General features: G+C 39.4%; 10 protein-coding genes and 79 non-coding genes across 97 annotated transcripts; 25 read left to right on the forward strand and 64 right to left on the reverse strand.

Annotated features, from left to right (window-relative positions):
- The first annotated feature begins 359 nt into the window (after positions 1-359).
- cdh17 (cadherin 17, LI cadherin (liver-intestine)) lies at positions 360-13,345 on the forward strand. Its single transcript, XM_087812449.1, has 19 exons — positions 360-380; positions 2,438-2,491; positions 2,774-2,869; positions 3,668-3,805; positions 3,881-4,016; positions 4,078-4,236; positions 4,529-4,681; positions 6,500-6,705; positions 6,770-6,901; positions 6,967-7,117; positions 7,180-7,383; positions 8,559-8,635; positions 8,698-8,886; positions 9,936-10,180; positions 10,238-10,368; positions 11,767-11,991; positions 12,054-12,164; positions 12,238-12,354; positions 13,025-13,345. Exons 2-19 carry the CDS (start codon positions 2,444-2,446, stop codon positions 13,108-13,110), a joined length of 2,604 nt encoding a protein of 867 aa, XP_087668575.1. The 5' UTR covers positions 360-380; positions 2,438-2,443; the 3' UTR covers positions 13,111-13,345.
- Positions 13,346-16,133: 2,788 nt separating this feature from the next.
- pdp1 (pyruvate dehydrogenase phosphatase catalytic subunit 1) lies at positions 16,134-23,197 on the reverse strand. Its single transcript, XM_087813236.1, has 9 exons — positions 23,086-23,197; positions 20,642-20,868; positions 20,396-20,563; positions 19,109-19,320; positions 18,954-19,035; positions 18,167-18,261; positions 17,929-18,097; positions 17,620-17,838; positions 16,134-16,866 (listed from the first exon to the last, which is right to left on the reverse strand). The coding sequence occupies exons 2-9, from the start codon at positions 20,858-20,860 to the stop codon at positions 16,498-16,500; spliced, it is 1,533 nt and encodes a 510-aa protein (XP_087669362.1). The 5' UTR covers positions 20,861-20,868; positions 23,086-23,197; the 3' UTR covers positions 16,134-16,497.
- A 134-nt stretch (positions 23,198-23,331) lies between these two features.
- tmem67 (transmembrane protein 67) lies at positions 23,332-34,872 on the reverse strand. 2 transcript variants are annotated; one of them, XM_087813246.1, is made up of 28 exons: positions 34,644-34,872; positions 34,051-34,139; positions 33,880-33,970; positions 33,705-33,804; positions 33,432-33,495; positions 33,276-33,347; positions 33,143-33,205; positions 32,912-33,066; positions 32,733-32,841; positions 31,781-31,867; positions 31,559-31,624; positions 31,337-31,490; positions 30,489-30,609; positions 30,329-30,434; positions 29,551-29,607; positions 29,374-29,472; positions 29,200-29,298; positions 27,590-27,676; positions 27,421-27,520; positions 26,510-26,643; positions 26,303-26,443; positions 26,161-26,241; positions 25,983-26,099; positions 25,023-25,139; positions 24,836-24,943; positions 24,659-24,761; positions 24,352-24,494; positions 23,332-23,517 (listed from the first exon to the last, which is right to left on the reverse strand). In XM_087813246.1, the coding sequence occupies exons 1-28, from the start codon at positions 34,846-34,848 to the stop codon at positions 23,437-23,439; spliced, it is 2,949 nt and encodes a 982-aa protein (XP_087669372.1). In that variant the 5' UTR covers positions 34,849-34,872; the 3' UTR covers positions 23,332-23,436. The 2 variants fall into 2 exon arrangements, with proteins under 2 accessions (XP_087669372.1, XP_087669371.1); XM_087813245.1 differs by having other exon boundaries at positions 26,510-26,649; positions 34,644-34,849.
- Positions 34,873-35,822: 950 nt separating this feature from the next.
- Positions 35,823-38,122, forward strand: rbm12ba (RNA binding motif protein 12Ba). The gene is made up of 2 exons (XM_087813178.1): positions 35,823-35,887; positions 36,506-38,122. Exon 2 carries the CDS (start codon positions 36,525-36,527, stop codon positions 38,118-38,120), a length of 1,596 nt encoding a protein of 531 aa, XP_087669304.1. The 5' UTR covers positions 35,823-35,887; positions 36,506-36,524; the 3' UTR covers positions 38,121-38,122.
- Positions 38,123-38,210: 88 nt separating this feature from the next.
- On the reverse strand, positions 38,211-47,532 carry LOC148062665 (uncharacterized). 2 transcript variants are annotated; one of them, XM_087813180.1, is made up of 15 exons: positions 47,305-47,532; positions 47,135-47,212; positions 46,983-47,048; positions 45,594-45,656; positions 45,431-45,530; positions 44,904-44,934; positions 44,016-44,093; positions 43,804-43,943; positions 41,867-41,992; positions 41,741-41,786; positions 40,678-40,734; positions 40,456-40,607; positions 40,278-40,382; positions 38,629-38,725; positions 38,211-38,541 (listed from the first exon to the last, which is right to left on the reverse strand). In XM_087813180.1, the coding sequence occupies exons 1-15, from the start codon at positions 47,370-47,372 to the stop codon at positions 38,525-38,527; spliced, it is 1,224 nt and encodes a 407-aa protein (XP_087669306.1). In that variant the 5' UTR covers positions 47,373-47,532; the 3' UTR covers positions 38,211-38,524. The 2 variants fall into 2 exon arrangements, with proteins under 2 accessions (XP_087669306.1, XP_087669305.1); XM_087813179.1 differs by having other exon boundaries at positions 38,211-38,725.
- Positions 47,533-47,766: 234 nt separating this feature from the next.
- tex10 (testis expressed 10) lies at positions 47,767-63,992 on the forward strand. 2 transcript variants are annotated; one of them, XM_087812451.1, is made up of 16 exons: positions 47,767-47,795; positions 48,145-48,329; positions 48,402-48,589; positions 48,661-48,987; positions 50,332-50,544; positions 50,615-50,867; positions 50,932-51,044; positions 51,829-52,076; positions 52,892-53,027; positions 53,605-53,774; positions 54,914-55,091; positions 57,963-58,185; positions 61,669-61,749; positions 61,816-62,000; positions 62,068-62,275; positions 63,721-63,992. In XM_087812451.1, exons 2-16 carry the CDS (start codon positions 48,147-48,149, stop codon positions 63,841-63,843), a joined length of 2,829 nt encoding a protein of 942 aa, XP_087668577.1. In that variant the 5' UTR covers positions 47,767-47,795; positions 48,145-48,146; the 3' UTR covers positions 63,844-63,992. The 2 variants fall into 2 exon arrangements, with proteins under 2 accessions (XP_087668577.1, XP_087668576.1); XM_087812450.1 differs by having other exon boundaries at positions 47,772-47,795; positions 48,138-48,329.
- A 5-nt stretch (positions 63,993-63,997) lies between these two features.
- Positions 63,998-128,794, reverse strand: invs (inversin). Of its 4 annotated transcripts, none has more exons than XM_087812453.1 (19): positions 128,739-128,794; positions 126,907-127,015; positions 118,240-118,339; positions 116,316-116,482; positions 112,673-112,846; positions 112,141-112,308; positions 111,893-112,073; positions 111,710-111,819; positions 110,004-110,175; positions 106,805-106,960; positions 106,589-106,710; positions 105,872-105,979; positions 105,702-105,808; positions 105,417-105,626; positions 102,891-103,078; positions 101,798-102,287; positions 101,227-101,357; positions 64,650-64,736; positions 63,998-64,573 (listed from the first exon to the last, which is right to left on the reverse strand). In XM_087812453.1, exons 2-19 carry the CDS (start codon positions 126,907-126,909, stop codon positions 64,458-64,460), a joined length of 2,790 nt encoding a protein of 929 aa, XP_087668579.1. In that variant the 5' UTR covers positions 126,910-127,015; positions 128,739-128,794; the 3' UTR covers positions 63,998-64,457. The 4 variants fall into 4 exon arrangements, with proteins under 4 accessions (XP_087668579.1, XP_087668580.1, XP_087668578.1 ...); XM_087812454.1 differs by having other exon boundaries at positions 101,798-102,272; positions 128,687-128,794; XM_087812452.1 differs by having other exon boundaries at positions 128,687-128,794.
- On the reverse strand, positions 67,315-67,387 carry trnat-cgu (transfer RNA threonine (anticodon CGU)). Its single transcript has one exon. It is a non-coding gene; the product is annotated as a tRNA-Thr (tRNA).
- Positions 67,850-67,922, reverse strand: trnat-ugu (transfer RNA threonine (anticodon UGU)). The gene has a single exon. It is a non-coding gene; the product is annotated as a tRNA-Thr (tRNA).
- On the forward strand, positions 68,048-68,120 carry trnat-agu (transfer RNA threonine (anticodon AGU)). Its single transcript has one exon. It is a non-coding gene; the product is annotated as a tRNA-Thr (tRNA).
- trnat-cgu (transfer RNA threonine (anticodon CGU)) lies at positions 68,558-68,630 on the reverse strand. Its single transcript has one exon. It is a non-coding gene; the product is annotated as a tRNA-Thr (tRNA).
- On the reverse strand, positions 68,954-69,026 carry trnat-cgu (transfer RNA threonine (anticodon CGU)). The gene has a single exon. It is a non-coding gene; the product is annotated as a tRNA-Thr (tRNA).
- Positions 69,491-69,563, reverse strand: trnat-ugu (transfer RNA threonine (anticodon UGU)). The gene has a single exon. It is a non-coding gene; the product is annotated as a tRNA-Thr (tRNA).
- On the forward strand, positions 69,689-69,761 carry trnat-agu (transfer RNA threonine (anticodon AGU)). Its single transcript has one exon. It is a non-coding gene; the product is annotated as a tRNA-Thr (tRNA).
- On the reverse strand, positions 70,199-70,271 carry trnat-ugu (transfer RNA threonine (anticodon UGU)). Its single transcript has one exon. It is a non-coding gene; the product is annotated as a tRNA-Thr (tRNA).
- Positions 70,594-70,666, reverse strand: trnat-ugu (transfer RNA threonine (anticodon UGU)). Its single transcript has one exon. It is a non-coding gene; the product is annotated as a tRNA-Thr (tRNA).
- On the reverse strand, positions 71,131-71,203 carry trnat-ugu (transfer RNA threonine (anticodon UGU)). Its single transcript has one exon. It is a non-coding gene; the product is annotated as a tRNA-Thr (tRNA).
- trnat-agu (transfer RNA threonine (anticodon AGU)) lies at positions 71,329-71,401 on the forward strand. The gene has a single exon. It is a non-coding gene; the product is annotated as a tRNA-Thr (tRNA).
- Positions 71,837-71,909, reverse strand: trnat-ugu (transfer RNA threonine (anticodon UGU)). The gene has a single exon. It is a non-coding gene; the product is annotated as a tRNA-Thr (tRNA).
- trnat-cgu (transfer RNA threonine (anticodon CGU)) lies at positions 72,231-72,303 on the reverse strand. Its single transcript has one exon. It is a non-coding gene; the product is annotated as a tRNA-Thr (tRNA).
- On the reverse strand, positions 72,768-72,840 carry trnat-ugu (transfer RNA threonine (anticodon UGU)). The gene has a single exon. It is a non-coding gene; the product is annotated as a tRNA-Thr (tRNA).
- Positions 72,966-73,038, forward strand: trnat-agu (transfer RNA threonine (anticodon AGU)). Its single transcript has one exon. It is a non-coding gene; the product is annotated as a tRNA-Thr (tRNA).
- trnat-ugu (transfer RNA threonine (anticodon UGU)) lies at positions 73,476-73,548 on the reverse strand. Its single transcript has one exon. It is a non-coding gene; the product is annotated as a tRNA-Thr (tRNA).
- On the reverse strand, positions 73,872-73,944 carry trnat-cgu (transfer RNA threonine (anticodon CGU)). The gene has a single exon. It is a non-coding gene; the product is annotated as a tRNA-Thr (tRNA).
- On the reverse strand, positions 74,409-74,481 carry trnat-ugu (transfer RNA threonine (anticodon UGU)). The gene has a single exon. It is a non-coding gene; the product is annotated as a tRNA-Thr (tRNA).
- Positions 74,607-74,679, forward strand: trnat-agu (transfer RNA threonine (anticodon AGU)). The gene has a single exon. It is a non-coding gene; the product is annotated as a tRNA-Thr (tRNA).
- On the reverse strand, positions 75,117-75,189 carry trnat-ugu (transfer RNA threonine (anticodon UGU)). The gene has a single exon. It is a non-coding gene; the product is annotated as a tRNA-Thr (tRNA).
- trnat-cgu (transfer RNA threonine (anticodon CGU)) lies at positions 75,513-75,585 on the reverse strand. The gene has a single exon. It is a non-coding gene; the product is annotated as a tRNA-Thr (tRNA).
- Positions 76,638-76,710, reverse strand: trnat-ugu (transfer RNA threonine (anticodon UGU)). The gene has a single exon. It is a non-coding gene; the product is annotated as a tRNA-Thr (tRNA).
- On the forward strand, positions 76,836-76,908 carry trnat-agu (transfer RNA threonine (anticodon AGU)). The gene has a single exon. It is a non-coding gene; the product is annotated as a tRNA-Thr (tRNA).
- trnat-ugu (transfer RNA threonine (anticodon UGU)) lies at positions 77,346-77,418 on the reverse strand. The gene has a single exon. It is a non-coding gene; the product is annotated as a tRNA-Thr (tRNA).
- Positions 77,741-77,813, reverse strand: trnat-cgu (transfer RNA threonine (anticodon CGU)). The gene has a single exon. It is a non-coding gene; the product is annotated as a tRNA-Thr (tRNA).
- On the reverse strand, positions 78,278-78,350 carry trnat-ugu (transfer RNA threonine (anticodon UGU)). Its single transcript has one exon. It is a non-coding gene; the product is annotated as a tRNA-Thr (tRNA).
- Positions 78,476-78,548, forward strand: trnat-agu (transfer RNA threonine (anticodon AGU)). The gene has a single exon. It is a non-coding gene; the product is annotated as a tRNA-Thr (tRNA).
- trnat-ugu (transfer RNA threonine (anticodon UGU)) lies at positions 78,986-79,058 on the reverse strand. Its single transcript has one exon. It is a non-coding gene; the product is annotated as a tRNA-Thr (tRNA).
- On the reverse strand, positions 79,381-79,453 carry trnat-cgu (transfer RNA threonine (anticodon CGU)). Its single transcript has one exon. It is a non-coding gene; the product is annotated as a tRNA-Thr (tRNA).
- On the reverse strand, positions 79,918-79,990 carry trnat-ugu (transfer RNA threonine (anticodon UGU)). Its single transcript has one exon. It is a non-coding gene; the product is annotated as a tRNA-Thr (tRNA).
- trnat-agu (transfer RNA threonine (anticodon AGU)) lies at positions 80,116-80,188 on the forward strand. Its single transcript has one exon. It is a non-coding gene; the product is annotated as a tRNA-Thr (tRNA).
- Positions 80,626-80,698, reverse strand: trnat-ugu (transfer RNA threonine (anticodon UGU)). Its single transcript has one exon. It is a non-coding gene; the product is annotated as a tRNA-Thr (tRNA).
- Positions 81,021-81,093, reverse strand: trnat-cgu (transfer RNA threonine (anticodon CGU)). Its single transcript has one exon. It is a non-coding gene; the product is annotated as a tRNA-Thr (tRNA).
- trnat-ugu (transfer RNA threonine (anticodon UGU)) lies at positions 81,558-81,630 on the reverse strand. Its single transcript has one exon. It is a non-coding gene; the product is annotated as a tRNA-Thr (tRNA).
- trnat-agu (transfer RNA threonine (anticodon AGU)) lies at positions 81,756-81,828 on the forward strand. The gene has a single exon. It is a non-coding gene; the product is annotated as a tRNA-Thr (tRNA).
- trnat-ugu (transfer RNA threonine (anticodon UGU)) lies at positions 82,266-82,338 on the reverse strand. The gene has a single exon. It is a non-coding gene; the product is annotated as a tRNA-Thr (tRNA).
- trnat-cgu (transfer RNA threonine (anticodon CGU)) lies at positions 82,661-82,733 on the reverse strand. Its single transcript has one exon. It is a non-coding gene; the product is annotated as a tRNA-Thr (tRNA).
- On the reverse strand, positions 83,198-83,270 carry trnat-ugu (transfer RNA threonine (anticodon UGU)). Its single transcript has one exon. It is a non-coding gene; the product is annotated as a tRNA-Thr (tRNA).
- On the forward strand, positions 83,396-83,468 carry trnat-agu (transfer RNA threonine (anticodon AGU)). The gene has a single exon. It is a non-coding gene; the product is annotated as a tRNA-Thr (tRNA).
- On the reverse strand, positions 83,906-83,978 carry trnat-ugu (transfer RNA threonine (anticodon UGU)). The gene has a single exon. It is a non-coding gene; the product is annotated as a tRNA-Thr (tRNA).
- Positions 84,301-84,373, reverse strand: trnat-cgu (transfer RNA threonine (anticodon CGU)). The gene has a single exon. It is a non-coding gene; the product is annotated as a tRNA-Thr (tRNA).
- trnat-ugu (transfer RNA threonine (anticodon UGU)) lies at positions 84,815-84,887 on the reverse strand. Its single transcript has one exon. It is a non-coding gene; the product is annotated as a tRNA-Thr (tRNA).
- Positions 85,013-85,085, forward strand: trnat-agu (transfer RNA threonine (anticodon AGU)). Its single transcript has one exon. It is a non-coding gene; the product is annotated as a tRNA-Thr (tRNA).
- trnat-ugu (transfer RNA threonine (anticodon UGU)) lies at positions 85,523-85,595 on the reverse strand. The gene has a single exon. It is a non-coding gene; the product is annotated as a tRNA-Thr (tRNA).
- On the reverse strand, positions 85,918-85,990 carry trnat-cgu (transfer RNA threonine (anticodon CGU)). The gene has a single exon. It is a non-coding gene; the product is annotated as a tRNA-Thr (tRNA).
- trnat-ugu (transfer RNA threonine (anticodon UGU)) lies at positions 86,455-86,527 on the reverse strand. Its single transcript has one exon. It is a non-coding gene; the product is annotated as a tRNA-Thr (tRNA).
- Positions 86,653-86,725, forward strand: trnat-agu (transfer RNA threonine (anticodon AGU)). The gene has a single exon. It is a non-coding gene; the product is annotated as a tRNA-Thr (tRNA).
- trnat-ugu (transfer RNA threonine (anticodon UGU)) lies at positions 87,163-87,235 on the reverse strand. The gene has a single exon. It is a non-coding gene; the product is annotated as a tRNA-Thr (tRNA).
- Positions 87,558-87,630, reverse strand: trnat-cgu (transfer RNA threonine (anticodon CGU)). Its single transcript has one exon. It is a non-coding gene; the product is annotated as a tRNA-Thr (tRNA).
- On the reverse strand, positions 88,095-88,167 carry trnat-ugu (transfer RNA threonine (anticodon UGU)). The gene has a single exon. It is a non-coding gene; the product is annotated as a tRNA-Thr (tRNA).
- trnat-agu (transfer RNA threonine (anticodon AGU)) lies at positions 88,293-88,365 on the forward strand. Its single transcript has one exon. It is a non-coding gene; the product is annotated as a tRNA-Thr (tRNA).
- trnat-ugu (transfer RNA threonine (anticodon UGU)) lies at positions 88,803-88,875 on the reverse strand. Its single transcript has one exon. It is a non-coding gene; the product is annotated as a tRNA-Thr (tRNA).
- Positions 89,198-89,270, reverse strand: trnat-cgu (transfer RNA threonine (anticodon CGU)). Its single transcript has one exon. It is a non-coding gene; the product is annotated as a tRNA-Thr (tRNA).
- trnat-ugu (transfer RNA threonine (anticodon UGU)) lies at positions 89,735-89,807 on the reverse strand. Its single transcript has one exon. It is a non-coding gene; the product is annotated as a tRNA-Thr (tRNA).
- Positions 89,933-90,005, forward strand: trnat-agu (transfer RNA threonine (anticodon AGU)). Its single transcript has one exon. It is a non-coding gene; the product is annotated as a tRNA-Thr (tRNA).
- trnat-ugu (transfer RNA threonine (anticodon UGU)) lies at positions 90,443-90,515 on the reverse strand. The gene has a single exon. It is a non-coding gene; the product is annotated as a tRNA-Thr (tRNA).
- On the reverse strand, positions 90,839-90,911 carry trnat-cgu (transfer RNA threonine (anticodon CGU)). The gene has a single exon. It is a non-coding gene; the product is annotated as a tRNA-Thr (tRNA).
- Positions 91,376-91,454, reverse strand: trnat-ugu (transfer RNA threonine (anticodon UGU)). The gene has a single exon. It is a non-coding gene; the product is annotated as a tRNA-Thr (tRNA).
- On the forward strand, positions 91,580-91,652 carry trnat-agu (transfer RNA threonine (anticodon AGU)). Its single transcript has one exon. It is a non-coding gene; the product is annotated as a tRNA-Thr (tRNA).
- On the reverse strand, positions 92,090-92,162 carry trnat-ugu (transfer RNA threonine (anticodon UGU)). Its single transcript has one exon. It is a non-coding gene; the product is annotated as a tRNA-Thr (tRNA).
- On the reverse strand, positions 92,485-92,557 carry trnat-cgu (transfer RNA threonine (anticodon CGU)). The gene has a single exon. It is a non-coding gene; the product is annotated as a tRNA-Thr (tRNA).
- Positions 93,022-93,094, reverse strand: trnat-ugu (transfer RNA threonine (anticodon UGU)). The gene has a single exon. It is a non-coding gene; the product is annotated as a tRNA-Thr (tRNA).
- trnat-agu (transfer RNA threonine (anticodon AGU)) lies at positions 93,220-93,292 on the forward strand. The gene has a single exon. It is a non-coding gene; the product is annotated as a tRNA-Thr (tRNA).
- trnat-ugu (transfer RNA threonine (anticodon UGU)) lies at positions 93,730-93,802 on the reverse strand. Its single transcript has one exon. It is a non-coding gene; the product is annotated as a tRNA-Thr (tRNA).
- On the reverse strand, positions 94,125-94,197 carry trnat-cgu (transfer RNA threonine (anticodon CGU)). The gene has a single exon. It is a non-coding gene; the product is annotated as a tRNA-Thr (tRNA).
- Positions 94,662-94,734, reverse strand: trnat-ugu (transfer RNA threonine (anticodon UGU)). Its single transcript has one exon. It is a non-coding gene; the product is annotated as a tRNA-Thr (tRNA).
- On the forward strand, positions 94,860-94,932 carry trnat-agu (transfer RNA threonine (anticodon AGU)). The gene has a single exon. It is a non-coding gene; the product is annotated as a tRNA-Thr (tRNA).
- Positions 95,370-95,442, reverse strand: trnat-ugu (transfer RNA threonine (anticodon UGU)). Its single transcript has one exon. It is a non-coding gene; the product is annotated as a tRNA-Thr (tRNA).
- On the reverse strand, positions 95,766-95,838 carry trnat-cgu (transfer RNA threonine (anticodon CGU)). The gene has a single exon. It is a non-coding gene; the product is annotated as a tRNA-Thr (tRNA).
- On the reverse strand, positions 96,303-96,375 carry trnat-ugu (transfer RNA threonine (anticodon UGU)). The gene has a single exon. It is a non-coding gene; the product is annotated as a tRNA-Thr (tRNA).
- trnat-agu (transfer RNA threonine (anticodon AGU)) lies at positions 96,501-96,573 on the forward strand. Its single transcript has one exon. It is a non-coding gene; the product is annotated as a tRNA-Thr (tRNA).
- On the reverse strand, positions 97,405-97,477 carry trnat-cgu (transfer RNA threonine (anticodon CGU)). The gene has a single exon. It is a non-coding gene; the product is annotated as a tRNA-Thr (tRNA).
- On the reverse strand, positions 97,942-98,014 carry trnat-ugu (transfer RNA threonine (anticodon UGU)). Its single transcript has one exon. It is a non-coding gene; the product is annotated as a tRNA-Thr (tRNA).
- On the forward strand, positions 98,140-98,212 carry trnat-agu (transfer RNA threonine (anticodon AGU)). The gene has a single exon. It is a non-coding gene; the product is annotated as a tRNA-Thr (tRNA).
- trnat-ugu (transfer RNA threonine (anticodon UGU)) lies at positions 98,650-98,722 on the reverse strand. Its single transcript has one exon. It is a non-coding gene; the product is annotated as a tRNA-Thr (tRNA).
- trnat-cgu (transfer RNA threonine (anticodon CGU)) lies at positions 99,045-99,117 on the reverse strand. The gene has a single exon. It is a non-coding gene; the product is annotated as a tRNA-Thr (tRNA).
- On the forward strand, positions 101,096-101,168 carry trnat-ugu (transfer RNA threonine (anticodon UGU)). Its single transcript has one exon. It is a non-coding gene; the product is annotated as a tRNA-Thr (tRNA).
- Positions 103,856-103,928, reverse strand: trnat-ugu (transfer RNA threonine (anticodon UGU)). The gene has a single exon. It is a non-coding gene; the product is annotated as a tRNA-Thr (tRNA).
- Positions 104,062-104,134, forward strand: trnat-ugu (transfer RNA threonine (anticodon UGU)). Its single transcript has one exon. It is a non-coding gene; the product is annotated as a tRNA-Thr (tRNA).
- A 170-nt stretch (positions 128,795-128,964) lies between the features above and the next one.
- erp44 (endoplasmic reticulum protein 44) lies at positions 128,965-140,366 on the forward strand. The gene is made up of 11 exons (XM_087778991.1): positions 128,965-129,104; positions 130,989-131,061; positions 131,713-131,752; positions 131,862-131,977; positions 133,436-133,620; positions 133,695-133,810; positions 133,982-134,156; positions 134,223-134,334; positions 134,398-134,539; positions 136,714-136,816; positions 139,196-140,366. Exons 1-11 carry the CDS (start codon positions 129,045-129,047, stop codon positions 139,304-139,306), a joined length of 1,233 nt encoding a protein of 410 aa, XP_087635117.1. The 5' UTR covers positions 128,965-129,044; the 3' UTR covers positions 139,307-140,366.
- A 749-nt stretch (positions 140,367-141,115) lies between these two features.
- Positions 141,116-154,742, reverse strand: stx17 (syntaxin 17). Its single transcript, XM_087778992.1, has 7 exons — positions 154,600-154,742; positions 153,372-153,546; positions 153,246-153,311; positions 145,189-145,530; positions 145,078-145,128; positions 143,274-143,360; positions 141,116-141,698 (listed from the first exon to the last, which is right to left on the reverse strand). The coding sequence occupies exons 2-7, from the start codon at positions 153,492-153,494 to the stop codon at positions 141,459-141,461; spliced, it is 909 nt and encodes a 302-aa protein (XP_087635118.1). The 5' UTR covers positions 153,495-153,546; positions 154,600-154,742; the 3' UTR covers positions 141,116-141,458.
- A 5,105-nt stretch (positions 154,743-159,847) lies between these two features.
- On the reverse strand, positions 159,848-181,614 carry nr4a3 (nuclear receptor subfamily 4, group A, member 3). 3 transcript variants are annotated; one of them, XM_087778989.1, is made up of 9 exons: positions 181,108-181,614; positions 179,670-179,828; positions 179,207-179,288; positions 176,549-177,369; positions 170,463-170,592; positions 169,431-169,594; positions 169,141-169,340; positions 165,117-165,295; positions 159,848-160,389 (listed from the first exon to the last, which is right to left on the reverse strand). In XM_087778989.1, the coding sequence occupies exons 3-9, from the start codon at positions 179,268-179,270 to the stop codon at positions 160,118-160,120; spliced, it is 1,830 nt and encodes a 609-aa protein (XP_087635115.1). In that variant the 5' UTR covers positions 179,271-179,288; positions 179,670-179,828; positions 181,108-181,614; the 3' UTR covers positions 159,848-160,117. The 3 variants fall into 3 exon arrangements, with proteins under 3 accessions (XP_087635115.1, XP_087635116.1, XP_087635114.1); XM_087778990.1 differs by lacking the exon at positions 179,207-179,288; XM_087778988.1 differs by lacking the exons at positions 179,670-179,828; positions 181,108-181,614 and having other exon boundaries at positions 179,207-179,645.
- Between the last annotated feature and the right edge of the window lie 64,283 nt (positions 181,615-245,897).

A 245,897-nucleotide genomic window follows, 5' to 3' on the forward strand; every position in this document is an offset into this window, starting at 1 on the left:
ACACACACACACACACACACACACACAAAAAAAAAAAAAACCTTGAAGGAACTTCCTGTCGTCTACAAACAAACCTCTTATCAGCCGGATCTCATTCCTCGAGTCAAAGTCTGAACCTTGGATCTCGAGTCTTCTAATGGTGACCAGAAGATACTTGTGTCACTTCAACTCAACTCTCTCAAGTCTTTGGAAGATCCTTCACCTTCACAACCTTCTTCTTCTTCCTGCCTCTCCCTCTCACCTCCTCTGTGATTGGTCGACGGCTCGTAGACAATCATTAGATTCAATAAAACATTAGCGCGAGTTAACGTTTGACCGCTGCCTGCTGAGTCTCTTCCGCCTTGTTCTGCACACTCGGTCTCTTCTGGCTCCAGGCTCAGGTAAGGCTGCACGACTCTCCGACGTTCATGGTGTTGATTATTGTGTTCGTGGAAACAACACAACACACTTTGTTGTGTCGTTCACTTGTGTCTTTTCGAGGAGATGCTTCCTGTGTTTCCGTGTCTTCGGAGTCGCTGGTTTGACTTTGAAGGGTCACGATTGGATCTTCACTCAAAACTTGTTGCTTAAAAATGTCCTGTTAATAATGTATATTTATCTTAAAATAGCTTTATAATAAGTCGTTGTTTTTGTTTAAACTCGTAAAACTCATCAAATTTTCGCGACTCGTACTCGTTTTGCAAGTAGGTACGAAATTAAATGACAATATTAAGATAAAGAAAATTGTTTTTGTAGGAAGAAAATGAAAAAGTTTGATTGAATTTGAGCCAAAGCTTAAAAATAAGAATTAAAAACTTAAAAAAAGGGTGTGACTCAATGTCACCTTTGCATAGCTGCCCTCGCTAACCTGTGGCCGCGGCTCAATGTCCGTTTAGACTTGGTTTAAGCAACTAAATGACGTGAAAAATAAATACAAAATACAGGTTTATATCGGCCAAAAAAATAAAAACAATAAATTATTTAATTCTTCATTAATACAGCGAAGCAATTGAGAAAATACAACTTATTCTATTTCTATTCAATATATTAATTAATTAATCTTAGCATAACATACATTATAATGTTTAATATATGTAGTTTTAATTTTGTAAAACATCCACATTGTTTCCCTTTTTTTGTAAATTCTGAAATTGTCAATTTAAAAAAACTCTAAATCAAATAATGATACATGACAAGTTGGTTGTCGGAACAGGAACATACTTTACAAAATAAAAGTGAAACTGTTTTTTTTTTTAACACCACTTACTTTTAGATAAAAGTAGAGTCATAAATAAGGTAATATATAATAATAAGGTAATAATATAATGTTATTTATATATAGTGTTTGTTTATTTTTGCCGACAAACGCTCTCAATAAATCCTCCGTCTTAACTTTTGAGTTGATTTACTCGTAGATATATTCAGAGTATAATTGCTCTTTAAACCACAGCGTGCAGCACTTTAGTGTAGTAAAACTTTCAACATGCTAGTAATCATTACTGCGATGATTCATTATGCCGGCGTTATCAAAAAACTTTTAGTAGTGATCGGTTAATGATTCAATCACCGCACTGACACACACTGACACCTAGGGGTCAAAGGTTAGGGATCATATTTTTCACGTCAAACTCCCGCAAGGCCATTTTTGACCCCTAAGACTTCTGGGACATTTACCCGTGAGATGATCGTGTTTTTTCCGAAAACATTGACGAAATCTGCCCCCAGGGGCCGATCGAACGTGGCCCCAAGCATTTGTGTCCACAATTGAGACTGATTTTTTGTGTTTAATAACCAGCGATGGGAGGAAACTGGAGTGCCGGTGCGAAGCGCCGTTGGTAAAGCGAATTCCCAGAATGCACTGCAACAGTTGTGTTAAGGACGTTACAAGGACACACAAAAAAACCCAACCTGTTTTGGATTTTGAAAATGTGTGTTTTGAATTCACAAAGTCATCAGAAGTACATGCATACATTTAAAAGATTAAATCAGATCATCTTTTTCTCGTTAAAGGAACTTTTAGTCAACAAATTAATATATTTAGTGCCATTAAAAGATTATTTCAAGCTCAGTTTATTTCATTTTAATCATTAATGAACGTATAAATGTTAAATAACTAAAGTATATTTTTCTGAGATTAGCATTATTAGCTTGTCTACCTTTCCTGGACAGTATTTAACGTTTAAAGGCACATCTTTTAATGCAATATCGTACGATATGTTTTGAGTTTTTTTAAATATTTTTTATTACAGAGGCATTGAAACTATAGCGTCTAAACTTTCAGTTTCACAGGTGGGTGTGACTCGCACACGTGTGGAACTTGAGTCTCCGCTCAAAGTATAACCGAACGTCTCAAGGACGGACTTCGTGAATCAATAACCCGAACAATTAGTTTCCGTTCTCTGTCTTAACAACTTCTGCTTTGATGTCCATCATCTCGTCCTTTGCTTCTCCACGCCAGGTTACCATGACGACCCTGCTCCCTCTCCTGTTGCTCCCGCTCGTCCTCAGCACGGTAAGAGCTCACAAACGCACCCGAAGAAGAGTTTTTTTCCCCGGCGGTTACTAATTGAACGTCGATGGAAAGTGAATTGTGAGTGGTGGTCCCTAGACTTCGACCCGATGCTTTCAATAAATAACCCACAAGACTGTACTCAGTGACGAGTACGGCCGCGCTGACCTTTGTGTCGGGCGTTATATAGGTCACGAGGTCCGCGTGAAAATAACTAAATGTATGTGTTAACATGGTGCGAGTCCCATCCTGCACTGCAACAGTCAACGTGTGCTCCGAAAACAGGCTGCTGGGACGGGCCTGGAGGACAAGAAGGTTCCGTTCGAGAACATGGTGGTGAGTGTGGCGGAGAAGACCCCCGTTCCTTACGCACTGAACCAGGTACTCATTCATTCATTCGTTCATTCACTAATGTCACGCTATATACTCGTGATGGAGTCACAGAAGGGTTTTCTATCGTCATATTGTACGAAGTTATTTCCAATTATCATTATTTCCTTTTGACATGTTTTTATTGCAGACGTAATTTTTGGCGTATATTATTTTGCTTTAATATAATACACATATTTGAATATTTACACAAGAAATAAAATACAACAAATTATCACCACCTCTGAATTAAAACGGTTATATACTTTATATATATATATATAATGGTATTTATTTCATATTTCTATAGTGTATAATATAATTACAATTTTAAATAGTAACATGCAAACATTTACAGCGTTTATTCCTTTTTTTATGTTGCAATTAAAATTCAGGCCACTAGATGGCAGCGGTCATTACATACCACACAGTTATAGGAACAATAAAATCTTGCCAGATCCCGTTGATGACTGAGGACGAGAGGATACAGTCGACTCTAGCTGATGTTTGGACATATTTTTGGTTTCAAAACATATGAAATCAGTTACGACTTCAGTCAAGAGTCATGTGGTCTGTAAATTCTGCAACACCAGAGTCAAGTACTCGACAATACTACAAATATATCCTTGTTTCTACAGTATCATTATATATCTTGTTGTTTCGCCCAGTATTGTGAGACGTATGGTATTGTAACCCTAAAAATAATACTGATCCTAACTGTTTCTTGCTGTACTGGTTTTATATTTATTCTTCCTTTTCTTTTTTGATTCTTGGTCAAAACAGTTTTTTTCACACTTGCTATGTCACTAGTTTCAGACCAAACATACCGGAGTGAATAATTTCCAGCTGAAAGGAGAAGGAAGTGACGCCATTAAAGTCTCCAGAGATGGTTGGCTCTTCCTGGACAAGGTCCTCAGCTGGTCCGAAAGCGACAGCTACGTGGTGGCGGTGAGACGATCGTACTCGACCACCTCTTTTATTTGACTAAATAAATGCAACAACGTCGCTCCCGATATTGTCCAGGTGGAGGCGCTGGCGGACGACCGAGTGGTCGAAGGTCCAATTTTTGTCACCGTAAACGTGGTGGACATCAACGACCACGCTCCTCACTTCAACCAGACCGACTACGCCGCAGTGGTTCGAGAGAACAATCCGGCAGGTGAGTGTGATTCATCCAACAGGAAGTCGTGACAACCAACTAACTGTGAGGTCATCGCCAGGTGTTCCCTTCACTCGGGTGTTTGCGTCGGACCAGGACGACCCGGAGACTCCGAACGCTCAGCTGAGGTTCAGCCTGGTCAGCCAGCTTCCCAAGAGAGACAACGTGGTCTTTTTCCAGATCGATCCGGTCAGCGGCGAAGTCTCCACCACCGAAGAAGGTCTGATCCGAAACCGCCCGCCAAACATCATCTCTGGGGCTGTAATCTGTCGTTCTCTTGCCTGTAATCTGCCGGTCGAGTCAATCCAGATTACACAGATCATCTTGTGCCTGCTCAAGATTAACGCCCATTTGAGCCAGATTGCTTAAATATGTCGTGTGATGTGGATCGTGATTGTGTCTGTGCATGAAGAGGCCTGGTCGCATCTGCTCCTGCTGATTAAGTTCAGTCACGTTCCTCCGCCACGTTTTCAACTCCATGATGCTCAAGCGGTTTCGGTTTTTTTTTAAAGGAGAGCGGCAGCTGAAGGCCAGAGAGACCATCCACTTCACCAGGGGCGAGGAGCGAGGCGTTGACGCCCTGAAGAAGAAGTTCGACGACTACTGTCCTGTGAAGGAGATTCCATACGAACTCAACCCCTTCTTCACCTGCGTGGAGAGAGCCGGTGTGTGACCTCAAGCATCCATCTAGACCACATAGACCCTAATGTTGTCTTTAAAATTGTATGACCTTGTGGTAGGTAGGTAGGTAGGTAGGTATGTAGGTAGGTAGGTAGGTAGGTAGGTAGGTAGGTATGTAGGTAGGTAGGTAATAGGTTATAGGTTATAGGTTATAGGTTATAGGTGATAGGTTATAGGTTATAGGTTATAGGTTATAGGTTATAGGTAGGTAGGTAGTAAAACGATGAAAACTGGGTCCGTTTCCGTCGCTCCAATACGACGTCACGTCCGGGTCTCAATACTTTGCTTTATGGAGAGAAAAGGTCAAATGCAGAGTGTAGCGGGTCGTTTATTCGCCGCTACAAGTCAAACAAAGATACAAACTTTTACGATCGATCGGACACGCTCTTTGCTGGCAGGTCTACAGGTCAATAGCTCCGGGAAAGACGGTCCAGTACTATAGAGCTTCGCTATATTTAAGGGAAAGTTTCCTGTCCAGGGGGTGGTCTCTTCCGGGGCAGTGGTTCTTTCAAGTTCGTTCATGTCTCGGGTCACCTGGAGAGTAACTTCCTTGCTTCCCTGTTGCGTGGGCGGATGCCTTCGTTTTCTAGCCACCCTTTTTTGGGTGTGTTCTGCTTTGCTCTTTGTTTCACGCCACCAGGTGTGAAACGGGCAGACGGGCAGATGTTAGAGTATTCGCTGTTATGACTCTACTTCCGCTCCAAGCTTTTCTTGAAACAGTGTATCAGTCTGGAGTGAAATGTTGATTGTGAATGTGTATTCAAACGTTTAAGCTCTTAGATGAAGCTAGTAATTTATACTTTATATTTTGATTATATCTTAGCATTAATTTAAGTATGGCGTATACGTATAGTGTATAATAATTTTGACTGGGTAAGTGGGTCGGTAGGTAGGTAGGTAGGTAGGTAGGTAGGTAGGTAGGTAGGTAGGTAGGTAGGTAGGTAGGTAGGTAGGTAGGTGGGTAAGTGGGTGGGTAGGTGGGTGGGTAGGTTGGTAATAGGTAGGTAATAGGTGGGTAGGTAGGTAGGTAGGTAATAGGTAGGTAGGTAGGTAGGTAGGTAGGTAGGTAGGTAGGTAGGTAGGTAGGTAGGTAGGTAGGTAGGTAGGTAGGTAGGTAGGTAGGTAGGTAGGTAGGTAGGTAGGTAGGTAGGTAGGTGGGTAAGTGGGTGGGTAGGTGGGTGGGTAGGTAGGTAATAGGTAGGTAATAGGTGGGTAGGTAGGTAGGTAGGTAGGTAGGTAGGTAGGTAGGTAGGTAGGTAGGTAGGTAGGTAGGTAGGTAGGTAGGTAGGTAGGTAGGTAGGTAGGTAGGTAGGTAGGTAGGTAGGTAGGTAGGTAGGTAGGTAGGTAGGATAGGTAGGTAGGTAGGTAGGTAGGTAGGTAGGTAGGTAGGTAGGTAGGTAGGTGGGTAAGTGGGTGGGTAGGTGGGTAAGTGGGTGGGTAGGTGGGTGGGTAGGTAGGTAATAGGTAGGTAATAGGTGGGTAGGTAGGTAGGTAGGTAGGTAGGTAGGTAATAGGTAGGTAGGTAGGTAGGTAGGTAGGTAGGTAGGTAGGTAGGTAGGTAGGTAGGTAGGTAGGTAGGTAGGTAGGTAGGTAGGTAATAGGTAGGTAGGTAGGTAGGTAGGTAGGTAGGTAGGTAGGTAGGTAGGTAGGTAGGTAGGTAGGTAGGTAGGTAATAGGTAGGTAGGTTGGTAGGTAGGTAGGTAATAGGTAGGTATAATAATGTGTTGTTCTTTAGTTACTGTCCCAGAATTAGAAGGAAGAAGTTATTTCCTTGAACATGTTTTGTATCCTGCGTGTTTTAGAGACAAGGAGGCGAAACATTAACCCCCTGGACGACCCAGACTACGTCCTCTTTGTACGGGTGCAAGATCTCAACGGTGCTTCCGAAGTGGCTCTCAGTGGTAACGCCAAAGTGAACATCGCTGTCAGGCCGAACCTGTGGGTCAGCCCCGGTCGTCTGACCGTGAAGGAGAATCTTAAGGAGACTTACCCGCTGGTCATCGCTAAGGTCAGTGAAAGGAGGCGGAAAAAAGTAACATTTTTCAACAAACCGGCACTTTGTTTGGATCCAGGTCCAATCTAACGATGAAAAAGCCGTCTACCAGCTGGTGCAGAAGGAGCGAGAGCTGAGGTTCCCCTTCGAGATCAACGTCGATGGAGAGATCCTGCTGACTGAGATGCTGGACAGAGAAGAAAAGAGCATGGTAGACCGACGCAAGTTCAAACCAACGTCAAGAAAAGGAGTTTAAAACTTCTCACGATGTTTCAGTACATCCTGGTGGTCCTGGCCAAGGACGTCCACGGGAACGAGGTCGACCCACCCATGGAGATTCAAGTCATCGTGGCCGACGTGAACGACAACCAGCCCGAGTGTTTGAACGCGGAGAGTTATTTCGAGGTGCAGGAAGGTGAACCGGCAGGTGAGGAGCGAGACGTCCCGAAGATAACCGTCGGTTCACTGATGAAACTCTGGCGACCACAGGAAGTCCGATCGGGACCCTGGTGGCGATCGACCGCGACGACGAGGAGACCCTGAACGCCCGGTTGACCTACACCATCGTGTCCTCGGACCCGCCCTCCAATACCTTCTCCATCGATGCTGCCTCTGGACAGATCCAAGCGCTTCTGCCTCTGCAGAGGAAACAGCAGCAGATCTACAAGTTTAGCGTCAGAGTCAATGATCCTGGTGAGTCCAGAGCTGACATCAGTGACATCAGATGATTGAATGATTGAATTTCAAAGGTTTTCTCAGGGTCAAGGTGACCCGAAGGCCTGAAAACAAACGTGTTTGTGGTATCCCTTGTGTTGTCTCAGGGTCAAAGTGACCCGAAGGCCTGAAAACAAAAGTCTTTGTGGTATCCCTTGTGTTGTCTCAAGGTCAAAGTGACCCGAAGGCCTGAAAACAAAAGTGTTTGTGGTATCCCTTGTGTTGTCTCTGGGTCAAGGTGACCCTAAGGCCTGAAAACAAATGTGTTTGTGGTATCCCTTGTGTCGTCTCTGGGTCAAGGTGACCAGAAGGCCTGAAAACAAATGTGTTTGTGGTATCCCTTGTGTCGTCTCTGGGTCAAGGTGACCAGAAGGCCTGAAAACAAATGAGTTTGTGGTATCCCTTGTGATATCTCTGGGTCAAGGCGAACAACCTCCAACAGTGCATGTATTTATGGAAGCCAGGGAGGTCGTTGACCTTGAGATAATACAAGGTATCTTTATTATGTATATTATATATATACTGTATATATTATTATATATCTTTTATTTGCATTGCATCAATCATTTGTATACATTATTTTTTTTAATAAAATTTAGGTAAAACAGTTTTAATATTCTCCAAATTAAAAAACATTTGATATTCAATTTTCTTTTTAAATCCGTAGAGTTTTAAATTTAATGAAGGTTGTGGAACAATAATACAAACAATTTTACAAAAACTTTTAATTGAAATTGTGTTTTTTAAGCATTCAATTTCTCTTTTTTATTTTAATTTCTCTTTTTTTATTGAATTAAAACATTTTAATGTTTTCAATTTTACATTGAATTTAATAGACTACAAATAAAAAAATGTTGATTTTATTTCAATTATTTTTGAATTACTGGAATTAAAATATCAAACTCTATGTGTAAAAATAAATTGCATTTATTTTGAAAGTAATTCTATATTATATATATTATAGTATAGTATCTAAAAGAAAACATATTAATATAGAAATGATTGAATTCAATTTAAAAAAACAATTCAATACTTAAGTTTCTTAATTTAAAAAGTTAAATTAAACCGAACCGTTCAATATTCCGATGGCACTGATACATAGAGTTGTAGGTTCAATGCCCCGGAACTGAACCCTCTGATTCTCACCCTCACAGTCTACCTGGCGGAATGCAAGGTCGTGATCAAGGTCATCGACGTCAACAACGAGATGCCGATCTACGAGCAGAAGGAAGTGAGTCGACCTTCGGACCGTCTTTAGCAACATGGCGTTGACCCCGTGTGTCCGTGTCACAGTACAGGGGTCCCCCTCTGGCCGAGGACGCCCCGGTGGGTCACACGGTTCTGACCCTCACGGCCACGGACGCCGACGACCCCGACAGCGGAAGCTCTCGGATCTTCTTCAACATCACGGCGGGCGACGAGAACGACGTTTTCACGGTGGTGACCGATGGGAGCGGAGTCGGCCATCTTGTTTTAGCCCAGGTGATTTATGGCTATATTTTCTTCTTATATCTCTGTTTAATAATTGTAGTCTTTGAAAGTATATGTGTAACATTTTTTTAGGCATTCAATTATTTACATTTAATATTTGAATTAAAAAAAATAATCTATATAGAAAGCTTGATTAAAAACAATGACATCATTTAATTAAAGAAATCGAATATTTTAAAAATTGAATGCATTTTTTTGTTTAAGATTTTGTTTAAAATAATTTAAAAATATCGTCTTTATTTTGTATTTATATCCTTTTTAAATTCAATATAAAAACCACCAGACAATATTGAATTTAAAATGCTACAAATAAGAAACTATTAAATTTAAAAAATATATTTTTAAAATCTTCACAAAATCTTTGTGTAAAAAAAACAACTATTCAATTGGAAAAATATCTAAATTTTAACTAAATAATTAGAAAAAAATAAATCAAGCTTCAACCTTAAAAAATGGTAAATTTTTATCCATTTTTGTTCATATATACATAAAAAAACAAGATTTATTTTTTAATGTTAATCATATATTTAGTTCTTTGTTTCCACAAAGAGGTTGGTTTTTTGACATCAGTCCCCATTTTCAGAGACGTTTATTTTTAGCTCATTTTTTAACTTTTCATAGTGAAATTAGGTAACATTTTACTGTTTTAATGAGACTTCAGAAAACAATATTTTCAACATATGGGCAACAATAATTTGGGTTCACAAGGGCCACCTATATTGAACCTTGGTTTTTCAACATTAGTCCCAATTTTCAGAGACGTTGGTTTTTAGCTAATTTTTCAACTTTTCGTAGTGAAATTAGATAGAATTTTACCATTTTTTAAAAATTTACAAACCAACATTTTCAACATTTGGGCAACATTAATCTGTTACAACAGTAACACAAATATATTAGTTAAAAAACTGTTAAAAATAGGAATAAAAACACATTAAGGCGCTATATAAATAGAGATTATTATTATTATTATTATTATTATTATTTATGTTACATGAAAATTAAGAAAGAATTTACATATATTTATATATTTCCTCCATCAGCCCCTGGACTTCGAGACGTCGCCCACCTACGAGCTCCAGATCGACGCCCGGAACCCTGAACCCCTGATGAAGGGCCTGGAGTATGGAAGCGAATCCACGGCCTTCGTCTACCTCACCGTCACCGACGTGGACGAGGTCCCCGAGTTCAGCCTGGACATCCTGGCCGCCACCGTCCAGGAGAACATCACCAAGGGGTCGGTGCTGCTGACGGTGGAGGCCGAAGACCCCGAGGGCAAAGAGATCAGGTGAGGAGACCCGGCGTCTGGAGGAACTTTTTTACTTAATAGATGTTGTTTTCGCAGCTTCAAGCTGGACGGAGACGCTCAGGGCTGGCTGGAGATGGACCCGTCCTCGGGTCAGATCAAGACCAAATCCAAACTGGACCGAGAAATCGTGAAGTCCTTCACCGTCACCGTCACCGCCTTTGAAAAAGGTGAGCGAGACGTTCAGGGACAACTTTTTATTTTTATTTATTTATTCTTTCTTTATATGACCTGGAGACGACAAAGTGCTCCGTGGCCTCGTCAGCGAAACTAGATTAAAGTGAAAGTGTGACAGTTACCTACGGTTGGAGAAAATAAGCCTCAAATTGTCGCGGAGTGTTTTGAAGGAACAAATCACCGTCAGAGGCTGAGACACAGATGGAACCTCTTATGTGGGAACTATTCATAGACTTCTATCTGGACCGGAGGCTGTGGATCCTGTCGCGACCGTGACTAGAAACACATGTTTTTCAAGCTCTCGCTTTGTTCGTCAACCTGTGTCTTAACAGGCGCTTTTCAGCACTTGTTGGGTCGGATTTTGTAGAAGTAACAGTATGAAAATCGGCCAAAAATCAGTCAAAAATCCCAGTCTCTGATCCCAGTCTCTGAAAATCGGGACTAATTTCGAAAAAACCAAAGTTCAATATCGAGGCGGACCATGTGAACACAAATTAATGTTGGCAAAATATTGAAAATGTTGGTTTGTTAAGTCCTAAAAAAACTGTAAAATTTGAACTCATTTCACTATGAAAAGTTATAAAATCAGAAAAAAAATCCAAGTCTCTTAAAATTGGGACTATTGTCAGAAAACCAAGGTTCAATATCAGGCAGGCATTAATGTTGCCCATATGTTGAAAATGTTGGTTTGTAAAGTAAAAAAAAATCTGGTAAAATTAGACCTAATTTAACTACGAAAAGTTGAAAAATGAGCTAAAAATCAACGTCTCTGAAAATGGGGACTGAAAAAAACAAGGTTCAATATGGGGGCCCTTGTGAACCCAAATGAATGTTGACAAATGTTGAAAATGTTGTTTTCTGAAGACTCCAAAAAACTGTAAAATTCGACCTAATTTCACTACAAAAGTTGAAAAATCTGTTAGAAATCAATGTCTTTGAAAATAGGTAATAATATCGAAACACAAATTAATGTTGGCCAAATGTTGAAAATGTTGGTTTGTAAAGTATCAAAAAAACAGTAAAATTCGACCTAATTTCACTACGAAAAGTTGAAAAATCAGCTAAAAATCAACGTCTCGAAAATGTGACCTAATGTCAAAAAAGTTCAACATCGGGCGGACCAGAAGCCCTTGGAGAAGTAACACAATTAATTTTACGGTATAACCCCATCACTTGAAGATGTACAGTACCATGAGGAATAACAAGAGTGTTTAAAGATATAATGTTGGCACTGGAAGTCCTAACATTAACACCTGTAGCCACAACACTTAGATGCTTAACATAAACACTTGAAGACATGAGTAATTGAAGATATACCAGGAGCACTAAAGGGTAAAATTTCAGGTAAAACTTGAGCACTTACAACAACCATTTTCCAAATGTCTTTCTAGGAAACCCAAGCATGTCCAGCCAGCAAGAACTCTCGGTGACACTGCTGGACGTCAACGACAATGTTCCCCAACTGGTCAAGTCCCAGGACTTCATCTGCATCAAGAAGCCACAGTCAGTCCTCATCAAGGCCCAGGACCCGGACGACGCCCCCTTCTCACAACCTTTCACCTTCGCCTTTGCCCACGGCAAGAAATCCCCCAACTGGGACCTTCAAACGGTGGACGGTACGGTGGGATCAGTCGTGCTGGGCCAGGACACTGTGATGGTTCATGGGTGTTTTATTCAGGTTCGACGGCTAAACTGAGTTTGAGGAAAACCCCCACGGTGGACCACACGTACTCCATCCCCATCAACATCAAAGACAACGCAGGCATGGGCGTCACCCACTCCCTGGAAGGTAAGTCTGCTTCTGGACGGTAAGAAGTTGGTTCAAGACCAGCTGGACTATGGGAAAACTCTTCCGTCTCCAGTGCGGGTCTGCAACTGCACCGAGCTGGGCTACTGCTACATCGCTCCCGAGGCTAGGACCGCGACATGGGGCATGGGTCCCACCATCGGGATCTTGGCCGGGATTATAGGTTTTGTAGGTGAGTCCAGTATAAAACGTTCAAAACAGGAGTCCTTTCCAACACACTCCAACACGGTCACTTCCCGTCCCGGTTCTTAATACTTCGCTTTGTGGAGAAAGATGGTCAATCGGACACACTTCCTCTCGGCGACTCTACAGGTCAATAGTCCCGGAGAAAAAGGTCTCGAACTGTAGAAACATTGCGATATTTAAGGCAAATTTCCGGGCCGGGAGGTCGTCTCTTTCCGGCCAAATGGTTCTTTCAAGTTGCCTGTGCCACCGATCCCCCGTAGCGAGACTCCCTAGTTTTTCTTCCTGTTATCTAATTATTCAAATGTTCTCTGGTGGGGGTTTCCGTCTTTTAGCCCCCCTTTCCCGGGTGTGTCTTGCTTCGTTCTTTGATCCACGACCCAAGGTGTGAAAGGGCAGACAAACAGACGTTTTAAATAACCGGTGTAGTATCTCTAATTCTGTTTCAAGCTTGTCTTGAAACAGTGTAAATCAGTCTTGAGTGAAATGTTTAAGCTCTTAGATGAAGCGAGTAATTTATACTTTATATTTTGATTATCTTTTAGCATTCATTTGAGTATGTCGTATACGTATAGTGTGTAATAATTTTAATCTAACAAGTAGCAACATCAAGAGGCCTCACTCCGTGTCATGTTCTCACCACTTCTGTTCGTTCGTAGCCATCGTCTTCATCGTCACCATCAAACGATCCGGTAAAAAGAAGAGGGATCAACCCGAGGGTCCGGACACCACCCCCATGATGTAGTTCTACGATCCCGTGAGGACTCGTCCGAGCCGTCGAACTTTCACGTGGAGGAACATCCAGATCCGGAGACACGAAGACACCGTTAGATTGTTTTATTATTTTTTCCCGGCTAAACTCTAATTTATTCAAAAGTGAAAACCCTGTTTGGATTCTTTGAAGTCTCTTGTTCCCGTCGTCAGTCCGGAGTTACACCATTGTCACTTTTTGAAATAAATATAAACTGGGACTCCTTGAAGTGCTCTCGCTCAGACTGTACGTTTTACACCAAACACCGGTTTCCACTCCACTTGCTCCCGGAGAATACTCACGTGCTAGTTAGCATTAGCTACGAGCTGATAACAGGATGAGATTTGCAACATCGTTGTCGCTCACATTTCCTCACGACGCACGAGACACGGTGCTTGCAGTCTTGCGGTCGCATTAAAATTACTTTGCAGGCCGGGTTTCGTGTGCGAACATTACGTAGCATTTTTTAGGCTAAACGTATATGAAGGCCATTTGAAAAAAACGGCTTATTAAACAGTTTATTTTTTTGAGATACAAAACTGCAAGTTCAACGGTGGCTCTGTAGTGAAAAACACATTTACAAATTTTCTCAAATCATTTACACTTCACTAAAAATGTCATCATTTGTGATACACTTTTAAAATTTGATGAACACATTTAAAACTTGTGATAGACATTTACAATTTAATTTACACTTTCACAATATGTGATCAAAATTTACAATTCGCTAAAAACATATTTAATAACTTGAGGTACACATTTACAATTACATCAACACTTTCACAATATGTGATGCAAATTTACAATTTGCATCTAAAACTTGTGATAGACATTTACAATTTCATTAACGCTTCCACAATATTTGATGCAAATATACAATTCTCTGAAAAACATTTACAACTTGTGGTACACATTTACAATTTAATTAGCACTTTCACAATATGGGATGAAAATTTACAATTCGCTGAACACATTTATAACTTATGATACACATTTACAATTTCATTAACACTTTCACAATATGTGATGCACATTTACAATCCACTGAGCACAATTCAAATTTGTGATAAACATTTACATTTTTCATTAACACTTTCACAATATGGGATGCACATTTATAATTCGCTGAAAACAATTACAACTTGTGATGCGCATTTACAATTCACTGAACACATTTAAGACGTGTGATACACATTAAAAATTTCATTAACAGTTTCACAATATGTGATACACATTTACAATTTGCTGAACACATTTACAATTTGCTGAAAACCTTTACAATAAGAGAAACATATTTACAATAACAGAAGGTTTACAATAAGAGGAACACACTTACAAATGGATTAAAGACTCTCTACACATAACTGCATTTTGCATGTGAACAATTTGTGATACGTATTCACAATGAATTGACACATTTACAAAAAACGACTTATATAAAAGCTATGAAAACAATTGCAATCAGTCAAAATTTACAAAAGACTTTGAGTCGAAGTTTGTTGTTGACTCACTTCCCCCCTGATCGTCTGTTGCAGTCGCCTCTCCTCGCCGCTCCCCCTCCCTGATGCTGTGACTCATCCGAGGCAGCGGGCGGCGAGAAAATGGAATGATTTGAGGCCATTTTGTGGCACAAAGACGCACTCAGACACATGTGAGAGGAAGATCTGCTGGACATGTGCCCCCTCGACGGGGCTCGTCTGCTGCCCATGTGACAGTCGTCCGTGTGGGCGAGTGAGGCCGTGACTCACGGAGCATTTTGGTTTCCATCACCAGAAGATCAACCATATCAGAGGCAGCAAACACACAACTTTAGAGAGTGTGTAGAAGATTAGACGAAATAATCTTGATAAAATCAAGCTGTAATTTAAATAACATTTACTAAAAATCAGTCTGTAGATGAAAGAATGTTAAACAATCACGACACAATGAGTCGTTCCAGACTCAAGACAATGATTACACAAAAAACAAATAAGTCAATACAAAGGATAGTGAGTCACACGTTTGGATAAAAAGACAGCTGACCAATCCACAATTCAAACTATTTATAGATTTTTTAAAGGATAATCCGAGGAATAATGTTTAGAGCTGCAGGAATTAGTGGAACCCGAGTCGTCCTGAACAGATTATATCTTGACCTGACAACAATCCAGTCTTCTGGGAATCATTAATAACCGTCTGGTATTCTGCTGCAACACTGGGGGAGGGGGGAGGGGAATCAAAATGCTGAGATGACAATAAGTACATTTGCAACACATTTGTGATCGTGTTTAAATATTTTATTATTTAAAAAATGATAAACATAAATATATTTTTTAAATGTATCACACTTACATTTTTAGTAAATAAAACCAAACAATTGTACTGCTATACCGAATGTAAATATACTATAGTGAGATTTTCCGTTTCCCCATCTATGGAACAACTGCTAAAATAATTAAAAATGCAAATAAACATTGAATATATCAATTTGAATTAAGATTTTAAACTAGAAAACTAGGTTTATTTCCCTTATATATTCCTGTATTTATTTCGACTTTTATTTTCTAACGAGTGAACTCTCGATTTTATAATTCACAGTTAAAGCGGATAAATTTAACCTCGTTCTCGAGAATTCGGTTGTAGCACCATCTTGTGGAATATTAGGGAACTGCATGTTTATTGAAAACGCACCATTTTTTTTTACACAACTATATCAATTAATTTCTTAAATTCAAATAAAATATTTTTCCGATTGTCGTGAATTTAGTTTGTTTTTACTAAAAGTTGCAGTAGTACAATGTAATTATATTTAAATAACATTTCTGCGTTTAATATTTTATATGAAATTATTTGTTAAAAATGTTCCCAGTGTTTAAGCTTCTCAGGTGATTAAAGTTTCTGAATTATTACCTAAAGTATTACTAGTTATTTAGCCAGAGCTCATTGTTATTATACGTAAAAAAAATGGAACCATCCATTATTATGACCCTTCGTGAAATCAAATAAAAATAAATTAAAACAAGAATATTTCGTTTCAGTGGAATAAATAAACTTTAATATCCAAACTGCAGATTTAAAATATACACTGCTCAAGATTATTTATTGGATATTTACAAGCTTGAAAATTCAACATGTGTATCCCTTGTAACCCCGGAAAGGTGCCATAATCATCGAGCTGATGAAGAAGAGCGATGGACGTTCGTTTAAGAGCAGAAATAAAAGTTTTTCAAATAGAGGTCGAATGGAGGATTCAACATGTGGCAGTGACCTTGTAACAGAGGGAGGCGCAGACGTCCGGCACCGTGAGTGACTTCATGTTCTCTTCAGTAAGACGACGGCGGTCGGTTTATAAACATATTTACAATGACTTTAAAAGAGGGTGGAACCGCGGGGGGGTCGGCGTTATTGCCGCGGCGCCCCGACCACGAGGGGGTTGAACTGCGAGATGATGATGGTGATGTCGTCGCGGTACATGCGGGCGAGCTCCTCGGGCAGCGACAGCATCTTGGAGAGGCGCTCGTGGTCCACGGTGCCGAACTCGTTGTTGCCGACGGCGTGTCGCATCAGGTGCGTCGCCGAGTTCTGGTCCTCGAAGGCCGAGGAGACCCGCGCCTTCCTCTCCTCCAGGAGCCCCTGCATCTGACCCAGGGTCACCTTGTAACCCCCGACCTTGAGGGGCGTCTGCTGGTGCACGCCCGTCAGGTACTCCCCCACGATCCGGACCACTTCCTGTCGGTGGAGGGTCTCCCAGAGCCCGTCGGAGCCGATCACCTTCAGGAACACACGAGTCATTTTTAAACCCATTACATTCGTTTTTTTAACAATTAAATAAAGCAATTCATTTATTTTTATTTATTTAGTTATTTTTACACATTCAGTTTTAATTTACAATAAAACAATATACATTTTCTTAATTTCAATATTTTTTAATTCCTAGAATTTTAAATCCAATATTCTACCAACACTGGCAATATTATGAAACTAACATGTTTATATTGACGAATAAAAAAATACCTTATGGGTATTTGAATATCAAACTATACGTGCACAAAGAAAAAACAACCATTCATTCGGATATGTAAGGATAAAAAAAACATTAAATCAACCCTTTGAAGATATAAAAACGAATTTAATTCTTAAAAAAAAACAAAAAACTATTCAATACCCAAATTGAAAAGTACATGATATATTGTGATGTTTTTAACGTTTATTACTGTGTTTACATTCAAAAGTTCTCCTTTCGAATTATATTTAAATAATTGTTATTTTATGGACTACATTAGAATAACGTGTGTATAAAATAAAATAATTTGTTTAATTTTAAATTAACATGCAAATATTCACGGAATTTATCAATTTTTTGCAATTAAACTTTCGGCCGCTAGATGGCAGCAGTCAAAAATGATAAAAAAAAAGAAACCACTTGATGCAGTTCTGTTAAAAATTGATAAACTACGGTGAACAAAAATATATAATATTTCCTACAGCTCTTCTAAATACTTAATAAAAAACATCTGGTCTCACCATGAAGCGATCTTGCGGCCTCAGTTTGTGGTGCGTGATTTCCGGCTCCGCCGTCAGGTACGGCGGCGTGTGGTAGTTCGGGGGGATGAACTTGGTGTGCTCGTTCTCGTGCAGCTGGTCCGGTCCGGACTCCAGGATGCACTTCTGCAGCTCGATGCTCCACTTGAACTTCACGTCCCCGAACGCCCGGAACGGCATGAGGAGGCCGAGCAGCCGGTCCTGGCGAGGGTGAAGCGAGAGAGAGAGAGAGAGAGAGAGAGAGAGCGCGTGAGGAAGGAAAAGTGGGAGGAGTTTTGGTCGGACGAGTACCTGTCGGATGACCGTCTTCCTCTCGGAGGGCGGGTGTTCCCCTCGTATCCGGGCCACCTCCTCCTCGTTCTGGGCGCTGTGGTCGTTGGAGAGGGTGTGGCAGCTGAAGGATCCGTCCTCCTCCTGCACGCCCAGGACGGCGCGGGCGTCGCCGGCGTTAGCGATGTAGCTTCAGATGAGAAAACAGAGAAAACGTGAAACATTTCGAGTGAAAAAAAATGGAAAGAGTCGCTCGTACAGATCCGATCCGTCCACGTGGGCGACGCAGGCCGTGGCCCCGGAGAAGGCCACCCTCAGGACCCAGTAGTGAAGGTACGCGTTTGGATCTCCGACCTGTTCCGGGAGAATCGGGGGAAACATGGATTTAATTTCGGGACATCGGAGCTTCTTCCCCCCTCAAGTCGTAAAAGTTTAAATTTGGGGGAGGTGACACCCGAGAGGTCCAGGGGGTCAAGGGTCATGAGGGGCAAAATGTTCTCGCCCCCTTTTCTACCATCAGAAGTTAAACATTTTCAAGAGTTTATATCGTTTCTTTTATTGTCAGTTTATGATTGAATCATGTTAGAGATATAGTTTTATAACGTCTCCACATTTTTATATGAACGGAAAAATCAGTTTTCATTTCATTTAGAGGCAAAATTTAAAATCTTAAAATGAAAAAAATATGTAAATTGGCCCCGGGGCCTTGAGTCAAAGGTGACATCAAAATTTGACAATGTGTCATGTGACCAGTTCTATATAGTTAGAGTCTAGATGACCTCGTTTGACTCTAAACATTCACTTGTACATAAACCAAGAGTGGCCCAGGGGCCACATGCAGCCATTCAAATGCATGTTTGTGGCCCTCATGAGGTCATAAAACTGATGTACTAATGCGTCTGACAGCAAACAAAACTTTCTATAGAATTTTAAATCTTAATAAAGCGAAAGTAAAAGAAAGTGAAAGACTTAAAGAAACAGAAGGTTTGAGTCAAATCTGTAGTTTTCTTAAAAGAAAATGCACTTGAATTTGTAGTTTTTTGTACCTGAGCCTCCAGAGAAATGTCGTTGTCCAGCCTCTTGAAGGCGTTCATCAGAGCCTCCCGGGTGTCGGGGACCTCTCCGGGACTGAGAGACAAACAAGTGCGTGAAGAGATTGTGTATTTTTTAAAGAGATGTTGCGAGAGTTCAACCGCCTCACCTGGTCAGGTCGATGAGCTCCTGCCAGTAGGTGCGCAGGCTGTTGAAGTAAAGGTTCTGAGCCTCTCGGCTGTAGTAGTCGTTGGGGTGTTTGTGCCACTGCAGGATGGGACTGAGGGCCCGACCCGACTCCACCGCCGCCTCCAGCTCGATCAGCGTGTCGTGCGGCAGCAGCGAGATGGCGATGTAGTAGAAGAGGCGCTCGCTCAGAGCCTGGTGCACGAACACAACATGAAGTGTAGAGGTCATTTCTGGGCGGGAAAGTTGAATTTTGGGGGCGTCAAGACAAAAACATATCAAAGACTGTAATCATTGAATGATTTTTTCTTTAATATTTTTATATAATCTGATATTTCTTTCTTCTGAGTATAAGACATATTTTATAAGAGTTTGTATTCTATCAATTTATTTTAATAAATAGTCAATGGAAAAAATATAATTAAATCCATAAAATATTTTTTATTTCAACCGAAAAGTCATTTTTCAAAACATAAATACACCAGATGGTGGCGTGTTGCACGTGTGAGGCCCTCGGGCCAGAAAGAGGGATATTAGGTACATATAATTTAATCATTTATAAACATTTTTTCTCATATAAATCAGCGATATTGAATTAATAAAAACAGTCATAGTTCACATCTGAAGCTGTGACAGAAAGGAACTTAATCCCAAATTAAATTATTGATTTATTTTTCAATTTTGAATGAAAATACATTATACAAAAAGTAATAATTCCGCTTTTTTTTTCCATCATTTTACTAAAGAGATTTGTGAATAGAAGGAGAGGAAGTTCCTTACAAATTAGTGATATAGAGTTGAAACACCATGAACGAAATAAAAACAATAATACAAATTAAACAGTTATTTACATCATTTAATAAGTATCTGCAACTTTTCTGGGCTTTGTATTTTAACTGTAAATTGTTTTTGTTTGTTAAAGTGCTTTGTGACCCTGGTCTAGAAAAGGCGCTTCACGAATAACCTTTACTTACTTACTTACTATTATATCTACTGTTGACGCATCACGAGCGCCGTCTGGTCCTCTGCTGCAACCGTCTTTCATCTCCAATTAATTAAATTTTCACTAATGTCGAAAGTTGTTATGATCCGTGTTATTCTGGTAATACTTTTCTCTAAATATACAGTCAAATTAATTAACTAACTTAATAGATTCAACTATCCATGTTAATGTTGACCTTTGACCCCAGCACAAACATTGTTTTCCAACAGCATGAAAAGAGAAATAAGAGATTATTTATCAGAGTAATGTCAGACGATTGTTCCGCACCTGTGCACAGGCGCACCCAGCGTGACCGTCGTACACGCCCAGCAGCATTCCCCTGGTCTGCAGGCAGGTGGCAGCACTGCGGCGGTCTTCTATGGGGGCGTTAGCAGGAAGCTGGTTGCTCTCGAAGCCCATCACCGACGACACGTTCTTCCCGTCAAACTCCGGCACCTACCACGACACAAGACCAGGGGGGGTTAGTGGGGTTGAGGCTCTGGGGGGTCGTGAGAACGTCGCCGGGGTCCTGACCTTGAAGCTGTACTCGTTGGCCTTCAGGATGGAGTTGACCTGCGGCGGCGTGAGGATGTAGCTGCGCAGCGCCGCGCCGCTCCGGAAACATCGCGACGGGTTGCGACGAGGCGACGCCCGGGGGCCGACCTGGACCGAGTGTTGGCATGGTAACAGACTCGAGGCCACGAGCGAGGAGGCGCGAGGTAAACTCCTGAGCAGCTGTGAGGTCACAGGCATGGCTGACGCTGGGAAACACACGAGTGACTTTAAAGGTCAAACAAACACACACAAGTCAAGCAACAAAACGCAGAGTCAGCGTCTCCTTTTATTTAAAAAACACCTAAACTAAAGAAATATCCAATTACATTTAGCTAAGTATAGTTACAGTTAAATAAAACTACCTAAATTCAAAAATATTATCACACTTTAAAATAATATTTGTTAAAGAAAAACAAAACTGTATATTTTCTTGTTGGCATAAATGCTTTGCTCAAGGGCAGTTTTTACGAGCCAGGAAACATTTTAACATCCAGCACCTCCCTAGTGCATCATGTGATCGAGATGATTCAAGAAAAATAGTTCCATACTGGTTTTTACAGACTCCACCAAGAACTTTGACCAGCATTTTCTTACAACTTGTCGATAATAATCAACTGAGAACGACGACTGTTATCAGACGAAAAAAGAAAACATTTGCACAGAAACTTCAGATACGACTCCGGAGCAGAAATCTTTGTCAAATTAAAAGACAAAGTTAAAGGATTTTGCCCCTGAATGTTGGAACAACATGTAGTGGATCAAGTTGCAGTGACGTCGGGTCAAGTCGTCCTGAACCTTTCTTACCAAAAATAAACCCGGTCAACCCTGACATTTGGATCCTGAGAAATGTTCTGACAGTCTGTGGCCCAGTGGGCTGAATTCAGGACACTCCGATCTTAAAATAGACTTTTGTACGAAATGTTATGTAATTGTAACGGATTTCCTTCGGGAGTACTTTAAAAAAATATATATATATATATTCTGACCTTGTTTACATTTTGATGTATGAAGCAGAGACTTTAAAAAGTCACTGGAGAAGTTCAAACGACGGTCATTGTTTACCGTTGAAAGGCATTCAACTCAAATATTTTCACCAGATATTCTGGTTTTTGCAGATGTTTGAACAGATTTATAGATCTTTAGATAGTATATAAACTGTTTTAATAATAATTGATTTTATGTAGAAGACCCTTTCACGTCTCTCAATTAGACTTTACAGTTAAAAGAGGAACAATAAAAGAACACAATAGAAGAGTAAAAAGATAGATTGACCAAATAAACAATCCAGGTTCTCAAGAAGCATGTGGAGTTTTGAGAACAGGGCCAAGAATATGTTGTTGTTGTCCAACAAAAAATGACTCTAAAAATCATCCAGAGTCTGGTTCTTTATTTAGGCTTTTCTTTTAGAGAGTTTAAGCCAAAACTACATTAATTCAATGTCTTATTTTACCATAAATTTAGGGCAAAAGTACTGTAAATAGTAAAATTGGAGTTCCTGCAGATTAGGGCGAGTACAATGAAACATGCAAAATATTTTACGGCAACAAAATTATAAAGAAAAGAAAATACAGCAAACTAATGTCATAGGTTTAGGAACAACTTAACCCAAGTGTTTATTGTAAACAACTTTATTTGACTGCGATCGTTTTATTTTGAAAGGTTTCTGCACAAAATGCACTTATTTATTCTGGTTTTACTCTCATTTTTAATACATTTGAAAGTGTGATCTATTATATTTTAATGCCAATAAAGGCCTTATGTGTATATTTATGAATTTAATGAATTTCAGGCGGTTTTTAAAGGATTCAACTGAACCCTAAACATTCCATTTCTATTGTAATTCAAACAAGGAACCAATGAGCCCAAAAATAAACAGAAAGAAGACACCGTTTCAAAACTAGTTATAATAAGTTAAAATAAATAATAAATGATCACGAAAACTTTCATTTTTAGCTGCTGTTGCGTTCACTCCTGGACGGTCCCTTAAACATGTCTAATGTTAGCCACACGAAAGTAAACTCTTCGTATTTATGACCAACATTACAAGTTTCAAACAAAAACTAAACACGTCGTTTCAATTTAAATGTATTTTTTCTCGAAATGAAACCTGACACAGAAAATTGAGTTTTAATGGAAATTTCCAAGTGACGTTAGCACCAGTGTAGCTAGCTGCAGTTAGCTGCTCGTGTTACAACACAAATAAAATCAGAAAAAGCCTTTTTTTCGCAAAGAATTCAACGATTATTTGAAGAAAGATCGACATCCGAGGCGCAGTTCGCGTCAATACAACCGGTGAAAGGATCTTAAATTCCTGCTAATGGTGTCTCGGTTACACCCACTGCTGGCGGCTGCAGGCTGACCTCCGCGGGAAAAAACTTGTCTTCAGCCACGAAGACAGAACCGAATAAAAGCTTCTTTCTCACCTGTTCAGGTAGATGTTGACAACTTCTTAAAGTTCATGGTTTTAATAGCAGCTCGTGCGAGCGGCAGAGTTCTGGAGCACAGACCGCATCTTATCCGCTGCGTGATGACGCAACACCCGACGTCATGACGTAGATCAGCGTCACTTTTTTATTTTTTTATTATTTGTTTATATTATCCTCCCTAGAAACACGTGTTTGCATGTTTCATCAACATTCTTCCTGGTATAAAATGTAAAAGCAACAAGGTTCGTCATACAAAAAAACTTTATTCTATAAAAAAAAGCCTTTTTAAAAAAACAAGTATTCGCGTAAAACCAGCGAAGATAATACTTTAAAAACATTTTATACACATTAAATGAGAAATCTTTCGTCCACAAGCGTCTTGTTGACCAGGTTCCTCCTTCCAAGGACGTTACGGATCAGCCGGAATATCTGTCGAGGACAAGATCAGATCAAAATGTTGCAACAGAGTTATAGCAAAAATAAGTATTTTTAAGTGTACTTTGATTATAATTCTGTTATCCTAAAATTGAAGTAGTAAACTTGAAGTTGACTATTTACATACTATATTTCAAAATACTACAAAGGTTTATACTTAAGTATACTTTATGAAATAAATGTACACAGTACTACTATTTTCTTTAGGTGGTGATCCATAAGTTAACTGTGCAAAGGATTGTACCAAATTGTTTACTAGAGGTATATATGTACTAAATTGGAATTATAGAGAATAGTGTACTTTGAGTATACTTTAACTGTATTATAGATTTGGGGTTGTATACCTACTACACTTGTAGTATAGAGATGAGTTAACTTTAAAAGTTCCAAATATTCCATAGAACTATCAATTTAGAAAACTACAAGTACATATACCTTAGTATACTTTTACCTGAGTATACTTGTAAAAAATGTACTTCAAGTAGTCTGCTACAATTTTTTTAGATGGTGATCCAGAAGTAAAATGTGCAAAGGATTATTACAAATCGGTTACTAAAGATATATACTGTACCTAGTACATTATAGAGAATAGTGTACTATGATTGTACTTTAAAATATTCTATAGATTTGGGGGTTTATACCTACGACACTTTTAGTATAGAGATGAGTAAACTTAAAAATTTCCAATTTAGTCAGTAGAAGTATCAGTATTTAGAACACTACAAGTACATATACCTTAGTATACTTACTATACCTATACTTGAGTATACTTGATAAATGTACTCAAGTGTACAACCTTTTGCTACGACATGCTTGAGGTGAACTGACCGTCTGCTGGATGAAGGTGAGAACGGCTGCGAGGACGAAGCTCTGCGAGCCGAGGTCGACGACACAGAAGAACAAAGTGTCAAATATGAGCAGCGTGGCTTCGTTTCCGTAGAACAGAACGTCGCTGAAGGAGTGATTTTCATCTGCAGAGAGAATAAAGTGTTTTCATCGCAATGTTAAACACAAAAAAACAATGAGTTGGACTCTAATTTTTACGTTTTGGTCGAGCGGTTGTTCAAATATTACATCACACATGTACATTCACATACATCATAGGAACGTATGGGTTGGGGTCAGAGGTCATTACCGTTGTAGAATATGCTTTTCTCGCTGGGTTCAAGGAACTCCATCCCTATGACCCTCTCGAACGCCAGCTTGTCCTTCACTATATAGTCCATGTCAGGGTGGGCCTGAGGTCAGAGGTCAAAGCAGAACAGATGTGTAAAAACTCTATCAAATAAACATGACTACTGTCGGTACTAACATGGTCAATGATGGAGCCCAGGAAGTGGTTCATGGTGTAGTAGGCTCTGATATTCTGTTCAAACTGGTTTCCCGACGAAGCGTCCATCAGTCGTGACGGTCCAGTTCTCTGTGACACACAACTTTTCAGTCAGAGCTCCTCGGTTTTAAGGACGTTAAATAAAAAGAAAAAGTTATGAAGCACAAACTCGGTTGATGGACTCTCTTATCCGGTCGTACTGCAGCCTCAGGCGGTTGGTGAGGGAGATCTGGAAGGTCTGGATTTCAGTGTTGGGCAGGAGACCTCTTTGACCACACAGGGACTCCTGGAGGCAGAAGAAAGTAGTTTCAATTTAATCAATTTAAGCTTTACGTCAGGGCTGGTAAACTCAGTCACACAAGGGGACAAAATCTTTTTGCTGGTCAAGGTCGCGGACCTGAACATAATGTACATTTTCCAAAGAGTCTGACATTGTATTTTCATTCTTGAGATTCTATACGATTTAAATATCGAGTTTATCAGCGACAGAAATTTTATTGCCACAAAACACAAGAACATATATTTTGTGTTGGCATTAAAGAATATAAAATTAAATAATACAAACTAAATAAAAAGAGATCAAATACAATAAATGAAAATACAATAAGAGACATTGCCATGAAATCGCAAATAAATAAATAACTAATAATGAATACAATTCATTCATTCATTCATTTTATACCGCTTGAGTCTATCCCAGGTTCATTGGGCGAGAGGCGGGGGACACCCTGGACAGGACGCCAGTCGGTTGCAGGGCACACAAAGACAGACCACCATTCACACACACACTCATACTTACGGACAATTTTCCCCAAGTTCTCAATCAACCTCTGTATGTTTCTGGACTGTGGGAGGAAACCGGAGTAAACCCACTCCACACAGAAGGTCACTAGTTGGCTTTGGCCTAAAATAATCCCACTTATTCCTTTCCCTTTTACACAACTTTTATTTGTATTATTTATTGGACATCTGTATAATTGTTGATGTCCATTGTTTGTCCCTTATATTATCTTAAAAACTGTCACTTTATGTACATGAAAATTAATGTTTTTTCGATTTCGTACGTCACGTAAAATGACCTCGAGGGCCGGGTTTGAGTTTGTAATCTTCATGCTAGTGCTGGACGTACGGCTTCTCTCTTCAGGTTGTTGTTCATCTCCTCCATGTTGGTGTCGGCGTGTCCGTGCACCGAGCGCCCGTGCACGTAGTAGCCGAAGCAGCGGTGCGACAGCAGCAACATGGAGATCTACGAGTTAAAAAAACGGTGAGTTCCACAGAAGCCGTTCGTACGACGTCCAAAAACTCACGTTGCTGATGGAGCAGAGATCCACAAACTGCCGGATCTTGTCCTCGAAAAAGTGCTCGTGGATGAGAGTGAAGAACATCACCTGCGTGGAGAGTCGAGTCTTTAATTCGCTCCTGACGTTGATTCGAAAAAAATGTTTTTACCTGCAGAACTCCTACACAGATCCAGAGCGAAGAGGCCAGACCGTACCGGAGGGTCAGGCTGTAGGTTGGCGTGTAGGCCTCTGGGGGGCGCTGCAGCGTTGGCCACGGGTCCCTCAGGGCGAGGTTGGAGAAGCCCAGCACCTGATTGATTGATTGACAGATTACTAACAACCATCCGGGAACATGGATGAACGCGCTCGAGTTTACCTCCAGGAAGAAGAGCACCGCCATGATCTGAAACGTGGGACTGGACTTGCGGATGGTTTGGATTTCATTCCATTCGTTGGCCACGAAGTAAGTCCTCCAGATGCTGACGGGAGCCGCCTCGCGCTTCTGCTCACCTGTGGCTGAGCAACACACACCTGAGTCTCAAGGAAAACTTGTAAATGAACTTTAATCTCAGACCTGTGGTCGATTAAAAAAAGGAATTTAGATTAAAAATTGAAAAATGTCTATATGGAAATTAGTGTTTATCTAAAATTTGAATTCAATAATTTGTATAATAAAGACTAGATAATTAGTCAAACAAAAATTCAACATGTTGGAATTATTATTATTTATTTTACATAGAGTGTCATATTCTAATTATTTTAAAATGAATCTTATTTAATATAAATAAAAGGTGGCACAATTATACAAACATTCTAATATTGAATTTAAAATATTAATCGGAATATTAATACTCTTGTTCGCCAAGATTCCAGACGGGGAAGAACTTTATAAAGTTATAAACTTCAAAACATGGTCATGCTGAGGGTTTTCATATAAGTTGCACTTTTAAAGCAGGAATACGGAAAATTGAAATATTAATTGGAATTAGAATATTTGACTCCATGATTAAAAAAAATAAAAAAGGCATTATTTTTTACTTACAATTAACTTTGTAAAAAAAACCCAATTTAAACCGTTCAATCCAGAATGGCAGAATTAAATTCTTAAATAAATAAATCAATGCTTAAAAACCCAACAGCATTATAATTATTTTCATCATAAAAACTTTGCATATTTTAATCAAAATGTCAATTTTTTAAAGCATTTATGTCATAATGGCACTGATATACTTCCTTACATTCATCTCATATTTTGAAATAAAAAAGAAAAGGATTCTAATCGTGTACCTTGCACCGTCTTGCTGGCTCTGCTCCGGGGCCTCTCCCAGTCGATGAAGAAAACATCCACAGACAACTGCTGGATCAGTTTGTACAGAAACTGAACCGCCTGCACAACAAAAAGCGCTCAGAGCCTGATCGTTTGTTTTCACTTTCAGATTGTATCGATCAGAGTTACCTTGAGAGCGAACGCACAACCGATGTAGGTGACAAACTGCTCCTCTTGAGCCGGCGACGGCAGAACCACCGACACAAACTGTTGAGCCTGAGAGGAAATGGAACATCTTAGAAGCTCACTATATCTTCAAATGTGAAGGAGACGGAAGAAGGAAAGAAACTTGCCTTTAACGTCTTGTGATGGAGAGATTGAAAGACAAAAGTTCATGCGACAAGTAAACCAAAGTGAAGACGTTAAAGCAAACGTGTCAAACTCATGAAGAAGCTGCAGGTCTAGTCCCTATAAGCAGTGCTGCCACAGTAACTGATTACTCACTTAAAAAGAGTTACTTTACTGATGCCTTGAACGTAATTTAATTAGAATACAACATTTTTTTAATGTGCCTGCATAACTACTGGTTTTATTTACACTCACTATATTTGCAAAATAAAATAGTGTATTTTGCATCACAACATAAAAACCAGCATTGAATACATTAACAAATAAATGATAAATTAAACATGAAGACAGACTTTGACTATGACTTCAAATATGTTAAATACCTTTGAAAATGTACTGTTAGTTTTAATAAAGACAGTCTTTTCCTTCTTTTTAAAAGTAAAACATGACTTATTTGACACATTTAACTATTGAAATTAAACTGGCGAAACTCATTTTCATGCAATATTTCATGGCGGAACTACTTTGAAAAAGAATAAATAAGTTGTTGCCAAAATTTCATACGAATATTTCTGTCAAACCTTACAGAGGGAATTTTTTTTAAAACTAGTTATTACAAAAGTGTAGTAAGATCATGGGGCGGTTCTTTATAAGTGACATACATTTGGAAATCGAACATTTTCAATATTATTTTATCTTTATTTACGTCATTCCTACTCCAATAATTCAAACTCCTATTTTCTAAATTCAATATTTTTAAATTCCTACCTTTTTAAATTCAATATAAACTGTTGGTACTATTGAACATTTTTTATATCAAATTCATTCAGAAAATCTATTATAATAACTATTTTTTCCAACTATTGGAACAAGAATATCAAACTCTTTGTTTTAAAAAAAATATATATATATTTTTTGTTCAATTATTAAATAAAACAACATTTTAACATAACATTTATTTTTTATTAAATAAAAGCAATTTTAACCCTTCAATATAGAAATCATTTAATTAAATTATTGTAAAAAAAAAGTCATTTATTTGACATCCATCTGAGTTAAGAAGTAATTTCAAAATGTTCATGAAATATTGCATGAAAATATTCCTTAAAAAGCTGGTGGTGCCCATTAAAGCTTACTAGTTATAAAGACACGTATCAAAAAGATCCGTCTGCAAAGAGTAAATATCGACAGAATATTTCAGTTCAAATGCTTGTATTCAATACATTCAGTTACTGAGTAACATGTTAACAGCATCACTGCCTAAAAGGATGTTGGTGTTTAAGATAAGATAAGGAACAAACAATGGATGTCAACATTGAAAGTTAAAGTGTAGTTTGTTTGGCCCTTGACTTGCTAAACAAATGTGGCCCCTTGTTCGCTGAGTTTGACGCCCTTGCTTTAAAGGAAGCAGTAGATCGAGAGAAACAAAAGCAGGAAAAGTCGATGCCAACCTTGTAAAAGATGAGCCAGTAAATTCCGGTTCCCACGGTAACGGCGAAGAAGACGTTGGCCAGATCTCCAGCGTAAAACAGAAGAAACCTCAACATCGTCTGTAGAAGTAAAAAAAAATAGTTATTAATCAATAATATCACGAAATAATCCGTGATAAATGTGGGATCACTCACCTCCACGTCGATAAGAGTCGACGCGATCCTTCTCTTCCAGCTGACCGTCTTCAGCAGCGCGTAGATGACGGCCAGACCGCTGAGGACCCCCAGAGCCGTCTGTGGAAGATCAAAGTTCATCTTCGGGGTCCCAACATCCACTGATCAGGATCCAATCGAAGACTCTCAACAACTCACGTTTGTCTTCATGCGCGCCTCGTTCTGATCCATCTCGTACTCCACTGAGAATGACACCTGCACGCAGATATGTTTGGTTGCACATATTATTTCATTTAGAACTGAAATTTAAACTCAAAATCATCTCTTTATAGAGTAAAACTGAGGTATTTCGGAAAAAGAGAAACTTTTTTATTAATATAAAGCTATAAAAGTGAACAAATATACATGTAACTATATTCCATTTGAGTTAATACAGCACCCTTGTATCGTATTTATTCACCTGCTCTGCAGGAAGGAGAGATTCCGCTGCGCCTTCTTGTCAACTGCCGTGAAATTGTATAACAAAAAATATGTTCAAATTTTTTAACTCCCTCCCTCTACTTAGTACTGTGTTGCACTTTGTACTACTGTTTACAGTTTATTATTATTTAATGTATTAATTAGTTTTCTCTATTATTTTCATTATTAATAATATTATCATGTAATGTATGTTTAATCTAAAGTGTATATATATCTAAATATTTTTCTTTAAGTATCTGTAGCAAAAATTGAAACGTGGGAAGAATAAAGGAATATCTTAACTTATCTTTGCCTTTGACTGCTGAATTGTACCGGACACTTTCCACACTTAAATAAGATATTGAAGCTCTATTTTTTTTTTAAGTGTATTTTTTTTCAACAATTTAAACTGATAATTTGTCATCGGCCTCATATATGATGAATATCAGTCAAGAAAGAAGATTTTCTTTTCATCGTTGTAGCAAAAGACTTAAGAGTCTGAACTTATCAAACTCACGGCAACCGTCTGCTTGTCGACATCAGTGAGGAGGACGTCGGTGTACGCCACGGTGAGGAGAGGAGGGAAGACTTGTCCTGCTTGTGTACGAGGAACTAACTGGAACCTGGAGAAACATGAGGGTCAACATGGGAGCCTCATGACAGGGTTCAGATCCCACCTGATCGTGACGCTGCTGGCCACACGGATGACTTTAGGAGGTGAAGCCGTGGACTTCTCTCGTCCACTCAGAGTGTCCACGAGGAACACACGTCGCGTCAGATACCAGTTCTGCATGTTCTCTGAGAAGGTGCAAAGAAAAACAAAACACTTAAGTATATCAGTGCCATCAATACAGAGTGTTTTTTTCTTTTATTGAAATGTTGCTTTTTCTAACTATTATTTAAATAATTGAACTTAAATAATGTAGATACTAAAGGTTGAATTTGTTTTATTTTTTAAATTTATAATTTAATTTATATGAATAACTTTTTTACACATAGAGTTTGATATTTAATTCCAATTATAAAATTAAATTAAATTTATAAATCCTTTTTAATTCAATATAAAAATGTTGGTGTAAAGTGCTTCTACTTCATCATGTGATCGTCTGCTTGTCGCATGATTGGCTGATTGACTGGCTTGTGTAATGGCACTGTTATTATTAACTTTTTATTTTGAATTTAAAAGACTACAAATGAAAAAATATTGGATTAATAAAAAATAAAATTTGGATTACACGAATGAACATCTCAAACTCTATGTGCAAAAAAAAATAAATTAATTTAGAAAATATGTAATTATTTTAATTCAATTTTTTATTATTTACAAAAATATATATCAACCTTTCAATATAAACATTAGGGAATTGAAATACTTCAAAAATTATTTAAACCTGCTCAATGTAGAATTTGTTTAATATGATTATTCAAAAAATAATAACTCAATGCTTAGAAAAATTAGACAATTTCGCCATTTAATATCCAACCACTGATAAACTTCCATAACCACTGAACCAAGAAAACTCACCCTGGTTGACGAAGCGTCCGTTATATTGCTGGTTATTGACCAGGGTGGGCAGCGGGAGGAGCTTCCTGTTCTCTCCTCCCCCGAGATCCATGAACACGTCGTAAAACAAAGGCTCAGGATGAGATCGCAGCAGCGCCGCCACCGGCAGATCACACTGCATACAGTTTTAACATCAAACTAACTTTTTTTTTTTAAATCTACAGTAGTAGTTTCAGAACTTACAGTTTGTTTATACGTCGTTCCAAAAATAAAAGCAGCAGATTGTCTTGTAGTTGTGTCCTGGCAGAGCTGGAAAATAAAAGATGTATTTTTTCACTTAAAAACACACGTTTAGTAGTAAGCAACAAAGCATCCTTGTCATCTTCAGTCATATTTTACTGAAACAAGTCACTATCAAATACATTTTCACATCTTTGCAATGAATTATGAGTGATTCGCTCTCACCTGAATATTCTTTCCTCCAACTTTTTCCCATCTCAGGAATTCTCCTCTGACGCCGTAGACCGCAGCAAGCAGCTTGATATCCGTGTTCTGATCAACAAAAAGAACGATTTACATGATAAGTGACTTTATTTTTTAATCATCAAGTCCAGTAAAGCCTTGTGTTCATTTGTTCTGTCTTGATGCTCTCTGTGGTCACCGACAGATTTAATTTCCGTGTCAGGAAGTTGACCTTTTTAGAATCATCCTTATTTTAGGAGGATCTGATGATCTGTTGTAACAACCAGTTTGTGAATGAGAAATATATATATATATATATTTTTATTACAATTGTTTTAACCAATTGTTTAAACTGTATTTCCAAATGTTGTTTCCACTTGAGATGTTTCTTAGCTTTTTCTGGGCCTCCCTACTGAAGCTGCTGCCCCCGTGACCCGAACCCTGATAAGCGGAAGAATACGAAAACGTTTCTCAACTTAAATTTGGCTTTATCATCAAACAGATGTTTTCACTTCCATCTAACAACATCCACCCCCCCCCCCCCCCCCTCTCCATCCTGTTTCAAGTTCACACCTAGTAGTAAAAACAACAAAGATCTTCTGGACAAACAGAGACGCAGCAGCATCACAGTAGAGACAATGAACACAATAGTCTTCACACAAATGCTAATGAACGCATGAGGGACAGATGGTGACGGAATTTTTCTTTTCAATCTCTCCTCATGTAGATGTGGATCTTCAAAGATCAAATAAACATTTATATGTCAGAGTATTCAAGAGAACACATTTATTCAAATCCTTGCTCACGTCAGACTCTTTTAATGGTCTGGGGAAAATACGGTGTAAAGACCAGGGGAGCCTGAATATGGTTAAACCAAAAAGAACAAAGCTTATGAAATACCAGTTAAAACAAACATATATTTTTTAAAAAATTGAATATTTTTGCCGTTTCATACCTTGTTTTGTCCTCTAAAACTAAACCCGATGGGAACTGGTTCAGTCTGAAGTATTCGACCGGCAAGTCCTGGTTCATCACCGTAGTAAAGCCAAGGAAGGCTGACTCTCCTAGACAGACAAACGACTTTTTACTGGAAATGTTTAGTTTTAAATGGCGACAAAATGTTTCCTGTATTACCAATAAGAGATATCCTGAGTCGAACTCAGAGCCGCTTTTGACCTGAAGATGGTGTTGAAGAGGCCACAAGCGTCAGAGCTCACGCCACTCAAGGAGTGCATGTTCATCACACACATGTTGCCCAGCGCCTGGCACGCCGTGAGGTTAGTGTGGACCTGTTGGGAAAACGACGTGAAATCAAAGCAGTTTGCGATTCAAAACCAACAGCAAATAATAAGAAAGTGTAACTACAAGGCATGCCGACGATGAGGCGTAGAGGTTCTTGATAAACCAGGCAGATTGGATGCTGAACTTCTGCAAGATGAGAATAGATTAACATTTAAAAAAGTCAATGAAGTGAAAATAGAAGCAGAAGGATTTTTACCAATTGAGCGAAGTTAACGCTCGGATTAACTGTTGTGGACAGACTTCCTGACGGGAGACATAATCCTCCTGCCTGTGTGAAAACATGCAGGAATATACATTTTTAAATCAGGATCATACGAAGCAACTGTATATTTAAATGATGAACAAAACTTACCAGGACATTCTGTGATTTACACTGACATGATGAGTTGACGAAGGAAGCGTGACATCGCTCACACCTTTAATAAAATAAAAATGTTTTTGGTTTTATGAATAGTATGTAGAGAATTATATATTTTCTAATGTTTTAGACATAAATGTTAAATAAATAAATGGTGTACATCAAGAAAAGCCTTTTTTCTATATAATTGATATTAATAAATTGACTTAATACGGACCAGAAATCCTACTTAATTCAACTAAAATCTAGTTAATCAAAAGCGGATACCTCTCTCCACTGGTGTTTGGAACTGAAAAAGCTGGGTCACTTCCAACACATGATTCACACTGGGTCTCAGGCAAAAGGTTGCCATTGATGTCTCTCTCCACTGAAAGGAAATACATTTACTTTAGAAATACATTTAAGTGCGTTTAAAACATTTGTGTGTGTGTTGTTAACTCACCTTGGATCGTGCCTGGTGGACACATGCAATTCCCTTCATCGCTGAGGCTACCTGGACAGCTGACACATCCGAAACCATCCTTGGTGACTCCCTTAAAAAAAAGTCATAAAAGCAAATTCTAGTTAAGATGAATACATATGAAATAGTCAATAATATCATTATAATACTTACGGGCCTATCTGGGGGACATTGCTCACAAGATAGCGAGGACTTTTCAGCAGTGAGAGAGCGAAATCCAGGTTTGCAAGTACAACTTAGTCCTGGGAAGATTATTTATTAAAACATGAAAGGATTAGAAAAGATAGATTTTTAAACAATCTAAATATTCTCTTGTGTTATCTGATTCTGAAAAGCCAAATATATTCTAAACTTTGACATGTTTCTTTGAGCTTTAATAAGATATAGTAAGTATTTCATATTTGTATAGCGCTTTTCCAGACCAGGGTCACAAAGCGCTTAAACAATTAAAACGATACTCAATAAAATATATACTTTAAAAGATTAAGATACATAAGACAAACAAAAGAGTCTCAGAAAATCAAGGAAAAGTCAGCACGAATAAAAGTGTCTTAAGTTGTTTCTTGAAGGAGTCACATGTAAACATACAAAGTACATCAGGAAAAGGGTTTGCATTTTAAAACAAAAACTTATTTATTTGAGTTCTTTGGGTCACAGAAGTGACCCCATGAATAAATACATTAGAAATAATCTAGATATTTGCTCTGCAAGTCGATGAAAAGTATCTGTTTTGGCGGCGAACAGACCTGTTGTGCTCCGTCGTTGGTTCGAACCGCAGCTAACACACGATAAACTCGATATATCGAAGAATTCTTCCGCACCACAGTCCCCGGGCTCCTTATACGAGATAGAAAACTGTTGGCATTGAAATAAATGGATGTATAGGAAGATAATAAAGACTCGTGACACTCTTATCGAGCTAATGTGACAACATAGCGTCTCCGTCGCCATGGTAAACAACGCGACCGCTACTTCTTCTTCTGATTAGAGCGGGAGGATGATTCAGTTACACTGCCACCTAGTGCCGGATAGGTTTACTGCAACAGATGCGTAACGTTATAATAAATCAGCGCTAGTGATGAAATGATGGTCATAATCTTTTTCTGGATATTGTACAATTGTACTTCTGTTAATTACTTGTTGATGTGTCATTATTTTATTTCTTATTGTTACGATGTTAATTATTATTCAAATTCATTACAATTGACTTTATTTTTTAAAATATAGTTTTTTTAACCATAGTTTTATGGCACTGAAATTTTTCCCAGTGTGGGAATTAAATTACCCAAACAACCCATTTAAACACAATATATACTGTATATCTTTTGTTGTGTGTGCATGCGTAGTACTACGTTTATTGTACACATTAATTTATTTATAATTGTGTTTATTTGTCTATGCTTTTTATTTTATTATAATACGAAGTTAGATACCATAACAACCTATTCAAGCATAAGATCTATTGTATAGCTTGTGTGGTGAGTGCACTTGTTCCACTGCTCACTGGTATATTTATTATTATTTTTATTTATTATTGTGTTTATTTTACGATCTAATTTAATTATCATTATTATGTATTACTATTTGTATTGGTTTGTATTATTGTTCATCTTTTTTCTATTACGTTATTATTATTTATGTGCGATGCATGTTTTAATATAACGTATATTTAGGTTTAAACTTTTTTTGTGAACTGATGCTGGAAGAATAAACGTACATTAATAAATTAAATTAATATTGTTGCAACTTTCTGTTTGATGTAATAATTTTTACATAACCTATAGTCATTTTTAACATCATTACAGTTTAGTTATTTACAGAAAACTTAGTTTGAACTTCAACACCTCACTGCAGCTCACCTCCTGTCCAGTAGATGGCGCAAAGCCCGCCACATGGTATAAAAAGAGGGTGAGGCGTTTGGCACCGTTAACGGTCCCCCCTCTTTCTAGAAGTGCGAAAACACAGACGGAGGAACCGTTCACGTCTAAGGGTGAGTAGTTTGGACTTTTTTTCTTAACCCATCTGTCACGTATTCTAATAATTATTATAATTAATTTTTTTTTTTTAGTGTTTTCACCCGCAAAAGATTGAAATAAGACTTTTATGGCAGGAAAAAGCTGAAGAAAACTTTTTTTTTCTTCTGGGAGCAGATGAGCTAATAATGTCGAGTGACATTTATTAACACAACTTGCTTATCGTATTAAAGGTATTGCGTAAAACTGACATTACATTGAATTAAAATCAATGTTGTTCTCCGCCATTAAGTTGTCTTGGGCTGAACACGAGCTCAAGATTGTTTTTAAATTTGTAGATTATTTTCCCTCTGTGTGTCACTGGAAATAAAAAAGTTTATTTACACAAAATCGGAAGTTCAACAGAGAGGATACAGTCTCATTACGTAAGGATGCAAACATGTAGTGACATGAAAAACCCTGAAAGTCATGACTGGGGGGGAAACGAAAGTGCCAGAGGATGCATAGTGTTTGTTTTTAAAAATGAGGAAGTGGTTTCAGCAACTCAAAAAACATGAGGAATTATTTTGACACCGTCATATTTTCTTATGATCATTATTTGCCTTTTTACTGAAGTCTTTTCTCTGCATTTCCAGCGTGGAAATCGAAAACAAAATGACCAAGATTCTGAGGCTGAAAGGCCTCGACGACTCGGCGCAGATAAAGCACGTGAGAAGATTCTTCGAAGGCTTCGACGTTCCCAAAGGAGGAGTTTGCATCCTAGGGGGCAAATGCGGAGAAGCGTTTGTGGCGTTGACCTCGGAGAAAGATGCGAAACTAGCCTTGGCTCTCACGGGACGACCCCTCAAAGGGTCCGCGGTGAATCTGCGCATGGGAAGCTTCACGGAGCTGGAGCATAAACTCAAGGCGTTTTTAAGAAAGAAGAAAAATAAAACTTTGGAAAAAAGGTCGAGACCTTTGAAACAGACCGTATCTGAATCCACCCCCGAACCTGTAGTCATTCAGCCCGTGTCCCCGGTGGTGGGCAGTGATCCCCGGTTGAAAAATGCGAAGAATGCTCTTCCTGATAATTTGGAATCTGCTCTTTGTCTTGGCGTCGACACGGTTCTTCAAGGTCAATCTGCTACAGAAGACGACTCTCCTCAAAACTTAAATCCGAGTGAAGAATTTCCACAAGACGTCGGTAGCGTTTCCCCTCACACGGACGCCGTCGTCGGCGACGTATCCTCCGTCGTAACTCAAAGTCCGGGCTACGTTCGGATATTCGGGGTGCCGCCCTCCACCACCAAAGAGGAGCTCGTGCGGTTCTTCGAGGGGCTTCACGTCGACGAGGTGATGATGCACGTGAAGCTGGGATCCAGAACCGGCTGCCTCGTGAAGTTCGCCAGCGAGCTGGACGAAGACAACGCCCGCCTGTTCAGCCAAAAATCTCTGGGCTCCTCTTGCGTGGAAGTCCGCACGGCGAGCGAAAAGATCTGGACGAAGGCGATCGAGAATCCCGACGTCGAGGAGAAAACGCCGGTGACGTCGGGGCCCCTCAGAGAAAACCTGGATTACAAACTTAAAGCCACACCTGCGTACAAGAGAACGGTCCTGCAGCAACAGGCGTCCAAAAAGCCCCGACTGGAGCCGAAAATCGAGCATATTGTTAAAGTTACAAACCTTTCTAAAGATATGACAAAGAGTCAAATAAAAGAGCTAATCGGATGTCCTGATCTCGCGTATAAACAAATCATTCTGCTACTCGACAAAACCGCCGTGAGAACCGACGTGGCTTTTATCATCTTGAACAATGAAGACGACTATAACTACGCCATCAATCTCAACGGCTGCCACGTGCACTCCGGCGCCATCGAAGTGACGCCGGCGACCAGGGCGTCGATAAGTGAAGCCATCAGCAAAAACTATTGCGTTAACCCGCACCGAAAAAGTTACCCCGAGAAGGACGTCTTCCCCGCCTGGAAAAGACAGAACAACTCTGAAGAAAAGTTGTTTCTTTTCATCAGGAACATGCCCGGAGACGTACAGAAACAAGACATTAAAACGTTTTTCCAGGACTATAACCTGAAGTATAGTCATATATTCCTGCTGCGGAACAGCGAGGGCTGCGGTACCGGCGAGGCCGTGGTCCAGTTCAAGTCGGCCCTACAGGCCGCCATGGCCCACAAGCTCCACAATCGGGACTTCTCCGGAAACAAACTGCTCATGACGTGTATAAATGCGAAGCTAAGAGATGATATCATTTTGTAAAACTGTTTTCGTTCATTCATTTAAAACATTTTTTTTAACGTATTCTGTTAAAGATGCAGGATTCTTATTTGACAAAAATAACAATGAAAGTTTTCAAAGAGTTTGGATATTTTATTCAGTTTGAAGACAAATTTTCAAACCAGTTGGATTTGGACGTTTTATATATAAATAGTCCTGATAAGCAGAAGAAAGTGAAAATGTTTCGAAACCCGTTACTTAAAATAAATGTTCCTTGCTTGGTGAATAAAGTCCATAATAATGTGCTCAAATCAAACTGTTGATGAATTAAACATATTGTAGTAAAATATCCATTGTAAGAAATAAAAAAAAACAAAAAAACATCTAGATTCCCTAACACTTTACAAAATGATTCTCAGACAACCACCCATCAGATCCACGACTCGTCAGTATCTTGAATGCCCTGTGGAGAAAATATGGACAAAATTAAGCATTGACAAGAAATGTTTCCTTTAAAAAAAAAAGTGTTGAGATGGAAAGAAACACAAACCTCCCTGACTCGCTAAGGGACCTGTAAATTTGTTGGTGTTTACTCTGGGCGATGAGTAGAAGCCTCCTCCGGAGTTCATCGAATGATTATTGAGATCCTGGGGACACAATTTAAGTTCAATTTACAGCACAAGAAAAAAAATAAAAATGGTTTCAGTAACGGTTAATGTGTTTATATGTCTTTAACTATCTGTAACTCAAACATTTCTTTAAAGATGACATTTCTTCGTAGTATATCCAACTGTGAAATGGTCCAACATGTGTAATCACACAATCATTTCCGCCAGATGTGTACGAGTTTTGACGTGGACGGGACTTTCCAGCCATGTGTGCAAAAAGGCTCGAAGACCGACTTTAAATTGAGGCGAAAGTGAATATTCGACACTTCTACTACCACAACCTCATAAAGGCAACTTTTAGTCGTGGTACTTTCTAGACACTTCTTGACTAATTGTTCGATAATCCTGAAAATGCAACTTTTATTACGCTACAGCAAAACTAATAAGCAAAGGGTGTGAAAAAAAAATCCAGACTCTGTATATCCAACATCCCATAAATGGATCAATGTTTTTCTTTGATTTGCACTTCAAATGAATTCCCCTGTAAAGTGTCTCGCAGCAAAAGAATGTAAATGCCGGATGTGAGAAGTGGTCGGAGATGTGGTCGTTCAAACATTGCCGTAAAAGGAGCTGCTATAATGCATATGAAACCACTGTGAACGACTGACTGTGAGGAAAGTTCACACCTCACAGAACGGCTTCTAAATGGTTTGTGACCACAGACAAGTACAAGTACTATTCCTTTTTTAAATGTTTTTTTAATTTAAACTTTCACTTTAATGGGGCATCTTGAAGTTTTCACACTTAAATCAATAATTTAAATAAAGTTTATGTTGCTGCAAATTTTGTTGAGGATTATTCTGTGAAGGATTGTGCATTGGCCAGAAACTGGCGATACGATACATTCCATGATACGGGGTCAACGATACGATATATCGTGATACTGCAGTAACAAGGATATATGTGTAGTATTGTCGAGTACTTGACTCTGGTGTTGCAGAATTTACAGACCACATGACTCTTGACGATGTGGTAACTGCTTTCATTAAAAAAAAAAAAATCAGCTTTAAAGCTGCTGGAGTTCACTGTATCCTCTCGTCCTCAGTCATCGCCGGTATATATCGTGGAACTCAATCGTTCATTTAGCTTCGGGAGAAATGACTAGGATGCCAGGATGCAGGTAAGTAATTTGTATTTATATAGCGCTTTTCCAGACCAGGGTCACAAAGCGCTTAAACAATCAAAACAATACTCAATAAAAAGTATATACTTTAAAGGTCAAGATAACACCGAGAACAACACAGGAGTCTCAGAAAATCAAGGAGAAGCCTGCACAAATAAAAATGTCTTAAGATGTTTCTTGAAGGAGTCAGTAGATCCATCAAGTGTAAATGTAATGACTGAGAAGTTTAATAATTTATAAGCAATTTATAAGATGACTTCAGTAAAAGTTGCTATATCTGTGCAGGTATGTTGTCGTCAAGCTAAATAGAAGCCCTTTCCAATACGAATGCCCAGAGTAAGTCAGACACCCAAGTTCTAAAAAAAACACCCTTGTATCCAAACAGTTGTAGTCGGTAAAGCCTCCTACCCTCGGCATGCTCCTCAGCCTGTACTCCATCAGCATGTCCGTTAGTTTCTGAGTGACTTTCAGAACTATCTGTGCGTCGCCCTCGTTTTCTATCTGGAAAGTGTCCTATAAAGTAAAAAAAATAATAATTTAAAACATCACAGAGTTTGAGGACGAGCATCATTCGTGACACACGTACCAAATAACTCAGCAAAACATTGGGGTCTTGTTGATTTCCCATGTTGTAGTCGTTTGAGTAACCGTAGCCGCCGTGACGAGAGTAGCCGGGCCGCTGAGGCGGGCCTCCGAAATCCCTGAAGGGGCCGTTGTTTGGTTTGGGGAACCTGGAAGCTAAATTGACAAAAATACAATGAGTGAGAATTTTTCCGATACATTAATGAACATTTTATTAATCATTTACCATGTTGGGGCACTTGAAGAGGAGGAGGAGATGGCAGCTTATTGTTCATGCCAGCACCTGAGACGGGAAACGAGAAACTTAACAACAGAACCACAAACTACTAGAGGTGTAAGAAAAATATTGGTACAATTTAGTTTTTACATGATATTGGCTTTCTATCATATTTTATTATAGTTATTTTATTGTAAACATTCCAATAACGTGCATATAAAATTAAATAATTATATTTTCCTTATCTTTTTTACAATTAACATGCAATTAAAGCCCCAAACGCAAGATGGCAGCAGAAATTATATCATGCTGCGGGTAATCGAAATAATGAAGTCCCGCGAGATCCTGGCAATGACTGAGGACAAGAGGATACAGTTGACTCAGTAACAAAAGCGGTTATGTCTTTGTCAACAGTCATGTGGTCTGTAAATTCTGCTAAAACCAGAGTCAAGTACTCGACAATACTACAAATATATCCTTGTTAATAAGTTATCACAATATAGTGTGTCGTTGACTCTGTATTGTGATACATATTGTATCTCCAGATTCTTGATAATACTCACTTCAACATACACGACAACATTTTTTAAAAACCTGTTGATGGAATTTCATTGAAACTGAAGATATATCCTCAGATTGATCCACATACATGTATTCATTTCAGGGTTAAATGATATATCCTCATTTTATGTACTCAATTGTTAACATTAATAATGTTTTCTTCTATTCAGAATTAAAACATAATTCTTGTATTTCAAATGTTGAAGGCTCTGAGCATCTGGGCCTCAACTTTGTGTGAACCTTTGTATACATTTTCAATACCATTTATAGAGGCCTCATGGTTACAATCGACATATTGTGTAGTGAGGAGGACACAGTCATGTGGACCTCCATGATCCAGATTGTATGGCCTACAAACCTGGCTCCAGATAACATGTGTGCAGGAAATCTGAAGATTCGTTGTTTAGGTCAGTGTTTAGGTAATGACACGAATACAACGTCTTTTTGTTCATAATGGAGTCAAGAAAAAAAATTAAGGTCGCTTCAAAACCCCAATAAAAAAGAAACTTACGGAGTTCTTTAAAAGCTGGGACTTCACATGGCTCCTTCATAATGACCTTGAATAGGAAAAAAAAAAAAAACAGTCGCAGGTGAACCTTCGTTGATGCGTTTACAAAGATAAGGGTCAAGGGCTGACCTTGATTTGACCTCTTCCCTCAGACTTCTCCACTTCGGCAGCAGCGACTTTTAAAACCTGCCGGACGGTGGGGTCCTTGCTCGCTTGGTCTTCTCCGAAGCTGACCTTGTCGCCGTGGACCTTTCTCTGCAGAGAAAATTTTCTGTCAAAACGCATGGTCGCCTTCTAAACCTCACCCCAGAGTTTCAGTCTCCAGGACCCCGAATAAGCCATCCTGTTACCTACAGTAATACTAGATCACAAGTGTCACCCAAACCTAAAAACCAAGCCAAAAGTGATCCAAGAGTGAGATATATAATTCCATTTTACAAAGAAACTCCAAAATCTAACCCCAGAATCCACTATAAACTTTTTCTTTCCCTCCTTCTCCACACTCTCTCCATCGCACCTGTCCCGTCATACCTATCACAGACTTACTCGACATTTCTTCCTAAATCTAAATCAACTATGGATCCAGCTGGATAAAGTTTTTTCAACCAAAAGATGGGGATGGATTCCTGGGGAAAGTGGAAGATCTTGTGTTCGTTGGTTCTTTCCATGGAGGACGTGGAAGACAACTACCCATTTGGATTCATGATAACTGAATTGTATTGAAGAAGTGATTGTATTGAAGAAGGAACCAAGAGGTTGTCGACTGGAAATGAGTGAAACCCCAGATCAACGAGATGATGGATTTTATTAACTGTGGGTCGAAGCCGAGCAGGTAATTCACGAAGCAATCCTTACGATCATCAGATTCTTAACATCATAACATTGACTTTATACAAGACACGGTGAGGTCCTTGGTAGGACTCGTGTCTGGAAACTCGGCCAAACGATTTCAGAAGATGTTTTCCCAATTTCATTACATAATATGTTTTCCCAATCTCTCAGTGTGTGTGTTTGTGTAGCTCCTCTAGAAGCTGGAGAAGCCTCTAGAATGATGTCAGTGATCTTGGACCGATAACCCTTAATGCCACCACAATTGGAATCTCGAATGCAGACTCCGACTGAAGTGCTGACGGAACATGGACGCTATTCTCGCTCAGAGTGGTCGGCCGGCTACGGTTCATGACCTCGTCCGCTCATCAGGTACCATCTTGGAGAGAATGTCCATGGCTTGAAGCATAATTCGGCCATTTGGATCAACGGAGAGGCCTCTGAAAATGACTCGAGTCTGTGGAAAAATTACAGTCTGTTCCCAAACAAGGTCTTATCTCAATCCGAACTCCCCCAGTCTGGCCTTGGAGGCCAGTTATCAAAATTCTCCAGGGAAGACACGGATCTGACGCTCCGCTAGCATAAACCCTCACCTTGCTAACAGAGGAAGCTAAAGTCATAACAATTTGTAACTCTCCTTAATATGAGTAAACCATTTAAAACAAATCTGATGTCTCTTTTCTGAATTTACAGCTTTAATTCAGATTCCTAACCTGACAAATTGACTTATTACACATATAACAAGTATTACAAGTTGATCAATGCTGATATTTCTTGTGTCTGCTTCATGTGTGGGAAAGGAATTTGGGGAGTAGAATGATTTACGGCTTATGGAAGTGGAATGGAGATATAACAGGCGTGTAAGATCTGTGTTCTTTCTCACTTGTATGCAGTTAAATAATTATTTTGACTTTGAACTAAATCTGGTGTCTGTTCTTTGGGTTTCAGCTCCAAGTTGGTACTCAATACTGTGTTAGAAAAATGTTACTACAAGGCCATATAATCAAGATTTTTTTTTATTTTTATTCCCTTGAAAAGGAATGGAGCGAAATTTGTTTTTGACAACCAGTGAGACAGATATAACAGAGTAAGAGATAAATATAACTGAAAACAACCGCAACAACATCAATAATAAACTTATTGTATTCAATAACCTATTTGCAGGAAGTAACAATACATAAAAAAATACTCTGAGGTGCCATTGCCAAATACAGCATGTGCCCTCACGTGCCACTCACCATATATTTGTAGATGTGTTTCCAACCCTTCACGTGCGGGATGATGTCATTTTGAAAGCGGGCGAACGCGCAGAGCTTGCACACATAGTGAGGAGGGAATGACTTGCTCGGGCTCCGGTACTCCCAAACATACTGTAGACCTGGACACACGATATTAACAGGATTTAGAATCCAAATCAAATTCTGCATCTTCGTACGTCAGTCCAACTTACCGACGACACATTCTGTCACATCCTTCAACCGCCTGGCCAGGGATGGGATGGTCTTGGTCGTCATCCCCTTGTAGAAAACTGTAGAGTGTTAAAGATGAGGGACATGGATTATGGACGTCAACAATAGGCGTAAAACTGGATTTTGTTTGGGAACAAATACAGAGATAATTAAGATGAATTGAGCCACAAAGAATGAAAAATAACAATCATTCAATCAGCCTGTTGGATAAATTTACATTTTATGGCCCTTGACCTTGACTTTTTAAAGATTTTGGTCACATGTTTGATTGAGTTTGACACCCTTGGTGTAGATCAACAGCATGATTTTTCAAAAAGACAAACATGGTGTAATACAGACAAAGAAAAAACCCAAAATGGATACGTAATATTGTCGGACATCAGGGCTTTGGTTAATCTGAACAACACCAGAAAGCATTACAATCACCCTAAAGATAATCATTGTAACACCTTGAATACGGACAGATAATTGACCTTAATGAAAAATCAAAATAAAATAAAAAATATAAAATATGTAGAAAACATGTATATAAAGTCTATGAGTGTTAGTGTTGTGTAGTCACATGTTTCCAGCATCCATGAGGACGAATCGAGAGTAGCAGCTTGTGGCCGACTCCTTCATGAATACATTCACGGCGAAATTTCGTCCTTGAATTTGAAACTGTAACTGTTTTTTTTTGTAACGTTATGTTTGCTGTCGATAACCATGACCTCCAGCAACAACAACATGGAAGATATACGGTGTGACAAAAAGCCCCATCGGCGAGAGTTTGAGTCTCAAAAACAAAGTGTTGGAGACGCCGCCACCCATGACATGAAGCCGGGATCTCAAATCTCAAAGCTTCAAGGCACCGTGAATAAAAGACTTACCTATTTCATCAGGGTGCTGAGTAGGCTTTTTCTGTCAGTGGAGTGGATAAACCCAAGCGAGGAGGAAAGACACATTCAGGCGTTAGAGAGACAGAATGATACTTGGTTTTCCTCATCCAGAGACAAATGATCAAATCGATTCTCATTAAAATGAGAGTCAGTTTAAGCCAAAACTTTGTTCACCTAATCATGCTTTGAGGTCAAGCCCTCAAATATGATTTGGGGGGAGGAAGTAAAATGAGTGGCAACATCGTGCTTTGGTATCCGTCTCAACAGAGTAACCAGCACGAGTGCCTGGCCCAAGGACAGATGTCAGAAATCTGCAAAAGCATTTACACTGACATCTACCGACTCTTAACTGACATGACAATCATGTCAAATAGAACATCTGGAGTATTTAATTCTCCTGAAATTATAAATGTATTTGGTTAACCGGTGCTTTCTTACTGAATTGTTCAAAAACATTAGTTCACTCTAGCTGTTAAACTCTAACCTCTATAAGGCAAATGGAAATATTTATGAAATACCTTGCGTTTTTTAGCTTTCTTCTGATTCGGCTGGGGTCCGCCACTCGGCTGAGCGGTTGTCTGGGGCTGGTAGGTTGAAACCTCTGGATCCATATTCCCACTGATGAGAATAAATCAATTAAACCATAACTTGTAAAGATACACTTAATCAGCCAGATCCTACCTCGCTTGGGTCACATCGTTATTCTCCATGTTTGGTTGGAATTCACCAAACGGAGCGTTCCCACTAGAAGACGACAGAGTATTTGTATACAAACTTGTGTGGATAAATACAGCTTAAGAAAATATCGCTACAGCAATATATCAGATTATTATTACTTTTTTTTAGCAATACTGTATCTATATTCAACCCCCTTATCATTTTTGGGGGGGGGGGTTTTAAATAATATTTTGTTGTTTAATAGTTCTTTAAGGTTTTATACTTAAATGAAGGTTGAACCATGTACTTTGAAATATTCACATTGTTTTTTCATTTTTTTTAAATTCATTATTTCCTCCGCAGCTAAAGAGCAATGAAATCCTGCGCAATCACATAAATGACTGAGGACGAGAGGATACAGTTGACTCAAGTAGCTTTTAAGGCTGATGTTTCGACATCTTTTGGATTCAAAACAAATGAAAGCAGTGACGTCAAGAGTCATATGGTCTATAAATTCAGCAACATCAGAGTCAAGTACTCGAACAATACTACAAATATATCCTTGTTACTACAGAATATATCGTATTGCTGCCCCTGTATCGTGTCACCACAGTCTTGCCAATACACGCATCAAGTGTTCATATGGTGACCTATAAAGATATCAGTGTTTAAGATAAGGTATGGGCCAAATAATAGAAGTCATCAATTAAGTATATCCACATGGCTGGCGATGACTGAGGGCGAGAGGATACAGTGTACTCCAGCAGCTTTTAAAGCTAATGTTTGGACATCTTTTGGATTCAAAACAAATGAAAGCAGTTACGTCTTCGTAAAGAGTCATGTGGTCTGTAAATTCTGCAACATCAGAGTCAAGTACTCGAACAATACTACAAATGTATCCTTGTTACTACAGAATATATTGTATTGCTGCCCCTGTATCGTGTCACCACAGTCTTGCCAATACACGCATCAAGTGTTCCTATGGTGACCTATAAAGATGTCAGTGTTAAGGATAAGGTATGGGCCAAATAATGGATGTCATCAATTAAGTATATCCACATTACTGGCGATGACTGAGGGCGAGAGGATACAGTGACTCCAGCAGCTTTTAAAGCTATTGTTTGGACATATTTTGGTTTGAAAACAAATGAAATACGTCTTCGTCTAGAGTCATGTGGTCTGTAAATTCAGCAACATCAGAGTCAAGTACTCGAACAATACTACAAATATGTCCTTGTTACTGCAATATAGTGTAACTGTATCAGTTACAGCAATACATTGCATCATTGCCCAGGTGTTGTGATACTATGGTATCACCAGATTCTGCCATAGAAGATACAGTCTGTAACTTATTTACAAAAATGTGGCGACGGTTTGACATTTAGTTGTTTCAAAATCTTTTGTTGTCGTTACCTCATCTCGGGTATGGCATCGTCTGGCAGGGGCGGTGCTTCGAAAGTCTGCGGTTCCATTCCTCCACTGGAGAATGACAAAATACATGGTTATACATCCTACACCTGGATACAGGTGATAATATCATGAATGATGATTCAAATGTATTTTGCCTCATCTCGTTCCATTGCATTCCATTATCCTGCTGCGCAGTCTCACACTGTTCCCCAGCCTGTTGTTCTGAATCCCAACTGAAAAACAAACAAAGAGATAAATCATCTTTAACAGGTCGACTTGTCCATTTATTTAAAACATCAAATACCATTTTAAGTTAAATCATTACCTGTCTACAGTGTACTGCCAGTTTTGCTGTGTAGGTTGAATAAACCCCAGGCCTTCCGATTCTGACATGGTTGTTTAATTTCACCGTCGCGCACGGGAAGCTAGCATAGGTTTTCGGTGAACGAATACGAAACACGAACGTGTACTTCTATATAACATAAATAAAGGCTACTATTTGTCGAACGTTAAGTATTGACTGTAGCTTCGGAGTCTGTGTACTATCATATAGCAACCAACCGAAGGAGAGACAGTGGGGTGACCGCTGCGGTGCCGGATTTAAAAATAACTAATTTAGAAGATGATTTTATTTTAAATTGAATAAAAGACACCACGATCTAAATATTTTAAAAAGGTAAACAATTTCACATAAGATTATACAATATTACACATTTTAGCACATCGAATTTACTTCATTTTTGATCAAGCACTCTTGAGGACCGACCTGTGGTGTGAGGACCTCGACTGAGTCGCATTCGCTCCGCCGTACACACGGTAAGTAACGTGTCAAAGCGTTGCGTTTATATATCTATCAGTTTATGTTATAGGATAAGCTTTCGCTACTGTGTAGTCAGTTTAAAGTAAAATTACAACGCAAATATGTGGCTATAGCAACGGGATCGTTTCGCCCCGAACACATGTACATACATGCACCTCAACGTCATATGTGTTATTATTATTATTCTGTGGTGAACTTACATCTATTTAATCAATAATATTCTTTGGCTTTGTCTCACATCTATCTTTATTAAGAAGCTTTTAATAATAAACAACACCACTTTTAATAATTGGGTCAATCCATTTTTGTATGTGTAATATTGTTCTCTACATTTTAAGGGTGCAGACATGAAGTCCAAGAAGAAAAAGAGACAAGATGACTTCCAGAAGATCAAGTTGAAAGTGGGGAAGAAGAAGCCCAAAGCCGATAACGCCACCGACACCAACTTTCGTTCGAAGGCAATAAATCTCCCCGAACAGTTGAAGAAGGGCAGCGGTGGCCCGACGACCCACAGACACCTCGGCGTTAATGTAAGTGTTGGAATCCTGCTTTAAAATACTATGTTTTGGTATCAACCCTTTTTTTTCTTTTTGTGTCCTCAGGAGCTCCTTTCTCAGCTTCATCATTACAATGCCAACGTGAAACACACTGCCTTGTTGGGTTTGAAGGAGCTGCTCTCTTCTAGCCCTTCGGTTTTAGATCAACACCTGTCTCGCTTGCTTTCGGAAGTGGCGGCCGTTTTCTCCGATAAAGATGGGAACGTTCGCGTGGTGGCAACTAAAGTGCTCAGGTAAGAACGCACGATTAATCCAGAGTAAAGCGGGAAGTTAAATATAAGTATTTCTCTTCACTGGGCTGCAGGTTTATCGCCCAGTCGGTCCCTGCAGAACGAGTCGCTCCGTTCTTTCCTCTCCTGCGAGCCCACCTGTCCTGTGCCATGACTCACATCGAGTCCAGCATTCAGGAGGATGCCATGAAGGTTCTGGACGTGCTGCTGGAGCACTATCCCGCTCAGCTGGCGGCGAGGCCCGCCGTACTTCTCACCAATTTCCTGGAGTTGATCTCCCACCGACAGAACAGTGGAGGTGCCAAAAAGACTCCGGATAGCAAGGGAAGGACCTGGGCTTTGACCATCAACCCCAACAAGAAAGTCACGAGCCAGCAGTGGAGACTCTCTGTTCTTCTCAGGTATTTAACTCGCATTTTAAATAGAAATATTTTTGCCAAATGTGAAGCTAATCAAATTAAATGAGTGGATTTTAAGGCATAAAAATGAGATGGGTGATCTGATCCCTGGTGTTGAGTGTTGGTCCCATTTAGCCGCTCTATGTTGGGTCGAGCATCGGTTAAAACGTTCCCCCGGGGAGATGATCTAGACCAGAGGTGGGCAATTATTATTCTTCAAGGGCCACATTCAATTCTGTGAATGTTGTTAGGGGCCATCAAGCAAAAAGAAAGATAAAAAAATCCCTTAAAAAAGGACATTCATCATTAGCCAATGACATTTATTAAGCTAAATAAGCTACAATTTTATTCCTGTATATGAGTTTTTTTCAAAACATTTCTTCAACTTACTTAAAAAAAATGTTTTGAGAGATTAATATATATTCAAAAAAATTACACACAAGAAAGGAGGGAAAAAGTGTGAAAATGTAAATAAATAATAAATACAAAATACATTTGCTAATGCATTAGAACCATTTATACATGATCATACTTTGACATTACGAGGGCTGCATAAATACAGTCAAAGGGCCACATGTGGCCCCCCGGCAACACTTTGCCCTGGTCTGATCTAGACACTGTAGAGCTATGTTTATGCCGACGTCACTTGGGTCAGATCAGTGTGGATCTGTGCGTATGTTTTGATCAAAGGAAGTCACGCAACAAGATTTAACACCAATTACTTCATTAAGCATTTATATGAGCAGATAGAAAAAACAAGAAAGCCCAAAGAAATGAAACCATTAATTTTTATGGGTGTTCTGCACAGAGCGAATCTTACGACCGTATTAAAGCATGATAAATAAGAGAGAAAAGCTTTAGTCGCCTTGTTGATTATTTAAAACCACGGTAGTTTCTTTTTGTTTAGACATTTTTGTTCAGTAAAGATGAATCTAAATTTTACAAAAACTTTTCTGATATTTCACTCTGGCATTTTTGTGTTCACTTAGAGAGCTTTAAACTCTCAGGCTTGTTCATGTTCCTCACAAAATTGTCACTTTGATTATACGATATTTAAAACAGACCGTCTTCTAATATTCAGCCTATAGTGTAAACAAAGTTTGCAGTTTAACTGTATTTTCTTTATGTTATCGAAACGTTGATAAACATTTAAAAACTTTAAATAAATATCAACTTTGTAGTTCCATACGTAGTAAATTCTGTTTTTTATTCAAAGCATGATCAGTGTTAATATTAAAGTTAATATTTAAACACTGTTATTGTGTGAATCAATAATCCAAGCCCAGGTATCGGGGCCTCAAAAGTTTGATCAATGCGTCTCTAATAAAAACTGTTCTTTTGTTTAAGACTCGGGAGATTTCTTCAAGCTGTGGTCGAAGAAAGACCTGTGGAGGAAGGTGACGTCTCAGCCCCCAACGAAGGGGTGTTTGGCTCTAAGGATGACGGGAGGATAAATCCTCTCTATCTCACCTGGGAGGAGATGAGATCCAACAAGGTCGGGGTGAAGGTTTATGAACATTCCGGGGCGACGCCCACTCAACACTTTACCTTCAAACTCAGGTACAGAGTTTTGACAAAAACACTTTGTTGAGCATCACTCATCCAGGTGAATTAAAAAAAAAACCTTCAGACCCGAGGTGGACTCCGGTGGCGCGGCTCCGGAGGGGCTGGACTCGGCCGAAGCGGTTCAGAACTTCGCAGCCACGCTGGTGCCGCTTCTGCTGGAGGTCTGGGTCGAGGCCAGCGCCACGGACTCCACGTGGAGCAGCTGCGAAGGAACTCATCTGCTCAGCCCCGACGCCATGTCGGTCATGTTCCAGGTCCTGACGGTTCTTCAGCTCCTTCGGAAGCTGGCGCCGCAGCGCGAGCACCAGGACTCGCTGGTAAAACACGAATCATTTTCTCAGGAGAAAAATATTTCTTCGGCTAAACCGTATTTCATCGCAGGATTCCTGGTTCCGTAAAGAATTCCTGGGAGAGTTCAAACAGCATTTCATGAAAAACTTTCCGTATGGGATTCAAGACGCACCCAGACACAAAAAGAAAGTGAATCTGAAACGGTAAGAAGAATTGTGTTGAGTCAGGCCAGGAGTATTTGATAATAAATCCATAAATTAGTGGCAAATACTTCAAATCAAATCATTCAAAATGAATAAAATGTAAACATAAAATAATAATAATTCAAATTGATAATAAACCTTACATTTAAAAGACCTGTTATCAAAATAAGTAAGTAAGTAATTTGTACTTATATAGCGCTTTTCCAGACCAGGGTCACAAAGAGCTTAAACATTTAAAACAATATTCAATAAAGTATATACTTTAAAGTTCAAGATAAAACTGAGAACAACACAGGAGTTCCAGAAAATCAAGGAAAAGCCTGAACAAATAAAAATGTCCTTAAATGTTTCTTAATAAGTAGTTAAAGTACAAGTTAATATTTATCAGTCAATAATATAAAACTATGAAAGTGTGTTTTTTAAATAAATATGCTGGCCAATTAAAAAATAAATTAAAATAAAAAAAGTATTAGTTAAATAACGTGTAATAATTCATAATAAGTTTTACAAAAAACGTGGAAAGCAAATACAAATTGCTAGTCAATGCACAATTTAACTGATCTTAATTTACAATTTTTTTTTTACAATTGATAATTGAAGTAATGATCAATTCATTTAGATAATGACGAATAATACAGAATTATTTATAAATCATTAACAATTTTCTTTTTAGTCCTGTTTTTTTGTTTTTGACCCTGTAGGGGCCGAGCCTTTTATCAGCTCGATCAGCATTTGAACATGTTTGCACTTGAAAAATAATTTGCCTCTTTATTATTATTTTCAGAAGTAAGCAAGTGGCCACCGTGCCCGGCCCCTCCGTGGACCCTCTGGCTCTAAACATCACCCTGTGCCAGGTCATGGTGTCGCTCAGTCAAAAGCAAGCACTCGGCCCAGAAGCCGAGGGAGACTGGCTGGCGCCGCTGAGGACGTTTGTCAAAGAGACGCTCAGCAACGACGTGAAGCTGAGCTACAGGCAGCTGCACATGCTGCTGGGCACCGTGTGGAAGATGATGCTGACTCAGCGCAGCAAAAGTAGGATTTTTGACTTGGTGTCAAAGAATTTGTTTTTAAGTCCGTTTCATGTATTTTGTAATCATTGGTTTGAACTTAAATAATGGCTTGCCGCAACCATGTGGCCCTTTGTATTTATGTGGCTCTCATGTGGTCACAGATCATGTCGAAAATACTATTTTAATTCGTATCTATTTCTATTACTCATTTCTAATCTCTGAATATGACTATCGTTTTTGCTTGGGAATTTTTCCCTCATTTTTTTGGTATATTTTGTGTACTTTTCTATCAGATCTTTAGAGGTTTATAGGAGTTAAATAAAATAAAAATAATTATTTTAGTATATTGATCTTGATTTTATTACTTAATTTTCGCTAATTTATTTTTGACTGATAGCCCCTCACAACAGCCACTGTATAACATGTAGGCCCTTGAGAAATATTAAATTGTATTGTAATATTTTAATAATTCTTAAAAAGTCTCCGAGTATACATGGACCACCAAACATCATTACAGCAGTGGGTCCGCCATGTTTTTTTCCTTTAATTGAAGTTCTGAGAGACTTTTTTAAAGTGACTGCGAAGATAAAACGAGATACTGACACCTTAATCTCGTTCAAATGCACGTGGAGGATGTTGCACTAGAGGTTTCACAGTGTGCAGTTTCACCGCTGCGACACCAGGGGGAGCCAGAAACAATCATTTCAATCTGGCATTGTATCGCTTCAAGATGCAATTTCAAGACAACATAGATTAAAGACATCAATTTGAAACTATTAACTGTCCTCATAAAGTGAGTGAAATAATGTGTAAATACTTTTTCCTTTTGTGTTGCAGCTGTGACTGAAGAGCTCTTGGCTGCCGTGTATTTCTACTATCAACAGAAGAACCTGACGCTTCAGACCAGATCGCTGCTGCTTTCTTTCTACAGCAAGATCTACCAGCAGGAGCACGGACACACTCACATCGCACGGTAACGGCCTTTAAAGTATATACTTTATTGAGAATTGTTTTGATTGTTTAAGCTTTGTGACCCTGGTCTGGAAAAGTGCTATATAAATACAAATTACTTACTTATTTACTTACTTTATAAGTTCAAACCTATGGAGGAGGGGCTGATCTTTTTGTCCAGACATTTGATAGTACGGTGATGCCTCGATAATGCGGGGGTTACATTCTGAAAAACACATTCAATTAAATCCTGAAGTAGTGACCATTTAATTTTTTTACCTGTTTATAATGACTTGGAAATATTGAATTGAACTTTCATAAAACTTTACAACATTCATTTTACAACACTCTCAAGTAACGGTGACCTAAACAGCTAATAATACGCTTTGCCGCCCAGCCAAATCCCTGCTGCAATCAATTTTGACAAAGCAACATAGACTGAGGATTAAGATTCTTGTAGCGACCAATAAAGCGCCACTTAAAAGAGCAGTGTGTGAGAAAAGGCATTGACTGTTTTTTGTCACCATGAGTAAGAGTAATGTTTATTCATTAAAGTTTACCTTGGATTTCAAAAGAGATGTTTTTCTCCTCGTCTCCAGGAGCAAAGTTCTCTCTCGGTGGCTGGCGTCACTTCCGGTTCAGCTGGTGCAGCTCGGCCACCGCAACCCGGCGCTGTCGGCTCGACTCGTCCAGTCCATCCAGGCAGCTGCGTCCCGCGGCAACAAAGACCTCCTCAGCAGCCTGCAGACGCAAGCGATCAAGCTCTACGGTACAACTCTAGACACATGTGTGTGGTCTCAGGGTCAAGGTCAAGACCTGCCTGGGTTCAAGAAAGATCCATACGCAAGGGTGAAGGTCGTTCACCTTGACCCTGAGACAACACAAGGGATACCACAAACTCATTTGTTCTCGAGCCTTCGGGTCATCTTGACCCAGAGATGACACGAGGGATACGGAAGTGTATCAGTGCCATCAGAATAATGGTTTAATTTAACTGTCAAATGTTCAAACTTTGAATTAAATATTTATTAACCATTTGATTATTTAAAAATAATTGAATTCAATAATATTAACGTTCGAAGGTTGAATTCCTTTTTTTTAATAGCTGAATAAATTGTTGTTTTTCACATATTTTATTTTCTAATTGCGATAAAAATGTATTTTCCTAAATTATATATTATTAAATTCTTGGCTTTTCAATTAATATAGAAATGTAAGTATAATCGTTTCACCAGACAATATTAAATTTAAAAGGCTGTTAAATAAAATATTTGTATTTATTTTTAATTATTGGTATTTTATAACGTGAAAAAAATATATATATATATATATAAAAAAAGTAATATCTTTTTTTCCAATTCAAATACATCATAAATACAAAATAAACATTTCAACATGCATGTTTTAAATTGTATTTAAAAAAAAAATGTTACCCTCACAACTAAACTTTTCATTAAAAGTAAATTCAAAGTTAAAAATGTTAATTTCAACCATTTCATCTTCTTCCGTACATTGTTCAATTAAGTCCACCAGACGACACATTGACCTCCAAAGATGAGTGAAACTAGGTCACAAAGGAGTTTCACGAAAGCAAGAGGAGCCGAACTCTTGTGTGATCGATGGGAGGAGACCAGAGTTATGAAACGAGTGCAGAGCCAACGATTCACCATCACAAGACTCCTTTTGTCCCCGTGCTCCTGACATCAGCATGTGCGTCAGAGTCGGAGCGACCGCCGTAACAAGACACTCGCACACATTATGAAAGCCTTTTTTTTTTTATCATCCCGTCGTGAACGTCGTCTGGTCTCCTGGTTTCACTGCGACCGCCATGGGACGCCTGGAGGCTGCGGCGCGATCCTCGTCATCAGCCGCCTTCATTACATGTGTCTGTGTGTCTGTCCCACCAAGATCCAGAGGAGGGAGTCGTGGTCCTGCTCCCGGCAGAGTCCCAGCAGAGGATGGTGCAGCTGCTCTACTTCTTGCCCAAGATGCCCAATCCTCTCCTGGCCAACCTGAGCTACTGCTGCACGGCTGGAAGGATCTCTGCTCCCCTCGCCGCGTCCCTGATCCGAATCATACACTTTAGGTGAGACTCGGTGACCTATGAACCCACTTCTTCTGGACGCATGAAATAAAAGATTTCAGAAGTACAGGTGGAAAGTTACCCATTAAGTAATTAAACAAGTTTTTTTTGGGGAACTTGTACCTAAAAAATATTTCTAAACACATTTTATTTACTAATAACTTAAGTCTTTTCAGAAAAGTGGAAATAAAAGTAAATTAAATTATTATTTTAGTATTTTTCTCTTTACCTTTAAATTAAAAATGACTTGGAAAAAAACTTTTAATTTAGTTTATTCAGATTTGTTGTAACGACTGTACTGTCTGTCTATAAGTAAATTCATTTATTATCTCAGTATACTTTTTTAGATTTCTATTTAACTCTTTAAAATGTAGAAAATTTAGTCAGATTTGTATTTAAGGTCTAAATATAATAATAGAAATACATATTATACTACTTTCCTGTGTACCCTTAATTTAAATTACATTTTGAATTTTTATTTTTTATTTTTTTAAGATCTGTGACTGAAATAATATAAATATTATTTTTTTTTTCAAAAATAATTAATTAAAAATTTATTAATTGCAGCCTAGACATTTTTCAATTCCATTTTTCTGTGTTTTAATAGAAAAGGAAATTTTAAACAAAATGTGTAAAAGATATATAGATATATATGGATAAAACTGTATTTATCCATCTGGATATCTACTTTGGGAAATTGTTTAAATTCTTTTTTTCAATTAAATATCTCTTTTATCACACTATCCCGCACTTAACAGTAAAATTAGTAGTTTTTGAGGCATGTAATGACTTTTACTTGAGTAAAATAATCTAATTCTCTTTCTACCTCTTCTTAAAAAAATAAAATAAAATAAACAGGGACGCTCTCCGACGTCACCAGTAGAGGGCAGTGTGGCTCTTTCCCAGGCGATCCTCATCCTTCATCGCCTCGTCATCACGTCATAGTCCTGATCATCTGGCGAGAGTCGATTTTAAAACGTCTTGTAAAATTGTTGCTCTACTCTTAACACATGTCCACTTACTTACCGAAAGACAATTGGGCCTATTTTCGTTAGCAGGGAATTTATGGAGCGAATGAAAATGTCGGAGCAGAATCAAAGCTGCACAACAAATGAATGACACCTGTCAGATCACAAACTGCTGCTTCAAGAGAAAGTTGATGCCAAAAGCATATTTTTTTTAAAATGAGAACATTTGGGTAGAAGTGACGTCAGTGAACCAGCTGGGGATTTTTTTGCCGTGTAAAAGGGGAATTGCCAAACATGTTTGATCTAAAATTAGTGGATCGTGTGCTAGATTCTGTGAAAGAAAGAGGAGAAGATAGGACTGAGCCTTCTTGGTTTTACAGATTATTTGACGTGTTTATTCTTAGTGATCCATGTTTTCGTCAGTGAGGTTAAAGTTCAGGTGCAAACGCAACTTGGTGATAAAAGGGGTTAATTTATCGCAGAGGATTTAGATAAATAAGTTGATTCATTTTTTATTTTATACTCATTAATGAGGATTTGTTACGTACTTAATTGTCCTTAAACGAATGTCTTGATTTGAGTTAAATGGATGTTAGACTCTATTGCATTTTTATTATTTACTTTTTCGCTACTTTTATGATGATCCAAAAGATCTACCTTCATCAAAAGTAAGTCCATACTTTACTCGGATGACTTGCACTGAATGAACTGATAATCCGATGGAAGGATGTGTGGATTTAATCATCTTTAAAAGGTAAAAAAGCAGCATATTTCCTCATTTTTGGACACTTTTCCTCTGAAAGTAACATCCAAAAAATGACCATGAGACCTGGCCTTAAGCTCAGGGTCGGCCCTTAAGATCTGGTCCTCCACTGCAGACGAGACCAGGATCTTCATGTACAAAGAATTGCTTTGATTTCCTACTAAAAAAAAACGGTCGTACACTCAGACCCAGGAAATCGTGCACAAAAATATTACGATGTTTGAATCTGTGCGTGACACGTTTTTCTCTTTGTAAATCCCAAATCAACGTAGAATTCAGACAGGTTCCCGAAATTTTTCCTCTCGCGATCATAAAAACATGAATTTAAACTGGATTAACAGTTAAGAATATATAGAAATAATATTGTATTTACAGGCGACCAGTGGCTTATTTAAAATATTTTGAGATGAAGTTTAAACACTTTTTTTTGTTATCTGGAGATGAAATCTTGTTCGCCACAACCACACCCACTCCGCTGTGATTGGTATCGAGGTTTGTCACCGCGCGTTATCAATCCTGACTCGTTGTATAAACAAAGCGGGGGGCGTGATCACAAATATCCCCAAGGAGACTCCTGAGGGATCAATAAAGTTATATCTAACCTAATTATTACGTCATAATGGACTCCGCTCTCGTAACCTCTCGTTCGCCCAGATTTCAGAGCAACTTTATAAAGTAATAAGTTGAAAACATGGTCACGATGAGGGACTCACTGCATCTTGGAAAAGGAAGACTTTCAACATTTGATTCATGAGAGTCAGGAGAGTCGGAATTGTGTGTGTGTGTGTGTGTGTGTGTGTGTGTGTGTGTGTGTGTGTGTGTGTGTGTGACCCGAGGCCCGTGTTGTTCCGCGTCGTTACCAACACGTCTCACTGTTTTGAACTCTTGGCACCGAAGTCCAGTAAGATGATGATACAATGGGCTCATTGGAGGCAGGAATGCATTGTCGTCAGTATCTGGGAGATTGTGCTGCATGTGCCTCCCAGTCTTCACAAGACAAACTACGTTCACACACATTTCATACTTAAGGAGATTTGTTCGGCTCTTTAGTTTTCATAACTCTTATGAATAAAAGCCTATTTTTTTTACTTTTACGAAACGTAGACGCGCCGTCGAATATCTGACCGTGTCGTTCTTCCGCAGGTCGTCTCTGAGCGGCTGGTCAGCAGGAAGTCAGGAGGCGGCGCTCCAGGACGTGGACTACATCAGCTTCCTGTTCTCCACGCTGACCGGCTTCTCGTCCGACAAGCTGGCCTCGCTGCAGGAGGCCGCCGGCGTCAGAGCGCCGCCCGCCTCGCCGCTCTCGCCCGTCGCCCTCTTCCCGACGCAGCTGGAGCAGTTCTCGCACCACTGGGACATCGTGGAGGTGCGTTCACTGTCGTCGTCCACGACATGCTGTGATGTCACGACTGCAAACTAATGTTTGGATCAATACTTCAACACCTGCTACTGATTTAGTAACTTTGATCACCATTTTATTACTTATTTTAGTCACCAAGGTGCATTATGGGAGATATAATTCCTCAGTTTGTCAGGTTTTACCTATAACAGTCTCTAGAGAGTCACACACACATATATATATATATATATATATATATATATATAGTGTTAAGTCCTTTAAAAAATTAAATGTTAATAATTTATTATAATTGGGGCCAAATACTCTCAAATTGGGTTAAAAAAACGATTAGCCTAATAGCTATTAAGCTATTATTTTTCAACATAACAGTAATTTACTTAAGTTTTTGTTACTGTTAAAAGGTTTTACTTGATTAAAACTAAAAGTAATTCAGGTAAAAACTGAAGCTATAAATAATGGTTACTTTGTAACTAATTTTAGCTTACAATTGATTGGTGGGATGCTAACAGTTAGCAGTTTAGTCCTAGAAAGCTACATATGTAAACAATTATAGAATTTTAAATTCAGATGATTTTTATTTAATGTTTTGAAAAAGAAAATGAACTAACATATCTTGCATAAACAGAATCTTCCTCTATTTTATCAAGATTATTTTTCTCTCCAGGCATTTAAACAAGACTATGAACAAGTAACACACTTCAGTTAGCTTCAATGGAGGCTAACTGTTGTTAGCTTCAATGGAGGCTAACTGTTGTTAGCTTCAGTGGAAGCTAACTTCAGTGGAAGCTAACCGTTGTTAGCAGTGTAGTGCTAGGTAGTTCCTCAGCTGGAGGAAGATCATTTAATATCTTGAATATATTTCAAATAAAATTTGAGCTTATTACGTTTATTTAGCGATGAAACAAAATGTATTGTCATGTGGAATAAAACATGCTAATGCTAATCATACGATGAAAAAAAAAACGTTTTATTTCAAATAAATGGTCACTTTTTTGTTTTGTTTTTTGAAAGATAATGAAATATTATAAAATATACATTATTTTGAACTTTTAATAAAATAATTAAATTCTGATCAAAAATGACATCGCAGAGGTTTTACGAGAAGTTTGTTTGCAAGTTATTATTTAAAAAAAAAAAAAATCACTTGGAGTCTCCGGCTGTTACGTGTCCGAGAGCAGGAAGTTTATCACGTTGCGCAGGTTGAAGATGGTTCGGTTATCGGCGGCGGCGGCGGATACGTACAAATGCTAATCGGAGCCCGTGGCATGAATGTGACATTTTCTGCACAGGAATCACCGGCAACATAACCAGGCCCTGAGGCGTGTGTGCGTTCGCCGCTCGGCCTTATAATCACTAATTCAACTCCTTCAATTAAAGCCTCGCGTCCCGCCGTCTCGTCGCCCTGTCCAAGTCAATCTCCGGTGGTCACCCGACGTTACGGGGGTGGTCCGTGGTCGGGCTAATGAGACGGGATTGTTTTTAATGACGGCGAGAATGTCAACAGGTGACACTTCCGTCTCCGACGCCAAAACATGAAGATTAATGAGCGATAATTACATTTGAACGTAATCGCTCGTTCGGATCGTTTCGGTCATAATTCCGGGCGAGAGAAGAAGTTATTTGTCGTTGACGGATCACATGACACTCAAGAGTTTTGCTACACATTTCACGGTCGTCGGCAGAAGTTTAATTTTCAACCCGTGGGTCGGATCGACCTCAGATCATAATCCTGGTGCCATTTTTATCGCACTTTTCACGGAAATATTGGGCGTCACGGGGATTTGAGGGCGGCCGGCGCGATCCGACGCCATCACGTCATGAAGATCACACACACTTTAATCTCGCATTCCGTGGATTTGAAGTTCCAAGAAAATTTTAAGGGTCAGGTTTCGGGTCATTTCTGCAATAATTGTTTCATGTACAGAGGATTGAAACGATTGTATTCTTTCGTTAACGTTCTAACAAAATATTCTTAATGGAAAGATATAGCATTATAGCTGTAGTTAGCATTATAGCATTATGGCTATTTTTAGCATTATAGCTACAGTTAGCATTATATCTATACTAAGCATTATAGCTTTACAGCTATAGTTAGCATTATAGCATTATAGCTATATGCAGCATTATTGTTATACGTTAGCATTATAGATACATTTATATAGAGCATTATAGTTATAGTTAGCAGCATTGCATTATAGCTATAGTTAGCATAATAGCTATTGTTAGCATAATAGCTATAGTTACCATTATAGCTATAGTTACCATTATTGCTTCGTAGAGATAGTTAGCATTATAGCTATAGTTACCATTATTGCTTCGTAGAGATAGTTAGCATTATAGCTATAGTTACCATTATTGCATTATAGCTATATTTAACATTGTAGCTTCATAGCTTCATAGCTATAGTTGGCATTATATCTATAGTTAGCATTCTATCTATAGCTAGCATTATAGTTGAGAAACAGGATGCTTAGAACTACAATGTAACCACATGTTTAAGATGTTTTTTCTGTTATTATTTACTTGTAATCTTATTGCTAACAAATTTGAAATATGTCTTAATTTGCCATAAAAGTAAGGGAAAGATATTTCTGTATTTGTCGCACTTGTTGGGATCGTATTAGAAATATTTTTTATATTACATCCCATTTATATTTCCCTTTTTATGCCAACTTTATTTGTTTTATTACAACCTTGCAGCAAATACACATTCAATAAAACATAGTTAAGATTATTTAAGAAAACGTTATCGTAAACTATGTTATGCATGTGAAAGACACCAGGTTATTTTTATTTATAGTTAAATGTGTGTAATATCCAGGTTATTAAATATTAATGTGAGTCAACTCAACTCAACTTTATTTATACAGCACTTTAAAACAACAGAAGTTGGCACTAAGTGCTGGACAAGAACTTACAATAGCACAAAAAATAAAAACACAAATGATACAATAAAAGCTAATAAAACTGTAGCTGTTCTTAGTGCCTCTTGTTTTCCCAGAGTCTCACGGTGAGATAAAAGGCAGGGAATTAAAGTGGGTTTTCAGACCAGTTTTAAACAATTAAAGTCAGTTTAATAAAAGTTAAAATTGAAAAAACATCATTTTAATTTTAGAATATGTTGAAAAAGGGATGTAACTAGGAAAACTAACTTTGTGAACTTTACATTTTTTAATAGATTTACAAAAGCATGTGAATATTCTCAGTGTTTAGCTGGTTTGGTAGTATTTTTAAACACTTTTCAAACTCAAACTCCAGCATGTATTCCTAGTTATATCATGTTTTAACTCGACAAACGTCTGACTAGAGCCCGGAATGAGGCTTTGTTTTGCTTCTTCTCAGTGAACTCAGCTTTTACTGTGAGACATTTTATTGGAAAGATTTTGTTTTATTTATTTTCTGTTGTTTAAAGCAGCAACATTATCTGTTACTTCTTCTTATTCCGTTTATGATGCGATATAAAAACAATACGATCTCACATCCGAACAGGAAATCTGCCACAGCCTGGAAACGTTGGGCTCCAAGTCTCAGTGCTTCGACATCATGCAGAGCGGCATCCAGGAGTACTTGGTGAGAAACGTGGATTCTTGGTCTCCTCCTCCGAGCGCGACCTCATCCGACGACCTTATCTTCCAGAGCAAGCTGCGAGTGGTGCCGGACAGCATGGCCGCCGGCCTCCTGAGAGCCGTCTCCAGACTCCTGGACTCGTCCTCGCTGCCCGGCGAGCAGGTTCTGCGCTTCCTGTCCCAGTGTTGCCTGAGCCTGCTGACCCAGCTGGTCACGCAGCAGCAGCAGTCGTCCGCCAACACCGACCACAAAAGGTGAGCGCCCCCTACCTGTGGTTGAGTATATACACGGAGGCTGATTTTTCTCTTACCTCGCCGTCAGGGAGGCGATCTGGGGGGCGTGCGTGTCGGCCCTGGGCGCCGTGCCTCGCCTGCTGAGGACGCTGCTGCAGGTCCGGGTGGCGGCTCTGAACGAGGAGGAGAGACCTCAGCTCGGGCAGATCCTGTCGATGCTGCTGCAGCACACGCCGCTGCACAACCAGCTGGTCGCCAACACGGGTCTGCTCCAGGAGACCATCCAGCAGCTCTCGGTAAAAAGTCCTGTTCACACCTGGATCCTGGTCCAGGTTCAAATAATATTGAAAAAAACTATACTTAATTTTCTAGAAGATTGAATTTCAATCACTTCTATATATTCATTCATTCATTCATTGACAACCGCTTTATCCCGGGTCGGGGTCGGAGGGAGGCTGGAGCCTATCCCAGAGTCATAGGGCGAGGGGCAGGGGACACCCTGGACAGACAACCATTCACACACACACTCATACCTATGGACAATTTCACAAAGTTCTCAATTAACCTCTGTTTAATTTGTATGTTTTATAAATCATTATTTTAAATAAATGTTATTTCCAAGAGAGTTTGATATTCTAATTCCAATAACTCAACACATGGCCATTTAAATTCAAAATAAAAGTGTTGGTAAAAGAGTGCCTGACGACCTTCTAATATAGACATTATTTAATTCCAATATTCACAAAAATGATTCATTGCTTTAATAAAAATTCAATGTTGAATTCAACCATTGAATATTCTGATGGCATTGATTTACTTCCATGTGGAGCCTCTAGTAGTAAAACTGCATTTGAAAATGGTTAAATTACATATTATTTGAAGTGTCAAATCCTAACAATGTTATCTCAAGACACTTTACAGTTTAGTTAAGACTTTAAGAATCACAGTCAGACGGTGACGAGGAATAACTTCCTTTAAAAGTCAGAAACCGAAAACACAACGATGACACGACCCCAGATAATCTGTCATGAGTTGAGTTTTTTCTGTGTTTATCTGTTTGTGTCGGCAAAACTATCTGAAAAGATCTCTGATGTAGAAATAATAAAGTTTTACTTTATGTTTTAAGCATTATTTTTAAAAAATGTTATCAATCAGTCCAGGACCAGATGATTATATTTTGGGGATGTTCTAGTTGTTCCCTTTGGAGTTAGTAAAGTTTTAGTATGGCTTAAAACAGCTTAATACCACAATTATCTTCAGTACCGACCATAATTAGATCCTGATATTAATCCCCATTGGCTTCTGACGCCATTTGTTACGAGCATACACACCCCTAAAACAGAACCCCTCCATGTTTGAAATGACAGCGGTCCCTCGTTTATTACGGAGGTTACGTTCTGAACAATGAAATCCTCAGAGTCGTTCATAAAAAAATGTATAAGAACTTGCAAACTCAACATCTCATGTGTGTCATCCCTCTCAACAACCCTCTCAATAACGGTGACCTGAGCAATGCTTTGCCGCCCAGCCAACCAATCCCAGCTGTCGATCACTTTTGACATAGCAACATAGAGTTTAAATACGCTATTGTAGCGACTAATTAGCTGCCACTTAATAAAGTAATTTGTAGAAAGGCATCATGGGAGCTCACTGGTTTTGTTGTCACCATAAGTAACTGTCAGAGCTAACGGCTCTGGTCTTGAAGCTAGCTGAGCTAACGCTAACGTTTGTTCCTCCGCAGAGATACTGTCGCGGTGCGATGCGGGAGCAGTGGCTGACGGACCTGCTCTACTGCTACAGCGTCAACATGGCTCACGGCTCCAGCGCTCAACGAGGGAACCCTGGAGTTCGGGAACATTATTAAAGCGAAGGAACCCGATCATAAACAACAAAAAAAAACTACTGTGACAAACAAACCTTTAGTTTTTTTCCTCTCAACTGGTTCAGTTAGCATCACGTGTTGTCCAATGTTTACACGGTTACTTTTTGATAATAAAAAAACACACAACAATAGCAGGAAAAGTTTCATTTATTTTCAAACATCGATTATATACTTGAACTATACAATGATTGAAGTTCTTTTCATAGAACTTTTGGTCAAGTGTGTGTGTGTGTGTGGACAGAAGGAAAAGTGTGTGTTTCTGCAGGTGGGCTGTGTGTATGACCGGCCGTTGAAAGACGGGCCTCGTTTCTCCACAACAGGACGAAAGGTTATCTCAGTGTGTGTGCCGCGGTGACGGCGAGCCAGCGTACGAGTTTGTCGCACAATGGATGAAAGGTTATCTTTTTTACACAAACCGTTTCTGTAGACTTAACCCCGCCTCGCCGGGTCACGGCTCTGATGTCACACGGCTTAATTTTCGGGGCAGCGTCGAGCCAACAATACGTGCGGCTGGTTCTATAGAGACCCGGGCTTCCAGCCAGCTGTAAGGACGTCAAAGGACTTTGTGTGTGTGTGTGTGTGTGTGTGTCCTGGGGTCAGTGTTTTCCTCTGCCTCGGGTCCCTTGTCCGGCGCTCTGGGGTCTCAGGTGGTAGGAGAAGTGCTTCGCTTGATTCATGGCTTCGGTCAAGTGCACACAGTCTATACCGCTCACTGAAAATAAACACACGTTTAGAAGAAGAAAAAAAAAAACGACTCGCAAAACGTCTTGTGTGTTACGAGGACTCACACTGGCTCTGTGTGCGTAAGGGTAAGTCCAGGAGCAGCTGGGCCTGAGAGACCCGTGGCGGGCGACCTGGTCTGGCCACCGGGTTACCTGAAAGGTCATCAGATGAACTTAAGATCAAAGTGGAATCAACCGTGACTTTGGGTTTAAATCGGAAAAAAAAAAAATCTGCTTTCGTCCGTGTATGTTTTTAATCCAATTATTAGAACCATGTCCTCGTAAACCAGGGTCTGACTCGTCTGTTCCTGCAGCTGATTCTTCCATCTTCGTAACATGCTTTGATTCGAGGCTAAACTATTTTATTATTGCAATTATATCTTTTTTTATCACCAATGTTGAGATTGAGATTCAGTATGTGATTCTATTTTATACTATCTAATGACTTGTGTCGCAAATATCAAAGGTCACCAACATTCAAAAAGACGTAGTTTGTATTTTTGTTTGATTTTGTGTTTCATTTCTGTTGCCAATTGGTAATAAATGAATAACCATTAATGTATCTAGTGTATTACAGGTATATCATTTATCATCTATAATAATATATTAAGTTATTTCAGAAGTGTCTCCTAAACTGACGGTATATATATTTGATAGAATATGAAACTCCTCTCCTGTAATCCAGGCCTGAATATTATGAAGAAATTGAATGAATTAATTGACACCTAAATAAATCAAAAATAAACTATTAATATATACATTTTCCCAAATGTGGAAAGAATAAAGGCATTTATTATTGTATTTGAAAACAAACATATTTTATTTTAATCGATTAAAAATAAATAAATTTACACTCAAATGTGTAAACATGTGGATCTCCATTTATTAACAAGTCACAGAGAAGACATATTTTTGCACTTTTTTAGTCAAACATTTAAAAAACAAAACATGTCCACTTTCGTTTCTGGCGCCACATACTGTAGTATCAGTAAGTGTTTCTTTTGGGTTTTTTTAAACCTTACATTCTATTAAAGCGTGATGTCTATTTAAATCCTTCAAAAAACATCCAGCTCTACTTTGTAAGTTTGGTTCTCTTAAAAGGTCTGGGGAAAGCAGCCAAGCAGCAGCTCAGCAGCACGCACATATATAAAGGGAAATATGGTCAAATTTTGAAATTTCAATAATTGACGCCTTTATTTGGTATGTATTGATAAGATCATTACATGAGTGACACAAGTTATTTGGTGTGAACTAGGACAGACAATTATTTGTGTAGTGACTTTTACAGAACTGATGTGTGCGTCCTTATATTTTATACAGACAATCATCTCCATTTCCTGATTTAATGATATCTTGTGCTAATTTTTATTGTTAGCAAAAGAGGAGGGGGGGGGGTCATGAATGTGTGTGTCACCACGTGTGTGTGTGTGTGTGTGTGTGTGTGTGTTCAGCAGATAGCTCTACACAGTTGACATTCCCTCTGACAGCTCTGAACTTTTCACAGTGCCAGGACTGTCAGTCGGAGAAGGAGGGAAGCAAGAAGGGAGGAGAGGTGAGAAGGGGGAGGGTGAAGCCACATCTTAAGGTTTGGACTGGAGCGAGTGAGTGAAGACGGAGGTGAAGTCTCTCACTTCTTTTCTAGTGCAGCAACGTTTCTGTCCAATCATCACCTGGTGATGTGTGATGAAGGTCACGAGCACGTGTTGTGGTGAAACTCGACCAGTTTTCACTCTCATGCCCAGTTTGACACGGCCCTGGTATGCGAGTTGTAGTATCACTCAGGAACTCACACGGGTCTCTCTCGGACCACCCCGGAGGCCCCTGGTCCAGTCTGACAGAATATCTTCCTGGTGGTTCAAAGGAGACCAATGGTAGCATTGGATTCATGTCGATATTGTTCTTAAATATGGCTTTAAAAACATCAATATCTTAGAGGCTAGAGCTCTGGTTATGGGGGTCATGAGTTGAATTCTTGTTGGAGCCTTAAAAAAACTAAACCTATAAACATATATATATATATAACTGAACTAGACTACTTCTACTTGATCTAAGCCTACAGATCCAGTTATTGATCTTGACTTTCCAAGATGGTGGATAAAGAACTGTCAGTCACTCATTCATGTAGACCAGGGGTGTCAAACTAGGCCGTCAAAGGGCCAAGTGGTATTGAACCAACCCTAAACCATCCCGGCCCTTTGAGGACCCGACAGGAAGTTTCACGTCCCTGTTCTAGACTATAGGTCTAGAGTCTTGGTGTGTGGCTTTGTAGCTTAAACATGATGATTGAGCAGACTTTTGGGACCAAAAGTACATACTATAAAAGCCCTGTTTCTCCAAGGCCCCAATGGGGATTGAACTCATGACCCCTGGTTTACAAAAACAGTGCTGTAACCACTGAGCTATGGAGTCAAGCTAATGGTTAGATAATGTAAAAACCCAAACAACTATTAATCTGTATGTTGCCTTGAATTTGGTGCACAACCAAGTTCATATCATGATGTGTGCTTTAATGGCTGGAACCAAACCTGAACAATCCTTGCCCTTTGAGGACCAAGTTTGACACCCCTGATCTAGACCATAGGTCTAGAGTCTAGGTTTCTTATTATGTAGCATACATATGAGGACAAAGCAAATTATAAGGTCTGCCTGCATCAAAAATGAAGTGAGGATTCAGCAGACTTTTGGCACCAAAAGGACATACTGCAAGAGTATGTTAGAAGGTGTTTCTCCAAGGCCCCAATGAGGATTGAACTCATGACCCCTGGTTTACGAGACCAGTGCTCTAACCACTGAGCTATGGAGCCTAGAAAGCTTTTCTAACAAAAGAAACAAACAACTATCACTCTGTATGTTGCCCCTAGAATGTGGTGCACAACCAAGTTTATATAGAAAATTGTACAGTTGTTTGACCAAAGGAAACATGCCTTCATTGCTCAGTGGTTGGAGCACTGTTCTTGTAAACTAGGGGTCTTGAGATCAATTCTCATTGGAGCCTTGAATCCCTTTTTTCTCAAGTCTTCAATGGGACCCTGTGTTTAATCGCCAGCTGTCATCACTTATTAAACTCAACTGCACCATCCCTTTCCTTTGAGGACCGAGTTGGCAACCCCTGATCTAGACCGTAGGTCTAGGGTCTGGGTGTGTCTTTTTGTAGCATACACATGAGCACTAAGCCAATTAACGGGCCTGCCTGCATCCAAAAGGTGATGATTGAGCAGACTTTGGGCACCAAGAGAAGGACATTCTACAAAATACTTGTTTCTCAAAGGCCCCAATGAGGATTGAACTCATGACCCCTGGTTTACAAGACCAGTGCTCTAACCACTGAGCTATGGAGCCTAGATGATTGTGTGCTAACATTAAGACGATACGTAACGATCACTTTGTATGTTGCTTGTGTAGAAAGTGGTGCACGCCCAAGTTTATATAGACACTTGTACAATTGTTTGTTCAAGGAAAACCCTGGCTCCATAGCTCAGTGGTTAGAGCACTGGTCTAGTAAACCAGGGGTCATGAGTTCAATTCTCATTGGAGCCTTCAATTAATATATTTTAGGTCTTCAATGGGACCCTGTGTTTAACCTCCAGTTGGTATCACTTATTAAACTCAGTCAATCATTCATGTAGACCAGGGGTTTTAAACTAGGCCCTCAAAGGGCCAGGTGGTATTGGTTTTTGATCCAAACAGTGAAGCATGTATAGTAGTACCAATCAGGTGTATGAAGACTCTAATCAGTAGACTGCCAGTAACAGGCTTCTTTTTCACCTGGTACCTGATTTATGAACCCATGTGTGCTTGAATGGCTGGAACCAACCCTAAACCATCCCGGCCCTTTGAGGACCCGACAGGAAGTTTCACGTCCCTGTTCTAGACTATAGGTCTAGAGTCTTGGTGTGTGGCTTTGTAGCTTAAACATGATGATTGAGCAGACTTTTGGCACCAAAAGTACATACTATAAAAGCCCTGTTTCTCCAAGGCCCCAATGAGGATTGAACTCATGACCCCTGGTTTACGAAAACAGTGCTGTAACCACTGAGCTATGGAGCCAAACTAATGGTTAGATGATGTAAAAACCCAAACAACTATTAATCTGTATGTTGCCTTGAATTTGGTGCACAACCAAGTTCATATCATGATGTGTGCTTTAATGGCTGGAACCAAACCTGAACCATCCTGCGCCATTTGAGGACCAAGTTTGACACCCCTGATCTAGACCATAGGTCTAGAGTCTAGGTTTCTTATTATGTAGCATACATATGAGGACAAAGCAAATTATAAGGTCTGCCTGCATCAAAAATGAAGTGAGGATTCAGCAGACCTTTGGCACCAAAAGGACATACTGCAAGAGTATGTTAGAAGGTGTTTCTCCAAGGCCCCAATGAGGATAGAACTCATGACCCCTGGTTTACGAGACCAGTGCTCTAACCACTGAGCTATGGAGCCTAGCTAATGCTTTTCTAACAAAAGAAACAAACAACTATCACTCTGTATGTTGCCCCTAGAATGTGGTGCACAACCAAGTTTATATAGAAAATTGTACAGTTGTTTGACCAAAGGAAACATGCCTTCATTGCTCAGTGGTTGGAGCACTGTTCTTGTAAACTAGGGGTCTTGAGATCAATTCTCATTGGAGCCTTGAATCCCTTTTTTCTCAAGTCTTCAATGGGACCCTGTGTTTAATCGCCAGCTGTCATCACTTATTAAACTCAACTGCACCATCCCTTTCCTTTGAGGACCGAGTTGGCAACCCCTGATCTAGACCGTAGGTCTAGGGTCTGGGTGTGTCTTTTTGTAGCATACACATGAGCACTAAGCCAATTAACGGGCCTGCCTGCATCCAAAAGGTGATGATTGAGCAGACTTTGGGCACCAAGAGAAGGACATTCTACAAAATACTTGTTTCTCAAAGGCCCCAATGAGGATTGAACTCATGACCCCTGGTTTACAAGACCAGTGCTCTAACCACTGAGCTATGGAGCCTAGACGATGGTGTGCTAACATTAAGACGATACGTAACGATCACTTTGTATGTTGCTCGTGTAGAAAGTGGTGCACACCCAAGTTTATATAGACACTTGTACAATTGTTTGTTCAAGGAAAACCCTGGCTCCATAGCTCAGTGGTTAGAGCACTGGTCTAGTAAACCAGGGGTCATGAGTTCAATTCTCATTGGAGCCTTCAATTAATATATTTTAGGTCTTCAATGGGACCCTGTGTTTAACCTCCAGTTGGCATCACTTATTAAACTCAGTCACTCATTCATGTAGACCAGAGGTGTTAAACTAGGCCCTCAAAGGGCCAGGTGGTATTGGTTTTTGATCCAAACAGTGAAGCATGTATAGTAGTACCAATCAGGTGTATGAAGACTCTAATCAGTAGACTGCCAGTAACAGGCTTCTTTTTCAGCTGGTACCTGATTTATGAACCCATGTGTGCTTGAATGGCTGGAACCAACCCTAAACCATCCCGGCCCTTTGAGGACCTGACAGGAAGTTTCACGTCCCTGTTCTAGACTATAGGTCTAGAGTCTTGGTGTGTGGCTTTGTAGCTTAAACATGATGATTGAGCAGCCTTTTGGCACCAAAAGTACATACTATAAAAGCCCTGTTTCTCCAAGGCCCCAATGAGGATTGAACTCATGACCCCTGGTTTACAAAAACAGTGCTGTAACCACTGAGCTATGGAGCCAAGCTAATGGTTAGATAATGTAAAAACCCAAACAACTATTAATCTGTATGTTGCCTTGAATTTGGTGCACAACCAAGCTCATATCATGATGTGTGCTTTAATGGCCGGAATCAAACCTGAACCATCCCATCCCTTTGAGGACCAAGTTTGACACCCCTGATCTAGACCATAGGTATAGAGTCTAGGTTTCTTATTATGTAGCATACATATGAGGAAAAAGCAAATCATAAGTTCTGCCTGCATCAAAAATGAAGTGAGGATTCAGCAGACTTTTGGCACCAAAAGGACATACTGCAAGAGTATGTTAGAAGGTGTTTCTCCAAGGCCCCAATGAGGTTTGAACTCATGACCCCTGGTTTACAAGACCAGTGCTCTAACCACTGAGCTATGGAGCCTAGCTAATGCTTTTCTAACAAAAGAAACAAACAACTATCACTCTGTATGTTGCCCCTAGAATGTGGTGCACAACCAAGTTTATATAGAAAATTGTACAGTTGTTTGACCAAAGGAAACATGCCTTCATTGCTCAGTGGTTGGAGCACTGTTCTTGTAAACTAGGGGTCTTGAGATCAATTCTCATTGGAGCCTTGAATCCCTTTTTTCTCAAGTCTTCAATGGGACCCTGTGTTTAATCGCCAGCTGTCATCACTTATTAAACTCAACTGCACCATCCCTTTCCTTTGAGGACCGAGTTGGCAACCCCTGATCTAGACCGTAGGTCTAGGGTCTGGGTGTGTCTTTTTGTAGCATACACATGAGCACTAAGCCAATTAACGGGCCTGCCTGCATCCAAAAGGTGATGATTGAGCAGACTTTGGGCACCAAGAGAAGGACATTCTACAAAACACTTGTTTCTCAAAGGCCCCAATGAGGATTGAACTCATGACCCCTGGTTTACAAGACCAGTGCTCTAACCACTGAGCTATGGAGCCTAGATGATGGTGTGCTAACATTAAGACGATACGTAACGATCACTTTGTATGTTGCTTGTGTAGAAAGTGGTGCACACCCAAGTTTATATAGACACTTGTACAATTGTTTGTTCAAGGAAAACCCTGGCTCCATAGCTCAGTGGTTAGAGCACTGGTCTAGTAAACCAGGGGTCATGAGTTCAATTCTCATTGGAGCCTTCAATTAATATATTTTAGGTCTTCAATGGGACCCTGTGTTTAACCTCCAGTTGGCATCACTTATTAAACTCAGTCACTCATTCATGTAGACCAGAGGTGTTAAACTAGGCCCTCAAAGGGCCAGGTGGTATTGGTTTTTGATCCAAACAGTGAAGCATGTATAGTAGTACCAATCAGGTGTATGAAGACTCTAATCAGTAGACTGCCAGTAACAGGCTTCTTTTTCAGCTGGTACCTGATTTATGAACCCATGTGTGCTTGAATGGCTGGAACCAACCCTAAACCATCCCGGCCCTTTGAGGACCCGACAGGAAGTTTCACGTCCCTGTTCTAGACTATAGGTCTAGTCTTGGTGTGTGGCTTTGTAGCTTAAACATGATGATTGAGCAGCCTTTTGGCACCAAAAGTACATACTATAAAAGCCCTGTTTCTCCAAGGCCCCAATGAGGATTGAACTCATGACCCCTGGTTTACAAAAACAGTGCTCTAACCACTGAGCTATGGAGACTAGCTAATGCTTTTCTAACAAAAGAAACAAACAACTATTAATCTGTATGTTGCCTTGAATTTGGTGCACAACCAAGTTCATATCATGATGTGTGCTTTAATGGCTGGAACCAAACCTGAACCATCCTGTGCCATTTGAGGACCAAGTTTGACACCCCTGATCTAGACCATAGGTCTAGAGTCTAGGTTTCTTATTATGTAGCATACATATGAGGACAAAGCAAATTATAAGGTCTGCCTGCATCAAAAATGAAGTGAGAATTCAGCAGACTTTTGGCACCAAAAGGCATACTGCAAGAGTATGTTAGAAGGTGTTTCTCCAAGGCCCCAATGAGGATTGAACTCATGACCCCTGGTTTACGAGACCAGTGCTCTAACCACTGAGCTATGGAGCCTAGCTAATGCTTTTCTAACAAAAGAAACAAACAACTATCACTCTGTATGTTGCCCCTAGAATGTGGTGCACAACCAAGTTTATATAGAAAATTGTACAGTTGTTTGACCAAAGGAAACATGCCTTCATTGCTCAGTGGTTGGAGCACTGTTCTTGTAAACTAGGGGTCTTGAGATCAATTCTCATTGGAGCCTTGAATCCCTTTTTTCTCAAGTCTTCAATGGGACCCTGTGTTTAATCGCCAGCTGTCATCACTTATTAAACTCAACTGCACCATCCCTTTCCTTTGAGGACCGAGTTGGCAACCCCTGATCTAGACCGTAGGTCTAGGGTCTGGGTGTGTCTTTTTGTAGCATACACATGAGCACTAAGCCAATTAACGGGCCTGCCTGCATCCAAAAGGTGATGATTGAGCAGACTTTGGGCACCAAGAGAAGGACATTCTACAAAATACTTGTTTCTCAAAGGCCCCAATGAGGATTGAACTCATGACCCCTGGTTTACAAGACCAGTGCTCTAACCACTGAGCTATGGAGCCTAGATGATGGTGTGCTAACATTAAGACGATACGTAACGATCACTTTGTATGTTGCTTGTGTAGAAAGTGGTGCACACCCAAGTTTATATAGACACTTGTACAATTGTTTGTTCAAGGAAAACCCTGGCTCCATAGCTCAGTGGTTAGAGCACTGGTCTAGTAAACCAGGGGTCATGAGTTCAATTCTCATTGGAGCCTTCAATTAATATATTTTAGGTCTTCAATGGGACCCTGTGTTTAACCTCCAGTTGGTATCACTTATTAAACTCAGTCAATCATTCATGTAGACCAGGGGTTTTAAACTAGGCCCTCAAAGGGCCAGGTGGTATTGGTTTTTGATCCAAACAGTGAAGCATGTATAGTAGTACCAATCAGGTGTATGAAGACTCTAATCAGTAGACTGCCAGTAACAGGCTTCTTTTTCAGCTGGTACCTGATTTATGAACCCATGTGTGCTTGAATGGCTGGAACCAACCCTAAACCATCCTGGCCCTTTGAGGACCCGACAGGAAGTTTCACGTCCCTGTTCTAGACTATAGGTCTAGAGTCTTGGTGTGTGGCTTTGTAGCTTAAACATGATGATTGAGCAGACTTTTGGCACCAAAAGTACATACTATAAAAGCCCTGTTTCTCCAAGGCCCCAATGAGGATTGAACTCATGACCCCTGGTTTACAAAAACAGTGCTGTAACCACTGAGCTATGGAGCCAAGCTAATGGTTAGATAATGTAAAAACCCAAACAACTATTAATCTGTATGTTGCCTTGAATTTGGTGCACAACCAAGTTCATATCATGATGTGTGCTTTAATGGCTGGAACCAAACCTGAACCATCCTGCGCCATTTGAGGACCAAGTTTGACACCCCTGATCTAGACCATAGGTCTAGAGTCTAGGTTTCTTATTATGTAGCATACATATGAGGACAAAGCAAATTATAAGGTCTGCCTGCATCAAAAATGAAGTGAGGATTCAGCAGACCTTTGGCACCAAAAGGACATACTGCAAGAGTATGTTAGAAGGTGTTTCTCCAAGGCCCCAATGAGGATTGAACTCATGACCCCTGGTTTACGAGACCAGTGCTCTAACCACTGAGCTATGGAGCCTAGCTAATGCTTTTCTAACAAAAGAAACAAACAACTATCACTCTGTATGTTGCCCCTAGAATGTGGTGCACAACCAAGTTTATATAGAAAATTGTACAGTTGTTTGACCAAAGGAAACATGCCTTCATTGCTCAGTGGTTGGAGCACTGTTCTTGTAAACTAGGGGTCTTGAGATCAATTCTCATTGGAGCCTTGAATCCCTTTTTTCTCAAGTCTTCAATGGGACCCTGTGTTTAATCGCCAGCTGTCATCACTTATTAAACTCAACTGCACCATCCCTTTCCTTTGAGGACCGAGTTGGCAACCCCTGATCTAGACCGTAGGTCTAGGGTCTGGGTGTGTCTTTTTGTAGCATACACATGAGCACTAAGCCAATTAACGGGCCTGCCTGCATCCAAAAGGTGATGATTGAGCAGACTTTGGGCACCAAGAGAAGGACATTCTACAAAATACTTGTTTCTCAAAGGCCCCAATGAGGATTGAACTCATGACCCCTGGTTTACAAGACCAGTGCTCTAACCACTGAGCTATGGAGCCTAGATGATGGTGTGCTAACATTAAGACGATACGTAACGATCACTTTGTATGTTGCTTGTGTAGAAAGTGGTGCACACCCAAGTTTATATAGACACTTGTACAATTGTTTGTTCAAGGAAAACCCTGGCTCCATAGCTCAGTGGTTAGAGCACTGGTCTAGTAAACCAGGGGTCATGAGTTCAATTCTCATTGGAGCCTTCAATTAATATATTTTAGGTCTTCAATGGGACCCTGTGTTTAACCTCCAGTTGGTATCACTTATTAAACTCAGTCAATCATTCATGTAGACCAGGGGTTTTAAACTAGGCCCTCAAAGGGCCAGGTGGTATTGGTTTTTGATCCAAACAGTGAAGCATGTATAGTAGTACCAATCAGGTGTATGAAGACTCTAATCAGTAGACTGCCAGTAACAGGCTTCTTTTTCAGCTGGTACCTGATTTATGAACCCATGTGTGCTTGAATGGCTGGAACCAACCCTAAACCATCCTGGCCCTTTGAGGACCCGACAGGAAGTTTCACGTCCCTGTTCTAGACTATAGGTCTAGAGTCTTGGTGTGTGGCTTTGTAGCTTAAACATGATGATTGAGCAGACTTTTGGCACCAAAAGTACATACTATAAAAGCCCTGTTTCTCCAAGGCCCCAATGAGGATTGAACTCATGACCCCTGGTTTACAAAAACAGTGCTGTAACCACTGAGCTATGGAGCCAAGCTAATGGTTAGATAATGTAAAAACCCAAACAACTATTAATCTGTATGTTGCCTTGAATTTGGTGCACAACCAAGTTCATATCATGATGTGTGCTTTAATGGCTGGAACCAAACCTGAACCATCCTGCGCCATTTGAGGACCAAGTTTGACACCCCTGATCTAGACCATAGGTCTAGAGTCTAGGTTTCTTATTATGTAGCATACATATGAGGACAAAGCAAATTATAAGGTCTGCCTGCATCAAAAATGAAGTGAGGATTCAGCAGACCTTTGGCACCAAAAGGACATACTGCAAGAGTATGTTAGAAGGTGTTTCTCCAAGGCCCCAATGAGGATTGAACTCATGACCCCTGGTTTACGAGACCAGTGCTCTAACCACTGAGCTATGGAGCCTAGCTAATGCTTTTCTAACAAAAGAAACAAACAACTATCACTCTGTATGTTGCCTTGAATTTGGTGCACAACCAAGTTTATATAGAAAATTGTACAGTTGTTTGACCAAAGGAAACATGCCTTCATTGCTCAGTGGTTGGAGCACTGTTCTTGTAAACTAGGGGTCTTGAGATCAATTCTCATTGGAGCCTTGAATCCCTTTTTTCTCAAGTCTTCAATGAGACCCTTGCTGTGTCTCAAATCGCATACTAATCTTAGTATGCTAGAAGTTAGTATGCATCAGTTTAGTATGCATACTAACTAGTACGCAAATTCTCCGCAGATAGTATGTCTCAAATCAAACCCTGAAGCTACACACTAACCGGAAATCACATGATAGCTTCTTCTTCTACTTCTATTTAACGATGTTTCAAGCAGCTGTTTGAACGCTATCGCCGACACCTGCTGGCAGCACGTATTGCAACTTTGGAAAAAGAAATAAAGAAAAAATATGAGAATCTAAATAATCGCGAGATATTTAAGCTGGTATCAGCAGCGAAGACGTGTTTATCCTCCTACTGCTGCTGAAAATACACATTTAAGTATATGCATATATATGCATTTATATATGACGTAACTTCCGTTTAAAACGTCACTAAAATGGCGGCTGTTTAGTATGGTTAGTGTCCATCGAACCATGCTAGTTTTGTGGGCGTGTTAGTATGCCAATTTAGTATGCATGGCGCACTAAATTTCACATACTAAGAATTGAGACACACTAACGTACTAAAAATACTAACTTTTAGTACGCTAGTATGCGATTTGAGACACAGCACCTGTGTTTAATCGCCAGCTGTCATCACTTATTAAACTCAACTGCACCATCCCTTTCCTTTGAGGACCGAGTTGGCAACCCCTGATCTAGACCGTAGGTCTAGGGTCTGGGTGTGTCTTTTTGTAGCATACACATGAGCACTAAGCCAATTAACGGGCCTGCCTGCATCCAAAAGGTGATGATTGAGCAGACTTTGGGCACCAAGAGAAGGACATTCTACAAAACACTTGTTTCTCAAAGGCCCCAATGAGGATTGAACTCATGACCCCTGGTTTACAAGACCAGTGCTCTAACCACTGAGCTATGGAGCCTAGATGATGGTGTGCTAACATTAAGACGATACGTAACGATCACTTTGTATGTTGCTTGTGTAGAAAGTGGTGCACACCCAAGTTTATATAGACACTTGTACAATTGTTTGTTCAAGGAAAACCCTGGCTCCATAGCTCAGTGGTTAGAGCACTGGTCTAGTAAACCAGGGGTCATGAGTTCAATTCTCATTGGAGCCTTCAATTGATATATTTTAGGTCTTCAATGGGACCCTGTGTTTAACCTCCAGTTGGCATCACTTATTAAACTCAGTCACTCATTCATGTAGACCAGGGGTGTTAAACTAGGCCCTCAAAGGGCCAGGTGGTATTGGTTTTTGATCCAAACAGTGAAGCATGTATAGTAGTACCAATCAGGTGTATGAAGACTCTAATCAGTAGACTGCCAGTAACAGGCTTCTTTTTCAGCTGGTACCTGATTTATGAACCCATGTGTGCTTGAATGGCTGGAACCAACCCTAAACCATCCCGGCCCTTTGAGGACCCGACAGGAAGTTTCACGTCCCTGTTCTAGACTATAGGTCTAGAGTCTTGGTGTGTGGCTTTGTAGCTTAAACATGATGATTGAGCAGCCTTTTGGCACCAAAAGCACATACTATAAAAGCCCTGTTTCTCCAAGGCCCCAATGAGGATTGAACTCATGACCCCTGGTTTACAAAAACAGTGCTCTAACCACTGAGCTATGGAGACTAGCTAATGCTTTTCTAACAAAAGAAACAAACAACTATTAATCTGTATGTTGCCTTGAATTTGGTGCACAACCAAGTTCATATCATGATGTGTGCTTTAATGGCTGGAACCAAACCTGAACCACCCTGCGCCATTTGAGGACCAAGTTTGACACCCCTGATCTAGACCATAGGTCTAGAGTCTAGGTTTCTTATTATGTAGCATACATATGAGGACAAAGCAAATTATAAGGTCTGCCTGCATCAAAAATGAAGTGAGGATTCAGCAGACTTTTGGCACCAAAAGGACATACTGCAAGAGTATGTTAGAAGGTGTTTCTCCAAGGCCCCAATGAGGATTGAACTCATGACCCCTGGTTTACGAGACCAGTGCTCTAACCACTGAGCTATGGAGCCTAGCTAATGCTTTTCTAACAAAAGAAACAAACAACTATCACTCTGTATGTTGCCCCTAGAATGTGGTGCACAACCAAGTTTATATAGAAAATTGTACAGTTGTTTGACCAAAGGAAACATGCCTTCATTGCTCAGTGGTTGGAGCACTGTTCTTGTAATCTAGGGGTCTTGAGATCAATTCTCATTGGAGCCTTGAATCCCTTTTTTCTCAAGTCTTCAATGGGACCCTGTGTTTAATCGCCAGCTGTCATCACTTATTAAACTCAACTGCACCATCCCTTTCCTTTGAGGACCGAGTTGGCAACCCCTGATCTAGACCGTAGGTCTAGGGTCTGGGTGTGTCTTTTTGTAGCATACACATGAGCACTAAGCCAATTAACGGGCCTGCCTGCATCCAAAAGGTGATGATTGAGCAGACTTTGGGCACCAAGAGAAGGACATTCTACAAAACACTTGTTTCTCAAAGGCCCCAATGAGGATTGAATTCATGACCCCTGGTTTACAAGACCAGTGCTCTAACCACTGAGCTATGGAGCCTAGACGATGGTGTGCTAACATTAAGACGATACGTAACGATCACTTTGTATGTTGCTTGTGTAGAAAGTGGTGCACACCCAAGTTTATATAGACACTTGTACAATTGTTTGTTCGAGGAAAACCCTGGCTCCATAGCTCAGTGGTTAGAGCACTGGTCTAGTAAACCAGGGGTCATGAGTTCAATTCTCATTGGAGCCTTCAATTAATATATTTTAGGTCTTCAATGGGACCCTGTGTTTAACCTCCAGTTGGCATCACTTATTAAACTCAGTCACTCATTCATGTAGACCAGAGGTGTTAAACTAGGCCCTCAAAGGGCCAGGTGGTATTGGTTTTTGATCCAAACAGTGAAGCATGTATAGTAGTACCAATCAGGTGTATGAAGACTCTAATCAGTAGACTGCCAGTAACAGGCTTCTTTTTCAGCTGGTACCTGATTTATGAACCCATGTGTGCTTGAATGGCTGGAACCAACCCTAAACCATCCCGGCCCTTTGAGGACCTGACAGGAAGTTTCACGTCCCTGTTCTAGACTATAGGTCTAGAGTCTTGGTGTGTGGCTTTGTAGCTTAAACATGATGATTGAGCAGCCTTTTGGCACCAAAAGTACATACTATAAAAGCCCTGTTTCTCCAAGGCCCCAATGAGGATTGAACTCATGACCCCTGGTTTACAAAAACAGTGCTGTAACCACTGAGCTATGGAGCCAAGCTAATGGTTAGATAATGTAAAAACCCAAACAACTATTAATCTGTATGTTGCCTTGAATTTGGTGCACAACCAAGCTCATATCATGATGTGTGCTTTAATGGCCGGAATCAAACCTGAACCATCCCATCCCTTTGAGGACCAAGTTTGACACCCCTGATCTAGACCATAGGTATAGAGTCTAGGTTTCTTATTATGTAGCATACATATGAGGAAAAAGCAAATCATAAGTTCTGCCTGCATCAAAAATGAAGTGAGGATTCAGCAGACTTTTGGCACCAAAAGGACATACTGCAAGAGTATGTTAGAAGGTGTTTCTCCAAGGCCCCAATGAGGTTTGAACTCATGACCCCTGGTTTACGAGACCAGTGCTCTAACCACTGAGCTATGGAGCCTAGCTAATGCTTTTCTAACAAAAGAAACAAACAACTATCACTCTGTATGTTGCCCCTAGAATGTGGTGCACAACCAAGTTTATATAGAAAATTGTACAGTTGTTTGACCAAAGGAAACATGCCTTCATTGCTCAGTGGTTGGAGCACTGTTCTTGTAAACTAGGGGTCTTGAGATCAATTCTCATTGGAGTCTTGAATCCCTTTTTTCTCAAGTCTTCAATGGGACCCTGTGTTTAATCGCCAGCTGTCATCACTTATTAAACTCAACTGCACCATCCGTTTCCTTTGAGGACCGAGTTGGCAACCCCTGATCTAGACCGTAGGTCTAGGGTCTGGGTGTGTCTTTTTGTAGCATACACATGAGCACTAAGCCAATTAACGGGCCTGCCTGCATCCAAAAGGTGATGATTGAGCAGACTTTGGGCACCAAGAGAAGGACATTCTACAAAATACTTGTTTCTCAAAGGCCCCAATGAGGATTGAACTCATGACCCCTGGTTTACAAGACCAGTGCTCTAACCACTGAGCTATGGAGCCTAGATGATGGTGTGCTAACATTAAGACGATACGTAACGATCACTTTGTATGTTGCTTGTGTAGAAAGTGGTGCACACCCAAGTTTATATAGACACTTGTACAATTGTTTGTTCAAGGAAAACCCTGGCTCCATAGCTCAGTGGTTAGAGCACTGGTCTAGTAAACCAGGGGTCATGAGTTCAATTCTCATTGGAGCCTTCAATTAATATATTTTAGGTCTTCAATGGGACCCTGTGTTTAACCTCCAGTTGGCATCACTTATTAAACTCAGTCACTCATTCATGTAGACCAGGGGTGTTAAACTAGGCCCTCAAAGGGCCAGGTGGTATTGGTTTTTGATCCAAACAGTGAAGCATGTATAGTAGTACCAATCAGGTGTATGAAGACTCTAATCAGTAGACTGCCAGTAACAGGCTTCTTTTTCAGCTGGTACCTGATTTATGAACCCATGTGTGCTTGAATGGCTGGAACCAACCCTAAACCATCCCGGCCCTTTGAGGACCCGACAGGAAGTTTCACGTCCCTGTTCTAGACTATAGGTCTAGAGTCTTGGTGTGTGGCTTTGTAGCTTAAACATGATGATTGAGCAGCCTTTTGGCACCAAAAGTACATACTATAAAAGCCCTGTTTCTCCAAGGCCCCAATGAGGATTGAACTCATGACCCCTGGTTTACAAAAACAGTGCTCTAACCACTGAGCTATGGAGACTAGCTAATGCTTTTCTAACAAAAGAAACAAACAATAATTAATCTGTATGTTGCCTTGAATTTGGTGCACAACCAAGTTCATATCATGATGTGTGCTTTAATGGCTGGAACCAAACCTGAACCATCCTGCGCCATTTGAGGACCAAGTTTGACACCCCTGATCTAGACCATAGGTCTAGAGTCTAGGTTTCTTATTATGTAGCATACATATGAGGACAAAGCAAATTATAAGGTCTGCCTGCATCAAAAATGAAGTGAGGATTCAGCAGACTTTTGGCACCAAAAGGACATACTGCAAGAGTATGTTAGAAGGTGTTTCTCCAAGGCCCCAATGAGGATTGAACTCATGACCCCTGGTTTACGAGACCAGTGCTCTAACCACTGAGCTATGGAGCCTAGCTAATGCTTTTCTAACAAAAGAAACAAACAACTATCACTCTGTATGTTGCCCCTAGAATGTGGTGCACAACCAAGTTTATATAGAAAATTGTACAGTTGTTTGACCAAAGGAAACATGCCTTCATTGCTCAGTGGTTGGAGCGCTGTTCTTGTAAACTAGGGGTCTTGAGATCAATTCTCATTGGAGCCTTGAATCCCTCTTTTCTCAAGGCTTCAATGGGACCCTGTGTTTAATCGCCAGCTGTCATCACTTATTAAACTCAACTGCACCATCCCTTTCCTTTGAGGACCGAGTTGGCAACCCCTGATCTAGACCGTAGGTCTAGGGTCTGGGTGTGTCTTTTTGTAGCATACACATGAGCACTAAGCCAATTAACGGGCCTGCCTGCATCCAAAAGGTGATGATTGAGCAGACTTTGGGCACCAAGAGAAGGACATTCTACAAAATACTTGTTTCTCAAAGGCCCCAATGAGGATTGAACTCATGACCCCTGGTTTACAAGACCAGTGCTCTAACCACTGAGCTATGGAGCCTAGACGATGGTGTGCTAACATTAAGACGATACGTAACGATCACTTTGTATGTTGCTTGTGTAGAAAGTGGTGCACACCCAAGTTTATATAGACACTTGTACAATTGTTTGTTCAAGGAAAACCCTGGCTCCATAGCTCAGTGGTTAGAGCACTGGTCTAGTAAACCAGGGGTCATGAGTTCAATTCTCATTGGAGCCTTCAATTAATATATTTTAGGTCTTCAATGGGACCCTGTGTTTAACCTCCAGTTGGCATCACTTATTAAACTCAGTCACTCATTCATGTAGACCAGAGGTGTTAAACTAGGCCCTCAAAGGGCCAGGTGGTATTGGTTTTTGATCCAAACAGTGAAGCATGTATAGTAGTACCAATCAGGTGTATGAAGACTCTAATCAGTAGACTGCCAGTAACAGGCTTCTTTTTCAGCTGGTACCTGATTTATGAACCCATGTGTGCTTGAATGGCTGGAACCAACCCTAAACCATCCCGGCCCTTTGAGGACCTGACAGGAAGTTTCACGTCCCTGTTCTAGACTATAGGTCTAGAGTCTTGGTGTGTGGCTTTGTAGCTTAAACATGATGATTGAGCAGCCTTTTGGCACCAAAAGTACATACTATAAAAGCCCTGTTTCTCCAAGGCCCCAATGAGGATTGAACTCATGACCCCTGGTTTACAAAAACAGTGCTGTAACCACTGAGCTATGGAGCCAAGCTAATGGTTAGATAATGTAAAAACCCAAACAACTATTAATCTGTATGTTGCCTTGAATTTGGTGCACAACCAAGCTCATATCATGATGTGTGCTTTAATGGCCGGAATCAAACCTGAACCATCCCATCCCTTTGAGGACCAAGTTTGACACCCCTGATCTAGACCATAGGTATAGAGTCTAGGTTTCTTATTATGTAGCATACATATGAGGAAAAAGCAAATCATAAGTTCTGCCTGCATCAAAAATGAAGTGAGGATTCAGCAGACTTTTGGCACCAAAAGGACATACTGCAAGAGTATGTTAGAAGGTGTTTCTCCAAGGCCCCAATGAGGTTTGAACTCATGACCCCTGGTTTACGAGACCAGTGCTCTAACCACTGAGCTATGGAGCCTAGCTAATGCTTTTCTAACAAAAGAAACAAACAACTATCACTCTGTATGTTGCCCCTAGAATGTGGTGCACAACCAAGTTTATATAGAAAATTGTACAGTTGTTTGACCAAAGGAAACATGCCTTCATTGCTCAGTGGTTGGAGCACTGTTCTTGTAAACTAGGGGTCTTGAGATCAATTCTCATTGGAGTCTTGAATCCCTTTTTTCTCAAGTCTTCAATGGGACCCTGTGTTTAATCGCCAGCTGTCATCACTTATTAAACTCAACTGCACCATCCCTTTCCTTTGAGGACCGAGTTGGCAACCCCTGATCTAGACCGTAGGTCTAGGGTCTGGGTGTGTCTTTTTGTAGCATACACATGAGCACTAAGCCAATTAACGGGCCTGCCTGCATCCAAAAGGTGATGATTGAGCAGACTTTGGGCACCAAGAGAAGGACATTCTACAAAATACTTGTTTCTCAAAGGCCCCAATGAGGATTGAACTCATGACCCCTGGTTTACAAGACCAGTGCTCTAACCACTGAGCTATGGAGCCTAGACGATGGTGTGCTAACATTAAGACGATACGTAACGATCACTTTGTATGTTGCTTGTGTAGAAAGTGGTGCACACCCAAGTTTATATAGACACTTGTACAATTGTTTGTTCAAGGAAAACCCTGGCTCCATAGCTCAGTGGTTAGAGCACTGGTCTAGTAAACCAGGGGTCATGAGTTCAATTCTCATTGGAGCCTTCAATTAATATATTTTAGGTCTTCAATGGGACCCTGTGTTTAACCTCCAGTTGGCATCACTTATTAAACTCAGTCACTCATTCATGTAGACCAGAGGTGTTAAACTAGGCCCTCAAAGGGCCAGGTGGTATTGGTTTTTGATCCAAACAGTGAAGCATGTATAGTAGTACCAATCAGGTGTATGAAGACTCTAATCAGTAGACTGCCAGTAACAGGCTTCTTTTTCAGCTGGTACCTGATTTATGAACCCATGTGTGCTTGAATGGCTGGAACCAACCCTAAACCATCCCGGCCCTTTGAGGACCTGACAGGAAGTTTCACGTCCCTGTTCTAGACTATAGGTCTAGAGTCTTGGTGTGTGGCTTTGTAGCTTAAACATGATGATTGAGCAGCCTTTTGGCACCAAAAGTACATACTATAAAATCCCTGTTTCTCCAAGGCCCCAATGAGGATTGAACTCATGACCCCTGGTTTACAAAAACAGTGCTGTAACCACTGAGCTATGGAGCCAAGCTAATGGTTAGATAATGTAAAAACCCAAACAACTATTAATCTGTATGTTGCCTTGAATTTGGTGCACAACCAAGCTCATATCATGATGTGTGCTTTAATGGCCGGAATCAAACCTGAACCATCCCATCCCTTTGAGGACCAAGTTTGACACCCCTGATCTAGACCATAGGTATAGAGTCTAGGTTTCTTATTATGTAGCATACATATGAGGAAAAAGCAAATCATAAGTTCTGCCTGCATCAAAAATGAAGTGAGGATTCAGCAGACTTTTGGCACCAAAAGGACATACTGCAAGAGTATGTTAGAAGGTGTTTCTCCAAGGCCCCAATGAGGTTTGAACTCATGACCCCTGGTTTACGAGACCAGTGCTCTAACCACTGAGCTATGGAGCCTAGCTAATGCTTTTCTAACAAAAGAAACAAACAACTATCACTCTGTATGTTGCCCCTAGAATGTGGTGCACAACCAAGTTTATATAGAAAATTGTACAGTTGTTTGACCAAAGGAAACATGCCTTCATTGCTCAGTGGTTGGAGCACTGTTCTTGTAAACTAGGGGTCTTGAGATCAATTCTCATTGGAGTCTTGAATTGGACCCTGTGTTTAATCGCCAGCTGTCATCACTTATTAAACTCAACTGCACCATCCGTTTCCTTTGAGGACCGAGTTGGCAACCCCTGATCTAGACCGTAGGTCTAGGGTCTGGGTGTGTCTTTTTGTAGCATACACATGAGCACTAAGCCAATTAACGGGCCTGCCTGCATCCAAAAGGTGATGATTGAGCAGACTTTGGGCACCAAGAGAAGGACATTCTACAAAATACTTGTTTCTCAAAGGCCCCAATGAGGATTGAACTCATGACCCCTGGTTTACAAGACCAGTGCTCTAACCACTGAGCTATGGAGCCTAGATGATGGTGTGCTAACATTAAGACGATACGTAACGATCACTTTGTATGTTGCTTGTGTAGAAAGTGGTGCACACCCAAGTTTATATAGACACTTGTACAATTGTTTGTTCAAGGAAAACCCTGGCTCCATAGCTCAGTGGTTAGAGCACTGGTCTAGTAAACCAGGGGTCATGAGTTCAATTCTCATTGGAGCCTTCAATTAATATATTTTAGGTCTTCAATGGGACCCTGTGTTTAACCTCCAGTTGGCATCACTTATTAAACTCAGTCACTCATTCATGTAGACCAGAGGTGTTAAACTAGGCCCTCAAAGGGCCAGGTGGTATTGGTTTTTGATCCAAACAGTGAAGCATGTATAGTAGTACCAATCAGGTGTATGAAGACTCTAATCAGTAGACTGCCAGTAACAGGCTTCTTTTTCAGCTGGTACCTGATTTATGAACCCATGTGTGCTTGAATGGCTGGAACCAACCCTAAACCATCCCGGCCCTTTGAGGACCCGACAGGAAGTTTCACGTCCCTGTTCTAGACTATAGGTCTAGAGTCTTGGTGTGTGGCTTTGTAGCTTAAACATGATGATTGAGCAGCCTTTTGGCACCAAAAGTACATACTATAAAAGCCCTGTTTCTCCAAGGCCCCAATGAGGATTGAACTCATGACCCCTGGTTTACAAAAACAGTGCTCTAACCACTGAGCTATGGAGACTAGCTAATGCTTTTCTAACAAAAGAAACAAACAACTATTAATCTGTATGTTGCCTTGAATTTGGTGCACAACCAAGTTCATATCATGATGTGTGCTTTAATGGCTGGAACCAAACCTGAACCATCCTGCGCCATTTGAGGACCAAGTTTGACACCCCTGATCTAGACCATAGGTCTAGAGTCTAGGTTTCTTATTATGTAGCATACATATGAGGACAAAGCAAATTATAAGGTCTGCCTGCATCAAAAATGAAGTGAGGATTCAGCAGACTTTTGGCACCAAAAGGACATACTGCAAGAGTATGTTAGAAGGTGTTTCTCCAAGGCCCCAATGAGGATTGAACTCATGACCCCTGGTTTACGAGACCAGTGCTCTAACCACTGAGCTATGGAGCCTAGCTAATGCTTTTCTAACAAAAGAAACAAACAACTATCACTCTGTATGTTGCCCCTAGAATGTGGTGCACAACCAAGTTTATATAGAAAATTGTACAGTTGTTTGACCAAAGGAAACATGCCTTCATTGCTCAGTGGTTGGAGCACTGTTCTTGTAAACTAGGGGTCTTGAGATCAATTCTCATTGGAGCCTTGAATCCCTTTTTTCTCAAGTCTTCAATGGGACCCTGTGTTTAATCGCCAGCTGTCATCACTTATTAAACTCAACTGCACCATCCCTTTCCTTTGAGGACCGAGTTGGCAACCCCTGATCTAGACCGTAGGTCTAGGGTCTGGGTGTGTCTTTTTGTAGCATACACATGAGCACTAAGCCAATTAACGGGCCTGCCTGCATCCAAAAGGTGATGATTGAGCAGACTTTGGGCACCAAGAGAAGGACATTCTACAAAATACTTGTTTCTCAAAGGCCCCAATGAGGATTGAACTCATGACCCCTGGTTTACAAGACCAGTGCTCTAACCACTGAGCTATGGAGCCTAGACGATGGTGTGCTAACAGTAAGACGATACGTAACGATCACTTTGTATGTTGCTTGTGTAGAAAGTGGTGCACACCCAAGTTTATATAGACACTTGTACAATTGTTTGTTCAAGGAAAACCCTGGCTCCATAGCTCAGTGGTTAGAGCACTGGTCTAGTAAACCAGGGGTCATGAGTTCAATTCTCATTGGAGCCTTCAATTAATATATTTTAGGTCTTCAATGGGACCCTGTGTTTAACCTCCAGTTGGCATCACTTATTAAACTCAGTCACTCATTCATGTAGACCAGAGGTGTTAAACTAGGCCCTAAAAGGGCCAGGTGGTATTGGTTTTTGATCCAAACAGTGAAGCATGTATAGTAGTACCAATCAGGTGTATGAAGACTCTAATCAGTAGACTGCCAGTAACAGGCTTCTTTTTCAGCTGGTACCTGATTTATGAACCCATGTGTGCTTGAATGGCTGGAACCAACCCTAAACCATCCCGGCCCTTTGAGGACCCGACAGGAAGTTTCACGTCCCTGTTCTAGACTATAGGTCTAGAGTCTTGGTGTGTGGCTTTGTAGCTTAAACATGATGATTGAGCAGCCTTTTGGCACCAAAAGTACATACTATAAAAGCCCTGTTTCTCCAAGGCCCCAATGAGGATTGAACTCATGACCCCTGGTTTACAAAAACAGTGCTCTAACCACTGAGCTATGGAGACTAGCTAATGCTTTTCTAACAAAAGAAACAAACAACTATTAATCTGTATGTTGCCTTGAATTTGGTGCACAACCAAGTTCATATCATGATGTGTGCTTTAATGGCTGGAACCAAACCTGAACCATCCTGCGCCATTTGAGGACCAAGTTTGACACCCCTGATCTAGACCATAGGTCTAGAGTCTAGGTTTCTTATTATGTAGCATACATATGAGGACAAAGCAAATTATAAGGTCTGCCTGCATCAAAAATGAAGTGAGGATTCAGCAGACTTTTGGCACCAAAAGGACATACTGCAAGAGTATGTTAGAAGGTGTTTCTCCAAGGCCCCAATGAGGATTGAACTCATGACCCCTGGTTTACGAGACCAGTGCTCTAACCACTGAGCTATGGAGCCTAGCTAATGCTTTTCTAACAAAAGAAACAAACAACTATCACTCTGTATGTTGCCCCTAGAATGTGGTGCACAACCAAGTTTATATAGAAAATTGTACAGTTGTTTGACCAAAGGAAACATGCCTTCATTGCTCAGTGGTTGGAGCACTGTTCTTGTAAACTAGGGGTCTTGAGATCAATTCTCATTGGAGCCTTGAATCCCTTTTTTCTCAAGTCTTCAATGGGACCCTGTGTTTAATCGCCAGCTGTCATCACTTATTAAACTCAACTGCACCATCCCTTTCCTTTGAGGACCGAGTTGGCAACCCCTGATCTAGACCGTAGGTCTAGGGTCTGGGTGTGTCTTTTTGTAGCATACACATGAGCACTAAGCCAATTAACGGGCCTGCCTGCATCCAAAAGGTGATGATTGAGCAGACTTTGGGCACCAAGAGAAGGACATTCTACAAAATACTTGTTTCTCAAAGGCCCCAATGAGGATTGAACTCATGACCCCTGGTTTACAAGACCAGTGCTCTAACCACTGAGCTATGGAGCCTAGACGATGGTGTGCTAACAGTAAGACGATACGTAACGATCACTTTGTATGTTGCTTGTGTAGAAAGTGGTGCACACCCAAGTTTATATAGACACTTGTACAATTGTTTGTTCAAGGAAAACCCTGGCTCCATAGCTCAGTGGTTAGAGCACTGGTCTAGTAAACCAGGGGTCATGAGTTCAATTCTCATTGGAGCCTTCAATTAATATATTTTAGGTCTTCAATGGGACCCTGTGTTTAACCTCCAGTTGGCATCACTTATTAAACTCAGTCACTCATTCATGTAGACCAGAGGTGTTAAACTAGGCCCTAAAAGGGCCAGGTGGTATTGGTTTTTGATCCAAACAGTGAAGCATGTATAGTAGTACCAATCAGGTGTATGAAGACTCTAATCAGTAGACTGCCAGTAACAGGCTTCTTTTTCAGCTGGTACCTGATTTATGAACCCATGTGTGCTTGAATGGCTGGAACCAACCCTAAACCATCCCGGCCCTTTGAGGACCTGACAGGAAGTTTCACGTCCCTGTTCTAGACTATAGGTCTAGAGTCTTGGTGTGTGGCTTTGTAGCTTAAACATGATGATTGAGCAGCCTTTTGGCACCAAAAGTACATACTATAAAAGCCCTGTTTCTCCAAGGCCCCAATGAGGATTGAACTCATGACCCCTGGTTTACAAAAACAGTGCTGTAACCACTGAGCTATGGAGCCAAACTAATGGTTAGATAATGTAAAAACCCAAACAACTATTAATCTGTATGTTGCCTTGAATTTGGTGCACAACCAAGTTCATATCATGATGTGTGCTTTAATGGCCGGAATCAAACCTGAACCATCCCATCCCTTTGAGGACCAAGTTTGACACCCCTGATCTAGACCATAGGTATAGAGTCTAGGTTTCTTATTATGTAGCATACATATGAGGAAAAAGCAAATCATAAGTTCTGCCTGCATCAAAAATGAAGTGAGGATTCAGCAGACTTTTGGCACCAAAAGGACATACTGCAAGAGTATGTTAGAAGGTGTTTCTCCAAGGCCCCAATGAGGTTTGAACTCATGACCCCTGGTTTACGAGACCAGTGCTCTAACCACTGAGCTATGGAGCCTAGCTAATGCTTTTCTAACAAAAGAAACAAACAACTATCACTCTGTATGTTGCCCCTAGAATGTGGTGCACAACCAAGTTTATATAGAAAATTGTACAGTTGTTTGACCAAAGGAAACATGCCTTCATTGCTCAGTGGTTGGAGCACTGTTCTTGTAAACTAGGGGTCTTGAGATCAATTCTCATTGGAGTCTTGAATCCCTTTTTTCTCAAGTCTTCAATGGGACCCTGTGTTTAATCGCCAGCTGTCATCACTTATTAAACTCAACTGCACCATCCCTTTCCTTTGAGGACCGAGTTGGCAACCCCTGATCTAGACCGTAGGTCTAGGGTCTGGGTGTGTCTTTTTGTAGCATACACATGAGCACTAAGCCAATTAACGGGCCTGCCTGCATCCAAAAGGTGATGATTGAGCAGACTTTGGGCACCAAGAGAAGGACATTCTACAAAATACTTGTTTCTCAAAGGCCCCAATGAGGATTGAACTCATGACCCCTGGTTTACAAGACCAGTGCTCTAACCACTGAGCTATGGAGCCTAGATGATGGTGTGCTAACATTAAGACGATACGTAACGATCACTTTGTATGTTGCTTGTGTAGAAAGTGGTGCACACCCAAGTTTATATAGACACTTGTACAATTGTTTGTTCAAGGAAAACCCTGGCTCCATAGCTCAGTGGTTAGAGCACTGGTCTAGTAAACCAGGGGTCATGAGTTCAATTCTCATTGGAGCCTTCAATTAATATATTTTAGGTCTTCAATGGGACCCTGTGTTTAACCTCCAGTTGGCATCACTTATTAAACTCAGTCACTCATTCATGTAGACCAGGGGTGTTAAACTAGGCCCTCAAAGGGCCAGGTGGTATTGGTTTTTGATCCAAACAGTGAAGCATGTATAGTAGTACCAATCAGGTGTTTGAAGACTCTAATCAGTAGACTGCCAGTAACAGGCTTCTTTTTCAGCTGGTACCTGATTTATGAACCCATGTGTGCTTGAATGGCTGGAACCAACCCTAAACCATCCCGGCCCTTTGAGGACCCGACAGGAAGTTTCACGTCCCTGTTCTAGACTATAGGTCTAGAGTCTTGGTGTGTGGCTTTGTAGCTTAAACATGATGATTGAGCAGCCTTTTGGCACCAAAAGTACATACTATAAAAGCCCTGTTTCTCCAAGGCCCCAATGAGGATTGAACTCATGACCCCTGGTTTACAAAAACAGTGCTCTAACCACTGAGCTATGGAGCCAAGCTAATGGTTAGATAATGTAAAAACCCAAACAACTATTAATCTGTATGTTGCCTTGAATTTGGTGCACAACCAAGTTCATATCATGATGTGTGCTTTAATGGCTGGAACCAAACCTGAACCATTCTGCGCCATTTGAGGACCAAGTTTGACACCCCTGATCTAGACCATAGGTCTAGAGTCTAGGTTTCTTATTATGTAGCATACATATGAGGACAAAGCAAATTATGAGGTCTGCCTGCATCAAAAATGAAGTGAGGATTCAGCAGACCTTTGGCACCAAAAGGACATACTGCAAGAGTATGTTAGAAGGTGTTTCTCCAAGGCCCCAATGAGGATTGAACTCATGACCCCTGGTTTACGAGACCAGTGCTCTAACCACTGAGCTATGGAGCCTAGCTAATGCTTTTCTAACAAAAGAAACAAACAACTATCACTCTGTATGTTGCCCCTAGAATGTGGTGCACAACCAAGTTTATATAGAAAATTGTACACTTGTTTGACCAAAGGAAACATGCCTTCATTGCTCAGTGGTTGGAGCACTGTTCTTGTAAACTAGGGGTCTTGAGATCAATTCTCATTGGAGCCTTGAATCCCTTTTTTCTCAAGTCTTCAATGAGACCCTGTGTTTAATCGCCAGCTGTCATCACTTATTAAACTCAACTGCACCATCCGTTTCCTTTGAGGACCGAGTTGGCAACCCCTGATCTAGACCGTAGGTCTAGGGTCTGGGTGTGTCTTTTTGTAGCATACACATGAGCACTAAGCCAATTAACGGGCCTGCCTGCATCCAAAAGGTGATGATTGAGCAGACTTTGGGCACCAAGAGAAGGACATTCTACAAAATACTTGTTTCTCAAAGGCCCCAATGAGGATTGAACTCATGACCCCTGGTTTACAAGACCAGTGCTCTAACCACTGAGCTAGAGCTATGGAGCCTAGACGATGGTGTGCTAACAGTAAGACGATACGTAACGATCACTTTGTATGTTGCTCGTGTAGAAAGTGGTGCACACCCAAGTTTATATAGACACTTGTACAATTGTTTGTTCAAGGAAAACCCTGGCTCCATAGCTCAGTGGTTAGAGCACTGGTCTAGTAAACCAGGGGTCATGAGTTCAATTCTCATTGGAGCCTTCAATTAATATATTTTAGGTCTTCAATGGGACCCTGTGTTTAACCTCCAGTTGGCATCACTTATTAAACTCAGTCACTCATTCATGTAGACCAGGGGTGTTAAACTAGGCCCTCAAAGGGCCAGGTGGTATTGGTTTTTGATCCAAACAGTGAAGCATGTATAGTAGTACCAATCAGGTGTATGAAGACTCTAATCAGTAGACTGCCAGTAACAGGCTTCTTTTTCAGCTGGTACCTGATTTATGAACCCATGTGTGCTTGAATGGCTGGAACCAACCCTAAACCATCCCGGCCCTTTGAGGACCCGACAGGAAGTTTCACGTCCCTGTTCTAGACTTTAGGTCTGGAGTCTTGGTGTGTGGCTTTGTAGCTTAAACATGATGATTGAGCAGCCTTTTGGCACCAAAAGTACATACTATAAAAGCCCTGTTTCTCCAAGGCCCCAATGAGGATTGAACTCATGACCCCTGGTTTACAAAAACAGTGCTCTAACCACTGAGCTATGGAGCCAAGCTAATGGTTAGATAATGTAAAAACCCAAACAACTATTAATCTGTATGTTGCCTTGAATTTGGTGCACAACCAAGTTCATATCATGATGTGTGCTTTAATGGCCGGAATCAAACCTGAACCATCCCATCCCTTTGAGGACCAAGTTTGACACCCCTGATCTATACCATAGGTATAGAGTCTAGGTTTCTTATTATGTAGCATACATATGAGGAAAAAGCAAATCATAAGTTCTGCCTGCATCAAAAATGAAGTGAGGATTCAGCAGACTTTTGGCACCAAAAGGACATACTGCAAGAGTATGTCAGAAGGTGTTTCTCCAAGGCCCCAATGAGGTTTGAATTCATGACCCCTGGTTTACGAGACCAGTGCTCTAACCACTGAGCTATGGAGCCTAGCTAATGCTTTTCTAACAAAAGAAACAAACAACTATCACTCTGTATGTTGCCCCTAGAATGTGGTGCACAACCAAGTTTATATAGAAAATTGTACAGTTGTTTGACCAAAGGAAACATGCCTTCATTGCTCAGTGGTTGGAGCACTGTTCTTGTAAACTAGGGGTCTTGAGATCAATTCTCATTGGAGCCTTGAATCCCTTTTTTCTCAAGGCTTCAATGGGACCCTGTGTTTAATCGCCAGCTGTCATCACTTATTAAACTCAACTGCACCATCCCTTTCCTTTGAGGACCGAGTTGGCAACCCCTGATCTAGACTGTAGGTCTAGGGTCTGGGTGTGTCTTTTTGTAGCATACACATGAGCACTAAGCCAATTAACGGGCCTGCCTGCATCCAAAAGGTGATGATTGAGCAGACTTTGGGCACCAAGAGAAGGACATTCTACAAAACACTTGTTTCTCAAAGGCCCCAATGAGGATTGAACTCATGACCCCTGGTTTACAAGACCAGTGCTCTAACCACTGAGCTATGGAGCCTAGACGATGGTGTGCTAACATTAAGACGATACGTAACGATCACTTTGTATGTTGCTTGTGTAGAAAGTGGTGCACACCCAAGTTTATATAGACACTTGTACAATTGTTTGTTCACGGAAAACCCTGGCTCCATAGCTCAGTGGTTAGAGCACTGGTCTAGTAAACCAGGGGTCATGAGTTCAATTCTCATTGGAGCCTTCAATTAATATATTTTACGTCTTCAATGGGACCCTGTGTTTAACCTCCAGTTGGCATCACTTATTAAACTCAGTCACTCATTCATGTAGACCAGGGGTGTTAAACTAGGCCCTCAAAGGGCCAGGTGGTATTGGTTTTTGATCCAAACAGTGAAGCATGTATAGTAGTACCAATCAGGTGTATGAAGACTCTAATCAGTAGACTGCCAGTAACAGGCTTCTTTTTCAGCTGGTACCTGATTTATGAACCCATGTGTGCTTGAATGGCTGGAACCAACCCTAAACCATCCCGGCCCTTTGAGGACCCGACAGGAAGTTTCACGTCCCTGTTCTAGACTATAGGTCTAGAGTCTTGGTGTGTGGCTTTGTAGCTTAAACATGATGATTGAGCAGCCTTTTGGCACCAAAAGTACATACTATAAAAGCCCTGTTTCTCCAAGGCCCCAATGAGGATTGAACTCATGACCCCTGGTTTACAAAAACAGTGCTCTAACCACTGAGCTATGGAGACTAGCTAATGCTTTTCTAACAAAAGAAACAAACAACTATTAATCTGTATGTTGCCTTGAATTTGGTGCACAACCAAGTTCATATCATGATGTGTGCTTTAATGGCTGGAACCAAACCTGAACCATCCTGCGCCATTTGAGGACCAAGTTTGACACCCCTGATCTAGACCATAGGTCTAGAGTCTAGGTTTCTTATTATGTAGCATACATATGAGGACAAAGCAAATTATAAGGTCTGCCTGCATCAAAAATGAAGTGAGGATTCAGCAGACTTTTGGCACCAAAAGGACATACTGCAAGAGTATGTTAGAAGGTGTTTCTCCAAGGCCCCAATGAGGATTGAACTCATGACCCCTGGTTTACGAGACAAGTGCTCTAACCACTGAGCTATGGAGCCCAGCTAATGCTTTTCTAACAAAAGAAACAAACAACTATCACTCTGTATGTTGCCCCTAGAATGTGGTGCACAACCAAGTTTATATAGAAAATTGTACAGTTGTTTGACCAAAGGAAACATGCCTTCATTGCTCAGTGGTTGGAGCACTGTTCTTGTAAACTAGGGGTCTTGAGATCAATTCTCATTGGAGCCTTGAATCCCTTTTTTCTCAAGGCTTCAATGGGACCCTGTGTTTAATCGCCAGCTGTCATCACTTATTAAACTCAACTGCACCATCCCTTTCCTTTGAGGACCGAGTTGGCAACCCCTGATCTAGACCGTAGGTCTAGGGTCTGGGTGTGTCTTTTTGTAGCATACACATGAGCACTAAGCCAATTAACGGGCCTGCCTGCATCCAAAAGGTGATGATTGAGCAGACTTTGGGCACCAAGAGAAGGACATTCTACAAAACACTTGTTTCTCAAAGGCCCCAATGAGGATTGAACTCATGACCCCTGGTTTACAAGACCAGTGCTCTAACCACTGAGCTATGGAGCCTAGACGATGGTGTGCTAACATTAAGACGATACGTAACGATCACTTTGTATGTTGCTTGTGTAGAAAGTGGTGCACACCCAAGTTTATATAGACACTTGTACAATTGTTTGTTCAAGGAAAACCCTGGCTCCATAGCTCAGTGGTTAGAGCACTGGTCTAGTAAACCAGGGGTCATGAGTTCAATTCTCATTGGAGCCTTCAATTAATGTATTTTAGGTCTTCAATGGGACCCTGTGTTTAACCTCCAGTTGGCATCACTTATTAAACTCAGTCACTCATTCATGTAGACCAGAGGTGTTAAACTAGGCCCTCAAAGGGCCAGGTGGTATTGGTTTTTGATCCAAACAGTGAAGCATGTATAGTAGTACCAATCAGGTGTATGAAGACTCTAATCAGTAGACTGCCAGTAACAGGCTTCTTTTTCAGCTGGTACCTGATTTATGAACCCATGTGTGCTTGAATGGCTGGAACCAACCCTATACCATCCCGGCCCTTTGAGGACCCGACAGGAAGTTTCACGTCCCTGTTCTAGACTATAGGTCTAGAGTCTTGGTGTGTGGCTTTGTAGCTTAAACATGATGATTGAGCAGACTTTTGGCACCAAAAGTACATACTATAAAAGCCCTGTTTCTCCAAGGCCCCAATGAGGATTGAACTCATGACCCCTGGTTTACAAAAACAGTGCTGTAACCACTGAGCTATGGAGCCAAGCTAATGGTTAGATAATGTAAAAACCCAAACAACTATTAATCTGTATGTTGCCTTGAATTTGGTGCACAACCAAGTTCATATCATGATGTGTGCTTTAATGGCTGGAACCAAACCTGAACCATTCTGCGCCATTTGAGGACCAAGTTTGACACCCCTGATCTAGACCATAGGTCTAGAGTCTAGGTTTCTTATTATGTAGCATACATATGAGGACAAAGCAAATTATGAGGTCTGCCTGCATCAAAAATGAAGTGAGGATTCAGCAGACCTTTGGCACCAAAAGGACATACTGCAAGAGTATGTTAGAAGGTGTTTCTCCAAGGCCCCAATGAGGATTGAACTCATGACCCCTGGTTTACGAGACCAGTGCTCTAACCACTGAGCTATGGAGCCTAGCTAATGCTTTTCTAACAAAAGAAACAAACAACTATCACTCTGTATGTTGCCCCTAGAATGTGGTGCACAACCAAGTTTATATAGAAAATTGTACACTTGTTTGACCAAAGGAAACATGCCTTCATTGCTCAGTGGTTGGAGCACTGTTCTTGTAAACTAGGGGTCTTGAGATCAATTCTCATTGGAGCCTTGAATCCCTTTTTTCTCAAGTCTTCAATGAGACCCTGTGTTTAATCGCCAGCTGTCATCACTTATTAAACTCAACTGCACCATCCGTTTCCTTTGAGGACCGAGTTGGCAACCCCTGATCTAGACCGTAGGTCTAGGGTCTGGGTGTGTCTTTTTGTAGCATACACATGAGCACTAAGCCAATTAACGGGCCTGCCTGCATCCAAAAGGTGATGATTGAGCAGACTTTGGGCACCAAGAGAAGGACATTCTACAAAATACTTGTTTCTCAAAGGCCCCAATGAGGATTGAACTCATGACCCCTGGTTTACAAGACCAGTGCTCTAACCACTGAGCTATGGAGCCTAGATGATGGTGTGCTAACAGTAAGACGATACGTAACGATCACTTTGTATGTTGCTCGTGTAGAAAGTGGTGCACACCCAAGTTTATATAGACACTTGTACAATTGTTTGTTCAAGGAAAACCCTGGCTCCATAGCTCAGTGGTTAGAGCACTGGTCTAGTAAACCAGGGGTCATGAGTTCAATTCTCATTGGAGCCTTCAATTAATATATTTTAGGTCTTCAATGGGACCCTGTGTTTAACCTCCAGTTGGCATCACTTATTAAACTCAGTCACTCATTCATGTAGACCAGGGGTGTTAAACTAGGCCCTCAAAGGGCCAGGTGGTATTGGTTTTTGATCCAAACAGTGAAGCATGTATAGTAGTACCAATCAGGTGTATGAAGACTCTAATCAGTAGACTGCCAGTAACAGGCTTCTTTTTCAGCTGGTACCTGATTTATGAACCCATGTGTGCTTGAATGGCTGGAACCAACCCTAAACCATCCCGGCCCTTTGAGGACCCGACAGGAAGTTTCACGTCCCTGTTCTAGACTTTAGGTCTGGAGTCTTGGTGTGTGGCTTTGTAGCTTAAACATGATGATTGAGCAGCCTTTTGGCACCAAAAGTACATACTATAAAAGCCCTGTTTCTCCAAGGCCCCAATGAGGATTGAACTCATGACCCCTGGTTTACAAAACAGTGCTCTAACCACTGAGCTATGGAGACTAGCTAATGCTTTTCTAACAAAAGAAACAAACAACTATTAATCTGTATGTTGCCTTGAATTTGGTGCACAACCAAGTTCATATCATGATGTGTGCTTTAATGGCTGGAACCAAACCTGAACCATCCTGCGCCATTTGAGGACCAAGTTTGACACCCCTGATCTAGACCATAGGTCTAGAGTCTAGGTTTCTTATTATGTAGCATACATATGAGGACAAAGCAAATTATAAGGTCTGCCTGCATCCAAAATGAAGTGAGGATTCAGCAGACCTTTGGCACCAAAAGGACATACTGCAAGAGTATGTTAGAAGGTGTTTCTCCAAGGCCCCAATGAGGATTGAACTCATGACCCCTGGTTTACGAGACCAGTGCTCTAACCACTGAGCTATGGAGCCTAGCTAATGCTTTTCTAACAAAAGAAACAAACAACTATCACTCTGTATGTTGCCCCTAGAATGTGGTGCACAACCAAGTTTATATAGAAAATTGTACACTTGTTTGACCAAAGGAAACATGCCTTCATTGCTCAGTGGTTGGAGCACTGTTCTTGTAAACTAGGGGTCTTGAGATCAATTCTCATTGGAGCCTTGAATCCCTTTTTTCTCAAGTCTTCAATGAGACCCTGTGTTTAATCGCCAGCTGTCATCACTTATTAAACTCAACTGCACCATCCCTTTCCTTTGAGGACCGAGTTGGCAACCCCTGATCTAGACCGTAGGTCTAGGGTCTGGGTGTGTCTTTTTGTAGCATACACATGAGCACTAAGCCAATTAACGGGCCTGCCTGCATCCAAAAGGTGATGATTGAGCAGACTTTGGGCACCAAGAGAAGGACATTCTACAAAATACTTGTTTCTCAAAGGCCCCAATGAGGATTGAACTCATGACCCCTGGTTTACAAGACCAGTGCTCTAACCACTGAGCTATGGAGCCTAGACGATGGTGTGCTAACAGTAAGACGATACGTAACGATCACTTTGTATGTTGCTTGTGTAGAATGTGGTGCACACCCAAGTTTATATAGACACTTGTACAATTGTTTGTTCAAGGAAAACCCTGGCTCCATTGCTCAGTGGTTAGAGCACTGGTCTAGTAAACCAGGGGTCATGAGTTCAATTCTCATTGGAGCCTTCAATTAATATATTTTACGTCTTCAATGGGACCCTGTGTTTAACCTCCAGTTGGCATCACTTATTAAACTCAGTCACTCATTCATGTAGACCAGGGGTGTTAAACTAGGCCCTCAAAGGGCCAGGTGGTATTGGTTTTTGATCCAAACAGTGAAGCATGTATAGTAGTACCAATCAGGTGTATGAAGACTCTAATCAGTAGACTGCCAGTAACAGGCTTCTTTTTCAGCTGGTACCTGATTTATGAACCCATGTGTGCTTGAATGGCTGGAACCAACCCTAAACCATCCCGGCCCTTTGAGGACCCGACAGGAAGTTTCACGTCCCTGTTCTAGACTTTAGGTCTAGAGTCTTGGTGTGTGGCTTTGTAGCTTAAACATGATGATTGAGCAGCCTTTTGGCACCAAAAGTACATACTATAAAAGCCCTGTTTCTCCAAGGCCCCAATGAGGATTGAACTCATGACCCCTGGTTTACAAAAACAGTGCTCTAACCACTGAGCTATGGAGACTAGCTAATGCTTTTCTAACAAAAGAAACAAACAACTATTAATCTGTATGTTGCCTTGAATTTGGTGCACAACCAAGTTCATATCATGATGTGTGCTTTAATGGCTGGAACCAAACCTGAACCATCCTGCGCCATTTGAGGACCAAGTTTGACACCCCTGATCTAGACCATAGGTCTAGAGTCTAGGTTTCTTATTATGTAGCATACATATGAGGACAAAGCAAATTATAAGGTCTGCCTGCATCAAAAATGAAGTGAGGATTCAGCAGACTTTTGGCACCAAAAGGACATACTGCAAGAGTATGTTAGAAGGTGTTTCTCCAAGGCCCCAATGAGGATTGAACTCATGACCCCTGGTTTACGAGACCAGTGCTCTAACCACTGAGCTATGGAGCCTAGCTAATGCTTTTCTAACAAAAGAAACAAACAACTATCACTCTGTATGTTGCCCCTAGAATGTGGTGCACAACCAAGTTTATATAGAAAATTGTACAGTTGATTGACCAAAGGAAACATGCCTTCATTGCTCAGTGGTTGGAGCACAGTTCTTGTAAACTAGGGGTCTTGAGATCAATTCTCATTGGAGCCTTGAATCCCTTTTTTCTCAAGTCTTCAATGAGACCCTGTGTTTAATCGCCAGCTGTCATCACTTATTAAACTCAACTGCACCATCCCTTTCCTTTGAGGACCGAGTTGGCAACCCCTGATCTAGACCGTAGGTCTAGGGTCTGGGTGTGTCTTTTTGTAGCATACACATGAGCACTAAGCCAATTAACGGGCCTGCCTGCATCCAAAAGGTGATGATTGAGCAGACTTTGGGCACCAAGAGAAGAACATTCTACAAAATACTTGTTTCTCAAAGGCCCCAATGAGGGACTCATGACCCCTGGTTTACAAAAACAGTGCTCTAACCACTGAGCTATGGAGACTAGCTAATGCTTTTCTAACAAAAGAAACAAACAACTATTAATCTGTATGTTGCCTTGAATTTGGTGCACAACCAAGTTCATATCATGATGTGTGCTTTAATGGCTGGAACCAAACCTGAACAATCCCTGCCATTTGAGGACCAAGTTTGACACCCCTAATCAAGACCATAGGTCTAGAGTCTAGGTTTCTTATTATGTAGCATACATATGAGGACAAAGCAAATTATAAGGTCTGCCTGCATCAAAAATGAAGTGAGGATTCAGCAGACTTTTGGCACCAAAAGGACATACTATAAAAGCCCTGTTTCTCAACTCATGACCCCTGGTTTACAAAAACAGTGCTGTAACCACTGAGCTACGGAGCCTAACTGATGCTTTGCTAACAAAAAAACAAACAACTATCACTCTGTATGTTGCCTCTAGAATGTGGTGCACAACCAAGTTTATATAGAAAATTGTCCAGTTGTTTGACCAAAAGAAACATGCCTTCATTGCTCAGTGGTTAGAGCACTTGTCTTATAAACTAGGGGTCTTGAGATCAATTCTCATTGGAGCCTTGAATTAATATTTAAATCACCAGTTGTCATCACTTGTTAAACTCAGTCACTCATTCATGTAGACTAGACCAGGGGTTGCCAACCCGGTCCTCAAAGAGCCGCAGTGGTTGCAGGTTTTTGTTCCAACATATCAAGAAGACACATTTTCACCAATCAGGTGTCTTAGGAGTGTAATCAGTTAATTGTCAGTCTGGTGTTGCTTGTTTCAGCTAAAACCTCATTGGTTATACTGGGCATGCTCGATCGTCTGGAACAAAAACCTGCAGCCACTGCGGCTCTTTGAGGACCGGGTTGGCCACCCCTGGACCAGGGGATGAGGCAGAACCTTCGGACGAATTACAGCCCTTTGCCAACATTTATTAGTGTCGTAAGCACCTATGACATCGACACACTTCAACATGATAATGGAGCAAATCATGTGATGATTCAGCAGATATATGACAGCATTGATGCTAAAGGTGTGGCCACATGTCAAACATCCTGCATCGGTTGAAAAGTTACACACCTTGTCAAGGCCTGTCAATAGCTCAGCGGTTAGAGCACTGGTCTTTTAAACCAGGGTTCACAGTAATGTAAAACAAAGTTTTGCAACTGATCTGCATACAAATTTTTTGTATAGCCGCTAATATGTGTAAGTGTTGTGGTACAACATCTGAGGTGAAAATCTGAACAAAAAAAAATCAGCCTGTTGCTCAGATGTTCTGGGTCCTATGCACCTGTGGTGTCATAATGAGGATGCAGCAAATGATTGGACACTAAAACAAAAGAAGTGAGGATTTTCCTTTTCACACCATGGAAGCTTAAGGAGTGGCTATATAACAAACACTCTGCGTCATTACAGACGTTCCACACCTTCCTATTTGTTCATGGGTAACACCTGGAACACAAGGCTCCATAGCTCAGTGGTTAGAGCACTGGTCTTGTAAACCAGGGGTCACGAGTTCAATCCTCGTTGGGGCCTTTTAGTAAAATGGATACACAAACTAAAGATACAGTAACCAAATTTACCATCAGCTCACCGTAGATGCTCTGCAGCACTGAACTCTTCTTGGCTAATAGCTTCTCAGGCGACACTCGAGTCTCCGTCCGCTTCCTACTCTTGACTTGATCCGAGCGACTTGAGGTTTTTCTCTTCTTGTTTGCGTGAAACCTGCGGACAAAAAAAACAAAAACATCCACATTTCAGGTCGTTAGAGGAGCTCGGACGGCGTTCAAAGAGTCGAGAGCTGGCACACTAACACTCGCCGAGCATAAACAAAGTAAACAGTTTATTCGAGGCAGTTAAAAGGCAGCACATTTAGGCTTTTAATAGGGAAGCGGAATGGGAAACAGACGACCTCCTGCGGCTCGCTGGCAGAGCGCGAGAGAGGCAGCGTGTATAAGACGAGGAGGAAAGGAGTGCGAAGGTGCTGGTAGCTATTAGAGCAGCACGGCTGAACTTTTAGCCTCTCGTTAAACTGGTAGAAGCTCTCGTCTGTCCTCCGAGCATCAGCTATCTCCCACGCTCCCCACTGCAGATGGCATGCAGACGATTTGAGGACATGTGGACACATCATGAAGTTTCCTTCATCTCTCTGAAAAAAACATTACCTTCGCCAAGCTCTTTGGATTATCCGTGCGGCCTTGTTTCTCCTGCTCTGGTCCTCCTGACAGACCCTCGGAATATGTGTGGAGGTGGCCCCCTCAGATCTCGATGCAGGGCTGGTGCTGCTTTTTAATGAAGCCATTTCTTTGATTGACTTCTCAGAAGATCTCTCCTTCTGTTTCCTCGGCTTGTGAGCGTCTGTCTTTAATTTCCGTGCATCTCTCTTATGGTGAGATGTTTTGGAGTCAGTTTGGTCTCTGCTGGAGGTCCTTGTAGGGGAACTTCTGGATGTTGTTTGCTCCTTGATTTTTGGGGTGGAAGGTGGTCTAGGCTTGAACGTGGGTAGCTGACTGATGTTGGGTAGGGAAAGCAGTTCAGTTAACCTAGACGTCTGTACAGTACTTGTGGCGGGGTTGGGGGTCAAACAGTGGCTTGAGTCGATGGTCGGTTCGACTGCTTTAGTTCTTCTGTTCTTGTGACCTGATGAGATAAAAACTAGACAATAAATGTTACTCTTCATGAGCCAATTCATAACTTTCAATCCAGCAAAACATCTAAACTATCTATGTTGTATTGAACATACATTTTTCAAAAATCCTGAAAGTAATGATGAGAAATATGAAAATAAAATGCAAAACTTAAAAAATTAAATAAAAACTGATTTAACAAACAGTCACTGCAACCATCACATTCTTTTTAACGTTTATAGAGACGGATAACTATAATATAAGGTAAAAGAAGGAGGTTATCCAACAGAAACCCAAAACAGTCTTCAGGATGCAAAGGCAGGCAAAGGGCTGTGTTTGGCCCCTGGTTATAAGAGGAGGAGGCTGACTTTCCCTGGCAACCCCTGATAGTAAATTTCAGTAATTTATGTTGTAAGTAAAATAAGAGTCACTTATTAAGATTACTTGATCACCACCAACATTGTAGCAGAATTTAGCCATTTTCCCCCAGCACTTTTAGAGCCAAAGCCAAGAGAAGCATGCGGGTCTCTACATTTAAATGATTGTGACATAGACCACAAAACGATTTGCTTCTGAAGACAGATCTCAGAGTTCTTAGAAATACATAGACCTAAAGAGAAAGAATGCCTACCTTTATGTCTCCCCTCTTTGGCTTTGGTCTGCTCTGAGCATTTCTTTGTTTCTTCCACTGACTCGTTTATGGACAAGTCCTGAATGTTGACTAAGGAGACCTTTTCTGGTTCGATCTTCAACTGAGAGACTCTTCGTTTCTCCACTCGCTGAAGAGCTTCTCTTCTCCGCTGCTCTTCCTCTCGTTTCCTGAAGAAAAAGATGTACAGTAACTTGTAATCACGGTCACAACGGCCGGCAAGACTGGGACGTTCACGGATCAAAGCAGTGTTAGGAAACTGTAGATTAAAATTATTATACACTATAAGTATACGCCATACTTAAATTAATGCTAAAAGATCATCAAAATATAAAGTATAAACTACTCGCTTGATCTAAGAGCTTAAACGTTTGAATACATTTTCACTCCAGACTGATACACTGTTTCAAGACAAGCTTGAAACAGAATTAGAGATACGACAACGGTTATTTAAAACATCTGTTTGTCTGCCAATCACACCTTAAATCGTAGATCAAAGAACGAAGCAAGACACATCCGGGAAAGGGGGGCTAAAAGACGGAAACCCCCACCCGAGAACATTTGAATGATAAGATTACAAGAAAATAAATCAGGATGTCTTCTCTAGGGGGGATCCGGACACAGGGAACTTGAAAGAACCATTTGGCCGGAAAGGACAACCCCCTGGGCAGGAAATTTGACTTGAATATAGCGATGTTTCTACAGATCAGGACCTTTTCTCCCTGGGCTATTGACCAGTACAGTCGCCGGAAGAAAGTGTGGTCGATCGATCGTAAAGCTTGTATTTTGTTTGACTTGAAGTGGCGAATAAACGACCCGTGACACACTTTGATTGTCCATCTTTCTCCACGAAGCGAAGTATAAGAACCGGAAGTGACGTCGTGTTGGAGGGACCGAAACGGACCCTGTGTTTTGACTGTTTTAAACATAAAAGAAGATCCAAAAAGAGGCCCCAACGAGGTTTGAACTCGTGACCCCTGGTTTACAAGACCAGTGCTCTAACCACTGAGCTATGGAGCCACGTCAAACTGGTTCGTCATCAGTTATAAAACAACAGTGAAGGAGGTGGAACCTGTTGACTGATGCCTCATATCGCGGGCACACCCAGGTTTGTTATGCTTTTGTGAGCATGACTATAACACCTGAATCACAAGGCTCCATAGCTCAGTGGTTAGAGCACTGGTCTTGTAAACCAGGGGTCACGAGTTCAATTCTCGTTGGGGCCTTGACCTTATTGTTTTTAATTGATCTTTACAATGATCAAGCTGCAATTTAGGTCACTGGAATGGACTACCTTTGTTGGCCTCTTTTCAGTTAATGCTATTCTGAAAATAAAATATGAGGAACTTAAATAGTTAAAAAGGAATTGCTTTTGACATTTTCTTGGGGAATTTTTACTTCTGACAACAACTGAATAATGTCTCAAATCGAATAGATGATTTACGACACGTCTGGTTTTATTCCCTGTTTCAATAAAACACACGTACTTAAAGTTACTTGAAGCAGTTTGTCCTTCTTTTGAACGGTGTGCTAACAGAGTGAAGATGGACGACAGGTAAGTAAATGGCACAGAGATGGGAAAACGAGACAGCTGGAAGACATATCTGTGTGTACGATAAAGAGGAAGACGGATGTGAAGCTCCAGTGACCCTTGTCAGGGAACAAAGTTTGAAGGTGATTTAGGTAATCAGGATATGTCTGTCTTTTATTTATATTTGATCATTTTACTGACAACTTATGTTACATTTAATCAGAATCTGACACAAAGTTACCTTAATTTGTTAATAAAATACAAATAAAGGGTTTGATTAGTTCTCATAATAAACTGTTTTGCTCTTATAATATATATATTTTTATCCCAAATAAAACATCAACTATTGATGTAGAAGCACAGTTAAAGATGGGTAGGTGAGGTTTAAAACAGTTGGAGTATAACCTAAAGTCATGATCAATAAGAACAAAAATAATTGTGTGTGTCGGAGGGATCATATTTTAATTTTATCGTAGTTCTGGTATCGTTTATATTTAAAAGAAGTTTGTTTAAAGTAAAATAATAACATTTATTAATTTAAATTTAACATACAAATATGATGCAGTGTATGATCATGATGCCGCGTTAAACTTCTGGCCCCTAGACGCTAGTGGTCTTCCACCACTAAAGGAACAATAAAACCCTGCGACAACTCCTCGATGGCTGAGGACAAGAGGATACAGTCGACTCCAGCAGCTTTAAAAGCTGATGTTTGGACCTATTTTGGTTTCAAAACAAATTAAAGCAGTTACGACTTTGTCAAGAGTCATGTGGTATGTAAATTCTACAACACCAGAGTCAAGTACTACACATTTATCCTTGTTTCTACAGTACTACAATATATCGCATTATTTCGCATCCTTGCTCCTGTATAGTGAAACATATCATATCATCAGATTCTTGCCAATAGAAACCCCTATTGAACACCTTTAAGGGAAAGACCAAAATGGGAGCGATAATGTTGAAAAATATCTCACTTTGCGGCGTCCTTGCGTAGCTGCTCGTGCCTCATCAGCAGCTGCTTCCTCTCCCTGAAGGCCTTGCGGACAGTGTAGCCCTTGTAGACGGCCTGGATGGTGGCGGCGGCGATGTCCTGGATCGCCGCTATAGACAGAGCGCCGTGTTCCAGCATGAACTGAGTGACTTCACTGTGACCCCCCAACAGAGCGTAGTCCAGAGGTGTGTACCTGTCGATCCAAAAAGATTAAAAAAAAATGAATCATTTAAACTGTATTTCATGGCGTTGTCGCACTGAAGCTGACCTCTCCTCCGTGTACTCCATGTGGTTGGGAAACGTGTTGTAGCCCAACAGTAGCTTCACGGCGTCCAAGTAGCCGTTGTTGCACGACCAGTGCAGGGCGGTGCGTCCCTGTAACCCCAAGAAATGAAGAGGATGAACCTTCAACGACACACGGGATCAGTGGACGCTCACCTCCTTGTCCTGCATGTTCGGATCAGCGTTGTTCTCCATCAGAACCGCCATACAGGTGATGTAGCCGCCGTACGCCGCACACTGCAGAGGAGTCCGACCAGCCTGGTCCTGGACGACAGTAGTTAGACAACAGAATCTTTCAGAGGGTTAATTTCTTATGAGAAAATGTATTTTAAAAAGATTTAAACTATTTATTGTTGTCTGGTTAATTAAATAACATGTGTCTTAATATAAATCTACAATTTTGTTTCACGAAGAACATGGAGAATTTGACTATAACTAATAAGTTCTAAATCGAATCAACATCTCACAAATTATATAAATAAACAAAGATAACATTTTAAATAAAAATTCATCATTATTGAAATGATGCCAGTGATACTGAAAGCATAGTCTTTGAATAAAACAAAACTCAGCCTGTGACAGTCACATGTTCTGGACACTTTTTCCTTGAATGGGAAAACATCAAATGACTTGGCAGGCCAGTTTTGGCCCCCGGGCCTTGATTTTGAAAGTTTTACGTTACAGGCTGGTAAAGATTAATCCACAGTCGAACAAGAAATAGTCATTTTTTGTGGGGTTTTTATGCCTGAGGTGGGAAAATATTAGTTTTGGAGACATAAAATATATGTCTTAAATAATGTGGATGTCTTAAAAAAGGCTTAACTTGTTAAAACTATTTAAGTTAAGTTAAATATTCACCTCACTCTAGTTTACCTGCACATTGGGACTAATCCCGTTCTCCATCAGGATCTGGCAGACCTCGGCGTTCCCTCCCAGAGCCGCCCAGTGCAGAGCTGTGTGACCGTCCACGTCTACAAGGTCCACGTGTGCAGAACCTGTGATCACACAAATAAAAAAACACTTAGAACGTCACTGCTGGATTGAAGGGGGGGGGGGGCGGAGCCTGTGCTTTGACGAAACTCACGCTACCTTTGATGAGGGTGAGTATGACGTCACGGTGGCCCATCTCGCAGGCCCGGAACAGCGGCGTGTGTTTCATCACGTCCACCGAGTCGACCATCGCTCCTCTGTCCAGCAGCAGCTTCACCGTGCTCACATGCCCGGACAGCGAGGCCGCATGCAGCGCTGCAGAGACATAAAGTGCACATATATATATATATTAGAACGATAAACAACTGGAGGGTTCGTCACTGCCTTTTTTGTTCAGTCATCCGCTGAACCCACTCTGTGGGAAGTGTCAAGTCAAGCGAGTGTTAAACAAGACGTCTAATAGGGAGCAACTTGAAGCACCTCTTCCTCCAGGCCGCTGACACTACGCATGCAAGGAATTGATGTTGGCACTGGTCGACTCCGCTGGCCTTCACGCCGCGTGATGAGCATGACACGAGCGCTGCATGTTTTGCATGCATAATATATGAGTCTCTCAGCGAAGCAGTTATCGTAATGACGGCCCGGATATCCCCCCGAGGTCAGAGGGCGGACGTTTACTGGTAAGAACATTTGTGTGTCAGTTCAGTGAACTGGTCTTCAAGGAAGATCATTTTGCCGACTCTTCCTAAAACAAGCCAGCGATGTCCAGTTCTATTATGTATTTATGACTTAAGATATTATGTTTTTCACGAGACAAATGATATAGATTTACTGTTCAAGACTTGTCAAATACACCACAGGAACCATTTAAGTCCCTCAGACACGTTTCCTCCAGTTCGTAAATTTGTTTAAAATGTTTGCGAATCTCGTTAAAGACTCTGTTAATGAGTTTTTAAAGCTGCTTCTGTTTGGAGACTTTTAAAATTTTCTTCAAAAAGTTGTGAATCTGTTTCAAGAGTTTGTAAATGTGTTTCACAAGTTTGTAAATGTGTTTCAAGAATTTGTAAATGTGTTTCAAGAGTTTGTAAATCTGTTTCATGAGTTTGTAAATGTGTTTCAAGTGTTTGTAAATGTGTTTCAAGTGTTTGTAAATGTGTTTCAAGTGTTTGTAAATGTGTTTCAAGTGTTTGTAAATGTGTTTCAAGAATTTGTAAATGTGTTTCAAGAGTTTGTAAATCTGTTTCATGAGTTTGTAAATGTGTTTCAAGTGTTTGTGACTCTGTTTCAAGAGTTTGTAAATGTGTTTCAAGAATTTGTAAATGTGTTTCAAGAGTTTGTAAATGTGTTTCAAGAGTTTGTAAATGAGTTTCATGAGTTTGTAAATGTGTTTCAAGAGTTTGTTAATGTGTTCCATGAGTTTGTAAATGTGTTTCAAGCATTTGTAAATGTGTTTCAAGAGTTTGTAAATCTGTTTCATGAGTTTGTAAATGTGTTTCAAGTGTTTGTGAATGTGTTACAAGAATTTGTAAATGTGTTTCAAGAGTTTGTAAATCTGTTTCAAGAGTTTGTAAATGTGTTACAAGAATTTGTAAATGTGTTTCAAGAGTTTGTAAATGTGTTTCAAGAGTTTGTAAATGTGTTTCAAGCATTTGTAAATGTGTTTCAAGAGTTTGTAAATGTGTTACAAGAATTTGTAAATGTGTTTCAAGAGTTTGTAAATGTGTTTCAAGAGTTTGTAAATGTGTTTCAAGCATTTGTAAATGTGTTTCAAGAGTTTGTAAATGTGTTTCATGAGTTTGTAAATGTGTTTCAAGTGTTTGTGACTCTGTTTCAAGAGTTTGTAAATGTGTTTCAAGAGTTTGTAAATGTGTTTCAAGAGTTTGTAAATGTGTTTCAAGAGTTTGTAAATGAGTTTCATGAGTTTGTAAATGTGTTTCAAGAGTTTATAAATCTGCTTCAAGAGTTTGTAAATCTGTTTCATGAGTTTGTAAATGTGTTTCAAGAATTTGTATATGTGTTTCAAGAGTTTGTAAATCTGTTTCATGAGTTTGTAAATGTGTTTCAAGTGTTTGTAAATGTGTTTCAAGTGTTTGTAAATGAGTTTCATGAGTTTGTAAATGTGTTTCAAGAGTTTATAAATCTGCTTCAAGAGTTTGTAAATCTGTTTCATGAGTTTGTAAATGTGTTTCAAGAATTTGTAAATGTGTTTCAAGAGTTTGTAAATCTGTTTCATGAGTTTGTAAATGTGTTTCAAGTGTTTGTAAATGTGTTTCAAGTGTTTGTAAATGTGTTTCAAGTGTTTGTAAATGTGTTTCAAGTGTTTGTAAATGTGTTTCAAGAATTTGTAAATGTGTTTCAAGAGTTTGTAAATCTGTTTCATGAGTTTGTAAATGTGTTTCAAGTGTTTGTGACTCTGTTTCAAGAGTTTGTAAATGTGTTTCAAGAATTTGTAAATGTGTTTCAAGAGTTTGTAAATGTGTTTCAAGAGTTTGTAAATGAGTTTCATGAGTTTGTAAATGTGTTTCAAGAGTTTGTTAATGTGTTCCATGAGTTTGTAAATGTGTTTCAAGCATTTGTAAATGTGTTTCAAGAGTTTGTAAATCTGTTTCATGAGTTTGTAAATGTGTTTCAAGTGTTTGTGAATGTGTTACAAGAATTTGTAAATGTGTTTCAAGAGTTTGTAAATCTGTTTCAAGAGTTTGTAAATGTGTTACAAGAATTTGTAAATGTGTTTCAAGAGTTTGTAAATGTGTTTCAAGAGTTTGTAAATGTGTTTCAAGCATTTGTAAATGTGTTTCAAGAGTTTGTAAATGTGTTACAAGAATTTGTAAATGTGTTTCAAGAGTTTGTAAATGTGTTTCAAGAGTTTGTAAATGTGTTTCAAGCATTTGTAAATGTGTTTCAAGAGTTTGTAAATGTGTTTCATGAGTTTGTAAATGTGTTTCAAGTGTTTGTGACTCTGTTTCAAGAGTTTGTAAATGTGTTTCAAGAGTTTGTAAATGTGTTTCAAGAGTTTGTAAATGTGTTTCAAGAGTTTGTAAATGAGTTTCATGAGTTTGTAAATGTGTTTCAAGAGTTTATAAATCTGCTTCAAGAGTTTGTAAATCTGTTTCATGAGTTTGTAAATGTGTTTCAAGAATTTGTATATGTGTTTCAAGAGTTGGTAAATCTGTTTCTTGAGTTTGTAAATGTATTTCAATAGTCTGTGAATCTTTTAATTGGTTTGCAAATGTGTTTCATGTGTTTATAATTAGTTTTCTTATTATTAATGGGTTGTGTCACGATTTCTTAAATTTGTTTCAACAGTTTAGATGTAAATCAGAAATTCCAATATTGAATACCCTTCTCTCCGTCTCACCTGTGCCTCCATATTTGTCTGCCATGTTGATGTCGATGTTTGGTGTGAGCGACAGCATGGTCCTGATGACATCATCACTGCCTTTCCCAGCAGCCCACATGAAGGCCGTCCTGCCTTCGAGATCGGGTTCGTCTTTTACCGACGGATGTGACAAGAACACACCCACAGTCTCCTACACACACAGTGGGGGTCTTAGTAAGTAGTAAGTAAGTAATATTTATTTATATAGCGCTTTTCCAGACCAGGGTCACAAAGCGCTTAAACAAACAAAACAATACTCAAAAAAGTATATACTTTAAAGATCAAGATAGACGTCATTTTCATTTAAATTCAATATTCATTTCTTAAACAAGTGGACATGTAAGTGAAGTTTTATCAGTAAAGTAAATAGAAAGGCTTGTATAATGTTCCTTAATTTTGTAAAGCTGTTTCAAATCTCTTTAAAGAGATTGTCAAAGTGTTTGTGAGTGTATACATTCATTTGTGAATTTGTAAATGAGTTTAAAGAGTTTGTCGTTCTGTTTTGTGAGTCTTTACATTAGTTTAATAAGCTTTTAAATGTGTTTCAAGAGTTTGTTCATTTGTTTTAATATTCTTTACATACGATTCATGAGTTTGAATATTAATTCTTGAATTTGTAAATAATTTGAAGCGGTCTTAAATCTGTTTCATCAGTTTGTAAATGTGTTTCATCAGTTTGTAAATGTGCTTCAAGAGTGTGTAAATACGTTTCAAGAGTTTGTAAATCTGTTTCAAGAGTTTGTTAATGTGTTTCAAGTGTGTAAATCTGTTTCTTGAGTTTGTACATGAGTTTCTTCAGTTTGAAAATCCGTTTCAAGAGTTTGCAAATGTGTTTCAAATGTGTAAATCTGTTTCTTCAGTTTTACATGTGTTTCTTGAGTTTGTAAATCTGTTTCAAGAATTTTTAAATCTGTTTCAAGTGTTTGTGAATCTGTTTCAAGTGTTTGTAAATCAGTTTGTAAATGTGCTTCGAGAGTTTGTCAATGTTTCTTGAGTTTGTAAATGTGTTTCATGAGTTTGTAAATGTGTTTCAAGTCTTTGTAAATCTGTTTCAAGTGTTTCTAAATCTGTTTCAAGAGTTTGTAAATATGTTTCATGAGTTTGCAAATGTATTTAAAGTCTTTGTAAATCTGTTTCAAGTGTTTCTAAATCTGTTTCAAGAGTTTGTAAATATGTTTCATGAGTTTGTAAATGTATTTAAAGTCTTTGTAAATCTTCTTCAAGGGTTTGTAAATGTGTTTCATGAGTTTGTAAATGTATTTAAAGTCTTTGTAAATCTGTTTCAAGGGTTTGTAAATGTGTTTCATGAGTTTCTAAATGTATTTAAAGTCTTTGTAAATCTGTTTCAAGGGTTTGTAAATGTGTTTCATGAGTTTGTAAATCTGTTTCCAGAGTTTGTAAATGTGTTTCAAGTGTGTTCACATTTCCTATATAAGTTTAATTACAGAATGAGTTTGTAAATGTGTTCACATTTAGTTTCCAGAGTTTGTAAACTAATTTCTTAATTTGTAAGTTTCAATTAGTTTGTGGTCTGTTTCAGGATTTTGTAAATAATTTTGAAGAGTTTTCATATTTGAGTTTCCAAATGAGTTTTCTGGAGTTGAATTCATGTGTTTGGAGACAAAAGTACTGATACAACAAATGTGTCATGGGATCATCTTGGAGTCGACAGTTCTCTGACTCACTGCATTGTTGCTCTGAGCTCCGTAGTGCAGCGGCGTCGCTCCCTGACTGTCCGAGGGAATCGTTCCCGACGTGTTCCTCTCCAGGAGTAGGTGGACGATCTTGGCGTGACCTGAACCACAGGAAGAACGATTTCATTTTCTGATCCCTCCGAAGATGAATCACCGAAACTCGTTTCCTCTCACCCAGCAGAGCGGCCCAATGCAGCGGCGTCCTGAACAGGTTATCGTAGGCGGTGACGTTACAGCCCTCGTACGACGTCAACACCTCCACCACGGCCTCGTTGCCGTCGGCGACGGCGAAGTGCAGAGGCGTCCGACCCTCGTAGTCCTGCCAGTTCAGAAGCGACTCGGTGGGAGCTGCTTCCTGGATGAACACGTGCACAGGTGAGGTGGTGCGGCAGGTGGACGGGTGACGGGCGACGCAGGCGTACCAGGATGCAGCGGACGGTCTGGGTGGCGCTGGGCTCCTGGCTGTGGGCGGCCCAGTGAAGCGGGATCTTCCCCTCGCTGTCGGGGATACCGATGTTGGAATCGTGCTTGATCAGAAGACGAACGTGCTCCGGTCGGTTGTAGAAGGCCGACCAGTGGAGGGCGGTTTGCTGGCGTCGGAAAAGAGAAAGCGAAAAAAACGGAGGTGAAGACAGAGCGAGCGTTGTTTGGTGCCGGGAGTCCATCGAGGGCTACGCCACAGAGTCCAGGATCTACGAGGCGTAATCGCCGCACAAAGCTCATATTGAGGATCTCGCCGAGGACTGCGATTGTAACCTAGATACGGCCTTGTCGACAGCGAACAGGCTATTCTGAGCTCGCAAAAATCCACCGTCATCTGACATGATGATGCGTATTGGATCATTACAAAACCAAATAATCATGTCGGATCCATATTAAACTGGGCCGACGAATCTAAGTCTCTCTCTGCAAGTAAATAGACCATCAAGTCTGCTGTATTATAAAAGGGTCTACCTTGTTTTTGTCCTGAGTGTCCACCTCTCCAGGTCCGATGTGTTTGAGGAGCAGGGCGAGGGCTTTCGGGGACGGGTGGCGCGTGGCTAGGTGGAGCGGGGTCATCTCCTCCAGGTCCTTCTGGAGCCAGTTGGCACCTCTGGAGAGCAGCAGCTTCAAGAAACGTACATTTCCCTGCATCAGACACAACAACAACAACAACGTACACAGTATTACAAAGTGAAGCTTTTCATGAAGCTTCTTCAGAGACATTTTCACTTTACAACCTTTTTCCAAACTTGAAATGAGGACTTTTTTCATGAGTAAAGGCCAGTTTAAAGCGGCGCCGAGGGACCCATTGTGGCCCCTTGGATACATTTGATACGGACCTTTAATTGTGGGTCTGCAAGTTAGTCAAATGTCTTCAATTGAGACAGTTAATTAAAAAATAAAGCTAACATTAGCTTTAGGTTAGGTAGAACTTTATTGATCTATTTACTTACTTACTCACTCACTCACTCACTCACTCACTCACTCACTCACTCACTCACTCACTCACTCACTCACTCACTCACTCACTCACTCACTCACTCACTCACTCACTCACTCACACACTAACTCACTCACACACACACACACACACACACACACACACACACTCACTCACTCACTCACTCACTCACTCACTCACTCACAGTTATAGAGATCAAGACTGGAGGAACTTTATAAAAAACATGCTACAATGATGAAACATTATTGAGACTAAAAGCTGCTGTGAAGTCGATCTGCTCTTCACGAGTCACAAGAAAAAGCCACAAAAAACTAGCGATGCTAATTGCTAAATACTGCAACAAATCTGGGATTGACTGATTTCAAGTTCTGAATGAAAAATAAAGTAGAGTTTTATGTCTCTGTTCATTTGTTTAACACTGATTCGGAGAAGTTTACCTTCAATAAAGGCTTTTATTCTCATGCTTATTGTTACAGTTGAAATACTATGTTGGCATTTATTGTTGAAGTCCACTTGATCTCACAGAGAACATTTGGTTCCGCCATATTTGGATACGATCATCTTTGACAGAAATGTTTTGAGAAGGATTCCCTGCAGACATGTTTGACAGTTTGACGTCATAAATGATAAATACTGTTCAAGCATCACCAATTTTTCCAAGAAAATATAACAATAATGAGAATTATAAAAGTATTTTAAGCAAGGTGCAAGAAGGATGAGGATTGACATTCAGAGATGAAGAAAATATGAAGAGGAAGGATGATTCAAATAGCTGTGAATTCTTGTTACTGGAGGACCAGGAGTCCAAAATGATTTCTTTGAACAGGTGTTACGTGAGCATTTTGTCAAACACACTGTGTTCCTTACGTTTTTAAATCTGTTTCTTGAGTTTGTAAATGTTTTTCAGAAGTTTGTAAATCTGTTTTGTGTGTTTATAAATGTGTGTCAAGGAGTTTGTAACATTGTTTCAAGAGTTTATAAATCTGCTACTTGAGTTTGTAAATTTGTTTCAAGTGTTTGTAAAAATGTTTCAGGAGTTTGTAAGTGTGTTTTTTTGATGTTGTAATATTGTTTCAAGATTAGGTAAATCTGTTTTTCTTGAGTCTGTAGATGTGTATTCAGGACTTTGTAATATCGTTTCAAGAGTATGTAAATCTGTTACTTGAATTTGTAAATTGGTTTCAAGTGTGTGTAATTGTTTTTTCGGGAGTTTGTAAATCTGTTTTGTGAGTTTTTAATTGTGTTTTCAGAAGTTTGTAAATCTGTTTTGTGAGTTTTGAATTGTGTTTTCAGGAGTTTGTAAATCTGTTTTGTGAGATTGTAAATTAGTTTCTTGAGTTTGTAAATCTGTTTTGTGAGTTTTGAATTGTGTTTTCAGGAGTTTGTAAATCAGTTTTGTGAGATTGTAGATGTGCTTCTTGAGTTTGTAAATCAGTTTTGTGAGATTGTAGATGTGCTTCTTGAGTTTGTAAATCTGTTTTGTGAGATTGTAGATGTGCTTCTTGAGTTTGTAAATCAGTTTTTTGAGTTTGTAAATCTGTTTTGTGAGTTTGTAAACCAGTTTCTTGAGTTTGTAAATGTGTTTTTTGAATTTGTAATTCTGTTTTGTGAGTTTGTAAATTAGTTTCTTGAGTTTATAAGTTTGTAGATGTGCTTCTTGAGTTTGTAAATCAGTTTCTTGAGTTTGTAGATGTGCTTCTTGAGTTTGTAAATCATTTTCTTGAGTTTGTAAATGTGTTTTGTGAGTTTGTAGATGTGCTTCTTGAGTTTGTAAATCATTTTCTTGAGTTTGTAAATGTGTTTTGTGAGTTTGTAGATGTGCTGCTTGAGTTTGTAAATCAGTTTCTTGAGTTTGTAAATCTGTTTTCAGGACTTTGTAATATTGTTTGAAATCAGTTTCTTGAGTTTGTACATTTGTTATCAGATTTTCTCCTAAAGTGTTTCAAGAGTTTGTAAATATGTTTAACAGGTATGTAAATATGTATCTTTTAAACCAGAACGAGGGGCTCCTTTCTGTGTTTTTTTTTAAACAACGGACTCGTGTAAAGTTGGCATTTTGTCGAACTAACCAGCTCTATCTGAGGCTCTTCTGGCTCCTTGATTAATCTTTCCACTTCACAAAGAAATCCTCTAAAAATGCAAGTTTGTTATTTATTCTGTTTGTACTTTGGGAAACATATCATCTGACCACGACACAAGTAAACATAAATTATCAAAATTATTTATTTCTGATACCAAACCTGGACAGCAACAACAAAACGTAACCAGGCCACAAATTATACAGACCTCGGAAAAAGGCTAAGTTTTATTTAATTGAATTGTATTTATCTATTCTACGTTTCTAATATTATTTATTTTGACAATATTTCTAGGACTGTATGGACCAGACATGGACTTATGGTTCTTTCTTTTCTTTTTTTCTTTCTTTCATAGACACGGCTGCAGGTGTGTTTTGTATATTTACCATTCTTGGAGCGCGGAGCCGCAGCCTGACGGATCTATCCGGCGTGTGAGCATGCATCTCGACAGCGAGAGGGAGTGTGTGTTCTCGTCTCTACGAATCTCAGTCCAATTAGATCAGTAATCCCTGGCCTCTCTCCCTGTCTCGGCCAATTATTGATCAGGTGTCAAAGAGACAGGGCATCCCATCACCGGCAACCCCAACACACACAGATCCATTTCTGCAAAGATCCTGGCCGCGCTCGCTCCACATCCCCCCCACTTCTTTTAATGATATGATGATCCTGCATCAGGATCGTGGAACAACTTGACTACGAGAGTAGAGACGTATCAGCACGAGATCACGTTGTTATCGAAGAGTCTTTTTTCACCCGTTGGGTTTAGCCTGGAGTGACAAAAACATCCGGAATTTTCCAACCCCTTGCGTTTTAAATCAGTTTAGCATAGAAGGAATTTTAGATTTATGGAAACAAATTCTAACACCAAACATGTAAGTGTAGTCTGATTCTCACTCGCCACTAGGGGGCACCAGCTTCTCACCTGAATTTTTACACGGATCTCTCCTCCTTATTTATGTATTATTAAGGATAATCTGCAGAAACTTCACTCGATACAAACCTCTTTGTGTGTGTGTGTGTAGGGTGTGTGTGTGTGTGTGTGTGAGTGTGTGTGTGTGTGTGTGTGTGAGCGTGCCTTCTGCGCAGCGAGGTGAAGGGCCGTGCGATGGCTGTGGTCCGTCTTGTTGACGGACGCTCCGGCCTTCAAGAGAATATCTGCGCAGTCCAGGCGGTCGGCCAGCACGCAGTACATCAGGGGGGTCCGGCCGAACTGGTCCTCGCGGTCCCGCAGCGTAGGCCCCGCTGTCGACGCAAAACACACCAATAAATACATGTATTACTATTTTAAATAAAGATAAATTGAGCTTTCCTTACACCTCATTTTCAATTAAATTAAATTAAATTGTATTTAAAGTGTGTTATCATAACTAAGTTATCTCAAGACACTTTACAGTTGAAGTGAGACTATAGTTGATTAAGGATCCCAGCAATTACATTTAATAATAATAAGTGGCTTCATTTAATGGTGACTAAAAACTGCACGTGTGGTTGTTGTTGCAACAAAAATTTTCTTCATGAATCAATGAAAACATTTGAGTTTTTCCATATTTTCACATCCTCATGTCGTCTTAGTGAGGAACTTCTAAAAGAACACTGCCCTTGGCGAGATCTTCCCGTTCACACTGGTAGCCACATATTTAAGAAGTTTATATATAAAATCAATTAAATCATAGAGATTTTTATTGTTATTCCATTTTTTTTTCATCTGATCATGTTTGTGCAAGAACTTTCTCAATGAGCTATTCATGTTACAAAACAATCCCTGACTGGTTCATCTGGCTCAAAACAATAACAAAACCGAAACAATAATAACGTGCTTATAAATCAAGTGAAACTGGCTGTTCAGGCCACAGGCTGCAGAATGAAGACTTGTCCAAAAATAAAAGGTTTAATGAGTAATGAAGGTCTTTTTAAAAGTGCACAACTAGAGGATGAGCTTCAGGTAGCAGCAGTATAGAGACAAATCTTTCTTATATTCATCATCACTGTCAGTTGAAGCTGTTTAACTTCAGCCTGTGTGTATTAAAAGTCACATTATCCATCTATTTAGACCAGGGATTTGCAATTACATCTCTCAAGGGGGCCACGATATATATTGTTGTGATGGGCCGACAAGACAGAAGAAAGAATTGAAGAAGAAAAAGGGGAAAACAGGTTACAAAAAATCCAATGTTGTTAGGATATAATATAATATTAATAATACATATGGAAAATATATATATATAATATATATAATATTATGTTGATATTCTGTTTATTAGTTAATTATTTCCATATTGTTGATTATTTATTTAATTTAGTTGATTATTTGTATATTTGACAAATAAAAGAACTTGAACTTGAACAACGGTTGTGTAATTATGCCATGAAATTATACATGTGAAAACTGTAAATGTAAATGAAAAATATTATATCAAATAACTTTTTTTCTTATAGATATTTGACCTTTTAACATAGATTATAAAGTATTTTAACATAATAACATCATCATAAACTATTGTTAAAATCATCTAGAAACCCTAATACACGTATAATTATGTCTTGAAAAGGGGAATGGATTCATTTAAAGTGACAATTCTACCGAAAAGACGAAATTCAAAATAATATATAAAAAATGTATTCAAGTGTTATTTTAGTTGAATGAGTAATGAATGAATTAAAATTGACAAAACAAGTTTGTAGTTTCTACCATATCTTTTTTTGAACAGTAAAACCTCTTAAAGTCCATATATATAAACTCTAAGGGCCGTGTGTGGGCCCCGAACCACACTTTACCTGTTTCTAATTTAGACAAAAGTGGAATAATTTAGGGTTCAACGACCACAGGAGGAAAAGTTTACACTTAAAATCTAGATGACATTAAAAAAATTGAATAAAAAGTCATTCATTGTCTTGTCTGTCAAAAATAAAGAAGAAGAAAACGATACAGAATGGATTAATACGCAAAATCTTGATCTTTATGAAACGATACTCAGTGATATTTTGACGTAGTTTTCTACCTGTGATGAGTTTCTGCAGGGCGCTTCTATCTCCGTTGACCGCCGCCGCGTGGACCTGGGAGCCGAGCGGGGCCGGACTCGGGGCGCCGGTAACCGAGGCCTGCACGGAAAGACGACGACAGATCAAAAACCCCCCTAAAGTGCATCCATCTGAACCAACTTCCATCCACAGACGTTTTCCCTCATTAAGCTGAAAAACAAACCTCATTTACAATAATGGTGTGAAGTATTTGCTGCAAATTACCGCGTTAACTGCCACAATCAGTGTCGTTTAAATTGCTACTGAGAATCCTTAAATCATTCCCAGTCGGCACCGGAAAAAGACGCCGAAATTAAAATCAGATGTTCGCTTTTTTTTTTTTCCGTACATCTCTTATCCTGGAAGCAGTTAAGTTGAAAAGTAAGCGGCTAAACACAAGAAAGAAACGTGTGACAACAGGATAAGATGGACAAGGATAATGTTGATACGTGTGTTTCTGCCCCTGCTGGGGTGAGGGGTGTGGGGGGGTTTAAATCTCTTCCTGGTCCCACTTAACCAAAGCTGAGGGAAAGCTGGGTAATCTGCAGACAGGAAGCAGCTGGGGAGGGGGGGAGACCTTGTGTGAGCGTGTAAGAGGGGGGTCTCTCTTCATGTCTTATTCATGTTTCATTAATACTGCAATATGCTTGGCGGTGTGTGTGTGTGTGTGTGTGTGTCGGTGTGTGTGTGGAGATGTGGGACAAGACCTGCGGGGCACAACACAGAAATCAATTATTGCCCCTAAACACATAAACGCCAGAGGCGGAATCCCACAATCAGATATTTCTCGGAGACGTTTTCATTAACCGTCACATGAATGGATGATTTATTTTTTTTACGACTCATGAAGGCGGTGATGGACAAACAAACTTCTGTCTTCTGGATATGAGTTTATGTGATGCTTGGAGAAGTTTCAGAGGACGAGGGAACTCCAGCGTCCACGATCGCTCCTGTAGACGCGTCGTGAAGCTCGCTAATTACCCATCATGCATCCTACCTTCTCATGCTCGGCCAAGAACATATTTTTAAAAGAGATAGGAGGAAATAAAAAATAAAATTTTTCCACGATACCATTAACAACAGCAGCGCTTTCTTTTCTCTCTTCCAATTAAAAACAAGTTTTTCTATTCATTTGTTCATTTTTGTGTCGCAATTAAACCTACCGGCCACTAGATGGCAGCAGTCGTTACGTCCTCCGCCGCTAAAGAGACAATGAAATCCCTAGGTACTCGGAGATGACTGAGGACGAGCGGATACAGTTGACTCCATCAGTTTTTGAAGCTGATGTTTGGACATGTTTTGGTTTTATAAACTAGTGAAAACAGTTACGACTTTTTTTGACAGGACACAACTGTAGCTCGCAAGTTACGTTATAATTAAACGAGCTAACTAGCGTGAAATGCTGGTGTGACCTTGTTTTGTCTCAGGCTAAACTATCTATCATGACCAGAGGTGCCAACAATTTAGTCGAACCCAAAAGGCCAAAAGAATAAACTGTAAATTTAATTGAAAAATGTCCGTTAACAGGTAGAGTCTCCACTTCAAAGCTCAAAATTAAAGTCGACGACTGTTTGTGTCAGTGGTTAGGAGAAGAAAAGGAGAAGAAATTATTAACGATAAAACTCATTCAGAGATTTCCAATAAGAATAAAACTGATTCAAAAAGGAAAGGAATACGATGGGAATGTTCTATCTTCCCAAAGTAAAATACATATTTACACCAGACTCCTTATAAGGAGAGTTTGGTAAAGAAACTATTGTTCGGCATCTGAAGTGAATTTCCAAATACATTTATTGATAAACTTTATCCATCTGAATCGTTTTTTCTCAATGTTTCCATATGAATGGCCAATATTCATAACGTTACTGACATAAATAGGAAGGATCTGTTCATCTTTTAGTCCACATTAGATTACTTGACCTTGATATTAAACTTGATGCGCCTAATGTGTTTGAAGGACTTATGAGAAGGACCCTCGAACAGTCTTATTTCTTTAAACAACATTTTGTTTTTTTGGTTATTAAAAGAAAAAATCATTTATTTTAGGGGGTAACCATTTTTTAATTTAATTACATTTTTTATTTATTTTATTATTAACTTACACATTTGATTATTATGATTTTTATATAATATAAAATGTATTTCAAGCAAACATGTGGACAAATTAATGAATGAAATCCCCAATTCTTAACTGAACTTAAAATAGATACAACTTTATTGATCCCTCTGGAGGTCTCCTTCGGGAAAAAGATTTTTCCAAATAAGCACAAAGCAACATAGGCGATAGATTCATGAAAATAAAAATAAGAACCAGAACAGAGTTTCTATAAAAAGAAAGTGCAAGAGTGATACAAAAGGGATCATTATCATTTTTAAACGATAATTTGATGACACTTTAAGCGCACGTAACCAAAATGCTGAATGGTTACTTGAAAATTAAAGTAGATAAATGTATGAAGATGCTAGTTTTCATGGTAAATTAAAAAATAATATTTAAGTCAGAGAATTCAAATAAGACAAAAACTGGCATCGGATGAGAGGATTTGATTGGAGAAACTTTTCTGATAGTTTTGCAAATATAACATTTGCTCAACCTGTGACCCCGAGTGCTTAAAAAAGTTTTGTGTGATTGAGTTTGACACCCCTGCTTTAAGGTGTGTCGTAGCGTGTGTGTGTGTATGTGTGTGTGTGTGTGTGTTATGCACATGTGCCACGTCATGGGAAGTGATTTTCCGTGAGAGAGAGTTTTTACAGGGGCTTTACCCGAATCGACCGCAAGCATCTCTAAACATCTCTCATTTAAAGCGATTACACAAACACACAGTCTACGCGACTAATATCTTACACATGCACAAATATCTCCATCAAGGTTTAAAAAAACTTTTTTTTCCAACTTATTTTTTGATCTTTTCCTGCATCTCTGCGATCAATGCGATCGTCCCCAGCTGCTGCGATATTAAAAAAAACAAGCATTGATTTGGGAATAATCTCAGATGCAGAAAGAAAAAAAAACATCATATTTCCTGCAAACACTGACATGAGGGACTCGCGTCAATATGAGAATTGATGACAGTCGGATCATTGAGAGGCAATTAAGTTTCATGAGGGCCTCGGTGTTTTGGAAACACCTACGGTGCCGTCCCCGGATTTGGCCCAAAAAAAAAAAAAAAAAGCCTTTTGAGATGCCGTGTCTGAGGCGTAACAAAGGAGGGGTTAAAAACAACACCAGGTCCCGTAGAGAGGCTTCGAGTGGACTCATTTAGCCATTCATACGTGTTCCTCGGGGAGCACTCCGCTTGTTAATATGAGGACAATAACTCAGAGTCGACTATTGATCACGGGCCGAGCCGATTGTTTATCTGCACAAGCATCGATTCTCGCTGATGTCGACGTTATTTACTCTTTATTCATATTCCTTCACGTATAAATAGCCCAAATTGTCCGAAAAAGAATCTACAGAGAACCTTTTAGCGTCGCTACGGGAGATGGATTCTGACCACAATGCTTTTTTTTTTTTTTTCGTCTTTAGTCTAGTTTCTCGATTATTTGTTCGCCTTTTATACTTTTTAACTTTAAAACTAATCAACAGGTTGACTTAACTCGAGCATCAAAGCCTTCTTAATGCCATGACCATATCTTAAAAGTACATAAAGTCCCACATAGCATAACATATTCTTTGAAAAAATGTCAATAAAGTTTTGCCCTAGAGCAGGGGTGGGAAATTCAATTTCCTCAGGGGTCACGTTATATCTGACTGTTGTAAAAAGGAGGAACAAAGTTAGGAAATCAACATTTAACCTAAATATAGCAATAAAATACTAATAAATCTTTTGTAAAATATAAACGTAATTTATCAATATGATCTTAATATTGAATCTAATTATTTTAGGGACAATAACTAGTCACAAAAGGCCAAATAAAAGAAAATAAAAAAAATGTAAAAACCTAAACAAATCCCTTTAAAAAAGTTGGTTTTAGAGTTAATTAAATAATAAATATAACATTGAATTGTAAGTAGTCAGAAATATGTCCAACATGGGCCAAATAATTAGAGTCAAATGGTCTCATGTGGCCCGCCAGCCACATTTCTTTTTTTGATTCCAGGGGTGTTGAACTCAAACATTGAATGGGCCAAAATATTTTCACTTACTAGTTCAGAACAAAATGTATAAATTACCAAACTGTCTCTAAAAGATGATGCCATATATTTGCCTCTTTATAGATCATTAGCGTGAATCTTCTTTTTATAAACTTGGATTTGATTTTTTTTTTGGCCACAAAAACTCAAGCTCGCTCCAGATAGGCACTGAAACTACTTATTTCTTAACATTTTGATTCATGTCAAGTTATAGATGAATGCTCTTAATACTTACTTGTGCAATTACAAACACACTGTTTCTTTTGACAGAAAGCTAATTATATTACTCCAACCCTTGCAGGAGCCAAGGTCTCAAGCGAGGCAATTTCCCAAACAATATGATTTATTGACTCTTTTCTGTAGTTTAGAGTCTGTTCAGCTCAACCTTACCCTAGCAAATATGTGTAAAAATCGAGGACTGGGGGCCAAATTTATGAACAGAAGTTTTCTTATACTTAAGTATGTTTGTGCAAACAGACACTTAATAGTGAGTGCAATAGAGACACTTTAATCAACTTTTTTAACATATTTCTTTAGTTTTTACCTTCTCAGTGATTGAGTGTGATACTTAGAACCACCTCTAAGAGTGCAAGTGTGTGAACGTGTGTGTGTGTGTGTGTGTGTGTGTGTGTGTGTGTGTGTGTGTGTGTGTGTGTGAGGAGATAGAGACAGCACTGCTCATTCCGTGCATTATGACTGACAGGTACAGGAGTGGGCGAAAGGGATAATACCAACCCACAGGGATGGACCCGATCCGTAAAGACCCCATTTCTGGGGAACCTACTGGATCCCCAAGGACCAATGAGCACGGCTCCCTCGGCTGGAGGCCGAGCCCCGGAGCACGGCGAGGGCCAATCGGCAGGGGTGGCGGCGCCTGAGTGACATATACATCTGCTAATTTACATCGTTACCTCAATGCATCCTGACAAATGAGCCCCCAGGGTGGGAGCCAATCACCGGGGAAAGTAATGCAATTAGGAGGGACCACAGCTGTCACTCAAACAGCCACGGGGGTCAAGTATGGAGGGGCCCGTGGCTGAAACACCCCTGTCGTTCACACCCACTGATGCAGAGACGGAGCTCACTTTAGAAGGAAGAAACAGTGAGATGCTCATTCACTCTGTATTTCCCAAGAGTGTGTGTGTGTGTGTGTGTGTGTGTGTGGGTGTGTGTGTGTGTGTGTGTGTGTGTGTGTGTGTGTGTGTGTGTGTGTGTGTGTGTGTGTGTGTGTGTGTGTGTGTGTGTGTGTGTGCTCGAGGGGCACAGAGATTAACCGGTGACCCCAGAGGACTCAAAAAACCCAGGCTAAAGTGTGTTCATATTACCTACATCTGGGAGTGTGTTTGTGTATTTACACTGGTGCGTATGTTTGCATCTACTGGGACACTTGTTTTTTTAACACTGTGGTTTCTCGAGCAACAAGCGTACGATCACATCTTGACGATGTGCGACAAATGTCAACCATTCGCATATTGATACTTGAATATTGTCTGAATTCATTTATTGAAGTCAAGAAATAATGTGAGGGATTAAGTGTCATATTCAAATATTACGGGCTTTATTTATTTATTGCACATCAGGGGTCTCAACCCACTTGCCGGGGGTCAATTCTTGTGCGGTGGGAGTCGATTTAAAGTTTTTTTTTATGAATGTCCTCAAATAATAAAAAGAAAGGTAATATGTTTTACAGATGTTTGTGTTTCACTGTTAATATGGTCATATTTTTTAAATCGTACGTGTGTTTTAATTTGATAGATCTGTTCCGTCTTAACTATATAATAATAAAGCTTTATAAATGATAACATTTGACTCCACCTGCAATCTTAAAAACTGAGATAATAAACGATAGATAATAAATGGAGCTGTGTTGAATATAATTCTGTTTATAATTTGTTTCTTGTACCATTATCAATATTTTGTGAAAATATGATTATTTTCCGTTTTTTATTTATTTTGCTAACATGCATAAGGAATACAGAGGATCACATGACCTGATTGAGGTCAAAATCTAGTAAGAAAATCTTGTACAAATGTATTGCTAATAGCTTTTCAAAATATATTTCGAGACAATTCATTATTACATATATATATATATATATATATATGTATATATATATATATATTTTGTTGTTTTATTTTATTTTATTAAGACATTAATAATATGTTAACATGTAAGTAAGTAAGTAAGTCATTTTTATTTATATAGCGCTTTTCCAGACCAGGTTCACAAAGCGCTTAAACAATCAAAACAATACTCACTAAAATATATACTTTAAAGGTCAAGATAACACTGAGAACAACACAGGAGTTCCTGCTGGAAAAGCCTGCACAAATAAATAATTTATATATTTGTTATATGTATTCAATTTTTGTATTTTATTTACTTATTTATGATTTACTTTATTTATAATATCTGATTTGAGAGGGACCGATAATGTCTAGAAGTTTTGAAACAAGTGGATTGTTTGAACACGTAGAGAGGAAAGATATTGATCAACAAAAAATGGAGATGAAGATAACAGAAGAATAAAAAGACTGTTTGTCTCTTGCTTAACACGAGGCTAATGTGTGTTATTTTAGCAAAAGCTTCGACACGACTGAAGGGAATCAAACCGTCTCTCGCTTGACAGAACATGAGATAAAACCAAAGTAACCTGTTCCATCAGTGAGTGGGTGCAATATCACTTCCTGACACGCTCTAAAGTGGGGGCGCTGTTCGCTTTGTGTCCTCCCATTATGTCACTAATGAGCAGCCCTCGGGAGAGAATGCACAGAGACAGCATGGCAGACAGAAAGAAAAAAAAAGGCAGATGAAGAAAAAGAGTGAGGCGAGGGAGAGGAAATAGACACAGACCAGCTTGGGGACTTTTTCCTCCTCTTCTCTCCATCCCCTCGCCTCACACCTCTGAGTCTAATTGGACTAAAACTGTGATCTAATTAAATGTCCAATTAAAGTGCAGAGAGCAACGTGCCCACCGGCGAATCAGAGTACAGGGACGTAATCAGTAGGAAAAAACAAACAAAAAATCAATGGAAGCAATGGCTAGTTTGGAGCAACAGTTGAGGGCAGAATCTACTGACATCAGATTGGAAGTTGCTTTTTTATTTTTTTATTTATTATTTGCTTTCGCGAGTCAGAAAACATATTAAAAGTTGGTCAGAAATGTGTTTTTGCAAAGCCTTGAAGTACAAGGAAATAAACTTTAAATCTCTCTGTGGTATCAGAGTTTATTCCTGATTAGTTATGAGTACAAACTTGGCCAAATGTGAAGTGCCAAAACACTTTAAGTGGGCCACAGGAGCATAAAATTTAATTTAGAATTTAATTTAATACTAATATAAAGTGCCAAATAACCAATTTAATTTTCAATTTTTTTTAAAGTTTTGCTCTTCATCTGTAGAGATTGTAATTTTGATTAATCAGAACTTAAATAATTAACCTTTAATTACCAGTAGGGAGACAAAGGGGCCACAGTGGGAAAAACATTTATATTCTAACTCATATAATAGCCCTTTATTAATACTTTATTTCTATATATAGCACTTACAGTGAAGAGTTTTCCAGTTGTAGAAATACGTTTTTTCAGTGTTCTGCAATATTGCAGAAAGTCAACAATGTCTTCTGCAAATACACAAACCTGTATACTACAAGCTTTTTAACCTAATTATGCTTACCTTTACATTATATATAGCTTTGAAAACCACAACATAACTGTACGTTTTTATTATCTCACTCTACTTTCAATTTCAGTTCACAGATCCTCCTCAACTAGAAGTTTATCAACCAATTTATAAATGTACTAGTCATCAAACCCACACATCCTTTCACACAACAACCTAATAAAGGTATCACCAGAATAAAATAAAACACAACTACCTCCAGCTCTTGTTACTTTAAATCTTTAAATTAATCTACTGAGATACAAAATAATAGATTGTTTGGATTGTGTGATTGTACAAGGTAATAAACTTTGGAGTGCAAACACACAAAGAGAGAGAGATACACACACAGACACACACACACACACACACACACACACACGCCTGCAGCGCTCGTCTCAATTCATATTTACGAACTGATGTCAGGATGTGAACGTGTTGAAAACACTTTGGTTCTTTCATTCATCTGAGCTGCCATCATCGTATCAGTTGTTCCATGTGCTATCAAATCACTATTCTGTGTGTCGTTCAAAGCTGCCGTCATACGGAGGTATTTCGACCGCTGATTTTCTATCGACATCATATTTTTACGCTGAGCTTTAACAGCCTGAGGAAGACGGGGAACTCTTCCTCCTCCATCTGAGACCTGCTCACACACACTGTGAACCCCCTATGGACAGATTGAGCCCATAAAATATTAATGCTTGGATTCAATTCAACACCTTAATCTCCTCAACAATTAGCTTCACAAATAGATTTGTTTTCAATTATTCTCTATTGACAAATGACGCATGAGGACCAAAACAAAAAAAAGACATTCGGTTTTTAAGGTGTGGACACGTGTTGTTACCATGGTCTCAAGGAAGGGCAGATGTTTTCCTGGATCAGATCATCTTTGGTAGGTGAAGGATTCCCGCTAGGGTCTCCTACCTTCGCTGGCTCTTCCTGGATCCTGGATCCTGTAGTGGCAGAGAAAGAGGATCAGTCACACACTGGGATGCTGAGGTGAAACCACCTGCTCAAACGACTCACTGCCAGCAGTGATTTGTATATCAGTTCAACCACGAAACCATTCAGGAGTTCCTCACAGGTTCTTAAGATAAGAGTGCTTTTCAGGAAGAAAGAGATCGGAGTGACTAACCACAATTCCACTGACTCAACTAGTGCATCACGACTAATCTAAATATTTTTATAATAATTAGTAGGGGATTGAATAATATAATACAATAATATACAATTAAATAAAGTTTCTTTTCATAAACATATTGATATCCAACAGCACTCTATCAATTTTTTGGGGTTCTTTCATGATTAATATTTCAAAAAGGTGCATATTAAATAAAGTTATTCTTATTAAGTTAAAATTTAGATGAAAAGGAACAATGAAATTCTGCAAGATCATGGCGAAGACTGAGGACAAGGGGATACAGTCGACTCCAGCAGCTTTTAAAGCTGATGTTTGGACATCATTTGGTTTCAAAATAAAGCAGTAACGTCTATGTCAAGAGTCATGTGGTCTGTAAATTCAGTAACACAAGAGTCAAGTTCTCAGACAATACTACAAATATATCCTTGTTCCGACAGTATCACAATATATTGTATTGTTGTATCGTGATACGTATAATATCATCAGATTCTTGCCGATAAACTCCTCTAGATATTGTCATTTCAAAAATGTCACAGATTAAGAGAAAATAAAATATATTTTGAAGCACATTTTTCAAATTGTCAGGATTTAAATTCTAAAGATTATTACATAATGATTTTGGTTTTAAGACTTAATTTAATCTTTTTATGTGAAATGCACACAAGTAAACAAGTCAAAGGGTTCAAAGTCTGGCTAGAAAAGAACTGTCAAGCCACGCAAATGAAATAATCCAAACAAACAAGCAGTTTGGTTCTCGATGAGTTCGTAAGAAAGACAGGTGTCTTTATCGGTTGAAAAGCAATGATTCTATTGGGAACACACACTGCTAGAACAAAGAGAGCAATCCACATGTTTATGAGGGCACTTTAGAATGAATAGAATACGATATTCTGTGAGAAAAGGTGTTAAGTCAATCAAATACAAACTGAGGAATAGTATTTGTGGGAAAGAAAATCCAAGTTTGTAGAGAAGATCAGCCTCACCAGAGGATCATTGTTCTTTTAAGATAGTAAATAGATCAAGCATTTTAAAGTTAATAATGCCAAGAAGATGTTATGTTAGTAGTTATTAGGACTTTTGGATCTTAATTGTATTTTATGAGAACTGTTATCTATAACGAGGTCGAAAAGAAAAGCGTCTCCATCTTGGACAGAAGAGATAGATTAATAAACTGGTAACAGTGTCATTGCGTTGTGATGTAAATGTTTTATGCTTAAGGTGCACAAAAGAATGGAAATAAGTCACGTTATTGCAGCTGAGCAGCAAAATCAAAACATCCTAAACTCAAATGTATTGTAATAACACAGTAGTTCACAGTCACGTCCTTGACATTTTAACATTATTGCCGATGTTGCTGTTATAAAAGTAGAGAGAAAGTCAGAATTAAAATGTGACGCAAACGAAGAAAAAAAAACGGTAAATTATAAAACGTAATAAAAAGTTTCGCATTGATAAATGTACAAAAGATAGCACTGCTACACACCTGTTTCCGACGTTCTTTTTGTTTTTAACCTTCCTAATTGTTCTGTATTTACCGTTTTGTTTTGTTTTTTTCCGATGAAAAAGTTTTCCTCCCAGTTGTCCCGTTTAGTGACCACTGTCTGTACCCCAAATACTACAATCCCCATAATCAAGTTATAAATCGCCATTTTTGTAGTTTTCCGACATATATATTAATCAGTTTTTAACCGACTTTAGAAATACATTACCCAGAATACAACAGCGGGGGTCACACTCACTGTGGTTCGCCGTCGAGTTCCGGCTGCAGTGATCAGAGAGAGAGCGGCGTCGACACCGATCCAGACTGAGCAACCACCGCCTCCTCACAAATATACTGTACGATGAAACTGTTTGCAATATCGTCCTATTTCTACAACTGCATCGTCACAGTTATTATGCTGGTACGTCATTTTACATTTATGTTGCATCTTTCATTTAATTTACCCACCGCTAACCCATGCTAACGTTAGCTATATAATTAGCTGCTAGCTAACTGTGCTGTCAGGAGACGTGGCTTTTGATGCTCTGGGAAAGTTCTTTATTCACAAAAAATATCAAGCTACCAAACTTTTTACTTGTGTCCTTTTTTTTAAAATGTAAGTGAGTCGGATTGTGCGACAATAAACTCATTAACCTCTCATGTCAGGTTAAGCTAAAAGGTTTAAACTCTTACTTGCTAACTTAACGTTCAGAAAATACCCTTTATTTCTTAGCGACTATATGCAGATAAACTTTCACTAAATGTGGTTTATTTATTATATTAGTAAACTCAAGGCATCCAGCTAATGTTCGCACACGTATATATGTTTTCCAATTATTTAATATATCCTTCATTGATATTAAATAAAACGCATCATACATTATTCAAGTTATTTAACCTCTTTAATATAATATAACATCTTTAAAAATGAAGATTTTATTTAGTTTGTGTTTGCAATTTTTGCTCGCCGGTTGGTGCATTCCTCTGTTGTGGCTGAATCCTATTGGCTGCCGGCCCGGAAGTAGATCTGGTCTGTTTTTGACAGTCCAGGCCTGACCTAGAGGTTCCACAAAGTATAAAGCTCTTTAATGTTGTTTAAGTTAATGTTGTGAGGTCAAAAAAATAAGAACAAAGCGATGATTTATTCAAAGTTATCTCACATGGTTGAATCTGTGCAAAAACAGTGATGTTTATCTTTTATATAAAGTATATCATCAGCCATCAAATATTTCAAAGAAAACGGTGCACATTTTTAAATGTACTCATTACAAATAAAAAGGCTTCATTACAAAGGCAATTGATACAATTCATGTCACTGGGGCAGGACTGCAGTACTAACAGTGTCACACCTTCATATCCTGGAGGCGTGTAGGTTTAAGAGAGCTGCATCCTTTGTTGGGATCTTAAAAGACCGAAGATAAGAACTTAAAAGGCATTTCAAATATTCAAACTGCTAATAAAATTGTAAATGACATACGATGTAAATTGAAACACCAAAAAGATGCATACAAGAAGTTTAGTAAGGCAGAGTCCAACACCATGATTGATGATGGAGAACAGTATTATATTTTTGTTAAGAGGCGTAGTTTTTGTTTACACAATAAATATATGTTACAGCTCTCAAGGTAGAGGGAGTCTGGTAGCTTCAAGAAATGGACAATAGACTCTCTGAAAACGTTGTGTATTTATATTTATTAGCGAATCATTGTTCTGGTCAGTAAAAAGAAGACCGGTGGCGGAAATTATATACAATATACAATAATATAACAGCTTTAAATTGTTCTTTTATATTTAAAATGTGGTTGCTCTTGTTAAGGACACCAATGTCTAATAGATAAAAGGGTATTCTTTCTATTCTTTATTGATACTGAGAAAAGTTTTTTTTTTTTTTAAAGAGTGTTCACTCTGTTAAAACTTCTTCAACTCTTTGTCCACGTGTTAATGTCTTGTCATGCAGAAGTTATTTATTTTAACCTCCGTTACATTGAGATAAAAAAAAATTTGTTGGCATTTCCTTGTGTCTTATCGTACTCTACTTTACTGAATATTGTTTTGATGGTTTAAGCGCTTTGTTACCCTGGTCTAGAAAATAACTATACAAATAAAAATTACTTGCTTACTTACATGACATTGAATTAAAAAAACAACCTGATATTGATAGTCTAGCAGTGTAGTAGTTTGTTTTGTAAATACACCCAGAAATGCAACAGAATATCCTCTAAACTCAATGTCATCCTTTTCCTTCCTTCCTAAAATGTCTCCAACATTTAATATGACTCACAACGAGGCCTCTTTTCATGTGCAGGTGATGGGCCTCTCTACTCCTGGACGAGCGGAAATCACCAGTCTAGAATCAGGCAACATCGATGACATCTTAAGTAAGACAACACGTTTATTTTGAGTTCTGCTTTCACTGTTACTTTGCAAAATAAGCCAATGATGAAACCGTAAACCTTCTTTCTCCGAGCTTGAACCAGCTGGTTACAAAGTAAGAGAGTAAATAACTAGAAACAAAGATGAAGTGATAATCTTTGCTACAGCTGGACAAACCTGTATGATAGTAAGCACCTTAGCAAGCTTCATGGAAAAACTATTTTTTTTTGTTGTTTTTCTTATCAGATGTTGACAAATGTCTTTCAAAGTCAAACTTAAGTGTCATTCATGTCACTTCACATGAATCACTCCAATCACATGCATAGTGAAATGACACATTTGTAATTCTTATCAGTATTTTTAAAAGATGCCAAAATGACTAATCAAACAGGAAATTGTTTGTCAAATAACATCTACCACAGGCATCCTGATAAACTTGTTGATTAAAAAATGCTTGTCATCTTTTTCTTGCTATTGACAGATGTACTTGTGAGATAAGTCCTCCTCACATTATATAGAATTTATTTTATATAATTGTATTTTTTATGTTTGTCAGCTGGTCACCTTTTATAGTATAGTGTGAGTGACATTTGCAAATTGTTCTATTCATTTCTCGAAGAATAGTAATTTATATTATAATTCTGTTTCTATTGCAGATGATGCTGGTGTTGCACTAGTCAATTTTTATGCAGATTGGTAAGATTTCTACTTATCTTTAAGTGTTTTTAATAGTTTGAATCAAGTTAGAGTTTTAAACAGGAAGAACAAGACGACATAAGCTGACTGACTTGTCTCTGGACTTCAGGTGTCGGTTCAGTCAGATGCTCCACCCCATCTTCGAGGAAGCATCAAACATCGTGAGAGAGGAGTTTCCCGACACTAAGCAAGTGGTGTTTGCTCGCGTCGACTGCGACCAACATTGTAAGTATCCAGTCTCTAATTAATTATTCAAATATTTACCGAAAACATACATTATTCCACACACTCCAGTTTTCATTCTATCAATTTCTAACAAAGCTATTTTTATATTGAATTATACACAATCTCCAACAGCGTCAAAACATGTTACGTTTACGTGACTGACTGTATTTAAGGTATAAAGTATTTTATACACAGCAAACGCACGTCACGACGGCCTCATTTTGCCGGAAATCTCAACATGGACATCTCAGATATACTCACAAACTGACTCACTGGTTGGTCAGTCCCAACTTTCTTAAAAAAAGAGTCTTATGAAGGAATTAAATACATCAATCCAAACGTGCGAGAATTGACTTTCCAACCAACATTTTCCTTCATGTTATCCTCAACGTTTTTACGGCGTCTTCCATGCAGGAAGTTTTTTTAAAATCATGCTTACATTAATAAATGATATTTCTCTTTAATTTTGGTTGTTTGTTGAGTTTATCTTGCATTTGATTTCAAAGGGTATTTTGAAATTATAGAAAAAGTATTAAAAAAGGAAAATGAGGAAAGAAAAGTATTAAAAATGTAACCTTAACCTAGGAAAAAAAAACTGATTAAATTTCTTTCTTGTGCCCATATTGAAGTTAATATACTTAATTTTACTATACGTTTTTTTTCCCATTATTTTTCACTCCCTAACATGACATCAAATGGAAGCGTGTTGTTGTATTTTTGTTGTAAAATAAACAAAAACTTTTAAAGGAAATAACTGAGATAGAGCAGAACATGATGGGCTGATGTCACATGGGTTGCTTGTGTGGCTGAAAACTCCACTGTTGTATTTAAAATTGGGATCAACAGAACAAACGGCTGCAAAAAAGAAAGTCATTTTAATATCAGGTCAAATGTTTAAGGTCAGCAGATCAGAAGTATGTTATCTCAGTCAAACGAGCAGCAGAGAGTGAACGTCGGTGACAATATCTTGGATTTCAGAGAGTAGATCCTAAATAATAATCATAATAATTGTTTTTTCCGTCAGTATCAGCAGCGGCACACGCGACATATATTCCATGCGCATATGTACACATAGATGGCCACAACACCAAAGCACAGGCGCAAACCTTCAGCCTTTTGAGATAAAGCAAATTAAAGGGAATTATTGATGACCTGCAAAGTGTTTGAAGACTAATGACAAAACTGCTGCTTCCTGTGAAGACTGGAGGCTTAGAGACGCCCTGCCGAGAGATTGACACCTGCCACACATACACTCGCACATTCATTCTTATAGTGTGTGCACACAGAATATTTAGTCTTGGTGGGGGGGCAGCTTTCATGTGGGAGATCAGAGCTGCGAGCCATCTGAAGGCAGTGTTTTTTTTTTCTCCCTTTTTCTAATGCTGAGGTTTAACCACCATCTCAGTCTCTACTCTTAGCCTCACCCACTGTGTCTTTCTCTCTCCTCCCCGGGTGCAGCGGAAATCGCCCAGCGCTACCGCATCACCAAGTACCCCACGTTGAAATTGTTCCGTAATGGAATGATGATGAAGAGGGAGTACAGGGGTCAGAGGTCGGTCACGGCCATCGCCGATTTCATCCGCCAACAACAGGTCGACCCGGTGAAAGAAATCCACTCACTCGAGGAAGTGAATAAAGTGGATGTGAGTGACAAGAACGCACGATTTTATGACCTAAACCTTTTATGTGAAGCTGATGGTTTTGTCTTGTCCTGCAGAGAAGTAAGAGAAATATAATTGGTTACTTTGAAACGAAGGACTCTGAGAACTACCACACGTTTGAAAAAGTTTCCAACATCCTGCGAGATGACTGCACATTCCTGGCTGCTTTTGGGTGAGATGAGCCTCCGTGGTCTTGAAGATGTGTCTCATCTGCGATTCAGAACTAGTCCTCTGGTCAATATTGACTCGTGGGATGTAAACTCGCAGCAGTCGCAGCAGAAGCTTGTTTTGTTTTTTGGTTGTTTGGGGCCGTATTTGTTGAACTTGCCTCCTGCTTCCTCAGCGCGGTTTCAGAGTCCGAGCGCTTCAGTGGAGACAATATCATCTACAAACCGGTCGGGGAGAACATCCCCGACATGGTCTACCTCGGGGGGCTCAGCAACTTTGACCTGAGCTACACTTGGGCTCAGGACAAGTGCGTGCCTCTGGTCAGAGAGATCACCTTTGAAAACGGAGAGGTGCGTCTCGTGTTCATTTCCGCCTCCGGTCATCCTTTTTACTGACCATTAATATTCATTTTCCAGGAGTTAACCGAAGAAGGCATTCCATTCCTCATCCTGTTTCATCTCAAAGAAGACACAGAAAGTTTAGAGAAGTTTCAGCACGAGGTGGCTCGACAGCTCATCAGCGAGAAAGGTGCGTCTACTCCCATCTTAATCCAGTGACTCATGAAACTAAGACGCTTGTGTTTGCCCTCAGGTTCTATAAACTTCCTGCATGCAGACTGTGACAAGTTCCGTCACCCTCTGCTCCATATCCAGAAAACTCCAGCCGACTGTCCAGTTATCGCCATCGACTCCTTTAGGCACATGTATGTCTTTCCGGACTTCAAAGACGTCGCGTAAGTATTTTCTTCCTTTTTTAGGAGCGTCGAACTCAAGGGCCGAACTACACGTATAGATGTTGTCTTTTTCATTCTTTGAGCCTCGATTTATCTTAATCCTGTCGCTGTTCCTAGTCCGTATAAACCGTAATCTACTTTTATTTTGAGATCAGGCGGGTGAAATAATATGTCTTAACTTATAATAAACATTAACAAAAAAGACCCCCAGGTCTGGAGTTTGACAATTTAATTTTCATATAATTAAAGAAAAAAAAAAAGAAAATATAGTTACGATAAGAAATATTTCTCCTCCCTCCTATTGTTTCTTTTGCATGACAAATAAAGGTTAACATGCACATTTAATTGTAGTGTAAATGGTAAGATTAAAGGACTAACAAAGACATATTTCTAGATAACTAAACCACAATTCATTACAAAAAAGTTAAGGTTGTAATAACTGTATTTATTTTTATGAATATATTATCAAATTAGGTGAAATAATTGTACTTTTATTTGTCATTTTTACATGTTATGACTAATATTAAGGCAAGAAAATGATTGAATGAGTAAAAAGATAATTGAAATACCCAGATGTTCAACTTGAGGTAAAACTACAAATATACTCTTTTGTTTATACTGTGTTAGATCAGCAAAATCCAAAATATATCAACACCGTCGGATCAGCAACTTGTCAACTCTTACTTACCTAAACATGAATTATGTAAAGATCAGGTTCAGCAGGAAAAGCTGCTTTGAAAGTTTGAAAGAGAAGAAACATCTGTAAGAAAGAAAAGTGTTATAGAAACAAAAGATTTTTCTGCAAGTTTTCACTCTGGATTTCCAATATTTAACGTTTGTGATCAAGTAGTCAGAATAAAGATATTTGCTGTCTTACAAATCTTTAGTTCCTCAAAGTCTAGTGTTTAAAAAAACAGTGGTTTGGCTTCAATCTGAAAAAGAAATCTATCAAAAAATTACTTTTAATGCAATGCCTTGCAATAACTTTTTTTTTAAATTGCAATTTCTTTTAAGCAGTTGGTGATTTAATGCAATCGTGTGATCCTGCACAAATTAAAAAAAATGACCACAACTGTAGCAGCGTGTGATGATGAACGAGTCGCTCAAATGTCACAACCATTGATCATTTTCTTGTCGACAAATTTGGGGCAGCTATGGCTTGATGCTAATGAGCGAAATTAGATTGTGTGCGATTGTGCACTCCATGTTTAAACCTATGTTAATAAAGAAAATTGAATCACACACACACACACACACACACACACACACACACACACACACACACACACACACACACACACACACACACACACTCTAAAATGCATTTTTAAAAGATGTCACACCTTCTAAAATCTGTCCTTTATGAATGAGCCTGGACACCGGAGCTAATGTGACATGATTTGGCACGTGCAATAAGTGCTAAACTAATCTAGTCTAATCTCATTTAGTCTCATTTATTCTAACCCAACCCACCCCCGCCCCGATCACCCCCCCTCGCCCTCCCCCTCCTCACCCTTACATCCCCAATTTGAGCCTGATCAAATAGACGGACGCCCCGAGGACTGACCAGCTCTCAGCGTCCTAATTGCATCACATCAGCCCAGCATGTGGCGCACAGCTAGTAATTACATTAGCGCAGTCTATGGTCCACGTGTTGACGTGTGTGTCCGCGCGACACACACAGTGTGACCAGCCGCGACCGGCCGATATGACAACAAGATGAGCGGTCGCTATCGAGCCCCACGTTAGCCGCGGGGATCGGGGGAGTCGTGTGTGTGTGTAGGAATGTCCTTTGTTTTGGGATTACAATTGTCGTTTTTATTTAATGTGGTTTTAATTTTTCACGCGTTATATTATTAAATCGTCGTTGCGTAACCACCCTCTCGTTAACGGTGACCTGAACAGCTCCTATAATGCTTTGCCGCCCAGTCAACCAATCGGAGATGTCAACATTTTTTAATATTGTCTTGTAATGACACAATTAGCCATCGCTAAATAGAGCGGTGTGTAGAAGGGCATTATGGGAGTTCACTGTTTTTATTCTGGGGTCATGGTTTCTGACTGCAGTCGCTCAAATACATTTAAAGATGAAAAGATAAGTCTGCGATATGGCGAGGGATAGATGGATAAAACTTTATTGATCATCTGTTGATGAACGTCTTGGTGTGTTTCAGAATCCCAGGAAGGCTCAGACAGTTTGTGCTGGACCTTCACTCAGGGAAGCTGCACCGCGAGTTCCACCACGGACCGGATCCCACAGACAGCACGCCCGGACAGGTCTGGTGACATTAAATACACACACTTACACACACACACACACACACACACACACACACACAGTCACACACGTGCGTACTTATGCCACTTTCGAGGAAGTCTGACATACCTACATCTGTAGTTGTGTAATGATTTAAAGAGCAGCTTAATCCTTTACTCGATGTAGTAGATGCCATCGTTGAAAGAAATAATTATTTGTAATTAATGCTTTAATTTCCAAAGTATGATTTATTTAAATGTTATTTAATTTACCCTGACATCGGAGACACATTTTTAATACAACATTCAGGGACATTGATTTTAAATAAAGGCTCAAAAACACAGTAAGATATAAACTTTTAGTATAATTAATTATCTATGATGAATTTATCGAGTTCGATCATCTAAGAACAGCTTCGTCTCGTCCAACAATGACACGCGTTTGTCAGAAATAACATTGGTCACAATGGGGACATTGAAGGGTGTAGTACCTCGCACTTACGCTAGAGGCAGCATTCAACATCATACACAGCTAGAGTAAGGAGGGGTTCACACACTTACACTAGAAATAGTAATTAAGTCACTGTTTTTGGATATCTGTGGGGTTTTTTGGAGCATCTACAGTGTTTCCAAATTAGCCACTTTGTTTTCTGACAAATATTGGGTTACACACACACACACACACACACACACACACACACACTATTCTATTGATGGTTGAGTCCCTTCACGGTCTCATCAAGGCTCAAACACAAACATCCATAAACACGATTGACATTTGTGTTCAGGGCGATCGCCGGCGACGCCGGACACAAACTTTTTCCTCTTCTTCAAACGTTCCCTGAAATCCTCGATTCTTCCGCTGACAATCATAACAAATCACTGGTGTTTACGAGCGAGCCTCAGAGGCAGCGGCCACACGTCCGCCCCGGGGACCCCTCCCTCCCTCACATGAGGCGCACACTCCCGATTTAGGCGTGAAAAGCGAACCCATGTGACCCGGCCTTCCGTGTACCCAAGAGTCGTCACACCGTGTCCCGGTCCATGAAGTACACGGAATCGGTTGAAGTCCCAAGTTAAGCAGGCGGCGTGTCATTTTAAAGACTAACAGAGAAGTTGGAAAATACACGTGGCCGAGATTCACGCCGGCGTCCAATCAGAGACGAGCTTTTTATGAGGCGGTGACTCGGTGTCGCCCAGACTGAGCTGGAAGAAGAGGGTGAGACACGGTTCCAGCGTCGATGTCAGAGAAGCTTCTGTTTTATCCCAGAATGCCCGGAAGGAAGGAGAGAGCACTTGGGCGGTCGTAATGTTTTGGACACAAGTTGCAGACACAGGAAGCTTTTAAGAACGAGGAGATTCAGGAATAGAAGTGAAGAAAAGAAATAACATTTCACACTCTTTTTTTTCTTTTTTAATAACGCATTTCTTTCAAGCTTTTTTTATTTTTCTAAATGATTTAAATAATAATAATAATAATAATAATCTCTATTTCGTTTTATATAGAAACCTTCATATGGAGTTGTTTTTTTTTTATAATTAAAAAAAAAAAGAAGAAATTTTTACACATGGTTTTACGAAATCATTCCAATAATTAAAAAAAAAAAAAGTTTAATAGCCTTTTAAAGTCAATATGAAAATGTTGGTATAATAGTGTCACCATGATTGGATGATGAGTTCAGTAGCTCTGTGCTCTGTTGGTAATGTCTGGTCAATATATTCTATTGTTACATTTTTATATTGAAAGGTACTACTTACTTGAATAAAATAAATGTAATATATTCAAAATGTTTTTTCTACGCATAGGGTTTGATAATAATAATTAAATTGTATTTATACATTTAATTTCGTATTTGGAGCCAAATTAATTTAATATAAAAGTGTTGGTATAATAGTATCACTATGATTGGATCAATGTTTGATCAAGTAACTCAGTGCTCTGTTGTTATGGTCTGGTGTCACTATGATGCCAACATTTTATATTGAATTTAAAAGGTCAATTTATTATCTTATTATCTATCTATTATCTTTAAAAAGTTAAAAATAATTGAATTTAGACTTATTTTTCTTTATTTTCGGCATTAGGATATGTATCTCTGTGTAAAAAATACTTATAATTAATTTCGAAAATGTTAAAAAAAGGGGTATAATGTGTTTTCTACTATGCATTGTTAGATTTGATTATAAAATGTTTAAAAATATGTATTTCAATAAAAAGTAGTGAAGTTTTAACATTTAAAATTATAAATTCAAGCATATATTCAGATGTCACTGATATACTTCCATTGGAAACCGATCTATAAAGGAGACAAAAACACGTTAATCCAAAAATGAAAGTGTGTCTATATTGTCATCATCTGTGGACGATCACGTGACTCTCTTGTTCCCGGACCTTCGCAGGAGGACGTGGGAGACGTCGGGGCCAGCAATCCTCCCGAGAGCTCCTTCCTCAAACTGGCGCCCAGCGAGACCCGCTACACCATCCTCACACGGGACCGCGACGAGCTGTGACCCCCCTCCTCGGCCCTCCAGTGATCCTGTGACTCAATGCTAGGGCCCCCCCCGGGGCGGGAGGTGGGGGAGGGGGGGCGAAGTAGGGGGGGCTCGGGACAGGCCAGCGGGACGGAACAGCAACACCCAGCACCCTTACTGAAGAAGACGGTGGAGAAAACACACAGAAGGAGAAAAAGTCTGTTTTTGAATAATCTCTATTTTCATAACTCGCGTATAATTTTTATTTTGGAATCGGAAACAAGGGGCGGGGGAGGGGAGGGGGGGGTGTCCGGGCCGGGGGGTGTTTTTATTTTGTTGGGAGCTTGTACATATGTTGCTTAGGCATCTCATTGTTGGTCTAAATTATGCCGAGGTTAATGCAATGTCGTTGTCTTTTGTTTTTATTTCCGTCGCGTCCACCTTTTTTGTCGTAGTCCGAGCGTGGATCAGATCCTTCACTCCAGTCGTGGGACCTCGAGCTCTCCAGCAGCTTGTTTGTAGAGCACAAGTAGCTTCACCACTTAAGTCCCGTCCCCCCCACCCGTCCCCCCCCATCAAAACTCTCCTGAGATGAACCCCCGGCTCCACCTGGTACTGGGTCAGAACCTGATGAAGAAAAAAACTCTTTTAGCATTTGAAAATGAGATCGGTCGCTTTTTTTTGAGTCTCTTCTGTCTTCGCCGGATTAATCAAGTCTCGAATAGAAAAAAAATCAAGACCTTGGACGCTCCGAAAAGCCAATGATGGGATGTTAAAAATGTACTTAAAAGTACTGTAATGAATAGTTTAAGACACAGTCCTCACTCACGGTCCAGACCAAGCGATGCACTGAGGCGGCTGCTCACGATTATGTTTAAAAAAGAAAAAGAGAAAAAAAAAAGTTGTTTATTTGTTCTTGTCACTCGTTGAGAGTTAAAAGTTTTTGGTACAATGCATTAGGACTGGTCGGTCCAGCTTGTGTCGCAGAGACGTATCAGCCCACGGAAGAGAAGGATGACGGAGGGAAAAAAAGGGGGCGACGCCATTTCTAAACAAACAAAACGAGTCATCTCAGAGAATTAAAGATCATTTTACAAGACGTGCTGGACTCGCGCTCCTTCTTTGAAACGTTGCGTCGGGAAACCTTTGAGCCTTGTGTCAACACAAGTGTATCATCGTCACACACGTCATTTTATTTGACAAAAAAAAAAGTTGTATAACTACAATTTCAAAGTCTGACAGATGCGGACTGATAAAGAGATGTCTGCTAAGAGTCTTAAAACTACACGTCCCACAATGCACTGCAACAAGACATAAATACAAAGATACAAGTATTGTAAAAAAAAAACAACCTGAGAAAAAAGGTTAGACAAAAAAAATGGAAAGTTAAAATTAGAACTCAAAACTACCCAAAAAGTCCCATAATGCACTGCAACAGATAAAACACCAATGGAAACGATAGTATTATGAAATAACTGAATGAAAAAGTAAGACAGAAAAGATGATTAGAAGACTGAAAAAAAGGAGTCTTAGAACCACAAGTCCCATAATGCACTGCAACAAAACGGGCATACAGAAAAACTAGATACAAATTTTAAAAAACGATAGTGTTGTGAACAAAATAAGGAAAGTAAAAAAGTTAAGACTAAATGATGAAAATAATACTCAAAGTATTCTCAAAACGACAACGTCCCATGATGCACTGCAACAGAACAGGCATACAGAAAAACTAGATATGGGAAAAGAAAAAAGTTTTAGACAAAGAAAAGATGAATAGAAAGCTGATAAAAAAAGTACCATGATGCACTGCAACATTTCAACCAAGACAAAACCACATATTCCACTCCCAACATTCAATAGTTTATTTGAATTGACACGTCGTTGATTCAAACTTCTTGACGATAAGAAATAACAAAAGTGGCACTTTGGGCGAGAGTTCGTTCTTCTGTTCACAAAAACACAAAAACACACCATAGTTACAGCAGAAGGTATGAATTAGTGTTTTGGTCGTAAACAAAAACAAACATACAGTTTGAGACACATTTTGAAATCAACATGAATTAAAAATACTATCCATTTCTGGCAACAACAGTCTCACAAAGCACAAGAGGTCACTCGAGGTCACTCAAGGTCACTCCAGGTCACTCCAGGTCACTCCAGGTCACTCGAGGTCACTCGGGGTTCTGGCCCCTCATTTGTCTGACTCCGGTTCCGTCGGCGGCGGCGCCGTCAGCTGCTTCATCTGCAGGTCCAGGAGGCCTCGCCGGTGCTTCTGGACCACGTTCCCGCCGGCGTACCCCAGCGCGCCGCCCCCCACCGCCGCCGCCACGCCGGCGACCTTGAACCCGGCCAGCAGGCCCAGCGGACCCCCGATCACGCCGCCCAGCAGGGCCCCGGCCAGCGGCAGCACCGCCAACTTGTACCCCACCGCCTGCGAGGAAGAAGAAGAAGAAGTTGTTTAATTAAAACCACCTTCGGCGGGACTTTGTGGCGTCAAAAAAGTCTTTCATCATCACACGGCGGCCTGAAGAAGAAACGCCGGCAACACAAGCCGGCGTGAAAACCGACGCTTCAAAGCGTCTTTATCGGCGAGATGTAGCCGCCGAGTTATTACGCCGCTATCATCAGAGCGGAAGGTGGTCGTCGCTGATGCCAATTAATGACCCGAACGTTCATCTGATAACTTCATTTAGACGAGTTCAAAGAGCGTAAATGAGACGCCCGTGTAGGTGTTTGTGTGTCGGCCATGTTTGTCGCCCGCGATGGTACGCTCGTCTCATCTCGTGCTTCGCTGACGTTCGTTTTCGTTGACTTTCAAAACTTCTGAAAAGGGAACTGGTTGAGCCGGACGGAAGGAGAGACGAGGTTCAGTCGTACTAACCTCAGGGGAAGAGCAGGGGTTAAAATATATCAATACACTAAAAATGTTTTACAATACTTTTGTAATTCAACAGCACTGTATCGTTTTTTTAATTTAAAAAAACCCATTATGTATATATATTATAAAAATTCTCTACCATCGTTTTTTTATGGTTTATATATATTCTACTTATATTCAAAAAAGTTTGAGTAAAATAAAATAAATCCAATTCTTTTTTAATGTACAATTAACAATCAAATATTCACAACGGTTTTTTTTTTTCATTTTTGTGTTGTAATTGAGCTCACTGTCCCTAGATGGCAGCAGTCATTACGTCCTCCACAGCTAAAGGGACAAAGAAATCCTGCAAGATCCTGGTGATGACTGAGGACGAGAGGATACAGTCGACTCCAGCAGCTGATGTTTGGACATATTTTGGTTTCAAAACAAATGATCGCAGTTATGACTTCGTCGGGAGTCATGTGGTCTGTAAATTCTGCAACACCAGAGTCAAGTACTCGACAATACTACAACGATCCCCAAGATGACTGGGGACGAGAGGATACAGTCGACTTTTGCAGCTTTTGAAGCTGATGTTTGGACATATCCTGGTTTCGAAACAAATGAGTGTAGTTACGACTTCAGTCGAGAGCCATGTGGTCTGTAAATTCTGCAACACCAGAGTCAAGTACTCGACAATACTACAAATATATTCTTGTTACTACAGTATCACTATAGATCGTCAGATTCTTGCCAGTACAAAGGGAACAGACCGATTCGTGGAAGATGTTGAATCGACGACATGAAAGCAAATTTTGCTCCGGAAAAACTATTTAACAGTCATTCAAACCTCTATCCCTGTTCAACACACACACAACACACACACACACAACACACACACACACACACACACACACACACACACTTCATCCTACCTCTCTATCACTCTCCCTCCTTTCCTCTCTCCATTTCCTTAATTGCAGCTTTCCTTCGTATTCGAACGGATCAATAGGGACAAACGCTCTGGAATGGCTGGGAGGCAAAGTGCCATCGATCTCCTCATCTCCCAAACACCACACACACACACACACATGCACACACACGCACACACACACACACACACATAGATAATCAGCACATACACACCTTCCCCAGGCTCCTGGTCCCATCCTCCACGTTGGCAGCGGCTGTGTTGACGTTGTCCTCAATGCTGTCAATCTTCTCCTGCTGTGACTGGTGCACGGGGTTACAAACACACACACACATTAATATATACACACACACACACACTTTGGAGAAACATTTCTAAAATGACACAATTTAAGCTCACAAGCACTTGCTGACATTGTTGAGATGAATCTGTGAATATGAAGTGATGGTTTGAATTGTTCGTGTGTGTGTGTGTGTGTGTGTGTGTGTGTGTGTGTGTGTGTGTGTGTGTGTGTGTGTGTCTCATGAAATATTCAGAGTGGCAGCTGTCCCTCTCCACGTGTGAGCTGGACACAGTGACCAAACAACCTCGTCTCTCCAGCCCCAGCTCGGGACTCAAGAGTTTCCTGACAGTTTTATGTAAAAAAAAAATCCTCTCTTTTGAATCCGGACGCACGAGTTAAACGGACGATAACAATCGGGAGATTCCAGCGTTCGACTCCGTCTCGGGACCAAATCTGTGTTTTGGTTAACAGCTCGGTTGGTTGAACTGATAAGTTGATCAGTTTGATTTGGTGTTAAAAAGGAAAAAAATAGCTTTTTATATTTGTCACTGAGAGTCACTGATGCACATGATTGTTGATTTCATTGATAAACATCAGTGTTTTCACACAGACATGTGATACAGTGAACGACAGGAAGGAAAGACATAGAAAAACTACAAGGGAGGATGGGGGGAAAAATAAAAAATAAAATAAAGGAAGGAAAAGAAAGAAGGTAGACACAGAAGATATGCATGAAAAAGCAAAAAAAAAATTAAAATAAAGAGAATGGATGGAAAGTAATGAATAAAAGAGTGAAAAGGAAGAAATGTAGACACAAGAAAATGAAGGACAAACGAAAAGAAAAATAAGGTTAAAACGAAAGGAAGACCAGATGAAAGTAAGGGAGGGAAAAAATAGAGAAATAATGATTAAATGTGGTTAAAACCGTGTTAAAGGACGAAAGAAACATGAAAATCAATGAACGTTAGAAGAATTATTACAGAAAAAAAACAAAGGAAAGGAAAGATGATAAAGTGTATGGAAGGAAAAAAGGAGGGATGAAACCTGAGGAAGGAACGAATACAGAAAAGTAAGTGCGGGGAACAAAGGTAGACACAAGAGATGAATGAAAGACAGGAAAAAGAGAATAAGGTTAAAATAAAGACCAGATTTAAATAGGCATAAAAGGCAAAAAAGAAGGGAATAAACAAAGGAATGAGGATAATGGATAAGTCTTTAATAGATGGAGACTAAAGGAAAGTATGAAAGAAATGAAAACCATTTGGAAGAAAAAGGAAGACATGAGAAAGAAAAGATAAAGTTTAAAAAATAAGGAGATAGGAAAACGTATCTAGCTTAAAAAGTAAAAAAAAACAGAAGGAGGAAGATTAAGAAGACAGAAGAAGTGGAGAAAGAAGAAAAAAGAGGAACTTGAAATAGTGTTTCTTCAAGTACGACTTAATAAAGTGGAATAAAAACTTCTCCGCTGAGGTCACATGACCAGGATTCCCTCCCGAGAGAAGACACTTTTCTTCAGCTCTGAACCGTCTTCTCTCAGGATCTGAACCGTGTGTTCTCCACCTGCTTGATCCCTCGCTTCCATCCCTGTGGACCAACTCCCTCCTCCCTCCTCCTCCTCCTCCTCCTCCTCCTCCTCCTCCTCCTCCTCCTCCTCCTCCTCCTCCTCCTCCTCCTCCTCCTCCTCCCTCCTTCACTGGCCTCCAGGGCCTCTCCTCAAACCATCATCAAGTACTTACGTGGACGCACTGAGAGAAGGTCGTGATCAGGTCGCTCAGCTCCTTCAGATTCTGCAGAAGAGAAGAGCGATGAACGAGGGAGGAGACGAATGAAGAGCGAGAGACTCTTACGTCCTCCAGGTTGTCCCAGGACTCGTAGGCGCACTCGTCCGCGGGGATCTCCGGGAGGTGGAGCTGAAGTTGTCCGAGCTCCTCGTCGCCCTCGTCCTCCTCCCGGTCGAAGGATCGGTCAGCAGGTGGCGTGGTGGTCGAGGTGGTCGAGGTGGTCGAGGTGGTGGTCGTGGTGGTGGCGGCGGGCGGGGGGGCGGGGGTGACGTGCAGCTGCAGGAAGTCTTCGGTGGCTCGACGCGCTCGCTCTCGGACCGGCTTCACCAGACGCTCCAGAGCGACGGCATCTTCTGAGCGAACGCGAGAGCAGAGATGCTCCATCTCCCTCATGTTGGCTCGGAGCTGCTGCGCTCAGAAGATCAAGATGGTGTCAGGAAGTGTTACAGTGTTCAAATATTTACACTTTAATACATTTATTTATTAAATACAATTAAAAATAATAAATCATGATGACATCAGGAAGTGTTACAGTGTTCAAATATTTACATTTAATACATTTATTTATTAAATACAATTAAAAATAATAAATCATGATGACATCAGGAAGTGTTACAGTGTTCAAATGCTTACATTTTTATTAATTTATTAATTTAAATACAATTAAAATAATAAATCATGATGATGTCAGGAAGTGTTACGGTGTTCAAATAATTACATTTTTATGTATTATTCTTTTTTATTTATTAATATATTAATTAAAAAATAATACATCATGATTATATCAGAAAGTGTTAAAGTGTTGAAATATTAATATGTTTTTTTATTACTCTTTTTTTATTTTTATTTATATATTTATTTAAAAAAAAATTATGATGGGAAGTGTCACGGTGTTCAAATATTAATATGTTCATTTAGTATTATTTTTTATTTATTTATATATATATATATATATATATTTAGTTTTTTCAATCAAATATTCACATTTTCATTGTGTTTTTAAAATTGAAATATGTATTAAAAACACAAATCATGAGATGTTTGTTATTAGAATATCTTTAAAGTTAATTGTTTCATTGTTTTTTTTATTACAATATTACAATTTTAACTTTCAGTTTTGATCATCAATATTTACAGTTATATTTTGTTTATTTATTGTTTTGTGTGTCTTTTTCTTGTACAATATTAATTAAAAATACAAAAGTATGTTGTCCAGAAACTAAAATGATTATTGTTATTTTATTAAAATATTTATATAGTTTATCCATTTATTTTTATTATTGAATTTCTTTTTTTTTTTAAATACAGAATTGTTACTCTGGCTTCCACATACATGTACGTTTAATCCTCTTGTTTATCTATTTTGTATTTACATTTATTTAAATATTTATATTTTGTTATATCAAAGAGGTTTTTTTGCTGTAAAACATATTTTTGTTTCGGTTTAAAAAATAAGTGACTGTTAACATTTTTCCTCTTTTAAAAATCAAACCGTTTTTATTTCACATTATGTTTATTCTTTGCTTCAGTGTTTTGTTTTAAAATAAAAAATAAAAATAAAATTAGCATTTAAAAACGATGACACTGAAAATAAAAGTGACGAAAACATGAATGATGTTTAAAAAAAAGTTGACATATTATTTTTTAATGTACTTTTTTTAAAATGACTTTTATTTATTTATATTTATTTTAGTAATTAAGTTATTATTACTTTCAACTCATTCAAATAAAATGTATTTAAAAAAAATGTATTTTTACATTTATACTTTAATGCTTAGTTAAATGTATAATGATTTTTATAAAGTCTGATTCAAATATTAACATTAAATCCTGATTGTATCATCATTTAAGCATCTACGACGTATTCGTGATGAACTCTTCAACACGAGCGAAGCACGATATTAAATTGCCGACACGTTCAATACAATCAAACTATTTGATGCCATCTTGAAAGAAGACCTCGATCCTAGTTTGCACCAGTGTTGATGGAAGTGTTGGGACTGGTGAGAGGTGGTGGGTTGAGGGGGGGTCGACTCATTAAAGACCCAGATATGAGGCTTGTGGGGGAACACGAGCCACCGCGCCCCGAGGGTGACAGGAGGATTACATGGCTGCATTGAGCCGAGGCGTGACCTGAACTCACAGGTCGACGACAGGCTGATCTCGTGATCGTACGAGTCGGACAGAAAAACCCCCTGAACGTCACGGAGACGGTGAGGAGTCGTGTCGGAATCATCGCTCGCTCGGGGGCGACCGACCAATGGCAGCAGGAGGAGGAGGAATAGTGTCGGCTTCTCACCTCCAGGAGTTCGAAACATCTGCTGAAAACGTGGAACTGAATGTTCACTCGCGCGTCACTGGAACCTACGATTCGAAGAAGCCAGAAGGACTTCTTTGAGGACACGTTGATACCATGTTGAGAGTCGACTCGTCGTGTCTGGAGATAACCATCTCTCTGCCTGGTTTTCATCGTTTCCATTGAAATAAGCTTTTTGTTTTTATTACGAAAAACCTTAAATGAAACAACAATTTGATGAATGAATCAAATAGAGTTTGTGTTTCACTCTCTACTAGTTTATAGGTTTCATTTTTCGGGGTAAATTTGACTGAAAAGCCTAAAAAAAACTCTTAATGTAAAATAAAATACAGAAAAAAAAACACATTTCAGATAATGATGGTCTGTTGAAGCTTCATGAAACAGTGTCATGTTGTTTAGAGGTCAGTAGTGGGCGCCATCAGTTCAAAAATGACTTTTCATTATCATCATCACAAAACTTTATAAAACACAAAAAAGTAATTGGTCTTGGTTGATGTAAGAGATTGTTGGCGCCTTTTGAACGACAACGACACTAATGAATATTAATATGATTATTAATTAATAAATGAAGATGACTGAGGACGAGAGGATACAGTCGACTCAAGCATCTTTTAAAGCTGATGTCTGGCCACACTTTGGTTTTAAAACTAATTAAAGCAGTTACGACTCCTAATGATTCCATTAATACTAAATACCAAAATATTTTTTTCACAATACCGTATCGATATTCGACAACACTATATCGATAAAAACAAAATCACTTTTTTTTCCCCCGTTGCTTTCAAATAAAAATTTTAATTGATCAGAGTTCTTTAATGGTTTGTATTTTAAAGAATAATAATTTATTCTTTGTATTCATTTACAATTAACAGGCAAATATTGACAGCTTTTGTTCATGTTTGTGTTCCGACCACTAGATGGCAGCAGACATTATGTCCTCCACAGCTAAAGTTAAAATGAAGATGACTGAGGACGAGAGGATACAGTCGACTACAGCAGCTTTTAGGGCTGATGTTTGGACATATTTTGGTTTCAAAACAAAAGTAGTTACGACTTCGTCAAGAGTCATGTGGTCTCTAAATTCTCGACAATACTACACATATATCCTTGTTACTACAGTATAATAATATATCGTTGTTTTTTTAAGTGTGAAAAGAGCTACTTTACAGAGTGGACAGTTCTAGTTATGAGAAAAAAACATGTATTCAAAAACCTAGCACTAGCCCAATCTACGCCATGTTAAAATGCCAACATGAAGATTTCCAAACAGCACTTCCATCAGGCCTCAAACTAAAGTTAGGGCGAAAAGACCCGGACTGTCCGTCCGTCCGTCCGTCCGTCCGTCCGTCTGCACACACGTCAACAGCGAGTACACTAACCTCTACTCAGGATTAACACTGTGAAGACATGGGAAAGCACTCGGTGTTCGTCCCCCGGGTCAGCGGGGTAATGGTGAGAGGATAGGTGTGTGTCTGTTCAGAGTTATTTCACCTTCGGAGACACGGTGGCTTCTAGGCAACGACATCCCCCTCGAGTCTTCTCTCTCTCACACACATCACTCCTGCAACCCAGCGACTCACGACTCCCACGACTTCATCCATTGCTGCTCTTTTATTCGTTCACACCGTCTGATACCATGTTCGCCGTCACATGTGCTACACTTATTTTTATCAACAGGCGGTTATTGTGGACGTGGGGATGTTTACTGCGTGTTTCCACGAGAAAGTTCCGTCCTAGAAACTACAGTCAATGCTGCTTTATGAGTTTTCTGAATAGGAGCTTTTTCATATCAGCGAACTATAGAAAAAAGTATAAAATACAGATCTTAAATTACTGTTAATGAAACAGGTTCCTTATAATTCCATTATTACTAAATATCGCAATATGTTTTTCACGATACCGTACCGATATTCGACAACACTATATCGATAAAAAAAACGCAATGAATTTTTTTTCCCCATTGCTTTCAATAACATTTTAAATTTATCAGAGTTATTTTATGTTTTGTATTTTAAATAATAATTATTTATTATTTGTATTCATATACAATTAACAAGCAAATATTGACAGCTTTTGTTCATGTTTGTGTTCCGACCACTAGATGGCAGCAGCCAGTATGTTCTCCACAGCTAAAATGAAAATGAAGATGACTGAGGACGAGAGGATACAGTCGACTTAAGGCTGATGTTTGGACATATTTTGGTTTCAAAACAAAAGCACTTCGTCAAGAGTCATGTGGTCTGTAAATTCTGCAACACCGGAGTAAATACTCGACAATACTACAAATAAATCCTGGTTACTACAGTAACGCTGTAACATGATACGTATCGCATCACTAGATTCTTGCAAACACACACACCTATTAGCTTCTAACTGCTGTGGCTCACACAACTAGTACTAGTCTAGTAAGCTTTTTGTTGTGAGCCAGCAGAAACTTGCCTGGAAAATAAACATTGGTAATATACCTATTACTAGTTGGGTTTATCAAAGATTGTGCAGCACCAAATCATAACATGGAATTTCCAGTTAATATATAATTTAATTACAAATGTAAGGAAGTAACAGTTTTTTCTAAAGCACCTTTCTTGACCAGGGTCACAAAGCGCCAGAAAAACCAAAAGCAATACACAGTTAAAAATACCTACAGATTTAAAAACTCTTAATGGCCAAGACAACATAGAGACAAACACAGGAGTCTCAGAAAATATGTTTCTTGAAGGAGTCAGTAGATCATCAAACACAGAGGGAGATCGTTCCAAAGCTTAGGAGCAACAGTCTGGAAGGATTTCTCTCCTCTGGTCCTGAACCGTGTTCAGGAACCATCAGTAGATTCTGATCCACAGACCTCAGAGCCCGAGCTGGGTTGTAAGGCTGGATCAGATCACTGATGGAAGGTCTGACCACGAATAGCTCTGAAAGTAAGATCCCGAATTTTTAAATGCTGAAATAACAGGCAGCCAGTGAAGAGTTATAAGGATCGGAGAAATGTAAGTTCTTCTACTAGAGCGGCTCAAAATAATCGCTGCAGAGTTTTGTATCAACTGCAGGCGAGACATGAAAATAAACTAAATCTTCCTTTAAATTAGTTACAGTAATTATTCTCTATTTGAATGTTTCCTTTGTTTTTATTCATTCATGTGAAAAGTCATGTGAAACTAGCTCCTTGGCAGAGGTATACACCCTCAGTTCTAGTTATTAAAGGCTTATTTCATAAACCGTCATATGACACAGCTCGTCATGTGATTCCAGGGCGCCGGAAAGTTGACTGACTTTATTAAGCAGCTTAGGATAGTAACATTTGCTGAACGTGTTAACAAGGAGGTTAAATTAAAGTTTGTTATTAGCTGCCTGTCGCACACATCCAGTAGAAACACAGGAGGACGGTTTATCAGGAGGACCACAAGATAAATGTTTGGCTTTGTACTTTTAATCAGAAGATTGTTTTGGATTGAAACACTTGTTGAGTCAGCTGCACTTTGTTGACACTGAAGTGAGTTCGATCCACTATCTTGAAATGTACTAAACTTCATTAATATTTTGTAAAAATTGTATTATATTCTTAAATTAAAGGGAATGTACAAGACATCATTACCATTATCATCAGACACGGGGGCCAAAAGCGGCCCTAATGAGGTCAGAGTAGAACATGCAGAAAATGCTTTTGACAGCAAACAATTAAATTGAGTATTTATTATTGTATATTAACTCTAATTTCATCTGTCCCGAGGTCTTTGTTGAGGACTTTTTACCATTTTTTCCCTTTTGAGAATACTTCTTGTCCCTTAACATATAAGGTAAAGATTGAGATCATACTGATAAATAAATGTTTTTTTAAACAAAAGCTTTTAAATATGTTATTCAGGTTGTTTATTTTGATTGTTTTTTTTGTTTCTTTTCTTACTTGCTTTTTTTTTGTTGTTGTTTTTCCATCAAGGCTATAGCTGACGGCCCCTTGCAACAGTCTCAGTGAATTATTTGTCCCCTAATGTACATTGACATCCGAAAAACCCTTATGAATACTCATTTAAAACACCTATAATAACCTCAGCCAAGGAGGTTATTTGACCTTCTATATTTATTTGTACTTTAGCTAAGTAACTCCAGGTAATGTTGATAATACAACAGGAGATTACATTTTGGTGGTATTGTGGATTACCATCTGGATCCACAAATCATTTGAGTATTATTGAGTATTACCAGTGGAGAATTACTTAATAGCCTATCCATATTGTACCATTTCATATTAATGAAATGTTAAAAAATTAATTATTTAAAGTGAATTTACTGTCATTTTAATGCTTTAAAGGGCCACAAACTATTAGGTTCTACTCCCTCTGAACACCCCAGACAGGTTTTTGTAGCAGCAAAGTTTGTCAACAACTGAAACACTTGATGTTTGAACTAAGCATGTGACGAGCTGCAGACAAATCATGGTTCTGTAGGATCAATGAACGGTGAAAATATACATGTTAGTGTGGCGTCAGAATGTATGAAAGTGAAGTATTCCTCATTGCAGGCAAATGGGTCAAGACAAGAAAGTGGTTGTCTGAAATGTTTTGGTCTCCCTGCGTCATCAAACTGTCCCTAAAGCTTAATTCAATTATTTTTAGAAAAAACTCTTTAGTTTCATCTGATGTCATTGTCCTTGATATATGAAAAGTTGTCATTTGGCTCAACGGCGGTTCTGTCTGGACTCACAGCACAGAACCACCCTGACAAGTACACCGAGTACCAGCATGAACCTTCACAAGCTGGGAGTAGAAATGGTGGATTGTCCTGCAGAGCTCTTGCATGAATCTGACTTTGATTGTGATTATTTTCGGTCTACTTTAAGCACAAAGAGGAAAACACCTGATATTTTGTGACATGCAGAACTCTGCAAGCAGTAGAGAACATCTCGATATTCAACAGCACTGTATTGTTTTAAGGTTTATGTGTAAATAAAGTGTGTATAAAATAAAATAATTCGATTTGTTTACAATTAACATCAAATTGGCAGCGTTTGTTCATTTTTGTGTTGCAATTTAAGTTCTGACCGATAGATGGCAGCAGGCGTTACGTCTCTGGCAGCTAAAGGAACTCGAATCCCGCGAGATCTCAGCGATGACTGAGGACGAGAGGATACAGTCGACTCCAGCAGCTCTTAAAGCTGATGTTTGGACATTTTTTGGTTTAAAAACAAATGAAAGCAGTTAAGACTTCGTCAAGAGTCATGTGGTCTGTAAATAGTACTCGAAAAATATTACAGATGTATCTTTGTGATGGAAAAAGCGAGTGTGATGATTGTTTATTTGGTCAACAACAGGTAATAACATCTTAATGATTGTCAATCGTGTTTCAAAGCTTTGCTTGGTTTTAGTTCGGAATGGAATCTCTCAAAAGGACATATTACAGGTTTAGTCAGAGAAGCCATTAGAAAAAACACTTAACTTAACTCTAAGAAGAACTAACAGTTCATTCTAATTGGTGTTTTTCCCGTTTTTAACTTTGTTCTTTTCTCTCTGATAATCAATAACTACTGATGAAGTATGAAGATGGGACCGAAAACAGGTCTTACTTCACAGTTAAATCGAACAAGAAGAAGGTTCTTTAATAAAATCTCCTTTCAAGTAGAGTTGTGTTCTTTGAACCAATTCCGATCTCTCACGTCTGTTCTTTAAGTTCACAGCTTTAAGTAAGTGAAACGTGTTGTACTTCCATATACTTGCCAATACACAAACCTAGAAAGCAGTTCAGTGGACAACAATAGTTCCTCAACACACAACATTTTGTCAGACACTCGTTTTGATTTTGACCCGAGTCGTACCTGGACGGTTCTGCTGGCGTTGATGTGCTCCTGGTGGAGGCGGTCCCATTGCTGGCTTTGCTGAAACTGCAAACATAAGAGTTGTCACGTTAGCTGCCAATCAGTGGAACGCGTCAGATCCGTCACCTTCAGGATGTTAGTGTGGTGTTTCTTCAGCCTCTCCAGGTCTGTGGGTAGAGCCACTTTGATAAACTTGTGGATGGGAGCCTCCAGGCGCCGCAGAGTCAGCTTGTTGGCTTCATCCGCCATGTGACCCGCTGGCTGCTCACACCTCCGTACTCCGTTCTATCCCTGCCACGCTCTGAATATATCAGAGAACATAGATTAAAAAAATAAATCAGAGTCAAAAAACTCTGTGACACAAGCGAAGCCACCCACATACGTCTAAACCTGGCATCTGGTCTTAGGAAACTTTATCTCAAAAGGCAGAGAAAATGCAATTTTACTCTGGTTAAATATTCAAATAAAACTAATCATTAAAAAGGAAGGAGTGTAGTTTTTAGAGAAACATATACAGGTGTATTATGAGCGATTACATTTCCCCGGGGGCCACATTTCATACAGTGTCTGTTGTGAGGGGCCATCAAGCCAAAAATTAAAAACAGTATAAAATCAAGTAACACAATCAAACTTTTATTGTAAAATAAGAATTTTATATGACTCTTTTAAACCTGATATATAAGCCAGTTCGGCCCTCATATAATTTATGTTTACTTGAATCTTTTTAAGGGCCAATAAATGCTTGCAAAAATGACAAAAGCGGAGGGAAAAAAAGTCCTAAAACAAAAACTCTATCGTCATATTTAGAGGCTATTAATGAATAATATAAATACATTCAAATAAAATAGTTTATTAAAAAAGTTTCTACATGATTTTTGACCTCTTGAGGGCCCCAAAAAAATACAGTCAAATACTGCCCTGCATTTATATTGTTTATTACATCCAAAAATCGCCATTTTTTATTCTTCGAAAGCGGAATTTCCCCGCAGGTCGCTGGTTCATTGAAGGCACCACCGACTGATCACACCTGAAGATTATTTGGATTAATTTAACGTGGATGTTCTTGGAGGATGTGATCGAACTGGTTGTTGTGGCGTTTAAGATCCAAACTTCTGGCAAGATATTCGACATTAACTTTAAAATAAACAATACGACGTCTTGATGTGGTTGAGCACAACAGGAAGTGCTTCTCATGTGAGTAACCTGTTTTAAATATTCTTTTTTTAATTTTACACAATAAACAGTTTCATAAAACATGCGTCATGCACCGTGGCTGTCAAACGAGCGTGTGTTGTTGTTTACCAGAGCAGAGTGACGAAGAGTGTGACCTGAAATTGACTTAAATCACACTTACCGGAAACCAGCCTTTCATATGTGTCAAAGTAGAGCTTATTATTTCGCCCTTATCGACAAATAACTCGCAATATATGAACAAACATCGCTATTTCTTTTATTTCAAACAGTTGTTTTGAAAACAACTCTGGATCATCGAGTGCGTTCTCGAATTCTGTCCGGCGTAAACGGACGCTACATTATTCGGTTCCTAGTTGTTATATGTATATAGATCACAAATTATTATTTTTTATTTAAAAATAGAATGATTAAACGCTAATAAAAAAATATAAAAAGTTTGTGTATACTGTATATATATATATATATATATATATATATATATATATACACACACACACATGATCCATGTCATATATTTTTCAAGAAAAACAAGTCTTTAAATATTTATTTTTTTATTGTTTATATAAATATATATATATATATATATATATATATATATATAAAAAATATTATTCAGACAGTTCCCTTTATAATGTACTATCTTTATATTTTACTTGAACTATAATCTTTTTTTTAAATGAAATGAAAATAGAATAATTGTTATCTGTGTCCTGCAAATGTTTCACGTGGGTCACAATAAAATGATTTGTATTAAAGGGGTTTCATGTTAAGTGTGTGTCACATAATTTGTCATAGGAATATAGCTTGTCCAAGATTTTTATTTAGATCATTTTTGAATGCAGTGTGATAATCATATTCATAATTTTCTCTATATTTTCACAATTTTAACTTTAAATACAGAAGATGTAGTTGGAGATTAACTCTATTATATCTTTATCTTGTTGTGTGTGTACCAGAATAAATAAATAAATAAAAATCATTTTGTCAATTAAAACTCTCCTTTGTTAAAAGTCCATCCCTCTAAGAAAAGAGTATTTTTAAAGGTTTTAAATATCAAATATCAAAACTTCCTGTAGACTTCTAAACAAAAATGGGACTTTCCCTCTGAAGGACTGTGTAGGTGTTTTAAAAGTTTGTGTTTTTTTTTTTTTCTGTGACGGCCACCTTTGACATATGGGCCTAAACCCCCACACTCTTCCTTCAGCGGATGCTTCATGCGAGAGGCCACCGTGAATATACGCAGCCGTAACGACGGGGGAGTTCCCCTGGTGCAATGAAATCGACTTGGAGGTTTGCATGTTGTTGTGATCACATTCAGGGGAGTCCCACGATGGCGGACTGAGTAGGAGACGTTGTAAATAAATGCTTTGCTGGGAGTCTTGAAAGCAAACATGGACGTAGGTCTCGGATACATGCGCAGGGGTTAAGGGGTGTTGGTGTGAGTCTGCGTAAGCTCAGGTCCTCAAAACCTGATCAGGATGCTTGTCAGCAGGTGAGGAAGTTACCGTCACCACCGCCATCTCACTTCCTGCCGCAACGGTTTTTGCCTTTTTTCTTGCTGATCATTGAAAGTAGGAAGACTTTACCCTCGAGCAGCTTTGAACACTGAACGTTTTGTCACCGACTGTTTGGAACAAATGACACACTGTGGTATATGTGTCAGTCTACTGTGCCAGTTGTGTGTTCGTGTTTCAAATGCTCAACGTACAAACAAATTTACATTTATTTTCTAATGAAATAATGTATCTGATTATCTACTCTTCCTGTTTATGGTATTTTCTCATATAAAAATGAAAAAATGTAACTTGCCTCGTCTGGCTATTACAAAGGCACCGTTTTTTACTTGAGATCAAAGATGGCATCTGACAATACTGAAACCCTGGCAGGAGCCAACGTCTTAAGAAGTTTAGTTCCTAGTTTGTAAGCTGAACCTTACCAGCTCCTACGCCCAATAGATCATGAAAGTCAAATTAAGCTTACCAGATTTTTTACTATTTTAGAGACTCGCTAACAGTGCTTGCTTTAGTCACTTACACTCAAGCTTTGTGTCCTTTTTCATTTTTTAATATTTGAAAAATGTGTTTATATCAGAACAAATAAAACCCTTTAATTTCTAATATCAAATTGATAGCATTTTTTAATGCAAGGAAAACATGTAAACATTTTCAGACGAGATCACAATAGGGATAATAATCATATGGATTAAGGGCCAGAGGTGGAATTTATTTTTTATTAATGACTTCTTTTTTTTTAATGGCTTAAACAATGTTTGTCTTTTTTTTTTAATTTTGTTAACCACGTAAACCATGGCTACAGGTGACATCACTCAAACCCTTGCGGGAGCCAAGGACTCAATGAAGACCAGTTTCCCTCACAATTCAAGACAAACTTTACTACCCGTAAACCAGATATTTTGTAAACCAGATATATTTAGCTAGTTTGTAACATCATTAAAAGGTGGAATATACCATTAGGATGGATAATATAATCATCTATATAAAACAAAATCACAAACCTTTTAATGTCTAGTCTGGAGCAATAATGTCTTGGGCTGGTAGAACCAGATCACGATAAATATAATATTGGCTTAATGGCTTAAATTGTCTGGTTATAACTTATGTTTGTTTTTATTCATTTTACTACCCATAAGATGTGAAAAACCATGGCTACAAACTCAGAGGATTCTCATCCACTTCTCGGATGACGACAGACCCGGTCGGATTATTTTCCAAATATTAAATTCTGGATTCATGGATCTTGCTGATATTATGCAGTCGGGGCGAGGACGCTCGCTTTAATCTGACTGCTAATTAAGACTCTGGGGGTATCTGCTATTTGTCAGCGCTAATCGATTTATCCGGCAGACTGACAGCCGAGTGTGTGTGTGTCGGTTGTGTGTGTCCGGCTTTGAGTGCCATCAGACCCGCGGTCGTGTTGTGTCCTCCCTGTTGTCTGATGCTCGGATGTCAATGGACGCGGATCATCACAGGTGCGACGTGGATGCTGTTCTCCTGGAGTCGAGATCAAACAACGTTGACAGCTTTTCCATCAACGACGTCACATGTTTAATCTGGTGTTATTATTAAATGAAGCTCATGTGAGGCTAGAGAGTCACTAGGTGCTCGACAAACATTCACTTTCTCAAACTACCACTTAGACTGTTGGAGTCCAATTTATATTTTTTAATCGCTTTTCATCCCCCAACTTCTCATAGATGGTCCCCCCTCACTTGTAAACAAGATCCCAATGTTGCAAATCTTCACTTTAGAGCATAAATCTAAATCATGAGTAGCTTTGTTCAGATTTGGTCCCAAAAAACTGTGATCTTGGGAAACTACATTGAACAGAGGCAAAATCTTGTCTTAGAATGGTGGGGGGGGGGGGTCTCATAAAAACATTTTCTATTTTTGTCATCTATGGTTATTTATTATTTTGTTTTGTTGAGTGATTTTTGTGTGGATTTAATTGTGTTGTCACTGAATTAACTGCAGTTTGGAAAAGAATCCAAACAATAAAAAATGCCACTATTTCGTATTAAAAAAAACGTATCATCTGTTTCATCTGTAAGTATATTTCACCCTTTTCAGTCTAAATTTTCACTGATTTCTTTTATTTGCACATGTTACTGCGGGGGTCAAACCATTGCAACTATAGCTAGCCGTAAAGAACGTTTAAACACCTTGTCTTTGTTCACAAATGCTAAAAGTGTAAAAGATAAATCCAACAAAACAACAGATCTTAGTGGACGGAACGAATGACTAAATATGGCGCCATCAATTGGTGAACTCCCATGATGCCTTTCACCCATTGCTATATTAAGTGGCCACTGATTGGTTGCTACGATACTTTGTTTGAATTTAACGTCTATGCCGCAACGTCAAAGAATGCTCAACAGCGATGATTGGTTGGCTGGGCGGCAAAGCAATATGGGAGGGGCTAAGGTCAGCGAGACTTGGAGGTTTTTTTTTTAGAGGAATGACACCTCATGTCATGTTGTATTTACAAGTTAAACATAAACTTTGTTAACGTTTGAAAATAATGACCACCACACGGACAAATGGAGGGCCATAGAATATTATTATCAGGGACAAGAATGGGCCCACAGGCCCCTTGCTTTAACAAGTTGGCAAACAAAAAATCCTATCGTTCCGATGTTTTAGTGCGGATCCGGTTGAGATAATCTATCCGTGTGTTGTGCGGACGAGCAGCTGAGCGATGGCGGTATAGACGGCATGTGCTGTGAAATGTCACCGCGGCGATCGATGGTGTTTAACGAGGCTGGAGGCTGATCTGGACCTCATGCTAACACGGAGATCGGGTGTGCCCCGGCTCTTTTTCCTCCTCACTCCCCTAATCCTCTTCCACTCTCGGTGAGCCCCCCCAGGAGCCCCACCTCGGGAGGACGGCGAGGCCCTTTTTTTTTTTTTTACCCGTCAAGAGCCTCAGACAGGGTCAGAGGTCACAATCAAAAAGACACAGTCGGGTAGAATAGTCAGAACTAGTTTATGATTTTCAAAGTGCTGAACAGAAAATCCAGTGAACCAAAGAGAAAGAAAAAAAAATGATCAAACAGGAAACTCAAGCCAAAAAAAACAAACAAAAAAAAAAGAACCATTGAAAAAACGGTAACATTTTCTTCTTCTTCAAGAAAAACAAAACAAATGCACAACTCGTACCACAATATTTGAAAAAGCTAAAAACACTTCAAAATATTAGTTTTGTATTTATATATATATTTATATATCTATATCTTTTTTTCATTTTTTTTATTAATTGTACAACTCACTGCCATGTGAGTGGGTGGCTGGAGGTCCACCACTGAGCTGCAGTTTGAGACACCGAAAAAAAACCAAAAAAAAAAAAACGGGCCGAGCTGTTCCAAACTCTCGCTGATACCACGCATCCTGGCTGCAGACGGCGTGCACTCCCCCGCGCTCGTGTGTGTGTGGACCCCACAGTAGAAACTAAGAAAAAACCAGCATGACTGCGGAATGTTTCGACCCCCCCGCCCTCCTCTTCCTGTTGGACGTACAACTATCTGTCGAGCACCCGTCCTCGCCGCCGGGCAGGTGTGTGTCTGTAGCCCTTCACGGGGTGTAAGTGCCTTGAAAAAAAAAAAAAGCCAAATCCTGCCCAACATTCTATGAAAAAAAAAAAAACTATTCAAGTCTTAGTGACTCAGTCATGTATGGTTAGTGCACCTCTGGACCGTCTGCTCCTACCACAGGACGGTCTTAATAATTTAGAGTTGACCGTTCTTTTTTTTTTTGTTGTTGTGTGGCGGGATAGCACTTAAAGAAATTGCACTTGGAATCAAGTCTTTGTCCACGTGTCGGTCGTACTTCCTCGCCACAGAGACCCCCCCCCCCCTCGTGACATCACCGAAAACTTGTTAAAAAGTGTGCCCCCCCCCCCCCCGATGAGCTGCCGAGTCTTTTCCGTCTCCGGTTCCTCCAAACCCCCCCCAAATGATAAAAACAGTGGTGAAGCGTGTGCTGAATAGATTTAAGAATTTTTTTTTTTCTTTTTCTTTTTTTTTTATTGGTTCTGATGAGTGAGGAGCTTTTTCAATTGGCTGTTTCAGCTCAGTCTGGGTGGGGGAGCATGTAGGGGGAGCCGGGCAGGGGGGGGTCAAGGCCTGAACAGGACGTGGCACACAAATTGTCGGTCGGGTTCCCTCAGTAAGGCAGAGTGTCCAGGAACCGGTCGATCAAGGGCGGGGGCGGAACAAGGTCCTCCAGCTTCAGGTAGAAGATTCGTTGGAGCCCCTGAGTCCTCTGCGAGCGAAGCTCCGCCCTCACGCCCAGGACGCGACTCAAAGGGGGGACGGCTTTGGACGAGGAGGAGGACGAGGACGAGGAGCCGCAGCCCAGGTGGTCTCTGAGGCAACAGATGACTTTATTCTGGAGCTCCTCCACCCTCTTGGAGTCCTTCAGACCGGGGACTTGCTCTGTAAAGGAGAGAGAGGGAGATGTCGGAGTTAGAATCTTCTGTCGCGTTCAATCCTGAGTCGTTAGTCGCCGCGACTCAAGTTCTTAAGAGCCGTCACTACGGATCAATAAACACACGCTAAAGCCAACAAGCCTCCAACCCACTGTGTACACACACACACACCCTCGGTGCACAGGTTTATCTGTCGCTAATATTTGCTGTTGTAATGATGATGATTGATCGGCTCGGAGAGCGATCGATCGATACCATCGTTCACAACTAATTCATAAATATATATATATATATATATATACAAGAAATAGACAAGCTTCATTGTTATTGGTTTTCCCTGTAAACACACAAACAATTCAGAATGAAAGTTTTTTTATTAAACTATATTTAAAAATGTAACAAAACTGGTAGATATATAGGAGAGTATATAGTAAAATAAGTATACAATTGTTTAGGAGGTAAAATTTTCTGTTGTGATGCTGATGATTATCTCTAAGACTAATTGATCGACGATATGTACATTTTACAACAATTAAAGTTTTATTCACGAATAGTTAGTCAAAATAAGTACATTTTACTATATGAACATAGACATTATGTCTGTATTTGTATTTCCTTTACTCAAATAAAATCCATAAACATATTCTGGATTAAAAGTGACTTTTAAACAAAAGGTGCGTCACGTTCATCAATAACTCATTTAAAATAAAAGTTGTTTAGAAGGTAAAGTGTGTCCATATGGTTTGTGATTAAAGTGAGATTTCGTCTTCTGAGGATCGGGGGCCAAATGAGGCCGGTGGCTTGTAACATGTGGCCCTTGTGAGTTTAAAGTAAAATGATTAAACCGATTCTTTTGGAACATTATTCTGAGAACAAACTAAACCACCCTCATCTTGACAATTTATCATTTATTCATTTAGTTTATTTTATACTTTTGAGTTTAACTCAAGTTAATTTTAGAAAATAATTTAATCTTTTTACTTGTTTGTCTCTTTGTTTATGTTGTTGTTTATGAGTTATTCATTATTGTTACAATCATGTATTTCTTTACATTTACTCATGAAGCAACAAGGGGCTTTTTGACAATCAATCACGCAGTGGTGGGAGTAGGCCGCTGCGCAGTTTACTTCTGTAGCTTCACTTTTGTTTATTGATCGTATTTAAACAAAAAGTCTGTTTAAACCTAAATGTATAATCAAATACCAATTTTGAACTTGATTTTTATAATAATACGACATAATTATATTTGAATAATCTTAACTTTTCCCCACCAAGTTAAGACTATTAAGATAGTTTGATCACAGTATTAAATCAGGAAGTGTATTGTCCATATAAGCTATAATAAATTAAAGTAACATCCTTTTAAAGACATTAGCCACTGACTCGTGTGTTCATGTGTATATTAAATGGAGTCGGTCAGAAAAAAAAATGCAATTGAAGAGATTTATGAAGACGAAAGTGCTCAACAATTAGCTGATTATTTGCGCTGTGAGCCGCCAAATTAGATTAGAGACACACACACACACAACTACACACACACACGCCTGTAGCGTCTCCACCGGCACCCGGATCAGACTTAATGTGACACTAACTCGCTGAACCCCCCCACTGGCCCTCACATACATCACCACACGGTCAGTACTCCAGGGAGCCCGTCAGTAAAGACCCCCCGCGTGCCGTCCAGGGTTTTTCTATTAAACCGAAGCGTGTTTTATTGTTTGTTTATGTGACTCTTTTGTTTGTTTGTTACGGTCAATCCTGCCTTCTTTTCACCGCCTTCCAGACCCCTCTCTCTCACTCTACTCTCTCTCGCCATCCCCTCTTTTTCTGTGTGGAGCCACCCGGGGCGGGATCAATGCCGCCTTTCTGCTCGGGTCCACTCCGAGGCGGTCGATGGCCGGGGTTTTGCTCCGGCGTCGGCGTTGTTGTGCCGCGGCGGCAGAACGCCACTGAGAAGAAGAGAGTGCAGACGCCATCGCCGGGGCCGAGCTCCACGGTGGGCCGGTCGATGGGGCACAGAGTTAAGTGCACCCCCGGAGTGTGAGGATTGGATTTAAACACAGGAAGGTGGAGTACGAAGGGGTTAGGTGAGGGCGGGCGAGAGAGGGTGTGTGTTGAGGGGGGGGTCGGGGGTCGTTCTTTAAAAAACAAAAAAAACAAACTTGAGTCGGTTTTATGTCATGTTAACACGTGAAGCCTCTGGTTTAACTAACTAGATCCAGCTGAGTTCAAACCCGTGTAGCGCTTTTCGCCTGCGTGCGACCAGCTAATAACAGAGGAAGTTCTTCTGAGGAATCTGATCACAATAAAAAAAAAGTCCTTCCATGGCGTGAGAAGCTTCGTCATCTCACGTATGTGAGGCACCGGAGTGCACGGCGCTGCCCGATACGAGACTGCGTTAAAGATATTTAAAATGAAATAAAATGCAAATGTTATTTCGTTTTTTAAATATTTAATTCTCTCTTTAACATGCTTGCATGGACTTAAAAGGGGAATTGGACTGGTTTTCCAAACGCGACAGATTCTGAAAAATGGCGCCGAAGATGCTAACGGCTAAAGGAAGACCAAAAACGTGCAACTTTTAAAAGGCTGTTACTTGAAAAATGTACAAACAAAATTGTCCTGTACCTTTTCAGATTCACTAATGTTATTCCATTCATGAAATAAGTTACAGTACAAGCAATATTCAAAGACTTTGAGTCATCAATGATGAATGGAAGTAAATAATTGTAAAAGCTAAAGGCTAAATGATGAAATAATATATATTTTTAAATGATAGCAAGTGTATATTTGATGTTTAAATGCATCTGCATTTCTTTGATTTGTTGTTTATCTTGTTGGCTTAATTGCCGTTTATTAATTGTTTATGTATTTTAGTGCCTCTTTTAGCACCATGCTAACAGTTAGCACCATTCTAACTGTTAGCAAGCATTAACTCTGTAACTGTTACAAACTTTTTTAAGATCAATGCATAAATGTTGTACTACTATCCTTCCTTAGATTATCCTGAATTGATTGTCCTCTATTTGGAAATATTTGGGGATAAATGTTATTTTTTTGGTTTTTAATTATATATTTTTCTACATCTTGCTCTTTGAAAAACTGCCCAAAAGTGACCAGTGAGTGAGAGAATGTTGTCAGTACATCGGTCAAAAATAACAGGGGAGATATGGGATGGTTCCTGATCCAATTGTCTGTTTTTTAATTTGTTTTTATTATTTTTCTATTTCTTCGCTCTAACTTGGAGTGTTTTTTAGAGAAGAAAATACATTTAATTGTTGATTTTAAAAAAGCTCATTCATTTCTGAAGACAGAGAATAGGTTGACAAATGGATTTGTATTTTGTGTTTGGAAGGGATTTACATCTCAACAGAACAAGGTGTGTGTGTGTGTGTGTGTGTGTGAGGTGTGTGTGTGTGAGGTGTGTGTTCACACACTGATTACAGAGCCAGGTGTGAGTCTCTGCTGCAGCAGGTGCTTCTGGGTGTCGGGTTCTACGGTCGGGCAGCAGCACATGCATGTGCGTCCGCGAGCAGATGTGACGCCTGCGGATGGATTTATTCACACGATCAGTGTCGCCGTGAATCAACCGCAGGACGAACGTATTCAGACCGACGATGAATCGGCTTCTCTGGACTCGCTCACAGATTGAACGTCGACGATGGCTCATGGGAGAGTCACGTCTTCTGTCGACGCCACGATGACGAACCGCACACAGATACCTCTTAGGAGATCAGAGAAAACAAGTTCTGTCCCAGCTAGTTAGGGTGAGAAGTGTTTCTCTTTCTTTTAGGGACATAGAAAATTTTAAATTTCAGTTGCTGGAAATTCAATTTAGGAAAAATAAATTGTCAATTTAAGGGAGAAATTTAAAGTCAACTTTGATTAGATTTAAATAATAATAAATGGGAAACGCTTGTTTTCAGTAACAAACGTTGTTATTCTTTTTGTCAAAAGAATCTACATGATTAGTTTTATAGTAAAGGATAAAACACAGTAACTTTTAATAATGTAAGTGGACACAAACTTTATAAATACCATTTAGAATGTATTATATAAATCTTATAATTATAAATGTATTGGTATACTATGTAAAAATAATAAGAAAAATACATTTGGTAAAATAGTAAAAAATGTCAAAAGATTCTATATGAAAATGGGCCGCATTAATACATGTTAAGAACCACAATTGGCCAGAGTTGATCACACAAGGGGCCAAAATCTTTTACACTCTTAGACTTCCGAACAACCTTTTTTATTTATTAACAAAGCTGTCTTTAACAGTATCCACTTCCCAACAACTTCCTAGTAATTTAATTTTTCATTCAATTTTATTTAAAGTGTCATCATAACAAAGTTATCTCAAGACACTTTACAGTTAAAGCGAGACTATATTGGAGAAAAGAAAAACGGATCCAGCAACTCAACAACGAGTGGCAGTGGTGAGGAAAAAACAAAACCTCGGCAGAAACCTCAAGCAGAACCAGACTCGGGGACTACTATCATCCTTATTGTTAACATCCGTAATCTCCTTATCTTGTCTTAGTCACTGGCATCGCACAAACTTGAATCTATTCTAATGACTCGGTGTATTTAGATAACCAGCGTGAACCCGGAGTCGACGTAAAGCCTTTAAAATTCAAGACACGTGTCGACGCACAATATGGAAAAAGTGACGTTTCGGCGTAACGAGAGGCGGCGAGTGGAGGATTAGGATTTATGGGCTGTTCTTACCTGTGAGCAGCACCAGCGCGGCCAGGCAGGCGAAGGCGGACGCGTCCAGGTTGAGGTTCTGGAGGTGCGTGGAGAAGTCCCGGACGGAGTCCAGCCACTCGCCGAACCCACGAAGGCACTGGAACCTGTGCAGCACCAGACCGTTGCAGAACACCAGCTTGTCCTCGGACAGCATGGACCTGGTGCAGAGGAGAAGAAAAAAAAAGTCAATAAAAAGCCAGACAAAAACAGGAGGCTGATTAGTTAAGAGAACCTTCTGCCAATTAACGGCTGCATTTCTTTCTCCTAATGTTTTGTAAATATGGCTCGGGATAATGGCGGCAAGGAAACAATTACAATTAAAAACAATGAGAAATCCTGGCAGCGGGAGCGTTCACACACAAACAGGACACATCAAACGCGTTGCGGCTGCCCTGATTAACGTTTGCTTTTTCGCCCCAAATTATAGCATTTTAAAACATTCCTGCGTTTCCTTCTTTCGGCGGCGGGAGCGCGTTCTGCAGATAGATCAACGGTTTCTACGCCCGCCATCGCAGGGCCGTGCTGCGGTCGAGCGATGGAAAGTCCTTAATGAGGAAAATGAAAACGGCTCCTCAGATGGATTCGACTCACGACACACACTCAACGACCGTCCTCCGAGAGGAGAGTTACGAGCGCTTTTTATTAGTCACCGAGTAAATTGAGTCTTTAATAAATATCTCCCCAAACGGAGAGAGAGAGAGAGAGAGACGGATCCAGAAATAGAGGCCCCAAAACAAAGGATGGCAGCGAGATGATGAAAAAGGAAGTTTAACTACATAGTTGGGAAAACAGCTGATGACTAAAGTGGAGGCAGATTGGGGCAAAAGGAAGCCTTAAATTACACCGTGCACAAATATTGGTTTAGGATTTATGGGGAGGAGATAAACGAGCATTTGTGTCTAATTATCTTTGTTGCCGGAGGGGTCGCCATCCGTCGCACACATGGGTGGTACGTGGGCCGCGGGAAGCTCGGAGGAAAACCTCAATGCGGTCCACAGAGGGAAGAGGGTGAATGATCAACTAGAAACTGGTTTTAAATATTATAAAAGTAACATTTTGTTATTGTTGGTCGGCTAGATACAGGTTTGAGGACACAATGGGACTTAATAGAAAATGCTATTTTTAAAGTTTCTTTTTATACTCATTGTTTTTTTTTCTAAAATTCTTTATTAATACTATTATTCGTGGAGGGGGGGGGTTCACTCATTTGGAAATAGTTATGGTCCACAGTGCAACATCAAACATAAGAAAAACAACCTATTAAACAAATACAAGTGCAATAAAGTCTTTTAAATTAAGAAATGTAAAAAAAAAAATCTATAAATATGATCAGGCTATGGTTATTTAAATTAAATAAATTGCTAGTTTATTTAATTAATAACACAATTATACCCCCACTTTATATCATATTATTATACGTATTATTATTATTTTCAATAAATTGATTTTTTTTTTATCAAACACTTTTCTGGTAGATATTTTTTTCATGCAACCATTATTTTTTTTCCCCCAATTGTAATTAAATTTGTCTTTATTTTCTTTCAATATTTACATTCTATTTGTTTATTTTCATGAAAAACGCATTAAAATAATTTAAGGCCAAAAGATTTTTGTAGAGTTGGACACGACTAACCAAAGGGTTATAGAAAAACAAGTATTTTATTTTTAGTTAGAAAGTCATAATGATTCTTGTATTTATGTATATTTATATCTTACATTTTCGGTTTCTCTGTTACAATTAAATTGTTTAGAAAAACTACTACCTACTACCTACTCTTTTCCTAATTTTATGTGATTTTACTAAACTATTTAAATAATCTTTAAATTGGACAGAAGCCTTTTGAGTTCCTTCTAAAAATGTTAATCTGATGGTAACGTTATGTCATCAACTTGGACTTTATGTAACCGACAGAATTGGCACATTTTATTGACGACTGAAGCTCAAATGATTCCTGGTCAGAAATGACATAAGATGATAGTCATAGTTTCACTCCGCAGGAAGTGGAATCAGCCCATCAATCCAAGGAATGAAATCTAGGAGGACAATCTGATCCGAGTCCCGTCGGAGCACATGAGCAAAAAGGCAGCAGACAGGCCGGCGGACGAGCAGATCCACTTAATATATATCGCTGGATATCTGCCACGCATTCCTCTCGCCCTGGACGACGCCGTCACCACGGGAATCTACCCACAACCCCAAGTGTTTGGTGACGGGAGCGCAGAAGCGCCGAGCAAATTTACCCTCGGCACACAAACATACACTTGCTCGAGGGGGCATCCGAGTTCACCGTGGGGTCACGGCGTGGACCACATCCCGGGCTCTCACGGGCGACCAGACAGTGCTGCTCTTGTGAGCGTTTTCTCGAAGGGTTTTGCGTGGGAGTTTTTTGGTGATGAGAGGATTTGTGTGTTTGATGGATATGACTCTCAGTGAGTCACGGTCCCGTTTTCATAAAAAAAAACTGTGATGCCACCACCCAGCATCTTCCCACCATGCACCTGGGCGAGGAGAGAGAAAGTCTCGGACGTCATCAGTCAGTGTGTTTTTTTTCGGGTGAGTCAGTGTTGGTTTTTCCGTCGGGGGACAACGGGGCCGGACAAAAGGATGAGCTTGTAGCCGGAGCCCTCTGCTCTCGTAAATCCGACGCAGACGCCATGCCTGGCGGATTGAGACCGGTCACCCGGGCGACCGGGAGGCCGAGACCGAGGGTCTTGGGAGAGTCATTACGGCACCGCAGGTACCCGCGGAGCCGCCGTCTTATCTCATCGAATTCAAATGAACACGTCAAGTTTTTTTTTTTTACGTCCGAAACCGGCTAAGAGGTGGAATTGATCCCTCCCCAGATTCACAGCCTCGCCGCTCACACGGGGCGCTCTGTGTGCGTCACTTATCGGACGCGCCGAGCGGAACTCTGTGGGTGGAGATGCTGTCATAGCCACAGACTCCATTCAGAATTCAGGGTTCATATGGCGCTTACTCAGCTCCACTCCCTCCCACTCTGTGGACACACCATCACAGCAGCACGAGGCTTTCGCCAACAGAGTCCGACTTGTTCTCTGCCGGTGGAAGAAATGTTCTGCTCGATGCTTGCGGTGAGAGAAAAATGCTCTGATATGACTTTTGTTGCATAAAGTGGACGCGGCTAGCTCGGCTAGCTTAATGCTAACTTGGCCAACATCCCAGCTGAAACCAGTGTCTGCACAAGGATCTAATGGGAAACCCATTGATTGACTGCTAACTGTTGCTGTGCCTTATGGGACTTTATGTAGTATCTTGTTTGTATTTGATTTATTAAGAAGGAAGTGATTTTTTGCTCCTTTTTTTTTCAGTCCCTTAAGGTTTTTTGCTTATTTACTCCTTTCATGATATAATTGTTGATTATTTTACTCAAAAAAAAGTTGTTTTTGAAGTTAAATATTTTTTTTTTTTTAAATATTGAATATTAGATACAATATACATAACATTAATAAAATATTTGTTGGTTTCAGGGAAGAAAAACAAAATAAATTGCTAGATTAAGAGTAGAAGTCTCAGCGTCGCAAAACATTTCCCTTGAACTGAACTTGTCCTTGTTTTTTGACATTTACCTAAAGCATTATGATTTTTTTTTTTCTTCTTTTATTTGCAAAGAGTCTTTGAATGCAGCACAATCGTTTCTCAGTAATACTTCAGTGTGTCTTTAAAACAAACACAAACAAGTTCTGGGAATTCCAAGCGGACGGAACCAACTGCCACAGTTAAGCAATCATTTTATAAGTCTGCCAAGGAGGTTAATCTTTTGTTATTATGTTTGTAAATAGCATAACTCAAAACAATTATTTTTTAGAAAATACACCATTATGATTGGGAAAACACTGGCAACTTCATGATCCAGATCTAGACTTTTTGATTGACTTGTATGGCTTCTAACCGCTGCAAAAGTAACCTTGAGAACTAGGTCCTTGGCAGAGGTATTCGCCGCCTCAGTGCTTTCCTGGCTTCGGACGTTCTGATTGGACGTACCTGTGCGCCAAGCGCAGGACGAAGAGCTCCAGGAAGGCCGAGTCTATGAGCAGGTTCTGGTCGTCGCGGTGGAGCTCTGAGAACCCGGGCAGGCGGTCGGCCCAGCACCGCGTCGTCTCCATCGAGATGGTGAGCAGCCGGTAGAAGAGCTGGATGTGCTCGGCGTCGGAGGACGAGGAGGGGGGGTCCGCGGCACAGAACTGAAGCGAGAGAAAGAGGGGGACGAAAGGTTACTTTTGTGGAGAAGAGCGTTCGACCGATTAAAAGAAGGCTTGGACCTGGAGTCGTACCTGGCTGTAGTCGAGGTCCCGGGGGGTGCAGTGGGAGTACGCTCTGAGGAGGGCCGAGAGCAGGCTGAGTGGGGGGGACGGAGGGGACACCTCTGACTGCAGGGGGCTCTTTGGTTTGGAGGGTAGTCGACCTCTGCGCCCCTTCAGACTGTCCGTGCGAACCACTGACGGACGACAAACCAGGGGGAAAAAACTGATGTCAACGCCTGGATTCACAGACAAGATGGGACGCACAGGAGGCCCCCGAACGACCAGTAGGTGGCAGTGAAGTTGTTGTTGTTCGACTTCAACGGAGACGTGTGTTTGCACCTGTGGGCGTGTGTGTGTGCGACTGATCACACACACCAGAGTCGCATCGCATCAGAGCTGGTGACAGATAAAGAGGCGTCGCATGACTTTGAACTCACAACTTGACACTAGAGGAGATTTTGACACTTGATTAAACTGTCGCTGGTTGAAGACGTTTCACTTAAAGACTCTTTGTTCCCCGAGGAAGCAAAAGTGTTACGGGTCGGTATGTTGGAGCCATGTTGCTACCGGAAATTGTAAATTTATCAAAATTGGGTCATAAGTTGCATTGAACCTTGGATCCCGCAAGTGTTTGAGTGATTATCTCGTCTCTGGGATAAAGAAACAGTGTCTTTGTGATAGCCAGAATCCTCAGAAAAATATAAATATTTAATTTTTAAAAATGTAAGCATTGCAAAAAGTATTTTAGATACTAATTCTATTCGTCCCTTTTGGGGGGAAAAATGGTTACACACTTTTGATCTCTTGAAAATGCAACTGTTTATTTTTAGATAACCTTACTCATTGTCTTACATAACCCCCCCTGCACCTTCACACACCACTATGACAAAGCAAGCTCGGCCACTTCCCTCCGGCGATAATTGCTCATGGGCGCGTGGAAGCGTACGCTAACGCCGCCGCCGCCGCCGCCGCTGACCAGGTTGTTACCGGCCTATTGAACCCCTTGATTGCAGAACAAACCTCTCCCATCATGCACTGCGTGGGGGGAATAATGCGCCTCACCTTCTTTCACCATGCCGACGCTCAGACACTTCTGGAAGCGGCAGTACTGGCAGCGGTTGCGTCTCCTCTTGTCCACGGGACAGTTCTTGCTGGCCAGACACACATACTTGGCGTTCTTCTGCACGGTGCGCTGTGGAACAGAGAGAAACTCCACAATCAGCCTCCGAAAAAACACCTAAAATCGTCGTTTGTTTAATTCAATTTTTCGCTCCTCCCTTCTCTATCAAAAGGATGAAACCTGGGATTTTAATTACGCGCTGAAAAGCCGGCGCTGACATCAGTATAATTATATGAAATTAATTTCCCCGACAAGCGTCGCCGGCAGCGCCGACGATTCTATTAGCGACAATGGAGGACGAGCACGTGGCGGCGAGACGAGAGGGGGGGGGGCAGCGGCGGCGTGATCAGAGTGTTTGCGAGGCTCGTGGGTCAAGCTCGTACCACACACACACACACACACACACACACACACACACCCCCGGTGGAGCCTCACTCCATGGGCCCCGCGGGAGCACTTTTCTTCTCCGGTGGCTTCGCGCGATTATTACTGACCTTATTAAAATGAGATAAGCGGCGGCCCACGTGGGGGGAGCGTGAGCCCGCCACGATAAAAAAGAGACCGAAACGACGGAGTTAAAAACATATCAGTGATGTTTATCCAAAGGAAAGATGGCGACTTAAACGGGAGATCAGATGATCAAAAAAAAGGGGTTTGAGGAACAAGATCACGAGAAGTTTGACGTCAAGAACACAATATTTCAACTGACCATCAGGAAATTCAAATTTGATTTAAACTTATCTTATCAAAAGTTCACTTAGGCTAATGTTTTAACGGTTGCAGTGCATTATGGAACTTGCAGTGAGTGATAAGAAGATTAGCTCCATTTGGGCCCTTGGAACCTAATTATCTCCGGAATTAAATCAAGAATTTATTTGCAAAACAATTGCTTTCATTTTAAAGAAAAAATAATGCTTTTAAATCATGGAAATATAAATATATTTTGTGTTGTTTTTGACTTCATAGAGTTCACTTTGGTTCGTGTCGACTATTATGCGACAATTAAATGGTCTTTGGTTCGAATCCAGCTGAGCGGTGTCGAGTGTTTGACTGTGGGTGTGAACATCCTTTGGTTTGTGTGTGATTTTAATGTAGGTGTGCACCTGTTCACCCTGCGGCACACACCATTAAAGTAACAGTTCACACAGTGAAAGAACACATTTTTTTCTGGATTTGAACCAACATCCTCATTCAACTGCAACTTGTATAATCAATATTTTGTATGTTTCTATTTTTTTATAATATAAAACGAACTCCTGTTTAATAAACTATATCCGACCAGAAACATAATTTAATATTGTCTTGTTAAATTCCCAAAATGTATGGCAACAATTGAACGTTTTTTAAGAAATTACTATATTGATCAGTAATTGGAGATTTAAACGTATTAAAAAAGTATAGAGAAACTGTCCAGTAAATCTTTGTTTACACTCGTCAGACTCGCTTAAGTGTTGACATGGAAAAAATGAAAGAACACGGCGAGTGTAGCGACTTCTTCTTATAAAAACCTCCAAACAAATCAATCCAATTAGGGGCCACACATGCCCGGGCCCCCGGGAGACTAATAACACACCAATTATTCCATATGTTCCGGGAGCGGGTTGCGGAACTGATGCATTAATGGACGTGAACGCTTGATACAAGCGGTCGCCATGACGCCGCGTCTCCCTCCGTGGCCGGTGACCCCTAGTGTTCCCACTTATTTATGGTTATTAGTTTAGTTCACGAGTGTTTGGATAATAACGGGGAAATGGATGCAGACGCCAGGAGGACACGTAGAAAGTTGGAGATGAGTTACGGGAAGAAAACTTTTTTTTCTTTGTGTTTGAAATAAGATTAGTGACGATAGATGTTCATAAACATGCTTTGATAGTTGAATAAAAATGAGATAAAATAATAGATTGTTTTCTTTTCGGTTGTGACTGTTTTATTTGACCTTGCCATGAATGCCAAAGTTGCGACACGTCAAAGTGGAATACTTTCTTTTTTTAAAACGCGTCTGTGATTGACGGCTATGCTTATCTTAAGGCACAAACATCAGTTTGCAGTCAAAGTTACTATTTTTAGCGTTGGACTAACGGCATTTTTGAGAAACCTACTTTTTTTGGCTTCAAGGTGTCTGACTCGCACTCGCGTGGGATTTCGGCGGCGTCTTTGAAAAGTGAGCGTCGCAAACCCTCACTTATTTTTGCATAAAGCTAAATCCGAAAAGCTCTTGTTTTCACCTAAATTGGAACGTTTAAAAGGAACATCAGAAAGTCTTTTAGCGTTGTTTTTTTGTTTGTTTTTTTATAACAGGAAAATTACTTTTTAAATAAACACTATACAAAGTTTTAGTTTAGTTTTATATTCAGGGAAAAGGTTTTTAGTATTTTTCAGTTCGCATTGCAACTCAGTACATCGACACAACCTGTGGGCCATGTGAATCAATTCCAGGGGCCTTAAATGGCCCACAGGCCAGAGTTTTTAAAAAACAACAACATTTCGTTTTGACCGAAATCTCGCAGGGGTGACCATCATATATATATTTTTACAGTTGTCTCTTAAACTAGTTCACCAGAACATGTTTTTTTGCATCACATACAAGCAGAATAAGGAGCTTCTCTTTTTCTTTTTTTGTTGTTGTGCCCTTGAGATTTTTTCGGAAACCCCAAAACAAAAAAAGCTCCACCTCTCGACCCAGAAATAGACGAGCGGATGAACATATGCTTCATTGATCCGCTGCCCTTCGTTCCACTCGAGTTGTTGATTCTGCCGATTCATTACGATAACTTTCCCAGTGACAACAGAGCTTAGATCAACTCAAACGCTTCAGCAAACAGAGCAAGATGTGCTCGTAGCTCCACGGAGGAGAAGAAGAAGAAGAGGCGGAATTTCTGCGTGTGTTCGCTGCAGGACGAAGGCATGTAGAGGCGCTTCCTTGACATGTAACATGTGCTAATAGCTCGGCCCTTAAATGAAGAAAACCCCCTGCGGGACATTGTCTTTGTTCCCCGGCTCTTCTTCTGCTACTTAATCAGGGGTAATCAGACCCTGCTTCCCTCCTCGTCTCTCCACAAGTTTTTATGAGTCCCCGGGCAACGACACAATTCCACACAAATATGTAATTAAATGCATGTTTAAAGATAATGCGAACGAGGAGCCGCGGAAAAAAACACTGTGTGAATATTCCTAAAAGCTTTTTCCCGTCTATTATTCTGCAAAAATAACCTCCAAATGTATTCACGGTGGAAAGCGTGTCTCAAATTGCACTAATAAAATAACATCATTTTTTAAATGTGAATTAAATATTCAGAGGTAATTGAATATAATGAGGAGGGGGGGGTTTATTCAGACTGGTAAATAGAAGTCAGAATTGAAGGAGGGATGAATGGAGGATGAGCGGAGAGCAGGTGGAAGAGGAGTTTGTTAATGCTTTTTTTTTTTGTCGATTATTATTTTTTGTAAAGAATAGTTTCTGGAGAAAATAAATGTTTTTCTGAATAAATATAAACAAAGATGTGATTATAAATCTAAAATATGCCATTAAATAATATCATTAAATAGAAAATAACCCAAATTAATCAAATAAAATGTTAAAATTCTATTAATATTATGTTATTATATAATATTCTCTCCCCAAAAAAGTTGATAATTCTAATGACTCTTTAAATATTACAACTTTTTTTGCTTAAATTGTCAAAATACTGGAACATTTTAACGTTTATCAAGGTCTTTTGTGAGAAAATATTGTTCAAGAGGATCATTAAAAAAGAAAAATATATATTTTTAATGTTGTTCTACTTAAATTTGAGCAAATATATGTAGACAATTGTAATGGTTTGTATTTTAAAATTGAATTGCCATTGTGATGAATCCATGGTCCTTTTAAAATGAACTGAACTGAACATGTTAACCAGCCACATATAATGTGTGTGTGTGTGTGTGTTGTTCACAAATGAAACCTAGTTAGGTCTGACAAGTGTCGCCGCCCGCGGCCCCGAAGCCACCAGATGCCGTTTCCATTAATTACTAAATAAAAACTAATTGTAAAACTAATTGAAAAGAAGGAAAATTCATTTCCATCTTCCAGAGGCGTTAATCAGTCACGGCCGCGTCGCGTGTCGCCAGCACCGGAAAAAAAAAAATGTTTACAACCGTGTGTGGAAGTGAAGTTTGCGATATTGTGCGTTTTGAGTTGACTCATCCGATATCATGCTGACTCACAACCGTCTCGATATTTACGTCTGACTTTTTTTTTGATCTCGCCGGCAGCCGCTGTTTAATTTCAAGTCTCACTCAAGTATTTTTGTTAAAGGAGGCTTCACCTTCCCCCGCTGTTTTTACTGCTCTGTAATGTGGCTGAGCACGCAAATCTTCACGTGTGTTCTAACGTTTGGTATGTGAGCGCTAATAGCTGGAGCTTTATGTGTTTTACTTTAATTATAAGGACGACTAGTCGCAGCGCAAACACGTGTAATTCATGTCAAGCACATCGTGTCCCAAATAAGTTGAAGAAATCATATAATAGGGTAGTTTTCGCTAAGTCGTGTTAGCATGTTAGCTTATAGTAAATTAGCATTTTTTTTTTTTTGGCGGCAAGTAACTTCAGAAGGAAAGCATTCTTCATATTTTAATCATTAAATGCATAAGAATTGTTGCTTTAATATTTGCTAATTGTGTTGAGTATTAGGTTCTATATGAGTTTATCGTAGTTGCTAAGTCGTGTTAGCAAGTTAGCTCATAGTAAACTAGAATTTATCTTTTTTTGCGGTAAGTAACTTCAGAAGGAAAGCATTCTTCATATTTTAATCATTAAATTCATAAGAATTGTTGCTTTAATATTTGCTAATTGTGTTGAGTATTAGGTTCTATATGAGTTTATCGTAGTTGCTAAGTCGTGTTAGCAAGTTAGCTCATAGTAAACTAGAATTTATCTTTTTTTGCGGTAAGTAACTTCAGAAGGAAAGCATTCTTCATATTTAAGCCTAGATGAATAAGAAATGTTGCTTTAATATTTGCTTATTGTGTTGAGTATGAGGTTCTTTATCAGTTTATCGTAGTTGCTAAGTCGTGTTAGCATGTTAGCTCATAGTAAATTAGCATTTATCTTTTTTGGCGGTAAGTAACTTCAGAAGGAAAGCATTCTTCATATTTTAGCCTTAAATAAACAAGAAATATTGTTTCGATGTTTGCTAATTGTGTTGAGTATGTATTTTATAAGTGTTTATTATAGTTGCTTTGTCAAGTTAGCATGTTAGCTCATAGTAAAGTATCTAGCATACATTTTTACACTGTTTTTTTCTTGCTGGTAAATAGTAAGGGAAAGTTTTTGTCTTCTTAAGCGTTATTTTAGCCTTCAATACTTGAGAAATGTTGCTTTAATATTTGCTAATTGTGTCGAGTACGAGGGTCTATATGAGTTTATCGTAGTTGCTATGTCAAGTTAGCAGGTTAGCTCATAGTAAAGTAGCTAGCATACATTTTTACTTTTTTTTTTTCTTGCTGGTAAAAAGGAGGAGAAAGTTTTTGTCTTCTTGAACTTTTTTTTTAGCCTTCAGTATTTGAGAAATGTTGCTTTTGTACTTGATAATTGCATTTGTTTTGGGGATTCTATATGAATGTATAGCAGTTGCAAAGACATCAATGATAGCATGTTTTGAAAAGTAGCAACTATATAACAGATTTGGTAAATACAGCAACAGCAACTGTAGAAGGAAACTTTTTTTGCATTCTGATAATATTTCAATGTTTAAATGTTGATTTTATACTTGCTAGTTGTGTTGTTTTGAAAAGTAGCAACCATGAAATTGATTATTTATTTTTTTTGTTGGCCAATACGTTTCTTCATAGCAAATTCAGAAGGAAAGTTTTGCCTGGAACACCTAAGAAAAGTTAAGCTCATACTTGCAAACTGTTGTTTTTGCATTCTTGGTGATTATTGTTGCCTTCACTACCACAGAAAAGTTCTGCTACTACTTTGTAATTTCAGTAGTTTTGTGGTTGAAAATGTACACATTGATAATTGATAAACATTTGTTGGTTTTACCTTGAAGAAGCCCTTGCAGCCTTCACACGTGCGAACCCCGTAGTGCTGGCAGGCGGCGTTGTCTCCGCAGACGGCGCAGGTGCCCTCGCCTTGAGGGCCGCGTTGCGGCGGCGAAGGCAGACTGTCCCCTAGCAGGGGCCCGCAGGGGCCCAGGGCGAGCGAGCGGAAGGCGAGGCTGCTGCTCCCGACGCCGCGGTGCAGCTGGTACATGGGCTGCTCCATGGGCGGCACGTGGGGGTGCGAGATGGACGACGACGAGGACGACGAGGACGACGAGTTGCGGACCAGCGCGCCCAGGTTCTCGTAACCCCCGCTGTGCGGCGGCGAGTGCTGGTAGAAGTGCGGGAAACGCGGCGACTTGAGGGCGCCGGGTTCCATCGAGCCCAGCGAGTGATGGCCGGACGACTGGGCGAGGGAGTGGTCCTCCCACAGGAAGGAGGCGCCCGGCTGGTGGGGCAGGGACGGCGTGGTCGGGGTGGACGGCGGCGACTGTTTAAAGTACATGCTGGACGAGGACATGGCCTCCAGCGGCGGCGCCGTGGGGTAGCTGTCCTCCTCCTTCTTGATGGTGGGCCTCTGCGGGGTCATCTGGTACAGGCAGGAGGACTTGGGCTCGTAGCTGCCCTCCACGAAGACGTTGAAGCTGGGTAGCGAGGTGGTGGCGGCCGCCGCGGAGATCTCGCCGCCGCCCAGGTCCAGCTTGGAGTAGTCGGGGCCGATGAGGTCAGCGCCGTAGCTGTCGCCCTGGTAACCGAACGACTGGCCGGAGTAGGCAGAGCCGGGAGGGGCAGGCCCGTACTGAGCCTGCACACAGGGCATGTCTGCGGGGGGGGAGAGAGACGGCGGGTCAGAACCGACGACCATCGACACCGAAACCCGGTTGTTAGCGGCAGCGTTAGTCAGAAGTGGATCGACAGCGAAAGCAGAGTTCAGGAGGTCGTCTCAGCGCAGCAGAGAAATGAAGGAAGAGGTTGTGACTTTTGTAGTGTAGTGTAGTGTAGTGTAGTGTTCCTATCAATGACTTAACTGTTCTAGCGTCTCATAATGTGACAGTTTTTGATGATTGATACGTTTGATTCAAGACCCGATGACCACTGTTGGTTCTGCTGGTGAGACGGTCCTTATAGCTTTTCTCTCACGCTCCGGTTTTTGGAGTTAAACCGACAACTAATATGTCTCTACGTCGTCATAAAAAAAGGTGATTTAACCGACTGACGCTAACTGATCTATTCCTGCGGTGGAGCCCTTGGAGCCCTTGGAGCCCGGGCCCCTCGTTTGGGGAGCCAGAGCCAAATTGGACGCAAGGGGCGGAAAAACCAAACGACCCGATAAAATCCCACCAAGACTTTCGCACATGTAGTCTCTCTTAGAACATTGGTATTTGGAACGCGACTTGTACCCTTGATGGATTCATAATGTATTTTTTAACTTGTATTATTCATGTCTCGAGTCTCGATATCAAACCGTTGATTGTAACGTCCTGGCTTCGCTCTTCCCTTAAATCCACTGCGTGGCTATTTCAGCAGGTGTCGAAGTGTCGCCCGGCGTGATACATTCTCAGAACTTTTTCTTCCGCCGGCTTCATTTCATGCCACGTTTTATTTCATATCAAGACGGTCGAGTGGTTCGTGGTCCTGAGCAAGGTGCCTGCAAATAAACCTTTATGGGGTTTTTTTTTGACGCTATTTACATCTCCCGATCTGACAAATACTTAATGCATCTTTTTAAACAAGCTCATATTTATACAAACTGCATCATATTCACGTGAATTTGTTGGTTTTTTTTTGCCCTTTTACTCCATTAAAAAAGCGTTTTTATGGAAGTTTATGATTTGGAAAACTATTATTTTACATTTATATGTTGTTTTTTTAATGAAAACTTCACATTTGGCATGAATCCTATTTTTCTGAATAAATATTTATCAATAAATAACGATAGTAATGTTTTAATTGTCAATTTTAAGGAGATTTAATTCAAATTTTTGTATCTAAAGAAAATAAATCGGCGGCCCCTGAGGTAGGAACAAAAAAGGGCGTCATTTCGACCTATTTTATTTTTTATTTTTCCTGATCAGACGGTGACCGGTTCGCGGTGACATCTGATGCCCTCTTCTGTGTCAGTGGGTCAAGCGTGAACGTGTGGGAGAGGATTTGTGTCTTTTAATCACCACCTGCCATCTAAAGAACACACAACATAACTGCTTCTACACCCCCCCCCCTATAGATGATGACACACACACACACACACACACACACACACACACACACACACACACACACACACACACACACACACACACTTGTTCAAGATGTAAACATGAACCTGTATGCTCTGGTGCTGACAATAAATGCAAACCAGTATCCTTAGAAGAACCTGTAGAACCACTTGTGTCTACAAGCCTCTCATCCTCTTTGGGGCTTTACATTTGGTGGGGTGTCTCTCTTCACTCACTACCACACACACACCCTCAAGAGTGCACACAATAGATTTTCTTTCTGTGCAGCCGCTCTCACGCCCGATGTGTGTTTTTTTTTTTTTTTCTTTCTATCCCAGAGATGCATGCGAGCTGGTGGTGTGTTTGCAAGCAGAGGGAACACACAACCCCAGAAAGACACAGGTGGTGCAGGAGAGCGAGGTGAAAGGGAAACAGTCTCTAACCTCGAGGTGAGCATTTCAACTGGACAAACTGCAGCTGTTCCAATAAGTGAGTGCGCTTGTTCATTGTCAGAATGCCATAGATCTGACAAATAAACACAATACAAGTCAAATACATGCTTTCATTTATATTTGTTTTCAATATATTTTTGACCTCAGTGATCCGGATTTTCACCTCACACACCACCAACTTTCACACCTTGAATTTCAACTAGTGCGTGGATTAAATGCATCACAAAAGCCTTTTTTATTTTAAATACTTTGCCCTATGATTCACAAGCATGTGGTGTCAGAAGTCACTTCTTTTTTCTTTTTGTTGCAAGTTTGTCTCATGGTTGAAATGTCACACACAGCCCACACACGCCACGTTTTTTTTTTAAAAGAGGGAACATTTACTGCGACAAAAAAAACATACAATTTAGCAAATAAAAGAGGAAAAAAGAGGAGCGGTTGGTGAAAGTTTTACCTGGTGAAAGAGTTTCGCGCTGAATGGTGCTGGGTGTCCGGGGTGGAGAGGTGGCGTGGCTGCGCCGGGGACAGCGCTCCTGGAGCGGGCAGGACTGTGCGGGAAAGTCGGGGTCCAATCTCCGGGTGTCGGAGCTCGGCTGTGCGCGCTCTTCCGAACCTGGACAAGATTTTTTTTCACAACAGAAAGTTATCTATAACGCTCTTATTGAATCATTTTGCACAGACTTCTTAAAAAACACCCTTTTTAAAATATTTATCTTTAATTTGTATTCACTTTTGCAAGGATTAAATAAACCAAAATTCAACTTTAAACACACCCGCTCACACAGGTACAGCATCCCACCTCCACAACCTTTTCTCGTTTATATTTCTCCTGTTTAAAAAACATCTGGGGGTCACCATCACGTTGACCAAAAACTTAAAGGGCATTCAAAGGAATACATGGATCCAGGATCAGTTTAATTCCTTATCATTTTTTTCGGGGGGGGATATAAAAAGGCCCAGAGCGCCACCTTTCTGTCGCACATATACACATTTTTTAAAAACGATATAAAGCGTAATATAGTTAATAATTGCAACAAAACATGAATCAGCCTTTTAACACAACATTATTAACATATAATTGTTGTTGATCCTCATGATTTTTTTGGTTAAATATAGTTGCCAAAGTAAACAAAAAATGTGGCGTTTGTTTATTTTTAATTTAAACCACTCTTATTATTTTTAATAAGATATTTGCTCGCAATATCCAATAAGTTAAGACTCTTTAAGTCATATTTTAAAACTGTCAACTGAGTCCTTCAAACTGCGCAATATTGTTAAAACGTCTTGTGTCGTCCCAAAAGAAAAAGGTTGGTCCGAAGGTGATTTAAACACCTTTTAATGGGGGTTTTTTTTTCTGTCGACTTTTTTTTTATAGCTCGCTCTGAGGCTGCTTGAGCTCGCGCACCGGTAACCAAGAGAACCGCACATGAGGCGCAAAGCACGCAGTCCGGAGAGCGCCGGTAACCCGCGGCAGCACCAATAACCCCCCGGACAAGTCAAAAGGGTTTCCAGCAAACAAGCCAGAGAAGAAAAAAAAAGGGAAGATAAAGACAGCACCGGGGGAAATATGCGAGTAACTGTAAATCAAGTCAGTCGTGGAGTCAAACACTACTTATTAAAAAAAAAAACACCTTCATTTATTGGCGCTTTTTGAACAAGAATTGCGGATAAATATGCCCAAGAATTGGCAAGAGTTGACAGAACATCCATGAGTCAACTTTGAGGGAGATGAGCGTCTGATTTCCATGACAACCAAGATATGTTCCGAGCGCACAAGAGAATAAAAATAATAATAAAATAAAAAAAAGACGCGTATCAACAGGTGAGACGCACAACTTCAGTAACAAAAAGTCATTCATTCAAACAAGTCGCACTCGGGAGAAAGTACTCACTGGTTTGCTGTAGCGGTTCCGTCTTTACATGTGATAAAAACCTCCTCGAAAGTCCATCCAGATATGATCAGCAAAAGTCAGGAAAAAACTACTGAGAAAAGAAGTGTTTTTGTCGCCGCATCGAGAGTCTCTTTTTGAACCAACACTCCCAAAAACAAAAAAAAAGAAAAATAAAAGTGTGTAAAAAAAGGAGATACAAAACTTACAAAAAAAAGAAATAAAAAAAGAAACAAGAAGAGTCCAAGATCGTGGACTGGTGTCCGGTCCAGTCAGCTGTCGGTGCTGCTGATGTAGTAAAGTGTGGAGTTGTAAGCGCGTTTGTTTATGTGCGCCGTCTGAGGGGAGAAAGTCAATTACCGCGTTTATGAGCGCTCCGCATCGACATGGAGGATCTGGTATGCGCTACGTCAATGTGACGCCATGGGAGAGGTGACGTCACTCGGAGCGGAGCTCTCTCTCTCTCTCTGGTGTGTGTGTGTGTGTGTGTGCAGAGGAGAGGAAGCCCGCGGTTGGTCTGATGGTTGCATGGGGGCGGGGCAGCCGGGAGATCCGTCAGGCGAGCTTGTATCAAGGATTTAGTCAATAAAGAATCTTAATAGGGGCATGAAGAGAAAACAGTTCCGAGTTTTTAAGGCACTTCCTTTAAAAAAATGGAAGAATTTGCCACTTATTTTTACCTCTGATTGGAGCAGAGGTAGATTCACTCATTCTGTGTTTAAAATATTTACTCCTTGTAAGTAAGTAAGTCATTTTTATTTGTATAGTGCTTTTTTCAGACCAGGGTCACAAAGCGCTTAAACAAACAAAACAATATTCAATAAAGTATATACTTTAAAGGTCAAGATAATACTGAGACAAACACAGGAGTTCCAGAAAATCAAGGAAAAGCCTGAACAAATAAAAACGTCTTAAGATGTTTGAAGAGGGTTTTTTACAATTTAATGTATGTCTGTCTGAATAAATGAGAGAAAAGATAACTTTGATAATTCCATTGGTCACAGAGTCACATGCGAACCATCAAGAATGAATCATTATTATTATATACAATGCAATTCATTGTATTGTACTAGTTTCTGTTGTTTGGCCCCAGGCTGTGGGTCACTCGTGCTTCCAAAAAAACGAGGATGAACACTTTTTTTTTCTTTTTAACTTGGAAGATTATTTCTTTATGAATTAGATTTCACAGATCAAAGAATCAAATATTTTTTGATTTATTTTCTTTTTGTAATTGCGATTCATTCAACTCGTATATTTGACTTGTACCATCACGACCCGTCGGTGTGTTCTCCGCACACATGTGGAGGAGCCTGAAGGCAACACGATCTCTGTGGCATGTTCACTTGTCAGAACAAAAACTATTAGGCTCCCTCGGGCCAAACATGGAAGGACTTGACTCCGATGTTCCATTTACTTTCTGTGCTGAAACCTGAGTCTGGTTATCTGAGACTTATAGGCTGTTGTGCAATTTGACTTTTGATGCTCTTGACATGTGTATATCATTAATTTTAGATTAATGTTCCTTCCCTTCACTCTGTGTGTGTAATAATGTTTAATGTTGCTGATTTATGTATCAATACTTCATTTATAATTGACATCAATTTATTTTATTATTATTATATGAAATAGGATTATTTTAAACGATTGTTTTATTGTTTATTAATATTTGTTATTATCATTTTTACATGTATACTGTATGTCTCAATATGTGTTTGAATGACACTTATTGTTTTGTGAGCTGCTAGGACAACATGAATTTACCCAATGTGGGAAGAATTAAGACATATCTTATCTTACTTTTACTCTTACTTTTACTCTTTAGAATCAGAATCAAACCAAACTTTTATTGCCAATGTTGTAAACACTACACAGGAGTTTGTGGTGGTGGCTTCACGGAATGTTAATAGTAAATAATATGAATAAAATAAAAAGAGATTAATAGAATGAAATACATTGCATTAAAATAAAACGAGACATTACCATTAACTGGCATTAAAACAAATAAATAATAATTAATTGCTGCCATGATAACAAAAAAAAAATACATATATTTAGGAATATTTAGAGATGTACTGCTCCCAATCGTAATACATTAAAAAACAACAACAACAACAACACAACGTTTAAAAAAACCCCCACAAGATTAAGACACAAATAATGTTAAATACATGTTAACAAATAAATTAAGCAAATTAAAATAAATCTCTATGAGTATTCAAACAACTGCTCGATGAATCAAACAAAACAAAAACAAGTAAAGAATGAATTGTTGTAGTTTTTTTTCTATGGGATTAATTTAAACAGTAAACAGTGAAGGATGTCAAATAACAAAGCGGGCGTTCTCGAGAAGCGACATCTAACCAGGCGCCTCGGCGAGAGCTTCCACGTTCCCCCTCAGCCAATCAGGAGGCGCGTATTTATCTCTCGACGTCCCAATTCCGGCCAATGAGCGGCGCGGGTGGGCGGGGTCGCCCATGACGCACTGGAGCTCGTGATTGACGCAAGCCTCGCTGCTAAATTTAGCTCCTGGCGCGCGGAGGCAAGACTCGGAGAGCAGCGAGTCTATTCAGTGAGCCGGGGCGGGCCCGCGCTATTTTAGCGGCTCAATTGTGCTCCAGCCAAGCCAAATATAGTCGTAGACAGGTATTTTTAGCCGGAAAAGTGAGTCCAGGCTTCCCTTTCTGCCGGAGCTGAGCGGCGGTTAGAAGGGGCTCCGGAGCGGCGAGGGGACAGTGACAGTCCGCCGGTGTTGTCATGACTCCTGGGTAGACCTTCTGCTCCAGACCTCCTCATCCAGACCCTCCTCCTCCATCTCTCTCTCTGTCCGAGGAGCAGCTCAGTAGACTCAGGTATCAGGAGGATGGAGGGAGGTCTTTGAGATCTGAGATGTACCACCTGCAAAACTTTTATCTCTCACAGTAAATATTCCAGGTATTTATGTACAACATACTAGGAAGAAACGAGTCCCTTTGCGATGGAATTCTGACAGTGTTGCCCACCATAAATAATAATAAATAATACAAATATCAATAAAAACAATACAAGAAAGTATTTGTTTTTTTTATAGTACTTCTACATATAATATATACAGTTTTGTGCAAAAGTAAAACACAAACTTTATTGTCTTTTATGCATGACCTATATATCAAATATAGGTCATGCAGTGGTCAGTACCTACTAAAATTGGTGCTGTGAAGTAAAGGTGTCCATTAGGTAGATTCATACATAAGGTTTGAGTAAGAGTTGTCATGATACTAAAGAGGTCAGCAACTTAATACATATACTGTTTTTAACAGTAAAAACACTTGTGTATCCCCTCGTCCTCAGTCATAGCATGGATCTTAAAGGATTTCATTGTTTTCAAACAAACTTCACATTTAGATTTAGATTCAAACATAATTTTTACTTTCGAGGTTTGAGTAAGAGTTGTCATGATACTAAAGGTAAGCTACTTGATACTGATACTGTTCTTAATACTACTAGGAAAAAAACAGACCCATAATTTCAAAATAATTTTATTAACAATACAATAATAATAAAAAAAAAACCTCTCTTACAACATGTAACAATTAAAAAAAAGAACAACGTTTGATATAATAATAAAACATTTGTGTATCCCCTTGTCCTCAGTTATAGCATAGACCTTAAGGGATTTCATTTTTTTCAAACATACTTCACATTTAGGTTAGAAACTTGATACTGATACCGTTTTTAATACAAGGACAAAAAAGACCCCCAAATTCAAAATAATTGATTAGCAAGACCATTCTAATAAATACCTTCTCTTACAACATGTAATGATTAAAAAAAGAAACGTTCAATATTTATTATATTAAAACATTTGTGTATCCCCTCGTCCTCAGTCATCGCATGGATCTCAAAGGATTTCATTGTTTTCAAACATACTTCACATTTATATATAGATTCAAACATAATCTTTACTTTCGAGGTTTGATTAATAGTTGCCACGATACTAAAGGTTAGCAACATGATACTGATACCATTTTTAATAATTAAATAAAAAAAATAAAAAAAGACCCCCAAATTCAAAATAATTGTTATTAAAAAAACAATTAACAAACTAATAAACTCAATTAATAAACTTTCTTACGACATGTAACAATTAAAAAAAAAATAAACGTTCAATATTTATAATAATAGAAACATTTGTGTATCCCCTCGTCCTCAGTCATTGCATGGATCTCAAATGGTTTTATTTTTTTCAAATACACATATTGATATAGATTCAAACATAACTTGGCTATGTACATTTGAGTTAGTGCTGTCATTATTTTAAACGTTGTCAACTCGATACTGATACTGGGAAAGATAGTCGATACCATTTTTGGTAACACAAGGGTAAGAAAAAAAAGATCCCTAAATTTTAAAGAAACAATTTTTATTAACAAGAAGTGTGAACCACATGTTAAGTATTCAATATGAAACAGGTGTGCGAAAAGAAACTGCAACAAAGAAAACAAGTTTCAGGTCTGAGGTAGTGGAGAAAAAAATAATACAATGATTATTTTTAACATTTTTACTTTTTACTTTAAAAGTACATGGTTGCAACCATTAAACAGGGTCGATACATTTGAAAATCAGTATTGCCTCCGGATACAACTTTCTTTTTTCAATACTTTTTTGAGTTTCGATCCTTTTGACAACTCTGGACAGACGGCACACTAGTAAACACATGGGTTTGATTGTGTTGAAATATTTAACCACACCTTCTAACACCGTATTTACACAGAAAAACCTCAATCTATGTCATGCGGTACTAAAGATTGACTGAATTTCCTTTCATGACTTAATATATGGGTTTGTAATGTAAAGCTTCTGGCGATACGATATGTATCACAACCCAGGGACAACAATACAATATATTCTGTTACTGCAGGAACAAGGATATATTTGTAGTATTGTCGAGTACATGACTCTGGTGTTGCAGAATTTACAGACCACATGGCTCTTGACAAAATCGTAACTGCTTTCATTGTCCAAACATCAGCTTTAAAAGCTGCTGAAGTCGACTGTATCCTCTCGTCCTCAGTCATCGCCCAGATTCTAAAGAATTTAATTGTTCCTTTAAAAAAAAAGAAAGAAATCAAATCATATTAATTAACTCATACTTTATTGAAATATAAACCATAAAATAACTATTATTTAAAAAGAAAAATAAATATGATATATCGCTTTAATATCAATACAGTGTTGTGAAAAAAACTTTGAATATATTTGTTTATCCATTTTCTTTCCTCACAACCCTAATATTTGCACAGATCGAGGTAATAAAAGGCTAAATTTATTTTTGTTATACTGTAATATTTTAATAAAAAAATAATAAAAATTCACTCAAGCGACTTATCTAGCAGAATGTATTAACAATAACAGTCCAAGGATATTGATTCAGGTTGTGAAACTTTTTCCCTCAACTTGATGACATCACGAGCGCTAATGTGGATCACGAGCGCTTCGTAAACACCAGTTTATTCACCGCGCGCTGACCTACATTTCAACTCTGTGTAGCAACTTCTGTGCTTCCAAAACGTAGTGGAAGTCCAGCATTCCTCTCCTTCGCCAATCCTCGTTGTCGTGTAAACTTTTGCTCAAAGTGTGAATGTTTGGGAACATGTCGGCCGGTGCCAGGATCAGCCGCGAGGCATGCAGAGGATCACATGCCGCCGAGGCTCACGCCACCGCCATCGCTGATAACTCCACATTTCACACTGCATTCATGTCTAATTCAATTAGGAGAGATTACAGATTATCCCTGAATGAACTGCTTCCCTTTCATTGACTGTATCGGGACGATGAGTTGGAGTTACGAAACGTGTTGAATGTAGATATTTTTAAAGTCATCGTGACCACGGGACGGCCTGTTGACGTTCCTTATTATATCATTTTATCGCGTCTGGTTTTCTTTAATGGATTCGTTCCATTGAAGAGCTTCGAGGTCAAGCGTGTCCTGTAGGCTTGGATCACAAGTTTGCCTACATGTGCTTATTTTTATTGAATGTATAGAACAGACCTGGGCAAAGCCACATGTGGCCCTTTGACTGTATTTATGCGGCCCTCGTAATGTCAAAGTTTGATCATGTATAAATGGTTCTAATGCATTAACAAATGTATTTTGTATTTATTATTATTCTCACATAACACTCATTTACTTTCCCCCTCCCTTCTTGTGTGTAGTATTTCGAGTATATATTAATCCCTAACATTTTGTATAAGTTAATTGAAGAAATGTCTTGAAAAACACTCTGGAATAAAAATTGCATCTTATTTATCTTAATAAAAGTCATGGCATAATGACGAATTTCCACTTTTTTTAGGGATTTTTTGTCTTTCTTTTTGCTTGACGGCCCCTAATAACACAGAATTGAATGTGACCCCTTGAATAATTATGATTGCCCACCCCTGGTATAGAATCATCACATCTGAATTGATCCTTTTATTCACAAATGTGTGTTTTTTTGCACCTATAGATATACAGATAAAACTCTATTGATTTATTGTTTACTTGCACAAGTAAAGTTATCCAGTTCTTCAGTTCCGTCTCAGCCCCTTTTTTTCTTGAATGAATTCCTCGTCTATTTCCGTCTCAATGGACGCTTTTGTTTGCGATCGGGGAATTCACCTGTTCAGCTCTTCACCGGCTCGGGCCGTGACCTCACCGCTGTGACGTCTAATCCAGATTAATTCGCGCCTTTCTTTAGGCTAGACGTGAAAGTGATTTACAGATTACGTCCGCGTCCTTTTAATAGAAATGGACTTTGCCGTTAATCGACTTTGTCCACATGAGTGTCGGGTGACGTCGACTCGCACTTGTTTTTGTCACAAAAAGAGTATTTTAGCTATTTGCATAATCAGCAACAGCAAAACAATGAAAGAAATTAGCAATGAACTGCATAATGTCTTGCTTTAAACCGAACAAAGCTAATGGATTTTAAAGTGACAAGTCGCTAAACAGGCACATGTTTAATTTTCCTCACTCTAAACTTGGTCTTTGTTCCTCTTTTATCTATAACCACTTATGCACAATTTGAGGTAACCACTTACCTTAATCTATGTCTTTGAGGACTCAACCCAATAACCATTGCAAAGGTAGTTTCTGAAGCTACAAACTGCAAAGCAATGTGTCTTCTGGGACTTTCCCATCAGAACCAGCTTTAAGGCTTAGGTTAGAACTGAATACACAAGGCAAGCCTTTCCTACTGACCTGCACCTTGACGTGGTCATTCCAGGTCCTCTATTTATAGGTACTACCGCTGCAAACCCCCGGTCTATCCTCGGGGTCCCTCTCTTACTGAGCAGCTCAACTAGAAGTCACACAGGACGCAGTCAGACGAGATCCCGGGACTGCCTCGACTCGTCATTCCGGAACTTGTTACCACTGTTGCAATTACCCTTGTTAGTTACCCTTGAAGATGCCTTTCTCTTATTCAAAGCAAGTTGTCCAAGTTAAGGCCTAGTTGTAGACATTAAACCCAACAACTATGTTTTTTTGGAAAGCAGTGAAAGGGTTCAAATTTGAGAGGCTAACCTTCAAATGTCAGGATTTCATCACTGCAGGGACAGTTGCCTCAATAGAAGGAGTTCTTCTCATGACCCCCTCAGATGATCAGAGCCCGAGTTGGGGGTGTAAGGCTGGATCAGATCACTGATGTAAGGAGGAGCCTGACCATGAATAGATCTGAAAGTAAGAACCAGAATTTAAAAATGTATCCTGAAAGAAACTGGCAGCCAGTGAAGAGTTTTAAGGATCGTAGAAATGCGAGTTCTCCTACTGGAGCCGGTCAGAATTCTCGATGCAGAACTAAAACATCTGGTTTTTCCCCAAGCAAAGGGGAACCCTCATCTATCTAGAAAATCCTTTGCCCGCTCGCATCTCGAATTGGAAAATCTCTTAGAATAGGTCGGACTAGGAACCTCAACCCTTATTTTTCTGATTATAAGGTGCACTAATCAATATAAGGGTCTATTTTCATACATGTTACACACAGATTTTAAAGAGCATTAAGCCTTGTGCAGTATTGATTATGGAGTTATACTACAGAGCCTTTCGGTGCAGCTCTGACCAACATCCTACTTAAAATCTTCACAGATTTTTGAGCACTGCTTACCACGTAAAATTGTTTCGAGGTCAGTAAATACAATCTGAATTTATACAAAAGGCGCACCAGATATTATGTGAGTCTAAGAGTGCCAAATAAATTGTATTAAGGTGTCAAAGAAGGTGTTCACAACCTTGTGATCATTCTTTCCCTCATAATAACTGACCAGTTCAACCTTCTTTAGACTTTTCCAGAGGGCAGTTTTGCTTCATTCAATGGCTAGTAAATATTGCTTTTACTACTTTTAGGTTTAGATTGAAGTTGGCCAGAGTCACTTTTATTTAATAGGTTAAATAGATGGTTCCCTGCAGGGCCGGGTCTAGGCAGGGGCAAATAAATGTTGTGCCCCCTCAAACTTACATGTAAGTATGTAAGTAACAGCACAATGCCCCCTCAAGATTTGTGGCTGCCCCCTCATACATGCCTGTCTAGACCCGGCCCTGGTTCCCTGAATCTAATCTGAATCTAATCTCTCGTGGTCGAAGCAAATAAGTCACCCAGGCCTTGTGATAGACCCAAATTTGAGAGACCGACCTTCCGACTCACACCTGTCACGAAAGGTTGCGTGACTAGAGGGGGCACTTCTAAGAACCCCTTAACTGATCCCATGGGGGCATTTCCCTAAGCAAAGGTAGGTTACCCTCATCTGTGTAGAAAACCCTTTTGCCCACTCAAATCTCAAAATTGGAAAAACCGCAGACAAGGTCGTCCAAACTCTGTGTCGATGGGGATAGTTTGAAATGTAAGAAGGTTCTGGTGTTCCCCAGTCAAAATCTTTCAAGCGTAAGTAAATATTGCCTCATTTCTTTGAAAGTTTGTTGTCGTCAAGTAAAACACTGTGCTTAATAAGTGAAAAAAGAAGTTCCCTGAAGAGTAATTTTCTCTCATTCAGAGCATCCCAGTCATTCAAGTTCATGGCCATGTGGTCGGACATATTGTTGCGAGCCCAGGACTGGACTCTGGCTTATCACAAAGCAAGAAGTGAAAAGTGATTGTGTCACTTTGAATGAGGTCTCTTTGTGTGCGGCCAGAGCAGCGGCACTCAGCGCTCTGGTGACACTGGAGAAAGAGGGGAAAGGAAAGACAGCGAGAAAACAGAGGAAGGCTTTTATCTGCGTGTCACTAAATCTGCTCTAACTGTACGTCAGAGAGCAGCCGAGGATGGGAAGAGGTTGTTGTGCGGGGGAGAGGATTGTCGAGGCCACAGCGACGGTGCTCAATAGTGGCATTCTTCCCCCCTTTTTTGTCGACGCACACACACACACACACACACACGGCAGCACCCGGGGGGGATTCCCCGAGGGAGAACCCAAGTGAAGTAATACAAGCCATCACAACCTTATCACACCGGTGCTCAAAGACAGGGCAGCAGTAGAGAAGCATTTCCACGAACACGCACACAGGAGGCGTACTGTATAACGCTCAGAGCTTCTGGGCTCATTATTTGACGTTATCGCGACTTGTTTTTACACATTTTTAACGCCTAAAAGGGAAAACGGGGTGTGCGGAACTTTCTGTGTTTCCCCTACCTGTCGTCGTGACGTGTTTATTACCTCTTTTATTACTACATGCGTTTTTGTTTAAGTCAAGTTTATTTCATGACTGTTTTATTATTCCCTTATTTACCATTGATTGCAAAAAATGTATACTTTTTTTTTCAGTTAGCCAATGTTTTAATCCATCTACTTTTCAACTAGATACATTAACTTAAGTGAACTTGTTTTAACACTTAATGAACTTTCTCAGAGCAGGACTCAGGACTCGGGCAGGACTCAACATGCTAGAACAACACACTTTTCCTGAACATCTTGCCTTATGATCAGGATAACTTGGGGCGAATTTTCGAAGTAAGTAAGTTATATTCATTTGTAAAGCGCCTTTCTAGACCAGGGTCACAAAGTGCTTTAACAATCAAAAAACAATACACAGTTAAATATATACTATAAAAGGTCAGGACACATAAGACAAACACAGGAGTCCCAGAAAATCATGGAAAAGTCTGCACAAATAACAATGTCTTATGTTCAGGAACCATCAGTAGATTCTGATCCACAGACCTCAGAGCCCGAGCTGGGGTGTAAGGCTGGATCAGATCAGTGATGGAAGGTCTGACCATGAATAGATCTGAAAGTAAGAACCAGAATTTTAAAATTGATCCTGAAAGAAACTGGAAGCCAGTGAAGAGTTTTAAGGATCAGGGAAATGTGAGTTCTTCTACCAGAGCGGGTTAGAATTCCCGCTGCAGAACTAACTAATTGAAAACCAAATATCTAAATATTTAAATTGGAATAGTAATAAAATATAATTTCTTGTTTTCCTTTAACTTAATTACTTGCAAAAGATGATATTGCTTTTCAAAATGTAAAAAAAAAATAAATAAACAATGCATTGCCATTATTTGGAAAAAAGTTAGAAGGGTTTATATTCATTCTTAATTTCTGGATTGCAATATTTGGTAACTATAATTCTTCCTGCACATTGGCAACGAATATTTTGACCAAATATTTCCGTCAACAATTCATTATCATGTGCGGGAAAACTAGACGTAACATGAAACATTAACATAGTTCATAAAGTCATTGAGGTTGACTAAAAAAAGAGGACGCGTTGTTACAATTTGTTTATGACATTGCATCTCTTAAAATAGCTTTAACTATTGCATTGCATTATGGGATTGTTCAAAAAAAACTATTTAACTTATAAAATTAGGAGAAATTATAGTTCAGGCCAAATATATGTACCTTGATGGCCTAATGTGGCCCACAACTAATATTTGAATATACTTTATGACAAGATATTTTAAATGTATTGATTGTTTGGATTTTACACTAGAAATATTTTGTATTAGACAAAAGTATTAGTGTCTTATACTCATGTCCTACTTTCTAAAAATGTATTGAATTACGACAAAGCCAAATATTAGTACCTTGATGGCCACAATATTTTTGATGTTTAAAGATGTTTAAAATGTATTGATTAGAATATTATTTTTGAATTTGACTTTTATTTTAAGCTTTTAAACGTAACACTGAAAAGAGATGGGGGTAAATAAACTATTTTTGAAGTTGACAAAAAGTCTTGGCGTCTTCTATTCTTGCCTTCTTTTAACAAATGAAAATTGATTAATTTATTGCTTTGGCCAAATATAAGTACCTCCATGGCCACATGTGGCCCACGAGCCTTAAAAAAAAAAAAAATTAAGGTTGTTTTAAATGTACTGATTTGAAAATAGTTTTAAGTTTTTAGAGTTAACATTAGAATGAAGAATGAGTCATTAATGTTTATATTTATAAAGTATTCATCATGTGAACTATATCGAATTTGGTGACCCGAAGGCCGGAATACAAATGTGTTATTGGTATCCCTTGTGTTGTGTCTGTGTCGAAGCGACCGACCTCCACCACTGCATATGCATTTCTGGAAGCCAGGGAGGTCGTTGACCTTTGACCCAGAGACAACACAAGGTTTAACTGAAGGACAACATAACTTTGTCTCATCTCCATAGAATAAATGAAAGTGAAACAGCATTGGCATATTGAGTGTGTGTGGGTGTCATTTGTAAGATTGTGTGTGTGTGTGGCACAAGGTGCTAATGAGTCACCTCAGAGTGGGCAGTTAAAGACCAATTTTCAGAAAATATCTCCAAAATAAAAAAGGGAAGATGTTATATCAGTTTTGATGGTCATGAGGTTCTTGACATTTTGGATGAAGCATCGCAGGATTCCCCCTCGCGTGGGTTGTTGCCGATCCCCGCAAGTCACTCAACGTTTTCGATCAGAATTCCAACTATGGCACATGTTCATAGCGTGAGAACGTGCTATATTTTCTGGCCTCCTTTTTGGAGACATTTTTATCAGACACGTTCATTACGCCACCAACGCTCATTCCAACGCAACAACATCAGGTATCTTTCAGGACGGTGACGCGTGGATTCGCCGAGTCGGTTTCATGTCAGATGCGACTCGTGTGACAACATTTTCTTCCTCCGCCTTGTTTTTTTCGACACCTCGTCCGCCTCTCGTCACCCTCCGTTGGCCGCAGAAACACAATCGCAGAAACACGCCGTCAACAGATAAACAATTGGTCGCATTATTGAGTCACACTTGTGGGCAGCGGTGGAAAGATTCCTCGTTTCGGGAGATCCCCCCCCCCCCTCCCCCTGCTGACATCGGTGACTTCTTTTGAAATATCCTCTTTCGTGTTCTTATGCGTGTAAACATGGAGAGCTGGTCGGTTTCTTATCGTCTATTTGCTTCATGCTGTTGACACAAAGGAAGCGGTTTATCTTAGAATCTTGTTTTTGTTGTATCATTTAGCAGTTTACAAACACAACAATAGAGCAGCGCCCTGCTTCCACTGAAGAACCAGTGTGCAGATAATGATACATAATAAGCCGAGCACTCCAGGTATGAGGAGCTTAGCCCAGACAAAGAGAGCGATGAACGTAGTTTTAAAAGGTGGAGCTGGTTTTTTTGCTTGAGGCGCAAAATGTTTTTTTGTTGGTGAAACATGCATTTACTTGTAAGATCAACATTTCAGTACAAGCCCTCTCTAGTGATGGTTTGTAACTACCGATAAATATCAGGTAATAAGCGGGTGGCTTGCCAGTGATAACTTTCAGTAAATTGTTTTAAACTTATGTAACTATAGAATAATTTACCTGTTGAAAGTGATTGATTTCAGTCGGTGAGTTCAGATTGCACTCGTTTTCAACTCGCACTCATGTCATGTTAGGATTTTTGGGATTATTTTCGGGGTAATCTGCTTCTTTTTAGAGTTTTAGACAAAAATGTATGTTCATGCAAATGTCGGGACTGCAGTGCGGTTGTCATCGTCTTCATCTTCGTCCAAAAAGACACAGAATCATTACAAATTGTTCAGAGAGAACTTTAAAATGTCAATATTTTAAGTTTGTTTGTAGTGAAAGCTCCCGCTCTCTCAGCGCCATCTCTAAGTTTATCCTCATTGAAAGACATTCGAAGTGTCAGTGTGCAAGATGTCTCTTGCCGAAGCTTCAATACAAGAAGGTCGTAACAGACGAGCAGTGTGAAGGTATTTGGATCTTTTAAGTGTCTTTTTGGCAAAGATGAAGACAACTGAGCTCCAGGCGCTACATTAAAATGAACAAACATTTTGGTCAATGATTCTAAAAAGGAACAGATTACTCTGGGGACAATCCCAAATCTCAGTCGACATGAGGGCAAGTAGAAAATGAGTAAAGTTGGAATTTTGTTTGAACTATCCCTTTAAAACAACTAAATATGCAAAATGATAATATAATTGATTCTCTTAGTTCGAAAACATGTTTGTATTTTTCTACTTGAAAACGTCTTGTATGCTAGGTTTCGTGGGGCTTTTTCTCCATAAAAATTCATTAGATAATTTAACTGGTTTAAATACATTAGTTCATTTAGAAAGTTGAATATATTTAAACTTGTAAACGTACATGAAACTATTATGTTAATTTAACCTCAAATTGTGTCTTAGTTGGAAAGTGAAAAGTTTTTCCCTCTCGTCCAGCGACCACATTTTATTTCTAGATATCATAGTCAAATTAGAAGAGCATCATGAAACCTCTGCGAAGAGGCTAATTTCATGTGGTATTGGAAAAAAAACAACAGATCAAATACATGATTTAAGAATCGTGTTGGTAATGGCAAAAAAACCAACAGGATTCTGAGCGGGAATCAAACCTGCAAGTTTTCACCGCTTAATTGTTGTACTTTCCAACTCAAAATCATGAACTGAAGACATTTCTGTCATGATAGATCCATAGAGGTTTTTTTCAAGCCCTCTGATTGTCACCAATGTTTCATAAAGACAGGTTATTGATGAAGAATTTCTTCCCCCAAATTTGGGGAAATCAGTGAGCAACCATACAAATGAATGATGCGTCCTTATAAACCTTAATTCATCCGAAAAACATAACACCAGATTTTATTGCCTTCCTTTTCATTCACGAAAATCCATACACAACTGTTTGTGGTATTTATTTATTTCAAATATACAGCTAAAAACATTGAGTTAGGTAAAAAACAAACATAAAAAGTGAGCATCATAAGCTATGTCTTTACCTTTTTTGTCGCATTATCCCTTAAAATATCTCACTCCTGATCATAAGATATGTCTTCAAGAACAAGACGACAGATAAAATATTAAATTTCACTTGCAAAGTCATCTGCAGATACTTGCTAGATGGTCTTCCTCAGATGTGTCAGCAGTAGGCTAACCTGCTCTTGCCATTTGTAATTCAACTCCAATCCTGCACTGCAACAATTGAAAGTATCCGGGAGGTCAGAGGGTTTACTCTTTCAACTAGACTGTGTTGTTTGCCATTTTCTTTTTCATAGGAAGGCCTTTTTTTTTCTTCGACGGGTCGGTGAAAATGCATATTAGCCGGAAGTTGAAACTACAAGTCGGCATCGGATTTTTCGTGTTCTTCCACTTGGTTTCTGCATGAAAGGTTACTTAGGTGTGCACCCATTAATCCATGACATTTTAAAGAGTTCTCTCGGGTGACTCACAGAAACTCAAGTTTGACATTTGGACTTCCATCGGCTTCTCACGGGAGATACCAACGTCCCAGTCGGATACGGGAATCCTCCACCTACACGGGCTCCTACATTGATTCCTTCCTACGCAAACCCTGTCACCGCCGTTGTTATCTTCCCAAAAGTCTTCCAATGCGTCGCAGCTGGCACTCCCCTAAAAAAAAAAACGATTCAATTGCTGCCCCAGATGCAGAGCCAGCTGCATACCTGAGCAGCAGGTATTTACGTGCGGCGCTCCCCATGACTGGAAGTGTTGACTTCATGCGTGGGAGTTCGCCACACAGATGGGCTTATCAATTGCTGATGTAAGACTTAAAGAGATTAGAGTTTTACATGGTTTTAATGAATAAAAAGGAAAAGGAATTAACCGTTAACCCACTACCCTTTAAACTCCCGTCACGAAATGACGACTTGCAATTCGTGGCTTTTGAATACTATCTTTATGTTTTGTCAGCGTTGAGGTCGACAAGTTCTCGTCACTGAGTCTTCAGTGTCAACTTAAGCAATGTTTCAATATATATTTCTATGTAGGTGTTTGCAGTCTTTGACTATATTATCCCTGATCTATTCTATTCTCTTCTAAAAGGAAGTTTTTCCTCGCCATTGCTCACTGTACAGCTCACTGTACAGTGTTTTGTTTCTTGCTCTTTGTTGAATTGCTGGGATCTATTTTTCCTTAATCAACTGTAGTCTTATTTCAACTGTATAGTGTCTTGAGATAACTTTGTTATGATAAGACACTTTAAATAAAATTGAATTGAATTGAATTGAATCTATTCCTCACTGTTTTAAAAAAAAAGTGCCTCAGAAATCCAGCTGCATCATCGTAAAAATGACAGTGGGAACAGACAAAAGGTGTAAAAATGTAAATTCAATCGTAGTTATTTTTTAAAAATTATTGTTTAAGAAAATAATCAAATGCTTTGAAACCTGTATTTACTTCTCATCAAACATTTGTATGTTTGCCACGAGAATATGCTGCTGAATGGAAAATAAGATGAATATTTTGTTCTAAAATGTCCAACATCTTCATTATTTTACAAAAATTGGTTGTGCAGATGCAGATGTGAAAGTTCTCAAGGCTATTGACTCTAAATTGTAGCTTAAAAAACGCTGGTTTCAGGTGGAAAAACTAGAACTAAAAAGTGGAGAGAATATAAATGACTATCTGGGATAAACTCTGGTTTTATATTAAAGATGATTTGATATAAAATATCTACAATCTTGGGTGTAATGTATCATCTACTAATGGTAAAGAAATAGTGGAAATAAGTGCAAAGTGTTGGCAGGAATAGCCTTATTCTATATTACATGTTGTTTATTTTTAACCACAAATAAAAAAAGGAGTTGGCCCCAAATTGAGTTGTGATAGGCATGTTGTGGTCTGTGGTCTGGAAGAGCCATTAGAGAAAAGCTTCAGCTCTGTCGCTCTATCTCCTCCGTCACAATTGAATAATCTACTTACTCACCGGATGTGATTCACCCGACAAACTCGGTCAGAGTAATAACCTTCTCTTGTCATGTTGCTTGTTAATTTACAGTCATAGATAGTTTCACATGTGCATGTTTTCATTTTTTCTTTCGTCACTAGGAAATTTGTTGGCCTTCTTGCTTCCTGTGACTCAAAAGAAATTACAAATTATTAGGTTGAATTTCATGAATCACTGGCCAAGATGACGAAAACACTTATGGGATGTTTGCATGGTGAACCATTTAAATACAATTTTGTGAGTCCAATATAACCTTCAGAATGTTAACAATTATTATTTTAATAATATTTTAAAACAAAAAGGGTAAAAAATGTTCTAAGGGTAAAAAATGTTTTTTTAAGAATCAGTAAACAATATGAATGACTAAATTAAACAAAAATAATGTTAGAAATCAATCGTTTTTCAGATGTTAAAAGAGTAAAATACTTAAAAAATAATTTTATATTGAGTTAAGAAGGTTCTGATTTATGGAAAAATACATAACATTTCCTACTTAAATTATATATATTTTTTACAGGGACCATGTTTAAAGAAAACACATATTTAGTTCCAAAAATTCTAGGGCAACAAAAAAATATATAAGCGACAAAGTTTGTTTTTTGAAATAGATCTTTTTGACCTTTTTTGGCCGACTGAAAATAGAATATATCTATATTTTTTAATCTGATAAGGTATTACAGTTTGTTATTGTCTTTTTTCTGCTGATACGTTTTAAATAAATTGTTATACCAAACCAAAGACAGTTGAAAAGTAAACAAAAAACTGGCATTAATGGTTTATTATTTTTACACTTTTGTACCTTAATGACCATTTTTTTTACTTTTAACAATCAGATGTGTGTGAAATAAAAAGTGTGACAGTGATTTAAAGCCTGTAACACAAATGAGCGACTCGCTGAAATAATACAAACATTGTCTTCTCAGCTCCGAGGATCAAATAAATCTGCTCTGAAAACATTCCCAGGTGGCTGGAGGTCACCGCGTGTCCTTGTCGGGCACTGACCTTCACTAACAAGTGATGACACCCCATCACTTTCCTTCCAGGTTCCACATTCTTTGTTGTGTTTTTCTTCCTCTCACTCCCCGCGACTCACTCCTTCCGACTCCGTTCTCCATTCTTGTGTTTCTCTTCTCCATGAGGGGGAACTTCCACTAGAGCTCTTGTCCAGGAATAAGCTTCCACAGTGGAAACTGTGTCGCTTGAGTTTGTTCCCCACAGAAAAAAAAAAGGGGGCTGGGAAGTAGAGCATTTGCCTAAAAATGATTTAAAAGATCCTGGCACCATTTTTTATGAACACAAGAGAAAGGCTTCTTTGTATCTGACGCCGCGTCATCAGCTGCACTTCCTTAATAGCACAGAAAACTCTTTATCAGTCATTGTGTTGTTTTGAATCCACCTGACGCTATAAACGTCTGGATCCGGATCCATTTGAGGACGATGCGCTTGATCAAATATCCTGGAAATTGTCCTTCCAAATTCCAAACACACATGGAAGACCAGGTCCCATTACCTCAATGTCCATGGCACAACAGTCAAAGATGTCCTTTTCCGAACCTCAAAATAATTCCCTTTCGCTTATTGAATATAAGCATTGATTGGCAGGTTCTTACATAAACCCCCCCGACAAGCCAATGTATGTGTAGGTCTTTGGCGACGTAGAAGCGAATCTGGCCGCGTCTGTGGAAATGCTCCACTGCCCTACTCTACTCTTTGAAGGCCATGGTGGATCGGGGAGTGTTTACAGGCCCTGATGGTGATTAGGAACTGAACTGGAAGTGGAAATGGGAAGAAAAATGTCTTAAAATAATGTAAAGTAGACCTGTTTCTTTGGAGTTTACCACTGTGTCATGCTAATGGATGGATGGATGGATGGATGGATGGACGAAAAGACCGACTTACTGATGGATGGATGGATAAAAAGAACTTGGTTGATCCTTTGGAAACAAGGTTTCCAGTCCACGACACAGCAACCGCCAGAAGAAAATAGTTCAAACAAAGTTCAAAGAACAAAGTGTACACAGATCGATAAGATCATAAGTAAGAAATTAATTAAATAAAACAAATAAATAAGAATATTAAAAGTATACATTTTGGTCACAGTGGACAATTACCTTTAATAATCTTTATATCCTTTGTCTTTGTTATTTTTCTTTGATCTATGTTCTTTATCTTTAGACTTAGATTGTATCATCTTGTTCTTTCTCTTTATTTATCTTTGTTCTTGTTATTATTTTATTTGTATTTATTTTTATGAATAATTGCTGTATTGCTGTGGCTAATTGGAAAAAAAAACTATTTCATATCAATAAAGTTCTACCTAAGCTAAGCTAACCTAACCTTATGACTCAGTTTGAACATCAACATTGATCACTTTCAGTTTTTTAACATAGTTATTTTATGGTTTATAGTTAAAAAAGTTTGTGTAAAATTAAAACAACTCATTTTTTACATTTGCAATTAACATTATTCATCTGCACACAGCGTTTTCTTTTTGTGTTGCAATTAAACTTCCGGCCTCTAAAAGAAAAGCAGTCATTACGTCCTCCGCAGCTAAAGGAACATTAAAATCCTGTGATGACTGAGGACGAGAGGATACAGTGGGACTCCAGCAACTTTTAACGTTGTTTGATTTCAATGTTGGTTTGAATTAAAGCAGGTACTGTCATGTGGACTGTAAATTCTGCAACACCAGAGTCAACAGTATCACAATATATCGCAATATATTGTATCCTTGCCAGTGTATTTAAACGCCAAATTCTTTCCAGTACACACCCTTAGTTACATGAGAAAATTAGAGCAGAAAAACAAACATACTCTTCTTAAAAGTCACTTCTACATCCATGATTTATGATTGATTTTAAGAGAGTGTTAAAGTCATCCTTAATAGTTTTAATTTGTATTTTTTTCTAAACCCGACTCGACATCTGAGCCTTGAACCTGACATGATTGACAGCTACATTGCAAGACGTGTCACATCAAGCATGAGTAGTTGATTAAGTATATCCAAGTTTTGTAACCAAGGTGTCAATCATCGAGCATATCGCTTCAAATCGCTGAAACAAACCATGCTTAGCATGCTAATGCTAATCTTGATTTATTTCTTTTTACATTCGCAACTTAGAATCTCCATTTTTGGTCGCGATCGCCCGTCCTCTCCTCCAGCATCTCACTGGGTGTTTTTTTACTTCCAGAGGAAACATGTGCATTTGTGTGCTCACTTGTTTTATTTGTAGTGGAAAGTGTTTGGGAACTTGTGCCATGGAATGTCTTGAGTGGAGTCGTCTCCCCTCCGGTGCAGCATAGATCATTCATTTGTTCGATCATGTTTGTTTGTCGACTTGATGTGATTTCAAACTGTCGCTCAACTTTTTCTCTTGTGTCCTGTATCTGACTCTTCTCTCTCTAGCGCTTCCTCCTCCCCTGGAGTCCTGCTTGTTTTGGTATGTAACTCCGATCTGACCTCGTGACTCATCGCTCCCACGCTGACCACACCAGCGCAGCCTCCCTTTCACAGACGTGGAACTGACCCAGTCTCTCTCGCAACACACACACACACACACACACACACACACACACACAAACTGTTGCGTCACGTCCACGGTCCGGCCCCACAACTACTACACAGCTGTTCCTCCTTAGCTGTCATGCTCGCCATGATGTCAGAGCTATTGTGCGCGTGATTGGCCGATCGGTCTGAGATCCAGCGAATGCAGGGGAGAGTCCTATCGGGCATCCGTGACTCGCTGGACTAGATCCTTGACCTCAAGACGCACGTTGGAGTGGTCGTTGCGTCTTTCTGGTTGTGAAAACATTCTTTTCTGATGAAGACAACTACGCAAAATATGACGAATACAAAGTTAAAAGAAGATATATTTGCCCCGAACGGGAGTAAAAATATCTTCTTTGTTCTTGAGCGTCATCCTCAATCGCACAAGGGACAGATGTTTTAGCAGTTTGAGTTGTGGCTTGAAACAAAATGTATATTTATCTTGTAGTAAGTAGGATTCTGATTTTCATATTGTATATTGTTATTTGAGTCTAAATGTACTCTGCTTTAATAATGTCCTGGATTATTTTAACAGTTTTTTTTCATGTCTAAACAAGAAGGAGCTGCAGTTAATAGTTAACAAAACTCTGCAGCAAGAATTCTGAGCCGCTCTAGTAGGAGAACTCACATTTCTCCGATCCTTAAATCTCCTTTTAGGATCAACTTTAAAATTCTGGTTCTTACTTTCAGATCTATTCATGGTCAGGCTCCTCCTTACACTGATCTGATCCAGCCTTACACCCCAGCTCGGGCTCTGAGGTCTGTGGATCAGAATCTACTGATGGTTCCTAAGCTTTTGAACGATCTTCCTCTCTTCTCTGTGTTTGATGGATCTCCCTAGATTCCGATCTGAGTCAAGAATAAATCACCGATGAAACTGACTTTTAGTAATGACAGATGCTTTTTTTTATTATTCATTTCGTAACATTGAGGGTCAATACGTAAATTCTGATATCAAGGACATAACTGGTTAATTATTCATAAAGTTGTTGTAGATGTATTTATTTTACAATAGAGGTAGAGCATCCAATCTTGACTGTAGTAAATGTAATAAAAAAAGGCAACTTTAAATGTAATTATTATATTTATTTATTACACTGTTGCTCCATTTCTTTGGGGATGATTTTTTTTAGAGATGTTGTTTCTTCTGAACTTTCAAATATAAATGGGTTTTGTTTCAGTTTTACAACATTTTTAAATATTTTTTCAACATTGATTAAGAGCAAGTACAAGGGTCTCAGACTTAACCGGTCGGGGAGTCACCAGAGTTCAATTCTTCTGAAGATTGGGCCAAATCTGATTTATATGTGTTATTTCATCCCCAAAAAAATCGATGTACCTTTACAAAAAACGGAGTCCGTTTACTGCATCCAAAAATGTCCCTAATAATAGCGAGTGAACCGGCTCCCAATTTTACGTGCGTCTCCTTTCATAGTCACCATGGTGAAGTCGCACCGAAAAATCGTCATGACAACTCGGGCCATCGACATCCAAGCCGATCACGTAACTGTATCCTGTGCATCACCAGTGTTCGCACAACTCAGACACACACAGACGCCCGACGATTCATGCCAATAAACAAGGTGTCAAAACAAAAAAATCCTTTTTTGCCTCAAAGAAAAGAAAAAAAAACTTCACTTTTCTCCTCTTTCTCTGAGCAGCATGTGCCTGAAGGTGATGCCACCCTCGGGGCTTTCACCAGCAACTCACCTCTACACTCACAGCTCGTCTCTCAATACACATTACTGCTCGGTGTGAAGAGTAGAAGCCCCCCACTCGTGTTCGGTGTCTGACCCATTTTCATCTGCAGACACCGGCGAGCGGCTCCGCCACCCCTTCTTGTTTCCACTGGGGTGGAAAACGCTAGTCGAGTGGGGAAAACAGTTGAGAGGGGAAGGGAGGGAGGAGGGGATGTGGACGAGCAACTGAAAGGGTGGAGGATGAGTGAGTACATCCATTAACTCCCCCATAGGTGCCCCCCTAGGGGTGCTGGCCCTTTGCACGAAGTGTGAGTGTTTTTTAAGGTATTGAAAGAATGGATTTGGACAAACTCTCCTTCTCTTATATTCAAGCCCACATGTTGAATCAGACTTCTAACGGATAAAATGATGTTTTTAACAATTTAATTCTGACATTATTTGCAACAGCCTTTAGCTGAGCTCTGTCATCTGTCAGTGACTCAAGGTAGGACTTGTCCTTGTAAAACAGGGGGAGTGCAACGACATTTCCTTAGGGTTCGTGTAACATACCGTGGGGGCCATATTCGGGGCCAAAGACAAATCAAGCTCGGAAAATAGACGAGCCGTATAGTGAATACTTCAGCAACATGGACATAAATCAAAATATATATATATATACCCAAAGTAAGAAGATTACAATGTGATTAAGCCATAAAGGGCGAATACATTTTGGGCTGCATGTTCATTTCTATTCTACTTATATTTAGATCAAGGGTCAGAAGTAATACATGATCTTTTGAAGAGTGTTTGAAAGTCTTTTTAAAAATATGATTTGGTTTTCATTAAAAGTAGTACTGGCAAGAATCTAGTGATATGATACTCTACATTGCAATGCTGCAGGAACAAGGATATATTTGTAGTATTGTCGAGTACCTGAATCTGGTGTTGCAGAATTTACAGACCACATGACTCTTGACGAAGTCGTAACTGCTTTCATTTGTTTTGAAACCAAAATATATCCAAACATCAACTTTAAAAGCTGCTGGAGTCACTGTATCCTCTCGTCCTCAGTCATCTTTGCGATCTTTGTAGTATTGTTGAGTGGTGGCCAGTGTCCTGTTCTATGTTGTGGTGTGTTGGGGTGGAAATGTGTCCAAGAGGAGTGTCAACAGGTTGGACAGGTTGATCAGGAGGGCTGGTTCTGTGGTTGGAATGAAGCTGGACTCACTGGTGACAGTTGCTGAGAGGAGATCATTGAACAAACTACTGTCCATCATGGATGATGACAGTCATCCTCTGAACACTGTCATCAGTGAGCAGAGAAGCAGAATGAGTGCACGAATGCTACTACCCAGGTGCAAAACAAATAGACTCAGGGACTCATTCATCCCTCGGGCTATTAAATTGTACAATTCTGAGTTCGGGGGCAGGAGTGGAGTGAAAGTATCTGGATGTTCTGTTCCATGTTAGTCTTTGTATCTTTGTCTTTGTTGTTTTTCTTTCCTTGACCTATGTCCTTTGTCTTTGTCTTTAGACTTAGATTGTGTCATCTTGTTCTTCCTCTTTATGTTCTTCTTATTTTATTTTTTATATATTATTTTTTATTGTTTATGAAAAATTGCTGGCTATTGGTAAAAAACAATTTCCCAAAGGAGACCTCCTGAGGGATCAATAAAGTTTTACCTTACCTTACTTTACCTTACCTTACCTTACTTGACTCTGGTGTTGCAGAATTTACAGACCACATGACTCTTGACTGAAGTCGTAACTACTTTCATTTGTTTTGAAACCAAAATATGTCCAAACATCAGCTTTAAAAGCTGCTGGAGTCAACTGTATCCTCTCGTCCTCAGTCATCGCAGGATTTCTTGTAGATCAAATGAGTCATTCTTAGACATTTACATTAAAAAAAGCCCTTTTAGAAGGAAGATCCATTGCAATTTTTGGAGCACAGTGTCAGTGACCTCTGATCTAAGATGATTTATCAGTAGCTAAAGAAGCATTAAAAAGAGTAAACTCCAGACTGATGCCATTTTATCTCTAATCTGGCTTGAGAATGTCACTAGGCCTCTACTTATAGCTTTAGAAAGGTTTCTTAGAAAAATGTAAGGGCCGATGTGTTCTGATATCTGAGCACGTTGGATGATTCCTCTCATAACCGGTCTCTAAAGTTGATGATTTCTGATTCACAAGATAACGATGCTTGATTTAAAATCTTGTACTAAGGTGAAATAACATTATAATTTGTATTTAGATCTTTTAGACAGTCAAGAGTCATAGTCAAGTTTTTTACATAAGAGCAGAATTAAAAACAACATGACACATTGCAGTATGAAGCACCAAATATTAATAAGAATGAAAAACAATATATATTGCAGCAGGTATCAAAATAGCACAGTACAATAGCTGCTATTAAATGATTATTGTTGATTTACGTCAAAGTCACAAGCCAATAGATTATAAAATGACTTTCCGTGCAAGAAATATTTCTTTTATATTTCTCAGGAAGGCGATGAAAACCTTCTGAATAAGATCTCTGACTAGCTTGGAAACGGAGGTCCAACAATGTGGCGTCATTGCCGTTTCAAATCGAGGTTCGAGCGGAAAAGACTTGAGACTGAATCTAATTCCTCACAAACCTCTGACAGTCTCAGCGTTTTTGTTGCGTCGCAGACAGAAGTGAAAACTCTTGTTCTTATCATCGGAAGACACGCTCGAGATAACGCAAGTGACTGATGGTAGTTTCTCAAGAACTAGAGCTATTGTTGCGAAATGTGAAAAAAACCGCACTCGATACCGTTTAAACGCCGACGGACGCGTCACGGCGAGCGCGTCTCTACGTTCATTCTAGTGGAAAAAGTGTGTAGGTGTGAGGAAGTGTGCACTTTCTCTTGTCGCACATACATGTGTGTCTTTTTATATGTGTGCTAATCCTGAAAAAGGGGAAGTGAGATGGACACTTTTTTTTTGCCCTGGTCTAAAATTAGACCTTCCATTGCATCATTTCCTTTTTTTTTCTGCAGACTCGTATACATGTAACCAGACAACACTCAACAATCCCCTTATCTGCCGCCGCCGCGTGTGCGTCTTTGCCGGCGCGTGGAAAGTGTGTTGAGTGTAATGGCACAGTGTGTGGGTTGTGAAACACCTGGCCACTACAGTCAGCGCACACTTGGATGCACACACGGGGTGTGTTTATGTGTTGTCTTGTGAAAACCCTGCGAGGGGGGGGGGGGGAAAGGCGACAGTTGGAAAGCGGTGTCTCACAGCGTTTACGTGGTTTTCCGGTGTTTTCCTAAACCAAAGAGATGGAACCAAGCAGTGACGAAAGATGATGATGTCATCGCCGGGTTTTCTTTTCTCACCCGAACTGCGGGTTCCCACGTCTCATGCTCATGTCTTTGTCACTTTCTTTTTTGTCACCGTCTCTATTTTCCATCTCGCTTTTGTCTCCTTGCGTCTGTCTTTCTGTCTCACTCCCTCTTCTTATCTAGTGCTTCGATTGTTGCTATGTTTCGAGAGTAGGCGTTCTTTGGCTTTTTATGAATGGGACGTGTTGTTTACTTACTGACGGAGCTATTTCGGTCTGTGCCCGTGAACACGTAGTGTGACCACACAAACTTCCTCCATTTCCCTTTTTTTTTTTTTTTGTACTGACGAGCAACGGTAAATGTGCCGATTGCGATGCGGAACTCCAGCATGTGAGGCATGTCTGACTCTGTTGTAACCAGAGGTCCAAAATCCTGAACATACCTTTCGGGAACGCACCGTACGCTGCACATCACAGGTCAAACCCAAAGTGCTGCCATCAAGGGTTTTTATGTGGCCCAGAATTACTTAAATGTGTATAGTTGGTTCTAGTTCTAGCATGCAGGAAATGGTCGCCATTTTCTTATCTGGAACCTTCCTTGATTGTCTGAGACTCCTGTGTTTGTCTCGGTGTTGTCTTGACCTTTTAAGTATATATTTTATGGAGTATTGTTTGGATTGTTTAAGCGCTTTGTGAACCTGGTCTAGAAAGGCTCTGCAAATATTGAAAAGTTGGCTCAGTTTGAATGAAATCCGATGAAAGATTGTGAGCTAAGAAAACAGAGTGTCTTGTGTTACGAGGCGATGACTGTGAGATGGATATTTCGTTTGCTAAAATTATCTCATTTATCCTCTTGAGACCCCGAGTCCTCACGTGAGGACATTGCATTTTAGGCCTTTGAGCAACATGACAACATCTAAAGGAGAGTTTCTGTTATATCTCATTATTCTTTTCCACAAAACTATATCACTATTCGACAGCACTGTATCAATTTTTATTGTATGGTTTATTTTTCAATAAAGTGTGTCTAAAATTAAATAATTCTATAATTTTTCATTACAATATATATGCAAATATTCATCCTGTGTTAATCAATGCATGTCAGTTAATTCTCCAGCTAGACGGCAGCAGTCATTACTGTCATAACATTTTAATCCCCTAAGGTCCTGGCGATGACTGAGGACGAGAGGATACAGTCGACTCCAGCAGCTTTTTAAAGGTTCAAAAACATTTTAGTTTCAAAACTAATAAAAGCAGTTAAGAGTCATGTGGTCTGTAAATTCTGCAACACCAGAGTCAAGTACTCGACAATACTACAAATATAGTTTTGTACTACAGTAACGTAATATATGGTATTGTCGCCCCCTGTATCGTAATATGTATCGTATTACTAGACTCCTGCCAATACACACCACTAGTCAAGACCCTTGAGACTAGAGACGGTTAAGATTTTTCCAGACCGAGACCAAAAGTATGGATAAGTAAAACAAATAGTACACACATAATATACGTATACAATAACTTGCTGGAGCTGAAGAACATTAGCATCACTTCAGATTTTGACAACAGTCCATACTGTCAATCTCTGTGGAGTGGGTCTTTAATTTTTACTTACATATGTAACATTAAAAGACGAAAAAAATACTCACAGTATTTGGCTTCAAGGCTACTAGTTCCGCCAGAGAACCGGGTGAGATAAATAGAACTTCAGATCAAGACCAGAGACCATCCAGATCAAGACAATTGAAAAATCTGACACACACTTAAAGTATCAACAACATACAGTACATGTACATTTTTGTTGTCGTTATATTTTCAATTTTCTATGGATCCCCTGAAGAAATCACACCAGAAAAAAGTGTGGTTCTCAAGAGAAGAATGCAAAAGTAGACTTAAATCGCTAATATTGGCTTCTTATACAGCGGTTAAATGGTTTACAGTAAATATGTTCTTTTTTGATGACATTTTTACTACTTATAACACTTCTATTGGCTGTTTAGAGCCTGTCACTATTGTCAGAACCAAGTGTCTATCATTTTAAATCCACTGAGATCATTTCTGTTTTAATAAGTTCAGTCGCAGAAGTACATTTATAATTCGTGGTTGGTTGCGTATATACAGATGAGTTCTGAGGATTTTGTGTGAGCTCCAAGTATCATTAAGTCAAAATACGGCCCCTATTAGGAAGTCAGGAAATAGTAAAAGCAGTGGTGAAACTTTAATTGGCCAGCATTTTATAGCGATGTAATATATTCAGAAAGTATTTCAAGTCCTTTACTGACTAGTATTTATTTGATCTCTTATTTATTTTCTCCTGTTTTTCACCCTATAGTTTTGTCCCCGTCTGTCATTTATGACCTTCAATCATGCGTATGATTTTTTTTCTGATTAGATTTTCCTGAAATAAGTTTTCTTTCTCTGCCTCCTACTCGCCGGTTTCTTTTGCCAACATTTCTATATTGACATTTCCGCCTGCCTGCTGCGTATGTGTTTGAACTGCTCTGAGGACATCAGTTTGAGTGTTTCTCCTCCAGTGCTCTTTCCGGATGAGGAACAGTAGTTTTTCTGTCGATGGGCTTATGGATCGGCACATTCTAAAATCCCTCCCCCCACCCCCCCGATCTTCAGCCAACACATGCAACCACGAAAACCAAAATGCATTCAGACTTTGTTGAATGGGTCAGATGATACAGGAGGTTTAATCTGTGTTTTAGAACTTGAAGTTGACTTTTTTTTAACGGATAGCTGTTGGATTTATGAATAACTTAAGAGTACTTTACAGAGCATCAATTCAGCCTAAACAACCTCTTCCTTTGATAAATAAGAGCTTCCTTCAATGCCGATTTTCTATTTCTGTTTGCTTGGAATTACAGTGAAGAAATCTCAAATGTACCTCGCAATCCAAACATAATGGAGCTTTTCAGACCTTACACAATTTCCAACCATAAAACTTTGATTTGCGAGTTTTCAAGGACTGATAAGATGAGTTCTATAACTTATTCACAAGCCTTTTTTCCTGGAAGAGAAGAACTAGTTCTACTCTCCCTTTAGATACATTCTTTGATTTTCGTGTGATGTTCATGATGTCATAACCGTGTGACTGGTTTGTGCCAAGTTTGGAGATATATGTTTTTTTTGTTAAATTCGATTAGCTGGATTAAATCGTGTTAGATTTATTTTTCTAGTTCCCAGATTGTTTTTTTCACGACATACCGAGATGCAATTCAACATGGTGTTTTTAGAAGCCAGTTAGTTCTGAAGAAGCTAGCAGGACAAATACCTGACCAGAAGGAGAGATTGCATCTCCTCTTGCTTGGAAAACGTCCCTCACTCATTAATCAAAAGATCGGGAGACCGGTGAGGAAATTGTTCGGCCGGCCTCCAAGCAACAATAAATCACAGACATGAAAACTTAAGATTGCGATGAAATCCGATGAAACATTACATACAGTGGAAGGTTCAAGGTGATGGCGAAAGTAGTCCAAAGAAATAGGTCTTCGGTTCCATTTAAAAATGACTAGCTCGATAACATAGCAAGTAAGTGGAGGCTAAGACCCTGCAAGAGAAAGCCAAATAATTGTTTTAGTAACAAACTAAACAAGTTAAACAAACTGGGAGCCTCAGAAGTGCTAATAGATTTTAATGTATTGTATTGCTACACCATTTTAAATCAGCTGTAGGCATCAATGGTTGAGGCCGGTGGTCCCGGAACACCACCCTCACTTCCAGAAAATAATAAGTTATATAAGCTTTTGATTCTTCACACACCAGGACGCTTGTTTTGCCTGTAAACTGATGAAAATAGTTGAAACACAAGCTCTATATGGGACCATTTTGTTGCAGAGAACTCAGCCAAAGGGGCGAATTGATTTGCTTTGCTGATTCAGCGTTATGAAATACATTTTTCATGCATTCAATGGGTTATTTTTGACGATCTTGGTATTTTATTATTGCAGTTTTTATAAGGAGGTCGCTTGAATGAAGCTTGAAACGATCTAACTTCAACAGTTTTAAAGTGCAACTAACTTGGAAACTCAACTCTCCTAACTTGCATGTTTCAAATGTTCAAGTCGTACTCTCCAAGATGGAGTAACATCATGACCTTTTTGAACTTATTACTTTATAAAGTTCTCCACCGTCTGAAATCTGGGCGAACGAGAGGTTACGAGAGTAAATCATGACGTAATCTTTGGCTTCACTCCTCCTCCTCCAGCCAGCTGTAATCACACCCCTCTTTGTTTATACAACGAGTCCCTTGGAGGTGGAGACTTCAGGGATTCATGACACACGGTGACAAACCTTGATGTTTGACCAATCACAGTAGAGAGGGTGTGGTTATGGTACAAATAGGTTTCAGTGGGCGGGGCTTAAGGTCATTTTCTAATGGAAATATTTCAATAAAAAGAGAGTTTTTTCAAACACACAAATACTGAGGAGTTAAATATAGTTCAATTTAACAGACACTTAAATCCACACGTTAGTGTGCCCTTTGAAAAAGAGTTTACTTAAGATACGAACCAGGAGTATGAAAAAAAAAGTATTATGGCTAATTTTTAGGGATGAATATGATTTAATTACACAAAATGTATATTCTGTATTTTGTTTTGCTAAATGTTGTTTATAGGTTAAACAAGTGTGGTTCGATAAATGTAATTTACTGCTTATCCACAATTAAAAACAAGCTGAAAAACTTTCTTCTCAACCCCCTAAATTAGAAGTTGTAAGAGTTATGTAATGTTTGGTAACAAGCTCAGCCTCTCGAGGTGATTTGTACGAAACACAGCAGGTTTCTATCCGCCTGTCGAGCAGCACCACTGAGAAAAGTCATTAGCGGCTACCTAGCATGAACCCGAACTTAAGCTTTCGCTCTGTTTAATTCCTCCTCGGCCGCGTCGCGCATGTGTTGCTGATGGAATCTCCTGTCGGGCGTTCCTGTGGCAGCAGGAAAAGGCCAGTCATCGGGTCACGCCGGCGACTGTCTTAGCGTGACGTCACTCCAGGAGCTCGAGTGTACACACCAGAGGACGGGGTAAGCCGGGGAAACCCTCACACACACACGTCCGGTACACACTCTCGCACATACGGCAACACTCACTAATCCAATTAGAACATTAGTTAGAGGCAGCCCGGCCGGGCCTTGTCAAACACACACTCCACGATCCAATTATGCTCGGACGGCTAGGCCGGGTAATCCCAGTGTTTCCCGGCTCGTAGGTGTTTCGAGTGGCACCGTGCCCAGCAACAGGCGTACACCTCGTACGCACGCCGGCATCCCCCCCCCCCACCCCTCGCTGTTTTTTTTTTTGCAAACATACATTCTGCCTGTGACTCAACAAGACAAGGTGGAAGCCAAGGAATGACTTCCGCGGAGTCAGCAGAATGAAGTGCTAACATCCAGCTCAGACTCTCCCGACGTGTTGTTCTACCAAGGTTCTAATCACGGGGGGGGGGGGGGGGGGTCCACCTGACGGACAATACGAGCACCGCAATTATAACCCTGTTCAATCACATCGAAAACAAAACGAGACAATGTTCTCTCCCGCTTAATAGATCCTCTCATTTGTAGTGCTAAAAACCATTGATCACATTGGTCAAAAGTGTCTTTGTGAATATGTGTGTTTGCCGAGTGGCTCTTCAGGACAACAGAACGAGGTCTACTCCAAATGAGGACACGGATCTAAACAATGGCCCTCACAGTGAAGTGAGCCCTCTGCAGGGCTTTTATATTCTCTTTTATTCACACTCACCCACCAAACGATCGAGATGTTTACAAGATGGATTATTGTCGCGGAAAAAAAAAATCCATTTGCTTTCCATGTGATTCTGTGGAAGTCATGTGTGTTAATGCATATGCTGCTCTGACTGTATAGGCTGCAGGCCTGCAGGCGGGGGGGGGGGGGGACTAAAATATGTCTATTCATAAGTTGCCCCAGTCCTCCAGGAAACACTGAGTGGACTTTGCGGTGAGACTTTCATCTTATTAGCTATTGTAAAACCCAAAAAATAAATACAATACTAATCCAAAGCAACCAACACTATGACTGAATCTAATAATAAATAATTCAAATTGTATATTGGGCCTAAAAAAAAATCCCTTTTTTTCCTCAAAGAAGAAGAAAGAATAGCTTTTTTTTTTTTTTCTGCTAAAGAATCTACGTGATGTTCCTCCTGTGACCTTGACCGTCCACGACGTTGTCGGCCATATGTCCAATTTATTACTAGGACGGATTGGATATCGTTCATGATGAAAAAAAAAAGTTAAAATCTGTTAAAAGTGATTATTTTGCGCCGCCTTACAATTAACAAACGGGGATAAAATGTGTGTGTGTGTGTGTTAGCTTGTGTGTGAGGTAGCTATCTACGAAGTAGGGGCCTAAGAGAATGGGTAAAGGGGCTCTCCATTTGGACGCATATACTGTAGAGTAGTTATAATATGCTATGAGTCCTTTGCGCCGCTAACAATAAACAAACGGTCAAGAAATTCTGAAAATCTCTATTACTAGTTTGTCATACACATGGTTTACATTTCATCTGAATTAGGAGGTATTACATTTATTTATTTTGGGGTAGTCCCTTCCGTTTCCTGGATATGCAGAAAATAACACTTTGAATTATATATATATATATATATATATATATATATATATATATAAATGGGAGGATAGGTGGTGTTCTGCAGGGACAGTAGCCTGAGATCAGAGGTAGTTGCAAACTGCAGATTATATAAGATAATAATAATAATAATAGTAATAATAATAACCAAAACATGGTCAAAGTAAGTCAATAAAATGGCAAATTAGAGTTCAAACAAAGTAAAGTGGTTAAAGAAAAGTCAAATAAAGATATTCAGTTAACAGTTAAAAGGCATCCGATAAAAGCATGTTTTTTATAAAGGTGTGTTAAATGGAGTTATATAGAAGCAGAGGAGGGTTATGAAGCAGAGAGTGAGGCTTGGGAGAATAGAGTTGCTCTTGGATGGCTATAGAATTTTAAAATAAATATGCTATGGTCGAGTCCTTCGGCCCCCATACAACTAAAAAACAGGGAAGAAATTCTGAATATCTCCCTTATTCAGTATGTCATACACATGGTTACATTTAATTGAATGAATTCATAATAATATTTGTTACGTTCCGTGAATATGCAGAAAGAAACATCTAACTTTATATATATATATATATATATATATATATATATATATATATATATATATGGCAGGAAAGGTGGGGGTCTGCAGAGATAGGGGCCTGAGAGGTGAGGTAGGGCCCTGAGAGAAGAGTCCTGCAGCCTAAAGGTTTTGCATAATCCCCCGGAGGAGCCGGAGAAGTGCTTCACTTATCCTTATCTTTATGTAAAGTGATTCTACAACCTGCTTTGATAATAACTTGTCGGAGGATTTTTTTTCTTTTTGAAGTCCCTCCATTGTTGTCCGTTGTGACAGTATGCTGGAAGATATTAAGTGTCCTTGTTTACAGTCAACGAGGCCAGGTCTTTTTTTTTTTGGTCTTCCTTCCACGGGCAGCTGTGACAGGTGAAAACCACGTCCAAGAGTCCAGAGACGAGAGCGAACGTTTTGTGCGATCGGTTCCAGACGAGCAGCATCTGCTCCCCGTCACGACCACGGCGAGCTCGTCTGATCCGGGGGAAGAAGAAGAAGAAGAAGAAGAAGAGGGAGGCCGTGTTTTTAACTCGAGGGGGATATTGGCGGGGTGTGTGTGTGGGGTGTAGGGGGTTTTGGGAGGGGGGGGTAGCACATCGCCCTGGGGAGGTCCACCGCTGCACTTGTGTGTGTGCGCCCGTGTGCGGCGTGTGCGTGTGCGCCTGAGGTGAACTGTGTGATGTTGAAGCTGATTTGTTCTGATGGACACACACACAGACACAGACGCTGCCTGTGACTCACTGACGGTACGCATGTACACCCTCTGGGACGGCCCGGAGACACACACACACACACACACACACACACACACTTGCCTGGTTAAATATCTTCTTGAGCCACTCAGAGATCTTGTTCTAGCAGAAGACATGCGTTCCGAGCAGCGAGGGGAGTGTGGGATCGTCAGATGTTTGACTTCAACTCTTCAGAGAGTCAAGCTGCATTTCAAGCATCTCATTGTGTCTCACTTCCCTTTTTTTTTTTCTTTCTTTCTCTGGAATTAGATTAGAACGTAACAAGGTTTGCTTCTCACCTCGGGTTCAGCGACTCAGTGGACGCAGACTTCTATGAAGGCACAATGTTCTGTTCTGTGTGTTTTTCCCCGCGATGATGAATGAAGCGTTTTGTGAGGGTGTGTGGCCGACTTCTTCTGGGGTTCTGAGAGGTTTTTTCGGGGGGCCGGTGACCCCCCGGGGGGGGGGGAACGACGCCGATAAAAGATTCACGATGAGACGGAGATTTAAACGCTCGAGATGTATCTCCGAGCCAGTCGCTGCATCTTCCTCCTGACTCAGTGCGTTTAATCAGATATTAAAACATGACTGCAGCACTTAGCAAATATTTAGCCCCTAAAAAATGGAGACCAAGACGTTCACTCACGGAGAGAGAGAGCCGGCGGGTTAATATGAGCTTTGTGTGACCAACCGTATGCTCGTTATAACGGCGCTGAAGGCCTCCGAGTGACAGATATCACACACACACGATAGATAGTCACTGGGCCGTTTCCTAAAAACACTATTCTTTACAATTGACTGATCATTTAGTAGAGAAAACAATAGACGTCTTTATTCTAACAGGCTGTTTTGATTCTGTTCGGTATAAATTCTTTTGTTTTACTGAGAACGATCCATCCAGATATCGGTTGTTTCTATTGTAGCTAATAAGCGTTTGTTGCTATATTCACTAGGGCTGTGTATTGTCAAGAATCTGGCGATACAATCACGATACAGGGTCAACAATACAATATATCCCGATACTGTAGCACCAAGGATATGTGTGTAGTATTGTCGAGTACTTGACTTAGGTGTTGCAGAAGTTACAGACCACATGACTCTTGACTGAAGTTGTAACTACTTTCATTTGGTTTTAAAAACCCAAATATGTCCAAAAATCAGCTTTAAAGCTGCTGGAGTCGACTGTATCCTCTCGTCCTCAGTCATGGCCGGGATCTTGTTGTTCCTTTAGCTTTGTGCAACACAAATTGCGCTGTAAATATTTAAATCTTTTATTTGAATTTGAACACAAAGTATGAAACTGTAAACAAATAAACTATGATAAAAAATATTGTGTTTAAAGCAAAAAAAATGGATACAGTGCTGTCAAATATCGATACAGTATCATGAAGAAAATATCACAAATCAGTTGACTATTATATGAAGGAAGCACAAGGTCTTTCCAGTGGAACATTCAGGTGGGTTTTGTTTGAGTATTTCTTGATGACATTGTTTGTGTGTTCATTCATCTTGTTGAGCGCGGGGAATTCCCAATAATGTGCTTTTTAATGACCCTCTATGAACCCTTTGTATCCGACAGAAGTAGGAAATGTGTGCGATTGTACGACCTCAAGCATCCCAAAAAGTGTGACTTATTGGCGTTTCACGCTTATTAGACCTAATCTTGATCTTTTGTTTCAGCTGTCAGAATCATAAGAACGGACACACAGTTCTTTGACACGAACACATAATAAAGCCAGTCTGTAGTCGACATTAAAGGGTATTTAAAAACAACTGCTCGATATATTTTTAGACTTGGCACTTCCTTCAGAGAGATTGCTCCGTGTTGACTGTTGAAACAGAAGACAATTAGAGCAAGGATTTGAAAACCTTCCGAGGCATGTCTGTAAATTGAATGACCCTTAGAATACAGTCAAGAATATAGATATATTTCTTCATCAAACCATTTCTGATCATAATGTTTTCTTATAATGCTGTTATCTTGATACCTTTGGCAACTTAAACCGGGTTCCCCATAGAAGTTTTTCGGATAATAAAGCCATTATTTCTAAAGGTTTAATGGAAACATTTGTACTTTGAATGTGGTTGTACTAGAGGTTGCATTGAACAGGATCCTCATGGAATTTCAGCCCGCAACAAATCTTATGATAACTTTGGTCTCAAGTCCTCAGAAAAGACAACGGACGATAGTTTGTCTCGTCTTTTTCCGCTCATCTGGGTTCGGGACGTGAGAAAGTTATGAGGACAATTTCAATTGGATGGCAAAGGCTTTTTCTGGATGATATTTACCAGACACAAAAGAACTTTACTGGTCAATAGCAAGCAGCTCTAATGTTTAAATGCGGACAAAATGTCTCCTTTGTTCCTTTGTAGTAGGGTTGTCGCCGTACCAAAACTTTTGTAGTCGATACCAATAAGAACAATTTATTTTATTATAAAAAAAAGAATCCTGTACTTCTTACACACCACACGAGTAGTGATGGTAAAATGTATTCCATATAGATGCAAAAATAACAAATAAAACCCCACTATTATACATTCATACGGTGTTGAGCAGCCTTTAAGTATAATAACAAACTAAAAGATTAAAAAATAAATCAACAACTTATATACATTCGGTGTGTTGAGCCACCTTCAAGTGAATAGAATAAAAATCATATTTTCTTTACTTTTCCAAAGATTTCTTTCTTGCTTTCAGTCAGTCTCATACAACTGATTAAGTTTTATTTCAAATAACATGAGTTACGTTCGCGACCAAGCAGGTATTATATCGAAAATAATTCCATCACCTGAAGTATTTAAACAAGGTATGTCTTTACCGTGTTTGGCGAAGTTTGCTTCTTTAGTTTCCAAACTTCGAACATGTTTGCATGTCGATTTTCGAGGGTTAATAATAATACTCCACATTCGTCCGCCTCGAATCCAAAGTATTTCCAAATGTGTCTCTAACTGGTTTATAAGACGAGGAGTCTTGTTTTCCCTTGAAATAGCAGAAATCATTGTTTTGAAGTCGGCAGAGGTTCTTCTTCGGCGCTCGGCTGCTTTACTTCCCGGTCAGTTCCACCAAGAAAATTCAGTGTTAACAGTACCCAAAAAAATCTGGTATAGTTGTATATATTTTTTGCATGTTGGTACCAAATTGGCACCGAAGTATCGGTTCTTTAGACAACCCTACTTATCGTAACTAATATTGTAAAAATTTGGGTTGTACAAGGGCGATTATTATTGTGTTCTTACGATGAATCTGTCCAAGGGTTTACTTTATGTTGGTGTTAGTTTAGACAAATATTGAGTCTTCAAAGTCATTGTTTTCCCTTAAAACCTACCTTTCTATGTGATCAATGTTTGAATACTTACTTTAGAGTTCTTGATACTTAACTACCAAACTGTGGCTATATTTCCGGGGCCTCATCGTCACTTCCTTTATGGCATTTTGACCCACTTGCTTTTATTAAGGCAGCCAGAAAACAGGTCTTTGGCCAAGTTTGAAAAATTCAAATTCAAAGGTAAACCACTCTGTCAGATCGTTCCCATGGGAATCCCTGATCTCTATATCTAGATTGATTATGACCTGGAAATAGTGTGTGCGATCATCTTCCTGTTTATAGTTATTTAGTAGTTGGTGTATTAAGGACGTCAGCTTGTGACTCTTTTTCCTCTTCATACCTTTCATGTGTGACCCGTTTCTTTTTCTCGCCGTGTGACTTCATTACGGGGAATCATAGAGTTTTATTGCACTCCTGGCATTAGGTAACCGTCTGCAGAGCTAGTCCCTTTTTCAGGAGTAAACCTGACCACTTAGGTATCCCTGGAATCCGCCGCATCATCACATTCTGGCCTGATAACACTGGAAAAGCCTGATTGTTATCACCAGGGATGGCGTAGCTGTCTCTGTCTGTGTGTGTGTGTTTATGTGTGTTTGAGTTTGTGGGAGGGAGACCTGTTGTGTGCTCATACCATAATAGGTTTCCCCGAATAAGTGTCCCATAATTCTAGTCTCGTGAGGAGATACAGCCAGCTCTGGCCTCAAAAGGAAGAGAGCTCCCACTTGGTCTCCCAGTTTCGAAAACACACTCTGATTCACCCTGTATGACCGACCGCCAGGTTCTTCCGGAAGGAATTCATAGCATCCTTGGAATCGTCTTCCTTTTTTACTCTCATTTTGTACGAATCGGCTGCCAAACACACACTCACTCCCGCATTGTATTCTAGGTAGTCAGACAGGAGAAGAAAAAAACAACCTTGTTTGAGGCCAAGAAAATAGTTTCCGGGCCAAATCAAGATTATCAATTCCAGTGATGTTGGTGACGTTCCTTGGATAGACATGATGCAGTGGCACAGTTTCCATCGTGATAACAAATGAGCCGTATCATTGAAAACCAAAAAGAACGACCACACTGAGAAGAAACGGCAAAATAAACACAATTTCCAAACAGCTTATTTAAAATTAAGAGGCAACTTGTGACCTTTTTTTCTGTGGAGTTTGTTCTCCCTGTGTTGTGTGGGTTCACTCCAGGTACTCCGGTTTCCTCCCCCTGTCCAAGAAGATACAGGGGTTAGTCAAGAACTTGGGGAAATTGTCCATTTGTATGAGTGTGTCTGAATGTTGTGTGTTTTTGTGTGTCCCGAAGAAACTAGGATATGCACCCCCCCCGGGGGCCACAACACCTGTAAGTGGAGTAGAAAATTGATGGATGGATGAGAAAATAATTCTAAACCCTTTTCCCACTGAGGTACTTTACTAGTATACATTTATTTTCATGTCTTAACAAGAAGGATCTGTCTCGCCTGCAGTTGATTCAAAACTCTGCAGCGAGAATTCTGACCCGCTCAAGTAGAAGAACTCACATTTCTCCGATCCTTAAAACTCTTCACTGGCCTCCAGTTTCTTTCAGGATCAACTTTAAAATTCTGGTTCTTACTTTCAGATCTATTCATGTTCAGGCTCCTCCTTACATCACTGATCTGATCCAGCCTTACACCCCAGCTCGGGCTCTGAGGTCTGTGGATCAGAATCTACTGATGGTTCCACGCACACGGTTCAGGACCAGAGGAGAGAAATCCTTCCAGGCTGTTGCTCCTAAGCTTTGGAACAATCTTCCTCTCTCTTTGCACTTGATGATCTACTGACTCCTTTAAGAAACATCTTAAGATGTTTTATTTGTTCAGGCTTTTCCTTGATTTTCTGGAACTCCTGTGTTATCAGTTTTATCTTGATCTTTAAAGTACAGTATATACTTTATTGAGTATTGTTCGGATTGTTTAAGCGCTTTGTGACCCTGGTCTGGAAAAGCGCTATACAAATAAAAATTACTTACTTACTTACTTACTTACTTACTTACATCTAGGAAGTATCCTGATCTACACCAATCACCTTTTCCTGGCGTACTCCGAGTCTCTCTGGCCGAAGATTCATTTTGAACTCCTTTAACTCACTAACCTTCTTTAACCTCTGGTCACGGGTGAGCGTAGGAACATACTGTACCTTTTTGCCTTTTAGCTCAGCTTGTTTATCGCAATGACAAAAATAGAAAGAATCAATAGACATTACTGAAGAAACCAATCAATCCAATCTCATGCATCATCATCCTTTCACTTCTTGGAGAAGATATTCCAGGGGAAGGACTTTTTGGATTTTTGTACACATGTTACACAAATTGTATCCTTGAGTTAGAGAAGGGAATCGTCGTTCCAGTCGCGTACAATTCTGAAAAACATAAATGTAAAAGTCCCAGAAAACGGGAGCGATCAGCATCGCGGACTCTGACACCGGAAAGGCAGTTTACAACCTAGATATCTCCCACAATGCAACCCTATAAACTTGGCTGAAGTTCTATGTTAGATGAAGAACTCACATTATCTAACTGTTCCAGGTCAAATTTTGGGTTTGTAAAATCAGAAATCAACTTTACCTGCATTAAAATTTAAAATAATGAAATATTAATGTAGGAAAAAATGTTTTGGACAGTTTTTGTTGGGGTTTTTTAAACTTCACCAACCCTGAATCTATAGTTCTACACATCCACATCCTGTTCTTAACCCTTTTGTTATCTCCACCACTACATATGTACTTCTGGAAGCCAGGGAAGTCGTTCACCTTGACCCAGAGACAACACCAGGGTTAAATAAAGGAATCTTGTCTCAGTAAAAACATATATTTTCCACTCAAATGCTGGAATGAGGGTCTGCACTCCTTCGTGTTGTGACAACAAAGAGGACGTTGTTGCGTCGAAGTTGAGAAGTCATTGTATCTCCAAATGTGGCAAAGACCTTCAGCCAATCCAACTACTTTTATTCTGATGTTCTTTTACTCGCTTTGCATTACCTGCTGTGTCTAAATGTTCATAATAGTTGTTGGTGACATTGTGTTGGTAACTGGGAGTTAAAAACAAGTTGAACCTTCAGATATAGGTAAGAGTAGGAAGAAGCAACGATATGACAGGAAGCGAGCAGGGGAAAAAATCGGAGAAAAAAAACAACAACATCCATGTATCGATAACATATCTATGATAATATGGTTAAAAGGAACAACATTTTAATAAATATATATATATATGTTTTCTTAATAAATATCTAGGATTGGAGCAAAACCTAGGGGCCATTTGTGACCCTTGTTTTGTTCACAGTTCTTGATTTCTTTGCTTTCCAAAACAATGTTTTGAGTTAAAGAAAAGAGAGTCGTAATTGCACATCGCCATATCGATATGGTGATATATCTGGATATTCTTTCTACGATACTCTGTCAATATTTGACAGCACTGTTTCGATTAGCTTCTGGATGGCAGCAGTCATCACGTCCTCCGCTGCTAAAGGAACATTTAAATCCCGCGGTGACTGAGGACGAGAGGATACCGTCCACTCCGGCAGCTTTTTAAATCTAATGTTTATTAGAGAACACTTACAACTGCATCAAAGAATACTTTTGTATAACATATTATGTTACATTCATTCCCACTTTCTTTTGGCTTGACGGCCATAAAAGGTACATAACGTGTCATCTCAGGAAAATGTTTGTCGATGTAAAAATAAAAAAATAAAAAAACGTGTTTGGATTTGTAATACAAGTGTTTATGTTTCTAACCTTTAACAAGAGTGCGCTGAGGATAATATCGCTGCTCATCCTGTTGTGCCAATTCATTTGAAATATTTAACACTCGTCGCCAAATTCCCACTTGCTCGTTCACTCAAATTGAAGATCTCGCACTCCACACTCCACACGCCCGTGAGTGAGCGAGCGTTTGAAGTGTGTGCGGCCGGTTTGGAGAGTTGTGTCCATGAAAGACTCTTCTTCCTCCTCTCGGCACGCAACAGAGGAGTGGCTCTACTGTCGACAACGAGCAAAAAACCCTTCACCGCGGCGGCGGAGAGCGTCGGGGTCCGCGTTAAGTGCTGCCGGGCACTATTACTGTGAAAAGGACCCCCTCTCTTGGGTGTCCTTTCGAGGGTGTGCTGAACAGGACACGGCTGGGAGCGGCGTGCAATGTTGGGGGGACAGCGTCCCCGCTCGTATAAAGTGTTGCTGGGAAGGTTTGAAACCAGATCAGGTATGTGTGAATGTGTCACAACCACCGCGTGAGTCTGCATTTATAGAGCCGTACGTGTGTGCCAGCACGCCGTATTAATAGAGGACAGTATGTTTGGACCAGTAATAGCCTCATGGCTGATATTAATGGATGAGTTTCCATCACACTCTGTGGCGTAGAAGCGCCTGATTCAGCAGGTGTCTCCCCTGAATGTGCTGCTGTAGCTCCAGGGCGAGGGCTTGCCTTGTGATGTAGCCTGATCCTTGACCTGCTAGGACCAGAGATCCACAACAAAATATAGTAGCTGGGTTGAATGATACCACAGATAGCTGACCTCATTTTTTTTTATTTGAATCTACTTTGGCCGCTTTCCGGGTTCTTCTGAATCAAACTTAACTTGTTTCCAGACTATTAAAGCATCAACTCATCCTTATTTTTCTAGAATCTGCTCCTTCTTCTGACATAAATTACATTTTCAGTGATTGAATGTCTGAAAAGTGGTTTAATATACTGAATTACATACTGTTTTTGGGGCTGTTGAGCAAAAGAAACCCCAAAACAAATTAGGTAAGACCCTTATAATGACAAGACAATTATTAACGATGGAAAAGAAACAAAAAAGTAGTCATATTAAATTAAATTTATGAATATTAAAAGTGTTAATAGGCCATTCTATGTATGTTTAAAAGAAGATCAATTTGTCGTTTTACTGTCCATTTCATTTCCACTCAAATATAAATAAAAACGAATTCAACATCCTTAAGTTCCTAAAAAAGTTACAAATAATAAAAACTAAATAAATTAAAATCAAGCTGAAGTTTGAGAAAAATATTTCCATTATTAAACCCATGAGGGTAAATTACAGTCTGACAGCAGCAAAATAAATGGAACAACATACTTTAAAATATTCAATTACATTTTCAGACCTAAAAAGTGTCGAATGATGAGGTATAACTATTATTTACAATTGGTTGCTTGATCTACTTGGATTTTCATTTGTTTATTTTTAGTCCAATTTTACTGTTGAGGAGTCTAATGGCAGCAGGAAGGAAGGACCTTTACTATCTCTCTTTAACACAAGTCTTCCCTTGATGGCTACAAAAATAGGAAAAAGTAACAAGAAAAAAACAAAAGTTATAAAGATGTGGTTCGTACTTGGATCTAAACTCAATTAAGTGCCTAAACATATGTATTTTAACATGAGGAAGTAAACATATTTAGAGTAACTTTTCATATGAGTTTAACCGTTAAAGGAGCTTTTGATCTTCAAGACATGTTAACAAATACTGGAAGTATGTTTTAAGAAGAAATCCATTGTGAAAAGTTTTTCAGAAAAAAAGTAGAATTTAGAAATTTGGACGCAGGGCCTCTTGTGTAACATTTTTTCCAACTAAAATAAAAAAAGCATTTCCAAATTCCCCGATTGACTTCAGACCATGGGCCGGATAACATCTACACAGGGCCCGCAAATGGCCCCTAGGACCCACCGGTTGCTCAATATGAACCACACATGAGAAGGTCACTTTCTGTACTTTACTAGAAAATACAATTTAAAAAAAACAAAAAACATGGGGCGACGGTGCCTACAGCAGGGACATCGGAAGAGTCGGTGCATCACAGGGTACACAAAAAACACAATCCTAAAATTAACCAAGTTATGTGACCGTAGTTGGAAAAAAATGCCCATAACTTGGACAAAAGTGAAGACGGAAAAGAGAAAAAGTCCCAAGATTATGGCCGAACGTGAATATAGGAGGAAAGGTTGTGAATTTAAGACGTACTTATCGGTTGCTTTTGATATCTAGAGTCGTGTTACTAGAGTTTACAGATCAAAGTCGGAGGAGATAATCTGTGATCCTGGTACACGATCCAGTTCTCTGTTGTCTCTGCTGCTCCGTCAGGTGTTTTTTTTAATGGATTCTCGACACGACTTTATGAGGAGTAAAGAATAGTTGGACGAGTAGAATCCAAGTCCTTTAATTTGTGGGGGGGATCATGTTTCTGAGAGCAGCAGTAAACTGACAGGTGGCATGATCATGTATGAGCCTGCGCACACACACACACACACACACACAAACACTCACACAAACACACACATAATGATACTTCCTTGAGGGGGCAAGTGGAATAACACGCACAGACATACGTGAAGCGAACACCGACATACACACACTTAAACAGCATCAGGAGTTGGCAGTACGCTTCTTTTCCACCGCAGGTCAGGAGCAGTTCACGCACAAAGAGCGAGTGTGTGCGTGCATGCGTGTGCGTGTGTGTGTTAGTGTGTGTCTGTGTGGTAACCCTGGTCTCGTTTTATTTTTAAAGTGAGCTCAGACAAAGGCCTCTAGTCAGACCGCTCTGAGAACAGGACCTTGGGAACATGACCAGTGGCAGTTGCGTCACATTGTGTGTGTGTGTGTGTGTGTGTGTGTGTGCGTCTGTGTGTGTGTGTTTGACTTTCCTCTTGTAAAGAGATCACTTGTCCAAGTTGAACAGAAACAAAAAGGAAAAAAGCTCTTGAAAACCCCTGCCAGATGTGCAACAGTAGGACACACACGCAAGCAAACGCGCACACATGCACACACACGAGGACGCACACACACACAAGGCTCAAAGGCTGGTTTTTAGTGGACGGTTTACTGTCATCGGACGTCACCGCGTGATGTCATAGGAGGGATGATGTTTCTGATAGAAAGCAAGTGCATCACGCCAGGGCCTGCAGCTCCGTGGGTTTAGATGGAGTTGGAGAACGATGACAGCAGACGACACTGTCTTCAAAACCACATTCAATACCCAGACATTTATATTTATTTTCTAAACAAGAAGCTCATTTTTATCATTTTTTTAAAATAATTTTGAGATGTTCATTAAATGCACTTAAAGAAACATTTATTATTTATTTATTATCCCTGTTAGTTGGTCAAAGTCAAGGTGAGGGACACCCTGGAAAGGTTGCCAGCCTATCTTAAGGCAGACATATTTAATGATTTAATCAATTTCTTTGCATTAGAGTGAAGATATAAATGTAAAAGGTAGTAAACTGGAGATGGAAGTTAATCAAGATTATTATTGAAGAAGTTATACTTTTCAATAAAATAAATATAGTGTTGCGTCAAAAACATGAGTGAATAAAAAGATAATATGGACGAAATATTGGCCGGAAAATGTTAATTTTGATTGAATAAAATGTTGAAAGGCTTTCTAGAAATGGAAAAATATAATTTTTTCTTAATAAAAAAACCTTTTTCTAGAGCTCATAAAATAGGAAGCTCAATTTAAACATCTTTAAATGAATCAACAAATAGCATTTGAAAAGGAAAACAAGGTACACTATTGACAACATGAAACAAATGATACATAAACAGATTTCTGTGGGACTTAATTGATTTGTAAGGCTATTTTTTAGGATGGTGTGATGGGATGTTTTAAGTGTATCGTTTTGGTTAAATTGAAGATTTAAATGACCATGTCTTACATGTTTAGCTCATGACATGAGTGGTTCAAGCTTCATCTCCCAGTTCTTTCCTTTAAAGTATGTTTCAACGTACAGTAAGAATTACTGTCCAGATCATGTTGTGACATCATTTTCACAAGAGATTTTTCTCAGTTGAAGGAAACAGTTTTTGGTCAGTTTTCTGTAGTTTTTAACTAGAGACATGTCTTTATCAAATACAACACCCAGGTTTCTCAGGCTCAGTTTGACAGACCAAGAACTGACTCAACCCTGGAACCTTATCATAACTTACTGTTTTTATACCTGCCGTCCCTAAAGGACTTCGTACCGTGACGCTCTCACATCAACCACAAGTTTAACACACTTTCGAGTATAATCAGGGCCCATGACTGCATCGCTGCCAAACCCTCTTTCCTTCCTTTATTCTCCTCCTCTCGTTTTCTTCCTGTGTTTTTCAAGCTGTTTTTCCACCTGTGACGCACTCGGGCATAATGGAAGCGTTAACCAGAAGTCCAGTGGAGACCTGGAGCTCGGGCCGAGGGGAAGGTGGGTAGAGAGAGAGAGAGAGAGGGGTATAAAGTGACACCACACCAGGGGGACTATATTTACAATGTGCCTCTGTAACACGCCGCACTATTTATAGCCGCCAGATCTTTTCTCAGCAGCACACTGTTGCACCGTCACAAACACAGGCATCGGATGGCACCGATGAATTTACTCTGTTGTCTGCTGCCAAAGGCAACGCCTTGTCCTCGAGCGTGTTTCCGTGCGAGGCCCGAACTCTCCAAACTCTCCCGCCCGCTTCCCCCTATACACCTTCAGTTCCTGCGCTCGGGTTTGTGGACATCACAGCTGCTGTTTTTAATATTTACAAATTTGCAATAGGTCAATTCACAATTCTTTCCCATGTACACCTTGGGGAGGAAACTCGACCGTTCGTCGTCTCCTGCTCCGGAGGTCTCCGGAGAGCCGATCCCAGGTGGCGTCCGACGACTCGCCACCAGACTTTCGACCGTGACGCCGGAACATAGCGTGTCATTCGGTCTTGGGTTTATCGGAACACGACGCCGAGCTCCCGATTAACCTACCTCAGAGTCCTCAGACGATTGTCCGCGACGTCACGAAGGAACCTATGAAACGAGCCAATGTTCCGACACAATCCACAGAACTCATCCCCCTTCAGAATCACTAACTTTGTATTCGACGGTAACTGCTTCGTCACGCCAACAGATAGGATCTCATCCCCACGGAAAAAAAAGTCAAGCCGTGTTCCCTCTGCGGATTATCGTTTGTTTAACGAGCGGCAAACACGTCCACGGAGGTGATAGCGGCGTCTTGTTGGTCCGTCCTTCAGGCCCTCTTAAGGATAGCTTGTTTTTGAAAAGGCAGTTATGTTGTAAAAAAGAACTTGGGTTAGCATGTAAACCATCTATGTGGACTTTTGTCCTTCTTCAAGTGGTCTTTGTTTGGGCAGTCAATACAGAGGAAGTACTCGGTGAAAAAAGCTGTTGCAGTACTATAGGCCAACGACATGAAAGAAAGATGTTCTATTTATTATTACTGCCTAAAAGGTGTTTTATTTCAGAAAAAAACCAATTAAACAACATTAGCCAAATTAAATTCTAGAAGACACACACATCGTCAGCATACAATCAAATATACATAGATCTAAATACACAAAACATCGTGGATATACTTTTTATTTTTATTAATAATTGCTGTATTGCTGTGGCTAATTGGAAGAAAAGAAATTCCCAAAGGACGCCTCCTGAACCTCAATAAAGTTCTTCCTAACCTAACCTAACCAGTCCAGAGATCTTGCTGATTCAGCGTTATGGAGAGATTTTTCTTTGCACTTATTTGTATTTTTTCGCAGGTCATGCTATTTTATTTTTTACTTTTTTTCTATCTGATTGTCGGTCCATGAATATAATCCTGACATTTCATCGGTCTGTGGTCCAAAAAAAGGTTGGGGACCCCTGCTATAGGCGACGTCTCTACTATTAAGTGTTAACTAGCTAACAACATTTGAAACCTCAAAGGGGTCGTCTTCAAGAAGGAGGTGACAATCGTACCGTAAGTATTATGTTAAAAAAGGTGTTTTTGAAAAAAAGAATGTATGCATAACTTCTTGGATCCTATATTTATTTTCTTGAATCAGAATCCAAAACAACAACTTGAATCCAATTAAAACCAATACAGATGAACCTATAGTCGATGTTGGCGTGTGTAGAGGCGACCGGCATTTTGTTTGAAATGAAAAAATTGCCTATTTTACTTTCTTATTTGTGCATTTCCCTGAACTTCTGGGACTCCTGTGTTTGTCTTATGTTGTCTTGGCCTTTTATAGTATATATTTTAACTGTGTATTGTTTTTGTTTGTTAAAGTGCTTTGTGACCCTGGTCTAGAAATGCGCTTTACAAATAACCATTACTTACTTACTTAACGTAGAAACAATGAAATGGGAAAAAATTGTCCCTTTAAAAGACGATATTGTCTGTCTGTTGATAGAATTTAGATAATTTAACATTTATTTTTCAGATCAAATTGTGACCTTCAGTCAATATGTGAATTTGCAACAGATCGTCCAGACCTAATTAATGATACTCGCCTAATACGTGATATTGACCTCATGATATTGATCCGATTTAATAACGTGTTTTCCGACATCAGAATAAAAAAAAGGGATTAAATCCAATATATTAAAGTGTTGTTTTTTGTTTGTTTGCTCAACAAGTCTAGGAACGCTGCCTTGCATCAGTTTCTCAAAAGCTTTGCTAGCGAACTCTGCCAAGAAAACGTTCCAGTTACACTAAATGCAAGACAAGCATCATGTTAAAAATTAATTAACTCATTTCAGAGAATTTATTTTCACAAAAACAAATTCACAGTACACACAAGTATTTCTGTCTTGCTGAGCAAATAATCACGTTTCTAGTGAACTACTTATCAGTAGGAATCTTACTCCTAAGTGATATTACATATTATTGATGAAAATTCCCATTAAATTCATGTTTTACCAATATTTATTTTAATCAATATTATTTTATTCTTTCAAACATTTCTTATGTTCCTTTTTAATCGTTTTATCAAAACTATTTTCTCTCTTTTCCTTGGTGCAACTCTGACTTAAACCAATTTTCCTATTTAAATTAATATTGTTTTTTACTTTTAAACTTTCCCTAATTTTCTTTTCTTCTCTTTTATTACATCAAACTATTGTCTATTTTTTCTTAGGTAAAACTCAGATAATATTGAATTATTTGCGAAACCTAATTTGTGTTTCATATATTTTGGATCATACATTTAATTTCTTGAATCAGAATCTAAAACAAGAACTTTAATCCAATTAAAACTAATACAGATGAATATCATATGTGTTGTTGGCGTGTGAATTACACATTTTCCACATCATTTAAGATGAAAATTTTACACTAAATTCATGTTGTAACCAAAGTTTTTTTTTCCCTATTTATATAAACATTATATTTCCTTTTAAACATTTTCAATTTGCTTCGTTTTTCTCTCTCTTCGTCAGTTCAAACTAAATTATCTCTAATTTTTGGTATAAATCTAACATGTTCAAGACTTATATTGGATCATTTTTCAAACTTAAGTTCTTGTTCATACATTTATTTGCTTAAATCTGAATTTAAAAGAAGGACTTTGATACAATTAAAACTAAAACAGATTATTGTTTTTTTGTTGGGAGATATATATATATATATATATATATATATATATATATATATATATATATATATTCTTTCAAACTTTTCTCAAGTTTCTTTATTTTCTCATTATATCAAACCTTTTTCTCTCTTTTCTTTGGTAAATGTAACTTGAACTAGACTATATTAAATTAACCTCATTCCGGTTTCATACATTTATTTTACAGGGCTAATATTGTGGTTAACATGCTCTAACTGTCTATTCATTATGTTTTATGGTCTTTACTACCTGGTTATTACATTGATTTTAAATTATGTGGTTTGTAGTCGCATTCTTTCTCTTATTTTGATCGCGTTATGCTAATGTAATGTGATAATAACTAGAGAGTAACAAAGTTCTTCTCAAACCCCTTGGGAGGTGAATTATCGGCCACTTACTTTTCTAATTGTATATCATTGTCTTGAAATCGACGAGGCGTTTGATCAGAGTAAAAGTAAATAAACGTCTTCTCTTCTCCGTGTTTGTCCTTCACAAACATCAGCAACAGACACAACTGTTCTCACACATGAGACAAATCATTGTTCCGATCGTCGACCTCGAGACGTGAACATTATCCTCTCTCCGTGAAACACTAACTGTGTGAAACCTTCATCTGTTAAACCACTCATTATATTTACTGTACCAACTACTAACTGTTGTGTAGCATAAAGAGACGCGTTGTAATGACACCGGGGAGTTCCCGTAGCCATTGAATCTATAGTCGTGTTTAAATCTGATGGTGTGACAGTGTGTTATTAAAAGGCTCCGACATTCCGACTTTGAAATGCGTCGTCGTCAATTCCGGTTTTCTTTCTTCTGTTCATTTAAGTGTGTGACACATATGGATGGAATGGATCACCTCGGTGTTATCAAAAAATGTGTTGATCTGGGACTGGGGTTCAAATATGGCGAAATTCATTGGTTCCAAATAAACAAAAAAAACAATGGAATTTTTTCTTTGGGACCGTCTCACAACAAGAAGGTTGCTGGTCCCCTTCCCATTTTGGGGGACTTACTGTGTGGATTTTGTTAGTTCTCCCTATGTTGCGTGGGTTTACTCCGGGCACTCCGGTTTCCTCCCACAGTCCAAAAACATACAGAGGTTGATTGGGAACTTGGGGAAATTGACTGTAAGCATTAGTGTGTGTGTGTGAATGGTTGTGTGTCTTTGTGTGCTCTGTGACAAACTTGCCTCCTGTCCAGGGTGTCCCCTGCCCCTCGAGGAAACTGGGATAACCCCCCGGTGACCTCCATAAGGGATTAAGTGGTAGAAAATGAATGGATGGATGAAAAAAATGCAATAGTATTCCATGACAATTAGGTACTACAACATCTAGATTTAAATAGTAAACCAAAAATAGGAATTCAGTTTTAAACACAAATTTTATTTGGATGAGTTTTCGTGATTTTGCGTAATATGGGGTGCACTGGCATCAGAATCACAGATTCATTTCAGCGATTAAATAGTTTTTCTGTGTTTTGAAGGTCAATGATTGTGGTTACTCACTAGATCAAGCCACACAAGCAAATTTAGAAACCTTTACTAAATCCAGACGGTACAAAGTGAACACCACCGAAACCTTATCTCTCCTAAATTAACCCATTTCTAATCATAATGCTAGTGTTATCAATTTCCATTTTTTATTGTATTTGCGATTGTCAATTTACCATATAAGACTAGAGTTTGTCTCAAGCTTTTCTCTGCGCGTTTGTTGTCGTAATTACGATCAAAATTTTCGAAGAAATGATCTATTTTTGAGTCGGTCCGACCCTCTGTTCCCCTTCGCTCTGAGGCATGACAATGAACCGTGTTGTCTATTGTCGGCTGCCAAACCATAATAAAGGTATGTGCCGCCGTGCTGTATGGTGGCTGTGCGCGTCCAAGACTTGCGCCGAAAGCTGCTCTGAACCCTGAACTGGCGCTGTTTGTTGGGTCTGCAGGAGCCGGCGTGGAACCGAGCCGAAGCCTCTGAAGCGTCGGAGTGTTGAGCGAGGGCTGGATGTCACTGCCGCGCTGGGACTTAAGGCGTGTGTTTACTCAACAGGGTGTTAACGTCAGTCAAGGAAATCAATGTTTATCCTCACACGTGTCAGGAGAGGATCATGTGCGAGTGTGTACGACACCTTGCTTTGCCATCATATCTCCACTGTCACCAAACACACACAGACATACACATCCAGAGAAAAAGTGTGTCCTGACTCAGCCCGAAATTCACGCGGAGAAGATGCCCGCCGGGCTCGTATCCTGACAGAAGCGCGGTACTTTTCCACGTCCAGGCTGCATTTTCGGTGTTTTGTGATGTGGAGTAGCATCATTAATGTCTGACGTGTGCACTTTCTTATGGAAAATTATGTCATGTTTGTATCTACCAGCAATGTCACATCATCTTCACAGAGTTGCTTCACAACAGGCTGTCCTTCGTCGTTCAGATTCTTGGATCACATTACTGTTCTCTGGAAGCGTAGTGCCTGGTGGAAGATGTTACGGTTACTTATTATCGCTGTATTTTGAGTGAAATTGATGTGAAAAACCATGTGTTAAACTCAAACTCGGAGGCCAACTCCATCCCTCCGATGTTGTGTCCTGAATCTTGCACTTCTTACACTTAATATTTTGAGTGCACAACAAGAAAAAACAACTACTTTTTCCACTTTTTCCCCCATTAAAGTGAGAAGCTCCAACTGCCGGAGTACTTCCTGTCTGTGTAGCATGTTAGCATGTTAGCTTCTGCTACAAAACAAACTTGAAATATAGACTTATTTACGTTTTTTCAGAACAATTTTTCATGTAGAGGCTTCAATACATGTAGCCGTCGATATATTCCTCACTTTTGATCGAATACTGTTTGTACATATTGCAAAATGATTGTACAATCAAAACAATACTCAATAAAGTATATACTTTTATTGAGTATTGTTTTGATTGTTTAAGCGCTTTGTGACCCTGGTCTGGAAAAGCGCTATATAAATACAAATTACATACTTACTTAATTACAAACATATTTTTTGTCTCCCTCTCTACGTATTTTTTTTTTGGTCTTATCGTCGTATTTTGAGTGGAATTATCAAAAAGGCATGTGTCAATTTCAGGCTTAGGGGGGCCAACTCCATCCTGCCAAGTTATTTTGTACGACCGCAAGAGCAAACCAACTTTTTCTAGGAAGAACCTCAAATCCCTTTTATTAAGATCAAATCACCAATATAGACTTTGTTTTACAACATAGACATCAGTCGTTGGGAACCATGTACTGTTCCGGCCCAAGGCAGAAGGCCAGGGACACCCTGCACAGGTCACCAGACCACCGCAGAACTTTATGGGTAATTTGCTGTTCTGTATAAAACCATCGGACTGATAGATTGTATCTAGCAGCTCGGTCACCTGGTGTAGATCAAGAGAACCTCGCTTGTTCTACTTCTACCTGACATACTCTATTCATTCTAAAAGGTACCATTTCTATGTATATTTCTGTGAATTCTTGGGGTTGATGTGAGTGTAGAATCTCAAATCTTTTCACGTTGGATTTTGCCTCAAAACACTTAAAAGAAAAGTTGACTTTTTTGTAATACCTAAAGACCTTTGCCAAGATTACAAATGAACGCTGTCAAACTTAAGTACACAAGGGGCCAAAGATCTTGTTGATCTCCATCATATTTTCGGTGTTTTTCGTCAACATCAGTTTGACTTTGATTTAAAGTCACTAAATAATTGTCGACATCCAAAATCTTTCATTATTATCATGTTTTTAGGTTGAGAAGTACAATCGTTGATCAGTATCACATGAAATAACTTGGTGAGCTGCATATGGCCTTGAGTTTGATAGATACAACTCCAAGATGGCGGCAAGATATCATGATTGTTGTGCAGTTAAAACTAGATTTAGATGTAGTGGTGTAGAAAAATATCAGTAAGGCAATATATCCCAATATTTTTTTGTTCATTTTGTTCATATGTTCAACAGTGATGCACGTTTTTTTTGCTTAAGATCGTATATATATATGTATTTTTTTTAATCAAAGTTCTTAAATGTTTTGAAGTTAATAAAGTGTATTTTTAATTATTAGATTTTTTTATTATCAGAATCAGAAAACTTGTAAACACAACATGGGAACTTGTTGTGTTGGTAGTACAGCAAAAGTAAAAAAGAAACTAACCATCAAGGCAGCCATCTTGAATTCCAATAACATGCGAATATTTACTCCTATTTTGTGTTGCAATTGTGTTGGCCTTTGCAGGTAAAGGAACAATAAAACACAGCGAGATCCGAGTGAGCACTGAGGATGAGAGGATACAGTGGACTCCAGCGGCTTTTAAAGCCGATGTTTGGACATATTTTGAAAATTAAAAGCAGTTACGACTTCATCAAGAATCATGTGGTCTGTAAATTCTGCAACACCAGAATCAATTACTCGACAATACTACACATATATACTTGTTACTACAGTATATCGTATTGTTGCCCATGTATCATGATATATTATATCGCCAGATTCTTCCAAAACAGGGAAAACCTAAAAGAAATAGAATCATTGGTGACAAAACATGTTCAATTTTATTTGAGGTCTTTGAAATTTATGCGGGGATTTAACCTCTCGATGTGAAACGATCTCCTTGACGAAGGTATGACGTCTCTCCATCTAGTTTTTAACGTAACAAACCGATCGTTATAAAGTTGTGAACAATGTACAAAAAAAAACCTCTGTGTTGACCGAGAAAAATGGATTAATTCCCCCAAGATGTCGCTCATGATTTAAAAAAAAAAAAGCACATGCTTTAGTTGTGAATATTTATTTCTGCCTGTGGTTTTGTGCAAATTAAGGTTCAAGAATCAAACTATTGAGAGTCGGTTTGATGAATCCTGTGTTTCCATGTGTAGCGACTAGTCGTCGTGCATATTTGATGGACCTGGGAGGCTTCCAGCAGCATGCATGGATAGTCCCTCCTTCCCTGTCGCTCCAAATCTTTGCACACCAGTCATGTTTTCCACATGGAGGAACATAAATGTGTGTATTTCAGTGGGTGGAAATATGGCATGTTAGGAGGTGGAGGACTTGTGGAAAGAGTTAACGGCATCAGCTTCTCTTTTGTGCTTTCTTTCATTCTGGACCTTGAATCTCTCTCTCTTCTCTGCTTGTCTTTTTAATTAAAACATGTTTTTGCGGTTTGTTTCTGTTGTAGGGAAAATGAAGTCACTAATAACACGTATTAAAAAATAAAAAAAAATCAACAGTAAGTGTTGGGGAAACTTGAGCTGCCAGGTTTGTCTCATGAGCTTTATTCCCCAAAATATTACACTTAATTCTTTTCAAAAAGGTTTTGGTGTCAACGTTGGTGTAAGAGCTCACGTAGGTGTTCAGCTGGACTCAGATCAGTGACGGTTACACCTTATTTTCAAGGTTATTTTTGTTACTTTTCCTCTACATTCCTATAAAATTGGAAATCTAAACCTCATGTCGAACTCAATCATTTCAGGCGTAAGGTGAAGGACTTGTACTACTTGTAATGGCTCTACTTATCCTTTGTTTTGAATTATTTTTTTATATATTTATATAATCCATGTGTTTGTGTCTCATTTAGACTATTGTAACAGTTTGTTTTCGTGTCTAAACAAGAAGGATCTGTCTCGCCTGCAGTTCATACAAAACTCTGCAGCGAGAATTCTGAGCCGCTCTAGTAGAAGAACTCACATTTCCCCGATCCTTAAAACTCTGGCTGCCAGTTTCTTTCAGGATCAATTTTAAAATTCTGGTTCTTACTTTTAGATCTATTCATGGTCAGACCTTCCATCAGTGATCTGATCCAGCCTTACACTCCAGCTCGGGCTCTGAGGTCTGTGGATCAGAATCTACTGATGGTTCCGGAACACAACCACGTTATCTTGACCTTTTAAAGTATATAGTTTAACTGTGTATTGTTTTTGATTTTTTACAAATAACAATTACTTTCTTACTAATTGTATTGACATGTTGTGGTATTTAAGCATCAAACTATTCATTTGTATAATAACATTCAATAATCTCTATATTTAAAGGTTTAATTCGTTTTTATATTTGAATTAAAATATTTGAAAATTTTCAAAATGATGGTTGTTTTCATACAAAGTTTGATATTGTAATTCCAATAATATATATAATGATGTTTATTTTTAAATCAATATGGGTCTTTTATGTTAAAGTTTTAGTTTGACTCTACTTAATTATTGGAATTGGAATATCAAACTCTATGTGGAAAAAAAGACAGTTGATTAATTTAATAATAAAAAAATAAACATTACACTATTCAATGTACACATTATTAAATGTAATTATTCAATTAAAATAAAATTAGACCTTTCAATATACAAGTGATTGAATTCAATTATTTTTAAAGAAATGCCTAAAACATGTTGAAACAACAAGTTTCAACATTTGAATGACAGATTCAAGTGTCCCTCACGGCACTGATATAGTTCCACGGCTTCACACCTTCTCCTCTCTTTCTTTCTTCCCTCTGGTCCTGGCGGTTGTGCCGGTCCTGGGTGTCAGAAATGGCAGCGTCTCTCACCCGCCGTCCTCCCCCGAGGTAACGACACCGACTTCTCGTGTTCACAACGTTCACCAGTCGATCTGACCAGAGAAGCAGAATCGAATATATATATATATTTTAAAAAAAAAGGAAAATCATCGGTGAATCCCGCCGAGGGTGGAAGAAGAGCCCGACAGGAAATAGCCTGAGGGGGGAGCAGGTTGTCTGGATCAGGCCTGGGTGACTCTCGGCATTGATCTCGTGAATAATAGAGGTGGGGTTGGCCACGGGACGATATTAAACATGACATCCGATGATAGCCTCGACTCACTGCTGCAAGTCACAAACCTTCCACTAATGTGGATTTATATCTCTTAATCGTAACTCTTTGAAACTGAACACTACGCTTAGAAACAACCTTTTCTTGCCATTTGCAAATAATTCAATAAATGTACTTAAAAACCTTCTTAAAGCAAATGCCTTTAAAAAAACACAGCATTGATGGTATTTTAAGAATAAATAAATAAATAGATAAAACAAAGAAAGAGTCCCATACGGCTAAAACAGCAAGACCTCTTACAGCCTTTAACAAATTAACAACAATTACACGTGCAATGGCAAGAAGAAAAAAGGAACATTTTAAAAAAGGACAGAAAAGCAATAAAAAACATTTAATTGCTTTTTAAATTTAAAATATTTCTCAAAGCGAAGGCATTTAAACAACAGGGCAATAATTAATGTAAAAAAAATGGATGGAAGTTTAAAAAATGGATAAATAAAACCAAAAGTACCATACCGCACTACAACAGTAAGAACTTTTTTAACTATCAACCATGTGACACCCAAAGGTTTACATTAAAAATCTTTCTCAAAGCAAAGGCCTTTGAACAACACAGCATTTATTAATTTAATGAAAATTGATGGAAGTTTAAAAAATGAATAAATAAAACCAACAGTCCCATACTGCAATACAACAGTAATAACTTTTTCGACTATCAACCATGTGACACCCAAAAGTTTAAATTTAACAGCTTATACACACATACCATGGCGGGTGAAGAAGAAAAGGAAAAATCAGAAACTAACAGAAAAGCAAATAAAAAAAAGAAATATGCGGCACTGCATGGAAAATAGGAAGAGAGACCAGAGGGTTGCTCACCGTCGTTTATCAACCAAATATTTAACCTGTTTTGTTGCGTTTTTGTTGGACTTAATTGGTGATGAGCTAGGCCAGAGTGACATATGTTTGCAAGTATTTTTAAATGAAACTGGTAAGTTTCTTTTTTAAGTGTAAGTGTGATGTAATAATCAAGCTATAACAACTTAATGTCAACCTAAACACTTTTCTCAATCAAAAACATACAACACAAAGTGATCTACAGAGTTATACGGCTCCACATGGTAGGAAGCACAACTCTGAGTCCACCCACATCCTGGATGGCGCGAAACCAAGACCAACAGTCTGCAGTCCTGACCCCACCAGCAACACACGGGCCAGAACGCTCTCACCACACGATATGGGCGTCTCCTCGTCATGAAATTCATTTTAAGAAAAATTTTGAACATTCTGTTGCCGAAGAAATTTCGAAAGTTTTCTGAAGGAACATAAGTTGTGATCTAGTTATTTGTGTTTGGCTACAAATCAGAGACTTACAGAAGAGTCATCAATATGAAACAGTCTCATTAAAGAATCAACGTTTCCCTGCCAAACAGTGAAGCTTGTGTTTTCACCTTGTATTTCTCAGCTGCTCAATAAAACATTGAGTCCTATCCTAACACACACACACACACACACACGAGCCGCCACTGTCATGTTCGCCTCGTCCTCCCTCATCAGTCATTCACTGTAGCAAATCAGTGTGAGAGAAATATGCAAGTCGGCATTTTTTCTCTCCCAGCAGGATGTGTTGCAGTTTAACTCACCTGTGTTTTTCCGTCATCTGTTTATTCATGTGAGCAACTGGTGAAGCAAAGCACAGACGAGGCCAAGCAAACACGTGGTGCGAACCAGCTTCTTAATATTACATATCACAACTTTTAGAACTTTAAGTTTGATAAAATCAGTTTCGTTGTTGATTTTATATAAAGAATTAAATGGTATAGGGTGAAAACCCAACTCTCCTGACTCACTCACATGTTTCAAGATGCAGTAAGTCCCTCATCATGACCATGTTTTTAACTTATTACTTTATAAAGTTCTCCCCCGTCTGAAATCTGGACGAACAAGAGGTTACGAGAGCGGAGTCCATTATGACGTAATAATGGCTTCACTCCTCCTCCAGCTGTGATCACGGCCCGCTTTGTTTATACAATGAGTCCCTTGGAGGTGGAGACTTGCAGGATCGATGATGTGCGGCGACATTTGATGGATTTCATCTCCAGAAAAACAGTGTTTTCAGTGGGCGGGGCTTAAGATCATTTATTCTAATGTAAATATTTCAATGAAAAGAGAGTTTTGTACAAACAGACACACTTCTGATACAATAGAGTCCAACATCTTAATCAAAAAACACTTAAATCAACACTTAAGTTGCCATTTAATATACTGTAAATACAACATTTTTGGTTTTAAATTCTCTTTATAAAGGAATTCTTCGTAAACATTTCCACTTTAAAAGGTCTGAACAATATCATCTTCAAAACAAATAAACTAATATTTCGGTGAAAAAAGTTTGGATTATATTATTAATACACAGCATTTTTTTTTAATTGGGTCAGATTGTATCCCATCTACCTAGGATGAGAGGCAGTGGACGACCTATACATTACCTTTATGTTTTTGTCAAAGGAGCATCCAAAGGTAACCCACATATTATTATTTTTAAACATGGACATCTCTCGATATGCAGCAGCTTGTTTTTGATGGAAGGTATAAATAAATAGTGCATATTTTGCCACCCGATGATCAGATTTAAATCTCAAAACAATGATTAAACTTGTATATCTGCGTTTGCCTTGTGGACAGGCGTTAAAATAATTGACGTTTCTTGTCATTTTTACCACCTTCATTTTTGCACAATATTCCTCCTACCATCCGGTATCATAGAGTAATGCTTTCCAGGGTGTCCCTTGCCTCCGCCTAATGCTATAAAAAATAAATGTGTGCTTTATTTGATTGTGAGAAACATTTCTGTATCATCAGCTGAGCTAGAATGTTTACAGGCGTGCAATGCAATGAGGTGAGCGAGGAGAAGTGAAGCTTCCCATAGTCTTAACTGCTGTCGCCTCGAGGCAGTCATTGACGTTATGACAGCAGGACTCCTCTGTCATTAACTCATTCTTCTTTCCATCACTCCTTTTTTTATTTCGACTCTGAGGTGAAACTCCGGTAGCGTCGCTCTTGATCCACCGGCCGCCTGTCACGAAAACGATTTTGTTTTTAATTCCACTTGAACCGGCGACTTCAAGAGCTTCACGTTCTGCGTAAGTGTTAGAGTCAATCATAGTAAAAAGTTCGAGTTCGAACATGGACGCAAAAAAAAACAAGACCTCAACAAAATGTGCCTGCAGTTACAGAAAGGGCTCTGGCTCCACGTTTCATGTCACCTGTGCACACCTATGAACGCCGGACCTGCCCAGACACAGGAGGAGCGCGAACATGCCTGGAGGCTAGAAAGGGTTCCTATATGCAAATCTTGTGGGTGAGGTTGATGTCAGAGATTAGCTGCTGGCGCTCGCTCAGCGACGTGTTCGGCAAGTTTTCGCCGCAAATTGCTTTGGATATGTAACAAATTACGATTGTAAAAATCAAAAACAAACATACATTTTATGATTAACTTATACTTTCATGTCTTGAGGAAACACTCTCGGTCTAGATGACGCGCTACTTGTTGTTGTTTTTTTTTTGACGTCGTGGCTGTTTTATTTCAGCTAAATCTCACGCGACTTCCGCTAGCTTTTAATAGCCCCGCCCACTTTGCTGTGCTGGTGCCAATAAACAGTTTAAAACTTGATATAATTGCATATTAATAATTGGTTAACCAAAGGATTATATTAACAAAGTAAGTCCTAAGAACCTCATATGATGACACAACTTACAAATTCACTTCCGAGTCATTTTCTAATTGGCATGATTCCAACTGTGTTGAATTATTGTCTTTTATAAATAGTGGATTTAATTCCACGTATCCATTAGAGTTCAATATCCATGACATGAACTGGATAGGATTTCTTTAATGAATTAAAAACAGACATTTTGTTTGAAGGTTTGACAAACTTTGCTTGAATATTTACAGTCAACTAATACTTTTTACTTTATATTCAACTAAATATGTATTTAGCAAATATATATTGTCAACTTTTTGGACCATGAATGTATACAAAAACATATGTTTATTTGTTTGTAGTATGTATGAATATTTAAAAATAAATGTTTTATTATTATAATTATTATTCATCTTACTTTTATTATTATTATTGTCGTGGTTAATTTAAATGTATTTTTTAAAAATACTTGAGAATAAAGACCAAAAGCAGTTGAAAATAAATAAATAATAGAAAGATAATAAAGATAGAAATTCTTTTTTTTTACAGTTGTTTTTCTTTTCCCAATACTGTGTTAAAGTTATGCATGAAATGTGAACTCGTAGTACATAGTATTTTAATTTAGTTTCAATTTTTTTTATATACATTGTATTGATGCTCCATCACAATAGCAGAGCATGCAAAAACAGTAAACTGTTTTGTTTTGTGGACTAAAAACCTTTTATAAAATATTTATTTTATGTTAAAATAAACTATTGTCCCTAAACCTTTGTAATTGATGTGGTGTTTGTTGTTTCCTTTTAAAGTTTACTGATTAAAGTGTATTAAATAGTCTATAAAAAGAATTTAATTTGCCTTAAGCTGTAGAAACCCAACAAGAAACACCTTATTTTTCCACTTTTTCCTCCATTAAAGTGAGAAGCTCCAACTGCCGGAGTACTTCCTGTCTGCGTAGCATGTTAGCATGTTAGCTTCTGCTACAAACAAGCTTGAAATGTAGACTTATTTACGTTTTTCAGCACAATTTTTCATGTCGAGGCTTCAATACAAGATGGACGTTACAGACAAACAGTATAAAGGTATTTGGATGTTTTTAAGTGTTTTTTTGGACGAAAATAAAGACGAAGAGAAGTCGCTACATTAGCATGAAATAACATTTTTGCCTGTAAATCAGAAAAGACACGGGCTGTGTCAAATCATACACTTCTACTCAGTATTTTGAGTGCACAAGTGTGTCCCAAGCAGTGTGCGAAAATGTAGCGCGCAATGAGCACTCAAATGGCCCGAAAATTGAGTGTGGATCGATGAACACTTTCCGCCCTCAACGGCCGCCATCTTAGTGACGTAGATGACGCTAAACGGAAGCTACGTCACAGACGACGCGTCTTTAGAGCAGATACCGGCGTAAATATCTTAAGAAAACACTAATTTTACCACAAAACAACACAGCAAAGGTAATAACAAAATGAAACTCAACTTAATAACTTGTTTCGATTGGCGAAAAGCGCTGGTTGCAATCACCGTTAAAAAGTAGTAGAAGAAGAAGCTGTCAAGTCATTTCCGTAAATTGTGTAGCAGCAGTGTTTGATTTGAGACAGTACTATCTGTCCAAACATTTGCGTACTAGCAAAGTACTTAATGTAGTATCTTAATGTGTACTATAAACCAGTGCACTCGGAGAAGTGCCCAATTTGTGACACAGCCACAGATTCATCTTCAAAAAAAATCAAAACCACTAGTCGACATGATTGATTAGAAAATAGGTGAGATTTAAGTATATAGTATTTATTTATTCACGAGTCATATCCTGTCGTTCAATTTGTCCTTTAATTCCTCTCTGGAATCCCTCGCGGTGGATCGTGTTGAAACACGTCTCATAAAACAATAAAAAAAATCAAACAAAAGATTTTCGTGACGATGACGGATCTTAAAAAAAAAATCTTCCACTCGTCTGTTGTGATTTCCAGGAAATCGGGCCCCGGAAGTTTCTCCGTCACATCTCATAGATCTATTCTACGATGGAAAAAGGAGTGCCCCGATCTATCTATTTATAGAAGGAGGGAGCGGCGGAGATACAGGTATAAGGAGGTCATGATGACGCGTCCGGTCTCGTTTTGTAAGACTTTGAAGTGAATAATTACTGTTGAATTATTAGAGATTAAAGGTGATTCCACTGATGCCATCAACCCCCCCACCCCGACCGCACCCCCCCCTTCGCTGTCACACTCCCTCGCTGCAGAAGGAGTGGAAAATATGGCCGCCTAAAAATACCCGGGCGCATAAGCACGCACGGCCTGCCGGGGCCGGGGCCGAGCACTGCCTTGCTCCGGGGCCAGGTGTTTAATATTAGAAAGCACAAGGCTGACACTGGAGACTCCCCGGTGTCACCCCCTCGACCCCCCCCCTTTAACACTTGTCGTGACACCCCCACCACCACAGGTCACAAGCATCAGACGAGTGTGTCCTGGTCACACGGGGAGTCACCAGGCGTGACGTTTTAGGGGCGGGGGGGCTATCGTTGAAAGGTCAAAGGGACCGTGCCACGCGTGACCTCACGGACTAAATGCTTTCGATGATTTCATTTATATGTTGTATTGATTTGTGTTGTTTTAATTCAACACTTTTTTTTTTACACATACTTTTTTGGAAACCTCTTAAGTCAAACTGTTGTTTTTAGCCCAATATTTGAGATTTGAAGTTTCACTTTTTATCATGAACTTAGTTTAATTAAAAGTGAACATTTCTCTTCCATTCATTCTTACCATACTATTGAACAGAGTAACTTTTTATTTTTATTCAAATTTTGCTACAAAAATTGCTCATGTTCAGCAAAATAAAATGTACTACTAGTATCTGTATTATTATTGTATTGTATTATTGATCATACTAATTAATTTGGAAAAAAATAAACTCAAAAACACTTTTCTTTTTAACTTTTGGCTTTTTTTTGGCATTTTTTTTCTTTAAAAAAGAAAAGTAACAAAGCTTAAAAAATAAAGACCAAGTAGTGTGAAGTAGTAAAAGTTATTTAGTTAATATTTAGGACATTTTAGCCTTTTTTTCTTTTTTTTTTGCTTGATTAAAAAAAGACAAAATAATATGAATTTTTATTTTTTATTTTTTATTGATCATTCAATTTTCTTTTTAATAAACTGTAACTTCTTGCATTTATTTAATGGAATTAATTATTTATTAATTATTTCCTTGTTTTTTTCAAACTAACTTCACTTTTCAAAATGAGGACCCGGAGTAGTAAAAATATAGCAATTACATTTCATTAAAATTACTTTATATTAAAAAAAAATAGATATATATTTAGGAAGATTTCTGGCATTTTCTTGTTTTTGCTTAATCCAAAACAGTCATATAAATTCATTTTAGCCTTTTTTTTTTAATAAATTATTTATATTCCTATTCAGATGTTCTGTGGTTTGTAACTTTAAATAAATAAATAGTTCACGTAAATAAGGGAGTTCTGGTCTCGTCCTCTATTCATATTGTCGTAACTTAATAAAGGACCTACTGAACACACCTGTGGACGAAGGTTCTGATATTGTGGCCTTAAGGTAAAAAAAAAATTAAAAAAAATGTCCTCTCTTGGTCGTCGTGTGTTAAAGGTGCAGTCAGAAAACAAATCTCGTGTGTTTACACTTCTACCTGATGACGGGGGATTTGGAATCAAAGAAGCCATTGAGAGTCTCGGGAACAAAGGACAGTCGAAAAAACTTTGACAGTTAATTTCGAAAACCCGACATCAGTGTTCGTTTTTTGGTTAAAATCTTAGATTCATTTTAGCTTCTTGAAGCTCATAAAAGATGACGGTAGGAGTTAAAAGAGTTTGTTTCGCCTCCTTTTTGGCGGCGCTAATGCAGAAGTGATCAATTACGCCCGTTTCCTTTTAGCGCTACACCTTTCCTGCGGGGGGTCACCGGGCTCCTCGCTTCTCAACTTCCCAGCAATAAGCACAAGGTGAGTGTGTCACCGCGGGGATTAGCGGGGATGAGGTACTGATAGATGCACACTCAGCCTTGGCTCCGAAAACCGCCATCTCTTGTTTCTGTCTGATGTGGCGGCCAAGTCCCCAATCACCCCCCTACACCCCACACCCCCAACCCCACCCCCCCCGACACATTCACAAAATCCTGACCCACCTGACACAAATACAGCCCACATGACTCGGAGCGTGTCGCCCCCCGGACAACTGAAAACGGATCGGGATCGTTTTACAGCGAACAAGCTCTCGCCTCTCAACAGTTGGAGGCGGCGCTGGCTGATTACCGGCCATTAGCGCCGTCGTTTCGCACCCGTTTTCGTCGCCCGGCTAATCATCGCCCCCTTAATTACCCCCGGGGTCCCATGACCGCCGGAGCACCGGATCGACAGGCGTGTTCTGAAGTTCTGTCGTTTGACTTCCACCGCTGTCATGTTACCGTTAGTCGTGACATCCCAAAATGAGCTATCGTCAAAACACGCTAATCCAAACTTCTCGGTACAATAAGTCGCCGAATACCAGTCGTGCAAAATTCAAACGAACGCCATAAACTCTCTCGTACCTTCGAGATCATCTTCCCAGAGTTCCTTCTGTTTTTCGGAGACGATTGATAGAGTCTTCAAGAGAGCTAGCAAGCACGGCTAAAGTGGGTATCAACCACATGCCAGAGTCCATTAGCGGCGCTAGGGTTACACTTTTGGCAGGATGACCGACCGCGAGTCACCTCAGGTCAAATGTGCTCAAAGAGTTCCAGTGAAAAGTTCCGGGGCTTATGTAGAAGAAAAAGAAAAAAAAAAAGCACTGAGACGACGTACTCCTCTGCCAAGGAGCGAGTGACTTTTAGTACAACCACAGAGTAACGTGGAATCGATGGAACGACCTTCGTGATTCGGAGATTGTGTCGGCTCCCGGGACGAGCGGCACTTCCTGATCGAGAATCGAGCTCAAAACCTCGGTCTTTTTAAATCGTAAAACGGGCAACTTTGAGTCATTTTCGCCAATGACTCATTAGAACGTATTATGTCATAGTCGTCCAAGTTGATGCATTAAAGAAATGTTATGCTTTAAGGGTATTTTACTTTAGTTTTTTCCAACTTCTTTTTTGAGGTTCTGTCAGGAAAAAAGAGAGAAAAGACGAAGAATAATTGCCATTAGATGGAAAATAGAAATGTTATTAAATACTATATATAAATGCTAAAAATAAAAAAAATGACAAAAAAAGGAAAGAAGAAAGTAAGATTATTATATAATTTACTTTTGTTAACAGAAATAGTGTGTATAATATATTCTAGGATGAGCAAATACACCCTGCTATGTTATTAAAGTCGAGGTTGATCTATTTTAGCGATTTTACGCGTTAAGTGAATCGTTGCGATTTTTCCTTAACAGAGCTCACAAAGTAACTGACTTCTTAAATCAAAAAAATCTGAAAATTACCTACAAATGCATCACCATTTTTTAATTGTGTTTGGTACCTAAGAAAATAAATAAAAATCAACCATAACCTTCTTGGCAGAGGTAATAACCGTCAGTTAAGTCTGAAAATCCCATTCGTGTTTAATGGTTGTCGAGTTCTGTCAAGAAAAACATTGCCTTTGAAGTGAAAATAAAATGTAATTCAATAATAAAAAGGTAAGTATGATGGTATATTAATTAATTTTGTTTAAATTTTTAAATAATAAGTTATTTTTATAATATCTTCTTATTATGTTATCATAGTCAAAGATAATTTATAAAAGCATTTTAATGTGTTAAAGGAACATTTTTTATAATTTTTGACAGATCCTACCAAGTGACTACCGAAACCTGCAAAAACCTCTAGGATCCTGATGGAAGTGCAAACCACCAAAATCTAATCAGTTTCCAACTTCCAAGTTTCCAACAAATTCTAAATATTTCGTACAAATTCATCACACATTTTTGAGTTGTGTCCACTAAAAAAACAACAGCAACAACCCTAACCTCCTTGGCAGAGGTAATAACCTCAGTAATGTCTATAATACACATTTGTGTGTAATAGTTGTAGGTTCTGTCAAGAAAAATAAAGGAAAGACAAATAAAACAGACAAATAAAACAAATAAAAAAACTAAAAACGGAATCAAATTCTAAAATAGTAAGTACAAAATGCTAAAAAGTAGAAAATAAAAAAATATAAATAAGTGAGATAATCATATTATATATATATATATATATATATATATATAGTATATTGTTTTATTTTGTTTTTTATTTTGTAAATAATAAATAATGCCCAAAAATATATTGTTTTTCTAATTTTATTTTAATGTATTTTGTTACGGGGAAAAACTAAGAAAATGAAAAGTAAATAGAAACATAATCAGGTTATTTATTTTATTTAATTAAAGAGGTAATTTAATTTTAAGTTAGCAACATTTCTTCTGACCTCAGGGGGGCCAAATAAATACAGGGAAAGAGCCGCTTGTGGCCCTCGGGGCCAGACTGTTTAAGAGTGGCCGGAGTTACTCCGGGATCAAACCTTGATGGAAAACCAGGAGTAAGAGCCGCAGAAAAAAAAAAACAGTCTCATGATCCAACATAAACATTTGTGGTATCTCTTTACCTGTCAGCGAGAAGCTAATTGTGCTACACGCCGCTAATCTCCTGGACCCACAGAGAACATGAAGACATGTACAGAAACAATGAGGCGCCTGTGTGTGAAAGTAGCAATAGATTAATACGACAATAGGCTCCTGTTGACAGGCTTTCATTGTGAGTGTTTGTTTACTGCTTGTCGGAATTCTATGGAAGTGTGTTGTTGATCGTCAGGAGGAAGAATATCTAATCACCTCGAGGTGTTTGTGACGCCACCATTATCTTTCATTTCCTCTATTTACCCTGGAGTTTACATGCTGGCTCGTCGTATTTAAACTGCTTAGTGGATTAAGAGAGAATTAATTAACCCTTTTATTGCTGCAGGAGGGTTTAGTTTGAATGTATGGCTGCAGACACGTGAGAACTGTGCTCTGATGAAAGTGCTTTTGAGCACCGCTTTTTTTCAAGATAGTTACATGTTCCTGAGGGTCT

The sequence above is a fragment of the Callionymus lyra genome, chromosome 17 (assembly GCF_982586985.1).
Source record: "Callionymus lyra chromosome 17, fCalLyr1.hap1.1, whole genome shotgun sequence".
Taxonomy (NCBI): domain Eukaryota; kingdom Metazoa; phylum Chordata; class Actinopteri; order Syngnathiformes; family Callionymidae; genus Callionymus; species Callionymus lyra.

What these genes read in the sequence shown, in the direction of transcription:
- LOC148062665 (XM_087813179.1), bottom strand. Translation starts at nt 47,372, where the DNA reads ATGTCAGAATCGGAAGGCCTGGGGTTTATTCAACCTACACAGCAAAAC. An exon ending in AACGATGTGACCCAAGCGAG is followed by an intron (nt 45,531 to 45,593) that starts GTAGGATCTGGC and finishes TATTCTCATCAG; the next exon opens with TGGGAATATGGATCCAGAGG. An exon ending in TCTTCAAGTGCCCCAACATG is followed by an intron (nt 40,608 to 40,677) that starts GTAAATGATTAA and finishes TTGTCAATTTAG; the next exon opens with CTTCCAGGTTCCCCAAACCA.
- erp44 (XM_087778991.1), top strand. Translation starts at nt 129,045, where the DNA reads ATGAAACTGTTTGCAATATCGTCCTATTTCTACAACTGCATCGTCACA. An exon ending in GTCAATTTTTATGCAGATTG is followed by an intron (nt 131,753 to 131,861) that starts GTAAGATTTCTA and finishes TCTGGACTTCAG; the next exon opens with GTGTCGGTTCAGTCAGATGC. An exon ending in CGTCGACTGCGACCAACATT is followed by an intron (nt 131,978 to 133,435) that starts GTAAGTATCCAG and finishes CCCCGGGTGCAG; the next exon opens with CGGAAATCGCCCAGCGCTAC.
- cdh17 (XM_087812449.1), top strand. Translation starts at nt 2,444, where the DNA reads ATGACGACCCTGCTCCCTCTCCTGTTGCTCCCGCTCGTCCTCAGCACG. An exon ending in CGTCAGAGTCAATGATCCTG is followed by an intron (nt 7,384 to 8,558) that starts GTGAGTCCAGAG and finishes TCACCCTCACAG; the next exon opens with TCTACCTGGCGGAATGCAAG. An exon ending in CGTCACCGCCTTTGAAAAAG is followed by an intron (nt 10,369 to 11,766) that starts GTGAGCGAGACG and finishes ATGTCTTTCTAG; the next exon opens with GAAACCCAAGCATGTCCAGC.
- stx17 (XM_087778992.1), bottom strand. Translation starts at nt 153,494, where the DNA reads ATGGCGGATGAAGCCAACAAGCTGACTCTGCGGCGCCTGGAGGCTCCC. An exon ending in ACCACACTAACATCCTGAAG is followed by an intron (nt 153,312 to 153,371) that starts GTGACGGATCTG and finishes TTATGTTTGCAG; the next exon opens with TTTCAGCAAAGCCAGCAATG. An exon ending in CCTTCTCTCAGTGCGTCCAC is followed by an intron (nt 143,361 to 145,077) that starts GTAAGTACTTGA and finishes CCCGTGCACCAG; the next exon opens with TCACAGCAGGAGAAGATTGA.
- pdp1 (XM_087813236.1), bottom strand. Translation starts at nt 20,860, where the DNA reads ATGCCTGTGACCTCACAGCTGCTCAGGAGTTTACCTCGCGCCTCCTCG. An exon ending in CCAACGAGTACAGCTTCAAG is followed by an intron (nt 20,564 to 20,641) that starts GTCAGGACCCCG and finishes GTGTCGTGGTAG; the next exon opens with GTGCCGGAGTTTGACGGGAA. An exon ending in CTGGGTGCGCCTGTGCACAG is followed by an intron (nt 19,321 to 20,395) that starts GTGCGGAACAAT and finishes TTCGTGCACCAG; the next exon opens with GCTCTGAGCGAGCGCCTCTT.
- tex10 (XM_087812451.1), top strand. Translation starts at nt 48,147, where the DNA reads ATGAAGTCCAAGAAGAAAAAGAGACAAGATGACTTCCAGAAGATCAAG. An exon ending in GCGAGCACCAGGACTCGCTG is followed by an intron (nt 50,868 to 50,931) that starts GTAAAACACGAA and finishes ATTTCATCGCAG; the next exon opens with GATTCCTGGTTCCGTAAAGA. An exon ending in ATCCGAATCATACACTTTAG is followed by an intron (nt 55,092 to 57,962) that starts GTGAGACTCGGT and finishes GTTCTTCCGCAG; the next exon opens with GTCGTCTCTGAGCGGCTGGT.
- invs (XM_087812453.1), bottom strand. An exon ending in TTCACCTCGCTGCGCAGAAG is followed by an intron (nt 112,847 to 116,315) that starts GCACGCTCACAC and finishes TGTCTGATGCAG; the next exon opens with GGAAATGTACGTTTCTTGAA. An exon ending in CGAACATGCAGGACAAGGAG is followed by an intron (nt 105,809 to 105,871) that starts GTGAGCGTCCAC and finishes TTGGGGTTACAG; the next exon opens with GGACGCACCGCCCTGCACTG.
- rbm12ba (XM_087813178.1), top strand. Translation starts at nt 36,525, where the DNA reads ATGACCAAGATTCTGAGGCTGAAAGGCCTCGACGACTCGGCGCAGATA.
- nr4a3 (XM_087778988.1), bottom strand. Translation starts at nt 179,321, where the DNA reads ATGTATTTGACTTGTATTGTGTTTATTTGTCAGATCTATGGCATTCTG. An exon ending in GTTGAAATGCTCACCTCGAG is followed by an intron (nt 177,370 to 179,206) that starts GTTAGAGACTGT and finishes CCCCCCCCGCAG; the next exon opens with ACATGCCCTGTGTGCAGGCT. An exon ending in CGTCGGCATGGTGAAAGAAG is followed by an intron (nt 169,595 to 170,462) that starts GTGAGGCGCATT and finishes GTCGTCCGTCAG; the next exon opens with TGGTTCGCACGGACAGTCTG.
- tmem67 (XM_087813245.1), bottom strand. Translation starts at nt 34,848, where the DNA reads ATGGCGACGGAGACGCTATGTTGTCACATTAGCTCGATAAGAGTGTCA. An exon ending in GTAAATCACAGAATGTCCTG is followed by an intron (nt 33,348 to 33,431) that starts GTAAGTTTTGTT and finishes GTTTTCACACAG; the next exon opens with GCAGGAGGATTATGTCTCCC. An exon ending in CGGTGCTCTTCTTCCTGGAG is followed by an intron (nt 26,444 to 26,509) that starts GTAAACTCGAGC and finishes TCAATCAATCAG; the next exon opens with GTGCTGGGCTTCTCCAACCT.